Raw genomic sequence first — 288,358 nt, 5'->3', positions numbered from 1 at the left:
GGGTCTCCTGAAGGCTCCAGGTTACCCCAAAGAAAAGTCTGTCTCCTCATCGTCCGCTGGTCTCAGCCAGTATTTTCAGCTTAGTGCTCCGACCCTCAGATGGAGCACTAAGCTGAAAATACACTCCCTTGCATTGACTGGACCATGCAAGGATCCTCCCTTCCTTCCAGTTCACAGAAAGGACAGCCAAGGGTGCTTGAGGATCAGGGACATGTGAGGAGAGTCGATGGTATAGAAACAAATGTCCTCTGTCCTCACCTACAAAGCCAATGTCTGCTGTGGGATCTGCCTGGAACCAAGCGGATGGCCGTCCAGGGTAGTTGTGGGCATAGGCTGGCTCAACTCCTACAGCATTATGTTGAGCCGGCGGGTGGTCCCCAAGTCCGGGAAATTACTATCTGTTTCAGAGTCCACAAAGGCATTCATCTCTTGCTGCTTCTTTCCCCAGCATATCTCCACCTTCTGCTTGACTTCAGAATCAGTAGGATTGGGAGTAGTGGCTGCTACCATCTTAGTCCTCCCAAGGTAGGATGGTCTTAGGTGTTCTCTGTACGGTTGCAGCTTTGGACGTTCAACCTGCAGGTAACCTGATTCCCCACAGTAATAGCAGCAACCTTGACTCTGACACCAGGACCTCTCATTGGCAGAGAGTCTTGTGCAGCCAATTTGCATGGGCTTGATAGGATCTTGACCAGGAAATGGGCTGGTCATCGTCTGAGGTTGTGAAATGGAACTGTGATGTGTTGAGGCTGGGCTCGGGTTAGCCTTCTTCGAACTCTTGAGGTAGTCCCACTTTCACTCCACCAGGAAATATTGAGACTGATTGATCAGAGCTTCTAAGTCCTCTACTGACTCTCCTAAAGCAAAGGCATCCTTAAGTTCGCCTTGGAGTCCATGGCGGTACAGAGAAGCCCTGTTCCAACCACTTTCTTTGACCAAAGTCCAAAACTCAATAGCATAGTTGGCTGCACTCTTGCACCTTCCTCAGATGGTCCAAGGGTCTGTTTGCTCCAGCCTGATGATGGAACCCCCTCTTCATGACGAACATGAATTCCTCTGAATCCGAACAAATCTCCAACCTCCACTGTCAATGTGCAGTGGTCCAGGTCAGGGCTGCCCCAGTCAGGAGAGAGTCCAAGAAAGCCTTTTCTGCAGTCCGTATGAATCTGAGACAGCTGGAGTTCAAACACCACTGAACACTGAGTGAAGGGGCCGTGGCAAGAACCTGGGTTACCACCTAATTTCTTCAGGGTTGGATGATGGACTGACTCCGCAGAGTGACCGACAGCCTCATCCGAGCAATTCCGGCTTCCTCCTAATGACAGATAGCACATGGCAACCTGGAGGTCATGTATCTCCTGGCTCTGTCTTGAAATATTCACATTATATCTGCCCGCAACTAACGAGTGTCTCTGCTACCCCGTTGGGTTCATGTTAGGCTCAACCATACTGTGACGAGAGACCTAGGCGAGGATGGTGAGGACACAAGTGCTGGAGTATCCGAGACTAGAATCGAAACACAATACGAGACTGAAACGAAAACAGAGTCATAAACTAGACAATAGATGAGAATCTAAGGTTGAGCTGATGATTGAGTACCGAACTTTAGTTCAGGTGCTCTTTAAATATTAAAGTCTTGGTGCCAAAACAATGCTGCCAACTATTGGGACGAGCCTGAATCTTCAAAGGGGCCATGCCAGCTATCCGTATCCTGGAGAGTTAGAGTATCTAAACCCCGGAGGCTGGTGTGGTCAAGTGCGTATTGTAACATTAGATGTGACCATATATTTGTATTAAATAGCAAGTAATCTTTTCTCACTAAATGCTTGTTTACCCTACATGGCCAGTGCCCATCTTCCTTCATGATCCAGATGTATACAGTGAACATGCACACTACTAATCTGGTTTGAGGTTTCAGGAATTGACCATCTGTGAGAATTAGAATCAGGCTCTGCATTCTGTCACTTAATGAAGTATAGGAGTTGAAGGAGGTGTTGTGGTAAGGCTTGTCAATATAAAAGGTAATTTTCCACCAGTCAATGGTCATGAAAACTACAGACGAGAATTACGAACCAAATAGAATTTCTTGTATGTATGCCATAAACTGGGATTCACCCTTATTCCACCTCAAAGCTGGGTTGAATCCTGACACAACATGAAATGTGTCATTGGGTGAACTGCTCTTACTATCAGTCAAACTGAATGAAAATAAAATATTTAGCTATCCTTGTGCATAGCTCAAGGCATTTATTACAGAGAGAAAGGTGAAAAATTCGCTTGATAAGTTCCCAATATGAAACAATTGAATAATTGCATTGAAGGTAAAGGTGGTTGTTCCTTCCAGCTCCTGAAACCTAATTGTAGACAACATCTCAAATCTATGTAATCTAGAGCCTTCACCTTCTTAAGTGATCTTCACATTAAGGATGACTTATTAGGAATCTGGATGCCTGTGTGATAATTCTTTTACTAGGGAATGACTGTTGTACACCAGGTTGACAATGTGTGGATGTGATATACTGTATCATTCTATGGCTACAAACACTGCACCGTGTATTATACTATCACGTTCTTTATATGAACCTGATTTGCTGAGTATTTGCAATGTTCTTTTCTACTTTAGATTTCCATCATTTGCAATATTTTCTACATCACTGAACTGGCATAGTTTTGTTTCTTCTCCATCTCCATTTATTTTCTTCTATTTACATCACTTCCTGATAGATCATTTATAGATCGGAATCAAGGTTAATATCACCAGCACATGTTGTGAAATTTATTGTTATGCAGCAGAGGTACACAGAGTCATAGAAAAGTACAGCTCAGAAACAGGCCATTCAGCCCAGCTAGTCTGTGCCAAACCATTTAAACTGCCTATTTCAATGCACCAGGACCATAGTTTCCACCATATCCCTACCATGTACCTATCCAAACTTCTCTTAAATGTTGAAATCCAACTCACATGCATCACTTCTGCTGGCAACTCGTGCCACACGCTCACAACCCTCTGAGTAAAGAAGTTTCCCGTCAGGTTCCCCTTAGATGTTTCACCTTTCACCCTTAACTCATGACCTCTGGTTGTAACCCCACCTAACCTCAGTGGAAAAAGCCTGCTAACATTCACCCTACTTATACCCCTGATAATTTTGTATACCTCTATCAAATCTCATCTCAATCTTCTACATTCCAAGGAATCCAAGGAACATTGCAATACATAATAATAAGTACTGTGAATTACAGTAAATATATATATATATATAACCTTTTCCAGTTTAATTAATCCATCGACGTAAAAAAAATCAACATGATTAATCAGAAACAGATTTAATATCACCAGCATTCATCGTGAAATGTGGTGTCTTTGCAGCAGTGGTACAACGCAGAACATAGTAGTGAAAGAAACAGTGAATTACAGTAAGTGTGTGTATATATATATATACAGGTAACTACAGGTTGGTTGGCATAACAACTATTATGTGAAAAGTGTTAGATTCAGTTACTAAGCAGATAGTCATCATAATCTAATCCAACATTGATTTCACAAAGTTGAAATTATGTTTGACAAATATCTTCAAGTTCCTTGAGGAAGCATCAGGGAAAATAGATAGATAGATTGAATGAGTAGAGATAACACATTTGGATTTTGAAATGACACTTGACAAAATGCCATAGAAAAGGTTAGTTTGCAAGATAAGAGCTGATAATTTGGAGGCAGTATATACTGTATATTGTTATCCACTTAGGTGTTTTGGAATTATGTGAATGTATCAGGCGTTAATTCAAGAGCCAGCTTTCTGCTCTTAATGAAAATTACAAGCAGTGATTAGTTTGAAATTCCTTGTAAAGAAACAACATGGCTTTCAGAGCAAGGTTGCTGCCCATAGCGGGAAGCTGGCTGTGCAAGAGACAAGGCTTACAAACTGATATAATCATGGGACATTTTCATATGCATCAGTCAAACATAAGGCAGTGGAAGTGTGTTAATTGGCCACAACAAAACAGCCATCATTGGCTTAGTTATGTTGTAACATTGTGAGTGAGAACAAGGAAGCTTCCAGATCAAATTGATTTTGTTTCTTAGTGTTATGTTTTGTAACTCCAAAACATAAAACTAATTGAAAGCAAAAAGACAGGAGCCCAGGAGAATGTGTCTTAGTTCATTTTTGCTTTAAGTAAGGAGCCCATGTATGACGTGGTAGAATGATGACATATGTCATGTACATAATGTACTTTGTCATATAACCCATAATTAATTAAAAAACAAATAATGCTTAATTAAACAATATATTTCAAATATTACGCAGATATTACTGAAATATAGAATACATAACTCTCAAGTGTGGGGTCTCCTGTGTGGTGGTTGAAGGAGTTGATTCTGTAGGAAGTGGTTGTGACAGTGCTCAGCATTATTGATCTGGATATGTCGGCATCCCAAACAGTGCACAGCAAGCTGCTTGATCTGCCACCAGATAAAACCTTGAGACAATGTTTTCATTTAGACCATGCCTAGATGACTGGCATGCAGCTCTTCCAACACTTAAGCTCTTAACTTGGATGGTACAACAGCTCTCAAACAGCACAGAGCAAACATTGTCACAGGTACGATTATCCTAGCACTGGTAAAGTTGGGAAACCGATTTTTGCCGCACGTTCTGGCCATTTTGGGTGGCCACATAGACATGAGATAATCTGGGTCTTTTCTGATTTCCCTTTGCATCATCTCTGCCATAATAGGGAGACTTTCAATTTGCGTTAGGAAGAATATATCAAGAGGAGTGTCCTCCTTTGTAAATTTTTCAGGTATTTCCTTTTCCAATAGTGAACAAGACAATCTATCAGCATTTCCATGATTAGTCATCCTGTTGAATTCAATCTTGTAATTGTGTCCGCTAGGAAACAGAGCCTGTTATGTTTTGTAACTCCAAAACATAAAAAAAAACTAATTGAAAGGAAAACAAAAGAGCCAGAAATATGAACACGAGGAATTCTGCAGATGCTGGAAATTCAAGCAACACACATCAAAGTTGCTGGTGAACGCAGCAGTCCAGGCAGCATCTCTAGGAAGAGGTACAGTCGACGTTCCAGGCTGAGTCCTTCGTCAGGACTAACTGAAGGAACAGCTAGAAAGAGATTTGAAAGTGGGAGGGGGAGGGGGAGATCTTCCTAGAGATGCTGCCTGGCCTGGAGCCAGAAATATGAGTTTAATTTTGTGTTTACTTTAAGCAAGGTGTGCACATATTACGAGGTGATGTGATAACGTATGCCATTTACCTACTTTTACATATAATCCACAATGCATTATATAAACAACAAGGAACTCTAAATCAAACAATATATTTACAATATTACTCAAATATTAAATACGTGACACTCCTCCCTGCTTAGCTATAAGCTCCAACTTAATATAGAATGCATCTCAACTTATAGAAGTACCTATTTATGATATCTACAGCACAGTAAATTTTAAATTGTCCCATTCAGGCCTAAAGATTTAATTGCTGTAAAGGCTTTCTTACTCTTGTAGAATAACGTCTTTCCTGATAAGGAGGATCAATCTGCTTGTCAGGTGGGACTCATGGCTGTGAAACAATCTCAGGTTCAGGTGCCTCATATGTGGTGGTTGTAGGAGTTGATTCTGGGACTGCAGGAAGTGGTTCTGACAGCTCTGGATACCTTTCTTCTCTTACCTTTTTCTTCTAGTTTGGGCATTTTGATCTTGGGAAGGCGTATTTAGTTCACTGGAGTATTTTCCTTCTCTTGCTCCCTTTGCGATCTGATCTCTCTTCTTCATTTCCTCATCCACAACATTATCTGACAAATCTTCAGTTTTCAAATCTCCATTGACTTCTTTCGTTTTGTCCTTCCATTCATCCAGCTGAGATTTGGTCTTTGCATTTACTTTTACAAGCAGCTTTTTGTCTCCCACTTGATGTTCATATAATAATCTTAATGCATCTAGATTCTGGTTCTTTACACTCACAAAAGCCAAATTCTTGAAACTTTCCTAAAGCTTCTTGAACTCTCTTCCAGCTTAAAACCAAGCTACACTTCACAAATAGCTGTCTGAATAATATATCAGAAGCTTTCTTAGATATGTTGCCTATAAAAACTGTTGTAGTCAGACCATTGATTTTGTCTCTACCATGCTTCTTCTAAATAGCATAGTCCTTTCTTGATACAATATGCTTCTCAAACAGAGGCACGGAAGTTGGCACCAACACCTGTTTGTCCTCTGATGGACAATGGTTCATGGTGCACAACATGGAGGTAGTTGTGGTATTACCCAGTACCTTCTTAATTCACTTTCATTTGACTCTATTGCAGGGGATGTGACATGCAAGTGGTGGATGGATCTTCAAACAAGTTGTAGTTGTCTCAGCCACTCATGTCTCTATAATGCTGGCCCTCCTGTTTTTACCAATGTGACTTGTTGGCTTTTGTATTTCACTGTTATGAATTAATATTCCCATAGGAGTTACCTTTTCTTCAGTTTAAGTTCTTAGTTGGATATCTGCAGGATCAGTTCTGTATCTTTGAAACTTAGTTCAAAATCATTTTGTGGAATGACTGAAACAGCCAGGTCAGTGTCCAATTCCATTTTAATTAGTTTGCCATTCACTTCTGGTGTAAACCATATTGCTTGTCTATTGTTAGTTCTCACATTGTAAATCTCAAGGTTACTCTGTTCTGTGTCCTTCTCACCATTATGAGATTTTTTAAATCAAAAGCATGCAGGTTAGTGCTCTTTTTGAAACTGCAACTTGAAATTTTATCTTTTTCTATTTTCTAGGCAGTCCATTTATCTTTGTTTGCTCTTTATATCTGTCCTACTTTGTTATATTTTCTGCAATTTTTACCTTTAAATCTGCATTGGTTTGGTGTATATGAACCCTAACACAAAGGTAACACAAAGGTAACACAATTTGTTTGGCCAGGAAGGTTTCTGTTTAGTCGTTGCAATTTTGTTCACATTCACTTTAATTTCTGACTGCAACTCAATTGCGGCTCTGTCAACTGTTTCCATTGATACAACTATATAAACTACTCCTTTAAATGTAAATTTTGCTTCGGTTAGGAGACATCTTTAATGCTTTCTTTCAGGATTCCACAAAGTAAATGATCTCTCAGTGCATTATTAAGTGCATCACTGAACTGACAATGTTGAATCTCTTCAGCCACATACACTGAAATGGACTCCCCTTCCTTTTGATTCTGCTTATGAAACCTAGAGCATTTTTCAATCAATAGTGGTTTTGGTTCCAAATGTTCTTGCATTACCATCACAATATCAGCAAAGCTTATTTTGGCTGGTTTGATTGGTACAGTTAAACTTCTCAGCAAACTGGATGTGTTTAAGTCCAATGCACTCAGCAAAATTGGCACTGGATTTTCATTAGCTATTTATTTTGCTTTAAAATACTGCTCAATTTGCTCAGGATACAATATCCAGTTACTTCATATCGAATGTGTCCAGCTTTCCAATGTAGCCAGCCATTAATGCTTTTTAAAAATTTATGATTATTATTACCCGATACTCATTGCTTATTAACCCATGAATTTAGTTTCATCTTTGCTGCTGCTTGTGCAAAGGTAGGGGGGAGGGGGACCTTCGGGGCTTTGATGTGTCTATTATTCATTCTATGGGGTTTCTTGTTTTGTGGATGTCTGTGAAGAGTATGAATTTTAGGTTGTATACTGCATACATTCTCTGATATTACAAGGAACCTTTGAACCTTTGAACCCCATAATGAGTTATTTACACAACAAAGAATGCTTAATCAAATAATATGTTTACAATATCACTCAAATACAGTATTACTGAAATATTAAATACACAACTGAGCACATCAAAAAAGGATATAGGGATATTTGGAATTTTGTTGGAAGGTCATCCAGTCAGAACACTAATCTGGGGTGTCTGGGTTTTTCATCTGCAGAAGCTTTTGGACCAGCCATGTGAATTACTTTGTCACAGCAAAAAGTGTTTGCACCTTCAGAAGTGTCTTTTCAGTTGCAATGTGCTCACATTTTAAATATTTAACTGAAACCTGTCAGACACAAATATTGAAGTAAACATTGTCATTTTAGCTATTGAATTTATATCCAATCATCCGCTATTGCCTTTGTTCTTAAGGGTATTAAAATTTGGATGTACTTTGAGCTTGGGGAACTCAGCTGAGAGGCTCTTGACGAGAATGCCTGTTTGTCATGATCACTACAACTCTTGCCTTATGAACCAGTTTCAGTGTCGCCCAATGACTCAATTCCCCAAAAAGACAGCATCCATCATTAAGGGCCCCCAATCACCCAAGACAAGCACTCTTCTCATTGCTACCATCAGGGAGAAGGTACAGGAGCCTGAAGACACACACTCAGTGATTTAAGAACAGCTTCTTCCCTCTGCCAACAGATTTCTGAATGGACATTGAATTCATGAACACTTATTTAATTTAACTTATACTGTATATGCATACTATTTCCTGTAATTCACAGTTTTTATTATTATGTATTGCAATGTACTGATGCAGCATAACAACAAATTCTACGACATATGCTGGTGTTGTTAAACCTGAATCTGAGTCATAGACACAACCATTATCATAGATAGAAAACTGACTAACCAACAGGAATCAACAAATAGAAGTAAACTGGTGATCTTTATGTTGACACCACTGAGTCTGTGTGAACTATCAAACACCCATGTACACTAATCCCACTTTGTTCTCCTCACATTCACATCACACTTTCTGTATTCAATCAGTCTACAACCAGGGCCAATTTAGAGTTATCAATTAACCCATTAAAGTATATATCTTTGGAACATTGGAGGAAACTGAGGTAAAGGGTTGTATGGAAGACCGTGAAGGCAGTGCTGACACTAAGGCTAGATCAGCTCTGGTTCTTATTGACATCAAATTTGACTTGGTGAGCCAAACATGCCTACTTTTGTTACTTTTTGTGTTTTAGTTATTTCAGAATAGGAAAAATGTGTTTCTGTCCTGGAAGAATTTAGTTTTGAATTGCCTAATTAACTTCTGAAATAGAATTATACAACTCTCTACTTCACATGTCCTCCCCCTAATAACAACTCAGTCATTGCAAACAAGTGAAGTACCTATTGGCAGCATCTTGAATTGTTCATGGGATTTGACGATGAGAATTTTCCCTCACTACTTTGAACCTTCAGTCACTGATCCAGTACTAATGACCATTCATCCATGTTTCCTCCAGAAACCACCTTGAATAAATCTGAGTGACTGATGCCCAAGTACCACAGACATATCACAGACATGTTCACAGAATCAAACCCATCAGTCGCTACATCAACATTTTTAGGTATACCTTGACCTAAAAAGTTTAGTGGGGGATGGGGTGCTGGGAGGAGATGGTAGGTGGCCTAAAATCAGGTATTAAGGACCATCTAGTATCAAAAGATAGGAGAAACATGAAACATTACTTCCCAGCTCCCTGTGGCTGAATTGGATAACTCTAGAAAACAGATTGTAACGAATGTGGGTATGAATGGCTGCCATCCTGCCAGCCTGCCTTGCAATTAGCAATGAAGGAACAATGGTCAAATATGAATAATTATCTGTGGTCAGGGAAGGAACAAAATTGCTGATTTTGCTGTCATTACTCCAGCTTGTTTTCTGTCTTTGTCAACGATTGTTGGCTTGTCAGCTATTATTAAACTGGCCCCTTGCTTATGTAAATTATTGGAACAGCAACATGACAGTTATAATGAGGCTTTAATATATGTATAAGTTGTCTTTATTCTGGATTAGGGACAGGAGGCTGTCAGATGGTCTTTATGATTAGCTGGTTATAGCCTCTCTTCCAGACGTCAGAATGCAATAACCACAAGCAGATGGGTAGGTGAAGCCCTTTTGAACATTTGGCTTTTGTTCGTTGTGCATACTGTTTCCCAGTGTTGAACATTCCACTATTATTATTTGTTTCTTGAGGTGAATTAAAAATTATTGGCCTGCTACAATGTGACATGCTATTTAGTTATTATTATTCATGAAAATCAATTAATTACAGATATGTTTAATATATGAGCTGCAAAATTATTCCCGTCAATAACAAGAGAAAATCTGCAGGTGCTGGAAATCCAGAGCAACACACACAAATGCTGGAGGAACTCAGCAGGTCAGGCAGCATCTATGGAGATGAAAGAACAGTCAATGTTTCAGGCCAAGACCCTACTTCAGGACTGAGAGGAAGAGGGAAGATGCCAGAATAAAATGGACTGGGGTGGGGGAGGGGGAGGAGGTTAGCTAGAAGGTGCTAGGTAAAGCCAGGTGGGTGGGAAAGGTAAAAGGCTGAAGAAGAAGAATCATTGTCATCTAATTATTAAAATGTTTGCTCATACCAAACCACTCACCATTCATTGGCAATTCCGTAGGATTTTTGTATGTTCTCTGCATCCACATGTATGCACAGATGAAAAGAAAATATTACTTACAGCTGCATCGCAAGCACATGTTATCATATAAACAGTACTCACAAGAAAAACATCAGTTATAATTAAAATATACACCAACATTAGGTGCTTAAATAAAACCAATAACTATATATTTGCTACCCCAACAGGTAGCTTTGGCAATCTTATAAATTTAGAATTAGGAGGAGCAGAAAGCTGTGTGGCCCCATAGGCCTGCTCTGCCATTCAGTTAGGTTTTTGCAAATTTGATCTGGGCTTTGGTGCTATTTTCTTGCTTGATTCTGACCAACATTGATTCCATTATCTTCAAAAGCCTACCAGAGTTTTAAATATGCGTTAAATACGCATTATGTTTAGAAGAGAATTTTAAAGATTTGTCACCACCTGAGACAGGTCACATTTTATTCTGAAGTAAAAGCATCTTAAGTCTAGAATGAGTGGAAACTCTTCCAGTCCAATCCCTCAGAATCTTGTACATCAACTGGATCATCAAGGTAAATTGGTTCATAACCTTCCACCACAAATTGTTGAGGTGGGACTCCTTATGAATTGATAATGGATCTGAAATAAAGCAGCTAACTGTACACTGCGCTGTCCTTCTCTTTTCCTCAGGGAATATAAGGCAATTATGTGGTCAAGAAAGGAGGAGAAAGAGAGAAGCAAGAAGTATTTTGACAGGAGTATTGAAAATACATGTTGGTTTGTGAATTGCAATACTTTGAGTTCAGGAACAATTTGTGAATGGTTGAACCAGCACAGCCACATGTACCTTCGAGTTTAATCAAGTTGTCAGAGGCTATTAAACTCCAAAAACTGCTTGTGTACAGCTCCAGCCAGCATGCTAAAACTGCATAGCGCACCTATCACTGCTGAATTGCTTCTGACAGCTTTCATTCATCAAATAAATGGGTTCTGAGGTATTTCATTACTAAATAATGCATCCTGTGACACAAGATAGTAGTCATGCATTGTTCAGAAATGGCCTGGGTTAACCCATTTATTTCTATAAGTGGAGGCTGTGGATCACCAATCACACAATATTAAATATTTAATCATTCCTACATATGTTCCAAACAATTTAGGTAATTTAATAATAGGCTCTAATCTCTGATACTTGATTATTATTTCTATTAATTGGATCACATGATATATTTTTCATCATTCAAATGATGATGATGGGAATGGAAATGAAAGATAACTTGGTGGGACAAGTAGAGTAAAGAAACACGATATTGGGAAAGTGATAGGTCAGTGAACAGGTGCGAAGAAACGGTATATTTTTGAAATGAGTTCTCTAAAACAGTAAGTTAAGATGTAAAATGGAGGTAAAAAGGAAAGGGTAGAGTGGCTACTTCAACCATTGAAAGGGTGTTAATGCATTCAATGGAATTTGCTACTTAAAGGTTGAATAACGATTGCATGCAAAGTTTGCATATGTGCATGCTCAAAGACTGACCCATAAATTGTTGTCAACTCATTCAACAAAGTATATGAGAAAATGAACTGTTCGCATAACATCTACAAAACAAACGTCCTCTTCCATACTGTACCCACTGTTTACTACCACTCCTCAACAATAAAGTTCTACAACAAGACCCTAGTAAAATGGGACACTTCAAAATTTCCAGGGCCACTACTTACTGAGTGTTTAAAGACGAAATTAATCATTAACTTCAATATGACAACTCAGAGTTTTGGCACGTCAGCAAGAGAGTGCTCATATGAATATGAGGTTTGAAGGTCACATCGTACTAGAAAGGAAGCTCACGGTCTAAAAGGCATGTTCTCAAAGCCTCCTTAAAAAATTTAACATCCTCAAAGCCTTGAGGGATACTCGAGCCTACATCTATTTGCTCAAAATGGAGAAGGTGGTACAGAGATCTTGAGTTTATTTGTCAGGAACAAATCAAGTACTCTCAAAATACTTGCTCACTCTTAAAGTATCTCCTGCCCCATTTCTGGCAAAGGCTATAGCTTCTCCAATGGTCCCACCAGTCACCTCAGGATCGACAGTGCTAGAGTTGGATAGATATCATCTTTAATCCTGATGGGCTGCCTAAGAGAAGATTACAGAAATGCAAGGCACAAATACAAAACTAGCAAGTCACAGTATCTTCTACTCAATCTCCTAGGACATCTTGGCTTGGGCATATTGCTTCAGTAACATACAATGAATTGTGCTCTGGGTCTTGATGTAATGCGTCTGACCTTAGAATTGCTCTGATGCAGATGCTGGATGTCTAAAATATGAAAAGTGTTCTGTTTTCTATCAGTGGATTGACATTCATCACCTCACCAAGAGCAGGAATAAATCAGTAATGGCTGGTTGGCGTGCACAGGTTCCTTAATTAACCATCTTCAGTGTTTTATATTAAAAATGTCTCCAGCTGAAAATAAAAGCCTGCCACATTGGCTTACAAAAGCAGTTCAGCCATGCACATTTGCTGAGAATGCACATCAGTTAAAATGCAAAGAAAGTTTCAGAAAAGAAAATGGAAATTCAGCAAATTGAACCTGACTTACAACCATGCATATTTAATTTACCAAGCAGTCCTTACAAATATTTGAACATGATTTTGTTAAAAATATAACCAGATAAATAATTCTGCTAAACTGCCACAGCAATTTTGGGCAAGAATTGAATTGAATTTACTTTAGTTCTTACATTCTTCACATATATGAAGAGTAAAAATCTTTACTGTCCATCTAGATGTGCAATATACAATTTATATTAATTCTAATAAATAGTATGTACAACTGGTCAGTCAATATAGCATAGAAATACAATTGTATCAGTGTGAATTTATCAGTCTGATGGCCTGGTGGAAGAAGCTATCCTGTCTTTTATGCTGCAATACAGTTTCCCGGAGGGTAGCAGATGGAACAGTTTGTGGTTGGGGTGACTTGGGTCCCCAATGATAATTCGGGCCCTTTTTCACACCTGTCCTTGTAAATGTCCTGAATAGTGGGAAGTTCACATCTACAGATGCTCTGGGTCGTCCGCACCACTCTCTGCAGAGTCCTGCAATTGAGGGAAGTACAGTTCCCATACCAGGCAGTGATGCAGCCAGTCAGGATGCTCCCAATTGTGCCCCTGTAGAAAGTTCTTAGGATTTGGGGGCTCATACCACACTTCTTCAACCATCTGAGGTGAAAGAGGTGCTGTTGTACCTTTTTTACTACACAACCAGTATGTACAAACCATGTGAGATCCTTTGTGATGTGGTTGGTGAGGAATTTAAAACTGTTCATCCTCTCAACCCCAGATCCCTTGATGTCCATAGGCCTGTCTCCATTCCTCCTGTAGTCCACAACCAGCTCCTTTGTTTTTGCAACATTGAGGGAGAGGTTGTTTCCTTGACCCACCATGTCAGAATGATGAATTCTCTGTAGGCTGCCTCATTATTATTTAAGATAAGGCCAATCAATGTAGTATCATCAGTAAATTTAATTAGCAAATTGGAGCTGTGGCTGGTGACACAGTCATGGGTATACAGAGTGTAAGAGAGGGGGCTTAGGACACAACCCTGAGGGGCACCTGTGTTGAGGGTCAGAGGGGCAGAGGTGAGAGGGAGCCCACTCTTACTACCTGCCGACATTCTGACAAGAAGTCCAGGATCCACCTACACAGGGCAGGGTGAAGGCTGAGTTCTCTGAGCTTCTTGTCAAGCCTGGAGGGAATTATGGTATTGAATGCTGAACTGTAGTCCAAGAACAGCATTCTCACATAAGCATCCTTCTTCTCCAGATGTGCAAGGATGGTGTGTAGAGCTGTGGCTATTGCATCATCTATTGATTGGTTGTGTCAATAGGTGAATTGTCAGGGGTCCAGTGTGGGTGGTTGCATGCTGCAGATATAGTCCTTAAACAGCCTCTCAAAGTATTTGCTTATTATTGAGGTGAGTGTGACAGGACGCCAATTGTTCAGACACGTTACCTTGGTCTTTTTGGGTACAGGAACAATGGTGGATGTTTTGAATTAGGAGAAGTTGGAGTAATGGTCAAAATTGCCACTTCTGTTCATGGTTACATTTCAGAAATGCAGAAGAGCGTAAGTTTGAGAAGCATATATTTCTAATGAGGTTGTAGGGTGGAGGAGGTTGTAATAGAAGATATAGGTGGATTTGAAGTCAAGGAGGAGAGAGGATGTATGGCTAGCTGGGAATAAGCTGGAATGATATGGAGCAACAGCAGCAGGGATGAGGATATCAAAAAATTGAAGAAGTGAAGCAGGAAATAAGATTGGTGAAGTGATGGAGATGGAAGAATGAGGGATTAGTAAACGATCAGTCAAGCTTTTGGGCCATCACCTCATGTGCAAATGCAACACCAAACTAATGAGTCATCCTTGGTTGGTGTCAAGACAAGGACTGGAGTTGGTAGCTAGTAAATGAAACCTGTAGCACGGACTAACAAGCTTCATGCTCTGCTGAGGGCTAGGTGTGTGGCATTCAAGATCAGCAATCTCGAACTCTACAAAACACCCAGGAACAATCCACAGCAGCTTACCATGAAAGAAAAAAGGCAGTTCTGTGTGAAGTTAGAGACACACTCAAATACACAATGACTGTGGCATAGTTTGCATGTCATTGCTCCTTATAAGGCAAAACCTGACAGCATAAATGCCACTGATACTTCGCTCCCTGATGAGCTCAATGCCTTTAATGCATATTTTGAAAGGGAGGATAACACTATACCTCTATGAATTCCACAGAATCTGGCAGCCCTGTGATATCTGTCTCAGAGGCATACATCAGATCATCCTTCAACAGGGTGAATCCTCACAAGGCATCAGGTGTACCTGGCAGTGTACTGAAAACCTGAGCCAACCAAATGGCTGGAGTGTTCAAGGACACCTTCAACCTCTCACTGCTGCCATCTGAGGTTCCCACCTGCTTCAAAAGGGCATCAGTCATACTAGTGCCAAAGAAGAGCTGGGTGAACTGCTTCAACAACTATCACCTGGTAGCAATTACATCTACTATGATTAAGTATTCTGACAGATTTATCACTGCTGGAGTTAAATCTTGACTGATAAGACCTGCACCTGCTGCAACAGGTCTATAGAAGACACAATCTCATTGGCTCTCCACTTGACTTTGGAGTGCCTAAACAATAGCACAACATATGTCAAGCTGCTGTTTATCAATTACAGCTTAATATTCAACTCTATTATCCACACACTGCTAATCACCAAGCTTCAAAACCTGCTCTTCTGCACCTCCCTCCGCAACTGGATCCTCAGCCTCATTATGATGGAGATCACAGTCAGTGCCGACTGTTAATAACCTCTCCACCTCACTGACGATCAACACAGCTCACTTCAAGAATGTGTGCTTAGCTCACTGCTCTACTCTCTCTACTGTCATGACTCTGTGGCTAGTCACAACTCAAATGCCAAGGATGCGGCCTAGAAGACAAGCGTACCTTCAGGCTGCTGGGTTTTCATGGCTCTGGAGACGAGCTGATTCAAGGCTGGTGTCGCCGACTGATGCGTCACGGGAGAACAAGGAAGATCAGAATCAGTGGGCTTGCTGTTGGCTGTGTGCCCAGAGGCAACGAGCTCGAGAAAAGTGACGCAACAGACTTTTAACACCATAAATCAGCGAGTTGTTTGTTATGTCTCCCCTCCTGCTGTGAAATGGGGACACCTCTTTTTCCCTTATTAGGGAGAGAGAGAGCCAGTAGTATGTTGAATGCCAGGTGAACGAGTAGTCTTTGGGGTACTGCGAGTCTGTGTCTTTATTGATGCTTTGCTGCACGCTTGAGTGTTCGGTGGGAGGTGCTGATGCTATTTTGCTGCTGGGGGTGTCATTGCCTTGCTTCTGCGTGGAGGGGGGATCTCAGGACCTTTGGGGTTCTGACATTTAGCTGACATTCACTCTTTGGGGCACTCCTCTGTTTTCATGGATATTTGCGAAGAAAAAGAATTTTAGAATGTATATTGTATACGTTTCTCTGACATTAAATGTACTTATTGAAACCTATTGAAAATTCGATGATGACATCTCTGTTGTCTGCAGAATCTTAAATAGTAATGATTAGGCATATAGGAGTTAGATAGATTGGCTACTTGAGTCGTGTCACAGCAGCAACCTCGTATTTAATACCAACAAAAACAACGAATTGATTGTGAAATTCAGGAAGCTGAAGTCGAAAGAACACACTCCAGTCCTCATTGAGGGGTCAGCAGTGGAAATGATGAGCTGCTTCTAGTTCCTGGGAATCAGCATCTCAAGGGATCTATCCTGGGACCAACACAATGATACAATCACAACAAAGGCAAACCAGTGGCTCTACTTCACTCGGAGTTTGAGGAAACATGATAGGTCATCAAAGACTCTTGCAAAATTCTACAGGTGTACAATGGAGAGCATTCTGACTAGCTACATCACAGCCTGGCATTGGAGCCTCCAATAGAGAGGATTGCAGGAGGCTGCAACGGCTTGTAGATTCAGTGACTTCCATCACAGGCACAACCTTCTCCACGATTGAGGACATCTTCAAGAGTTGGTGCCTCAAGAGGGTGGCATCCATTACTAAAGACCCTCCCCATCTAGGACATGCCCTATTCACCATACTACTATCTGGGAGGAGGTACAGGAGCCTGCAGCTTCACAGTCAGTGATTTAAGAACAGCTTCTTCCCATCCACCATTATATTTCTGAGTGGTTCGTGAACCCATGGAAACTGCATCATTATCCATCTTTTGTACTGCTTACTTGTTTTTGCAACTGATAGTCTTGCACAATATGGAGACCACAAAGCACCAAATTTCATGACATCTTTCTGTGATAATAAACCTAATTCTGATTCTGATTCTGACTGAAGTGAATAAAATATAAAACTCAATATTAAATCCTCCGGTTTGAAAAAACTCATACCTTTTTTCTGTCTATACCAGAACAAGCCATTTCAGTGGCTCTGTTTTTTTTAAATTCTGCTTGTAAATTCTAGCCTGATGTCCTGTCTCACAGCTTCACTACTTCCAACACAGAACATAGACTAAGAGGATCAATATTCTTCGAAATGACACCGATCACCCTTCTAAACTCACCCTGTAAGAGACACTCCCTTGTTCGTGGTTTCTCTTTCCACAGATATTGCCTCAGTTTCCAAGTTTTCCTAGCACGTATGTAGCCCCCTGGTAAGCCTCAGGCTCGCTCAGCTCGCTTTCCTCTAGGGGGAGCAGCCTCGGCCCCGCCAAACTGGGTAATCAAGTTTGTGTGGATGCTGTGTGATGTACCCCACCCCGCCCAAATAACAGACAGTACGCCATATGCGATTAAATGATTACACTTTTTAAGTATTTACTGGAACTATTAATTAATAGAGATACAATATAAAAGGAAAGTAAAAGGTGCCAATCTTATCAAAGTTCAACCACTTTGTGCACAACCGTTGCAGCTCAATTAATGGGGTTTCCCTTTCCTCCAGTCAAAGTCCTCCAAACTGCGCCAACCTTCGAATGGGACCACCCTCGGTGGTCAACCAAATGCTCCACACGAGTCTGTCCTCATTGAAGACCCTGGGCCTCGGACTCCTGCTCAGAGTCTGTTCCGTTGCCCAGCTTACCGCATTGCGTCTCCTCTCTCTGTCCTCATTACACCTTCTGCCCAAAGCCCACAAAAACGGTAGCTTACAGACACACAAGAAAGAATAACATCTATCCCAATTGGTTAGCAAATGAATACAATTCTTGTTATCAGTAATTATAACCCAAAACAAGCTGCTATAGAGAACCACTGTCTCAGCAGTCAACATAACAAAGAAGCCATTTTATTAGCCTTAGCAGTAACATAAAAGAAGAAACCCCTTGCATGTATTTTTAGATCATTTTATATTTTTATTTCATACCTCCAGCATCTCCTGGTTTTGATTTTCCTTAGCTGAAAGCAATGGCTGAAATTGTTCTTCATCAAGTCATTGACTTATGGTACTACCTCTGATTCTCCTGACCTGCAGAGACTTTACACCACTTTCTGCTTTTAATTCAGATTTCTAACAACTGCATTTTTTTTTCCTGCTTTCTGGTATGGATGTTTACTTGGAGGGAAATGTTACAAAGGCACAGTTGTGAATTTGATGGGCGGGTATAAAGAGTTGAGGTGAAGATTGAATTAACCAAGAATAAGAGGTCACTTAGCCTGGAAGCCGAGGAGGAAGTTCATTATCTTGGTGAAAAACACCTATTCCATTGGATGACGTGTACTGTACCATTGGATGATCTGTATCATTGGATGAATTGCATCATTAGATGACCTGTATCATTGGATGATCAGTTCTATTGGCTGACTAGTGCCATTAAATGACCTGTTCCATTGGATGACTTGCATCAGTGGATGAACTACTGAGATTTTAAGTTGGAAGTAAAAACAGTGGAATAAGATGAATTTTCCTGAGAAAGCATAGAAGAGTTGGTGGGCAAGCCAAAATTTGATTTGGTGTTAAGAAGTGTGGGAGCAGGTAGGATAAGTAGGTGAAGATGCATGTGAAAAACTTTCATCTAAAAAAGGAGTAATTTCACCTCGTTTGATTTCCATCATCATGTTATTTCATGTTATATCATGCTTTTCTGTAAAAAAAAACATATGTCCGTAAGGAGTTTATATGTTCTCCTTGTGACCGTATGGATTTCCTCCAGGTGTTCTGGTTTCCTCCCACATTCCAAAGACGTATAAGTTAGAGTTAGTAATTCGTGTACATGCTATGTTGGTGCTGGAAGCACGGCAGTATTTGTGGGCTGTCCCCAGCACATTCTTGGACTGTTTAGGCCGTTGATGCAAATGACACACTTCATTGTTTGTTACGATGTTTTGAAGTGCATGTGACAAATAAAACCAATCTATGACATTTTTAATCTTTATTTACTTCATTTCTGGCATGTCTCGTCTATGTCTTCTTTATCTTAGCGATAGCCCCAGTGATATCCATTAGATCACTAACCATATCCTCCCCACTTCAGCATCACCCTCTCACTGAAAAGTCAACAATAATTCAGATATTTTTTGTCAAACTGGCATCATTTTGATGATGATGTTTTCATCTAAATTTCCTTAAACTTTTTCCAAGAGCCTAACTTTAGTGGGATGAATTATGCTATTAAGTAGGAATTTTTTTCAGCTATGACTCAGAACCCAACTGACATGCAGTCCTAGCACATGGATCATACTGAGAATATGTGGACATCAGAATTTGAGAGAAGCTTTGAAATGAAAAGACACTGGTATACGAAAACAAAAAATCTGCAGATGGTGTAAATCTGAAATAAAAGCAAAAAATGCTGGAAACATTCAGCAGGTCAGTGAAAATCTGTGGAAAGAGGAACATTAGGGTTTCAGTTTGAAGACTCTTTTATCTCCCTTTTTATCATCTTTTATCTCCTTGAGGAAAAAGACATTAATGAAATCTCTATCTAGGCATATCAGAAGGACTTCCTCAGCTTTCATATCCCTCAGTCCACTGTAGATTAAAATAGACAACACTTGCATTATTCTTAAGTGTTAATAGGGGAGATTATTAAATAATCAGCATGAAAGTAAAGAAGAAATATTTCCCTTTTCACTATTATTGAAAGCCTTTTTGTATGACCACCAATAATCCCCTGTTAAATTATATTCACAAAAATCACATTTAAAATTTCACATCATTTGGAGCGTAACCACTGAGCAGTTTTTCTCAGCAGCCTCATCAGAGGAGCTGCTGGCGTTATTTCACCATAGTCGGAATGTCTGTTTAAGAATTTCCTCTTCTTTTGTTCACGGTTTTCTCAATGGGCTTTTGTACCTAATAGATATAATTCTGTAATACTCTGGATTACATCTCTTTTTGTGACCATTTGGGCATTTTGGCGACTAATCTGCCATTTGATTAGGTATTTGGCATGGACAGATATGACTTACTTGTTGGAAAAGGTTATTTTTTCTCTCCTTATAATTGATAACAAGTGCATAAGGTTGCAAATTATTGTAATTTCCTGTCCATTATTTTCTGCATTTATTGTCTACAGCAAGAAAAGTCATGCCATTTCTGTAGGTCAGAAGTCTTACTTATATGTGTAGCCATAGGCAATTTAAATATTGTCAATTAAGACTGATGGTTTGGCATACACTGTATACCTTGAAAGAGCACGAATAAATTTAGACATGTAAAATTCCTGCAGTCTTCAGATTTTTTTGATCAGTCATGTTTTAAGCAGTTTAAACTAGTACTGATCAGTATGTAAAATGCTTGAAACATTTCTCCTTCTAACAAACTACTGCTCATGTATGTCAGAGATAGTATTTTGTTATAGACACCCGAACCCAGAAATCTTTCTCTCTCATTTTCCTTTCTCAGTTCAACAATGTTTTTTCTTAATTTCCTTCCTATTCTCTTTCCCCAGTCTCTGCAGTCTTGCACTGGCACCTCTCAAAGAATTTGATGCTTCTCTATGCTTAAAGATGAACAAAACATCAGCTATTTTTAGCTGAATTATAACATCAATGGAGAATTGTCATTTTCCTTTTCAAACGCCCCTGTAATCTAGTTCATGGACCTGAATGTTACTCTATTCAATGTGACTGATGTGGTAATTGATTTTGCTTCTAAGTGGAAAGCATTTTGAGTTATTACTGGGAGCCGAAGAAACATATATTTCTGAACATTGAAGATATGTGGGATATTAGAGTTTGTAGAGAGCTTATATAAGCAAATAACATCTTTTAGGCTACTGTGTTATCCTCAACCAGAAGAAAATGACGCCAGCGAACAATGCTACCGAGGCTGACGTCCTCCAGACGGTTCAAGAAACTACCTCTTTCACTTCTTTTACATTTTCTTTTTCTTTCAAATGTAGCTCTGCTACTGTTGGAGTCTGTGATTTACATTTCGGTGGTGTGGTTTTGGCCTGATTGAGTGATCTGGTGCTTTGTTGTCTCCAAGGGTGTTCCATGAAGCTTTGAGCAAGGCGTGCATCTCTGAAGCCTAGAAGTCTAGAGAAGGGGTGTGAGCCTATGATTGACTCTATTTCTCTCTGGTCTCACTTATTAAAGCACAGTAGAAGATTGAAATCATCGAGGCAAGGATAGAGGGTGAGCAGGTGTTCAGTGCCATTTTACCAGCCTTTTGCAAGCTGCTGCGAAGGAGGGTGTCTCTCTCTCTCTCTCTCCCCCTCTTGTCTGCTGCTCCTGAGGGAAGGTTTCTCTCTCCCTCAATGCTGTTGGAAGATGGTACTGGAGCCCTGGGTAAGGTTTAATCACTGCGGTTTGTGGATTAGAGTCTGTAGTTCACGTTATGATGTGTTTCTGGTTTCTGGTTGCTCCTTTTTTGCTGTTATTTTGGGAGACTTTGAATCAGTGTGGCCTGCAGGTAATGAACACAGAGCTGAACTGAATATGCCTGGACTCTTTTGATTTTGTGTTTTATATTCTGGTTTTTTTTGCCAATTTTTCTGTTGCTGTTTGCGTGACATGTTTTTGTGCATGGGGGTTTAATGTTTTTCTTTGAAAGGGTTCCATGGTTTTCTTTGTTCATGGCTGTCAATGGGAAGATGAATCTCAGGGGTGTATACTGCATACGTACTTTGAATCTTTGAATCTCATTCTTCTTTGCTACCTGACACTTCCCATCACAAGTATGAAGGAACTCAGTTAGTTCATGGGGGACCCTGTTAAATGAAGAAGTATCTCAGAGCCGTCAATTGCCTTGCTTAAAATGTAATTTTCCCTTAAACTTTCCTTTGCATTATATCGAAAACCTGTTACTGTCTTTCTAAAATGAAAACATGTTTGAACCACTCAGTAATTCAAGCAGCATTTGTGGAGAGCGAGAGGGACAGAATCAGAGTGAATATTTCAGATGAACAACTTGCATCAGATTGGACATAGAGTTTGCTTTTTGAATTATCACTGGGAGTTTAAGAACCCGAACCCTTACTGAGGATATGTAGACTATATATTTTGTCAATAAGACCTTACCAACAACTGTGTTATCCATGACCTTGAGAAATTAATCCTATTTCCTTTCTCACGTATGCTACTTGACCTGCTGTTTCCAGCACTTTCTGTTCAATTTGGATTACTAGCATCTGCAGTAATTTGAATATAGAACATAGAAAACTACAGCACAAAACAGGTCCTTTGGCCTACAATGTTGTCCTGAACTTATAACCTACTCTAAAATCAATCTAATTCTTCCCGCCTATCAGTTTCTTCATCTTTCTATAATCTATGTGCCCATATAAAAGTTTCTTAAAAACCCCTAATGTATCTGCCTCTACCACCACCTCCGGCAGGGTGTTCCACACACTCAACACTGTGTAAAGAAAACTTAATCTCTGACATTCACCCTATACTTTCTTCCAATCAACTTAAAGTTATGCTGCCCCCACCCCCATTTCCAGCCTGGGGGCTTATCTCTGGCTATCCACTTGACCTTTGCCTCTTATCATCTTGTACAACTCTATAAAGTCACCTCTCATCCTCCTTCACTCCAAAGAGTAAAGTCCTAGCTCACTCAACCTATCTTCACAAGATATGGTCTCTAATCCAGGCAGCATCCTGGTAAATCTCCTCTGCACCCTCTCGAAAGCTTCTACATCCTTCCTAAAATGTGGTGACCAGAAATGAGCACAATATTCCAATTGTATTCTAACCAAGATGTCTATAGAACTGCGACATTACTTATTGGGACTTAAACTCAGTTTCTCGATTAATGAAGGCCAACACACCATATGCCTTCGTAACCACCCTATCAACTTTGTAAGATCATTGACCCCAAGATCCATCTGTTCCTCCACTGCCAAGAATTATACTATTAACCCTGTTTCTGCCATCAAATTTGACCTTCTGAAGTGAATCACTTCTCCAAATAGAACTCCATCTTCCATTCTTTAGCCCAACTCTGCGTGCTGTTAATGCCCTGTTAGAGCCTACGACAGCCTTCTACACTATCCCCAGCACCAATCTTCATGTCACCTACAAACTTACTAACTCATCCATCCACTTCATCATTCAATTCATTTATAAGAACCACAAAGAGCAGGGGTTGCAGAACATATCCCTATGCAACACCACTGGTCACCAACTTCTAGGCAGAAATGCTCCATCTACAATCACCCTCTGCCTTCTGTGGGAAAGATAATTCTGAATCCACACTGACAAGTTTCCTAAATCTCATGTCTCCTGACGTTCTGAATGAGCCTACATTGGGAACCTTACAAATGCCTTACTAAAATCCATATACACCACATCCACTGCTCTACCTTAATCAATGTGCCTTGCCACAACCTCAAAGAATTCAATCAACATTTTCTGCCATGTACATGGACTCAGGGTCTTGGACTATGTTTTTTTGTATGACTGTATTTTACTGATATTTTAGATGTGCCTTGTGTTGTGTGACTGTTGGAACTGTGTTTTGCACCTTGGCCCCAGAGTAACACTGTTTCATTTCGCTGTATTCATCTGTATGGTTGAATGATAATTAGACCTGAACTTGAATCAGGCTTAAGAATCATCACCTACCCCTCACAAAAAAAAGTTGACTATCGCTAATCAGTCTATGCTTCTCCAAATGCTCATAAATCATGTTTTCAAGAATCTTCTCCAATAACTTTCCCACCACTGAAGTAAGACTCACTGGTCTATAAGTCCAACAGTTATCTCTACTCCCTTTCTTGGAGAAAGGAATAACAATTGCTACCCTCCAATCAGCTGATGGCCAGTGAGGATGTGAAGATTATCATCAAAAGCACAGTAATCTTTTCCCTTGGTTCCTGTAGTAACCTGGGGTCTATCCTGTCTGGCCCTGGAACTTGTCTATCCTAATGTTTTTCAAATGTTAAAATGCATCCACTTTCTTAATATTGACATTTTCCTAGTATATAACCTGTTTTATGCTGTTCTCATAAATGTCAGCATACCTATCACTGGTGAATGCTGAAGCAAAGTGTTCATTAAGGACTTCTCCTACCTCCTCTGACTCCAGGCACGTTTCCTCTTCTGTCCCTGATTGGTTCTCCCTCACTTTAGTCATTCTCCTGTTTTTCACATATGTGTAGAATGCCTTGTGGGTTTCCATAATCCTGCTTGCCAAAGCTATCTCATGCCCCTTTCTAGCTCTGCGTTAAAATCCATTCTTCAGCTCTTTCCAGGCTACCTTATAACTGTCTAGAGCCCTGTCTGATCCTTGCTTCCTAAACCTTAAGTAAGTTTCTTTCTTCCTCTTGATTAGATATTCCACATCTCTTGCCAACCACAGTTCCTTCAGCCTACCACCCTTTCCCTGCCTCAGTAGAAAAAACCCATCTTGAACTCATACAAGTGCTCCCTACACAATCTCTATACTACCAGTGTGCATTTCCCTGAGTTCACCTGTTTCCAATTTATGCTCACTAGTTCAGAATCAGAATCAGGTTTAATATCACTGATGATCAACACTGGTGCACCTCAGGGGTGTGTGCTTAGCCCACTGCTCTACTCTCTGTATATGCATGACTGTGTGGCTAGACATAGCCCAAACCCCATCTACAAATTTGCTGACAATACAACCATTGTTGATAGAATCTCAGGTGGTGATGAGAGGGTGTACAGGAGTGAGATATGCCAACTAGTGGAATGGAGCCACAGCAACAACCTGGCACTTAATGTCAGTAAGACGAAAGAGCTGATTGTGGACTTCAGGAAGGGTAAGATGAAGGAACACATACCAATCCTCACAGAGGGATCAGAAGTGGAGAGAGTGAGCAGCTTCAAGTTCCTGGGTGTCAAGATCTCTGAGGATCTAACCTGGTCCCAACATATTGATGTAGTCATAAAGGAGGCAAGACAGCGGCTATACTTTACTAGAAGTTTGAAGTGATTTGGCATGTCAACAAATACGCTCAGAAACTTCTATAGTTGCCCCTTGGAGAGCATTCTGACAGGCTGCATCACTGTCTGGTATGGGGGGGGGGGGGCTACTGCACAGGACCAAAAGAAGCTGCAGAAGTTTGTAAATCCAGTCAGCTCCATCTTGGGCACCTAGCCTGTGAAGTACCCAGGACATCTTTAGGAAGCGGTGTCTCAGAAAGGCAGAGTCCATTATCAAAGACCTCCAGCACCCAGGGCATGCACTTTTCTCACTGTTACCATCAGGTAGGAGATACAGAAGCCTGAAGGCACACACTCAGTGATTCAAGAACAGCTTCTTCCCCTCTGCCATCCGATTCCTAAATAGACTTTGAAGCTTTGGATACTACCTCACTTACTTAATATACAGTATTTCTGTTCCTGCACATTTTTAATAATCTATTCAATATATGTAATTGATTTACTTGTTTATTTATTATGTTTTATTTTATTTATTATTATTATTATTTTTCTCTCTCTGCTAGATTATGTATTGCATTAAACTGCTGCTGCTGTTAACAAATTTCACATCACATGCCGATGATAATAAACCTGATTCTGATTCTATATGTTTGTGTTAATATATGATTAATATATAAAATATAAATAAATAAATGAATTGCAGTGTGTGTGTGCGCGTGTGTGTATATATATATAGAGAGAGAGAGAGAGAGAGAGAGAGAGAGAGAGAGTTAAATTTTAAAATGGTAGTGTAAAAACAGAATGAGGTAGTGTTCATGGGTTCAATGTCCATTTGGAAATCATATGGCAGAGGGGAAGAAGCTGTTCCTGAATCTCTGAGTGTGTGCCTTCAGGCTTCTGTACCTCCATCCAGACAGTAACAATGAGAAAAGGCATGACATGGGTGATGGAGGTCCTTAATAAAGGACTTTGCTTTTCTGAGGCACTGCTCCTAGAAAATGTCTTGTACACCACGGAGGCGAGTAATCATGATGGAGCTGCATAATTTTACAGCTTTCTGTTGCTTCTTTCAATCCTGTGCTGTAGCCCCCCCCACCCCGCCCCCCCCCCCTCCATGCCAGACAGTGATGCAGCCTGTCAAAATGCTCTCTACGGTACATCTGTAGAAGTTTTTCAGTGTTTTAGGTAACAAACCAAATATCCTCAAACTCCTGCAACACACATCAAAGTTGCTGGTGAATGCAGCAGGCCAGACAGCATCTCTAGGAAGAGGTACAGTCGACGTTTCAGGCCGAGACCCTTAGTCAGGACTAACTGAAGGAAGAGCTAGTCCTAATGAATTTCTAGTTCCTGCCTAGCAGCATCATACTTTCCCCCTGATTGCTCCTATTTTTGTCTAAGGCTATGGCAAAAATTTGCTTGTTACTCTTTTAGTAATGATTGCTGTCAAAAGTGTAAATTTATCAAACTTCGTTTACATCCATCTTTCAAATATTCTCAGAGAAGTTATTCCTTAAGGGGAGTAAATTCCTCAGAGAAGTAAACATAATGGTAACCTTCCAGGATTAAAAATACTTTGATGCAAATACTATTCCTCCGCTCTGATCTTTTCTCTGATTCCATTCAGAAAGCCTGCCTCTTAGCTATGCACATGACCTGGACACGATGGCAAATGTCATAGATTAAAAAAATACTCTTGAAATGATATCAACATTTCAGATCAATAAGCCTCCAACTGACCTATAGTGAAATAAGATCATGGATGTAAAACCGTACATTTTTTTCTTTCTTCACAGATAGTCCTTGATCTGATGATATGTTCCATCATTTTCTGTTTTGGTTCAGGTTTACAGCTTTCATGGTAAAGCCATCCATGCGGAATGAAAGGGTTTTGTTTCTACAGTTGTCCATGAGTTGATTTTGTTGATAGATTGGAAAGTATACAAATCACTTGCTATGGAAACCACATCTCCACAGTAATGAATAGCATCAAAAGCGTACAAGATGGATAACAATTACTAAAAGTGGAGAGAGGAAACTAGGTCTGTCATTCATAGGAATGAACAAGAGCAGGTATGTTAGACTTTTAAGGGATCTCTTTTGTTTATACTGTTGTAACTCTGAACAAGTCACAGAGAGACCCTGATGCTAGTGGATATAGAAGTCTTTATTCAGTATTGAGACACTCTTGGAAGAAGAGTCTTGCTCAACCTATTATTAAATGACATTTTTATATGCTAAAGATCAATAGTAACTGCAAAACAATTGTATAGTCACAATATATAACCATATATCCATTACAGCACGGAAACAGGCCATCTCGGCCCTTCTAGTCTATGCTGAACTCTTACTCTCACCTAGTCCCACCGACCTGCACTCAGCCCATAACCCTCCATTCCTTTCCTGTCCATATACCTGTCCAATTTAACTTTAAATGACAACATTGAATCTGCCTCAACCACTTCTACTGGAAGCTCGTTCCACACAGCTATCACTCTCTGAGTAAAGAAGTTCCCCCTCATGTTACCCTTAAACTTTTGCCCTTTAACTCTCAACTCATGTCCTCTTGTTTGAATTTCCCCCACTCTCAATGGAAAAAGCCTCTCCATGTCAACTCTATCTATCCCCCTCATAATGTTAAATACCTCTATCAAGTCCCCCCTCAACCTTCTACGTTCCAGAGAATAATGACCCAACTTGTTCAACCTTTCTCTGTAACTCAGGTGATGAAACCCAGGTAACATTCTAGTAAATCTTCTCTGTACTCTCTCTATTTTGTTGACATCTTTCGTATAATTCGGTGACCAAAACTGTACACAATACTCTAAATTTGGCCTCACCAATGCCTTGTACAATTTCAACATTACATCCCAACTCCTATACTCAATTGTCTGATATATAAAGGCCAGTATACCAAAAGCTTTCTTCACCACCCTATCCACATGAGATTCCACCTTCAGGGAACTATGCACCATTATTCCTAGATCCTTCTGTTCTACTGCATTCTTCAATGCCCTACCATTTACCATGTATGTCCTATTTTGATTAGTCCTACCAAAGTGTAGCACCTCAGATTTTTCAGCATTAAACTCCATCTGCCATCTTTCAGCCCACTCTTCTAACTGTCCTAAATCTCTCTGCAAGCTTTGAAAACCTACTTCATTATCCACAACTCCACCTATTTTAGTATCATCTGCATACTAACTCATCCAATTTACTGCCCTATCATCCAGATCATTAATGTATACGACAAACAACATTGGACCTAGTACAGATCCCTGAGGCACACTGCTACACGCCGTCCTCCAATCTGACACACACTTATCCACCACCACTCTCTGGCGTCTTCCACCCAGCCACTGCTGAATCCATTTTACTACTTCAATATTAATACCTAACGATTGAACCTTCCTAACCAACTTTCCGCGTGAGACCTTGTCAAAGGCCTTACTGAAGTCCATATAGACAACATCCACCGCTTTACCCTCGTCAACTTTCCTAGTAACCTCATCAAAAAAATTCAATAAGATTTGTCAAACATGACCTTCCATGCACAAATCCATGTTGACTGTTCCTAATCAGACCCTGCCTATCCAGATAATTATATATGCTATCTCTAAAAATACTTTCCATTAATTTACCCACCACTGACATCAAACTCACAGGCCGATAATTGCTAGGTTTACTCTTAGAACCCTTTTTAAAAAAATGGAACAACATGAGTGATACGCCAATCCTCCGGCACCATCCCCGTTCCTAATGACATTTGAAATATTTCTGTCAGAGCCCCTGCTATTTCTACACTAACTTCCTTCAAGGTCCAAGGGAATATCCTGTCAGGACCCGGAGACTTAACCACTTTTATATTCCTTAAAAGCTCCAGTACTTCCTCTTATTTAACCATCATAGTTTCCATAACTTCCCTACCTGTTTCCCTTATCTTACACAATTCAATATCCTTCTCCTTAGTGAATACCGAAGAAAAGAAATAGTTCAGAATCTCCCCCATCTCTTTTGGCTCCTCACATAGCTGTCCACTCTGATTCTCTAAGGGACCAATCTTATCCCTTTTGCTATTAATATAAAAGTAGAAACCCTTGGGATTTATTTTCACCTTACTTGCCAAAGCAACCTCGTATCTTCTTTTAGCTTTTCTAATTTCTTTCTTCAGATTCTTTTTGCATTCTTTATATTCCTCGAACACCTCATTTACTTCATGCTGCTTGTATTTATTGTAGATATCTCTCTTTTTCTGAACCAAGTTTCCAATATTCCTTGAAAACCATGGCTCTGTCAAACTTTTAACCTTTCCTTTCAACCTAACAGGAACATAACGATTCTGTACCCTCAAAATTTCACCTTTAAATGACCTCCATTTCTCTATTACATTCTTCCCATAAAACAAATTGTCCCAATCCACTTCTCCTAAATCCTTTTGCATCTCCACAAAGTTAGCCTTTCTCCAATCAAAAATCTCAACCTTGGGTCCAGACCTATCTTTCTCCATAATTATATTGAAACTAATAGAATTGTGGTCACTGGACCCAAAGTGCTCCCCAACACAAACCTCCGTCACCTGTCCTATCTCATTCCCTAACAGGAGATCCAACACTGCCTCTTCTCTCATTGGTACCTTTATGTATTGCTGCAAAAAACTATCCTGCACTCATTTTACAAACTCCAAACCATCCAGCCCTATTACAGTATGGGCTTCCCAGTCTATGTGTGGAAAATTAAAATCTCCTACAATCACAGCCTTGTGCTTACTACAAATATCTGCTGTCTCCTTACAAATTTGCTCTTCCAATTCTCGCTCCCCATTTGGTGGTCTGTAATACACCCCCATAAGTGTTACTACACCTTTCTCATTCCTCAATTCCACCCAAATAGCCTCCCTAGACAAGCCCTCTAATTTATCCTGCCAGAACACCGCAGTAATATTTTCTCTGACAAGCAATGCAACACCTCCCCCTCTTATCCCTCCAATCCTATCACACCTGAAGCAGTTAAATCCAGGAATATTTAGTTGCCAATCACGCCCCTCCTGTAACCATGTTTCACTAATAGCTACCACATCATACTTCCAGGTATCAATCCATGCCTTAAGCTCATCCACCTTTCTTATAATGCTCCTAGCATTAAAGTAAATGCATTTATGAAATTTTCCACCTTTTATTCTCTGTTTATCACTAATAGTGCAAACAACTTCACTATTTTCTTTTTCTTCCTTCTTCCCTACATCTGTTCCTACTTTCTGGTTTTCCTCTCTCCTCATATCTAGTTTAAATCCATTGGAGCCTCTCTAGCAAACCTACCTGCAAGAATATTTGTCCCCCTCCAGTTCAGATGTAGACCGTCCCGTCGGAACAGATCCCACCTTCCCTGGAAAACTGCCCAATTATCTGTAAACCTGAAGCCCTCTGTCCTGCACAATGTCTTCAGCCATGTGTTGATCTGCGCTATCCTACTATTTCTAAACCCTCCTGCACGTGGCACTGGTAGCAATCCTGAGATTGTTATCCTGGAGGTCCTGTCCTTTAACTTGGCGCCTAACTCCCTAAACTCACTTTTCAGGTCCTCCTCACTCTTCCTACCCACGTCATTCGTCCCTACATGGACCACAACATCCGGCTGCTCACCCTCCCTCTTGAGAATTCTGAGATATCATGGACCTTGGCACCAGGGAGGCAACAGATCATCCAGGATTCTTGATCTCTTCCACAGAACCTCTTATCTGTCCCCCTAACTGTCGGATCCCCTATCACTACTGCTCTCCTCTTTTCCCCTTCTGATTTGAGTGTCCCATCTCGGTGCCAGAGACACAACCACTGTAACTTGTCCCTGGTAGGTCATCCCCATCAACAGTGTCCAAAACGATGTACTTATTATTGGTGGGAACGGCCACAGGGGTGCTCTGCTCATTCTGTCTATTCCCCTTCCCTCTCCTGACAGTCACACAGCTATCTGTTTCCTGACTCTTAGGAGTGACTATCTCCCTGTAACTCCTCTCTATTTTTGCCTCTGTCTCCCGAATGATTCAAAGTTCATCCAGCTCCAGCTCCAGTTCCCAACTCGGTTTGTCAGGAGCTGCCGCTGGATGCACCTTCCGTAGGTGTAGTCATCAGGGACGATTGTGCTCACCCTGACTTCCCACATCCTGCATACGGAGCACTCAACTGCCCTAACTGCTGCCTCCATTACCTACTCCTAAGGTAATTAGATTTATTAAAGGAACTTACCCAGCCTTACCTCACTTGGAGTGTAGCTCTTCCGCAGCCTCTGCTCATCGAAGCCTCAGGAGCCAAAGCCTTCTTACTCTGTCTCCCTCTACTCCGTCATCCACTACAACTTCGTCTGCTCCGTTAATCTGCTCTCTTTTAAATACTCCCACTGACTCATGGTCCGACTTACACGTGCTTGCGCAGTCGTGCTCTGTTCAACTGCCGAAGAAAAAATCTCCAATGCTCTCTTTGAATTATGTATATTTTTCAAGCACCTCCGTCTTCACACCCAAAATGAGTATTAACTCACACTGATTCTGGGCTGCATTCCTGCATATGCAGGCATCTGAGGTCAAATGGAATGTTTCTTTGTTTGCAATCAACACCCAAAATGCAGCCCCACCAAGACCATTGTTCAGAGCTGCGGTTTAAATTCAATCTACAATCCCTGTTCAGGTCTGAAGACTGACTGCTGTTAAAGTTAGTATTTGCTATATATCATAACTCCAGAACGCACCCTAACAATTGGGGTATCCATTAACTTAGGTGTTTATAATCAGAAGACAGCTATATTCTGTTTCTGAGTGAACCAATGTTATATTATCTTTACATCACATCAGTGTTGACTTAATTCACTGAAGAACTATCAGAAACCATAGATGTGAAACTACAAATGTGGAACTTTTGGAGAGCAGGCACTTCCTGTATTTGTTTTTCAGAAACCACATCATTTTCTTTGGTGATGACTCTTTCATGGAATTTGCTAGTTTGAATTAGATGCTGAACATAATGGAGAAGTGTCATTCACATCCACTCTTTAACAGGGCAGAATCAGGATTGCAAAACATCCTGTGCAGCTCATCTGAGACATACAAGGGGAAAAGTACTGAATCATTTCCCAGTCACAGGACTTTATATCAAATGTTCTTCATGAACTCTTCATTAGTGCAATCAAGGAGGGAGAAATTAGAATTCCCCTGGAAAATGGCCTAGAAAGAACAGCACATACGGTTCTAGCACTGCAACCAGAACTTTTACATTGTACTGTTTGGCCTCCCACTTCTGGTGTAGTCAGCAAGAATCTGATGAAAAGTTGCTGACTGAGACACTAACTCTGTTTGTCTCTCATTGGCTTCTTGTATCAATAGAGTGTCAGGCACCATTTAAGGCTACCCTGCTCTTAAAGGAGGGGCTACATTGCGGCTGCCAGTGGTCCATATGAACTGTGGTATTTTTGCCATTCTTTCACTGAACTGTATTGCTTAAGATGAGAGACGAGAAGTTTAATAGGGACCTGAGGCAACTGCTTCACCCAGACATTAGTCTGTGTATGGATTGATCTGCCAGAGGAACTGGTTGTGGCAGGTACATTAACATATAAAAGGCACTTGGACAAGTATATGGTAGGAAAGTTTTGGAGGGAGATGAGTCAAATGTGGACAAACAGGACTAGCTTAGACGAGCATCCTGGTCAGCATGTACAGGTTGGACTGAGAGGCCTGTTACCTTGCTAACGACTTCATGAATTTGCGACAGATTTGTAAGAGAGTAAGCAATAAGACTCTTGGGTAACAGAACATAGGTTTTAGTGGAAGTGGTAAGTAAAGGAAGCAATATCCTGTTTGTATTGGGAAGCAGTGCATGAGACAGTGGGATGCTGTAGCAGCAGTGGCTAGTACCAGGAATCTTATTCCAAGAAGATGGAGACATTGCAGAAATAATTTCAATATTAATATATGTTCAATTTCAAAGAAAGTTAATTACATCAGAATCAGAATCAGGTTTAATATCACTGGCATACGTCATGAAATTTGTTGAGCAGCAGCAGTACAATGCAATACATAATAATAGAAAAAACTGTAAATTATAGCGCGCACACACACACACACACACACACATATATATATATACACGCAAACAGTTAAATAAGTAGTGCAAAAATAGAAATAAAAAAGTAGTGAGATCATGTTTATGGGTTCAACATCCATTCATAAAATGGATGGCAGATGGGAAGAAGCTGTTCCTGAATCATTGAGTGTGTGCCTTCAGGCTTCTGTACCTCCTTCCTGCTGGCAGCAATGGGAACAGGGCATGACCTGGGTTATGGGGGTCCTTAGTGATAGATGCCACCTTTTTGAGGCATTGCTCTTGGAAGATGTGCTGGATACTATGGAGGCTAGTGCCCATGATGGAGCTGACTAAGTTTACAACTCTCTGCAACTTACTTCGATCCTGTGCAGTAGCCAGCCCCTCCCACCACACACACTAAATGATAATGCAGCCAGTTAGAATGCTCTCCACGGTATAACTGTAGAAATTTGCCAGTGTTTTAGTGACATGTCAAATCTCTTCAAACTCTTCAGATATTTACCACTTATTATCAGCCTCAGCTGTTGCTGAGTTCAATGCACATCCCAATCAACCACTCACCAACAGCTTTCATCTGTTATAACTCAAATGTTCTTATGTAGTTCCCAATCTTTCACATTAATATAAGGCAGACCCTCACACCTTACACAGCTTGTCAACTGTAATAGTCTAAGTATCACCTCTACTATGGCAGCTACTGGTATATAGCCTCTTTCATGTAGATGAGGCACAACATTAAATGACAGAAACTAACAGGGGTTCAGAAATCCAAGGAAGGGAACCCGTCCGATATATTGAAGGAAAAAGAAAAGAGACAATGCATTAGAGTGTCAATGCTGTCTAATCTTAAATTTATTGTCACCAGCTCAGAAGAGGTTAGGATAATATTTTGTTCTGTGTGGGGGAAGTGGTTTTGGAGGTTAATGATTGGGAAGTTGTTACTTTTTGGTGCAGGGGGATGGGTTTGATGTTCCGCTCCGAGTGACTTTCATGTTCTTTCTTTGTTTCGTGGCTATCTGGAGAAGACAAATTTCAGAGTTGTATATGGGTACATGCTTTGATAATAAAAGAAACTTTGAACCTTTGAACATAGGAGCAGAATTAGGCCATTCGGTCTGTCGAGACTGCTCTGCCATTTGATCATGGTTGATTTATTTTCCCTCTTCATCCCTTTCTACTGACTTCACATAATTTTTGACATCCTTACTAATCAAGTACCTATTAATCTCCTCTTTAAGTATATCCAATGACATGGCCTCCACACCATCTGTGGCAGTGAATTCCACAGATCTGCCTCCCGCTGGATAAAGACATTCCTCCTCATCACTGTTCTAAAAGGATATCCTTGTATTCTGAGTCTGTGTACTCTGGTTGTGGACTCTCCCACTATTGGAAACATTCTCTCCATGTCCACTCTAGCTAGATCTTTCAATATTTGATAGGTTTCTTAAGATCCCTCCCCATTCTTCAAAACTCCAGCGAGTACAGGCCCATAGTCATTCTATTAATCTGACTAATTCCTGCAGATTCTCACTTCCTCAACTCAGTTTTCCCCTTCACCTATCCTTGAATCATCCACAAATTTGGCCACAAAGCCATCAATTCTGTCATACAGATAATTAACATATAACATGAAAAGCAGTGAACCCAACATCAACATCTGCGGAACACCATTAGTCACTGCCAGCCAATCAGAAAAGGCCCCCGTTATTCCTACTCTTTGCCTCTAGTCTGTCAGTTAATCTTCTGTCCATGCTAATATGTTTCCTGTAATACCATGAGTTCTTATCTTGTGTGGAAACCTTATCAGAGGTCTCCTGAACTTCTAAGTAAGCAACACCAACTAACTCTCCTTTGTCTACCCTGAATGTTATTTCTTCAAAGAATTCCAACAGATCAGTCAGGCAAGATTTGCCTTAAGAAAAACTTGCTGAATTCAGTTTATTATGTCAAATGCCTCCTACTACCTGAAACGTCATCCTTAATGATGGACTCCAATACCTTCCTACTCACCGAAGTCAAGCTAACTGGTCTATAATTTCCCTGTCTTTGGCCTCCATCCCTTCTTAAACAGTGGAATAACATTCTCTGGAAATATTCCAGTATCTAGTGTTTCATGAAAGGTCACTACTAATGCCTCCTCAATCTCTTTAACTACATCTTTCAGAAGCTTGTGTGTAGTCCATCTGGCCCTTGTGACCTATCTGCCTTCAGTCCTTTCAGCTTCCCAAGCATCTTCTCTTAGTAAGAGTGACTACATCCACTTCTGCCTTATGACACTCTTGAATTTCTGATATCCTGCTGGTGTCTTCCACAGTGAATACTGACACAATGTATTTACTCAGTTCTTCTGCCTCTTCTTTGTTTCCCATTACTATCTCTCCAGTGCCATTTTCCAGTGGATCGATGTCCATTCTTGTCTTTCTTTTATCTTTTATATATCTGAAACACCTTTTGGTATTGTTACGAGTATTAACCCTCAAGAATAAGGATCAGTAAGGCACAGGGTGGATTTGTATTTACTGGCAAGTACCTTTATTGTCCTAGCTCACAAGCATGTGAACTTACAAACTGAATTCCTGTATGCACATCCACTAGGTTTCCCTGACTCTCCACAACGAGTCAAGGTTGTACCGGGGAAAAGGACTCTATGCTATCCAAGTGTTCCTTGTGAACCTGATGTAATCTCTATGTTTCCGACATGGAATTATCCACATCTGTGAAGATTGATCTCCAGAGTTATCATTGCCTTTGTTCTCAAAATCCTCCATTCTTATAGTTTTCCTCATCAGATCAACCTATGATGTTTCAGTGTTGTTGACTCAAGCTCATCTGACTGACCTGTGTAAGCTTTCCAGCAGCTGTGGCCCAAGGCCGCAAGCAGTATTATTTCATGGAACTTGCCTCCAGCCTTGTGCCTAGGTTATTTCATTTGTTCTTTCCAACTCAGTTCAACCAGGTCAGCCAAACACTGGGCCCAGGCAACCAGATCACAGGCTGTTCCTTTTGCAAGCCTGCCATTTTACATAATAAACAGCTTCTTATCTAAGAATGGTCTCAGGTTTAGCAGAAGCTCCTGTGTCAACGTTCGATTGCTCGGATTAAGCTATCCTTGAGCAAGTATAAGTTCACCAGACAGTTCACAATACAGTGGCTGCAAGAACAGTCTCACAAAATGGCCACCTCCATTCCTGCAGCCACATGGCAAGAACAAAGACTTTAGCTTTGTTCTTGCCTTAGACCATAAGACCATAAGACCTAGGAGCAGAATTGGGTCATTCGGCCCATTAAGTCTGCGCCATTCCATCTTGGCTGATCCTGGATACCACTCAGCCCCATACATCCACCTTCTTGCCATATCCTCTGATGCCCTGACTGATCAGGAAACTATCAACTTCCACCCTAAATATACCCACAGACGTGGTCTCTACTGCAGTCTGTGGCACAGCATTCCACAGATTCACTACTCTCTGGCTAAAAAAAAATCTTCCTTACCTCTGTTCTAAAATGTCACCCCTCAGTTTCGAGGCTGTGACCTCTAGTTCTGGATACCCCCACTACAGGAAACATCCTCTCTACATCCAACCTCTCTAGTCCTTTCAATATTTGATAGGTTTCAATGGGATTCCCCTGCATTCTTCTAATTTCCAGTGGGTACAGGCCCAAAGCTGCCAAACACTCCTCATATGTTAACCCCTTCATTCTGGGAATGATCCCTGTGAATCTCCTCTGGACTCTCTCCAATGACAGCACATCCTTTCTGAGATATGGGGCTGAAAATTGTTGACAATACTCCAAGTGCAGCCTGACTAGTGTCTTATAAAAGCTCAGCATTATCTCCTTGTTTTTATATTCTATTCCTCTTGAAATAAATGCCAACATTAAATTTGCCTTCTTCACCTCAGACTCAACCTGTAAATGAACCCTCTGGGAGTCTTGCATGAAAACTCCCAAGTCCCTCCACACCTCTGATGTTTGAACCTTCTCCCCATTTAGATAATAGTCTGCACTATTGTTCTTTTTACCAAAATGCATTATCATACATTTCCAACACTGCATTCCATCTGCCAGTTCCTCAGGTTGTCATAGCCTGGGTGGTAGTGGAGATAACCTCAAAATGCCGTGCATCTCTAACAACCAAGTCCAACTCTTGGCCTTCGTGTGTGGCTTAGCTACTAGGTCCAGTGGAAATGTTTCCACTGACAAGAGAAGGGGCAAAGGCGGACCACTGACACCTCAAAACCAGTTGCTTCGGGCAGGTGGGGCTTGATAGCCTTGGACGACAGCCCACCTAGGGGAAGGAAAACTCTGATTTTAAACCTCTGCTGTCTTGCGGCCATACCCACCCATGGGAAAGGCTTTGGGTGTGAACCCTGAGGAAGAAATTGGAGACAGGGTCTCTAAGGCAGTTTGATTTTGTTTACAACTTCACTCTGGCAACCTCTGCAATGATACTGGTGCCAAGCTGTATCGGTGCTTGTCCTTCCCTTGGACTACATCAGTGATGTGGAGAGGGGCAACAGCCAGTTCTTCAAATCTTCCTGCCCAGTCTTGCAGCCTTGGAAAGGACACAGTCCACCAGAGGCGCAAATCCATGATCCCCTAGAATTGACGGCTGCCTACTAGAAAAAGGGTCTCGGCCTGAAACGTCGACTGCACCTCTTCCTACAGATGCTGCTTGGCCTGCTGCGTTCACCAGCACCTTTGATGTGTGTTGCTTGAATTTCCAGCATCTGCAGAATTCCTGTTGTTTGCTGTAAAAGGGCTGGATGGTTTGGAGTTCATCAAATGTGTGCAGAGTAGTTTTTTGGAGCAATACATAGAGGTACCAACTAGAGAAGGGGCAGTTTTGGATCTCCTGTTAGGGAATGAGACAGGGCAGGTGATGGAGGTTTGTGTTGGGGAGCACTTCGGGTCCAGTGATCACAATACCATTAGTTTCAGTGTAATTATGGAGAAGGATAGGACTGGACCTAGGATTGAAATTTTTGATTGGAGATAGGCTAACTTTGAGGAGATGTGGAAGGATTTAAAAGGAGTGGATTGGGACAGTTTGTTTTATGGGAAGGATGTAATAGAGAATGGAGGTCATTTAAAGGTACTCGAGGAATATAGAGAATGTAAAAAGAATCTTAAGAAAGAAATTAGAAAAGCTAAAAGAAGATACGAAGCTGCTTTGGCAACTAAGGTGAAAATAAATCCAAAGGGCTTTTACAGTTACGTTAGTGGCAAAAGGATAGTGAGGGATAAAATTGGTCCCTTGGAGAATCAGAGTGGGTGTCTATGTGCGGAGCCAAAAGACATGGGGGAGATTTTGAACAATTTCTTTTCTTCGGTATTCACTCAGGAGAAGGATATTGAATTGTGTAAGGTAAAGGAAACAAGAAGGGTAGTTATGGAAAGTATGACACTTAAAGAAGAGGAAGTACTGGCAGTTTTAAGGAATATAAAAGTGGATAAGTCTCCGGTCCAAACAAGATATTCCCTAGGACCTTGAGGGAAGTTAGTGTAGAAATAGCAGGGGCTCTGACAGAAATATTTCAAATGTCATTAGAAATAGGGATGGTGCCGGAGGATTGGCGTATTGCTCATTGTTTAAAAAGGGTTCTAAGAGTAAACTTGGCAATTACCGACCTGTGAGTTTGATGTCAGTGGTAGGTAAATTGATGGAAAGTATTCTTAGAGATGGTATATATAATTATCTGGATAGACAGAGTTTGATTAGGAACAGTTAACATGGATTTGTGTGTGGAAGGTCATGTTTGACAAATCTTATTGAATTTTTTGATGAGGTTATGAAGAAAGTTGACGACGGTAAAGCGGTGGATGTTGTCTATATAGACTTCAGTAAGGACTTTGACAAGGTTCCACATGGAAGGTTAGTTAGGAAGGTTCAATCGTTAGGCATTAATATGGAAGTAGTAAAATGGATTCAGCGGTGCCTAGATGGGAGACGCCAGAAAGTAGTGGTAGATAACTGTGTGTCAGATTGGAGGACGGTGTTTAGCTGTGTGCCTCAGGGGGTCTGTACTGTGTCCAATGTTGTTTGTCATATATACTAATGATCTGGATGATGAGGAGGTAAATTGGATTAGTAAGTATGCAGATAATACTAAGATAGGTGGCGTTGGGATGATGAGGTAGGTTTTCAAAGCTTGCAGAGAGATTTAGGACAGTTGGAAGAGTGGGCTGAAAGATGGCAGATGGAGTTTAATGCTGAAAAATGTGAGGTGCTCCATTTTGGTAGGACTAATCAAAATAGGACATACATGGTAAATGGTAGGGCATTGAAGAATGCAGTAGAACAGAGGGATCTAGGAATAATGGTGCATAGTTCCCTGAAGGTGGAATCTCATGTGGATAGGGTGGTGAAGAAAGCTTTTGGTATACTGGCCTTTATATATCAGAGCATTGAGTATAGGAGTTGGGATGTAATGTTGAAATTGGAAATTGGTAAGGCCAAATTTGGAGTATTGTGTACAGTTCTGGTCACCAAATTATAGGAAAGATGTCAATAAAATTGAGAGAGTACAGAGGAGGTTTACTAAAATGTTGCCTGGGTTTCATCTCCTAAGTTACAGAGAAAGGTTGAACAAATTAGGTTCTTATTCTTTGGAGTGTAGAAGGTTGAGGGGGGACTTGACAGAGGTGTTTAAAATTATGAAGGGGATTGATAGAGTTGACGTAGATAGGCTTTTTCCATTGAGAGTGGGGAAGATTCAAACAAGAGGATATGAGTTGAGAGTTAAAGGACAAAAGTTTAGGGGTAACATGAGGGGGAACTTCTTTACTCAGAGCGTGGTAACTGTGTGGAACGAGCTTCCAGCAGAAGTGGTTGAGGCAGGTTTGATGTTGGCGTTTAACGTTAAGTTGGATAGATATATGGGAGTAAGAGTTTGGCACGGACTAGAAGGGCTGAGATGGCCTGTTTCCGTGCTGTAATTGTTATATGCTTATATGGTTACTCCATTTTGAGTGCTGTTGAGGGGGACGACATACCTGGAGGAAGCAATAGTGGCCGTGCCTCTGGCACTGAATCTGCCCTTGTGCTCTGAAGGATAGGAAATGGAAGAGGGGGGCAGTGGTAATAGAGGACTGTAGTTAGGGGGAACAGATTGGCGATCCTGTGGACGTGAAAAAGAAACAAGTATGGTCGTTTGCCTCCCAGGTGCCAGGGTTCATGATGTTTCTGGGCATGTCCACAATATCCTGAAATGGGAAGGTGAGCAGCCAGAGGTGGTGGTACATACTGGTACCAAAGACATGGATAGGAAAAGGGAGGAGGTCCTGAAAGCAGACTACAGGGAGTTAGGAAGGAAGCTGAGAAGCAGAACCTCAAATGTAGTAATCTCGGGATTGCTGCCTGTGCCACGCAACAGTGAGTATAGGAATAGAATGAGGTGGAGGATAAATGCATGGCTGAAGGATTGGAGCAGGGGGCAGGAATTCAGATTTTTGGATCATTGGGATGTCTTCTGGGGCAGGTGTGACCTGTACAAAAAGGACAGGTTGAATCCAAGGGGGACCAATATCCTGGCGGGGAGGTTTGCTAATGCTGTTGGGGAAAGTTTAAACTAGATTTGCAGGGGGGTAGGAACCAAGGTGAAGAGGCAGAGGATGGGGAAGTTGGAGCACAAGTAGAGACAGCTTGAAGGGAGTTTGTGAGGAAGGATAGGCAGGTGTTACAGCAAAGATGGACTCAGCCTGATGGTTTGAGATGTGTCTGTTTTAATGCAAGGAGTATCATAAACAAGGCAGATGAAGTTAGAGTGTGAATTAATACGTGGGACTGTGAAGTTGTGGTCATTCTAGAGACTTGGATGTGTCAGGAACAGGAATGGCTGCTGAGTGTGCCAGGCTTTAGATGTTTCGAAAAGAACAGGGAGAGAGAGAGAGAGAGAGAGAGAGAGAGAGGCAAAAGAGGTGGCGGTGTGGCATTGCTAATTAGGGAGAATGTCATGGCTGCAGAAAAGGAGGAGGTCGTGGAGGGATGATCTACTGTGTCAGTGTGGGTGGAAGTCAGAAACAAAAAAAGGTGCAATAACTCTTTTTACATACCTCGTGGGTACCTTGTGATTTTCTTATGATCATGATGTAATTGAGTATCTTGTGAGCAAGATGTAATGGTCTTGTGAGGGTGGGGTGATGTAATTTTCCTGCCAATGTGAGGTCACGTGATGACATGTTCTCAACAGCTACCACCTGTGTGCTCATTTAGTAATGCAGAATTCCTAAACATTTTGCTAAACTAGGGAATGACATTGCATATTACACCAGGTTATACTCCTGCTGAATTACTAGCCCAAAGAAGAACACAACGTAACCATGCAGTTGACCCCTGATTAACTAGTGGATTACTTACCAAACTACGTCTCAACGATTAGGAATTAGAATGGCTTGCACCATCCCATGGAATAAAACACAGAATTTAGAACATTACAGTGCAGTACAGCCCAATTTGTTGTGCCATCGTATTAACATAATCTAACCCTTCCCTCCTATCATCCATGTGCCCATTTAAGAGTTTCTTAAATGCACCTAATGTATCTGCCTTCAAATATTATGCAACAAAACCCATTGCAGTTTAAATAGCCCACACTAAACATTAAATGACTCCATGTTTTGAGGTTAAAAAGCCCATGTACCCAGCCTTAAGGGGCTTGCCTTCAAAGAACCTTCAGGAAACCTGCAGGGTCACAAGAAATGTGTATTTTCAAGTTCCAGACCAGTCGTCAGCTGTTCCAGGGTTCTCATGCACATCCCTTCCCAATGAGCTCAATGCATTCTATGCACATTTTCATCAGGAGGGGATGGCTATGTCACCACCCACCCCAACACCCTATTAGTACTCTTCTTGTCATCCCACAGGCTCTAATCTTGTTTAGCACACTCATGTGCAGCATCTTGTCAAAAGCCTTCTCCTTCTGGAAATCCATGTAAACAACATCCTCTGACACTCCTTTGTCTATCCTGCTGTTATTTCTTCAAAGAATACCAACTGATTTGTCAGGCAATATTTCCCTTAAGGAAAACATGCTGACTTTGCCTGTTTTGTCTGGTGCCTCCAGCAACCTGACAACTCATCCTTAATAATAGACTCCCAATCACTGAAGTCAGGCTAACTGGTCTATTATTTCCTATCTTTTTTGCTCCTTCCTTTCTTAAAGGGTAGAGTAACATTTATAATCTTACAGTTCTCAAGAACCATTCCAGAATTTAGTTGTTCTTGAAAGATCATTACTAATACCTCCACAATCTCTTCAGCTACCTCTTTCAGAAGCTTCTAATATAGTCTACACTCACTTCTGACCCCTGGCTGTATTGTAAAGTGTTAATCTTCGTGCATATCTGTTGTCGTCACCACTGTGGCTTTGAACGTAACAGAACTAGCTGCAGAAGTCTGACTATGACTGTGGGAATACAATGTGACAACCTTGAGAACAAAATACACAGTGAGAAATGAAAGCTTGATGAATACAAGGATGGGACTCATGATGTGTGGTGGCAAGAGGTAATTAGTACTGGTTCAGTTGGAGCGGGTGCTAATGCATTGTTCCACTTAATGTAGCATTTTATATCACTGGAACGGAGGTAAAAATAGAGCAGCTGGGGGCCTTAGGGTAGTTTTATTGGTATTTACCGACGGGCTGGTCGCAGACACCGCGTGGATCAGGCAGAGGGGCTCATGCATGCCTACATAAGTACTTTAATGCTATTTTGTCCTAGTAAATGAAGTTTTGTTGTTCTAAGTAGATCATTAGAGTTTGTTTTCTTCAGCCTTACTGGTCAGTGAAAGCTGAAATATTTGCAAAAACGTTGAGGAATAAAGTAAGAGTAAGAAGGAGTATTCCCTCATGTGAAGAATACTGAGTAATGGGTGGACTGTGCGGTTTGGCAGCCTGGCCAATTTGCTGGCAACCTATGCTGTGCTAATGGATTGGACGGACATGCTAGACTCCCAAGGTGTAAAGATGGGACACCATCTCATGTCCATTCTGAAGGGGTTAATGTTCCTGGAAAAGAGGAGAAGCCAGAGAGGGGCTTATTGACTGTTGGTGGCCTTCATAAAACAACATCATGAGACAATCTCTCAGAAAGAGGAGGAGATAGGGAATCATAAACATGAGGTAGAGGAATTGAATCAGTGCTGCATGTCCATGGCAAAGGCCACCTGGTTGGTGCAGACCTGGGCTGAGGAGATGGAGGAAAAAAGTGTCAACATCACCTCCCAATTGGCCAAGGTCCAGCAGCAGGAAATGACCTGAAGGGCTAATTGGCAACCAGACTCAGTGAAGGTCCAGGCTCTTACTTTCCTGGGCGATGACTTGGATACTTGAGATGGGAATATTTGGTTTTGATAGTGAGGATCTTTTCCTTTTGAACAATTTGATACCAACAAATTCTAACCTTCCTTTTAAAATTGTAAGAAATGAATTTTCTGATTTAGGTGTAACAATCACTAAAAATTGTAAGTGTCTATTTAAAGAAAATTTTCTTACTCTATTGAATCATGTAAAAAGAATACTATTAAATTGGTCGCCTCTTTCATTATTGTTAATTGGATGAACTAAATCTATCAAAATGAATATATTACCTAAATTTATATATCTTTTTCAGGCATTGCCGGTTTTCATTCCTAAATCCTTTTTTGATTCTCCTGACTCTATTATATCTAATTATATATGGAAGAATAAGTGTTCTAGATTAAATAAAATTCATCTTCAGAAAGATAAAAAGAATAGAGGATTAGCCTTACCAAACTTTAGATTTTATTATTGGGCATTTAATATAAGAGATCTTACATTTTGGTTATATTATTAAAATCGTGAGGATTGCCTGATGTGGGTTTTTTTAGAAGCTAATTCTGTTAATATATTCTCTATTATTTCTCTTCTTGAATCCTCACTTCCTTTGTCTTTGAGTAAGTTAACTGATAATCTGGTAGTTAAACACATTATGAGGATTTGGATACAATTCGGAAAATATTTTGGCTTATTGAGGTTTTCTCGTTCGAGTCCCATTTTTTCTAATTATTTTTTTAAACCCTCTATGATTGATGTGGGTTTTAAAGAATGGGATAGATTAGGTATTAAATGCTTTCAGGACTTGTTTGTAGAGGGAAGTCTTTTTTCGTTTGAATAATTGTCAACTAAATATAATTTACCCAAAACTCATTTTTTTCGATATCTACAAATAAGAGATTTTTTTCCGGTTTCAAATAAGTGCATTTCCTAAAAGTCCTGATAAGAATCTACTAGATGTAATCTTTAATCTGAAACCTTTTTATAATGGTTCTATATCTAATATTTATAATATGCTGTTGGGAAAGAGAAGTGTTCCTTTAGATAAAATTAAAAATCTTTGGGAACAAGATTTGCAGACTTCGATTTCTGAGGAAACTTGGAATCAAATTTTTAAATTGGTCAACACTTCATCGTTATGTGCCTGTCACTCTCTCCTTCAATTTAAAGTGGTCCATAGGGCCCATATGACTAAGCATAAGTTGTCTCATTTTTATTTAGATACATCTCCGTATTATGATCAATGTAATAATGGAGAAGCTTCACACATGTTTTGGACATGTCTGAGTCTTGAAAAATATTGGAAAGAAATATTTCAAAACTTTTCGATACTTTTTAAAGTAAATTTGAAGCCTAATCCTTTGACTACTTTATTTGGTATTGTTGGAGGAAAGGATATTATTTTGGAGCCATCTGACTTGCACATTTTGGCTTTTATGTCTCTTATGTTGCTTAAATGAAAAGATGCAGCCCCTCCTACATACGTCCAATGGTTACATGATGTGATGTCATGTTTAAACTTAGAGAAGATTCAATGTTCAATCTTTGAATCTAATCAAAACTTCCAAATATTGTGGAGACCTTTTCTGTATTATTTTCAAAAGCTTTGATTTGCTGTTAAAGCACAGATGATGACTAACAATCTTTTTTTCTTTTTTTCTGTTAACCAGCTTTGGTCTTGGTAGTGGGTTAGATTTTTTTGTATAAAAAATTATTATTTTTTAATGTTATGAACTAATTGATTTGTATGAATATAGGGTAAGGAGTCTTCATATGCGATTTAGTTTAATGTATTGACATATATTTTTTTCCTGTACTATGTATTCTTATACTGTATATAAATTAGTAAAAATATTGGAAAGAGATAGTGAGGATCAGGATGAGTGGGTGTAAACCTACCCTCCTCCCAGCCTTTGAAAGCACCACCTACTAGGGTTTCTACGACCACAGAAACGTGGCCTGTCGAATCTCCTTCTCCAAGTGCTCCTCAGCCTGCAGGGTCTCCCTGCACCTTGGGACAACATGTCATCCAGCTAGAGGAAAAGTGGGACAGGAGAGCTGAAATAGTGACCTCCTTGGTGGTAACTAAAGATGACTCCTTCAAGGAATTGGTAGAGCTGGGGATCGATACAAACAGAAATCGGGGGAACGTTTAGCGGCATAGTTGTTATGGCTTGGGGGAGCTGGATTGATCTTATCTGACCTGGGAGGATTGACATTAAACCATGGAATAAATGATGCCCTACGAGGGACGACTAGGGATCTTTGTGGGTGAGATAATGGCTGCAGTAAATGTTAAGCATCTCTCCCTCTTAGACTGGGATTTAAAATCTTGAGAAGAATGGAACACAGTAGAGGAGGGGACTAAGGCTCTCTGTCAATGAGCCCTGATCTCTGGGATTTATGAGGGTGGGGATGACCCATGAGAGAATGAAAGGTTCACCTCAACTATGGTAGGGTACCTGGTAAAACTGGCAGCCCCCACCCCCCCATCTGAAGAGAATAATACTGCCCCTTTTAGGTCCAGCAGAAGGGAGGAGAGTAGGATTGGCTATCAAGCTCTTGGAGAAGCTGGAACATGTAGATAGGACTTGTAGCATTTGGCCTACTAAAGGCCGGCATCCAGAAGGAACAGGTAGGTGGGATTCCCTCTGCTGCCTTGTATGTTTTCTGAAAAGACCATTGTCAAAATAAGAAGAGAGAGGAATGGTGGGGTGATGGGTAGGGGGAGCTGTGGAGGAGACCCAGCAGATTCCCTAACCAGTGGGGAGAAGGAACCCTCCTTTTCCCCTCCCTTGAGGCATTGCAGAAAGCCCTTCGAGGCCTCCAGTATTAGGACTCCACAGGGTGGTGGCACCTTCCTGTCCCTCTCCTGTAGGAGTGTGGTCAGTGTGCATGCTTGGCAACTCTTCCTCAGCTGGGGGACCTGAGGCCTTATGTAACTATTACAGTGTATTGGGGAAAGGGAAATGTGCTGTCATGGATGGTATCAGTCAATACCGGGTCTGAACACACAATTATCCCAGGCGACCCCAACTAGTGGAGAGGTCCCCAGGTGATGACAGAAGGACTGGGAGTGTCACTCATCCTGGCCTAGGTGGTTTTGGTAAGGGCAGCTATCGGTTCAGAGCAACCAGGACCTATGTCAGCGAGGGCTGTGGCATGCCCCGAGTGCACTTTGGATATTAATGTGCTGAAAGGTCGGGGCCATTTTACTTGGAGTGGCTTGAGCGATGGTACTGGTGAGACTGACCAACTGGGAGCCCCTCATAGTCCCACCTCCAACCAAGATGGTGAACATTATGCATTACCAATTTCCCCCAATTTCCCCCAGGATCAATAAAGTGTGACTATGACTATGACTACGTCCCAGGTGGCAACGAGGAGATCAGGGAAAGAAAGTTCAAAGTAAATTTTATTATCAGAGTAGGCTTAGATTCTTTTTCCTGTGGGCATACTCAGCAAATCTAGAATAGCAACTGTAAACAGGATCAATGACAGATTAAACTTAGTGCAGAAGATAACCAACAGTGCAAATGTAAACATAAATAAATAGAAATAAACAACAAGAGCATGAAATAACAAGGTAAAGAGTACTTAAAGTGAAATCATTTGTTGCTGGAACTTCTCAATAGATGAGTGTAGTTATCCTCTTTTGTTCAAGAGCCTGATAGTTGAGGGATAGTAACTGTTTGTCAGTCTTGTGGTGTGAGTTCTGAGGCTCTTGTACCTTTTACCTGTAGGCAGCAGTGAGAAAAATGCCTGGCCTGGGTGGTGAGGATCTTTGATGATGGATGCTGCTTTCTTACAATAGTATTTCCTGTAGATATACCCAATGATTAGGAGGCTTTTACCCATGATGTACTGGGCTGAATCCACTAGCTTTTGTAGGATTTTCCACTCAGATGCAGTGGTGTTCCCATACCACGCCATAATACAGCCAGTCAGCACGCTTCCCACCATGCATCTATAGAAGATTGACAAGGTTTTTGATGAGATGCCAAATCTCTGCAGACTCCTGAGGAAGTAGAGGCACTGTTGTGCTTTCTTTGCAATTACATTCATAAGATAGATTTAGGACAGGTCCTCTGAGATAGTGACACCCAGGAATTTAAAGTTACTGACCTACTTCACCTCTGATCCTCCAATGAGGACGAGCTCATTGATCTCTGGCTTCTCTCTCCTGAAGTCTACAGTCAGTTTCTTGGTCTTATTGACATTGAGTGAGAAGTTGTTATTACACCACTCAGCCAAGTTTTCAGTCTCCCTCCTGTATGCTGATTTATCACCACCTTTGATACAGCCCACAACAGTAGTGTCATCAGCAAACTTGAACATGGTGTTGGAGCTGTACTGAGCCACACAGTCATAGGTGTAGAGTGAGTAGAGCAGGGGCTTAAGCACCCAGCCCTGCGGTGCACCTGTGTTGATAGAGATCATGAGGAGATACTGCTGAAGGTGGGTGTTATTTGGCCGGCATGTCCACCTATGATAGCCCAATGTGGCTGATACGGGAGAAGGAACAAGGCAAATGACAATAGACTAGGACATTGAAAAAACATGACCCACTGCTCGTAGCGGGTGTCCAGGATATAGTATCCAATATAGAGGACATAGAGGGCAGGCAGGGAAAGCATTAGTTTGGTGCAGCGGATTTGGCCAGTGGTTTCTTCTCCGTTCCCCTGATCCCCGAGTCGCAGGACCAGTTTGCCATTATCTGGGAAGGTAGACAGTATACATAGTGTCATCTTCTCCAGGGATATGTGCACAGCCTGACCTTGTTCCATGGCATTGTAGTTTGAGACTTGCAAGGCTCTCGCTTGACCCAACCATTTCAATATCCCACTATGTAGATGATATTCTATTGCAGGGACCCTTAGAAGAGACGGTGGGAAAGGCAGTAGACAATGTAGATAGCTCCCAGAGGGAGAGGGCATAGACTATTAATCCCAACAAGGCCTGAGGCCCTAGCCAGAATGTGTTATTTCTGAGAATACAATGAGAAATACCAGTAGAGGCCAAACAAAATATATTGGGGATAGCAGTCACCACCTCTAAAGTGGAGACCCAGTGTTTTATGAGGCAACTTGGGAATCAGCAACAACATATTCCCCAGCAAAAGATGACACTGAGGCCAGTATATCACGCATCTCTAAAAAAGTCCAGTTTTCAGGTGGGTGCTGACCAATGGGTGGTCTTTGAAACTCTCTAACAGGCTGTTGAGTAGGCCCTTCTCCTGACCCCAAAACAACATGGGGTACCATTTGAACTACAGGTTTCTGCCAGCTCTCGAGTGGCTGAATGGAATCTGTGACAGTTAATGGAAGGGTAACACCCTTGGAATTTTGGGCTAAGACCTTTCCCGAGGCTGCAACCAGATACATCCCTTTTGAGAGAAAGCTCTTAGCCTGTTGCTGGCACTCTTAGCCACAGAGCACCAGATGGGCTCAGAGATGGTGGTCTTGAAACCCCACCTACCCGCTATGCAATGGGTGAAATCCAATAATGTAAGCCACAAAGAAGGCCACGCTCAGCTTAAATAGAAATGGTACATAGTGGATCAGGTGGAGAAAGGCCCCAGAGGGTTAAGCCACTCCATGAGCAGGTTATGGCCCCGCCTGCTGTAGCATAGCACTGGGGTGTTACTATAGCCATTTTGCTTTTATGCTTAGTAGTTTTGTGATTTGCTTGTAATATAAGACCATGAGATACAAGAACAGAAGTAGGCCATTCAGCCCATCGAGTCTTCTCCGCCATTCAATCGTGGGCTGATCCAATTCTTCCAGTCATCCCCACACCCCTGCTTTCTCCCCATACCCTTTGATGCCCTGGCTAATCGAGAACCTATCTATCTCTGCCTTAAGTACACCCAATGACTTAGCCTCCACAGCCGCTCGTGGCAACAAATTCCACAGATTTACCACCTTCTGACTAAAGTAATTTCTCCGCATCTCTGTTCTAAATGGGCATTGTGCCCTCTTGTCCTAGACTCCCCTACCATGGGAAATAACTTTGCCATATCAAATCTGTTCAGGACTTTTAACATTTGGAAGGTTTCTATGAGATCCCCCTCATTCTCCTGAACTCCAGGGAATACAGCCCAAGAGCTGCCAGGCATTCTTCATACAGTAACCCTTTCATTCCTGGAATCATTCTCATGATTTTTCTCTGAACCCTCTCCAATGTCAGTATGTCCTTTCTAAAATAAGTAGCCCAAAACTGCACACAATACTCTAAGTGTGGTCTCACGAGTGCCTTATAGAGCCTCAACATCACATCCCTGCTCTTATATTCTAAACCACTAGAAATGAATGCCAACATTGCATTCTTCTTCTGCACCACCGACTCAACCTGAAGGTTAACCTTTAGGGTATCCTGCACAAGGACTCCCAAGTCCCTTTGCAACTCTGCATTTTGAATTCTCTCCCCATCTAACTAATAGTCTGCCCGTGTATATCTTCTACCAAAGTGCATGACGATACACTTTCCAAAATTGTATTTTATTTGTCACTTCTTTGCCCATTCCCCTAAACTATCTAAGTCTCTCTGCAGGCTCTCTGTTTCCTGAACACTACCCGCTCCTCCACCTATCTTAGTATCATCGGCAAATTTAGCCATAAATCCATTCATCTCATAGTCTGAATCATTAACATACATTGTAAAAAGCAGTGGTCCCAACACCGACCCATGGAACTCCACTAGAAACCAATAGCCAGCCAGAATAGGATCCCTTTATTCCCACACTCTGATTTCTACCGATCAGCCAATGCTCCACCCATGCTAGTAACTTCCCTGTAATTCCATGGACTCTTATCTTGCTAATCAGCCTCATGTGCGGCACCTTGTCAAAGGCCTTCTGAAAATCCAAGTACACCACATCTACTGCATCTCCTTCATTTACCCTGCTTGTAATTTCCTCAAAAAATTGCAGTAGGTTAGTCGGGCAGGATTTTCCTTTCAGGAAACCATGCTGGCTTTGGCCTATCTTCTCATGTGCCTCCAGGTATTCCGTAACCTCATCCCTGGCAATCGATAAAACAACTTCCCAATCACTGATGTCAGGCTAACAGGTCTATAATTTCCTTTCTGCTGCTTCCCATCCTTCTTAAATAGCGGAGTAACATTTGTCATTTTCCAGTCATCCGGTACAATGCCAGAATCTATCGATTCTTGAAAGATCATTGCTAATGCCTCCGCAATCTCTCCAGCTACTTCCTTCAGAACCTGAGGGTGCATTCCATCAGGTCCAGGAGATTTATCCACCCTCAGACCATTCATCTTTCTAAGCACCTTCTCAGACACTTCACTTCCCTGACACTCTTGAATATCCAGTACACTACAGATGTCTTCCACTGTGAAGACTGATGCAAAATATGCATCCAGTTCCTCTGCCATCTCTGCGTCTCTCATTACAATATCTCCAGCGTCATTTTCTATTGGTCCTGTATCTACCCTCAACTCTCTTTTAGCCTTTATATACTTACAAAAATTTATACTATCTTCTTTGATATTAGTCACCAGCTTCCTTACATAATTCTTCTTTTCCTTCCTATTGACCTTCTTAGTTTCCTTCTGCAAATTTTTAAAAACTTCCCAATCCCCATCTTCCCACTAGCTTTGGCTTCCTTGTATGCCCTCTCTTTTGCTTTTACTTTGGCTTTGAGTTCACTTGTCAGCCATGGTAGAGCCCTTCTTCCATTCAAAAATTTCTTCTTATTTAGAATATATCTGTCTTGCACTTCCCTCATTTTTCACAGAAACTCCAGCCATTACTGCTCTGTTGTCCTTCCTACTAGTGTCTCTTTCCAGTCAACCTCTCATGCTGTTATAATTTCCTTTATTCCACTGAAATACTGATACATTGGAATTTAGTTTTTCCTTCTCAAATTTCAAAGTGAACTTGATCATATTGTGATCACTGTTCCCTAAGGTTTCCTTAACCTTAAGGTTAAGGAACCCTTATCAACTCTGGATCATTGCACAACTCTGGATCATTGCACAACACCCAATCCAGCACAGGCGATCCCCTAGTGGGCTTAACAACAAGCTGTTCCAAAAAGCCATCCTTAGATATTCTACAAATTCCCTCTCTTGAGGTCTAGTACTGGCCTGGTTTTCCCAATCCACTTTCATGTTAAAATCCGCAATGATTATCGACCTAGGGAGGCAGCTCAAGTTCCCAAAGAACATCACAGCCACTCCGCTCCACCCGGACATGGTGTTAATATCAGAGTCTACAAAGCAAGTGGTCCTGCTGGAACTTACTGTCCCCTGGGAAGACCGGATTGAAGAGGCCAATGAGCGCAAGAGGGCTAGAGCAATGGCTGGAGAGCTCGCTGTAAGCCAGTCGAAGTTGGGTGCTGGGGCTCTGCTGGCCATTCAGTACAGCGGACTCTAAAACTCCTTGGAGTTGCAGGACTGCAGTGTAGAAGAGCCACCAAGAACATTCTGGAGGCTGCTAAAAAGGCTTCGCGGTGGCTGTGGATCCGGAGGTGGGATCCGTGGATTAGTGCGCCACTTGGACACAATTCAGAGGCTGATCACTGAAGATGTGTCCAAGTAGCACCAGAAGGTGTATTCTACAATGACTAACTCATGATATTGCCCTTCAGACATGCCTTTTCTATCTCCCGCTGTAATTTGTAACCTGCATCCCGGCTGCTGTATGCAACTACCATTAGGGTCCTTTACCCTTTCCATGTCTGAACTCAACCCATAGAGACTCTTACACCTTCTGATCCTATGCCATCCCTTTCTAATGATTTAATATTATTTCTTATACACAGGGCTACACCACCACCTTTGCCTACTAACTCTGTCTTTCTGATACACTGTATATCCTTGGACATTCAGCTCCCAATGGCAGCCACCCTTTAGCCGAGTTTCAGAGATGGCCACAATGTCATACTTGCCAATCTGTAGCTGAATTTCAAGATTGTCCATTTTATTTCTTATGCTGCGTGCATTCAAATGCAACACTTTCAGTTCAGTATTTGTTGCTTTCTGTTTTAACTGCACCACGCCTCTGTTACCCTGTAACTCATCCCACTGGTTGTGATTGTGTCTCATCTCCTGGCTGTCCTTTCTGTCACCTTTGTTGCACGGATCTTTGATTTATTTCTATTTTCCCCTTCCTCAGTACACATGGTAGGGTGTACGCAGGGACTGTGTTAACGCCTGTGGGCTGGATGCAATGGGGTTGTGATATTCAAGAGGTAGATGCAGTATAAAGGTTTCAACTTTATGGGTGTCGAATGTCTTCATCACTGTGGCCTTGAACGTAACAGGACTAGGCACAGGAGTAGGAGAATTAGCAGCCATTTGAGAATTATTACTTTGGACCCAGAGGTGCTTGGAATCTAAAATAAATTGTCTGAGTCTGTAGGGAGGCAAATACTTTCATAACATTTAAGAACTAGCCAAACAAACAATGGAATTACCATGGCATAGATTGCTATGAGCTGCGTTCTGGAAACTGGGATTAGTATAGCTAATTACTTGACAGCTGGCATACGCATAATAGGCTTAAGGGCCTATTTCTGTGCTGTATGATTCTGTAAGACATCATCAAGCCTGTCAAGCTCTTTATGAATTAATTATCTTTCAATGGGATTCTGTTTTATCTTACTAAAGATAGTATTGGCTCAGTCTGCTTAATATTTCCTTAAACACAAACCCGTCATCCCAGGAATCAATATGATGAATCTTCATTACAAGCCCAAATGTGAGGTGCAGTATGTTTTTTAAGACCTTTGATTAAATTTGTGTAGTGGTGAAACTACAAACTTCTCACATCTATAAATGGGCCAAAGTAACAGAAAGTAGGCCAAAGCTACTGACCTTTCATGAGGCAGCCTTGTCTGTTTTCTGATTCTAACCTCACATTTGTAGTTCTTCACAACTTCTGATGGCTTTCATTTGAAACGATGCTGCAATTTTTAACCACTTGGTCAAACACAATACCTTTTGCTATTTGTAGCTTTATAATATTTGCTAGCCTAGTGCGTGTTTTGGAATCCATTTCAGTAAGAAGATGGCTTTGTCTTTCACTCCCATATACAATTACTTTGTTCAGGCCATAACCATCAATTTCCGTCTTACATTTTTGGTAAGAACTAGAAGGCTCATGCACTCAGTTGAATTTAGCCAAGCTTCCTATGTAAACAGGCTGCTTCCTCTCATACAATGACACATTTCTTGCTCCAAGATTATTATGCATTTCATGGCGATATCCCCTGGGTTCCATCGCTGATCTTCATTTTTTTCACAGAACATAATATTTGCTGAAGTTTCTCAATTTAGATACCAGATCTTTGGTTGTGGAAGGTTATGGGATCTGAGGCTATGCCTGTAGACCTTCTAATACGGGTTTTCATTCCTGTGGGTATGCTTCCTTCTGTTGCTCCCTATTTATTCCCCCATCTGTTGCTTCTTCAGTGACAGTCCTTTGATGCTGTGCGTGTTGACTGCTCTCCTCATGTGACGTCCTACACAGAGCAGCTGTAAAGCCACTCAGCTTGATGTTCCTGGTGTAAGCACATCCAAGCCACGGAAGCAAAGCTCTCAAACAAGTAGACTGAGAATCATTCCTCAGGCAAGATCGAGAAAACATTTGAGAACACAAATCCATATGAATATTATTTTTTGTGGTGTTAAAAGATTTGTTTATTAAGACATTAGTAATCCTACTTCTGCTTCTAAGCAATCCTCCAGGCTCTGGAAAACCTGTGTGGAAACATAAATTCTAAATAACCAATTATATCTAAAGGTATTTAACATTATAACAATTGATCTTCGCCTGCTCCTGACTGGCTTACTTTGCTGACTCCAGGCCTTCTAGAGTTAAGCCATGGTTAAATGTTTTAGGGTGGTGAGGATTCCTATTTAACACTCCCTCTGTTCTAACCCACTCTCCTGACTGTCCTATCCATAAACGTGGCTATTACCGATTTTACCTCCTCCCCAAGATCCACAAGCTTGACTGTCCCGGTAGCCCCATAGTTTCTGCCTGCTCCTGCTCCACCAAACTTATATATGCCTACCTGGACTCCATTTTCTCACCCATAGTTCAGTCCCTCCCCACCTACATCCGGGATACATCCCATGCCCTCCATCTCTTCAATAACGTTCAGTTCCCCAGTCCCGACCGCTTCATTTTCACTTATGGATGTCCAATCCTTACACACTTCCATTCCCCATCAAGAAGGCCTCAAAGCCCTCCGCTACTTCCTGGAAAATAGACCTCACCAGTTCCCCACGGCCACTACCCTCCTCCGGTTGGCAGAACTGGTACTCACACTTAATAACTTCTCTTTTGGCTCTTCCCACTTTATTCAGACCAAGGGAGTAACCATGGGCACTCGCATGGGCCCCAGCTATACCTGCCTTTTCGTTGGTTATGTGGAACAGTCTATGCTTCAAACCTATACTGGTACTGCTCCCCAATCTTTCCTTCGCTACATTGACGACTACATTGGTGCTGCTTCCTGCACGCATGCTGAGCTCGTCAATTTCATCGACTTTACTTGAAACTTCCACCCAGTCCTCAAATTCATTTGGTCTATCTCGGACACTTCTCTCCCCTTTCTTGATCTCTCGGTCTCCATCTTTGGAGACAGACTGTCCACTGACATCTTCAAGCCCACTGACTCTCATAACTACCTCGATTATATCTCTTCCCATCCTGCTACATGCAAAAATGCCATTCCCTATTCCCAGTTCCTCCGTCTCTGCTGCATCTGCTCCCAGGATGAGGCTTTCTGTTCCAGGACATCTCAAATGTCCTCTTTCCTTAAGGATCGTGGTTTCCCTTCTGCCGTCATCAATGATGCCCTCACCCGCATCTCCTCCATTTCTCGCACTTCAGCCCTCACCTGCAACCACAACAGGGACAGAGTTCCCCTTGTCCTCACCTACCACCCTACCAGCCTCTGGATCCAGTACATTATCCTCCGCAACTTCCACCACCTTCAACAGGACCCCACCACTAAGCACATCTTTCCCTCTCCGCTTTCCGCAGGGATTGGTCCCTCCGCGACTCCCTGGTCCACAAGTCCCTCCCCACGGATCTCCCACCCAGCACATATCCCTGTAAGCGTAAGTGCTACACCTCCTCTCTTGCCACCATTCAAGGCCCCAAACAGTCCTTCCAGGTGAGGCAACACTTCACTTGTGAGTCTGTTGGGGTGATCTATTGCATCCGGTGCTCCCGGTGCGGCCTCCTCTACATCGGTGAAACCTGACGCTGATTGGGGGATCGCTTCGTCGAGCACCTCCGCTCCATCCACCACAACAGACAGGATCTCCTAGTTGCCACCCACTTCAACTCTGCTTCACATTCTCATTCGGATATGTCCACACATGGCCTCCTCTACTGCCATGATGAGGCTAAACTCAGGTTGGAGGAGCAACACCTCATATACTGTCTGGGTAGTCTCCAGCCCCTTGGTATGAACATTGAATTCTCCAACTTCTGGTAATTCCCTCCCCCTCCCTTCCCCTATCCCAGTTTCACTCTGCCCCCTCCCCCAGCTGCCTACTACCTCTCTCCTTCTACTACCAATTGTGCTTTCCCCTATTCCTTCTTCACCTTTCCTGCCTATCACCTCCCTGCTTCCCCTCCCCCACCCCTTTATCTTTCCCCTTACTGGTTTTTCACCTGGAACCTCCCAGCCTTCTCCTTCCCACCCTCCTCCCACCTTCTTTATAGGGCCTCTGCCCCATCCCTCTTCAGTTTTGATGAAGGGTTCTGGCCCGAAACATTGACTGATCGTTTCCACAGATGCTGCCCGAGCTGCTGAGTTCCTCCAACGTGTTTTGAGTGTTGCTTTGATCCCAGCATCTGCAGAGAATTTTGTGGTAACGTGGGTATGATTGCAGTTGAAAGTACACCACCTTCTAATATTAAAACAAGTTTCATTTAATCTGTGAAATGGGGGTGACAGTGTTGCACAACAAGCATTGGTATTGGGACCAACACTGATCAGTAATTGAGGAAATACATTGGACTCAAATTCAGAAAAAATATTTTAATGTTTGTGTTAGGGAAATTATTATGGAGAAAGTCAGAAATGATATAGGAATGTATTAGTGAACTTATAGATTGCATATATAATTGTAATCTTGTTTATAGCACAGATGAGGTGCATTTTTCTGGAAGCAATAATAGCTCACTTATTCTTTGAGAAAGGAAAGAGCAAATGGGCCATTGTACAGGGACCTGGGAATACAGATAAACAAATCACTAAAAATGGTGATGTAGGTTAATAAACAGAGCTTTGGGGTCACTTCTTGAGAGACAGAACAGAAAGGCGAAGAGATACACCATATAGCTAATCTAGGTGGAGATGTAATACTTGATCTTATTGCCCCTCAGCTAGGGAAAAAGCATGATTGCTTTGTTACTGCTGACTGCTATTAAGGAGCCCTAAAGGGAAAAATATGTTTGCAGTGGGAAATGGTAAGATTTGACTTGGCATTTTGATACCCATGCAAACATCTCACAAACTTTCATTGTTTAGACTCACAAATGTAAATTATTGGAGGACTATTAACAGCCATGGAACCAAAAGTGCTTAACCAGAGAAACCGGTGAAGGACACAAGTCTTAAATACTTAAAAATCAGTTATTGAAATGTATGGGTTAAATATGTGAACATTTGTATAAAGGAATAAATTGTGTACAGTTTGTGATTTCTCAGCCTCATTAATATCCTTCTGGGTTATAGAAATGTAATATCATGGAAACAAAGAGAAAATGAAGACATTTTATGTAGCAACTGTTATGCTAATAGCATGATCATTCCATCATGGATGCAAGTTCCAGACAGGCTTTCATTACGTTCATTGAATCCTGAATTTGTTTTCCTTAATGTTATTGGTATAACATTGAAATAAATGAAGTAAACATATCATCAATTTCACTGAATAAATTCTTTCAGGCAATGAGTGCCACAGCACGCTCATTTGTTAAGGTTTACATTGGTGTGTTGATTTGTGTCACTGAAGTGTAAGAAATATATTTAAAATCAAACACCATCTAGTCAAATTCAAGCAGGAAGGATTGAAACACCTTGGAATTGTGAAGACTTTCAGACAGTATATTGATGATCATATCTCTTCATGATGGAGATGCCTCCTACTTGTTTGGAGAATTAAGCCTGGATACAGAAGAAATATAAAGCCGATTGTAAAACTGAAAATTGTTGAGACTCCACATAGATCATGGGACTGCTTTTTTGAGCATCTCAGCACCATCTGCAAAAAGCTGAATTTCCTGGTGGCCAACCATTTCAATTTCTATTCCCATTTGAAATTCTGACATGTCAATCCATGGCCTCCTCCTCTGCCATGATGAGGAGGAGCAAAACCTCATATTCTGTTTGGGTAGCTTCCAACCTAATGGGGAAATGAATAACAGGGAGGGAGGAGGGGAAAAAAATTACAGGAAGTTGGATTGATCTCTCCAACTTCCTGTAATTTTTTTCCCCTCCTCCTTCCCTGTTATTCATTTCCCCACTCTGGCCACTTACCTCTTCTACTCAATCATTGAACACTTCCTCCTAATGCCCCTCTTCTTTCTCTTTCTCCTATGATCCACACTCCTCTCCTATCCCAATCTTTCTTCTCCAGCCCTTTGCCTTTTCCACTTACCACCTCCCAGCTTCTTACTTCATACTCACCTCCCCCAACCACCTGGCTTCACTAATCACCTTCTAGCTTGCCCTCCTTTACCTTCCCCCATCCTCTTTCCCCTTCCTTTCCAGTCCTGATGAAGAATCCTGGCGTGAAACATCAATTGCTTATTTATTTCCATAGATGCTGCCTGACCTACTGAGTTCCTCCAGCATTTGTGTGTGTTGAAATTGAAAGCAGACTATTTATCAGTGTATGATTAACAGATAATGGTTATAAATATAAAAGTAGTAATCTTTCCATAGAAAACCTTATTTTTTGTGAAGTTCTCTGTCATCAATGAACATTTGATGAAAGAAGTATTGCACGGGTCATTGAGTTATATGCCTTCTTTGGGTCTTCATGAGAAAAATTGACAAAAGGAATTACAAATTACACAGTTTTTTTTATTTACCTTGATGGAAATCAGTTCAAAACACCCAAGAACTGGTGCAAATCTTACCTGAAATATAACATGCCAATAGCAATCCATGTTTGGGGGGGTGACCAATTATGTAGTTATTCACAGTTCTTGGCTTGCATGTTTGAAGAGACCACACTCGTCAAAGCCGAGGAAATGAGCAGAAGGAATTTCAACTTCTGTGGCAAGTTATTACTGCACATAGGACCTAATGCATTATTATGGCCGAATATCACTAAAATTCCATTACACCCATGCAAAACTTTGGGCTTGAAAAACTCAGGCTGCATCCTCTCAAGCATAACGCCAGTGACTAGGTGGACTATCCAAAGGCTTTGTAGGGAAGATTACAATCTAAGGTCATGCTGCTAATGTGAACTGAGAGCCTGGATCCTGTGTAGCAACCCTGCAAATATGTGTGTGTGTGTGTGTGTGTGTGTGTGTGTGTGTGTGTGTGTGTGTGTGTGCGCGTGTGTGTGTGTGTGTGCGTGCGCGCGCGCATTCTGTTCAAAGGTCACATTGGTGGCATTCATACTTTGTGCCTAGAACGTACTAACTTGGTGACACTCAGATTGGAATGTATTAATTGGACACCATTTTCACATGAAAAATCCAGGAATAGTTTCGTATTTGGTGTATACTTTATGAATCTAGTTTATCTTTGAAATTAAAAAGACAAGTAGGACTAATTTCCAGGACAGATGTATTCATGTGCAGTTGAGTCAAACTGTCAATCTATAATATGTTATTCATTTTACTTGAGATTTCTCAAATCTCTCCACACCAGCTTCTGAATCCCCATCCTATACAGATGTGACTTATTGTAAAATACTGAAAAACAAGTTCTTTCCTACTCAAAATCTCACATTCCTGTCACTCCATCCTTCCCAAATTCCTGTGTCCACGTGAATCAACTTCTATATTTGCATTCTAAACATCTCCTGGCTTGTATTAGAAAAGCTCTTTCAATGGATATTAAGTCCTTCACCTTCACTTGCTTAGGTGCCGCTATGTGATTAAGCACATTCAGCTTTTATTTTGAAATGAACAGTTTCAGATCTGTGTCGGATCTCTTCCTGTGCAGTCAGGAAATAGTAAGCAGGAAAGCACATTGGCTGGCAGAAGGCTAGAGGTTTATATTAGGAGCTAACGAAGTCTATCTAAAGCCAGCCTGTTGTTTCTCCAGCAGAAGCATTGTTTGTAAACTGATATTATATTGTTTAGAACTTAATCTGAAGGTATCAATAAGATTTTCCTGAAATAGAATGTTATTTTTGTGTTTTTTAGAAACTAACGCAGGTGCTAAATGTTTACATACATTATTTACAAGTAGTACTTACTTGTTGGAATCTTATAATATTTACCTGCAGGAAATTTAACTAAGTTCTCACCTGTGCATATTTACTTGTGTGAATAGAACAACATGGTAATAGCACAGTATTTTGTAATTTTTCAGTTTCACTCCTTATTTACTATGTTATGCCATTGAGTTTGCAATAAAATCAAAGAGCTACGAGGCTCTATCCTGACTCTCATGTCATTTTTGAATGGAGTTTGGCTGACTGCCTAGTTGATGTTACAACACCTCAGCAAGGGCAGTACATACACTATCCGATCATCAGATCAAACTTTTTCAGCTTGCTTGCATTTTCGACAAGAGCTGAGAGAAGTTGCAATGTAATGATATCAAGGATGGGTTCTGTTTTATACCCAAGTCCTGATCTGTTTCCAGAGCCAGCTGTATAAGCTTATGGAGGGAGTTTGAAAATCTGGTTGAACAGCAATAACTTCTCAGTCAAAGTCAGCAAGACCAAAGAGCTGATTATTGACTACTTTAGGAAGAAAATGGAAGTTCATGAGCCAGTCCTCATTAGAGAATCAAAAGTGGAGAGAGTCAGTAACTTTAAATTCCTTGGCATTTTCATTTCAGAGGATCTGTCCTAAGTCTGGCATGAAAGTGACATCCCAAAGGCATGGCAGCACCACTACTTTCTTTGAAGTTTGTGCAGATTTTGCATGCCATCTCAAACTTTGACAGACGACTTCTTTAGATGCACAGTGGAGAGTATCTTGACTGGTTGCATCATGACTTGGCATGGAAATAGCAATGCCCAAGAACAGAAAAGACTACAAAAAGTAATAGACACAGTCAAGCCTATCATGGGTAAAGCCCTCCCCATCATTGAACACATCTGCAAGGAGTGCTGCCACAAGAGAGAGCATCGATCACCAAGGACCCCATCATCCATGCCATGCTCTCTTCTCACTGCTGTCAGTGGGAAGGAAGTACAGGAGCCTCTGAAACCATACCACCAGGCTTAGAAACAGTTATTACCTTTCAACCATCAGACTCCAGAGCCAATGTGAATAACCTCACTCACCTCAACACTAATCTGATTCTACAACCTGTGGACTCCCTTTCAAGGACATTTTAACTCATGTTCTCAGTATTTATTTATTTATGTATCTATTTATTTATTTGTATTTGCAGTTTGCCTTTTGCACATTTTCTGTTTGTCAGTCTTTGCTTATGTGTAGTTTTTCATAATTGTATTGTATTTCTTTGTCCTACAACGAATGCCTGCAAGTAAATGAATCTTAGAGCAGAACTGTTAATGAGGATTAGAGTAGGAACTGTCTCATTTCCCCCAAGTGACATATATGTGCTTTGATAATAAATTTACTTGAAATTTGAACTTTTAACTGCTTTTAGCCATGTGTATGTGTGTGTGTGTGTGTGTGTGTGTGTGTGTGTGTGTGTGTGTGTGTGTGTGTCTGCAATTGCAAATCAGATTACAATGGCTTCCTCTCCATAGCCATACTAATGGCCAAAATTATATGTTGAATATCAATTTCCACATGGGATGACAGATGAAGGCTGAGATTTTCCTTCAGTCAGAGCTCTTATTCTCGGGTTATTGGTCTGCAAAGGCCCTAAACACTGTTTTGCACAGCTTACCAAGCTACCGTATGAATTTTATGGTTTGCTGAGGCCCCCTGCACTTCCCCTTCCTTCCTGCATCTGGATTAGTTACCATAGTTACCTGCCTGATTCCCTAGCAACTGTCAGGAACTTTCCTCTGGTTATGTTGTGGAGGAGCAGTTTCTGCTTTGTTGATAAAACACACCTAGCTAGAGAGATTGGACCCAGCTCTAAACAAACCATTGCCATATCTCTTCTCAGCATTAAAATCTCAGGGTGGGTGGAAGTTAGTGGACTACCATTCCTGTGCCACCTGTTGACTATTGAATGCAGTATTATCAAGGAGCCATGCTTAACCCAATGGCCATTTGCTTAGATACGAGTAGGCACATTTATTTGCCTGGACATGCTACATTTGAAGTAGATTATTGGATAAGTGCATCACAGCTGCTGCTTGCCAACACCATTTTACTTTGTTGATTCTGTCTATCCATTCTAAAATAATCTCAACCCAAATGTTCTTCCACTGATCAGACCAGTTAATTTGGTAGTGTGGTGCATTGTGCCTGCCCTTCTTCTATCAGGGTGATGTTAACAGCTAAAAAGAGTCTCCAGAGAATTTCAGGGCCAATATCTCTTCAACATTACAGTCAGACTTCTCTTCCCAATTATTGTTTGTCTCTACCTATTTCAGCAGTGGTATTTGCAGTGGGAAGAGTGATATGAATCTCAATGGTTGCAAAATATTGCCAACAATAAATAGAAATGAACTCTGCCACAGATTACGATATGACACTGAGATAGAAGTCAATGGCTATAGGATAAAGACCATAAGATACAGGAGCAGAATAAAGCCGTTTGGCCCATCAAGTCTGCCCCCGATCCATTTCGCTCGCAGCTCCAATCTCATGCCTTCCCCCTGTATCCCTCCAGCTAATCAAGAATCTATCAATCTCTGCCTTAAACATACCCAATAACTTGGCCTCCACAGCCACCTGTGGCAACAAGGTCCACAGATTCACCACTCTCTGGCTAAAGAACTCCCCTTCAGCTCCATTCTAAATAAACGTCCCTCTATTCTGAGGCTGTGTCCTCAGGTCTTAGACTCCCCCACCATAGGAAACATACTCCCTACGTCCTCTCTATCGAGGCCTTGCAACATTCGATAGGTTTCAATGAAATCTCCCCTCGTTCTTCTGACTTCCAGTGACTGTTAGACACTATGCTGTGTTTAGAGCGGACAGTTTTTAAAAAGTGTCAATTACATGTGCTTGTGTTCAACAAGAAGAGGACGGGTCCAGAGCCATCAAACGCTCCTCATAGGACAAGCCTTTCAATCCCTGAATCATTTTTGTAAACCTCCTTTGAAGCCTCTCCAATGTCAGCACATCCTTTCTTAGATAAAACTGCTCACAATACTCCAAGTGAGGCCTCACCAGTGCCTTATAAAGCCTCAACATTACACCCTTGCTTCTATATTCTAGTCGTCTCAAAATAAAATACAAAAAAGAATACAACAGGCCTTTGTTATCTATGGAAATTTGAGTATTGTCATTGGTATTTAAATTCAATGCTCCATTTCATGAAGAAACATAGTGACAATACAAAACCCTCTATCCGACAGATGAACAACTCTCATTTGACACCACTATTTTGGAATCACTCCCTGTGTGTGGGTTTTATAAATAAATAGCACTGTGACTGCACTGAGCTTGCATTTGACATGCATTTCACTAAAATGTTGAGAGCAGCAAGCATTAAGGGCAAAATATGTCATGTAGCTTTATTTTGAGATCTGACCTAATAGAAATTCCCACAATGTTCTGCTCTGATCTAACACAATTTTTACCTTGAGGGTCCCATTGCCCAAAGATGTGTATCAAAGCAGAGGACAGACCAGTAGTATTCTGTTATAATGTATACTGAAAGCCAATGTGACAGAATAGATTACGTTGTGCTGGGCAGGCTGCTTTAGAGGGCATGAATGTTAAAAGATCACCTATCTGTAAACAGCACTAGACTCTTATCTCAAGTGACATTATTATTACTGGAGTATAAAGTTACTCAAAAGAGCCTTCTGACAACTGAGTCATTCTAATTTCATTTTGTTTTTTTCTCTAATTCAGAAATGGCTGCTGTGATGCTCACATCTAAAAAGCTGTTTCATATGTAGAATGCCTACACAAGTAAATGTGCCTGCTCCTATCTAAGCAAAGGCCTGGTCTGCTTGTTAATGCCACATCCAATAGTCATCAAGTGATACAGAAATGCATGTCTGCTAAGTTTTAGCTACCCAGAGTCTTGAATGTTATGAAGCGATGTGGTGGTGGTTTGATTAGAGGTAGAATCTTCACACTCAGGTTTAATATCACCACACACATGTTGTGAAATTTGTTGTTTTATGATAGCAGTACATTGCAATACATTATAATAAAAATATTATGAATTACAATAAGGAGACATATTTATTCAATGGATTCCAGTTAATTGGGCCTTTGGTTCATTGGGGCAGCTATTTACTGGCCCAACAGTTAAAGAACCAAACATAATCTAGAAAATAGCCACGATTCTTTTGTTTATTGGGACACTAAGCTGCTTAATTGGGACAGGAGACTATTGCCAATGAGGTTCTAACTAGCATAAGTTGTGTGCACTTGTGTGGTCATTAGTCACTACACCGTGCTTAGAGCGAACACCTTTTAAGTGGTGTCAGTTACATGTGTTTGTGTTCAAAAAACAGATATTTTTGTCACTGATAGTTGGCGAGAAATAAGCAGTAAGACAATTCATAACAGCTTTGCTCACTGTAGTTTCAAGCATTCAGACCTAGAGATGTCAGAACAGCTGGGAGTGAAAAAGAAATAATTTTGCTACTTCAATAAGTTAGAAACTATGAAGAGTTTGAAAGTATTGACAATCATCTTGAATTTTACAATGAAAATTATGATTTGGAGGTTGCAGTTATCGGAAGGATTTTATGAAGTCAGTCCATTATCTACACGAGGTGTCTGACCTGATTTTGTTCATTAACAGTCAATCAAATGTACACCACAATATACACTGGATTGATTCCTCCATTGATAACTATTAGAAAAAAATACACAGTTTTATAGTATTGTAGTAGTATTGGTGGTGTTATAATTTGTTCTGTTTTTCATTTAAATACATAATTTATTATCCAATTTGTCTTTTTTAATATCTTTTTAACTATTTCCATGAAACTTCAGCTAATTGGACCAAAATATACATGGTGATTATGTGTTCCAATTAACTGGAATCCACTTGAAAGTGTTCATGTTTTATTGTTTAACAACATTGAATCTCAATGGATTTAATTTGGCTTTTTTGACACTGATAACAGAAAAAGACTCTTTTGTGTCAAAGTGAAATCAAATATCTACAAATTGATCTAAATTAATTACAAATATAAAACAGAAAATAATTGATTGCACAAGTATTCACCCCTTCAAATCAATATTTAGTAGATGCACCTTGGCAGTAATTACAGCCTTCAGCCTATAGATAGGGCTCTATCTGCTTTGTACAGCTGGACGCTGAAATTTTTCCCCATTCTACTTTACAATACTGCTCAAGCTCTGTCAGTTTACATGGGGATCATGAGTGAACAGTCCTTTTCAGGTCCAGCCACAAATTCTCAATTGGATTGAGGTCTGGACTCTGACTTGGCCACTCCAAGACATTAACTTTGTTGTTTTTAAGTCACTCCTGTGTAGCTTTGGCTTTATGCTTGGGGTCATTGTCTTGCTGGAAAACAAATCTTCTCCCAAGTCGCAGTTCTCTTGCAGATTGCATCAGATTTTCCTCCAGGATTTCCCTGTATTTTGCTGCATTCATTTTTCCCTCTACCTTCACAACCCTTCCTGGGCCTGCTGCAGTGAAGCATCCCCACAGCATGATACAGCCACCACCATGCTTCACAGCAGGGATGGTGTGTTTTTGATGATGTGTGGTGCTTGGCTTACATCAAACATAGTGTTTAGTCTGATAGCCAAAAAGCTCAATTTTGGTTTCATCAAATCATAAACATTCTTCCAGCTGACTTTAGAGTTTCCCACATGCCTTCTGACAAACTCTAGCTGAGATTTCATATGAGTTTTTTTCAACAGTTGTTTTCTCTTTACCACTCTCCCATAAAACTATGTCTGGTGAAGCACTCAGGCAAAAGTTGTTGCATGCGCAGTCTCACCCATTTCAAACACTGAAACTTGTAACTCCTCCAGAATTATCATAGGTCTCTTGGTGGCCTCCCTCACTAGTCCCCTTCTTGCCCGGTCACTCAGTTTTTGAGGATGGCCTGCTCTAGGCAGATTTACACCTGTGTCACATTCTTTCCATTTCTTGATGATTGACTTAATTGTACTCCAAGGGATATTCACTGACTTGGAAATGTTCTTGTGTCCATCTCCTGACTTGTGCTTTTCAATAACCAGTTGTTTGGAGTGTTCTCTTGTCTTTGGTGTAGTTTTATTTGTGTAGTTTTTGCCAGGATACTGATTCACCAACAGTTAGTTGGTTCATTCCTCCTCCACCTCCACCTCCACCTCACACTCAATGACCAGTTTATTAGTTACCTCCAGTGCCTAATAGAGTGGCTACTGTATGTATCTTGTGTCTTGCGTGCTGCCAGGTTGGTTCTGCTGAGTGTGTTACATGAGCTTGAAACTCAGGGCAAACAACAGAAACAAGGCAGACATTTCCCGTAGTCCTGCTGGAGGAATAGAAGGCAGACTCATGCCTGAAGACCCAATCCCCCCAAGACCAAGTCTATTTTTTCCTGCATTCTATCCAGAGGCTAAGAATTTCTCTGCTGGTGAAGACAGAGTTGTGTGACCTTTGGGTGATGACATCACATACCTATCTCCTGCTCAGCCAATAGGAGTCAAGGTCCTCATCACCCTGCACTTGTCACCTTCAGGATTAGTGTCCAATTAGTGCCTTGCTTTGTATTTTCCTGTGTTTTGCAGAGTTGGGGAGGCTGTGGAAATTGCAAATTGCTGTAGAACAGAGGGAGTTCCTTGAAATTGGAGACGCAGATAGATAGTCAGGATGGTGAAGAGTTCACTTAGCACGCTGGCCTGGTGGGAGTGCTCAGTGTAAGAGTTAGAACATAATGCTATGGCTTTACAAGATATTGGGGAGGCTACACCCAGAGTATAGTGTGAAACTCTGGTCACCTGTGTTTCGGAAGGATGTCGTTAATCTGCATAAGGTGCAGACAAGATTCACGAGGATATTACCAGGACTAGAAGATTTAAGCTGTAAAGGCAAGACTGGAAAACCTAAGACATTTTTCCCTTGCTGCATTGGAGGCTATGGGGTGATTTTAAAATAACAAGGGAGAAAGAAAAGATAGATGGTCACAGTCTTTTTGCCAGGGTAGGCAAGCCTAAAGCTAAGTTAAAGTGAGGGAAAGATTTGAAAGAGGTCTGAGGAATAACATTTCATACAGAGGGCGGTAGGTGTATGGAACAAGCTGCCAGAACAAATGATCGAGGTGAGTACAATTTTTAAAAAAGGGTTGGATGGGTAAACACAAAATAATCTGCAGATGCTGGGGTCCTGACGAAGGGTTCTGGCCCGAAACGTCGACTGATCTTTTCCACGGATGCTGCCCGACGTGTTGAGTTCCTCCAGTGTGTTGTGGGTTGGATGGGTACACGGGTAGGAATGGTTTAAAGGGATATAGGACAAATGTGGGAAATGGGACTAGATCAAATAGGCAGCCTGGTCGGCATGGGCCGTTGGACTCAGGGCCTACTTCTGTGCTGTGCGACTGTATGACTATTTCTCTCTATTCAGTAAGGCTTTCTTTAATATTGTCGTCTCATTACTATGCAATCCATTTCAAGCGCAAACAGCACATATACCTTTCATGGTGCTGTGACTCAGTGCACAGGTGCTCTGTGAGGTCTGAAGCTCTGACGTCAGTTAGTACGAGGATGGGACAGCAAGTGAACCACACTGAAGCTCGAACTATCAGGAGCTGTTCATTAATGAGGGAAAAACAGATTTATTTTTTTATTATAAATAAATGTGTTGCCCCTGTTAATGAGCCTTGTCAAGTAAAACCTTCCCAGCACAATGTGAAGAGACAAAGACTAACTCAACACAAGTTTAACATTTTTATTTAAAAGCATTTGAATTTCATGTACTAAGCACTTTTACTACAATGTAACTTCACTTTACACTTGGGCAGTAGCAGATCTGGTAGCAGTAAGTTAAAATTACCATACAAACTCACATAAGCTAACAGAGCAATGGTGCTTGATTCTATGAAGCCTTATGAATAAGAGATTTTGTACTTGGCAAGATGTCACATGTCTCTGATTATGCCTGACACCTGATACAATTTATGAATAGACCTTCTATATTTTCTGCTGTGGCTTTGTTCAACAATATTAAATGCCGATTTCATTTGGTTTGTGATATCCTTCATGTGTAAATCATGAGACTGAGTCCTTGCAGGCTTTTTATATTTCACTTGGCTGTTTCCAAACCTGGTCGCTCCACAACATCAGCAAGAACAAGGTTTCCAGTCAGTGCTTATTCTGCTGTGATCTGACTCTTGCTGCCTTGCCTGGAGACTCACTCATTGCCACACCAGCAGGGATCAGTTCACAGCAGAAAATAGGAAACTGGGCTTTGTCTGAGCATTGGAGAAAGTAAGTCTTTTTTATTGGGGTAAATAAATTTATATCAGACTCAATTTCCATTCACTATTACAAGCAGAATAAAAGATACCCTTAACTTATCACCCAGCATCTTTCTTCTACTTTCTTGGTCTCATTCTCTTCGATGTTTCTGTATGTGTGCATGACTATCTGACTATCTGCTCATCAGCACGTTTCTCCATTTCTCTGTCTGTCTATCTGTCTCAAACATGAGAAAGTCTGCAGATACCATAAATCCAATGTCACAACCACAAAATTGGCAGTACAGCAGACACAGCAATTGCACTTGTGAATATGCGCGTGTCAGCTAATTATTATATAATTGTGATGGTATGTAGCTCCATTCTTTTCATCATAGTTCTTGTCGAGATGTGAGATAAGCACAGCAATGTTTTGCAGCCTGTTTGCATTCGGCCTTACCTGAGAAATTGGACAGTTGAGTCAACTGACTCTGAAGATTAGCGGTATTCATTTTATATTTAGTTATTCTTTTCAGCTTCAATATTGGCTTCATTTTCCATTTGAGAGTTTTATTTAACGGCCTTGTTTGGCCTAGCATGTATTGTTTTCTTTTCCCTCTAACTTTGGTAGCATTAAAGTCTGTGAACTATCGACCCGCTTCAGTGTCTCTCGCTCCGCACTTGGGGCGTATCCGAACATAGTGACATCGAAAGCAACACACCCAAAATGCTGGAGGAACTTAGCATGTCAGGCAGCATCTTTGGAATGCGATTGATGAAGCCTAGTGGGTGGGAATGCTCAAGAGCTGGAAAAGAAAGAATCTGATAGGAGAGGAGAGTGGACCATAGGGGATTAGGAGAAAGGGAATGAGGAGAGGATCCAGAGGTAAGTGATAGGCAGGTTGAGGAGATGTAAAAGGTAGAGTGAAGAAGGGGAGGGGGAGGGAAATTTTTTAACTGTAAGGAGAAATCGATATTCATTCTGTCAGGTTGGAGGCTACCCAGATAGAATATAAGGTGTTGCTCCTCCACATTGAGGGTGGCTTCGCCTTGGCAGAATAGCAGGCCATGGACTGACACATCAGAATGGGGATTAAAATGTTTGGTGCCTGGGAAGTTCCACTTTTGGTGGATGGAGCGGAGGTGCTCGATGAAGCTGTTCCCCAATTTATGACAGGTCTCACAAACATAGAGGAGGCCATATCGGGAGCACCGAACATGACAGATGACCCCAGCAGATACGCAAGTGAAATGTTGCCTCACCTGGAAGGACTATTTGAGACCCTGAATGGAGATGCGAGTGAAGGTGAATGGGTAGGTGTCGCTCTTCGGCTGCCTGCAGGGATAAGTGCCAGGAGGGTCGAACGTACAAGGGAATCATGGAGGGAGAAATCTCTGTGGAAAGCGGAGAGGGTTGGCGGTTAAGATATGTTTAATGGCAGGATCCCTTTGAAGATGGCGGAGGTTGCGGAGGATGATGTGTTGTATGAGGAGGCTCGTGGGGTGATAGGTAAGGACAAGAGGAACTACATCACTATTAAGGCGGCAGGAAAGTGGAATGAGCGTGCATACTTGAGAAATAGAGGAGAGCAGGTGAGGACAGCATCAATAGTGGAGGACGGGAAACCCCATTCTCTGAAGAAGCAAGACACCTCTGATGTCAATAGTAGAGGATGGGAAACCCCATTCTAAATGACAGTTCTGCACATTTTAAATGGGAGAATAACTCTACAGCTGTGAAAATCCCCATAGCATATGATGACTCTGATTTCTGTCTCGGAGGCCAATGTCAGAACCTCCTTCAAGAGGGTGGACCCTCGCAAGGCTGCTTATTGAAAACATAGGTGGAACAACTTTCTGGAGTGTTCAAAGTCATCTTCAACCTCTCATTGCTGCAGTTTGAAGCTCCTACATTGTTGCTTCAAAAGGGTAACGATCGTAATGGTGCCCAAAAAGAGCAGGAGGAGCTGCTTCAATGACTATCTCCCAATCACCCTTAATTCTATTGTAAAGAAGTGCTTTGAGAAGTCGGTTATGGCTAGAATTAACTCTTGCCAGAGCAAGGATCCTGACCTGCTGCAATTTGCGTACCACCACCACAACAGGTCTAGAGTGGATGCAGTATCACTGGCTATCCACTCTTCTCTGCAGCATCTAGAAAACTGCAATACATATGTAAGGCTGCTGGTTATTGATTACAACTCAGTGTTGTATTTACTTATTTTGTTTCAGCTCTACAAGCCACACCACCCAGCAACCCCTGGCAACTTACAATGACCAACTAACCTACCCAGTATGTCTTTGGACTGTGGGAGGAAACCAAAGGACCCGGAGAAAACCCACACATTCCACAGGGATAACAGACAGACACTCCTTATAGAGGTCGCTGGAGTCTGACATTCCGGGCTGCAATAGTTTTGTGCTAGTTGCGTCGCTACCATGCTGTCCAACACCACCATCTCAGTATTAATCAACGAGCTTCAAACCCTTATCAGGAGAGCACAGTCAATGTGGATTGGTGATATCATTTCATCCTCTCTGACATAAACGCAGGTGCATGTCACGGATGTGTGTTTCGCCTATTACTCTACTCTCTCTACTCTCATGACTAAGCACAGCTGAAACACCATCTATAGGTTCACCATTGACACCACTGTTGTTGGCAGAGTCTCAGATGGCATCAAGGAGGCATGAAGGAGTGAAATACTGCAGATCACCTGGTTGAGTGGTACACAATAACCCTGCACATAACTCCAGCAAGACCAAGGACTTGATAGTGGACCTCAGGAATAGGGAGTCAGGAGAACACACACCAGTCCTAATTGAGGGGTCAGCAGTGGAAAGGGAGAGCAGCTTCAAGTTCCTGGATGTCAATGTCTTGAAGGATCTATCTTGAGTCCAAAATATTGATGTAATCACAAAGAAGGAATACCAGTGGTTCTACTTTGTTTTGGTGTTTGAAGAGATTTGATACGTCACCAAAGACCCTTCCAAATATCTATAGATGTACGGTGGAGAGCATTCTGATTAACTGCATCATTGCCTGATGTGGAGGCTTCAATGCACAGGAGCACAAGGGGCTGCAGTGAACTGTAGACATCATAGGTACAAGCCTTCCCACCATTGAGGACACCTTAAAAAGGTTGCACTTCAAGAAGTTGGCATCCATCTCTGAAAGACCCTCACCATCCAGGACCTGCCCTCTTCTCATTACTATATCAGAGAGGTGGTATAGAAGACTGAATTTCCACACTCCATGCTTTAGGAACAACTTCTTCCCCTCTGAAGAGTCAATGAAACAATGAACACCACTTCATTCCTCCTTTATTTTACACAATTTATTTATTTTGCAATTTATGGAAATTTTACATCTTTGTACTGTACTGCTGCCACGAAACAACAAATTTCATGATAAAATAACTCAATGATAATAAATCCAATTCAAATGTTCTGGATGAAAAGACACCCTCAGATTTCCTAAAAGCCTCTTCCCCCGTATTCTAAGTCTATATCCTTCAGTTTCTGACACTCCTCTCACAGGATGAAGTTTCCTACTATCTTTGCTGTCTATATCTCATGGCCAAATCACCCTCAACCATCTTGAGAATCTGAATCAGGTTTAATATCACAGGCAGTTAAATTTGTTGTTTTGTGGCAGCAGTACATTGCAATACATAATTCGAGGAACTATGAACTAAAGAGAGAGAGAGAGAGAGAGAGAGAGAGAGAAATAGTAAGGTACATGGGCTCATTGTCTGTTCCGACATCTGATGGTAAGGTAGAAGAAGGTGTTCCTAAAACATTGAGTGTGTGTCTTCAGACTCCTGTACCTCTTTCTTGACGGTAGCAATGAGAAGACGACATGCCCTGGGTGATGGGGGTACAAAATGATGGATGTAGCCTTTTCGAGGCATCACCTTTTGATGATGTCTTTGATGCTGAAGAGGCTAGTGTCCATGATGGAGCTGGCTGAGTTTGCAACCCTCTGTAGTACTTTTCCACACTGTGCAGTGTCCACTCTATACCAGATGGTGATGCACCATCTGTAAAAATTTGCTAGAGTCTTTGATGGTGACATATCAAATCTTCAAGGACCTCCTATTGATATACAGCTGCTTTCATGCCTTCTTTGTAATTGCATCAATTGTGCCCAGAATAGATCTTCAGAGATGTTGACAGCCATGGACTTGAAACTGCTCACCCTTTCCATTGCTGATTCCTCAATGAGTACTGGTGTGTGTTCCCTAAACTTCCCTTTCCTGAAATCCACAGTCAATTCCTTGGTCTTACTGACATAGAATGCAAGGTTGATGTTAAGATACCACTCAACCAGCAGATCTATTTCACTCCTCATCACCCACTGAAATTCTGCCAACAATTATAGATGCCATTTGAGTTGTCTTGGTGTAGAGAGAGTAGAATAGTGGTCTAATTGAGCCAGTGTTATTAAACCCTGCCAGAGCTGACAGGCATCCAAGTCTGACTCTAACTTCAATTGGAATTGAAGATAGCCTTCCACAAATCATATCTGGACTTATTGTATAGTTTTGGATCACCAGTCTTGAATGCCACAAGTCTAGCCCTCAGCAGACTACAAATCACCCTGGTTCATCCTTGGCTTTTGATTTGGGTATGTCTGGTATGCTTTGGAGGGCACACACTCATCCACACAGATCTTGATGAAGTCAGCGACAATTCATTCAGATTCAAAGATGAATCCCTGAATATTGTCCAGTTCACTAATCCAAAGCAGTCCTGTAAGTGCTCTTCAGCCTCCCTTGACCATAGCTTCTTGGTCCTCTCTGCGAGCACTGCGGTCTTTAGTCTTTGCCTGTACAGCGGGAGTAGAAGGACGGCCAGGTGACCAGACTTTCCAACATGGGGGCATGGGATGGCAAAGTAAGCATTCTTGATGGTGTTGTTCCAGTAATCAGGTGTGCTGGCTCCTCTGGGTCTACAGGTGATATGGTCGTGGTAGTTTGTCAGAGACTTCCTCAAGCTCACCTGATTGAAATCTCCCACAATGATTGGGAAGACATCAACATGCGTTGTTTTGTGGCTGTTGATCATAGTGCTCAGTTCCTCCAGTGCTTGTCTGACATTAACCAGGGGATGATGGTGGAAATCTCCCCACCTTAAAATGTATGACACTTGACCACTAGATGTTCCAGATCAGGTGAGCAGAATTGAGACAGAACTGCAACATCTGTGCACCACCATGAGTTAATCATGAAGAATACTCTGTCTCCACTACCTTAAAGATACTCAACTATCCTGTCTTTGTTGTCAATGGTGAAGCTCTTGGGCTGCAGTGCTCCGTACAAAATGGTTGGGGTGAGCCACATAACCATAAAGCAAAGTACACAGCAGTCCCTGATGTCCCTTTGGTACTGCAATCTTGTTCTGAGGTCTTCAATTTTATTTTCCAGAGACTGTACATTCGTCAGCAGGATAGTAAGGAGTGGGTGTCTAAGGGCTCTGCGTTTCAGTCTTACTCGCATAGAGCATGGCTTTCTGCGTTTCCTTTTTCTTAAAGGGGAACTGCACTCTTGATCTGAATCTGCAGTCCACCAACTTTTTAAACTATTTAAGATGATGTGGCTTACTGAAGTACCTGTGGCTCTGACTATGGAATTCAGCTGTAGTAGTCTTAAACTATTTAAGATGATGTGGCTTACTGAAGTACCTGTGGCTCTGACTATGGAATTCAGCTGTAGTAGTCTTAAATGGGACTATATGATGATTGCCTTCAGAGCTGCACACAAAGAGTCGCCACTTTCTGGCACCAGCTGGCAGATCATGCCTTAATCTACTCCAAGGAAAACTAATTTATCCTATTCAGCCTCTCCTCAGTATCAGAACATATCCCAGTGACTCTCCTCTATGCTTTCTCCACTACAATCATACACCTCCTATAGTGTAACAACTACCAATGTAAACAGCAATCTAGTTCTGGCCTAACCATTGTTTTATAAAGCTGTATCACCTCCTCCCTTCTCAAATATACTCTGTTCTGGCTTTTATTTTTATCTCCTCTTACTCTTCCTTTCTCTTTCCTTCTAGAATTTGTAATCTCCAGTGCTGTCAACTGTAAGTTCTGGGTGATGAGTTGCATGCATTAACCGAAGTGTCACCTCACCACTGAAAACAGAAATGTCAAAATGTGAAAAACAACATGCCGCTCACATGGATTGTGGGAGACAATAATTTCATGTTTTCCCCTTAGCTGTTGACCTGTCCCACTGAAGGGGCTTGGAGCCATTATCAAGTGTAACTGCAGGGAGAAACACCACCACCAATCAGCTCAGCACTACCAACAATACCCTTTGTTAAACTTGAATCAATGCTTTCTTGGCCATGGGTCAGTAACTCGAATGTATCTGGGAACTGGCAGGCTCTTGGTTGACGTTCTGCTTCAAAGATGTGAGCATGAATATTGGAGCTGACATAATATGTTTTCAGTACGGAAAGAGTTCTGTACTTTCTTCTTATCCATTAGGGTGCGTCATTCAGGAAGTGGTGCATGAGCAATGCCATAGTTGTCAGTTAGCTGTGACCTGTGCTGCATCAGCAGTAGTCAACACTCTGCTGTAGAAGCTGCGTCAATCAACACCAGCTCCTACATTTCTATTGCTACTGTGGCTTAGTGGGCAGGTGCCATTCTCACACAGGGCTAGCACAGGTGGATGAGAAGACAAACTCCATGATCTTCGTACAAAATGGTTTTGCAGAACTGGTTTGAAATTGTTACCACTAATGTTTTGGGAAGTATTTATCAGCTAATATCACCATGGCTAAATTTCTGGTTATTGCCATTTGTGTATTTTTTGAAAATTCTTATTTTAGGACAGAGACTGCACTTCGGAAGTATTTTACTGTGTGGGAAATGTTTCGGGATGTTCTGAGACCATGAAAGCATTTGTTTAATTAGTTCTTTAATTCTCTTTTGTTTCTGTGTAACAAGCTCCTGCTTCATTGGATTCCAAGTGCAGATATACTGTAACTGCGAACAGTTGTTGTATCCTTCACATCAGTATAAATACACTACTGAAATTTTTTTTAAATCTGCGGACCATGGAGATGTAACATTAAAGCAAGAATTGTTGAAGACATTCAACAGGTCAGACAGTATCTGTGTTAGAGGGAAAATACATTTGTTTTAAATTGTAGAGGGAGAGGAGTAGATAGGACAAGAGGAATAGATAGGCCAGGCTAAGTTGTGGAGGTGATCTGATGGTTGGGCTCATTGGGGCAGTAGAGGAGAGACAGTAGAGGAGAGAGAGAAAAACTAAATAAAGCCACTAAGTTAAAGAGTGGAAATACAAACAATGAGTAAATATTGCCCAGGGAGATTGGTGAATTCCATGTTAAGTCCAGAAGGCTGCAATAAGTCCAATAGATCATCGATTGCTGCTACTCAAGTTTAATTTGGGCCCTGCTGAAACAATGCAGGAAGGCACACACAAAGAGGTTATTGAGAGAGGGAAGAAGAATTAAAGTGACAATAAAATAAATGTTGCATTCATGTATTTGATTTTGAAGTCAGCTCAATTCCTGATATGTTCTCCCAGTTATAGAAACTGCTAGGAGTGTAAATTGGGGCAATTATCATTCTCACCTGCATATTCCATTGCCGAAACTGCAATAAAAAGAATAATACATGTTCCCAGATCTGAACCAATGGTAAAAGAAGCAGGACTTGGGTTCTAGCAATTTCCATGCTGTTGATGAAAATTTAGTTAGGAGTCTTTGAGGATTTTACCCTTCATCCCTCTTTAAGCTGCAACACAGGGAAGAAAATGGTGAACTAGAAAAGACCGTAACACCTGAGACAAAGGAGCAGAATTAGGCCGTTCGGCCCATTCAATTTACATTGCCGTTCGATCATAGCCGATTTATTTTCACTCTCAACCCCATTCTCCTGCCGTCTCCCAATAACTTTTGATGCTTTTAATAGTCATGGAAAAAGCCTAGACTTCAGTCACATGTTTTACAACAGAAAGCAGATCAAATGCCTGAGGTGTTTCATTAGGTTTTTGACACACCTATGTCAAGATCTGAAAAGACTTAATTTAAGTACTAATTTAATAAAATCAGAGGTATTTTTTCTTATTTGGTCAAGTAATTTTCAAATTCTTTGGTAACACATTGGCTGCATTTCACCAATTGAAGCAACGCGGATAGAGGCATCAAAGTGAATGTAGAAGACGAGTCAGTGTTCAGTGCTGGCTACCTGCCTTCTAATCCTTCTGTTGCAGCAGGAGCCTGTGTGGCCTATCGCTGTGCGTGGAAGGTAGGTGTGCACTCGAGCTGTCTTTCCATGATGTTGGAGATAGCTCTTATTGCAGTCTTAATCATATTTTGTATGGTGGGAGGAGGGATATTTAGGGGCCAATGTTCTTATTGTGTTTCTGTGCGGGGGAGGGGTTTGGAGGATGATGTTCTTGTTACTTTTTTTGATAGTTCTTGTGCAGGAGAGGAGGTTCCAGGGGCTGATCTGGTTGCGTTTTGGGTGGAGAAGGGAGGGGTTTTGGTACCAATGTTCTAGTTATATTTTTATGCAGGGGGAGGGGAGTTTGCAGGGAGGATGGTTGAAGATTATGCTGCCATTCTTTTTTATGTGGGGCTGGATTTGTTGTTTCTCTTTGAACTTACTTCCATGGTTTTTTTCTTTGTTTCGTGGCTATCTGAAGAAGAAGAATCTCAGAGTTGTATATCTGCACACATACATTGATTATAAATGAACCTTTGAACCTTTTTGAACCTTTTGAGTAGATGAATATGTAAGATTTTTTTACGTCACTGCGTAGTCTAATTAAAATGGCTTCTTTGTTATGTTATAATTTAAAGGGCTTCTTTGTTATGTTAACTGTTGAGAAAGTCCTCCTACTAGCAGTTTGTTTGGATCACGTTACTGATAAGAAGATGCTATGAACCAATTGGGATAGTTGTTATGCTTTTGGTGTGTCTGTAAGATATTGTATGCGCGGGGTTTTAGAGAGAGAGACAGAGGATGAACCAGGTGCGGTGAGTCCACTAACGGGGTCGGACCCCAAGCAGGGTGTTTGGCGAGGAGAGGAGACGGAGACGGACTCACGTGGAGCGTCTGGTTGACCACCGTTGTCGGTCCCAGACGGCCGGTCAAGGTGGTCCGAGGTGTCGCAGGGGGAAGAAGAAGGGTCTTGAGCTCCAACTGTTTGTGCACGAAGAGATTGAACTTTGATAAGTGTGGTGCCTTTTATTTTCCTTCTATATTTTATTCTCTATTAATTATATAGTTCCAGTAATACCGATAAACTGTAAAACATTTAATCGTATCTGGTGTATTGTCTGTTATTTGGGCGGGGTGGGGTACATCACACAGCATCCACACAAACAATTACCCAGTTTGGCGGGGCTGAGGGCTGTTTCCCTAGACGACTGCGAGCCGAGCTACCCTAAGGTTGGCCATGGGGGCTACAGATAAAATTACATTTTTTTTTAGTTTGACACTGTGTGACATAATCAGAAAGCAATTTCATACATTCATACATTAGTTTGGAGTATTGTGTACAGTTATGGTCACCAACCTATATGAAATATGTAAATAAGGTTGAAAAAATTTACAAGGATGTTGCCAGGACTGGAGGAGCTGAGCTATATGGAAAAATTGAAGAGGTTAGGACTTTATTCCTAGGAATGTAGAAGGTTGAGAAGAGATTTAATAGAGAATACAAAATTATGTGGGTTATAGATAGGGTAAGTTCAAACAGGCTTTTTCCACTGAGTGACTATGGAACAGCTCATGGGTTAAGGGTGAAAGGTGAAAAGTTTAAGGGGAACATGAGGAAAACTTCTTCACTCAGAAGCCGTGAGTGTAGAACAAGCTGCCAGTGCAAGTAGCACATGTGAGCTCAATTGCAATACTTAAGAGACGTTTGGATAGATACATGGATGTCGGGAGTATGGAGAGTTATTATTCGGGTAGAAGTCGATGAGACTAGAAGTTTAAATGGTTTAACAAGGAATAGATAGGCTGAAGGGCCTGTTTCTGTGATGTGCTTTTCTATGACTCTATTGATGGATATTCCATTCTTGATTAACAGGATTTCATAACCATATACTATTAGCACCAATCCCTTGATACCATTGATTCCTTGATACTATTGTTCTCTGTGCACTTGTTCTATTAGACACCATTTTAGGAAGCAAAGCAGAGCTGTTCAGTTTCCCTTTTGTGTAAAAAGTTACGCATAACTTTAAATTTAGAACTTTTGCATTTTATTCTTGATTTCTCCAGCAAATAAAAAAATGTCATTATCCTAAAGAATGCTTTGAGCATTATTTTATTGCTTTGATTAGATCACTGCTCATTCTCACATACCCGAGGGAAGTTCCCATCCTGTGGGAGAGGAATAGATTCACACTTCATGGAGCCACAGTCACCCAGACAGTCTCAGAGAAACCAAACACTGCTTGGGTGACTGCTTTGCAGAGCAGTTTTCTTCAGTCTGCAGAGCTGACCTTGATCTTTCCGTTACCCATCACTTTAATTCTCTATCTCACTCCCATTTTGATTGTGTTGTGCGTGGCTTCCTGTGCTGTTTCAATGGGACCCAACTTAAACTTGAGGAACAGCACCTCATCTACTGCTAGGGCGCATCCTTTGGGATTCAAGATCAAATTTGACAGTTCTGGTAACTCATTTTCTCTGCTTGTGCCAGAATTGACCGATTCTGCAGCAGGTTATAATATTAACTTACTTTTTCTTTCTCTAATGAATTGGTGGGTGCATTTCACAACTCTAACCTGCATATCATAGCTTTTTACCTGTTGCTTTATTTCCTCCATCTGTGACCTAACTCATCAATCCATCAACCAAAAGGTTTTGTCAAAATGCTATCACCTGGAACACCCTACCACATCAGAAATATTCTCACTGTCCTATCCATCTCCCTCACCCTCTCTGCAACTTAAAACTAACTTTTCTCCCTTTCCCAGTTTCTACCTGGTGTTAACTCTGTTCTATTTCCACCAGTGTTACTGGATTTGCCGAGTGGTTCTGCTGTTATTTTAGCCACTTGAAAGCCTCAGAAGTCCTTGTAGAAGGGCAGATTAATGAAATGCTGTAACTCCGGCTAAGGCATCTGAGAATAGCAGAATCTACTTCCCTGCTGCTTGAGTCTCCACTTGCACAGCAGATGTGTGAATCTTCAATGTTAATAGTTAATGGTATGCTGGAATAGAAGCAGCAATACTAGCCTTCCAATGACTCCACCTATTTATAAATGGGCTTAGCCAATACTTCTATCCCAGAGTGGACAGGCTACCAGATCTGTGGAAGACTGATGCTGAACTCATCCATGCTCCCAGCATTCCATGCAGGCTTCCTTGCACACTTGCCAATATGCCACTCCTATAGCCTATTCATATCCAGTATATCTTATCTGATTCCTTTTTAGCCGAAGTTCAAATTTCAAAGCAAATTTTATTCCAATCACAAGCAAGAGAAAGTCTGCAGACGCTGGAAATCCAGCACCACACACAAAATGCTGGAGGAATTCAGCAGGCTGGGCAGCATCTGTGGAAAAGAGTACAATCAACATTTCGGGCTGAGACTCTTCATTAGGACTGATTTTGTGTACGTAGCAAGTAAATTTTATTATCAAGTTACATATGTAACTCTGAGATTCATTTTCTTGTGGGCATACTCAGAAAATCTATAGAATAGTAACTAAAACAGAATCGGTGAAAGATGAACCAGAGTGCAGAAGACAACAAACTGTGCAATGAGGGATGGAGCTAAAGACAGGTTCCTGTTCCTGGAGCTCGCTGATTGGCCGCATTTTTTGATACGTCCAGGTTTGGCCTGAAGTTGGGTGCATTCGAGGTGTGGTCTTGAGCGGCCCTGCAGACATGAATCCTCAGCGATGTCGCAAACTGAAATGTAGTGGGAGCCGGAACATCAAAGACAGTGAGAGCGGTTGTTGGAGATCTCTGCACTCAGTAATTGATCTCTCTGTCTGTCTCCCACTCTCTCTCTCGACATTGAGTGAGTGTTTGCTGCTGATTCTCGACTCAGGGTACTCAAAATAAAATCAACGCCTCAGATTGACTGTAATATCAAAACAGCGACTGTTTGTCTCCCCTCTTGCTGTGGAAGGAGTGATATATGTCTCTCCCTTGATAGTGAGAGAGAAAGCTTGTGGGATGCTGAAATGTTGGAATGAACAGTTAGTTTTTGATGAACTGTAGACCATAGTGCCTCCTTGGGGACCTTGCTGTTGCTTGCATGGTGGTTGATGGGAATGCTGATGCTTTATGTTAGAATAAATGGGGGGGAGGGGGAGGGTTTATCCTGCTTGTGCACGGGAGGAGGTGGGGGCTTTGAGTTTCTTACATTTTTTTTCGTGTTATTCATTCTTTGGGGCTTTTTTTCTGTTTTGAGGATGCCTGCGGAGAGTAAGAATTTTGGGTTGTATACAGTATACATTCTCAGAGGTTAAATGGAAGCATTGAATGATTTAAATTCAAATATAAATGAATAGCAATAAATAACAAGAACATGAGATAGTGAGATAAAGAGTCCTTGAAAGTAAGATCAATGGTTGTGGGAACACTTCAATGATGGGGTAAGTGAAGAAGAGTGTAGTTATCCTCTTTTACTCAAGAGTCTGATGGCTGAGGGGTCGTAATTGTCCTTGATCCTGGTGATGCGAGTCCTGAGGCTCTTGTACCTTCTGCCTGATCATGCGCCACCTGAGAAATTGACTCGGCCTGTATCTCAGCCTTGCTCTGGGAAATCTGCTTGCAATCCCAATGAGCAGGTTACACTGCTGAGCCAACTGGCACAGGAGCAAGGCCAGCTGACACTTCCCTAGAAGGGAAAAGGCACAAAACAGTCTGGGGAGAGAGAGGTGTGGGTCCATGCCATCTTCATTTATAGATCAAAGAGTGGGGAATAAGAGAGGAGGAAAAGGAATAAGATCCAAGATGCACTGAGCTGTGATCTTCGCTTAGGGCCTGGCTCAGTTTTAGTTGTTTTTTAGTGTTTTTTTAGGTTTGTAAGAATGGTTTTGGGGACACAGAGGGGAGTGAGGAGTCAGGTTAGGGTTTACAGACAGTGATGCAGGGGAATTAAGGACAGGTCGGAGTCTGAAATTCCATTCCATGTTCAACGGCCAGTGACATGGACATGAGACATCTGTGGAGTGGGCCAGGATGTCCTGCTGGATTATTGAGCTGGAAGACAAATGTGGATGAGGGCTGGTGCTCCTTTTCCTGTGGTCAGTGAGTTGTCAACAGGTTCCAAAATTCGGAGTGCGGGTGGGAGGAATGAAGTCCGATGACCCCGTGGGTTTGTGAATCTGTGAGACTGGAATTCGAGGCCTGTTCAGAGTCCCGTCATTGGTGAGTCCAGAGATTGAAGTCCAGTAGTTGGCTGTCTGGGGGTACTGGCATCAATGCCATTGGTCAAGGCCCTGTAGTCAAATCGGAAGCCCGGAAGTTGAAGCCCATTGGTCAGAGCCCCAAGTCTGCAAATCTCTGAGTCCGCTGGAATGGTCAAAGACCTAACATCTTTGAGTCTGAGTCCACTGTGGGCTGGAGGCCAAAGAAAATGGCCTGTCTTGGAGTTAGAGGACTGTTCATGTGTGTGGGTGGGAGGGAGAAACGGAGGCTTATTTTAATGTTATGGTTTTATTCCTTGTTGTGTTTGGTTTTGTTGTGTTCTGTGTTGTTATACTGAGCATTATTGGCAAGCTATGTTGGTGCCTGACTATGTAGTGACACTTGTGGGCTGCCCCCTGCTCACCCTCTGGTGTGTTTTTTGTTAATGCAAACAATTCATTTCACTGTATGTTTCAGTGTACATATAACAAGTAAACTTCAAGCAATTTCAAGTTCTTGGTTGTCAATATCTCTGAAGATTTATTCTGGGCCCAACATATTCATGCAATTACGAAGAAGGCAGAACAGCAGTTATATTTCATTGGAAGTCTGAAGAAACTTGGTATCTTACCAAAGATACTTGCAAATTTCTACAGGGATACCATGCGGAGCATTCTAACTGGTTGCATCACTGTCTGGTATAGAGAGGATTAGAAAAGGATGCAGAAAGTTATGAACTCAGCCAGCTTCATCATGGGTGCCAGCCTTCCCAGCATCAAAAACACCTTCAAAAGGCAACGTCTCAAAGAGGCTGCACACATCATTAAGGACCCCTATCCCCCAGGACATGGCCTCTTCTCATTGCTACTTCAAAGAGGAGGTACAGTAACCGGAAGACACACAAGCAATGTTTCAGGAACAGCTTCTTCCCCTCCGTCATCAGATTCCTGAATAGACAATGAATCCATGAACACTTCCTCAGCATTTCTTTCCCTCTCGTGTTGCACTACCTAAGAATTTAATTTATTTTTATATATATTTCTTATTGTAGTTTATATATTTTTTTATTATTATGTATTGCAATGTACCACTGCTGCAAAACAACAAATTTCATGACATCTCTTGGGTTCAATAGGTGTGGATTATTGGAATCTTAATCTGATTCTGATAATCTTGGATCTTGACTCTTGACTCTTTGGTTGTAGAAAGCTCATACCATCACCTTCAGTGCTCCAACACCTACTGTCAACCACAGATGCAGTCAAGGCTCCTCTAGTCACTGTCAGCACTTTCTCTTGCTGATGGATAATATTTGTAACTCTGCACTGTTTTGATGTTGCCAAAATTGGATTTGTGCCAGCCAGTCAAACAAGGTAGAGGGAAGAATGTCTGTGAGTGCTGTGCCATATATTTGCATGATGGTCACTGTTTGAATCTTGTCAGTATGATGTAATCTGTGTGACGTGGGTAAGAGTTCTGGAGTGGCGCCCATTGTTAAGGTCTGTTCATGTTTTCTGGATGAGTCCACTGAATAGAACTAGAAGATGATGCTGCAGTTGGGTAGCATTTTATGATGAATTATGATGAATTCATTTATGATGAATTATGATGAATTTTATGATGAATTACTTTCATCCTACACTTGGTAAGTGGAATTCTGGAGGTGGTGTGGAGGTGGTGTGGGAACAGGGTGGTGAGATCTTGATAAACAGCAAGCTAGGATTCATGGAGAATTTTGAATCCATTAGATTTCTTTGTCTTGTTTAAAATCCGGCACAAATTCTAGCCACAGGAACAGTGTGACCCGTCCCTCCACACCCTTGTGGATGGGAAAGTTCACAAGCTTCCAAAGAAAATTCAGGATAACAACCAAAAAACATACATCTCTTGGGTTCAATAGGTGTGGATTATTGGAATCTTAATCCTAGAACATGTTTCCAATTCGCTCTTATGTTTCTAGTCACAATCTCGAAACCTGCAGGAAGACTTGCATGAAACCAATTTGATGGAACAGGTGGACAACTTGATCACTAATTGGCAATGTTGGTTAGGTGACCAGTATAGAAACCAACAAATATTCAGTACCATTAGGAAATGAAGGATTAGTCAGCTTCACTCCAAAAACCAAAGAGACACCATAGCCATTATTAGCCCTCAAAACTTCCCCTCAACAATTGGTAGCCTGTGTACCAATTTAGTGTCATATAAGAACTTTGAATTCATCTTTGGTTACTGAGGGTGTCCTTTTTCTTTAAGTTCTATGTTGGTTTAACACAAAAAAGAAAAGTCATGGTTCTTATTTACATTGGAGGTGAAACTTAGGCTCTATTGAAACACTTATCAGAGCGTTGCCATGAGCTCTGTAGGTGAGCTCACAAAAACCACCAGTGTGTCTCTCGTCACAAGGGAATTGTTCAGCATTTAATCTTACCCACGTACTCCCTGCAGGGAAAAATACTGGTAAATATTTTTCTTGACTTCTTCCCCATGGTATTTTATGGACAGGAACCAGATGCCAGCTATCCTTCCTGACTATAATCAATTGGCCACTGCAGTGCCAGGCTTCAGAAACTTTAGCCCTTTTACCTGTAATAATCTAGCCAGAAAGTCACAGGGGTTGATCAGCTAGCCTGAGCCGTATCAAATGGGTTCTCGCCTCAGATTTCTTCAGTGAAAGAGAAGAATAAATTCATGCTCAACTTAGTCACCATCCAGGGACCTCTGGGGAAATACCACTTACAAAAACACATAATGAGGTTTGGATAAGACTTTGCTATGATGTAAAAAGACCTATGTTGTCATTGCAAGAGGATATGGAAAAGGCCAAATAATTAAGATAGAATAACAGAGAAAAAGTCTTTTCATCAAATTGGAGCTTTTGTTATTCTAAGTGGTCAATCATCAGTAAGGAACAAATCACAAATCAAAATCAAAATTTTGAACAATTAACATCAAGATAAGCACTTACAAAATTTTAAAATGAGCAATGAATAGATCTTTATCACTGATTGGAAAGTCCTGTTGCAGGCCTCCTGATTCTCAAAACCACTGAAAAATGTTTGGTTATTTTTACAGATTTTTTCGATGTGGCAGCGTTCGAACTTCCATATTTCATGGAGCAGTCTGTGTTAAACTCTTTGCATTTGCTTTTTTTTTGTTCAGCTATTTCATACCCATAAATATTGTTACAGTTTCTACCACAACTGGTAGGAACTGAATGATGTGATTATTGTTTTTTCTGTGAATCCTGATACGGAAATATTTAATAAGTGCACTGCCCTTATACTGAGTCTGTAAGCACCAAAGCAATGCTGGGAATATCAAGTCAAGCTTTCCTTCACCTCTCTCTCACTCTCTCTTACTCTATTGCTGTTTAAACACAAGTAATAAAATTAGGGAGAGAAATACTCTAAATCAAAGGCAGGTTGCAATAGATCATATAAAATTTTAGTAACAGGATGCGGAATCCTAAGTGTGTCTTTGATCAATTCAATAGCCTTAGAGTGAATATTTCTACAAAATAACATCCATCTTAGTTTGCTAGTTAGTCGCTTTCATCAAGAAATGTGTCAATATTTAGATTATAGAAACATAGGTCATTCAGACTGTTGTGCTATTCATTTAAATTATGCCTGCTTTTCATCTTAACCCTGGCAAACATACCTTAACTTCATAATAATTAATGTCCTTACCTATCCATCTCCGTGAGGAAACACAATGGAGAAGCAGATAGTGCAGATGGTTCACATCTCCAGCATCCATACTTCCATTCTGTCTGTGTTGAATTTGTACACTTTTCCTGCAATGGTGTGGGTTTCCCTTGAGTGTTTTGGCTTCCATCCACATCCCAAAGTCTGATAGGTTAATTGGAGGTATAAATTACCCCTCATGTAGGTGGTTGGTGGGAATATCAGATGGGTCTTAATGGTGAGAAAAATACATTAGAGGGATATAATTAGGCGAATGGGGATGATTCAGTGAGCTGAATGACCACCTTCCATGTCATAACAAAATTTTCAGTTGACTGATCGCATTAATTGCACAGATGCTTTTGTGTGTGCACAGTTGCGGGCATGCGTGTCCGTGTGTGTGTTTGTGGATGGAAGGCAGACATGGGCTGAAAGTAGAGTTTGTGGTGTAGTGAGTTTGGGAAGGAAAGTGTTTCAGAGTTCTGGCTTCCACTGTATTTTTTTGTGAAAGACTATTTTCTGTCAATACCTCTGGAGCATATCTCTAACCTTTTGCTCAGGATTTTTGCACCTAAGACAATAGCCTTTCTCTATGTATGCCATCATAGATAGTGAGGGCAAGAAAATTGTTCAAACAAAACTTTCCACTGATGCTAGGCTTGGGAAAAGGAAATCATGAGTTGAATATGAAATTGGAGTGCTAAATAACTATCACGATTCTTTTTGTTTCAATAGAGATAATTCTTTCACATTCTGCACCAAAAAGGACTACCTATTTCTCTAATATCCTCTAGTTACAACTTTAAATAAAGTGAAGTCATGCATTGGACTGGTATGGTATTTCATATAATTTTCTGGTCTCATCTGTTCTATGTGGAATTTCCTTTATCTCCTTCAAATTCTTTGCGATGTTATTAGCTGTTTCTTCATAATTATCCCAATTTTAAGTTCATACTCTGCACTGAACCAGTCAAAGATGAGTATAATATTTGCATGTTTATCTTTTAATCTAGTAATTAATGTTTACTTATCAGGCAGATGTTGATACACAATGTCCCCAAATGCTGTAGCTATAACCCAAATGCATCATCATGTTCAAAAGGTAGTTGTGGTATCAGCAGTTTAACACCAAATGGAGAGCAACTAAATTGTGACTCATTTCTAAACCCACAATCACTCCTGTTAGACTGAGTACTTTTAATGTTGTCTATTACTGCGTGAGGGAATGATTGAGTTTCTGCAATATTAATCAGAAACACACAGCAAGATATTAGCAAACATTTTCCACTGCATAATATCCCCCAACAAAAAAAATGCATTACTGAAGTAAGTGAACCACGAATATGATCTCTTCACATGAAGATAATTGAACCTGGAAATGGCTGTGAATTTTCAATTTTTGGGCTTAGTCACACACATAAGCAAAACCAGTTGAGTTAGCTTTCACTGGGATTTCATGTAACACAAAGCAAGTTGAAAAATTTGTAGATGGAAAACAAATACCTCTCTTCTTCATGGAATCCACTGGTTAAACAATTCAGTTTGAAAGTGCACTTACTTACCTGAATGAAAATTTAACTGCTTAAAACTACAATAAGAAATAATCATGTAAAAGAGTAATTTGGACAGTAAACCTAAAGGCATTTCTTGATCCCAGTCAGTGTTAAAGATCTGAAAGGTGATGTAAGATTATTGTTGTGTTCATGGACGTATGTGTCATACTGGTGATCTCCCAACACCAGTTTCACAATATTATCAGCGGGTAGATAACAGAGATCAGCTGTATCTCTGTAAGTATGTTCTCATGCTGTTAAGCATTGTGTAAGTAAAATGATTTAAACAGCTCTTTCCTCAGTTTATCTTGATAACACTGCCCTCAAATGGAAAAGTTGTGACATCCCTTAAAAAGTAGAATTGTTATTAAAATTTTGCAGTCATCTGTGTGTCACATCAAGCATCACACATCCATGTCTATGGATATTCAGAGGAAGGATGCAGCTAGCCCTGCCCATTATCTATCTGTTCACCAAGGCAAAGAAGACGTACAAGGTTAGACAGAATAGCTTTGATATTTGGTGTATGCCACAACTTCAAAAAAATGAACTGTCTTCTAGACTTTCATTGCTTGCTGTACAACTGGTACAAGAGCATTGCAGTAGCCAAGAACCTTCCCTCGGTGAGGGTTGGCTGCTGAACCTATACAGAATGTAAATGCCTAGATGATTTGTTGTATGAGTTTGGTCTACAGAGCAGTACTGGCAGTGCCCAGAGAGTAGATCAGAAGCGTGTACTCTTACCAAATAATGGTGCTGGAAGGTGTAAGAGGGTGGAAATGTAAGATCACTTATAAACACAAATAAAAATGTAGGGTTTTCTGCTTGCAATAGGTTTATAATTTCCCTGTCCACCTCTCAACTCCCTCGGCTCAACACTGTCCCCAGTCAACAAAGTATGTGATATCAAACCTGAACAGTGTGTTAAATTGCACACCTGTTAAGTTCAAAAGATTGACTCGGTAAATATGAGTGTTCCCAACTGAACGAATACACACACACACACACACACACACACACACACACACACACACACACACACACACATACACTAAACTACAGCAAAGCCATGCATTTATATAAATACATACAAGATAAAATGCCTCAAAGGCACCTCATAGAAGTGGCATCACATAGAACCTGACATAATCACCAAGCTAATGAGATGTTAAGACAGCTGATCAAAATTTTGGGTAAAGTAATAGGTATGAACAAACACCTTAAAGCAAGAGAAAGGGAGAAGCTTGGCAGCCAAAGATACATCTTCCAATGATTGTACAATGATATTCAGGAATCAACAAGAGGCAAGTTTTGAAGATTCCAGGAATTCCTGAGGATCTGAAGCCGAAGAGGGCAGGCATATAAATCCCAGTGTGGGACTGGAAAGCAGGGATGAGAATGATGGCTTTTGATTTAATGAAGTTCGATTTGAGATGTTTGTGTGATGTAAAAAGGTGCTATATTGAGTACAAGTTGTGGTGGGGTATTGCTAAGTTTAGAGACAACACTGTCAGTAGGTGCAGAGGATGACTAAAGGCAAGTGGAACTTGGTGCGAGGTAAGGAACAAGTGGCAAGTTCCAGATGACCTTGCGTTTGTGGACAGTGGATGGGGGGATTCTGATCTGGAGGGTACTGGGGTAGGAAGACTAAATCTAACAATGCATGACTGTGAAAGTCAGCACAAGGCGAGTCATTGCCAGGACAAAATCAGGTAAATAGAAATAGGGACTCCTATTGATTCGTGTTCCAATGCCTATCTCAGGGAAAACAATGACAACATTTTCAATAAGCTTCAAATTGTTGCCAGAGATATATGGTGAGGTGGCAATAGTACCATTGTAAATGGTGGATTCTCCTTGGCAGAGGCTTTCCAGGGGATATCCACCAGTTCCATTTGTCTGTGTGTGCACTCAATACTCTTGATATACATGTGGGCCTTTGTCCAACACTTAAGACAAGTTCCACATATAATGGCAAACTTTTCACTTGCAGACTATTTAGTTATGATCCTAGATTCTTTGTTATCGTCCTAATTCTGTAACCCCTGGTATTCTTAGATATCATGTTAACCAGCTGTCTATAGTCTTCACAGACATTGTCAATCAGTCTCATAAACTATGCACGGTTCCAACATGTTTCAAGAAATCTGTTATTATTCCAGTCCCCAACAATTCAAAGATATCTGGACTCTGTGGCTACAGGCCAGTTGCACTCACTTGGGTCATAATGAAGACTTCTGAAAGACTGGTCATGTCATTTCACAAATCCATAATTAAGTTTTTTCTAGATCCATCACAGTTTGTCTACGTATTCAACAGATCTCTAGATGATGCAGTTAACATTATTCTAGACTTCGTATTATAGCACCTCAACTCCCCCGGCATGTATGTCAGGATTCCCTGTCAATTTCAGTTCAGTCTTCATTACTGTCATCCCCGAGCTTCTGCAAGAGAAACTCTCTAAACTTAACGTTAACAGCTCCCATTTTCAAGTGGATCCCAAACTTCCTGTCTCTCAGGAGGCAGTGTGTGAGACCAGGCAAGCACATTTCCATGTCCAGCTCAGTCAGCGTTGGTGCACCACAGGGGTGTGCTCTCTCCATTTTCCTGTTTTCTCTATACACCAATGATTACATCTGCAATGATCCATCTGTTAAACTGATAATGTTTGCGGATGACGCCACTGTCATTGGACTAATCAGCAGAGGTGATGCATCCAAGTACCACCAAGTACCGCAAGCTAGTGTCCTGGTGCAATCACAATAACTTGGAGTTGAATGCCCTCAAAACCATGGAAATGCATACCTACTTCAAGAGAAGTGTATCTCCCCTTCACCCACTCATCATCAAGAACTCTATGGTTAGTACCATTTCAACTCCCAGGTTCCTGGACATCATTATTTTGCAGGACCTCAGGTGGGTGAACTATATCGCCTTCCTTAACAGAAAAGGCTTGGCAAAGGATGCACTTCTTGCAGCAGGTGGTAAAATTCTATCTTCCCCAGAACATACTGGTGCAATTCGACACTGCCATCATTGAGGCACCCTCACATCAGCCATTACTGTTTCCATTGGTGCAGCATCCTCTCACAATATACAAACACTACAGCAAACTGTCAGGACAGCACAAAAGATCATTGATTCCCTCAATATCCGGAAACCTATTGTGGAAGAATAAAGGATTTTTTTTTATTTGATAGCACCAGAGTTGCTAGCACTTTTCCATTATGACCCTTAAAGTTATGAAAATATGAAACTTCTTCAGCTGTTGCTAAAGATTTGCACTTAGTCATCCATAAATCAGTCCAAACTAGCTGGTCAATGGGTCAGCAAAAGGGTTAATGAGCTATGTAGCTAACTTGCTTTTTTCTATTTGAACTTTGTAACCCAATGTCCTAAGCTTAGACTTACAGCAGACAGTCTTTCGTAATTAGGATGCAGCACTGAGTGCAGAAAAGAGGAGCATACATTCATATGACTGAGTTACTGCCTGTTCTATGGTAAAAAATATTTTGTGCTATGGATGTACCTATCTGCTCCTGTGTTTTTTTTGTATGGTTAAGACTAAAATTACAAACACCTTGTTTCTGTACTGTGTAAAAGAAGGGACTTTCCACTGATTATTTAAGGACGCCCTGATCGTGAGGCAGACTCCCCATGACATATCTCGTAAGTAGAGTGAGTTTGATTCAAGCCTTCTCAGAGTCCGCGTTTATTTGTCTGATCAAGATAGTCAGTTTCGCTAACACCTACTGATCTCTATTTTAAATTAACTCAATGACTGAAGATTCACATTAGACAATTCCAAGATTCATCTAAATATTTCTCATCCTCATAGTAAATTGTCAGCCTGTGACCCCTGATTCTAGAGTCCTCAGTAAGAAAAGAACATTATCCCAACATCTAGCCTGTCGTGCCCTGGAAGTGTTTCATAAACTTTCAATGGGATCATCTTTCATTATTCTTACTTTAGGCCTCATCTACTCAATCTCTCCTCCTATCATCCCTGGAAAAGGTCTAATCAATCTTTACTGCTCTCTTTCTATGGCAAGTATATCCTTCAGCTGGGTAAGGAAACACTAAGGCCCTGTACAGCTGTATCCTGTTTTCAAATCTCCTTTTAATATATTACCTCCTGTTAGTTTTGGGCACAAGGACATCTAGGCCCCACTCAATCACACACCACATAAAATACTCTGCTTTTCATTTTAATGCATCAAAGTGAATAATGTCACATTTTTCCATGTTATATTGTATTTGCAATTTTCTTGCCCTCTTACTTCATCTATATCTCTCTAGTGCCTCTTACTCTCTGCATTCACAATCCAGCCTGGTTTTCTATTATCATAAAAAACTAGATGCAAGCTTAGTAAAATAAAATTTGACTCCTCAGCCAATACTGATTGTGAACAGCATCACTACACTGATCACTAACACTGATCACTACCCTACCACTCACTATTTACAACCTGAGAATGATACATATATTTCCAGTCTTTGCCTTTTCTACGATGACCAATTCTCAGTGCCTTTTTTCTTAAGTTTCTTTAGGACACAGAAGGAGGTTGAGTAAAAGTGTGGCACAGTAGTATGGTGATTAGCACACTAGGTGACCCAGGTCCAATTTCCACTGCTACTTGTAAGGAGTTTTTGTACATCTCCCCGTGACCACGTGGTTTCCTTCATCTGCTCTGGTTTCCTCCCACAGTCCAAAGAAGTGCTAGCTGGTAGATTAATTGGTCATTGTAATCTGTTTCATGCTTAGGATAGGATTAAATTGTGGGATTGCAGGGCGTTGCGGCTCGAAGAGCTGGAAGGGCCTATTCTGTGCTATATCTTAATAAATAAATAAAACACAAGCTCTTGAAGCAATCCCATCAGTCTCTTTCGCTCATTTATTTTCCTTCAACCTGTTCTCTTTCACAAACTCATCAACTTCACTCTGACTGTTGTAGCACAAACCTACACTGAGGATAATTTACAGTAACCATTTAACCAATCAGCAAGCACATCTTTGGGATATGGAAGGAAAGTAAGGCACCTGGAGCAAACGAACATGGTCGGAGGAGGAACGTGTGAAAGCCACCCAAGGTCAGGCTTGGATTTGGGTTGCTGGAGCTGTATGACAGACAGCAGCACTGCGCGAGGCAGTGCTAGCCCTAACTTCACATGCTCTGACACTGCTGACTAACCCCTTGTGTGGGATCTCATTGAAGTTCTTCCAAAAATCTAAATGCACCATATCCACTCATTCCTCATATCCTCAAACACTAGTCATCTAATCAAAAACAATTTCCCTTCCATAAATCCATGCTGTCACTGCTCAATCCTAATATTTTGTCATTACATCCTTTGTTATAGATACCAACATTTTGCCCACTGCAGATATTAAACTAAATATCTGGCAGTTACCTATTTTCCTTTCATGAATATTTGGGTAAATTTGATATCTTCTAATCCCCAGAACCAATTCTGGAATCTCTGGGATTTTGCAAGAAGATAATGAAAGGGTTCACTATTTCTACAGCCATCCCCTTCACAAGACTCTGTGATGTCAACCACTAGGTCCTTGGGATATATTAACTTTTCGTCTCACTAACTTCTCCCATGCTTTTTAAAATCCAGTTCTGGTTTAATTTCCTCACTCTCACTAGACCTTTCGTTCTCTGATACTTCTGGCAGATTTTCTGTGTCTTCTCAAAGACAGGTACAAGGTCATTTTTAAATTTCTTTGCCATTTCCATATTTCCCATTATATTTTCTCTTGTCTCTGTCTGTAAGGACCCACCTTTGTCCTCAACAAACTTTTCTTTTTCACATAAGCTCTTGAAGGTTGCCTTCTTATTTCTTTGCAGTATGGAAAAAGAGGCTGATCAGCCCATAGTTGTCCATGTTGACCAAGATGTAATATTCTAGATAATCCCGTTTCCCAGCACTTGGCCCATAAGGTCTTGTCTATCGTATACCTGACCACAAATACATATTACACTGTATTTTTCTACCATTCTCTGTTGCTTTCCTGGTCCTCCTTTGACATTCAAAGCAGGGAGTACTTGAAGCAGAATACAATACTCTGACATGAAATACTACCAAGTGGGATTGAATTTCAAAGCACTAATGTTTAATAGTTTGTTAAAGATGGAAGCTGGATGGGAAGAATAAATCACTAGTCTCTCAGTTCCCCAAAATATCACAACAGTACAAAGACTCCTGACATAATTTTCTCTTCTTCTTCAGACCAGTAAATTATGTTACTTATATTAAATTAGAAAACAATAAACATTTTATATCAGAGGCAGATTAAACAAGGAATAAATTAGAAGAGTTTAATATTGTTTGACACAATAACCAATCTAAATGCTACTTGTTTCTCCTATATTAACATAAAAAGCTACAACGTTAAGACCTATACATTGATAAACTGAGCCACATCATTAAGGAAACAACAATCTTATTAAATATACATTGGTGCAAGTTGCACAGCAAGGAATTTACAGTTTGGACCCTTGAAATGCACGTGAATTAGGCAACAGAATCTTTTTAAAGCAGTGAGAACCTTCCTAAAGGTTCAAATCAAAAATTAAGAAATGGTTACAATCTGATTATGTGCCTTTAAATAAATCACATAACATGAAACATTATTTTAATACCTCAGTTCAAATATTAATGTTCTTCCTTCCTGGTGTGAAAAATATTAAAATGTTCCACTAGAATATCAAAGTATTAATTTTGTTTTTATACATATATATGTAGAAAGAATTCTTCAAATCACAAAATGATCCTGGTGAACCACTAACATCTACAAGGAATAGAATGCAGCTCAGTTGGGTATTGTTTTAATATAAAGGCAGTGGTTTCTTGTAAAATTTTGGTCCGCTCTTGATTCATTGTACTGGAACCATTGTAAACATACCAATCTTTGAAAAGAAAAGTGATATCTTGTTTCCATTGCATATCCATTAAAAATTACCACTCCTTAAAAATATGAAACAACTTTCACTTGCTTTCTTCACCTTACTATTTCTTCCTCCTCCCCACCCCACCCACTCCCTCCCCAGAAAACCCTGTCCTTTAACATGGCATAGTGGGTTAGTTTACCTCACTGGCAATGGGGAAGTTTACAGAGAGAAAAAAAAACTCAGTCAAGGGCAGACACTGGAAGAAGATGTCCCAAAAGACAATGCAGTACAGTACGCCCTTATTTCAGGATTTCAAAGTTTTGCATTCTATTGCTGTCCCAACAGAATGCAAACATTCAGCTTTTCTTCATTCTGGGCTGGTCATTTTTTGAGAGACAGTGAACAACAGAGATAAAATTTAGCATTACTTAGTCACGCACAGTCCAGCCGAGGACAACGCTTCGGGTAGGGCGTACTGCCTACTGACTACTGCTGATGGACATCTTCGTGTCGTATAATTTTGTATGTAATCCAGTAAAAGATGTTAAAAATGAGGAAAGCCAGAGGGAAGGCAGCACGGGATATCATGTCAATCCTTTTCGCTCTGTCGACAAATTTCTTCCTGACAGCTTCTGCGTCCTTGGGCTGTTGTGGTGGAGTCGGAGCTACTGTTTTGACTGCGGTGCCATCCTTGACCTGTAGACAATGGCCTACCCCATATCCACTGAAGTTAAAGCGGCTCTCCCGAGTCAAGTCTTCATCCTGTGGGACATAAGGCATGGTGAAGCCAGGCAGCCCAAAAAATATTGCAGCAGTTCAAAGGCACGGCTCACCTCCAACCTCTCAAAGTCAGTTAGGAATGGAAAATGAAAGGTGGCCCTGGTAGATTATTCCCAAACCTTAAAACACAATAAAAAACTGACAAGTTATCAGCCTGATTTGGATGAATTCATGTTACTTCTGCCCTTCCGCCCCTCACTCCTAATTCTACTTCTCACTCCTTTTACTAGGGTGTTTAATGTTATTCCTAAAGTTACTTTGGGAAATTGAAGTTTCAATTTGCATGATAGGATCAGATATTTTGGATATTAAAGCTTTTTCCCTAAAGGCCAAGGACTTGTATTCTTCCTGGAGAGTGGACAGTGAGCAATTGTATTAACAACTGAGAACACCCGCAGCTTGATCTCAACGCGAAGGTCAATATCTTACAGGGTGGCAAGCAGTATTCTCCCATAATATTTTCAATAGGATTATCAGAAATTGACAGTTTGCTTGGGATAATGAATAGATGTACTGTCAGGTTTGCTATTGATCCACATAGAACAAATTGAACCTGGGTTCAACATCAAGTGTAAGCTGGCCTGGCTGTTGAATTGATTATACAATTTGATTACCATAAGGATAGATCTCATAATTGTTTTGAAAAAGGAAAATCTTTATAATGACAACCATTCTCTTTGGCTAAATTACAAACAAAATGATCAAATACTGGAGGACATGCATTTAAGGTGAGAGGAGCATTGTTTAAAGGGGATGAGCTGGGCATTTTTTTTCCAGAGTAGGAGGTGTCTGGAATGAGCTACCAGGAGTAGTAAGCAGGTAGGATAGAGGCTTTTAGACAGACAAATGAATACACAAGGAATGGAAGGATATGGATCATGTTCAGACAGAAGACATTTAATTTAACTGTGTGTTTATTGTAGACATAATGAGCTGTAGGGTCTGTTCCTGGTCTGTACTGTCCTATGCTGTATGTTATAAGGGCTGAACAGCCAGCTATAGTTTAGCAAGAGCCAGGACTAGGTCTGCACGTGCAGATGTCTGAAGCAAAGAACTTTGGGTTTGACTGTAAGTGCGTCTGGAGCAGACCAGAAAACCTGGTCCTTAATTGACGTGGATGTCTCCGGTGAGCCGCTAATGAACTGTACCCATGGAGGTATCTTAAAACATCAGTTAACTCCTTTCAATGCCTGAAGAATTCTGGAATCCAAAAGATTGTTTCCTTTTGGGTAAAGTTATTACATTGTCTTCTCACTAATTTTTGCCTTGGAAAGGATCCCAATGGCAATTCATTTATGAATCAAGAATATATGTAAAATTCAACAACTCTCATAAAATTCAGTAATTAATTTGCAACTTGAGTTTGGCTGTACGTTAATAAATATCTCTTTTTTCCCCCTGTGGTTGTTTGTCCTGCAATAACTTAACATTCCAATATTCTGAAAATAAATTGGATAGAATAGGTAAGAAGATCCTTGGAAACTACACACATTGCTTCTCACCTTCTCAAGCAGTTTCTGAGGATGCAATTGAATTAAACAAGGGTCACACATTAGGCTGCATAATCAAAGGAAGAGCCATATGAATGGATGATAACGTCCTAATTCAGTTTGAATTCTGTTCAACAATCTTGAGGCAGTTCTCGTTCTATTTGTGAAATTAATGTAAATTGAATTCAAGCAATTGTTAAAAACATATTATTAACATTAAAAAAAAAGAAAAAAATTGAACACCAAACGAACTGTTGTGAAAGTTTTGCATAATGTGTGAACATATCCTTGAATTGAAATTAACTTTGTCTTTCATCATAATATCAAAGGCTGTATTGATATGATTTCAGGAGGATATTACTAAGTTGTATTGTAAGTCTGTGGAATTTATTTCCACAGATGGCTGTGGAGGATGTCATTGGGTATATTTAACGCGGAGATTGATAGGATTAGTAAGGACATCAAAGGTTATGAGGAGAAGGCAGGAGAATGGGGTTGAAAATGATAATAAATCAGTCATGGCGGAATGGCCGAGCAGACTCGATGACCCAATTGGCTGAAATCTGCTTCTATGTCTTATGGTCTTATGGCGATATTGCTTTGAAAATCAGGTAGGCCTCTGACTGATAACTTCAGAGAACTCAGTATTGAGAATGATTTATCTGAGTGGACTTGCGTTTTTCCAGAACGGGGTGGGTCTCCCAGTAGCTAGCTTAATAACAGTTCCCCAAACAAAGCTAGCACCTCTGAGCTTCTGCTGTTGACAATTTCTGTGTCTGAAGATGATTCAAAACTTTTAAAGAGCCAGTAACTATTCCCAAAGAGGAAGTACTTGGAATACATAACATATTTGTTAAATGGTTTATTATTCAATAAAAAAATCATAACATGCCTGCATACCATAAGAAGTGTACTGTAAGCGATCCCTGAGATAAGCTCAACTGGAATCTGCAGTTTAATAGCAGGGGAAATCCTTGCCATCTGGTGGATGCAATTTCTAGCAAGAAACTTTGTTACCATCAGTTTTCTCCTGTCACGCTAAGCACGTTAGCCTTGTTGATCCACACAGCTCAAGTCAAAAGCTTGTTTGACACATTTGTCGGAAAATATTCTGGCTTGCAAAATTACTTTCTTTTCAGCAAGAATAAAAGTTAGTGGGATGGGAAGTTCTGAGTCGTTAATATTAATGTTAATATTTTCAGATTCATAGTTCCTGCATATATCTGTTATAAGAAAGAAGAACCGAAACTAGCTTCCAGTCATAGCAGAGCATTGATTATATTTCCATGATTGCTAACAAAGTGAGAGCCTGAAGTTGATTGCTAGTTACTTCATTTCTACTATTACTGTGGGCAGAATTGCAAAGGCTGCAAATAATCAAGCACAATGAACCTGGAGATAAATTTTCACTGGATTCCTAACAATCTCTGAGAGAAGTATCCCTGTTGTAAAAGAACCCATCCTAGCCAACTTCTATGAAAGATTCATCAGACCGTAAGTAAATCATAAACAAGGTAATAGCTTAAAGAAAATTCCACTATTGTTCCAAGTTTAGTTCAGATATCTTAGAACATGAGAAGATTCTATTTCTTCCTCCAGATAATTTATAATTGTATGCACAGTGTGATTGGCTTGCAATAATCATTTAAGTTGAAGCCCATTTTAATCAACATGAGACTAATGCCATTTTTAAGAGATTCTGTCTGTGTTTTACATCACAAAGCAATGGCTTCAGTTGTGAGTTTAGAAGGAAGTATTGCTTGTTTGTTGCTGCCAGTTTTGTGTTGGTTCCCTCCAGTATGAATCTGGAGTTTAAATCTGCAGTTGTGGAAAGCCTGCTATATTACTGCATCATTTCAACTTAAAGCAGACCTGAAGAGTGTGCCCTACAACCAGGTTCCATCTGCGATATGAAAGTAGACCAGCAAAAGAAGAAGATTTGAAGTGTGAGCACGTATCCTTGAACTAAGTTGCAGAAACCATCAAACCCTCCAGTGACTTACAACTTTGACCCATTGTGTTAAATATGGAGAAAGATATGATGAAAAATAGAGTCTAATATAGCACCTTATCATATTATGTGCTTTCTACAATGAGAACTCTTGAAGTAAATTCAAATTCCTACTTTCTGTTCTGGCTGTGGACCTCACCTAAAACCTGGGCAAGAGTCTATACTTCAGTACCTCTTAAACTTTACATTTATATAGCACCTAAGCCTGTCCTATTTCACCCATTTCCACCAAATATAGTGAAATTGAAGGAAGTACAAGCCTACAATAGAGTACATTAACTTTGTCAAACAGGTGTTTTATAGAGAAGGTCATTGAGGAAGAGATGAAGGTGGAGAGCCAGAAAAGCTTAGTATGAACATGAGTCTTTAAGCCTCATTTGCTGTATGTACTTTCCAAATGATTGGTAAAGGTCCTCCTAGGCAATAATTCCATGTGCAGAAACTGGGCCGAGTCCAATAAACAAAATACTGGAGGAACTCAGCAGGTCAGGCAGCATTTTAAGGAAATAAATAAATAGTTGATGATTCGGTCCAAGACACTTTTTCAGGGCTAAAATGGAAGGGGGAAGATGCCAGAATAAAAAGATGGGGGGGTGTGGAAGGAGGTTAGCTAAAAGGTGATAGGTGAAGCCAAGTGGATGGGAAAGATAAAGGGCTGGAGAAGAATGAATCTTCTCCAGTAAATACATATTTAAAATGTAAAACACAAAAATAACTAGCTTTATAAAAACAAAATACTTCATTCCAACTAATAGGAAGGAAAATTGTGACACTAAATTTACACCATGCATATATTTGTTTGCAATTGTAAGGATCTCTGAAACCATCCACACAGCACTGCGAGGAACTATTATGTGCTCTTCACTCAAAACTGCACAAGTGGTAAGAGAAACTGATATTATTAATTAGACTTGAGATTAATGAGGGAATTAGAAATTATTTTTTCCCCAGTTGTTTCAGGCTATTAATTGCATGAACTGAACAAATAAATCCTAAAGGAAGCCATTTATAGTTCAAAGTCTATTACAACACAAGGAGATGTACCTTTACCTGAAAAATCCTGAACAAAGTAATACCAGACTTTGCTTAATAGACAGGCAGAAGAGGAGGACTGAAAGATCAAACAAACTTTATGTTTCATGCAGGAGATTCATATAGCTCCTCTCTATTTATAGCTATTTTTGCTGCAAAGTGTTGATTGACCTGATAAAGGAAGAAATTTCACCATATTGGGATAGGTGGTTTACACAGAAATCTTGTTGTACACAAGATGTCACCAGATCAGAGAGTCATCTGATTGATTTAGTGCCATGGACATTTCAGTAAAGACTCTGCTCTGCTTGAAATCCTTACTTTTCATTTCTGTTACTTTCCTAGCAAAGTGAAGTTTCTGAATGTTGATGAAGGCTCAGTTGACAGTATCCTTAGATCTGTGTCAGAGGATTGTGAATTCAAACACCACTCCAGTGACATGAAAAAAAATCTCTCAGCTAGTACTCTGAAAGAATGCTGAATTTTTGGAGGTGGTATCTTTCAGACAGATTATTAAGCAGGGCTCCTGTCTACTCTCTCAAATCTCACAGCCTTATTTTGCAGAAGTGCAGAAGAGTTATCTTCAAATTCTTGGAAAATGTCTGTCCTTCACTCGAATTTAATGTAACAGATAATCTGGTTGTTACCCTTTTCCTATATTACACTTGTGGTTGCACCTCTGAAGGCCTCATTGGTTACAAAACAAATTAGGATTTCCTGAAGATGCTATATAAATTATGCCTTTCTTTCTTTCTTTTTGCAGGAATGAAGGGAAGAGAAGCTTCAACCGAAGAAAGTGGATACATGGACTGTTGCAAACATAAGAAAGCATGTTTGACTAAACTGCTGGTATCGTCTGGGATTTGACTTGCAGAATGGATAAAAGGGCAGCACAGTGGAATATCTAGAACAGCTACTACCTCACTGCTCAATGACCCAGTTTAATCCTGACCTCATGAATTAATGTTTTGAGTTTTCACATTTTCCCTATGACCTGCATGAGTTTCTATTGAGTATTCTGATTTCCTTTCATATCCCAAAATGTCCAGGTTTGTAGGTTATTTGGCCACTGTAAATTTGTCCTGATATGTAGGTGAGAAATAGAATCTGAGGGTGAGGGTGGTTGGGGAGGGGAGTTAATGGTAATGTGAGAAGAATTAAAAATGGAATTAATTGGTTAATGTAGGTGATTGATGTTCAGCATGGGCTTGATGGGCCAAAGGTCCTATTCTGTGCTGACCACTGATACTTTAGCAGGCTGCAGTTATTTTTCATGCTTTACCTGCAAAACAATCTCCACTTGTTTCAAGACCAGGGAAATGGCTCTTCTTGACCAACAACACTTTAATTTCCAAACAGACTGGATAAATTAATTTAGCGGTGATATGATGGAAGATGTATTCATGGAGAGCATATAAGGAACAAAAACATTTTAAAAAGTTTTTTATCTCTAACTGATAAGGGATATGAAAGACAGGATTAGAGCCAAAGGAAGAGGCTAATAAAGTTGCCAGAAATAGCAGTAGGTCTGAGAAATGGGAGAATTTTAGTATTCGGCAAAGGAGGACAAACAAATTAATGATAATAAAGGGATGACAGAAGATAAGTGTAGACTGACAAGAAGTATCAAATCATACACCATAGATACTCATAAAGGAAAAGACAATGAAGGCAAATGTGGGCCCATACAGACTTGGACGGAAGGCAAATAAGGAAATTACACAGGAAATCAATGCATGAATTCACAAAGGAAGGCACAAAAATCTTGACAAAAGCTCTTTTTTCAAAAAAAAATCTATCCAGGAAATTTCTGGATATTTCAAAGTTGACATTGACAGATTGAAGGTGGGGAAAAGGTAGACATAACTGAAATTAACTGGAGTTAACTGCCCATCATCCTCGATCTAATTGGATGATACAGCAGTTGGAAAGAGTGCATTAATAGTGCTGATGGCTTTCAGCTTACAGCTGGTTCAAAATCACCCAGGCAGCAGGACAGGGACATGCTGTAATTATAGAGCTGAAGAGTGCGGTTAGCACCACAGTCAATTTTTCTTGATAAAGTTATTGGTTTAATCTAATCAGTGTAGTATTTAATGAACCAATTGTGCACTGCTACATTATCCATCTTGAACTCAAGCAGTTTGCTTGTTGCTTATCTTTAGAATGCGAAGCTGTTTCCATTTCAGACCTCCTATGCTGGAAGCATGACAAAGCTGCATCTTTTCATTTCTGAGACTGGATTCAGATCCAGGACCACACGCTTATAGACAGCTCCAGTACGGGGACATCCAGTCAATGAGTAACTCTGGGTTGCAGCATTGGAAGAAAAACTCATCACTGAATTGAAGTTGTTCTAAGTTCAGGAAAATACAGAGCAATGACAGCATATTACCTTTGGGTAACATGGACTAATATGGCCGACACATGATCAGCTATTTTGTCTGTAAATTATGGCATCCCTTGCATAATTTTGCAAAAATGATATAAGGTTCTAATAATGTAAGACAATTTTCATAATACCCGAAGCAATGGAAACGTTGATAAATTTGTTCTCTGCATTTCACAATTGCATTTCCTCCAGTAGAGTGATATGTAAATTATGGCAAAGGGTTCTGGATGTGAGATTAATTTAATGAAACAGCTAGATTAAGCTAAATTGAAAAGAGGCCTTAAGTCTAAGTTTGAAGTTTGACAATTTATGGATTCCATGAGAAGGCACAGATCCTTTAAAAAGTTTAATTTTACATCATTGCTCATTGTTGAGATGGCAGGAAATGTTGATAGTAATGCAGAAAGATTTATAATATTAACCTTGGCAGCTGAAGGAGATGATCACCTGTTCATTGACAAGCTGTGCACAGTATGTGTATGGATGATATTGACATTAGTATATGTGGTATATATAGACAACAACAAGGCTAGGAGCAATAGATGGGTCTAATCCATACCATTATATGAATGGTGAACAAACCTGCTATCTAATAGTCTGGCAATGGTACATGGGTTCAATTATTGACAGGCTGATTGTGATATATGGGTCAATGGCTAGGAGCCACCAGTGGTTTCTAGCTTCAGTCTCTGGAGGTAATCCATGATAATCTATTTGTGATATATGGATTTCATCTCTGTTTACCCAAGGGGATGCTGGTTTGCATTGGGTTCATGGAAGTTTAGGAATTTAGAACACAAAAGGAAGACAATCAGCATATTTCAGCCAAATGTGAGCCACTTAGATTAATCCCACTTCCCAGGAAGATGGGTTAATGGGTTGAAGGCTGGCTGGAAGAAATGAGTGATAGGGATGCTGATACCTATTGTGAAAACAAACTAATCTTCTCAATCACTCCCTTTGAAGACCCCGACCCCCCCCCCCACTCATACGTGACAACGATATGGGGAGCAGGGAAGTCTTCCTGCAGTACACAGTGACTCTGCAGCATGGTCAGACAAATTCCCTTTCATTCTAACTGAAGCAGACGTCCCATTCAATGTGAACACCTTTTCCAGCATGAATAACACCTCCTGTTTGCTCAATGAATTTTGCCGATGTTGTATCTAAATGCATATGTATTCCTTTAAATGAAATTTCTCTGTGCATCAGAGCATCATAAACATGCAAGACCTGGTATCAATTTGGTGACCTTTGCATCATACAAAATATCCAATTGCATTCAGTAATCAGTTTCCCATTCTCATTCTCATTCTAACATGTACCACACATAAATGTTGTCTTATGCAATAGAATTCTAAGTAATCTTGGGGAAGTATCTGCAAGGAGCTAAGATCATGCTTAAAAAACAAGGGTGGACAATTTTAATCCACAATGTACTGGAAAGCAAAAGGAAAATAAGGAGTTTGAATGAAGGCATTGAAAAATTCAATGCTCCCTATACTGAATTCCTTATTAGAAGAGCACATTATAAAGTATGGAAATCAGTATGGCTGATTCACAGTACTGTACCCGAATAATAGCAGCCACGTGACAATACAAATTTAATTAACCTTAACGTTTTAATGGATACAATTGTAAAAACATAAAAAAAGTCTTGAAAATGAGTACAACCTTAATTACAGTTCTGTCTGGAAAGCTGACAATTGCATAGCATTAAATGCATCGGTTTAACGACACCTTTGTAGTACAGTGGTTTCAATTTAAATTTTGATTTTGGCCTTTGTATTCTGAACCAACCAATCCTCCAGTTGTGACTATAGTAGCTGCTGGTTTGGCCTCCATTAATGCTGCAATTGCATTGGCATGCTGCTTTAAAATGAATCTTGTCACATTATTGCCTTGCCCTAACACCGATCAGATACTCCTTGGGAATAAGGCAACACACATCAAAGTTGCTGGTGAACGCAGCAGGCAAGGCAGCATCTCCAGGAAGAGGTACAGTCGACGTTTCGGGCCTGACGAAGGGTCTTGGCCCGAAATGTCGACTGTACCTCTTCCTAGAGATGCTGCCTGGCCTGCTGCATTCACTAGCAACTTTGATGTGTGTTGCTTGAATTTCCAGCATCTGCAGAATTCCTCGTGTTTGGGAATAAGGCACTTTGACCAGAACTAGTCCTCATTCCCTCCTTTCATTTGTACCAGGAATATATGACTCTCACTTCAAATACTCCATCAACAATTGTTAGTCACCTGTGAAGGGCAATCAGTAAAATTGGCCCCCACATGAATCAATCAATTTTTAATCCCAGAGGTTTTACAGCCTGTGTTATGATTCAAAGCTTAGGGTTTGCATGGCAATGCTTCCATTTCACTCTGACTTCAGTCCAGGGTTGTACTGAAACCTAAAAGAGAAATGGGGCAAGGGCTCTCTTTTGCACAGAGAGGAAAGATCCCCAATGCAATTTTACTTTCAAATCTCTGTGGACAAGCTTTATTTAATGGCCACAGGTCTGGAACTATTCAGAGGTATTTATAAGCATGGCAGGAGATTTGTCTGTCCACTGTCAGCTGTTACCCTGTTTATGTTAGTGGCACTGCATGACTGCGTTCAGTTTGATCCTGATAAGCTAAACTGAAAGCAATTCCCTCATGCCTAACACTTCGGGCTGCTTCCAAACCAGTTGGGGCAAAGAGCAAAATTTGGATTGAGATATTATTGTTATGCACGACTGTCTTCCTTAATTAAATCCATTCAGAATCACCCTGGCCTGCTTACGCAAGGTCTGCCTCCTTAAAGTAGAAGGAAGGTATCAGTGAAAATAAAAATCGCTGCTGATTGAGGGGAGATTTGATAGAGGTATACAAAATTATGAGGGGTATAGACAGAGTAAATGCAAGCAGGCTTTTTCCACTGAGGTTGGGTAAGACTAGAACCAGAGGTCACGAAAGGTGAAATGATTAAAGGGAAACATGAGGAAATCTGCAGATGCTGGAAATTCAAGCAACACACACACAAAATGCTGGTGAACGCCACAGGTCAGGCAGCATCTACAGGAAGAGGTACAGTCGACGTTTCGGGCCGAGACCCTTCGTCACGAAGGGTCTCGGCCCCAAACGTTGACTGTACCTCTTCCTATAGATGCTGCCTGGCCTGCTGCGTTCACCATGATTAAGGGGAACACGAGGAGGAATTTTTTCATTCAGAGGGTGGTGTGAGTGTGGAATGATCTGTCAGCACAAGTGGTGGATATGGGTTCAATTTCAATTCTTAAGATAAAAGTTTGTATAAGTACATGGATGGGAAGGCTCTGGAGATCTGTGGTACAGGTTCAGGTCAATGGGACTAGGGAGAGTATAGGTTGATGGGCCAAAGGGCCTGTTTCTGTGCTGTAGTACTCTATGACTCTATGTTCGAAATCTAAATTAAAAACAGAAAATGCTGGAAATACTCAGCAGGTCAGGCAGCATCTGTGGGAAGAGAAACAGAGTTCAAATGTCAGGTTGAAGACCCTTCGTCAGAACTATGGCGACCAAAGAAACTCCTTCCCTGCAGCTCAGCAAATTCATTTTGTCTCCAATGCTGATAAAGGGTCTTTGACCTAAAATGTTAACTCTGTTTTGATTAATGGTCATTTGAATTAGCTAGATTTTCTTAAATATACTGTTTTTACTTTTTAAACAAAGCAGCACACTTTCAATTTAATGCATAGAACATGCATATCCATGTATGTGCTTATAGGGAGATCATATTTGACAGGAAAATCATGCACGTAATATGTTTGCTTCTCAACCTTGAAACAATCTCATAGACATTCAGTATGCAGCAAGTCCTAAAGACTCCGTGTTTCAAAATTTCAAGAAGATATTTCAACTAGCTATAATATAAATGAGACTCAAATGTCAATAAAATTCGTCACTGAAAATGAAATAATCTTCCTGATAATCTCTCTTGAAGACTCCCAGGGAAGAACCACATCTATCATGATATCATTAAATGTTTCTATTACAACTGCTAATATACCCATTTTTCCTGCTTATTAGCAAACAATAACTTTAATAGACTCCCTGCGAAAAATGATATTTCCTATTCCTTTCTTGACAGGCATGAATGTTGTTTTAATTGCCCAACCAGAGAAGGGATGGAAGGGCCTATTCCATACTGTATCTCAGTAAACAAATAAATAAAGCTGAGTAAGTCGCTGCCTTCCATCAAAACCGGGGACATGAAGTACAGCACCAATAAGTAAAGCTCTGCAGGTTGGTCGATTAATATTTCGTGCCCTCTGAGAAGCTAATTATAATAGAACGGAATTATCAGAGCAGAGAAACCGAGACTTGAATCATTTGAATCTTTGTAATTAAGCATAAAAAGCACAGAGTATTTTGGAAATCTGTAGAAATATTACTGTTGGTTTGTCAAAATGCTAGCAGGGATGATCTATTTTCATAATGATATTGTCAACAAATGCAAATCATTTTGTTACACATACTGTAGCAACCAGAAGAAATCTTCAGAAAACACATAGCAACAGTGGGAAACATCCCTGACGCACATGGTAGCAGGGAAATATTTCTCTTTTTCTTTCTCTCTCTCTCTCTTTCTCTCCTTACCTTCTCCCTCTCCCTCTCCCGCTACCCCTCTCAATCTCCCTCTTCCTCTACCATTCTCCCTCTCCCTCTGTCCCTTTCAATCTCTTCCTTTTCCTCTACCCCTCTTCACTCCCTCCACCTCTCTCAATCTCTCCCTCTCCCCCCTCTTGCTCCATCCTTTCTTAACTCCCCTCATTTCCACTCCTAATATCCAATTTTTATGGCCATCAATTCTGCACTCAACTGCATCTCTTTCATCTCCCACTCATGTTCCCTCACTCCATCTTCCTGTTGTCATAACAAAGACAGGGTTTCCATATTCTTTACTTACCACCCACAAACTGCCATATCCAGCACATCATAATCAATAACTTCCACCATCTCCAACAGGAAATTATCACTAAGCACATCTTTCCCTCCCCATCACTGCCCACAACCTCTAGTTGCTTTCTATGGGGACTTGTCTCCAGGTGACTACCTTGTCCACGCATCCTCCCCTCTGATCTCCCTTGTGGCACTGAATCCCTGCAAGCATGACAAGTGCTACTCCTGCACCTCTAATTCCTCCCTCACCACCATTCAGAACCCCAGGTAAGCCGTCACTTCATAAGGGAGTCTGTTGGGATCACCTGTTGTATCTGATGCCCCCAGTGCTGCCTCCTCTACATCAATGAAACCTAACACAGATTGGGGTACCACATTGTCAAGCCCTGTTGCTCTGTCTACTGCAAAAGGGAGGTTCTCCCAATGCCTACCAAATTCAATCCAGCTTTGCATTCACATTATGATGTGTCTGCCCATGTCCTCCTCTATTGCCATGATGAGGCCAAGCCCAGGATGGTGGAGCAACACCTCATATTCTGTCTGGATAGACTCCAACCTTATGGCATGAACATCAATTTCTCTAATTTTTACCCCCTCCCTCCACCTTTCTTTTTCCATTCCCCATTCTGATTACCCTCTCATGCTTCTCTTCTCCGCACCTACCCATAAGCTCCCTCTGGTTCCCTCGACCCCCTCCCTTTCCCTTTCTTCCACAGTTCAATGTCTTCTCCTAATAGCTTTCTTCTTCTTCAGTCCTTTGCCTCTTCCACCTATCCCCTCCTAACTTCTTACTTCATCTCTCCTGCCCACCCGCCTTCCTCTCAACCAGTTTTACCAAATACCTGCCTGCTCATATTCCTTACTTCCCTCCCCCCCCACTTTCTTCTTCCTTCATTTCTGGTTCTGATGAAGGGTCTCAGCCCAAAATGTTGACTGTGTATTCCCATCCACAGATGTAGCATGACTTGTTGAGTTGCTGCAGCATTTTTTTGTTTGGTATTGTTTACAATATGTGCAGAATCTGTTGTGTTCTTAAAACTAAATTTGCATTAACATATGCTATCATGGAGATACTTGGCCTGTTAACTTAATGCAGTGATAATCTGTGGGAAATTAAGCTTGATTTCAAGGTTTCAGGAATGTCTCCACATTTACAACAATGACTCAAAATATCCTATAATCTTACGGTAGAATAGGTATATTTACTCGTGCAATCAAGAGAATGTGGATATGTCTGAACAATGCTTGCTTTCACTCTATGACTGAATTTTCTCAATTGTTTTTACCCCAAATATGTCAAATCTTACAAAACCATTTCCTGCTCATTAATACCAGCCTGGAGGACGTGGTGATTTCTATATAACATACAGGACAGGATTCAGGAAACTGGACAACATTTAGGAAGGGAAAAGGGATTAAGGAGTCAGTGCAGAGTACCCCCGTGGCCATCCCCCTCAACAACAGATATATCACTTTGGATGCTGTGGGGGGAGGATGACCGAAAAGAGGAAATTCACAGTGGTGAGGTCTCTGACATGGAGTTTGCCTCTGTGACTCTGAAGAGAAAGGGGAAGAAGAGGCAAGCTGTGGTGATAGGGATTTGTTAGGGGAATGGACAGGAGGTTCTGTGGGCGAGAATGAGACTGCTGGATAGTATGTTGCCTCCCAGATACCAGGATCGGGATATCTGGGGTCGAGTCCTCAGCATTCTTAAGTGGGAGGGTGAACAGCCAGAAGTCACAGTCCATGTAGGTACCAATGATATGGGTAGGAAAAGTGACGAGGTTCCGCATAGAGAGTTCAGGGAGTTATGTGCTAAGTTAAAGGGCATGACCTCCAGGGTCGTGTTCTCAGGATTGCTACCTGTGCGACATGCCAGTGAGGCTAGATCTAGGAAGATTATATAGATTAATACGTGGCTAAGGAGTTGGTGTAGGAGGGAGGGCATAAGATTTTTGGATCATTGGGCTCTATTCCAGGGAAGGTAGGACCTGAACAGAAGGGACGGTGTGGACTGGAACTGTAGGGAGACTAATATCCTAGCGGGAAGACTTGTTAACGCTGCATGGTGGGATTTAAACCAGAGTTGCAAGAGGGCAGGAACCAGAGTGCCAGAACAGTTAGTGGAGAGGTTGTGGAGGCAGATGTGGGTAAGACCTCAGACAAATTTAGGAATCATAAGATCGAGCATGGTGCGACTAGAGTCCTGAGCTGCCTGTATTTCAATGCAAGGAGTATCATAGGAAGGGTGGACGACAGTGATGGAGAAGAGGTAGCTGGTTAACAAGCAGAGGCAAAGTATAGTGAAGAGAGGATGTTGATAGGGCAAAATTGCAGTCAACAAGATGAGTTGTGATGTAAAAGTTAGACAAAATCTTAAAGGATGAATACAAGACTGAAGGTGTTATATTTGAATGTGCACAGTACACAGAATAAGGTAGAGGAACTTGCAGCACAGTTGCAGATTGGCAGGTGTGATGTTGTAGGCATCACTGATTCATGGCTGAAAAAAAGTTGTAGCTGGGAGCTTAATGCCAAGGGTACACATTGTATCAAAAGGACAGGTAAAAAATTAAATCAAATCATCAGAAAGAGTTGACATAGGGACGGAGGGTTGAAACTTTGTGGATAGAGCAGAGGAACTGCAAGGGTAAGGAGACCCTGGTGGGAGTTGAATACATACCCCCCAAACAGTACTAAGGATATGGTCTACAAATTACAAACGAAGGTAGAAAATGCATGCCAATAGGGCAACGTTACAATAGTCATGGAGGATTTCAATACTCAAGTAGATTGGGAATTGTTGAAAGTCCTCATCTGGCTCATTAAGATCCTTCAGTGGAAGAATCCTGCCATCTTGTCTGGCTAATAGGCGACTCTGGAATAATTCGGTTGACACCCTAACTAAGCTCAGTAATAGCCTAGCAAGGTGCGTAGTCCTATCCTAACCATTAGGGTAGCTCAGTATTCCTTTTCCAGAGGCAATTTTGAGAAGGGAAATAAATGCTGGTCTTGTGAGTTACCCACACATCCTGAAAAAAATGAAGAAAGGTAAAAGGAAATCCCATCATTTACCTTATTTTGTCGTCTCTGTTTTCTTCTCAGGCGTAAAAATTCTTTGTGCTGGCGTGAAACAAAGTTTACACCGGCATACTCCAACAAGGCAGAAAACACAAAGAGCAGGCACACCGCCATCCAAATATCTATGGCTTTGACATATGAAACCTAGATGAAACACAATATTACTTTAGTACAAGACAACGTCAAAAATTAAAATTGTTATTCTTTACTTATATCAATATTTATGACAGATATTATACTTAGACAATGAAATTTGCATCTTGAAAGAAAAAGGCCAACAATTCATGCAGTAGCAATTATTATCAGTGTAGTATTTTCTCTCTGTGTCAGATCTGGACCATTGCTGGGCTTCAGAGATCACTGAAGCTGAGTTAAAACCAACCGTAGCAGAAAACGGTCCCAAATAATCCCTGAAGTTTAAAATGGTGCAACAATTAGCCTGGCTGCTTCACAGCTCATGGGATCAGGATCCTATCCTGACCATGTCCTCTCTGGGACTGCTTGGTTTCTCTGGATGCTTCACGGCTCAAGGGATCAGGATTCAATCCTGGCCATGTCCTCTCTGGGACGGTTTGGTCTCCCTGGATGCTCTGGTTTCCTTCCACATCACAGGGGCGGCACAGCGGCAGAGTCAGCGGAAAAGTTGCCTCGCAGAACCATGGATCTTGTTTTTATCATCTTATCTTCAGCTGTGAGGTGTTTGATCATTGTGGGCTCTCTCAAGGTGCTCCTTACAGACATTACCAAGATGTATAGGTTGGTAGTTTATTTTCTCACTGCAAATTGTCCCCGGCATATGGGTGACAGGAATGTGTGGAGGATAAAATAGGATCAGTGAAGGATTAGTGTAGCTGGGTGTTTGATGGTTGGCATGGATTCAATGGGCTGAAGGACCTGTTTCCACGTAGGAGTCTATGACTCTGTGTACCAACACAACAGCAGTGGGCTGATGATGCTAATCAGTGCCTTATTGGAGATGAAATGACGAGAATCCCTTGGAAGCTAATGAGGATAAGACAGTAGGGTAAGCACAAGTTGGCAGTGGCCCCAATGCTAAGGTGGAGCAGAGGATCCTTCTCCTATTCTTCCTAGCTGTGCATTTAAGATAATGTATAAGACAAGACTGCAGTCTGGATCTCTGAACAGCAGATTCTTCATGAGCCACTGCAGACCCTGTTTTATTTCTGTGACCAATTTTGGGAACAGACTCAGAAAGTGGCAAATGAGTCTCTCTTCCTGTAGATACTATGCCTAGCTACTATAAAATTGTCTCTTCCAACTTTGTCATAATCTAGGTCCTTGCACGATTTTGAAATGGTTTTCCATAGCAATGAGGTATAAACTCTCCCAGTTTAGATTTAGATTATGAGAACACTCAGTCCTCTTTTATTGTCATTTAGAAATGCATACATACAATAAGAAATGATACAATGTTCCTCCAGAGTGATAGCGCAGAAAACAGGACAAACCAATGACTAACACTGACAGAACCACATAGTTCTAACGTATAGTTACAGCAGTGCAAAACAATACCATCATTTGATAAAGAACAGACCATGGGTATGGTAGAAATGAATCTCAAGTCCCGATCAACTCCCGAGTCCCCGATAGCAGGCGGCAAAAGGGAGAAACTCCCTGCCATAAACCTCCAAGACACCGATGACTGCCGATGCCTTGGAAGCAGCCGACCACAGCCAACACTGAGTCCGTCCATCTGAAAACTTCGAGCCTCCGACCAGCCTCTCCGATGCAGCCTCCTGAGCGCCATCCTCTGCTGAGCACCTTCAACCTCGCCCTGGCCGCCAAAACAAGCAAAGCTGAGGACTCGGGGCCTTCTGCTCCAGTGATTCCGGTTACCACACAGTAGCAGCGGCAGCAAAGCGGGCATTTCAGAAGTTTCTCCAGATGTTCCTCCGTACTCTCACATCTGTCTCCATCAGATCAGAATTGTGCATGGTCCCCTACTTGACAGATTACAGATATCATTCACCAGAGAGGCCGCACGTGCTGTGTCGCCCTGCCATCTTCTCCTCCTCTAGGAACAACATTAGGAGATTAATTTTAATAAATATAGCCAAAGTGGATACATTGGAGCAGCGAATAAAGTGCTGAAGGAAAAATCACCTCAGGTAACAAGAGAAAGCTACCTGAGGTGATGTTGTAGCCCCAGCATCAGATATTTAGAGCAGGTAATGAAAATTACTTCAGAACGTAAGGAAAACATTTTTGTCTTCTCCAGATGGGCAGTTGTCCAGCAGCTCTCCAATTCTGTACTGAACCAACCTGATCTTTAGCCAATTCCTGTCAGGCAATGAAGGTAAAACGCTATCCTCATAAGATTTAATGATTTTTCTGAAAACTGGGCTGTATAACACTAGATCATTATTGAGGCAGAAGATTCTTTTCAATAAATGAAGTTCCTCCGAGCCATTTCTGTGCCGATCAGATATTCAGAACAAATGCACAGGCCTCAAATGATTTGTTATCCTGTTTGTATTGGATTCCTTTGCCAGGATTTGAGCTGGAATACCATCAGACAGACATCAAACGTGCTTCGATCACTTTCGGAAAATTGTGCAAGGTTCCAAATAAATATGATTCATTTGCTACAAAATGACATAAATCATAAGTATTGAAGCATGTTGTCATAATTTTTGGGTTGATTTAATGTATCACCAACAGTGAAATCAGTATAGCCCTGTGATCTGTAGTCTACTTATTTCTACCTAACCTTGTAAGATACGGAATGTAACAGAGAAAACTCACTCCATACGGTAATGACCAGAATGTATCACAGGTGGTTTCCTCAAAATTGAGAACCTTGAAACCAAGATTGATATATTTCAGTTAGTCAAGGATATTAGGTGACATAGAACCAAGAAAGACCGACCTGCTTAGATCTAATTTAAATGAGGGCATTTAAGAGGCTGAATGTTCAATTGCCGTTTTCAAGTTTCTACTACAAATAATTGCATAGGAGGCAAAATGAACTTACTGTATATTTCAAACAGAATCTAATGTATACATACAGAGTTTTAACTATTTCTTATTTTAAAAAAATTCCGTGGAGACTTAGGAATGATCCATTTCCATGCTGAATCTGGATTCGTATTTTTTTCTTTTAAGCAGTTCTTTGATATAGAAGATGACTTACCTGAACAGTGGCAGCACTCTCTACAGAAGGATTTATGAATACAGATGCATGGTTCCCTGAATGTGATAGATAAGGGGGTGAAGAAGGCACTGGGCATGCCAACCTTCATCAGTCAGGTTACTGAGTGTAATAGTTGGAGTGTTATGTTACAACTGTACAAGATGCTGTTAAAGTCAGACTTGGAGTATTGTGTACAATTTTGGTCACCCTGTTGAAGGAAAGATGTCATGAAGCTGCAAAGAAGGTTTAGGAGAATGTAGCCCAGACTAGAAGGTATGCGTTTTAGGGACAGGTTGGGCAGACTAGGAGTTTATTCTTTTTGGTGTCCTTATAGAGATGTAGAAAATCATGAGGGGTACCTTTAAGGTAAATGAACATAATCTAATATCCAAGGAAAAGGGAACTAAAGTCTAGAGGGCATAGGTGAGAGAAAAAAAAAGATTTAAAAGGAACCTGAGGGAAAACTCCTTTAAACTGAGGGTTGTGCATCTATGGAATAAGCTACCAGAGGAAGTAGTTGAGGCAGGTACAATAATGAAGTTTAAGAGACAATTGGATAAGCATGTGGATAGGAAAGGGTTAGAGCAGGAGTTCTCAACCTATTTATGCCATGGACCAATGCCATCAAGCAAGGGGACCATGGATTTCAAGTAAAGAGCCCCTGGTTTAGAGCGATGCAAATGGGACAAGCTTAGAAGGATTCCTTGGTTGGCATGGGGGAGTTAGGCTGACGGGCCTGTTACCATGCTGTGTTAATCTATGACACAATGACAATTGGGCAACTGCAGACTCCATACATGGATCAGGAGGTGGGAAGTTTAGGAGGTGTTCATCTTCTGCCATGAGTACAAATCTTCTGTATCATGCAGTGCATGGGCTTGAGGTTCTCATACTATCCCAAAGGATCTGCACAAATCAGTGGGCACGTTGAATTTTTTCAAGAAGGCTTGGAGCACCTCCTTGACTCGTTTTCTTCTGGTTATCTGTCAATCCGTTCCTGTGACTAAACTAAGCGGGAAATAGTGTTTGTTTAGTGAATCTGGTGTCAGGCATGCAAATGAAATGACCCTGGCCAAAATAGCTGATGAGTGTAATTAGAAAATGTGTTGGCCTGTGAGACAACGCTGACACTGGTTTGCTCAAATTTCCAGCGAATCGCGTAGGTTTTGTGGTGGCATCTCCCCAGTATTAACGAACGGCACTGACACGATGAACCTGGCAGCACTGTCTCTCCACACGTTTGTGAATTCAAGCAGTTCTGACACTGTGTGCAGATGGTTCATACTAAATGTTCCCAAAGAATCACATTTTACCAGCAGGGCTCAGCTCCACCCTTTGGTGACAGAGTCCAATTAAAAAGTGGACTAAATGGTTCGAAGGCCCTGGATATTTACTTGAAGTACAGAACAGATAAAGATACTTTTGAAAAAAAGGGAAGGTATGGGAATTTAAAGGAGCCACTGTGGAGAGGAAATAGAGTGAATGGGGACTTCAGGACATAAGAAATAGGAGTAAGAATAAGACAGAGGGGCAATGTTCAGTAAGATGGATCCAGTGCCTTGTCCACTTTCATGCCCACTTCTCTGTGTCTCCTATTTTCCTTGATGTTTTAACATTCATCAATTTCACCCTTGCTTACATTCAATGACTGAGCATCCATAGCTCTCACAAAGAAGAAATGCCTAAAGTTGACAACTCTGTGTATCCCAATCCATCCTGATCTCAGCCACAAAGGGGAAACTTCCTTATCTTGGGAAAATACCCCTCTGATTCTGCCTTTTCCAGCCCGAGAAAGCAACCTCATATCTCCCAGTCAATCCCTCTCCAATTCTTCTTTGAATCACTAAATTGCAGTGAGTCCTCAGTATTCTCTTGAAAGAGCAACTCTGTCATCCCAGGAGTCAATCCAATGAGGCCACACTGTAATGACTGCAGGCTGATGTACCCTTCTATCACGAACAATGGATAAAAATGTGCACACTACTCTAGAGCTCTGACAAACAGTCCAGGACTTGAAGCAGATCTTGGCTGACTTGCTGAAAGTTTCCCAGATTTTTCTGCTTTTATTAATGTCTCACTGAAGCCTGTATAATCTTAGAAAGACTTACTTGCATTTGTGTAATCTGGTCTCCTTTCATCTTTTCAATAAAAACCAAAACACCATTTACTTTAGGAATTGCTTGCTTTAATGTGTATATTTATTTGTCTAAGAAGCCAGCAATCCAAGTTTCCTCAGAACACCAATATTTCTCAGTTCCCTTCTGTTAAAAACACGATGTTTTTCCATTTTTTCCAAAATTCACACTTCCACATATCCCTACATTAAACAATATTTGCCTACTTACTTGTCCCCATATCCCCTTTTGCCAAGAGAATGATACCCCAAAATAACACTAAATGCATACGTTACCTAGCAGCAGATATGCAGTGTATTTTGCTTCTGAAATATGTTCTATTACTATCAATGGACTGGATTTCTGAGGTAGAATTAAACACCCCTTTTTTATTACATGGTTAATGCTCTTGATTCCGGTTGAATTTCTAGGCCTGCATAACCTCATCAGAACTCAGTATCCCATAAAATTTTTATACCCTGATATTTTTCCTGTTGTCCCTTTGTCTTTTGGTATAGTAATTACCGTACTTTATGAACGATTGGGTGTCCAGTACCAGTCAATGTAGACTTAAAATTGCCAAGGAAAAACATGCAGGCATACCTGATAATTAGGAGTAATACATGAAACAAACAAAGTGAAAATACTACCGCTAATGTGGAAACCACACATTTTCATATAGCAGATACTGCACAATAGTGAAGAAGGAAACAAAGTCCCAAAAGAAGAAAAAACAATATTGTGTAATTTTGCAGACCACAAAGGGATGATCACCAATAGACACTCAACAACAAGTGTACACTAAACTGGACTGCAGGCTCACCGTTGACTGATTTTTGGCATGTACCTAAGAAAATAAATCACCTTGATATCTTCAAAGTTAGTGAAATGTTTAAGAGAGCGGCAAATTAAAAAATAATTGAAAACCAATTACAATTATCCCAAGTTGCTAAAGAAACTAGGGAATACATTTGTGAGGTATCCATGTGGGATAACAAATGGAACCTGGGAAACTGGCAATGTACCAACATTTAATGATAGAAACAAAGCAAATGTATTTTAATGCATTTCCATTCCTTGTAAAATGAAGGAAGAATTTAAAGAATTTCTTCTGCAATTAGAATTTAATTTCGGAAAAGTGTGTCTCACCCAGCTAATATCCTCTACTATCTTGAGGGAGAGTCACCACTGGTTAAAAGCGGGAAGCCATCTAACACTTTACCTTGAGACTTCTAAGATGATTTTGATAATAGCTCAGTGGGCATGGCCGCTAATTAAACCAAAATCAAGTAAACCTAGTGCATGGATGAGGCATCAGATGAGGGTAGTAACCAATTTTTCTTCAAAACATAGATTGAGTAAAGGTGCTGAGAGTGGTGGACCTGGGAGTTGCTTTTCTGTCTACAGCTGAGAAATGAATATTCTAGATGATGGTTATTTTGAGTAGTGAGACTAGAAACTGAATTAGTAATAAAAGAAACACTCTTTTATGAAGATCACCAATGCACCAAATCTAATATTGAGCATATTTTGAAGTGTTTACAAAATGTTGAAGTCCTGTCTGTTATGTAGTTGGCCTGGGCTCTTCGTGTCACCAATCACCCGAATGTTAATTCCCCATTGTATTTCACGCAGGTGATAATATCATCAGAGGGCGTGGCATCCTTTAATTACTTGTTCATGTAAATTAGATCAAAAGCTTGGGGTGTGATATTCATGACCAACATTCTTCAGGAAGGAGAATTCTGTAAGTGGTGAGCTTATCATGATGTATCTGAGCCTCCCGATTTAGTTGCCAACAGTCCTAAATGAGGATCAGAGATTGGCTTTATTTGTCACATGCACAGTCAAAACATACAGCATTTGTGTCAAATCAAATCAGTGAGGTGTGGGCTGGGCAGCCTGCAAGTGTAGACATATTTCTTCCAGCACCAACATAGCATTCCCACAACTCACAAACCTTAAATTTAACTTTAACTTTGGAATGTGAGGAGAAACCGGAGTGCGTGGTCACAGGGAGAACGTACAAATTCCTGACAGACTGTGGCAAGAATCCAACCCCAATCCCACAGCTGGTGCTGTGAAGTGTTGCACTAAGTGCTATGTGATAGCATGACCCCTACACTGCATACAGTGAAATATGTCATTTGTACCAACAACCAACAGTCTGAGGATGTGCTGGAGAATGCCCGCAAATATTGTCATGCTTCTGGCGCCAACATAGCATTCCCACCCTAAACGTTATGTCTCTGGACTGTGGGAGAAAACCAGAGAACCTGGAGGAACCCCACGCGGTCACGGGGAGAAAGTACAAACTCCTTACAGACAGTGGTGGGAATTGAACCCGGGTCACTAGCTCTGTAAAGTATTACTCTGAACACTTCACTACCATATCTGATGCCATGAAGGTTGAACTTCTATGGACAGACAAGCACAGTTCATTGATAGCCTATAAACTGACCTTGATTAAAGGGTCTCAGGATTATCCCCATTCATGGGAGACAATCAGATCACCCTTTATTCCCCTTTCCCACTCCCATTTTCATGACTGCACATCCCACAATCACACAGAGAGTCCGACACACAGAGAAATCAGTTCAACAGAAGTGATTCACTTCCCATTGGTTAATGTCAATGCTGCTGCCTTCCTTTATAACCAGTCACGTTTGTGAAATGTGCAGGTTGAACTTCAATGGTTGTAAAATGAGTAAGCAACAATGATGAGCATCACACACAACATGTTGGAGGAACTCAGAAAGTCAGCCAGCATCAGTCATTGTTTCAGGCCGGGGCTCTTCATCAGGACAGCAAACGAAGGGAGCAGAAGCCAGGGTAGGAAGGTGGAGGGGAAGGGAAAGAGTACAAGCTGACAGGTGATAGGTGAGACCAGATGAGGGAGGGGAGGGAATGATGTAAGTAAATGGAGGTGATGAAGTAATGGGTGGTTGAGGTAACGGGCAAAAGAAGAAGGAATCTAACAAGAGAGTACAGTAGACCATGGTAGAAAGGGAAGAAGGAAGGGAATTTCCTCCACAACCAACATCAGCCTAGGTGCACAACGAGGCTTTGTACATAGTCCCCTGCTCTACTTACTTTATACTTATGACTGTGTGGCTAAGCACAGCTCCAGTGCCATATTTAAGTTTGCTGACAACAACACTGTCAGAGGCCAAATCAAAAGTGGTAACAAATGAGAATATAGGAGGGAGATTGAAAAGCTGGCTAAATGGTGCCACGATAGTGACCTCTCACTCAATGTCCGTGTGACTAAGGAGCAGATTACTGACTTCAGGAAGAGGAAGCTGGAGATTTGTGAGTCAGTTCTCATTATCAAGGGATCACAGGTGGAGAGGGTCAGCAACTTTAAATTGCTCAGTGTTATCATTTCAGAGGATGGCCTGGGTTCACCGCATAAGTGCCATTACAAGAAAGCATGACAGTACCTTAACTTTCTTAAAAGTTTGCAAAAGATTTGGCATGTCTTCTAAAGCTTTGACAAACTTCTATAGATGTGCAGTGGAAAGTATGTTGACTGGTTGCATCATTTCCTGCTATGGAAACATCAAGCAGACAAAAAGTAGAGGATGCAACTCAGTGCATTGTGGGTAAAGCCCTCCCCTCCACTGAGAACATCTACATGAAGCACTGTTGCAAGAAAGGAGCACCATCATCAGAAATCCCCACTACCCAGACCATGCTTTGTTCTCACCGCTGGCATCAGGAAAGAAGTACAGGAGCCTCAGAACCCACAACACCAGGTTCAGGAAAAATAATTATCCTTCAACCAACAGGCTCTTAAATCAGAGGGGATAACTCCATTCAGTTTCACTTACCCCAACACCGAAATGTTCCCACAACCACTGGACTTACTTTCAAGGACTATTCGTCTCGTGTTCTCAGGATTTATTATTTATTTATTATTATTATTTTACTTATTTTTTGTATTTACTGTGAACACCCACAAGATAAAGAATCTCAGGGTTGCATGTGGTGACATACAGTATATGTACTTTGATAATAAATGTACTTTGAACTTTGAACCAGATGGAAGTGATGGACAGGTGAGTAGAGAAAGGATGAGAGGGTAACCAGAATGGGAAATGGAAAAAGAGAGAAGGGGGTGGGAGGGAAGTAATTACCAGACAATAGAGAAATTGATGTTCATGCCATCATGTTAGAAGCTACCCAAATGGAATATGAGGTGCTGCTCCTTCAACCTGAGTTTGGCTTCATCATGGCAGTAGAGGAGGCCATGGACAGACCTGTCAGAATGGGAATAGGAAGTTAAATTGAATTGGGTAGCCAACAGGAGATCCTGCCTTTTCCCTTAACAATAATGATTTCTTAAATCAGGGGTGGCCCAATTTTTTAATTTTGTTTGGTAACTCCCAATGTGGTGTTAATGCTATATGCAGCACTTAGTACATCGCAAATGAAGGAAATCCAATTTCAAATTAATGGAGGATTAATGAAGGGAATTGTGCAAACATTTTCAATTGAAATGTGAGAGTAAATCCGCTGAACAAACTCAAACTCTGAAACGATAACTCTATCAGGAAATCTTACTTCACACAAGGCATGATCAAAAGGTGGAATAAACTTCCTTGCTGAATAGCCAGGACAACAACAAAGGTTGGGATCATTTAATAAATAAGTAAAAGCCACAGTAGAGAGATTTTAATAATTGATTTAAATGGAAAAATTAGGGTAACGTCACAATGAAAAACATGGCAGAACTATTTCCATCGTTTATAGTGAAACCATATTATCAGGGTGGAGGAGGGAGAACAGGGTGGTCAGCTTTCTGATTGTCTTCTACCTAACCCAATGCTCCGAACAATATTAAACAAAAAAAAGTCCTTTACAGTGCGTTAGCAAGATAAATTTTTCATGAAAATTGGGACGGATCAAAAAGATACTGTGAGCAAGTGTTCTTGTAGCATTTGTTTAGAGCAGGGGTTCCCAACCTTTTTTATGCTATAGACTCGTCTGTGGACCCCCAGTTGGGAACCCCTGATTTAGAGTAATGAGGACTCTGACATTTCTAACAGGTTAATTGCCAGGTTCGTTCGTTCTTTCTTTCTTTCTTTCTTTCTTTCTTTCTTTCTTTCTTTCTTTCTTTCTTTCTTTCTTTCTTTCTTTCTTTCTTTCTTTCTTTCTTTCTTCCTTCCTTCCTTCCTTCCTTTCTTCTTTCCTTCCTTCCTTCCTTCCTTCCTTCCTTCCTTTCTTCCTTCCTTCCTTTCTTTCTTCCTTCCTTCCTTCCTTCCTTCCTTCCTTCTTCCTTCTTCCTCTTCTTCCTTCTTCTTTCCTCCTCCTTCTTCTTCTTCTTCTTCTTCTGACTTTTAATAGCAGTTGGCAGTCCAACTTAAAGGTGCATTACCGGCACCAACTGGACTGGAGTGTGTAAATAAAACCCCTATTAGTTACATAGAAACATAGAAACACAGAAAAATTACAGCACAATACAGGCCCTTTGCCCCACAATGCTGTGCCAAACATGCCCTTACTTTAGAAATTACCTAGGGTTACCCATAGCCATCTATTTTTCTAAGCTCCATGTACAGTACCTATCCAAAAGTCTCTTAAAAGACCCTATCGTATCTGCCTCCACCGCCATCGCTGGCAGCCCATTCCACACACTCACCATGCTCTGCGTAAAAAACTCACCCCTGACATCTCCTCTGTACCTACTTCCAAGCACTTTAAAACTGTGCCCTCTTGTGATAATAATTTCAGCCCTGGGAGAAAGCCTCTGACTATCCACACGATCAATGCTTCTCATCACCTTATATACCTCTATCAGATCACCTCTCATCCTCCGTCGCTCCAAAGAGAAAAGGCCAAGATTATTCAACCTATTCTCATAAGGCATACCTCCCAATCCAGGCAACATCCTTGTAAATTTCCTCTTCACCCTTTCTATAGTTTCCACATCCTTCCTGTAGTGAGGTGATCAGAACTGAGCACAGTACTCTATGTGAGTCTGACCAGGATCCTATATATCTGTAACATTACCTCTCAGCTCTTAAAATCAATCCCGCAGTTGATGAAGGCAGCGTATGCCTTCTTAACCACAGAGTCAACCTGCACAGCAGAATTGAGTGTCCTATGGACTTGGACCCCAAGATCCCTCTGATCCTCCACACTGCCAAGAGTCTTACCATTAATACTATATTCTGCCATCATATTTGACCTACCAAAATGAACCACCTCACACTTAACTGGGTTGAACTTCATCAGTCACTTCTGAACCCAGTTTTGCATCCTATTGATGTCCTGCTGTAATTTCTGACATCCCTCCACACTATCCACAATAGCCCCAACCTTTGTGTCATCAGCAAATTTACTAACCCATCCATCCACTTCCTCAACCAGGTCATTTATAAAAATCACGAAGAGAAGGGGCCCCAGAACCGATCCCTGAGGCACACCACTGGTCACCGACCTCCATGTAGAATATGACCCATCTACAACCACTCTTTGCCTCCTGTGGGCAAGCCAGTTCTGGATCCACAAAGCAAGGTCTCCTTGGATCCCATGCCCCTTTACTTTTTCAATAAGGCTTACATGGGGTACCTTATCAAAGGCCTTGCTGAAATCCATATATACTACATCCGCTCTATCTTCATCAACATGTTTAGTCACATACTCAAAAAATTGAATCAGGCTCGTAAGGTCTGACATGCTTTTCACAAAACCATGCTGACTATTCCTAATCATATTATGCCTCTCCAAATATTCATAAATCCTGCCTCTCAGAGTCTTTTCCATCAACTTACCAACCACTGAAGTAAGACTCACTGGTCTATAATTTCCTGGGCTATCTCTACTCCTTTTTTGAATAATTGAACAACATCAGCAACCCTCCAATCCTCCAGAACCTCTCCCATCCTCATTGATAATGCAAAGATCATCGCCAGAGGCTCGGTAATCTCCTCCATCGCTTCCCACTGTAGCCTGGGATACATCCCGTATGGTCCCGGTGACTTATCCAACTTGATGCTTTCCAAAAGCTCCAGCACATCCTCTTCCTTACTATCTACCTGCTCAAGCTTTTCAGTCCGCTGCAGGTCATCCCTATAATTGCCAAGATCCTTTTCCGTAGTGAATACTGAAGCAAAGTATTAAATAAGTACCTCAGCTTTCTTCCATACACACTTTTCCACTGTCACACTTGATTGGTCCTATTTTCTCATGTCTTATCCTCTTGTTCTTCACATACTTGTAGAATGCCTTGGGGTTTTCTTTAATCCTGTTCACCAAGGCCTTCTCATGGCCCCTTCCGGTTCTCCTAATTTCATTCTTAAGTTCCATCCTGCTAGCCTTATAATCTTCTAGATCTCTATCCTTATCTAGTTTTTTGAACCTTTCGTAAACTTTTCTTTTCTTCTTGACTAGACTTTCAACAGCCTTCATACACCATGGTTTCTGTATCCTACCTCCTTTTCCCTGTCTCATTGGAATGTACCTATGCAGAACGCCACGCAAATATCCCCTGAATATTTACCACATTTCTTCCGTAAATTTCCCTGAGAACATCTGTTTCCAACATTTCTCCTTACTCCAATTAAATGCTTTCCTAACTTGTCTGTTCCTATCCCTCTCCAATGCTATGGTAAAGGAGATAGAATTGGGATCACTATCTCCAAAATACTCTCCCACTGAGAGACCTGACACCTGACCAGGTTCATTTCCCAATACCAGATCAAGTACAGCCTCTCCTCTTGTAGGCTTATCTACATATTATGTTAGGAAACCTTCCTGAACACACCTAACAAACTCCAGCCCATCTAAACCCCTTGCTCTAGGGAGATGCCAATCAATATTTGTGATATTAAAATCTCCCACCATGCCAACTCTGTTATTATTACTCCTTTCCAGAATCTGTCTCCCTATCTGCTCCTCAATGTCCCTTTTACTATTGAGTGGTCTATAAAACACCCAGAAGAGTTATTGACGTCTTCCTGTTTCTAACTTCCAACCACAGAGACTCAGTAGATAATTTCTCCATTACCTTCTCTTTTTCTGCAGCCATGACACTATCTCTGATCAGCTGTGCCATGCCCCACCTCTTTTGCCTCCCTCTCTGACCCTTCTGAAACATCTAAGGCCTGACATTCTAAGTAACCATTCCCACCCCTGAGCCATTCAAGTCTCTGTGATGGCCACAACATCATAGCTCCAAGTACTGATCCACACTCTAAGCTCATCCACTTTGTTCATGATGCTTCTTGCATTAAAATAGACACATTTCAAACCATTGGTCTGAGTGTATACCTTCTCTATCACCTGCCTATCCTCCCTCTCACACTGTCTCCAAGGTTCTCTACTTGTGAGTCAACCGCCCTTTCCTCCATCTCTTCAATTGATTCCCAATCCCCAGCAATTCTAGATTAAACTCTCCCCAATAGTCTTAGCAAACCTCCCTGCCAGGATATTGGTCGCCCTCGGGTTCAAGTGCAACCGGTCCTTTTTTTACAGGTCACGCCTGCCCCAAAAGAGGTCCCAATGATCCAGAAATCTGAATACCTGCCCACTGCTCCAATCCCTCAGTCATGCATTTATCCTCGACCTCACTCTATTCCTATACTCACGGTTGCGTGGCACAGGCAGTAATCCCGAGATTACCACCTTTGAGGTTCTGCTTCTCAACTTCCTTCCTAACTCTCTATAGTCTGTTTTCAGGACCTGCTGTAGTTCTTTATCAAATGAAAAACTAAATTACCCCAAAAAGCCCAATAGATTGTAAATAATGAAAGACAATATTGTGAATTAAATAAAATTACTTCCATAACTTTAGTAAAGATTTTAAATGAAAACTATCAACTCCCAAGGCTAGTAGTGCAGCTTGCATTTGCTTTCTTTCAACCTTATATGCTTCACATTGTAAAAGATTGTGTTCAACACATTGTTCATTGCCAAGCCTTTCAAATGACTTGATTACATTCAATAATTGCATCATTTAAACCAACTTAAAATAATAATTATCAATAATGCAAAATGGTCTCAGCAGTGCAATCTTCACTGAACTTTTGGAATACTGTACTTTAATTCAGCTGTGAAGATTCAACAGTACAATTTTCTCAGAACCACATTCAGTTATTTCATATTTCCAAGCTAAAAAAATCTGGAGAGTGGTGATATGGGTAAACAAAACAATTCCATTTTGGTTTTGGGACATATGTCAAAGCTAGCCAAAAATGATGATGATGATAATAATAATAATATCAAACAGAAAATTAACCAGTGGAAGAGCACGACCCTTCATGGAAGACATTCCCATGATCTGAGCAGACTAGATGTCGACAAGGAAACATTGAACGCCTGGCTCAGAGTTGGAGTCCTCTTCCTAGAAACAGAAGGATTCCTTGTGGCAATATATGGCCAGAGTGGTAACACACAAAAAAAACTCAAAAATACAAGATAAAAACCAACAAATTTAAGAAAATAAATGCAGGAAATGCCGAGAACCAGAAACAATCCATTACATTACAGGATCTTTCAGCAGTTTAACTGAATCCGATTACTTTCACAGGCACAATCAAGTGCCAGACATCATTCACCAAAATCTTGTTTTAAGATACAAGCTCACAAAAGACACCATATCTGATTATGAATACAAGCCTGATCTAGTTTAAGAGTCAGAATACCACAGATCTGTTATCACAGATAGGACAATCCATAATAACCGTCCAGATGTAATAATACAGGATAAACAAGCAAGAACAACTTATGTACTAGATATAGCCATTCTGAACACATTACTTACAGAAATCAGTAAGTTAAAACACCAGAAATATGCTGAATTAAAAAAGGAAATTGAAAGGCTTTGCTACATGAGCAGGGTATATATTGTCCCAATAGTAATATCTACAACTGTCATTATCCCAAAGTCACTACACAATAGCATTAACCAAGTAGGGCTACACAGCAATATCTAATTAAATCTTCAGAAATTCACATCACTACTAGAAATTCACCATTAGAATAGTCTGAATGTTCCTTGCAATTGAGAAATGAGCATGCTTGGCTATGGACGTACCTCAGGTTTTACCAGCTTGAGCTGAGAGAAAAAAAATTTCTATAATAATAAGACCCTCCATTGGTCTGGGTCGAACATGTATGTTGCACCCCAACAGCCTATGTGATACACAAACCAGAGTAGTATGTTATGGAGAGCAAGCTGTTACCCAGGCAGCAGGCTTCCCCTCTCCATGCAGTTAATGAATCCAAAACAACAGGAGGGATCAATACGGTTTGCCACCAGCGGTGTCGCAGGAGATGCCAGTCAGCATCGAACTCAATGAAGGATTGCCTTAGAGACTTCTGTTCTGGATTTTTCCCTCAGGATTTACCCCCAAAGCCTTCCCCAGGAGTGGGTACAGCTGCAAGGCAGCAACGGTTTGAGATCAGATTTTTCCTTCTCCTAGATGAACCATGGCTGACAAAACCCATCTGCTCAAACCAACTGTTTTAATATAGCAGTAGCCCACCTTTGCCCCTTTTCCTTTCAGTATAAATGGTTCCACTGGACTTAGTAGCTAAGTCACATGTGAAGGCCAGGAGCTGGACTTGGCAGTCAGAGGCTACCTGAGGTGCACACCATTGGGAACATCTAATAGATCGTGGGAGCTTATTTCCACTACCAACACTGGTGTAACAACCTTAAGAAGCCAATAATAATGATAATTCTAATAATAATAACTTATTTATACACCACTTTTCATACAAATGCTGTGATTGAAAGTGCTTTCCAATGGGATAAAGTGCAAACATGAAAATAAAACACAAAATGATGTTAGCTAAAAGCAAGGTTAAATAAATAGGTTTTGAATTGGTGTTAGAGTTTTACGTATTGAGTTCCACAGTTTAGGAGTGTAGTTCAAAAAAGCCAACCTGTCAATTATCTTTTGAGGGAGATTGTTTAAATTTAAATTTAAGGGACTGATGGAAGAAGACCTGAGGGCGCAAGCAGAATTATTAAACGAGAGCAATTCTCTGATCTACTCTGGTCCCAGTCCATGGAAGAGTTTTAAAAACAAGTAAAAAGAAAACTTTAAAATCAATTCTAAAAGGGAATGCAGAGTAGTTATGATAGGAGTGATCTGCACCCTCATACTGGCTTTAGTTAAAAGTCTAACAGCGCCATTCTGAATGAGTTGAAATTAGTCAATAGATTACTTTAGAAACTAGAAAAAAGTGCACTGCAGTAATCTAGTCTATTTGATATAAAGACACAAATTAATTTTTAGCACATGACAGAAACAAACATGCTTTTGCAACATTTCTTAAGTGTAAAAACGCTACTCTGGTGACTTACTTTATGGAGGATTTGAAATACAAATCTGATTCAAGGATAACACCCAGACTTGTTACTTCTGATTTTACAAGGGGAGCCAAGTTCCCAAGTTTATCAAGAAGTTTACCTCTTTTGGCTTTGGGATCAGCTAAAAGTATTTCAGTTTTCCTAAATTTTTGAATTGCCGCTTTTCTCCATAATAATCTTGGAAAAATTGACTCTACTTGTGGACCATACAGCAGTGTTAAAGGAGGCTAGTTTTTCCTTGAAAATATTGCAGTGAACTTCTATCCCAGTTTGATTCATTTTATTTCTGCTTCTCTGCACAATATCTGGAACTCAAAGACAGAATTGTTTAACCATAATAATATCTTACTAAGTGATTTATTTTAAACTCAAAGTGGGACAACTGTGTTTAATATATTTATCAAGACATTGTTGAAAGAAATCAACCATTTTATTTACTGAGCAGTATGATATACCGAATGAGGTGCTTCTGCACAGAACATATAGCACAGAAGCATGATATTCAGCTTAACCAATCCAAACCAATATGTACACTTAACTCAAGCCTTCTCCTGACTTTCTCCCTTCTCTGCTTAATTCAGCATCAGGGTAATTCACCTCAATCTTTCAATATGCTGTTTCTCTAATAATTCCTCTGGTAATTTGCTAGTAATTTCTTCACACCCCGTCTTGCAATGACTACTCCTGCCTCCTGCTGATTTAGTCTTACCTGTTTTATTACCTTTATCTTTCCCCTTTGCTTATTCTTTATCAGGAGAAGCCCATTATTATTTGCCTTGCTCCTATTGTTTAATGTATAGCACTATTTTTTCCCTGGGATATGTATATTTTGAGTATTATTCCATGTTTTTCTATGTTGTTACTTATGTCAATATCAGCCTTTCTCCAAGTTATTACCCTGAATTTTCTCTTAGCCACAGACTTCTTAAGACCATAAAACCATAAGAGCTAGGGGCAGAATTAGGCCATTTGGCCCATCGAGTTTGCTTCACCATTCCATTCTGGCTGATTTATTATCCTTCTCAACCACATTTCCCACCTTCTCACTATAACCTTTGAGGTTGGGACTGATCAAGAACCAATCAAGAACACTTTTAGTTTAAATATACCCAATCACTTAGACTCCACAAATGTTTATAACAATGAGTTCCACCGATTCACCACCCTCTGGTTAAAGAAATTCCTCCTCATCTGTATTCTAAAGGAACATCCTCGTGTTTGAGTTGGTGCCCTTTTGTCCTAGATACCCCCACTTTACAAAACATCCTTTCCATATCCACTTCATCCAGACCTTTCAATATTCAATAGGTTTCAATGAGAAGCTCCATCATTCTTATAAACTCCAGCTAGTATAGGCCCAGAGCCATCAAACACTCCTCATACATTAACTCTTTCCTTCCTGGGATTATTCTCATTAACCTTCTCTAGACTCTCACCAATGTCAGCACATCCTTTCTTAAGTAGGGGCCCAGAACTGCTCACAATACTCCAGGTGAGGTCTGACCAATGTATTATAAAACTGCAGCATTATACCTTTGCTTTTATATTTTAGTCCTCTTGGAATGAATGCTAACATTGCATTTGCTTTGCTTATCACCAACTCAACCAGCAAGTTAACCTTTAGCGAATCCTGCATGAGGACTCCCAATTCCTTTTGCACCTCTGATTTCAGAATTTTCTCTCCATTTGGGAAATAGTCTATGCTTTTATTTCTGCTACCAAAGTGCATGACCAGACACTTCCCTGCATTACATTCCATCTGTCATTACTTTACCCATTCTCCTAATCTGTCAAGTCCTCCTGCACACTTCCTGCTTCTTCAACACATCCTGCCCCTGGATCTATTTGTGTATCATCTGCAAACATGTCCACAAAGCCATCAATTCCATCATCCAGGTCATTGACATGTAACACAAAAAAAAACAGTCCCAGCATCAACCCCTGTGGTACATGAGCAGCCAGCCAGAAAAAAACCCCTTTAATCCCCTCCTTTTCCTCCTGCCACATTTCCAATCTTCTATCCATGCTAGTGTCTTTCCTGTAATACCATGGTCTCTTACCTTGTTTTGCAGCCTCATATGCGTAGTTCCGCAGATAATCCTTCCTTTCTTTGCTTACTTTAGTTCATTCACTCCAATACAAGTTCAAGGAGTGAATCTGCTCTGTCTAGAGTTCTTATATACAAAGTTAAAAATGTAGTCATAATTTGTGGGAGTACTTTGTGAGTAATATAACTGAATTGAATGATGCATTTATAGGAATTATTGCACCGCCATGAAATAGAAATTCTTCTCAGCTCCCCCTCCCAAAGTTATTGTTTTTTTCTATTTATCCTTCTGGTCACTTACTTGGTCCAGATGAGTTCCCATTTGTATAGCTCCAACATAACTTGACATTGTTGTCATGTCTCATGAACCTCCACTTTCTCACACCTCATCTTTATCCACGTGCCAATTCTTATGGCCCTTTTTCTCCATGTCAGTTTTATGCTGCTTTACCAATAATCCAGAGGTTATTGTTCTCTGTCCTTATAAAGAAAATCTCTACTCTTGACTGAAATTTCAGAGTTCAGAGCTCAGCACCGACTCCTTCCTTTGATTGCTGCCAAGAAGGAGTCTATGAGTGGTCCTGCACTGCGTGGCTCGCTGTGGTGGGTGCGTAGGCCTCCACACTCACGTGGCGTTCCTCTCTTTCGATGAATGTTGGCGATACTGGAGGATGGTATTGTGGTTCAGCATTTATGGATTGGATTATTGCATTTATGGACTGTGGACTTCTTCAGACTTATGGATTTTATATTCAGTGTTTTTTATCGCCTGTTCATTTTCCGTTTTCCTGTGCGAGGGGATGGGGACTTGGGGGCTGTTGTTCTGTTGTGTTCTGTATGGAATGGGTTTTGGGGTTGGTGATCAGGATGCCGTTCTTTTTTGTGCAGGGGATGGGTTTGTTGTTTCTCTCTGAATAACTTTCAAGTTCTTTCTTTGTTTTGCGGCTATCTGGAGAAGACAGATTTCTGAATTGTACGGTATACGGATGCATGCTTTGATAATAAATGAACCTTTGAACATTTGAATCTTTGAATGTTTGAAATGTGCTTGGGAATCATAGCACAGCATCTTGGGGCAATTCACCAATAAATTAAAACATGTCAGATCAGGGCTGGCAATAGGTTTAATCATGTTTATAAATGAAGAAAATAACAATACGCCACACAATATTCTAGAATATTAAGATCTTTTCCAATACAGAATGCCTCCTCATTTTATTGCTATAACGACTAAGGTATGATTACAGTATATCTACCTCAAGTAATAATTCTTCAGTTTGAGTATGTGTTGGAGACAATACAATAGCACGCTAAACTTGAAAAACCTCCAGCATGAATTTCCTTTATCAAAACAAAAAAAGCTTCCAATAAATGTCTACTTGTCTTTATTTGATGGTTGAAAGTAGACTATGCAAACACTTCATTGAAGTGGCTCATTTCTCTTTCTCAAGGCACTTGTTGCAAGTTGTTTCTGTAGTGGTTAACATCCTGGGTACTAAATTTCCTAATTATTTAAATTAAATCCCCAGCTGTCATGGCGGGATAAGAATTCATGGTGTTGCCATCCATCCAACTGAGTGCTCATCCTATATTTTAACAGTTATTCCACACCTCCCTGCAAGTTTACTGTTGGTTTTATTAAGCCTCCTACGTATGTATATTCCATGTCTCTGTATACTCATGGCCATCAACAGACCATGCCCAGTGACCTTCCAGTTTTTAAACTGCCCACTAAATGCAAATTCAATGCTAGATCTGCTATCCTCTACATCTTTGAAAACCTTCACAAATACCTCTGAACACAAGAAAATCTGCAGATGCTGGAAATCCAAAGCAACACACACAAAATGCCGAAGGAACTCCACAGACCAGGAAACATCTATGGAAAGGAGTAAACAGTCAACATTTCAGGCCGAGACCATTCATCAGGACAAATACCTCTGAATGTTTCATGTCATCTGACATCTCTTCTGTGCATAGGAGTGCTTGAAATGGATGAGAGGATGGGTGTGATATGATGGCATGATAGAAAAAAAACTTAAAATAAATTGGATTTAATTTTTTTTTATTTCAGTTACTTCCATAAATTAAGAGAGTGTACAGAATTGGTTTGGGAGGATTTCCCAGGAGTATTCATTAACTGTCTGATCCTATTCAAAATCCTGTAAACATCAAATCATGCCACACTTCTATAATTGAGACTCAGAAGCTGTTAAAACAATTCTTCAGCTTCTTGCTTTTCCAAGAATGTGACATGGACTGATATATTACAGAAAATGTTTTACATTTGAGTCTGCAGGGAATTTATCCCTGAAATAAATGCAAGCTATGGCATACTGTTGGACCTTAATTCAATCATATTGTGACGAGCATTCGGTCCACGATGACAGATGAGAAAAGCGAGTTTATCTCACCTGCCATTTCTATTGTGACAAGCACAATAGCAGACAGAGTGCCATGGGTCACTGAGAACTAATTCAGTCACATTCAGATTGGGGGGGTGAATATTACACACCACAGTTATATTCAGAGTGGTACACAAAGAATCCAGTGAACAGCTGTATAACCCAGCTGAAATGTAACAATAAGTGAACTTGAAAGTCCCTCCATAATTCTACTGAACACGCAAGCCATGAATGCATTTTAAAAACAAGAACAATAAGTAGCACAGGCCGCTGGAAATGCTGGGGTGAGCTGTCAACCAGGCTCCCCGCGTGCCACACTGACCCCACCTGGAGGGTCAGCCATCCTCAGCAACCCCAGAGTCCACAACTAAGTCCAAAGGTCCCAGTGGTGGTCAACGCTGCTGCCAGGGGCACTGGGGGGTGTCTGTAGCTCCTGCAGGGGGAGGCATTGCTTGGTGAGGCAAGAGGCAGGGCTTCTTTCCTTCAGACTCGCTGGGTTGGTGATGGCCAGTGGCCAATGCAGCGCAACACGACTCCGTTCCACCATTCAGTTAGCTGCATCGTTAGAACACCTCTCCCAGCCCCTTCCAGTGGCTTCCAGGCTTGGGGTACAGTCCTTTCTTCCGGGTGGGGCAGTAGACCCATACTCATTGCCCCACAGTCAAGTCCTGTCCCTGCTGTGAGTATCATGTCCATTTTTGGCAGCCGCATCACGAAAAGCCTGCAGCCACCCCCCTGAGGTGCTGCAGCTACTCCAATCAGACCCCCCCAGGAATCTCTGGCTTTGGAGGAGGGCCAAACACCAGATCCACTGGCGTAGGCAGCTCCCACTGTACAGCTGGCATACACCTGGTGCTCTCCTGAACTGGTGCCTGGTATGCCCACAACAGTAGGGGTAAGTGGCAATCCCAATCGCGCTGGTGTGGGCTGATGAGGACGGCGAGCTACCTAGCAAGGGTGTGGTTAAGGCATTCCACCAGCCTATGTCTTTGCGGATGATGAGGGGGTGGTGTATACTTCAGTGATTCCCAGCTGCCTGTAGAACTCGCCAAGCACCTGCACCTCCACACCCTGGTCACTGCGGAGCTCCTCGGGGCAATGAAATGGCAGAAGAACTCCTCCACAAGTCTCTCAGCATGGCGGTAGCGTTCTGGGATCACGTATGCCTCCGGCCACCATGAAGTAATCCATGGCCAAGAGAATGTAGAAGTTTCCAGTGTCAGTGCGGAGGAAGGGGCCCAGGACGTCCATCCTATGTGCTCCATTTGGACCCCCACAGGTACTGTTGCACCGGCACCCTAGAGTGGCGGCCCGGCCCCCTCTGGGACGTGCAAGCATTGCCGCAGTGCGTGCACCAACAGGTCTGTGTCCCGCCTCCACCCAGTGCAATAGAAGTGTTTGTGCAGCTTGCCCAAGACCTTTCAACCCCAGAATGGCCAGTCCCACCAGTCCATGCACTGACCGCAGCACCGTGGCACGGAGGCTCCAGTGGACCTCCAGCTGCAGCATATGTCTGTCACCATTGGGAAATTGCCACTGCTGCAACAGCAACCCATCATGAACCTCCAGCGTGCCCCACTGAGAGTATAGGGCTTTGGTCTCTGGATCCAGGGCAGAGACCTCGACCCGCTCTGGTGGCCGTCCCACACTCAGTCATACCCCTCACCCGGGCCCAGAACAGCTGCTGGTGGCCAACAGTGGGTACATCTACCTTGCCGCCAGCTGCCACCTGAAGCGCCGCCACCACCGCTTACCCCTGGCTCTGCTCCTCTAGGTGGCGACAGTGGTGACAGTGGCCTCACAGGGACGGCGAGAGAGGGCATCAGCATTACCATGGTGCCTTCTGGCGGAGTGCTGTACCTTAGAAATCGTAATCCTGGAGAGGCTCCAGCCACCGGGGCCAGCTGCCCCTCAGGACCATAGAAGATCAACAGTCTGGTCAGTGACATACGGTCCGTGTGAAGCAGGAACCGTTAGCCAAAGAGGTAGGGGCAGAAGTGATGAAGGCCTGAGCCATGGTCAAGAGCGCCTGGCAGGTGACACAATAGTTCCAGTCAGGATGGCTCAGCGTGCCGATAAAGTAGGCCACATTTGCGGTTGAATGACAATTAAGGTTGAACTTGAACATGACGTGCCTGCAGAGATCAGGACCCGTTGCCTAGTAACCTGAGCAGTACTCCGAAATGTATGATGTCTCAAAAAGAGTTCGTGTTTATATATAACCTAATGAGCAATGCTGCAAAAGAATGGAAAGAGGTGATCAAAATTGTTGCCTATCAATCAAAATTTAATTTCTCCTATTGTACCAGATGGGATATCTCTGTGATAAGCACATCTTAGATCTTCCCTGAAACCTCTTCTGCCCACTTGGTCTCTTGCTTAGCTGTGTTTTCTCTGAGATGCTGCTATTTGCTAAGCATGTCAATAATTAACTTAATTAATTTTTAAATTGTCTCTGTGTTTTGCTGTTTCATTTCTTATTTTCTTAAAAAGTGCATTGTTTTAAGGCTTTAAATAACTTTATGCTTACATTAGTTTTTGAATGATTTTGAATGTATAATATCAGTAGTTGTCAGCAGCTCTGTGGGCAGTCTCTCTGGCCAGCACTCTACTCTCCTTCCACCCCAATGTGGAAGCATTTACGTCAGACAAGGTCTTAGGAACATGAAGATGTAGATGGACTTTATCCACAGATTCCTGCTGAGGGAACTGCACATATATCAGTGGCAAGTGTGGGTGACTGCCCTCTGGCTGTCAATTCTTGTTCAAACAAACATACATATTAATATACAACAAGGAGCAGGAGTAGTTCACCGGGTCCCTCAAGCTTGCCATTCAATAAGGTCAGGGCCTGATCTGACAGTAATATTCCCTTACCTTTCGGGGTTGTTTATTGTATCCAATGCTCCTGATGAGGCCTCTTCTACGTGGAGAGACCCGACGTAAATTGGTTTGCTGCTTTTTTAGCATCTCCACTCCATTTGCCAAAAGCAAAATTTCCCAGGGGCCAGCTATTTTAATTCGTCACACAAAATGCTGGAGGAACTCAGCAGGCCAGACGGCATCAATGGAAAAGAGTAACAATACTCCTGGTGTGGCCTCTTGTATATCGGTGAGACTGCTTCGACGAGCACCTATGATCCTTCTGCCAGGAAAAATGGGATATCCCAGTAGCCACTTATTTCAATCCTACTTCCCATTCCTATTCTGACCTGTCAGTCCATGGCCTCTTCTACTGTCGCAATAAGGCCTCACTCAGGTTGGAGGAGCAACACCTTATATTCCATCTGGGTAGCCTCCAACCTGATGGCATGAACATTGACTTCTCTAACTTCCGGTAATGGCCTCAACCCCCTTCTCTAATCCCCATCCCATTTCCCTCTCTCACCTTATCTCCTTGCCTGCCCATTGCCTCCCTCTGGTGCTCCTTCCCTTTTTCCTTTCTTCCAAGGCCTTCTGTCCTCTCCTATCAGACTCCTCCTTCACCAACTCCGTATCTCTTTCGCCATTCAACTTTCCAGCTCTTCACTTCATCCCTTCCCCCTTCCATTTTCACCTATCACCTTGTGTCTCTTCCTCCCCTCCACAAACCTTCTAGCTCTGACTCCTCATCCTTTTTCTACAGTCCTGCTGTAGGGTCTCGGCCCATAACGCCGCCTGTACTCTTTTCCATAGATGCTGTCTGGCCTGCAGAGTTTCTCCAGCATTTTGTGTGTGTTGCTTGAATTTCCAGCATCTGTAGATTTTCTCTTGCTTATAATTTAATGCCTCTCCCCATCCCATGCCCATGGCCTCCTCTTTTGCCACAATGAGGTCACTCTCAGAGTGGAGTAGCAACACCTTATATTCCATCAGGGTAGACTCCAACCTGATGGCATGAACATCAATTTCTCCTTCCGGTAATTTTTTCACTCTGCTTTCCCTCTTCTTCTATTCCCCATTCTGACCTCTTACCTTTTCTGTCTATCACCTTCCCCTGGCTCCCCTCCTTTTCTTTCGCTTCCACTCTCCTCTCCTATCAGATTCCTCCTTCAGCCCTTTGCCTTTCCTACCCACCTAGCTTCACCTATCACCTTCTAGCTAGTCCTTCTTCCCTTCCCCCCACCTTTTTATTCTACCATCTTCCCCCTTCCTTGAAGAAGGGTCTCGGCCCGAAACACCAACTGCTGCTGCCTGACCTGCCGTGTACCTGGTGTGTGTTGCTCTTGCCAAGAATCTATCTACAGTAAATTTGCTTAAGAAGCATTCAAAGTTTTCACAGCCATATGGAGAACACTTCCACAGACTTACATGCCTCATTTTTAAAATCTCTAAACTCAAAATGGTGATTCCCACTTCTAGATTCTTCCACTGGGAGGGAAGTCAGCTTCACATCCACCCTGTCAAGATCTCCTAAGTGAGATTAACAGAATGGATATGCCGAGCATATCAGTCCACAAAACAATCACTCAGTCTGTGGATCAGTCCACAAAGCAATCATTCCAGTGTAGAGGAGACCAGATTGTGAACACCAAATTAAGTTCACTGAGTCCAAATGAATTACTGTTTGGGTTCCTGGATGTTGGGAAGGAAAGAGGTGAAAGGACAGGTGCTAAACCAGTCACAAACAAGAGAAAGTCTGGAAATGCTGGAAATCCGAGCAACACACACAAAATGCTGGAGAAACTCAGCAGGAAAGGCAGCATCTATGGAAAATAGTACAGTCCATATTTCAGGCCGAGACCCTTCAGCAGGAATGAAGAAAAAAAGATGAGGAGTCAGAGTTAGAAAGTGGGGGAAGGGAGGGAGAAACACGAGGTGATAGGTGAAACTAGAAGGGGGGAAGAAGTGAAGTAAAAGTTGGGAAGTTGATTAGTGAAAGAGATACAGGGCTGTAGAAGGGGAAGTCTAATAAGACCATAAGACCATAAGACAAAGGAGCAGAAGTCGGTCATTCAGCCCATCGAGTCTGCTCTGCCATTTTATCATGAGCTGATCCATTCTCCCACTTAGTCCCACTCCCCTGCCTTTTCACCATAACCTTTGATGCCCTGGCTACTCCGATACCTATTAATCTCTGCCTTAAATACACCCAATGACTTGGCCTCCACTGCCGCCCGTGGACACAAATTCCATAGATTCACCACCCTCTGACTAAAAAAACGTCTTTGCATTTCTGTTCTGAATGGGCGCTCTTCAATTCTTAAGCATGCCCTCCCGTACTAGACTCCCCCATCATGGGAAACAACTTCGTCACATCCACTCTGTCCATGCCTTTCAACATTCAAAATGTTTCTATGTGGTCTCCCTTCGTTCTTCTAAACTCCAAGGATTACGGTCCAAGAGCGGACAAACGTTCCTCATATGTTAACCCTCTCATTCCCGGAATCATTCTAGTGAATCTTCTCTGTACCCTCTCCAACGTCAGCACATCCTTTCTTAAATAAGGAGACCAAAACTGCCCACAGTACTCCAAGTGAGGTCTCACCAGTGCCTTATAGAGCCTCAACATCACATCCCTGCTCCTATACTCTATTCTTCTAGAAATGAATGCCAACATTGCATTCGCCTTCTTCACCACCGACTCAACCTGGAGGTTAACCTTAAGGGTATCCTGTACAAGGACTCCCAAGTCCCATTGCATCTCAGAACTTTGAATTCTTTCCCCATTTAAATAATAGTCTGCCCATTTATTTCTTCTGTCAAAGTGCATAACCATACAATTTCCAACATTATATTTCATTTGCCACTTCTTTGCCCATTCTTCCAATCTATCCAAGTCTCACTGCAGACTCTCCGTTTCCTCAACACTACTGGCCCCTCCACCTATCTTCGTATCATCAGCAAACTTAGCCACAAAGCCATCTATTCCATAATCCAAATCGTTGATGCACAATGCAAAAAGAAGCGGCCCCAACACGGACCCCTGTGGAACACCACTGGTAACCGGCAGCCAACCAGAGTAGGATTCCTTTATTCCCACTCTTTGTTTCCTGCCAATCAGCCAACGCTCTATCCATGTATGTAACTTTCCTGTAATTCCATGGGGTCTTATCTTGTTAAGTAGCCTCATGTGTGGCACCTTGTCAAAGGTCTTCTGAAAATCCAAATATTCAACATCCACTGCATCTTCCTTGTCTAGCCTACTGGTAATTTCCTCAAAAAATTGTAATAGGTTTGTCAGACAGGATTTTCCTTTAAGGAATCCATGCTGAGTTCTGACTATCTTGTCTTATCCCTCCAGGTACTCTGTAACCTCATCCTTGACAATCGACTCCAACAACTTCCCAACCACCGATGTCAAGCTAACAGGTCTATAATTTCCTTTTTGCTTCCTTGCCCTCTTCTTAAATAGCGGAGTGACATTTGCAATCTTCCTGTCCTCCAGAACCATGTCAGGATCTATCGACTTTTGAAAGATCATCGCTAATGCCTCTGCAATCTCCACAGCTACTTCCTTCAGAACACGAGGGTGCATGCCATCTGGTCCGGGAGATTTATCAACCTTTAGACTATTCAGCTTCCTGAGTACTTTCTCTGTCGTAATTGTGACTGCGCACACTTCTCTTCCCTGCCACCCTTGAGTGTCCGGTGTACTGCTAACATCTTCCTCAGTGAAGACTGATGCAAAATACTCATTCAGTTCCTCTGCCATCTCCTTATCTCCCATTACAATTTCTCCAGCATTATTTTCTATCCATTCTATATCTACTGTCACCTGTCTTTTATTCTTTATATACTTGAAAAAACTTTTAGTATCCTCTTTGATATCATTTGCTAGCTTCCTTTCATAGTTAATCTTTTCCCTCTTAATGACCTTCTTAGTTTCTTTTTGTAAGGTTTTAAAAACTTCCCAATCCTCTGTCTTCCCACTAATTTTTGCTTCCTTGTATGCCCTCTCCTTTGCTTTAAATTTGGCTTTGACTTCTCTTGTCAACCATGGTTGCATCCTTTTTCCATTCGAAAATTTCTTCTTTTTTGGAATATACCTGTCTTGCACCTTCCTCACTTCTCGCATAAACTCCAGCCACTGCTGCTCTGCTGTCTTTCCTGCTAGTGTCCCTTTCTGGTCAACTTTGGCCAGTTCCTCTCTCATGCCACTGTAATTTCCTTTATTCCACTGAAATACCGACACATCAGATTTCGGCTTCTCTTTTTCAAATTTCACAGTGAACTCAATCATGTTATGATCACTGTCTCCCAAAGGTTCCTTCACCTCAATCTCTCTAATCACCTCCGGTTCATTACACAATACCCAATCCAGTACAGCCGATCCCCGAGTGGGCTCAACAACAAGCTGTTCTAAAAAGCCATCTCGCAGACATTCTATAAATTCCCTCTCTTGAGATCCAGTGCCGACCTGATTTTTCCAATCCACTCGCATGTTAAAATCCCCCACAATTATCATAACAATGCCCTTCTGACAAGCCTTTTCTATTTCCTGTTGTAATTTGCAGTCCACATCCCTGCAGCTGTTTGGAGCCCTATAAATAACTGCTATCACGGTCCTTTTCCCCCTGCGATTTCTTAGCTCAACCCATAAAGATTCTGCACCTTCCGATCCTATATCACCTCTTTCTAATGATTTAATATGATTTCTTTCCAATAAAGCCACGTCTCCCCCTCTGTCTACCTTCCTATCCTTCCGATACACCGTGTACCCTTGGACGTTCAGCTCCCAGAGACATGCATCCTTTAGCCAGGTCTCAGTGATGGCCACAATATCATACCTGCCCATCTGTAGAGAGGACAGAAGGCCATGGAAGAAAGAAAAAGGGGAGGAGCACCAAAGGGAGGTGATGGGCAGGCAAGGAGATAAGGTGAGAGAGGGAAAAGGGAATGGTGAAGCGGGGGGGGGGGGGGGGGTGCATTACCAGAACTTCGAAAAATCGATGTTCATGCCATCAGGTTGGAGGCTACCCAGATGGAATGTAAGGTGTTGTTCCTTCAACTTGAGTGTGGCCCCATCACAACAGTGGAGGAGACCAAGGATAGATTTATCAGAATGGGAATGGGAAGTGGAATTAAAATGGGTGGCGACTGGGAGATCCTGGTTTTTCCGGTGAGCAGAGTGTAGGTGCTTGGTGAAGCAGTCTCTCAATCTACGTCAGGTCTCTTTTCTTTCTTTATTAATATTTTTATTGGTTTAAAAGGAGCATAAATACAATCAAGAGGAGAATTATCTCAAATATTGTCAGTACCAATACAAACTGAGATTAAGATAGACATTGTCAAAATCATAGATATTGTTAAACTAGTATAAAATATATAATAAAAAAACTGAAAATGGCAATTCTCTTCTTCTCAGTTTATGAAACACAAAGAACAATAAAAAAAGGGACTGGGCAGTCCATTTTGAGGATGTGACCAAAAAAAAAAGAAAGTCTTTCTCATCAAATCTAAAACTTCGAAAAAAAATGAAAGAGTAATAAATCATTTTAAATGAAAATATTGGATAAAAGGTTGCCAGATTTGCTCAAATTTAAAGGATGTATCAAATGTCCAACTTCTTACTTTCTCTAAACTTAAACAGGACATAATGGAGGAGAACAAATAAAAGACCGCAGGTGGATTAGAATCCTTCCACTTCAATAAAATGGCTCACCTAGCCAGTAAAGTCAAAAAGGCTATCATATGTTGAGCAGAAACAGGAATATTTCCTGTTTCTTAAGGGATAATCGCAAAAACTGCCGTAAGCAAATTAGGTTGTAGATCGAGATCCAAAACTTTTGATACCATTTTAAAATCATCTCTCCAAAAGTTATCTAGCTTTATACAAGACCAATACATATGAGTTAAAGTGGCCACCTCAGTATTACATCTGTCACAAATAGGATTGATATTGGAGAAAATACACGCTAGTTTATCCTTCGACATATGGGCCCGATGCACTACCTTGAACTGTATCAAGGAATGATGGGCACAAATGGATGAGTTGCTAACCGAATGAAAAATTTTACTCCATTGATTATCTGAAAATGACTCTTGAAATTCTGATTCCCAACCGCGTTTAATTTTTATCATTATATATTATTCGTGAATTCAATAACTGTTTACAGGTTATAGCTATCAACCCTTTTTGAAATGGTTTAAACTGAAAGCGAGCATCTGTCATATTAGGTGGATAAGCAGAAGGGTAATTTGGCAACAAACCATGTAAAAAATTCCTAATTTCTAAATATCTAAAAAAGTGTACATTAGATAAATCATATTTATCCACCAACTGAGAAAAAGACATTAAACAGTCCCCTAAAAACAAATCTGAAAAAGTTATTATTTGGTTTTCCAATTTAAAAAGGCCTTATCCAAAATTGACGGTTTAAAAAAAATTGAGATAGATATTACTAGAAAGAATAAAATTATTAACTCAAAAAATCTACAAAACTGAAACCAAATTCTTAATGTATGTTTATTAATGGGATTAAAATCTTGTCTACTAATTTTAGAAAACAAGAAGGGAAGAGGAGCTCCCAGTAAAGAGGCCAAAGAGAATCCCTTCACTGAGTTTTCCTCCAAATCCAACCATGAAGGACATTCATGTATATCTGAATAGTGAATCCAAAAAGTTACATATCGGATATTAATTGCCCATTAGTACATTCTAAAGTTAGACAAAGCCATACCACCATCCTTTTTTAATTTATGCAATAAGGGTTTACTCAATCTAGGATTTTTATTGTTCCAAATATAAGATAAGATTATAGAATCTGTTCTGTCAAAGAGCTTTTTAGAAACAAAGGAAGGATCTGCCTGAAATATATATAAAAGTTTTGGTAAAACTATCATTTTAATAGCATTAATTTGACCTATTAATGATAATGTCATAGGCAACCATTTAGAAAGCATTTGTTTGGTGTAGCCAATTAATGGGAAAAAATTATGTGTATAGAGATCCTTAAAATTTTTAGTAATTTTAATACCAAGATAGGTAAAGTAATTTTTAGCAATACTAAAAGGTACTTGATGATTTGGATCCAAGCAATTATTAATAGGAAATAGCTCACTTTTATGTAAATTTAATTTATACCCAGAAAAACTACTGAATTCAGAAAATATAGGTAACATAGAAGGAATAGATTTCCTAGGATCTGAAATATAAACTAACAGGTCACCTGCATATAACGAAACCTTGTGTATTTTGTCCCCTCTCTTAATACCCTGAACAGTGTTAGAATCTCTAAGAGCAATAGCAAGGGATTCTAAGGCCAAGTTAAATAATAAAGTGCTGAGAGAGCATCCCTGTCGAGTACCCCTATGTAATCTAAAATAGGGAGAATTTTTTGATAGTTAGTTATAACAGCAGCCATAGGAGCATGATAGATCAATTTAATCCAGGAAATAAATCCCGGGCCAAGATTAAATCTTTCCAAAACCTCAAATAAGTATGACTACTCCACCCTATCAAAGACTTTCCCTGCATCAAGAGAAACAACACATTCAGATTCTTCAGATGGAGAAAAGTGAGTAACATTTAATAATCTTCGAATGTTAAAATGTGAATATCTATTTTTAATAAATTCAGTTTGGTCATTGGAAATAAAAGTAGGTAAAATGTTCTCAAGTGTATTAGCCAAGATCTTAGAGAGAATTTTAAAATCCACATTCAATAGAGAAATTGGTCTATAAGAGGCGCATTGAGATAAATCTTTATCTTTTTTAAGAATTAAAGAGATTGAAGCTTCATAGAAAGTTTACGGGAGAGTCCCAGCGGATATAGAATCAGTGAAAATTTGACATAAATGAGGTATAAGTATAACAGTAAAAGTCTTATAAAATTCCACTGTATATCCATCCGGTCCCAGAGCCTTAGCTGATTGGAGAGAGGATATAGCCCTTGCTATTTCCTCTTGTTTAATAGGTGCATCTAATTTATTCATATCTTGAATAGAGACTTTAGGTATATTCAATGTTTGCAAAAAACTATTCATAAAGGTAATATTATCTGAAAATTCAGACTCATAAAGATTAGAGTAAAAATCCATAAATATCTTATTAATTTCATAAGGATCTACCGTTGCAGTTCTATCAGGTCTTCGTATTTTCAGGATCTGTCTTCTAGCCATACTTGCTTTTAACTGACCAGCTAATAATTTGCCTGACTTGTCTCCATGTATATAAAATTGGCTTTTGGATTTAAGAAGATGCTGTTCAATTGGAAAAGTCAAAAGCAAATTATGCTGTGCTTGGAGTTCCCCCCTTTCCTTAAAGAGATCTTCACTAGCCATTACTGAATAAAGTTTACCTATTTCTTTAATCCTGTTAGTGATCAGTAAAAGTTCCGCCCTAGTTTTCCTTCTTGAACCTACCGAATATGAAATTATCTGTCCTCTACGAAAAAATTTTATCGCATCCCAAATAACCAAATTTGACATTCCCTCAGTTGTATTCAATTCAAAAATTAGAGAAATTTACTCTTTAATAAAATTTACAAAAGTTTAATCCTATAACAATGAAACATTAAATCTTCACTGAGGTAGCTGAATATTATCAGAGAGCTCCAAAGATAGCTTCATAGGTGCATGATCTGACAACGCAATCACATCACGTCAGGTCTCAGTGATATACAAGAGGCCACAGCCGGAGCACCGTTAAACCAGATACAGTTGCATGTGAAATTACCTAAAGATAGAGAATGGTGCTGGTGGTGTGGGCAGTAGGATAATTGGTGAGAGGGAGGTTGACATGGGAAAACAGAAGGGCAGATCAGGAAATCATGGGGAGAATGATCCCTTTACAATGATGGGAATATACTTCTGGAAATAGAATTTTATTGGAGCTGTTGGAAATTGTGAAGAATTGAATATGAAGGCTGGTAAAATAGAAGGTAAGGATCAGGGAACACACACAAAATGCTGGAGGAACTCAGCAGGCCAGGCAGCATCTATGGAAAAGTGTAAACAGTTGACTTTTCAGGCTGAGACCCTTCATCAGGACTGGATCAGGGAACCCTTTTTTTGTTCTGATAAGTAATCAATAAGTAATGTTATTTTCTATGAATTTATTATCCATTTAATTTTAAAAAATCATTTTAAGAATATATTTTTTACATCTTTCAAGAATGGGCTATTATCCACTTTACATCATAACTTACGATATTTGCTGTTGACCACTGTTAAAGAGATAATTTTCATCAGAAACATCTTTTGATAACACCCCTCTCTCTGGTTCAGATTTGGGACTTGGCTCTGCTGGCTACCTATTTTTAAGAAATATGTGAAAGTCAGACTTGTGTTCAGATGCAAAGAAAACTTAGACTTGTCCTGTTTGTCGTGAACTAGATGACTTTAAAATTGTGTTGTGCAATCTATTCCCATTTCCTGTTGGTAGACACACAAAAAAATCACGGGTTTTCTTTTGAGATTGTTGCTGGTTATCCAATATCTGAGTAAAAAATATAAAGTATTGGGCTCAAAATTCTAAATTGACACTCCATATTGTTCCTCAGCTTGACACAAGAGACACCATGTTTTTCTCATCTATTGACGATCAGGATACTTGTACGTGGCTCCAACTGAGGTGGCTTCCTGTTACTTGCTATTTTTTTCCGAGATGTCTGCTAGAATACTCAGCCATAGTCCCTGCGATTTATCCTCATGCTCCGATTTATAGGTTAGCTCCTTGCCCTGTACGCCTTGAAAATAAGGTTGTGGGCCTGCTCTCGGATGTATAGCTGGCAGTAAAAAGCATCCCCTTGTTTTAACACTTTTTGATTGCAAACTCATCACACCTCAGCAATGTTCTTTCATTAATTGCAATAACTGTGCCAAGTTGTTGAAAAATTAAATTCAGACCCTGTTTACTAAGCTTTCAGGCTCTGCCACTGAGCCTCATGAATGGAAAGTTAAATAAAACATATACAGTTGAAAATAAAACAGTGGCCCGGAAAGAATTGACACCAGAATCTCACTGTTATAGAACTGCATGCACTCTAACTCATGATGAATAACAACACAGAAGATCCACCATTATTCCTATAGATAAGTGAGATAAAATGACTACACAGAAAGAATCCTAATTTATAAATGGGTCATTTTTAATGTCTGGACAACTATTATAGTATGGAGCATGATGCCAGAATAAAAATATACATTGCTGTTGTTGGTAACACCAAGAACTTGCATTGGTATAATGGTGCAGTAGTATTAAATTATCTGCTGGAACTTCACAGAAGAATATGAAAATTACTGGCCACTGGACTTTAAAAAAAGGCATGGGGTGGCAAATCAAGTTTCACATGTTCCCAGTATTCACAGATAGACATATAAATCTGCCAAGATATCACACTGTTGGTCCCTGAGGACAAAGATCATATAAGGCCTAAAAAGATCAAAAGTTGTAGTAAGAAGTGATGCAAATGATTCCAAGTGTAAGGGGGACACGAGGAACCATAGAGAATGTGATAGTGAAAAGGATTATCATGCACACTTATCAAAGTGTTATTAATATTTGGATGTTAAATGTTAAATGCAGTTTGCAACCAAAATCAGAACATAAATTATACTTAAGTATAAATACATTAAAATATTTATTAGAGAGCCTTTCCCTACTTGCTATAGAACAGCTCTCAGAAAGAATACTGAGACACAAACATTGGTCCTGATTTTAAAATGAAGGATATTGTGCTGGAGGAAACTATGAGTGTTGGCTGCTAAGATCAGGTAAGCAATCCCTACTATTGGAGAATGAGATCACTGCACTTCAGAAGTTTAACACTCAGATTCTACACATTGCCCAATAAATTACAAGCAGAATTCTGTGATCTGGTCTCTAAATTCTTCAGGAAAACAAAGTTGATAAAAGTGCTGTATTTATATATATATATAGCTTACAGAGTGAGTATTTTATCAGCAGAAGAAAGTCTGGGGGCAAAAAGTTATCTCAGGCTGGGCCTCAACGGTTCCATTGCATATGCCCCCTTGATACCCAGAACTGGAACCATAAGGTAAAGGACTGGATGTGTAATGACTCCACCTGAATTAGATTTCTTACTCTAGTTTCTTTTGCAGAATATGTCATGAGTTCTGCGGCTTGCCATTGAGCATTGAGCTTCTAAGGTTTTTGAGCACTGTATTTACTAATCAATATCTTAACTAGAGTTGATAAGCCCTTGTGTTTTTGGTTTAATCTTGTCAAGTTAATTGTGGTTGGCACATGTTTCCTGATTCTATGATAATTTAAAGAGGACTCTCATTGTGTGCCTAACCCTAAGTGGAGAGTGTGGGATCATTCTGTCAGAAAGAATGAATTGTGTCATTTATTTGCTCCTCGAAAGCTCTGTTTGTATTCTGATGTTGAACTTCTTGTTTCCTTCTCTTCCTGGGTATCCTGCCATTCCTCTGCACCTGGGTCTAGTCCTTCCTGAATGCACCATGTCAGAATGCCCCCTCCCCCCCACTCAAACCCTGTGGACCCAGTGGAGGATCTGAGCTTCTCCAGTCTATCTTCAAAATTGTTTCTGAGGTTCTCTGGGTCAACAAGGTTTGTAAGGTTGTGTTTATTTTTCTGAACGTTTCTGAGTCAAATGCTTAGTTGAACTATATGATCCGTTCCAGATTTTCCAGCACTGCCTCAAGCTTCAGGTCTGCCTTGTGTTTTCTTGGACCTGTCTCAGGACAATTAGAGCTGTTCCGGAATTTTCCAGCTTTGTGTCGAGCTTCGGATTGGCCTTCTGTCTTTTCAGACCTGGCTCAGGACCATCAGAGCTATTCTGGATTTTCCAGCACTGTCCTGTGCCTCAGCTCTGCCTCGTTTTTCATTACAGAGCTGCCTCGAGAGCTCCCTGGGCTGTCAGGTGCCTGCCTTAGAGGGGGAAGTACTGTCATAAGCCCTGCAGCGAGCATTGAGCTTCTTGGGTTCTGAGCACCTGTGTTTATTAATCAATATCTTAACTAATGTTGTTAAACCCTTGCGTTTTCAATTTAATCTTGTCATGTTAATTGTGGTTGTCACATGTTTCCTGCATTCTATGATTATTTAAAGAGGACCTTCATTCAGTGCCTTTGGGTCTGGGTCCATTGCATCAAGAAGAATAGATTGGCTTGTTGTATCACTTAGTGGCTCCTCCAGGGCTCTGTTTGTATTCTGATGTCAAATCTTTTGTTTCTGTCTTTTCCTGAGGATCCTGCCATTCCTCTGCATTGGGGTCCAGTCCTTTGTGCGTGCATTGTGACAGAATGACCCCCCCCCCCACCCATTCAAACCCTATGGACCCAGTGGAGGTTCTGTGCGTCTCTAGTCCATGTTCAAAATTGTTTTCAAGGTTCTCTGGGTCAATGAGGTTTGGAGAGTCTACCATGTTATTTTTTTCTCTAAGTTTTAGGCTATGTTTCTGAGTCAAATGCAATTTTTCCAAGTTATAGGTCATGTTTCTAAGTTAAATAAAGTGATTTTGAACTGTATGATCTGTTCTGGATTCTCCAGTGCTGCTTTGAGCTCCAAGTCTGTCTTGTTTTTTCAGACCTGCCTCAGGACCATCAGAGCTGTTCTGGCTTCTTCCAGTGCTGCTTCAAGCCCCAAGTCTGTCTTGTTTTTTTTCATACCTACCTCAAGAGTTCCCTGGGCTGTCATGTGTGAGCCTTACAGGGGGAGGTACTTTCTTGAGCCCCGTAGCTTACCATAGAGCGTTGAGCTTCTAGGGATTTGACCACCTGTATTTATCTTAACTAGAGTTGATAAACCCTTGTGTTTTTGGTTTAATCTTGTCAAATTAATTGTAGCTGACTCATATTTCCTGCATTCTATGATTGGTTAAAGAGGACTCCCATTTAGTGCCTTTTGGAGGCGGGGGGGGTGCGGTGGTCAGTGTGTCGGAGAAAATGAATTGCCTCAATTAGTTGCTCTTCCAAGGTTCTGTTGGTATTCCAATGTCAAACCTCTTATTTCTGTCTCTTCCTGGGGATTCTGCCATTCCTCCGCACCTGGGTCCAGACCTTGCTGAGTGCACCATAACAGGATAAGCAGATAAATGTCACTTGATAGTAAATTTTTCAATTCCTATGGTTCATTGAAACACCTGTCAGAGCTGGAGAGTGTTAGTGGAGTATGATAAGATTTAATAACCTTCTGGATAGAGTTGTGTGATATTCAGTTGATGGCATCTCAGGAAACATAAAAGGCAATCAATAATGAGAAACTGATGAATGAATTTTCAAAAAACCCAAAATGCTCACCAGAATTCCCCAGTATAAAAGGGTCTCATTTCACTGTGATCCTAGTTATTATCTGCTTTTCAAGAGAACAAGGCCTTGAAAATGGCTTGTAATTATTTTTGGTGTGTTAAAATGCAGACTACATTTAGTGACTAATCCTAATTAGAAACCCTGGAAAAAATTATGGAATTTTCTAAAAATTAGCTTGAAACAACATTAACAGGTGAAAAAAGAGCTGTGGAATTCCCAGTGGAACCTTACCCAATTTCATGCATCCCTTGACCCTTAGCTGCACAAATGGCAGCAGCTTCCTATGTTTTCTGTAGAGCAAAAACACAGACTCCAATCAATGTGGGAGGAAAGAGCCTGCAGGGGAGAGAGGGCAGCTCTATAACAATTAAAAGCAACATCCAATTTGTGGTCAGCACGAATCTTGCTTCCTGCAGGCCAAGGGGTACATGGTGCTGAGATACAACCTAGGATGCACTCGAACACATCATCAATGATATAAGCTGGCGTCATCGGGTGTTTCCAGTCTTTCAACATTAGACACTCTCACCCAGATGAGCCAGCCAGGGTTCATTAGACCCTGGCTTGTGTCCCAGCAGCATTGGTCCATGGCTCACACCTCTAAATCCATTGCTATCTGGAGTCTCTGTGACAGTCCTGATGGTTCTTTTCTTTGCAGCCCCTGTAATGCCAATGAGAGACTTCTCATCAACAAATCTTGCCTTCCATCTCTTCAATGCTTTCTTAGGAGAACTCATCTTATTCCATTGCTTTTTCTTTCAACATAAGATCATAGTTCATCCAGTGATAGAGGCCATCCAAGATTGCTGCCTATTTTTTTCACAAGATAATGAACTTCTTCCTCAGCCTCCAGACTCGATGTCTTCTGATGCTTGGTGAATTCAATCTTCAGCTCAACTCTTTATACCCTCTCATTAAATTCACACCTGTGCCTTTGTAAAATTTTCCACCAAGTAAACTTCCATACCAGATAGCAAAAAAAGAAGAAATGCAGATGTTGGAAATCTGAATTAGAAGCAGGAACTAGTGTAAATTCTCTGCTGGTCAGGAGAGAGAATCAGTGGTGGTACTATAAGTCAATGACTTGATGAGCAACAATTTTCTGAGACTAAAAAACAGAAATATCAGCAATTGCTTTCAATTAAGGAAAATCAAAACCAGCAGATGCTGGAAGTATGAAATTAAAATATAAAATGAGCAAGAAATATGTGCAAAAACACTTGCCAACTGATGCAGCATATCTGGAAAGAGAACCCATGAAAGTTTCAGTGTGGAACTCTTCAGCAGAACTGAGAAAGGGAGGAAATAAGTTAATGTTCAATAGGAGGTAAGTGAGTGATGGATAGAACAAAGTGAGTGTCTTTTACAGGGTGAGCTTTGGAGGGTGATCAGTGGCATTTAGAAGCACATTGATCTTGGTCTGTGTTGGAAATAGTGAATCTGTGAGATAGAACATCAGTCTAGAGTTTACAAATAGAATAAGAAAAACAGCGCCAAAGTAATGACAGACTGAAAAGAGCAGTTCTGCTATAGACAAAAAAAAAGGTAGGTGATTTTTCAAACTGGAGAATTTAATTTTGAGTTTGATATTATTGACACCAGTCAGAATCAGAATCAGTTTTCTTATAAAATATAAGACCATAAGATATAGAAGCAGAAGTAGGCCATTTGGCCCATTGAATTTGCTCCACCATTTCATCATGGTTGATCCATTTTCCCCTCAGTCCCAATCTCCTGCCTTCTCCCTGTATCCCTTCGTGCTCTGAATAATCAAGAATCTATCAACCTCAGCCTTAAATGTACCCAATGACTTGGCCTCCACAGCTCCCTGTGGCAATGAATTCCACAGATTCACCACTCTCTGGCTAAAGAAAATCCTTCTCATCTCTGTTCTAAAAGGATGTCCCTCTATTCTGAGTTTGTGACCTCTGATTTTAGACTCTTCCACCATAGGAAACATCCTCTCTACATCCATTCTATCAAGGCTTTTCACCGTTTGATAGGTTTCAATGAAGTCACCCTTCATTCTTCTGAATTCCAGTGAGTGGAGGCCCAACAAACACTCCTCATATGACAAGCCTTTCAATATTGGAATCATTTTTGTAAATATGCTTTGAACCCTCTCCAGTTTCAGCATAATTTCTTAGATACCTATGTGCCCAAAAGAGCTCTCAATACTCCAAGTGAGGCCTCACCAATGCTTTATAAAGCCTCAACATTACATTTTGCTCTTACAGTCTAGTCCTCGCAAAATTAATGTTTACTTTGCATTTACTTTCCTTACCACCAACTCAACCTGCAAATTAAACTTTAGGGAATCCTGCAGAAGGACCTCAGATTTTTGAATTTTCTCTCCATTTAGAAAAAAATCAATCCTTTCATTTCTTCGACCAAAGTACATACTCATACACTTCCTGATACTGATACCCATCTGCCACTTCTTTGTCCATTCTCCTAGTTTGTCTAAGTCCTTCTTCAAAACTACCTCCCCTCCACCTATCTTCATATTGCCTGTAAATGTGACCACAAAGTCATCAATTCCATCATCCAAATCAGTGACTTATAATGTAAAAATAAGTGGTCCAACATAGACACCTGAGGAACATCACTAGTCCCCGACAGCCAACTATAATAGGCTCCCTTTATTCCCACTCTTTGCCTCCTGCCAATTAGTCAATGCTGTATCCATGCCAGTATCATGCCTGTAATACTCTTAGCATGTGAAGCAACCTCATGTGTGGCACCTTGTCAAAGGCCTTCTGAAAATCCAAGTACACAATATCAACCAATTCTCCTTTGCCTATCCTGGTTGTTATTTCTTTGAAGAATTCCAACATATTTGTCAGACAACATTTTTCCTTATGAAAACCATGCTGACTACTGTCTATTTTATCATCTGCCTCCAAGTACCCTGAAACCACTTTCTTAAGCAATTCACTCCAGCATCTTCCTAACCACTGATGTCAAACTATTTGGCCTATAATATCATTTCTTTTGCCCCTCTCGTTTCTTGAAGAGTGGAGTGATACTTGCAATTTTCCAGTCTTCCGGAGCCATTCCAGAATCTAGTGATCTTGAAAGATCCTTACTGATGCCTCCACAATCTCCTCAGCCACCTCTTTCAGAACTCTGGTGTACACCATCTGGTCCAAGTGGCTTATCTACCTTCAGACCTCTCAGTTTCCCAATAACCTTCTCCCTGGTAATGATAACTTCACACACCTGCCCCCTGACACTCATGGACTTACAGCATATTGCTAGTGTCTTCCACAGTAAAGGCCAATGCAGAATACTTATTTAGTTCATCTGCCATTTCTCTGCCCTCATTACTATCTCTCCAGCATCATGTTCCGGCTGATTGATATCCACTCGCTTCTCCTTTGCAGTTTATATATCTGAAGAAACTTTTGGTATCTTCTTTAATATTATTAACTAGCTTTCATATTTCATCTTTTACCTAATTGCTTTTAGTTGCCTTTTGTTGGTTTTTAAAAGCTTCCCAATCCTCTAACTTCCCACTATTATTTGCTCTATTATATGCCCTCTCTTTTGCTTTTATGTCGGCTCTAACTTCTCTTGTCAGCCACAGTTGTGTCTTCTTGCCTTCAGAATACTTCACCTTTGGGATGTATATATTCTGCATCTCCCAAATTGCCCCTAGAAATTCTAGCCATTGCTGTTCTGCCATCAGCCCTGCCAGTGTTCTTTTCCAACCAATTTTAGCCAACTCCTCTCTCATGCCTCTGTTATTCCCTTTACTCCACTGTAATAGTGATACATCTGACTTTAGCTTCTTTGTTTCAAATTGCAGTGTGAATTCTATCATATTATGATCACTTTCTCTGAAGGGTTTATTTTCCTTAAGTTCGCTAATCAATTCTGGTTCATTGCACACCACCTAGTCCAGAGTAGTTGACTTCTTTGTGGGCTCAGCCATGAGCTGCTCTAAAAAGCCATCTTGTAAGCATTTTGAAAATTCTTCCTCTTGCGATCCACCACCAACCCGATTTTCCCAATCTACCTACATATTGAAATCCCCCATGACTATTGTAACATTGCCCTTTTGGCATGCATTTTCTATCTCCTATTGTAACTTGTAGACTATATCCTTACTACTAATTGGGGGTCTATATACCCTTGCAGTTCCTTACCTCTACCCACAATGGTTCAATACCTTTCATCCCTATTTCAACTCTTTCTGATGATTCGATTTAATTTTTTTTACCAACAGAGCCACGCCACCCCCTATGCCTACCCGTCTGTCCTTTCGACACAATGTGTATCCTTTGACATTAAGCTCCCAGCTATAACCTTCTTTCAGCCACAATTCAGTAATGTCTAAAATGTCATACTTACCAATCTGTAACAGTGCTATAACGTCATCTGTATTATTCTGTATACTTTGTGCATTCAAATATAAAACCTTCACTCCTGTATTCACCCTTTTTGGATTTTGTCTGCCTTTTACATTGCAATTCATCCTGCTGACTGCAATTTTGCCCTGTCATCAGCCTCTCCTTGCTAGCAGTCTCACTACACACTACCCCTGTTAGTAAACCAACTACCTCATCCTCAGCACTGTTACTCCAGTTCCCAACCCCCTGCCAAATTAGTTTAAACCCACCTGAACAACTCTAGAAAACCTGCCCGTAAAGATATTGGTCCCCCTCGGGTTTAGATGTAACCCGTCCCTTTTGGACAGGTCATATCTTCCCCACAAGAGATCCCAATGATCCATAAATCCCCACCCCTGCCCCTTGCACCAATTCTTCAGCCACACTTTCACCTGCTGAATCACCCCATTCTTGCCCTACCTGGCACGTGGCATGGGCAGCAATCCAGATGATATAGAAGGAGTCACTCAGTTGTTGTGGTTTGAAAGTGCAGTGGTGTGAGGAGCCAGGGAGGTGGAGGAGTAATCCTTGATCCCTGAGATCCTTCCACATTTCCAGACAAAATCAGAGGATTAGCAATCCACTGAGCTTGCCAAGCAATGGCATTCACCTACTAATTTTCCCTGTAATCTACTCCCCACCCCCCACCCCCAACATTCCCATCAATTCCCTCCAAAGATTTTACGATTCACGTACATACTGGGGACAATTCAAGTGACCTTATAGACTACAAAGCTTCATGTCTTTGGAACGTGGGGAGAACCAGAGCATCCAGAGGAAGCCTACACATTACAGGTGGAAGGAACAAACTTCAGTCAGACGGCGTGAAGGTCAGAATTGAACTTGGGTCACTGAAACGGTAAGGCAACAGCACTAGTAGCTCTGTAACTGTGAAGCCTCCTCTGAGGACTGCAAGCCGCTAACAGTGTCTGGTGTTGCTTTGTCTCTCAGAATGTAAAAGGCATGTATAATTTCTAGAAACAGGGCTTCCAACCTGGAAAAATACTTCTGATACACAATGATTTGCACATCCATGGAGTGGAAACTAATTCAATTTATTTTATTCATGTAAAGGTGCATTTTATTAAGGAAGACTGTAGAAAGAATGTGACACTCTATGACAGAAGTTCTCAACATGGGGCATATGGCCCACCAGGGGACCATTCCAGATTTCATAGGGACCACAAATAAAAAGAACAAGGATCCAGGGGGACACAATGGTTTCCCACTGGGCCATGATATGTTTACTGTTTTACTGAAATGTTACTAAAATTTATAAATAAAAAAAGAAATGAATGTATGTAAACTAATTGGAACCCTGAATGAAATGAATGGGAAAATAAGCTAGATTTTTAAATGTATTCATTTACAGAATGTGAGTGTCACCAGCATCTATTGCCCATCCCTAGTTGGCCTTGAGAAGGTGGTGATGAGCTGCCATCTTGAACCGCTGCAGTCCCTGAGGTGTAGGTACACCCACAGTGCTGTTAGGGAGGGAATTCCACTACTTTGACCCAGTGACAATGAAGGAATGGCGATATGTGGGATTTCTAAGTGCTGGTGTTCCCAGGTATCTGATGTTCTCGTCCTTCTAGATAGTAGTAGTCGTGGGTGTGGAAGGTGCTGCCTTAGGAACTTTGGTGTGTTGTTGCAGTGCATTTTGTAGATAGTACACACTGCTGCAACTGTTCATCGATGGTAAAGGAATTGGATTCTTGTGGAAAAGGTACTAATCAAGTGGACAGCCTTGTAGTATTGATGGAGCTGCATTCATCCAGGTGAGTGGCAAATATTCCATTACACTCCTGACCTGAGCCTCGTAGATGGTGGACAGGCTTTGGGGAATCAGGAAGTGAGTTACATGCCGCAGGATTCCTAGCCTTTGACCTGCTCTGGTAGTCAGGGTGTTTATAGACCAGTTCAGTTTCCTGTCAGTGGTAACCCCCAGGATGTTGATAGTAGGGGATTCAGTGATGGTGATGCCGCTGAATGTCAAGGGACAATGGTTAGACCCTGTCTTGTTGGAGATGGTCATTGCCTGCTACATGCATGGCTTGAATGTTACTTGCCACTTGTCAGCCCAGGCCTGGATATTGTCCAGGTCCTTCTGCATTTGATGCAAAAGAGACATCAAAAAAGGTAGGTAGATAGGTGTGTGATGTCAATCATTATCTGTGCTCCTGCTTGACTGTTCTCACAGTCCGTTGAGCCTCACTCCACATCCACCATGAGTGCAGATCTATCAACAGTCAAGAACAATGTACACCTCCAACAGATTGCTACCAGTCATGACACCTCTGTGGTTTACACTTCAGGAGTATCTTCTCACCAGCTAAAGGCTGGATGAAAAGCTTCCTTCACTTACAAACAGTATGTGCAATATATGAACTAAAAATTCTTTTGGTGCATGCCCTACTATAAGAAAGTAGTGTATTTAATATTTCAGTAATTGAGTAATATTGTAAATATATTATTTGATTAAGTATTCTTTGTTTACATAATTCATTATGGGTTATATGTAAAAGTACATGGATGGCATACATCATAATGCCACCACATCATATATGAGAGTCTCACGAAAGTAAAACCAAGTGTGCACGCAGTCTAGCTCCTGTGTTTTTCTTTTGATAAATTTCTGAAGTTAGAAAGCATAACAGTGATGATGAATTTAAAATGAGCCTGAGATGACTACCTATCGGCTGAAGAGCAGCAAGATGATCAAGTCTAAAAAAAAGCGCAGCTCATTTTTCCTTCCAAAGGGGAGAAAGAAACATTCAACCTTTTTTGAAAAAGTGCAGCAAGTTTTTTTTCTTTGAAATACAATTAAATTTTTAAAAATCCAGAAAATAGATTAAATTCATGGGTTCATTAGCAGTGAGTACAAGGTGATAATAATAGTAAATAAATAACAAGGGGGAAAAATGGCTAGCTATATCAGAAAGATAAATGCATTCAATTGCAGATTAGATAACTGGATTATATATACTGAATGAATTGAGTATTATTTTGAAGCAAATGAAATACCCATTGAAAAGTGAGTGTCAGTGTTACTGAGTGTAACAGCATACAGTTTGCTTAGAAGTTTAACTGCTCCAGACAAACCAGCCGAAATGAGCTTTGCTGATATCATGAACATAATGCAGAAAAATTTAAACCAAAACAATTGTTGATTGCAGAATGCTTCAGGTTTCATAAGTAGAATCAAAAGACAAGGGAGTCCATTTCAGCTTACATGACTGAATTGAAGAAATTCTCTGAGCATTGCCAGTTCAGTAATGGGCTCAATGATGCACCAAAATATAATTTAGTTTGTGGAATCTTATGAGAAATTATTCAAAATCAACGTCTAATTTTGGTGAAAATCAGATCTCTGAGGATCTAACCTGGTCCCAACATATTGATGCAGTCATAAAGAAGGCAAGACAGTGGCTATACTTTATTAGGAGTTTGAAGTGATCTGGCATGTCAACAAATACTCTCAAAAACTTCTATAGTTGTACCATGGAGAGCATTCTGACAGGCTGCATCACTGTCTGGTATGGAGGGGCTACTGCACAGGACCAAAAGAAGCTGCAGAAGGTTATAAATCTAGTCAGCTCCATCTTGGGCACTAGCCTACAACGTACCCAGGACATCTTTAGGAAGCAGTGTCTCAGAAAGGCAGCGTCCATTATTAAAGATCTCCAGCACCCAGGGCACACACTATTCTCACTGTTTCCATCAGGTAGGAGATATAGAAGCCTGAAGGCACACACTCAGTGATTCAGGAACAGCTTTTTCCCCTCTGCCATCCGATTCCTAAATGGACGTTGAAGCTTTGGACACCACCTCGCTTTTTTACTGTACAGTATTTGCACATTTTTAATAATCTATTCAATATACATAATTGATTTACTTGTTTATTTATTATGTTTTATTTTATTATTATTTATTTTCCCTCTGCTAGATTATGTATTGCATTGAACTGCTGCTGCTAAGTAAACAAATTTCACGTCACATGCCAGTGATAATAAACCTGATTCTGATTCTAAATGAAGCCCCTCATATTTAAAAGAACAGTTAAAATCACTGTATCAATGGAAACAGCAGCTAGAGATGCAATTGAGTTGTAATCAAGAACAAAATTGAACATGAAAAAAATTGCAATGTCCGAACAGGAACCTACCTGGCTGAACAAACTGTGTTTCTTTTGTGGCAGGAGCTCATATACAATAGAGCGTTGCAGATTTAAAGGTAAAATTAGCAGAAAATGCAGCAAAGTAGGCCATATACAAAGAGCATGTCAGACAGACAAAAATAACTGGACAGCACAGGGAAGAGAAAAAGATTTAAAAAATTAAGTTGCAGTTTCAAAAAGAGCACTACTCTGCATGTTGTTAATGAAAATTCTGATAATGATGAGAATGACTCCGGACTGAGCAGCCTTGAGACTTACAATGTGAAAACTAACGATAGACAAGCAATATGGCTTACACCAGAAGTGAACAGCAAATTAATTAATAAAATAGAATTGGACACGGGCTTAGCTGTTTCAGTCACTCCACACAATGAGTTTGAATGACATTTCAAAGTTGCTGAACTGAAACCTGCAGATTTTCAACTAACAGCTCATACTGGAGAAAAGATATTCCCTGTGGGAATAATATTTGCGACAGTGGAATAGAGCAACTAACACACTACAGTGGTCTTATATATGGTAAAAACAGGAGGGCCAGCATTGTGGGGCCATGAATAGCTGAGACACCTACTACTTGATTGGAAATCCATCCACTATTTGCATGTTACATTCCCTGCAAAAGAGTCAACTGAAAGTGAATTAAGTAAGGTACTGGATGATGCCACAGCAGTACTCAAGGATGATATTGGAAAACTCAAACATATCAAGAGTAAAATAGTGTTAAATAAAAATGCCACACCCAAGTTTTACAAAGGCTGTCCAGCTCCTCATACCATTCATGATAAAGTAGCCAGTAAGTTCGGTTACATGGAAGCTGAAAGGATTTGTTCCAAGGTTAAGTGGAGTGTGTGAGCAATGCCAATATCTCAGTAGCCAGGAATGATGGGCCAGTCAGGATCATGGTGATTTTAATGTTATCATAAAGCTAGTACTGAAAGTAGATCAATACCCTCTGCCCAGGATAGAGGATATATTGGCAAACCTTTCTGGAGGGAAACACTTCTGCAAATATACTTACCTGAGGCCTACCTACAGATGGAGATGGAAGAGGAGTCCAAAGTGTTTCTCATCATCAGCACTAATAAAGGGCTTTATTGCTAAAGTAGGCTTATTTTTGGAGCGCCATTTGTATCTGCACTGACAGAACCTATGGGCCAGGTGCTGCAAGGTTGCCCAGGCACTTAGTGTTACCTGGATGACATCATTGTTACCACCATGAATGTCAAGGAACATCTCCAAAATATGAAGACAGTGTTAAAAAGTTTAGAAGATTATGGATTTAGAGCATGATGGAACAAACGTGAATTCTTTAAAACATGATAGCCATGCATTCTTTGGGATATCAACATGTCCAGAAGATGCCAAGAGCACTGACGCTCCATCCCTGGAAATTGTCTACATTGCCCTGGCAGAGGATTCGTGAGGATTCTGGCAGAACATTCATGGGTACAAATTTCTTGGTAGTAGTGGATGCAGAAACAAAGAGGTCAGAGCTGTTCCCAACAGCCTCCACTACAGCCTCACACGCTGTTAGGAAGCCTCTTCTCAAGGACTGGTTTTTCAGAACACTTAGTCTGTAACAATGGACCACAGTTTGTTGTGGAATAGTTTCAGTCTTCCTGAAAATGAATGGAATATTACATCTGTACCATTTCACCCAGCTACAAATAGCCTGGTGGAAAGGATTGTCCAGAGTCTAAGGAGTGCACTGCAAGCAACGTCAGTAGAACACACTACACTGACACGAAATCAGAAGCTCACCAATTTGTTCCTTGCATATCACAATGCAGCACACTCCACAACCGGCAACTCACCAGCTCTGCTGTTCCTGGGTTGTCCCTTGAGCTCACGCCTGAGTAACCTCAAACCCTGGTCTCAGAAGGAGCATGCAGGACAAACAGTGACAAATTGAACGTTCACCAAACAAGGAGTTTCAATGTTTCACTCCTGGTGAGGGACTACTGAGATGATCAATAGTGGGTACTTGGAAAGATTAAAGACAGAACTGGACCACTCTCCTATGCAGTGGAGATTGTTGAGGACACATCGATCAGTTGAGGGGAGCAGGGTCAATTATGAGAGACGAAAGGTGTCCAGAGCTGTCAGAACCACTTCCTACAGTTCCAAAGTCAACTCCCACAACCACCATGGAGGAGGCCCCAAAACCTGAGATTGTTTAACAACTCTGAGTCTCACCTGCCAAGCAGAGTGACCACTCTTGTCAGAAAAGACATTAGCCCACAAGAGTGAGAAGTCCTCCGCAGTGATTACATCTTTAACCTGCATGGGACAGTTTAAAATGTATTATGCCGTGGATGATTCTAAGTAGTAGTTGCTTTATATACCCATATATAAATCTATTAAGATACTAATTGAGATTCCAATCAAAATCTCATTCCAGATGTCTGACATTCAGTGAAATTGATCAATAAAGTCAAGTTCCTCAGCATGTGTAGGAAATGCATCCCTTGCTGTAGAGCAGGTTCATTCATAATGTAAGATCATCTCATTAATCAACTGCTCCTATCAACAGGATTGACCACTAATAAAGGTAAAACTTGAGTTTGAGTTCATTGTCAAGCAGGGAGAAGTGTAGTGTATTTAATATTTCAGTAATATTGTAAATATATTGTCTGGTTAAGGCGTTCGTCTAGTGATTTGAAGGTTGCTAGTTCGAGCCTTGGCTGAGGCAGCATGTGTGTCCTTGAGCAAGGCACTTAGAACATAGAACAGTACAGCACAGTACAGGCTGTTTGGCCCACAATGTTACAATGAAACCTTAAACCCTGCCTCCCATATAACCCCCCACCTTAAATCCCTCCATATACCTGTCTAGTAGCCCCTTAAATTTCACTCGTGTATCTGCCTCCACCACTGACTCAGGAAGTGCATTCCTTGCACCAACCACTCTCTGACTTAAAAACCTTCCTCTAATATCCCCCTTGAACTTCCCACTCCTTACCTTAAAGCCATGTCCTCTTGTATTGAGCAGTTGTGCCCTGGGGAAGGGGCATTGGCTGTCCACTCTATCTATCCCTCTTATTATCTTGTACACCTCTATCATGTCTCCTCTCATCCTCCTTCTCTCCAGGGAGTAAAGCCCTAGCTCCCTTAATCTCTGATCATAATGCATACTCTCTAAACCAGGCAGCATCCTGGTAAATCTCCTCTGTACCCTTTCCAATGCTTCGACATCCTTCCTATAGTGAGGCGACCAGAACTGGACACAGCACTCTAAGTGTGGCCTAACTAGAGTTTTATAGAGCTGCATCATTACATCACGACTCTTAAACTCTATCCCTCGACTTAGGAAAGCTAACACTCCATAAGCTTTCTTAACTATCCTATCTACCTGTGAGGCAACTTTCAGGGATCAGTGGACATGTACCCCAAGATCCCTCTGCTCCTCCACACTACCAAGTATCCTGCCATTTACTTTGTACTCTGCCTTGGAGTTTGTCCTTCCAAAGTGTACCACCTCACACTTCTCTGGGTTGAACTCCATCTGCCACTTCTCAGCCCACTTCTGCATCCTATCAATGTCTCTCTGCAATCCTCGACAATCCTCTACACTATCCACAACACCATCAACCTTTGTGTCATCTGCAAACTTGCCAACCTACTCTTCTACCCCCACATCCAGGTCGTTAATAAAAATCACAAAAAGTAGAGGTCCCAGAACCGATCCTTGTGGGACGCCACTAGTCACAACCCTCCAACCCAAATGTACTCCCTCCACCATGACCCCCTGCTTCCTGCAGGCAAGCCAATTCTGAAACCACCTGGCCAAACTTCCCTGGATCCCATGCCTTCTGACTTTCTGAATAAGCCTACCGTGTGGAACCTTGTCAAATGCCTTACTAAAATCCATGTAGATCACATCCGCTGTGCTACCCTCATCTATACTTAATGCTTGATCACCTCCTCAAAGAACTCTATCAGGCTTGTTAGACACGATCTGCCCTTCACAAATCTATGCTGACTGCTCTTGATCAGACCATGATTCTCTAAATGCCCATAAATCCTATCTCTAAGAATCTTTTCCAACAGCTTTCCCACCACAGATGTAAGGCTCACTGGTCTATAATTACCCGGACTATCCTTACTACCTTTTTTGAACAAGGGGACAACATTTGTTTCCCTCCAAACCTCCGGTACCATATCCGTGGACAATGAGGACATAAAGATCCTAGTCAGAGGCTCAGCAATCTCTTCCCTTGCCTTGTGGAGCAGCCTAGGAAATATTCCATCAGGCCCCAGGGACTTATCCGTCCTAATGTATTTTAACAACTCCAACACCTCTTCTCCTTTAATATCAACATGCTCCAGAACATCAACCTCACTCATATTGTACCATCATCAAGTTCCCTCTCATTGGTGAATACCGAAGAGAAGTATTCATTAAGGACCTCGCTCACTTTCACAGCCTCCAGGCACCCACCTTTATCTCTAATTAGTCCAATCTTCACTCCTGCCGTCCTTTTGTTCTTCACATATTTGAAGAATGCCTTGGGGTTTTCCTTTACCCTACTCGCCAAGGGCTTCTCATGTCCCTTTCTTGCTCTCCTCAGCCCCTTCTTAAGCTCCTTTCTTGCTACAGTATATTCCTCAATAGACCCATCTGATCCTTGCTTCCTAAACCTCGTGTATGTTGCCTCCTTCCACCTGACTAGATTTTCCACCTCACTTATCACCCATGGTTTCTTCACCCTACCATTCTTTATCTTCCTCACCGGGACAAATTTATCCCTAAGATCCGGCCAGTGATCCCTAAGCATTGACCACATGTCCATAGTACATTTTCCCGCAAAAACATCATCCCAATTCACACCCGCAAGTTCTAGCCTTATGGCCTCATAATTTGCCCTTCCTCAATTAAAAATTTTCCTGTCCTCTCTGATTCTATCCTTTTCCATGATAATGTTAAAGGCCAGGGTCACTGTCCCCCCAGGTGCTCACCCATTGAGAGATCTGTGACCTGACCCGGTCCGTTACCTAATACTAGATCTAGTATTGCATTCCCCCTAGTTCAGGGGTCCCCAACCTTTTTTGCACTGCGGACTGGTTTATTATTGACAATATTCTTGTGGACCGGCAGACCCAGAGGGGTGGGGGAGTGGGGGCGGTGTGGAGGTGGGATTGCCAACGGACAAGAGCAGCAGTCAAATACGTTGTGTTTACCCAAGAGACTACAATGACCATGAAGCCTTGCGCGGGCATCAATGCGCATGCATAACCTGCGCATGCGTGTACCTGCTGATTTTTTTTCCCCTACAAATCGTTTTTGGCGATTCTGTTTGGGGGGGGGTGTTAATCACGACCGGAATATCGGTGATAAGTGGCTAATACACTCAATTTCATTTCTAAAAGAGTTTATCTAATGAATTTAATATTAAACACACACTGCATATTTTCCTCGCATGAATATAGTGATAAGTCAATTATCAGGGGAGGACGGGGGAGCTTGAAGTAATTGTTGAACGAACTTCCAGTAGAAGTGGTAGAGGCAGGTTCAATATTATCATTTAAAGAAAAATTGGATAGGTATATGGACAGGAAAGGAATGGAGGGTTATGGGCTCAGTGCAGGTCGGTGGGACTAGGTGACAGTAGCGTTCAGCACGGAGTAGAAGGGCAGAGATGGCCTGTTTCTGTGCTGTAATTATTATATGGTTATATAAATCATTTATAAGCCAATAGCATCATAACATTTTAAGTAACTTTTGGATATTAAACACGCAGCACATATTTTCCCTGTATGAACATATAAAATCATTGCAACACACCAATATCGCTGAATCAGTGGGAGCCCTGGGCTTGTTTCCTTGCAAAAAGATGGTCCTATCGAGGGGTGATGGGAGACAGCGATACTCGAACGGGGTCCCTTATGTCCAGTCTATTCCGCAATTTAGTTTTCGTTGCATTCATTGCAGAGATAGGTTGGAAATGGAAGCAACGTTTTCAGTGCTTTCGTGGCTGTCTCAGGATATTTAGCCTTGACGTTGATCCAGAATGCCGGCAGAGATGTTATGTCAAACATACTTTTCAGCCCACCGTCATTTGCAAGATCGAGGAGTTCATCTCCTTCCCACGCTGACATGGATGATGCGCGGGTAATGACCTTGCGTGCGTTCAAGCTCAACAGTGTGTGACATGAAATGAGGAAAGGTGCAGCTGACTCATATCGTTTCATATCGCCAAATCATATCGTTTCCTCGCGGCCTGGCAGCGTACGCTTTGCGGCCCGGTTGGTTGGGGACCGCTGCCCTAGTTGGCCTGTCAACATACTGTGACAATTATCCATCCTGGACACACTTAACAAACTCTGCCCCGTCTAAACCCTTGGAACTAATCAGGTACCAATCAATATTAGGGAAGTTAAAGTCATCCATGATAACAACCCTGTTATTTTTGCACCTTTCCAAAATCTGCCTCCCAGTCTGCTCCTCGGTATGTCTGCCGCTACTTGGGGGGGGGGGGGCTATAGAATACTCCCAATAGAGTAACTGTTCCCTTCCTGTTCCTGACTTCTACCCATCCTGACTCAAAAGAGGATCCTGCTACATTACCCGCCCATTCTGTAGCTGTAATAGTATCCCTGACCAGTAATGCCAACCCTCCTCCACGTTTCCCCCCTCCCTATCCCTTTTAAAGCACTGAAATCCAGGAATATTGGGAATCCATTCCTGCCTTGGTGCCAGTCAAGTCTCTGTAATGGCCACTACATCATAATTCCATGTATGTATCCAAGCTCTCAGTTCTTAATCACACATTGCTCTGCGATGACACCGGTGCCAAGCTGTATGGGTCCTGATGCCCTTCCCCTGGACAACATCGGTGGTGTGGAGAGGGGAGACTTGCAGCATGGGCAACTGCTGGTCTTCCATACAACCTTGCCCAGGCCTGCACCCTGGAAACCTTCCAAGGCGCAAATCCATGGTCTCATGAGATTAACGGATGCCTAGAATAATAATAATATAAATTGCCTGATTAAGCATTCTTTACATAATTCATTATGGGTTATACATAAATGTCCTTACATGGCATACATTATTATCATGATGCATTGCTGACTGCCGAAGAGCTGAGTAAAACCATTGACAGCCTGCCCACTGGGAAGGCACCAGGATTGGATGGCATTCCACCAGAGGCCATCAAATGCCCAAAGGATGTCCTGCGAAACCACCTGCATGAACTACTGCGTCAGTGCTGGATAGAGGGAGCAGTGCCGCAAGACATGGGAGACTGCAACATTGTCACCCTATATAAGAACAAAGGGGATAGAAGCGACTGTAACAACTACAGGGGAATCTCTTTGCTGAGCATCGTTGGGAAGGTCTTCGCCCGCGTGGTCCTGAACAGACTGCAGAAAATAGCTGTAAGGGTATATCCCAAGTCTCAGTGCAGTTTCAGCTCAGAACACTCCACAATCGACATGATCTTCTCCCTTCAACAGCTACAAGAGAAATGCAGAGAGCAAAGACAACCACTCTACGTCGCTTTCATTGACCTTACTAAGACCTTCGACTTTGTGAGCAGAGACAGCCTGTTCAAAATCCTCGCCAGGAATGGTTGTTCCCCAAGGTTCCTCAGGATAGTTCAGTCATTCCACACAGACATGAAGGGCGTCGTTCAGTTCGACGGCTCTTCTTCGTAGGTCTTCAACATCCGTAGCAGTGTGAAGCAGGGCTGTGTGCTTGCCCCCACCCTGTTTGCATCTTCTTCGCAGTCATGCTGAAGCAGACCTTTGGAACATCAACTGATGGTGTCTAACTCCACACCAGATCGGACGAGAGGCTGTTCAGTCTGTCCTGGCTGAGGGCAAAAACCAAGGTTCGTGAAGTACTCATCAGGGACATGCTGTTTGCAGACGATGCAGCACTGGCAACACACTCTGAAGAGCAACTGCAACGCCTCATGGACAGCTTCTCAAGAGCCTGCCAGGGCTTCAGCTTGACCATCAGCCTGAAGAAAACCAACGTGTTGGACCAAGGCGTTGAGCACCCCCCTGCCAATACCATCAACAGCTACAAGCTGGAGATAGTTTACATACCTTGGCTCCACCATCACGGACAGCCTCTCCCTAGACCCCGAGATCAACAGACGGATCGGACGAGCAGCCTCAACATTTGCCAGGCTGACAAAGATAGTCTGGGAGAACAGAAAGCTGACAACGCACACCAAAGTTGCAGTCTACAGGGCCTGCGTCCTCAGCACACTGCTTTACGGCAGTGAGACCTGGAGCCTGTACTACAGACAAGAGCGGCGTCTCAACGCCTTCCACCTTCGCAGCCTGAGACGCATCCTGGACATCCAAGTCACCAACAATGAGGTCCTGGCCCGTGCCCAGATACCCAGCCTCTTCACCCTGCTCCAACAACACCATCTCCGCTGGCTGGGCCACGTGCACCGCATGTCAGACGAGAGGATTCCGAAAGACCTGCTGTACAGGGAACTGGCCTCCGGGCAAGAGAGCACAAGGGCGGCCCCATCTTCATTTCAAATATGTTTGCAAGAGAGACATGAAGTCACTGAAACTGAATGTCGAGAGGTGGGAGGATATCGCAAGCCATCACTCTCACTGGAGGCTGCAACTACGCAGGGGTCTAAAAAGAGGAGAAGAGAAGCTGAGGCTTGCTGCTGAAGAAAAGCGCACTTGTCAGAAAAACAGCACCAAGACAACACTGGGGAACAGCGCCTTCAAGTGCAGTCACTGCAGCCGAGACTGTCACTCCCGTGTGGGCCTCTACAGCCACAACAGACACTGCTCTAACGCAAGTCTTTCCAGGCGCAGATCCATGGTCTCGCCAGACTAACGGATGCCACCACTTACATGGCATACATTATTATGCCACCACATCGTAGGTGAGTGCCTCACTATAGTATAAGGAAGTCCACGAACATCCAGGCTCCCATGTTTTCCTACTGATTAATTTATGAAGGTAGAAAACATAACATGAAATACTTTGGGTGTTAATGGGGAATAGCATATCAAAATACCTGGTCCAATTTTTCATCTGGAAATGATCTGCAGCATACAGCATCTAATCCAGGTGAAGTCTAAACTATACTGAGTTGCGATAAAAAGCCAGAGTCATGCTCCAGGTTCCAAAATCTATTAAGATACTAATTAAGATTCCAATCAAAATCTTATTCCAGATGTCTGACATTCAGTGAAATTGATCAATAAAGTCAAGTTCTTCAGCATGCATAGGAAATGCCTCCTTTGCTGTTGAGCAGGTTCATTCACAATGTAAGATCATCTCATTAATCAACTGCTCCTATCAACAGCATTGATCACTAATAAAGGTAAAACTTGAAAGAAATGCCCAGCCTATTTCCATTTATTACATTTCTGGAATCCTCGGCAGAAAATGGGCAAAAAATGTAATTAGCCATTATACGTCCATGCCAAATGCTTTACCTTTGATATATAAACACTAATTCTCTGTAAGAAACGTGACAGGCAATGAAGCAAGCTCCTGCAAAATGATAATGATCAGATAATCCATTTTACTGCTATCTCTTGAGGTATTATTGCTAGCCAGGATTAACTCCCCAACTTTATCTTCTATATAATAGTTGATCTTTAATGTCTGGCAAGGTTTAAGGTTTTAAGGCAAGGTTTAATCTGATGGTGTGCACTCCCTCACTGTTACATTGAACTATCAGTCTAAATTATTGTATCTGCAGGAATACGCTTGAACACATGATACACGGATTCAGATTTGATAGTGAGGCCAACTGGTGGCTCTGAAGTAGGAATATACTGTATAGGCTTGTTATGTATTATGGCAATCTCAGGGTTTTTCCTGTTTCGTGGATGTCTGTGAAGAAGAAGAATTTCAGGTTGTATACTGTATACATTGTCTGATATTAAATTGAACGACTGAACACAGCATTTATGGCATACAGTCGGTGACTATCTGTATACGAAGTTCTACACTAGGCAAACAAACAGTCTGCTGGAGTGACTCAGCAGTTGGAGCACCATCTGTGTGTGGGGAATAAATTTGTTAATGTTTTGGGTTGAAAACCTGCATCTGCATCTTTCCTTTGCTCCCTCAGATGCTGCTCAACCCACTGGGTTCCTCTGGCAAACTGCTTGTTGTTCTGGATACCAGCAGCTGCAATCTCTTCAATCTCCATTCTGCCACCACAAAATTTTTGCCACCAAGCCATTGATCATCTACTCATAATTTGCTATTTCTGCACCATCAGCAACCTACACTAATTAAATCACTACTTTGCTTTGTAAGCAAAGTTTTACATTGTTGTGGTACAATATAGGAGACCCTTCTGTTTTGTGCTGGCTCTTTTCAGAGGGCTCTCAGCAGCTGCAGCCTGTAGAGTTGTCCACCAGTTGTATCATTACCTACGTCAGCTGCACACTGCATTGGGAGGCTTGCTTATGTCTGGAGAGACCTGATATTGAATGCACATGCAGTTCTGGCACACTTTTCAAATTCCTAACAAACCTTGCATGGCCAGGTGTAGGCCATAGGGCTATCCATTCACCCCCACTTTTGCACAGTCTATGTCGTGGCACCCTTGCTTTGGAAGGTAAAGGCAACAAACATTTGTGAGTGGCAGGCTCATGGAGTATTGAACACTTTGCCAGTCACTAGGATGGGGCTTAACTGTGGATTATGCATTTTGAGATGTTAACCCTGGAAATGAGGCGCATTGTTGACTTGAGAGGGACAACTCATGTAATAGGAAAATCTTTCTTTTCATTGAAGGTTGCAGAACAACAGCTCACAGCTTAAGAAAAGACACCACTTCGGAAACGTGTAACTCCATTTTTGAGGAGGCCACACTGAGGAGATCAGATTCTTATGTTGGCTTCAAGTTCAAATAAGTTAATCTGATAATGTTATTTTATAGATAACAGAAGGTGTTAAGGTTTGCCTGCCTATATTTCTGCAGATCAATTTTACAGTGGAAACATCATATTGTTTCTAGCCTTCTTATTTAACCCAAGCCGGCTACAGGCATGGTAGTAAAAACAATATTAGGATGTTGTCCATTTTAATAGATTAACAGAATCAAATCTTAGAGACAAATTCGGTATTACCTAAAAGAGCAATGCACAATGGTGGCTCATTTTAATTTGAAAACCATGGCCAGTGGAATAGATCCCCTCAAATAGATTGACTGAAATATTAATTTTACTCTTTAAGCTGCACATGGATTGCTAATTCATTAAACTTGTAAAGTTCATCAGATTTTCAAATGATGAGCAAATGGCAAAAAAGAAAATATCTTGCTTTATTCTAAAAGCAATAGTAACCTGGATCTTATTACCTGTGAGCATGATGGAAACAGAATCGCTCAGCACTGAAAAGGGAATTGAATTTAATAGGAAACTATTTGCAGGGCTTAAGGGGAAGATGTAGGAGATCGGTACTGAACTGATTGTCCTCTGAAGAGCAGAGATATATTCAATGGGCTAAGTGATCTCCTCCATGTTGTATTAATGGTTTGATACTGTGACTTACAAATCATCTTGAAAGAGCACTGGGAAGTATGCTATCAGCATTCAAGTGGGCAGCAAAGTAAGATATACAGAAGTAAAACTTGACGTAGAAATAATTATGGTGATTTTGCACCTCTTGGATGGAACATAAATTACATTTACTGCTGAGAACCAAAAAAATAGAAGGATATTAGTACTAGAGATAAGTGTGATTAAAAATGATGGACTCATTTTTAAAAGGTTGAGTCAGAAAAAAAGATTCAGCTGTAGGAGTTGACAAAGCACTCCGTGACATTCTAAGCAGATGCAAAAGCAAATAAAACATTGAATTGAATAATTAGCTCATTCGAATGGAAAATTCAATCACAGCACTGATGTGTCAATTAAAAGTGAGACAGCTTTTGTTGTCTTTCTGGGTGACCTTGTTCTGGAATATATACAGGAATTTGAAAAGTTCCTAGTTATGTCTTTTTCACACTGCAAGAATGTCCTTTCAAACAAGTAACTCAGTTGGGAATCTATTATGTAGCATAGAGGGGAGGGGGGTGCAGAAATTTGCAGCAACAGATGTCAGAGACTCTAATGCTAAAACAGCCTCGGTACTACCATTTAAGTGGGAAAAGAAGAATTCAATGCTTTGGAAAATGGTGAATAAGCTTTGACACCAGTCATATGAGTTTCAATCTATTTGCTTTTAGATTGGTTAAGATTGCATCTATAATACCACTAAGCTGGGGAAAAACTATTGTTTCTTGCCCAGTGCTCCAAAGGTACAGATAGTTTCTGGAGCTCCTAAGCATTACAAGGCATTTCCCATTGGGAAGACATATTGATTCATATACTGTATGTCTTGGAAAGGGTGAGGAGAGACGGAAGCAGATGAAACTTGTCCGACTGAGGATAGAAGGGAATTAGAAAGAGGCAATAAATGAGGCCTGGCTCTAAATCACTAAACCAAAAAAAAACTTGTTATTTTCTTAAAATAAGAAGTTATTAGTGATGGTGAACAGGATTTTTTTTTAATGGAAAAGGGAAATTGATGGGGTAAATATAAAACTTTCCTATAAGCTGGAGGAAGTACCAAGGTACAAGTAATCTTCATGCTCAGGGATATTGACTATTGAAATAAGATATCCTCTGATGCAATGCAACAAAGTTGACTTAAAGTTGAACCCGTTTAACTTCTGTTTGGTGCGATTCAAAGGATTTGGAACAAAGTAGCCAAACGAAGCTCCATAAAACAGGCTTATTCAATTGTTTGATCTTTTCATTTCCTATGTTTGTCTCATAAAATTGAACACCAAGAAATTCTTACTTTGTTCTTGAGCATGAAAAATCAGCAGATAAAAGGTTGCATACCATAGGAATATTGGATGAGTGGAAGAAATAGAGGGTTAAACTTTTTAAATGATTTGAAATAAGACAAGAGTGTGCAAAGAGGTCCAGTTTGGTAACAGTATCACAATCCAGAAGACGTAATAACTACTGGTAATTTTACCTAATATTTTGGTATGAGGTGGCACAGTAGCATTATGGTATAGTATACTTGTATATAGTATAGGCAACCCGGATTCAATTCCCACCCCCCAACCTGTAAGGAGTTTGTATGTTGTCTCCATGACTACATGAGTTTCCTCTGGGTGTTTCAGTTTCTTCGCACAGTCCACAGACATACTGGTTGGTAGGTGAGTTGGTGATTATCATTGTCCTATGGTTAAGCTATTCAGGGGTTTGCTAGCTAGTGCAGCTCAAAGGGCCAGAAGGGTATTTCTGCACTGTATCTCAATCAATCAATAAATAAATAGATAGATAAATAAATAGATAAACATGAAAAAAGTCACGTTGGTTAATGGCTTTAGTGGATGCTTTGGGGTTGTCATCTTCTATGTTTGTATAGATACTGGAATAGTTCCTGTGGATTGGAGATAGCAAATGTGGCCCAACTATTTAAGAAAGGAGAAGAGAGAGAAAACAAAAATGCTTCTGACCTGTTAGCCTGATATCATGGTGTGGAAAATGGTATATGTAATAATAGAATGTTGAGAAAATTATAATCAGCAGAGTCAACATATATTTTTTCAGAGAAGTCAAATTTGGCTAAACGGTTACAGTGCTCTGGGGAAATAAGAGGAAGATGAGAAGAAACTAGTAAATGAGGATTAACCAATAGATGTGGGGAACCAGGATTTCTGGAGTCTTAACAAGTCAGTGCTACAGAAGAGGTTGGTTAACAAGAATAGAGCACATGGATTTCAGGCTAATATACTGACATGTCTTGAGAATTGGTTATTGGGCTGACGCCAAAGAATGGGAATGGATAGATCCTTCTCAGATTGGGAGGTTGAGATCAATGAGGTGGTGGTTGGAACAGAATGAAGAAAATAATGTACTGAAGTGAAACCTGTCAATTCAGTACTATCTATTAATCAGGATTATAAGAATCAAAAATTCTACACGAAGAGAAAGGACAAAAAGATCTAATTGTATAATTAATGAAAAATTTCTAAGAAAAGGTCTCCAGCAATGTCATTCAGAGAATCCATATGACGAAGAACAATCCTGATATCCTTCAGTGTGGCACAGGTTCTTATGCAATAGGTCAGTACTGCACAACTGGATCATCTGCATTGAAAGAGGCTCCACAAATAGTAACACAACTCCCACTGGTACAGAAGCATTGATAATGATGGCCCACTGCAATCCTCTGATCCATAAACATGTTTATTGGCATGTTGACTCTTTCAGAATTTTGATCTGATTTTAATAATGAAAATCTATCCTGAACCATGTTTGATTAATGATTTTAATATTTGTTGAACATTGCTAATATGGAGGAGGAGTATTATTACAACACCAAGAATAGTATAATGGTAAGAATATAAGTCATAATTAAATCTCTCCTGTTGGCATTATTACATGCCTCACGATGTAATGATCCTACTTTATGGATTTAATTACTTAATTTCTTGTGTTTTTATGTGGTCTGCTCCTTCTGCTTTGTTCTGCAAATCTATGCTCTTAAATACATCCGAAGGAGTTTTATTTTGCTCATGAGAACTAAATTACAATATAGGCAACATTATATGTTCATGCTTAATCAGTGATTGGAGAACAAGTTGGTCTGAATCCAAAATACTTCAGTCAGTAGCAACATCTTGAAGTTTTAGTTAACACATTCAATTCCAAAGAAGCAACAGTTCAATTGTGAAAGGGTATAGAACTGTTCTGAAATGACATATGTGACAATTTTGTTCTTGTATAAAATTTTAAAGGAATACATCATGCACTCAGAGTGCATGTAAGATTTAGAACTTTAAAAAAGAATAATTTTTGAAAGAGGAGCTGAATGAAAGAATGGTAACTGACATTTCTCATTCTAGCATTTTAAGTATTTATACTGCATCCATTAGGACAGATACTACATTGTGTGTTTCGCCACAGCTCAGAGTCAGAGGAAATCACAACTAAGGGCTGGCATTTCTGCATTCTAATGATAGAGTCTGTCAAATGAGATGTTAAACCCCCTCTGCTTTTTCAGGTATGAGTGAAAAAAGCTGTGTGGCATTATAGTAGGAGAGAAGGCCAATTATCCCCTGTGTTCTAACCTTTCACCAAGACTCTAACATATTATTTGGTTTCCACAGTTTTTCTGTAGTAAGAGTTTTATTGGTGTGCTCTGTTCCCTGCAATACACTGACGATTACCTTTGTAAGTATACCTTTAGTTGTAAAAGGCGTTGAAATCTCCTCAGTTGGTGAGAACTCTTTAAATGTCTGTCAGGTTGTTTTTGATTTATTACATCTACATAGTCCAATGAAATATAAAAAGAGAACATGAAGAACAAATGATTATTTTTAAGTAAATCTGTCAATGTACCAGATGGATACATATCCACATTTAACACTAAATGTTTTCAATTAGTTTGTTGTCACTTTTGAGGAATAAAAGCAATACACTGGGGTTTTATTCTCAAACATCCTCCAACTAAAGATTTACAGCCTATGTGATCACAGATGGAATCACACATAGTCTGTGAACTTGTGCTTTCTTGGAGTTTGATTCTCTACATTTTGCTGCAGGAATCACGAACTACCCTAGCTGATCTAGCCTGATCTGCCCATTCTGGTGGAAGTCAGTCGATCAGCACAAATACCAGATCCAAGTTGAATAACATTCCGGCACTCCTGATGTGGTACGGATAAGCACATAACAAAGAACTGAGTCAAAAGAAGATGAATAATTGTTCTTTCTCTAATGTTGCTAAAACATATTGAAATTCCTGTATGGAAGCGGTTTTATTATTTGCAGGAAACCTTAAATATTCACAGGAAAATTAAAACCCCAAATTATGCTGATTATGAAATTAACAATACTGTATTAAAACCTCAAATTATGCTAATTATGAAATTAACAATACTGTATTAACAATATTATTTGACAATACTTTATCCAACCAGTCAATTGTAATTAATAAATCCTAAACTCCAAGATCAATTAATATCTAATCCAAACAATAGCCACTAATTAACAGTACACTTAATCCAGAAAGTCACATTCAATTAACACCACACCAGATCTATGTAGTGAAGTACAATCAAAAGAGTCTATGATCTGACATTCAGCTTTGCACAGCACAGATCAATGCTACCGTTTTACAAAATGTAGGCACTCTGAAGATGGATTAAATCTAAATGGCTAATGTGGTTAATATTAATCCTAGTTAAAATAAGCATTCTTGGTAAATCAAACTTTCAGATTATAGAATGCCAATGAGGAAGAATGCAACACGTCATTTTGACACACCTACACACATGCAATTTGTCCAAATTATTTGGTATTTTGTGTTAGTATGCGGTCAATTCTAATAGCAAGGGTCTTTCAATGAGCCAGCATAGCACTGTAAATTCAATAACAACAAAACATTCTAATAACCTTTTTAAGAACAGCTCTAATTAGGTCTTAAGTCTGTTGATTCACAAAAGGAGAATGCAACTGTATATATTTGACTGGCAACACCTCACCTTTGGAAGTGAAGCTCGCGAGCCAGAACTCTGTGTGGTCATCGTCAGTACTGTTGTGATGCCCAAAGCTACTCTTGCTGGTGCTGCGTCCATGTTAATCCAGAATGAGACCCAGGAGAGTATGACAATCAGCAGACTGGGAATGTACATCTGGATTAAGTAATAACCCATCTGTCTTTCCAAATGGAACTTAACTTCAATGCAGGTAAATTTTCCTGTTTTAAAAAAAAAGAAAATGGCATTAGAAAGCACTAGTTCACTCCCTTAAAGATTTAATAATAAAACGAAACAGGGAATTGTAGAACTACTCTGCGGGTCAGTACCATCTGTTGACAGAATAAGCATATTTTCATCAGGGCCATGAATATTTCTAATGCTTAGAATTTTCACATACATAATAGTGTTTATAACCCAAATGCAGTAAAGTTTTCACCCCAAGCTCTTAATTGGAAATCAGTGCATATGCTTAGTCGTAGAGTCACATAGTAGGTACATTATAGAAACAGGCCCTTCAGCCCACAGAGTCTGTTCTGATCATTAATTTCCATTAGTCCTGTATTAATCTCATTTTCTTTTATTCTCCCCACTTAGTTATTGACTCCTCCCCGTTCTTACCAATCATGTACACATCAGGAGCAACTTACAGTTGTCACTCCATCTACCAACCAGCAAATCTTTGGGATGTGAAGGAAACTGGTGCATTTGAAGGAAACCCACATGGTCTTAGAGAGAAAGTGCAATCTCTACACCTATATCACCCAAGGTCAGGATTAAACCCAGTTGGTTGCTGCTGTGAGACAGTGACTCCACCAGCTGTGCCTCTGTGCCAGCTTCAGTTATGAAACTCAGCATAATACAAGCACACAACAAACAACAGGAATTCTGCAGATGCTGGAAATTCAAGCAACACACATCAAAGTTGCTGGTGAACGCAGCAGGTCAGGCAGCAAGGGTCTCGACCTGAAACGTCGACTGCACCTCTTCCTAGAGATGCTACCTGGCCTGCTGCGTTCACCAGCAACTTTGATAATACAAGCACCATACTTTCCAACTGGGTGTGAATGTGATTTGACATTAAATTAGACACATACTCTGAAAGTCAGAAATAAAAGCAGAAACTGCTGGAGATACTCAACAGGTCAGGCAGCTTCTGTGAAGAGAGAAACTGAGCTAATGACTTAGGTCAATGATCTTTCATCAGGAAGGACCTTTTATCAGAAATATTAAATTTGTGGCTTGACCAACTAAGTATCTCCAGCATTTTCTGTATTTGCTTAAGGTCCCCAACACTTGTAATGTTTGATTTTATGATTGGCCAATTAGATATATAGTCATTGGTTATTTAGTTATGCTGGGCAGGTAGTAGATGTAGACAACTATAATTTTTAAAATTGGGTTCAATTAAAATGGCATTTTAATAGCATTGACAATAATTTCTACCTTTAAGTTGTTTATAACAAAAATATGACAAATTTGCTATTATTCTTTACATGAAGAAAAATCTTGAAATACAATTGATTCCAGTTAATTGGGTCTTTGGTTAATTGGGGCAGCTACTTATTTGGGACAACTCTTAAAGAATAAAACAAATTGAGAAAATAGCTGGGATTCCCTTCATTTATTTGGGACAGTATGCCACTTAATTGGGACAGACGACTTGCCTATCAGGTTCTAACTAGTATCAGAAATGTGCACTTGTATGGCTATTAGACACTACATCATGCTTAGACCAAAGAGTTTTTAAATAGCGTCAGATGCGTATGTTTGTGTTCAAACAGCAGTGGTTTTTGTCATTGATAGTTGGCAAGAAATTAAGGTAAGACAATTCAGAACCGTTTTGCTCACTGCAGTTTCAAGCATTCAGGCTTGGAGATGCCAAAAACAGCTGGGAGTGAAAATGAAATAATTTCACTATTTCAAGGTATATATTTATGGGCATTCCTTAGTCTCATGAGACCATGGATTTGCACCTTGGAAAGTTAGGACCTACAAAGAATTTTAAGGTATCAATAAATCATCTTGAATGTTGCAATGAAAATGAAGATTTGGAGGATGAAATTGTTGATAGCGTTGTATAAACGCAGTCCATTGTCTGCACTGATTTTGTTCATTATGTACACTGGATGAATTCCTCCATCGATAACTATAAGGAACTAATATGCAGTTTTATACTACTATAGTACCATTGATAGAGTTCTAATTTGTTCTGTATTTTGTTTAAATACATAACTTGTTAATCTGTTTTTTGTTAACTATGTCCATGAAAATGTGGCTAATTGGGGTGGCCATTTAATTGGGTCAAAATTTACTGCTCCCAATGTGTCCTAGTTAACTGGAATCCACTGTATTTTTGGTCCAGTTAATGAATGGTGTTAGTTTTGAAAGAATGCTGTTTCTGACAGCAGAATGGATACACTCATAATCACAGTCATTAACCCCAAGGGCATCAGTTTTCAACAACCCAGTCTAACCTACTTTCTTTGAGTGCCAAGTAGAGTAATTTTTCCAGACAAATTTCTTTGATATTGCAGCTCACTGGAGTATAGGTGCACTGAACTAATATCACAGCATTAAGGTTGTCAGAGTCAGTCAGCTTTGACAAATGGAGAGGACTCCTGCAGCAGGAACACACACAAAATGCTGGAGGAACTCAGGAGGTCAGGCAGCATCTATGGAAGGAAATCATGACGAAGGTTTCAGCCCAAAAGCATCAACTGCTCATTTCACTCCACAGATGCTGCCTGACCTGCTGAGTTCCTCCAGCATCTGCAGAATCTCCTGTGTCTCCTACAGTAGTGAGCCGTTTTTCAAGCCAGGTGGGTACTACCTTTCAGGCATTTTAAGGGCAGCTCACTTTCTCCATGAATAGAAAGGCACACTAAGCCAGGTAAACACAATTTCAGTCACTACTAATAGTAGAATCTCTTAAATCTTCAACCAGTAGTTACTGTGGTGTATAAAATGTGTCATAATTGGGTCATTCGGACCTGTTTTGGGGCAGGTATGACCTGTACAAAAAGGACGGGTTGCACTTGAGTCCCAGGGGGACCAATATCCTGGAGGGGAGGTTTGCTAAGGCAATTGGAGAGAGTTTAAACTAAAATTCTTGGGGGCTGAGAACTGAACTGAAGAGACTGAGGAAGAGGCGGTTGGCTCACAATAGAGAAAGCTTGGAGACAGTGTGTGAGGGAGGACAGGCAGGTGATAGAGAAGGGACACGCTCAGACCGAAGGTTTGAGATGCATCTATTTTAATGCAAGGAGTGTTGTGAACAAAGCAGATGAGCTTAGGACGTGGATCAGTACTTGGAGCTATGATGTGGTGGCCATTACAGAGACTTGGATGGCTCAGGGACAGGAATGGTTACTTCAAGTGCCGGGTTTTAGATGTTTCAGAAAGGACAGGGAGGGAGGCAAAAGAGGTGGGGGCGTGGCACTGTTGATCAGAGATAGTGTCACGGCTGCAGAAAAGGTGGACGCCATGGAGGGATTGTCTACGGTGTCTCTGTGAGTGGAGGTTAGGAACATGAAGGGGTCAATAACTTTACTGGGTATTCTTTATAGGCTGCCCAATAGTAACAGGGATGTCAAGGAGCAGACAGGGAAACAGATACTGAAATAGTATAATAGTTGTCGTGATGGGAGATTTTAATTTCCCAAATATCGATTGGCATCTCCCTAGAGCAAGGGGTTTAGATGTGGTGCAGTTTGTTAGGTGTTTTCAGGAAGGTTTCTTGACACAATATGTAGATACACCTACAAGAGGAGAGACCGTATTTGAATTGATATTGGGAAATGAACCTGGTCAGGTATCAGATCGCTCACTGGGAGAGCATTTTGGAAATAGTGTGAATAATCCTATCTCCTTTACAATAGCATTGGAGAGAGATAGGAACAGACAAGTTAGAAAAGTGTTTAATTGGAGTTAGGGGAATTATGAGGCTATCAGGCAAGAAATTGGAAGTTTACATTGGGAACAGATGTTCTCAGGGAAAAGTACGGAAGAAATGTGGCAAATGTTCAGGGGATATTTGTGTGGAGTTCTGCATAGGTATGTCCCAATGAGACAGGGAAGTTATGGTAGGGTACAGGAACGGTAGGTACAAATGCTGTGATAAATCTAGTCAAGAAGAAAAGAAAAGCTTACAAAAAGTTCAGAGACCTAGGTAATGTTAGAGATCTAGAAGATTATAAGGCTAACAGGAAGGAGCTGAAGAAGGAAATTAGGAGAGCCAGAAGAGGCCATGAGAAGGCCTTAGCGGGCAGGATTAAGGAAAACCCCAAGGCATCCTATAAGTATGTGAAGAGCAAGAGGATAAGACGTGAGAGAATAGGACCTATTAAGTGTGAGAGTGGGAAAGTGTGTATGGAACCGACAGAAATAGCAGAGGTACTTAATGAAAACTTTACCTCAGTATTCACTGTCAAAAAGGATCTTTGTGATTGTAGTGATGACTTGCAGCAGACTGAAAAGCTTGAGCATGTATATATTAAGGAAGAGGATGTGCTGGAGCTTTTGGAAAGCATCAAGTTGGATAAGTCGCCAGGACCGGATGAGATGTACCCCAGGCTACTGTGGGAGGCGAAGGAGGAGACTGCTGAGCCTCTGGCGATAATCTTTGCATCATCAATGGGGACGGCAGAGGTTCCGGATGATTGGAGGGTTGCGGATTTATGAACATTTAGAGGGGCATAATATTATTAGGAATAGTCAGCATGGCTTTGTCAAAGACAGGTCATGCCTTACAAGCCTGATTGAATTTTTTGAGGATGTGACTAAACACATTGATGAAGGAAGAGCAGTAGATGTAGTGTATATGGATTTCAACAAGGCATTTGATCAGGTACCCCATGGAAGGCTTATAGAGAAAGTAAGGAGGCATGGGATCCAAGGGGACATTGTTTTGTGGATCCAGAATTGGCTTGCCCATAGAAGGCAAAAAGTGGTTGTAGATGGGTCATATTCTGCATGGAGGTCGATCACCAGTTGTGTGCCTCAGGGATCTGTTCTGGGACCCTTACTCTTTATGATTTTTATAAATGACCTGGATGAGGAAGTGGAGGGATGGGTTAGTAAGTTTGCTGATGACACAAAGGTTGGAGGTGTTGTGGATAGTGTGGAGGGCTGTCAGATTTTACAGCAGGACAATGATAGGATGCAAAACTGGGCTAAGAAGTGGCAGATGGAGTTCAATCCAGATAACTGTGAGGTGGTTCATTTTGGTAGGTCAAATATGATGGCAGAATATAGTATTAATGGTAAGACTCTTGGCAGCATGGATGATCAGAGGGATCTTGGGGTCTGAGTCCCTTGGACGCTTAAAGCAGCTGTGCAGGTTGACTCTGTGGTTAAGAAGGCATACAGTCCATTGGCCTTCATTAATTGTGGAATTGAATTTAGGAGCCGAGAGGTAATGTTGCAGCTGTATAGGACACTGATCAGACCGCACTTGGAGTACTGTGCTCAGTTCTGGTCACCTCACTACAGGAAGGATGTGGAAATCATAGAAAGGGTGCAGAGGAGATTTACAAGGATGTTACCTGGATAGGGGAGCATGCCTTATGAGAGTAGTATGAGAATAGGTTGAATGAACTTGGCCTTTTCTCCTTGGAGCGACGGAAGATGAGAGGTGACCTGATAGAAGTGTACTTGATGATAAGAGGCATTGATCGTGTGGATAGTCAGAGGCTTTTTCCCAGGGCGCAAATGGTTGCCACAAGAGGACACAGGTTTAAGGTGCTGGGGAGCAGGTACAGAGGAGATGTCAGGAGTAAGTTTTTTTTATGCAGAGAGTGGTGAGTGGGTGGAATGGGCTGCCGGCAACAGTGGTGGAGGCGGATACGATAGGGTCTTTTAAGAGAATTTTGGATAGGTATATGGAGCTTAGAAAAATAGAGGGCTATGTGTAAGCCTAGTAATTTCTAAGTTAGGGCCATGTTCGGCACAACTTTGTGGGCTGAAGGGCCTGTATTGAGCTGTAGGTTTTCTATTATTTCTATAAAAATTACTGAAAGTTGTTCTAACCATTTCAACAATATTTATGCTTCATCAATGTGAAGTCTAATGAAAACTCATGCTGAGCCAAGAAAGAAAAAATTAGCTGCAAGTTTGTTAATTTTTTAAGAAATTTGTTGAAGTTGGAGAGGAAGAAGGAGAAATGGGATGGGGGGGCTAGGAGAATAAATTCCTGAAATCAGAGACAAATAGTTGAAGATAAGGCTATTGATGGAGAGAGAAAGCAAGTAGTATAAATTCATGAGGCTATAAACTGGGAATTGTAGAGTCTAAAGAGAGCTGCATGGTGTTCTGATATGGAAAGACAAAGTTTAAAACTGATTTCAGCATGAGGACAGGTTTGAAACTGAGATGTCAATGCAGCAAGCTAAAACACAAAGTTTTGCAGGACTTGTGGTGTTTGGACAACTGCAAAGATATTGACTCAGAAATAGGTTACAAAACTTGGCACAGGAAGGGCGGAGGGTGGGTAAATGGAACCAAAAATGCCCTCTACTGTGTCCTGAAATAACAAAAAGATACTTAAGGATTTAGTGGCAGATACATGGACCCAAATGGGTGGAGAGTTGGAGGCTGCTGAAACATGCCCTAATGTGGATGTGTAAGTAGGTGGTCTTTGTGGCGGGGAAGCTAGAATTTGGTTTTCAAATTAGTGAGGAAGTTAAAATATGAAATAAGGCTATCTTAAAAAATAAGGTTATAATTTCACTAAATGTCAATTTAAAATATTTTTGGATGATTCATATCAATATCCATCATAGTATTACAATGTGATCTTTTAGTCACACTCTATAATAAGCTCTATTAAAACCAATTATATATCTGAATGCAGAATAATTCAAAAGTCAATTTTCAACTATGGATGGTTAATTATTCAGGTGTAAGACCAATTGTTCTGATTTTTTACATGATTGCACAATCCATCCAGTAGGCTTAGAAATTATCTATCATAACCACAAAATACAATTGTAATCTTTACACAGCTCCCAAAGGTCTATGGAGATCAGGCTGACTGACTCACAGAAGCTTTTGTAAACTGGATAGCCTGCTCACTTAATTTGTAATTAAGCTTCAAATACATGATATTGAATCTTTGAAACCATTCAGATTATTAGTCTCGAAATTGCTTTTGGTTCAAAGGGTGACAGTGGTTTGTTGCAGATTGTCGAAGCCTGCTTACAAAGCTTGGAGATGGCTGCATTCTGAAGCAGGGGTAAATTGCACACTTGAATGACAACACAGTGGGTCAATCATCCGAGCAGCATTAACAATAGACCCCAGGGCCTGTTGGCTTTTCTAAAGAAGCACTGAACATCCTGGAACAGTCTGCACAGTGACTGTGGTGTAAAATGGTTCATTCAGTCAGCATATAACAGATCCATTGCTGTAAGCAGCAGATAAGGAGGTTAAGTAATAGACAAGTCGGGAGCTTGATGAAGATGTTTGAGGGCCAGTTTCAGGCACGATAATTATTATCTAAACAATGCAAAGTATAAAAATCTCTGCCTCAATAATGCAATTATGGTCTAGTACCTGCTACATTTTTGGACTAACCATGTGTAGTCCCCCAAAAGCAGTTGAGCCATTTTTAACTGAGCCAGGTTAACTAGAAATAAAAAGCTAACCAGCCTGGCATTATCAAAAGAAAAAGCAAAGAGTAATGTATGTTTATTCCAAATGGTATCCAAATGCAATTGTTCCAAGCAATAAATAAACAAGTTTCAGGTATCAAATATTATATTACACATTAGCTACTCCAATCAACTTGCAACTTAGTAGTTCAGTGGAGTGAGGATGTTAATGTTTCATCTGATGAAAGATGGCTGATCTGAAATTTGAAATCTGTTTCTTCCTCCGTTAAAGCTGCCTGATCCACTGAGAGTTTCCAAGTGGTACTATGCTTACATTAAAGAGACTGAGCTATGAGCAGATTAAATACCGTGATGAACTACTGTACAGAAAGTCTGAGGGAGTCATTACAAACATACTTGCAATCTTTAAGGAAAGAGATAAATTAAACTCTTCCAAAATGCTGAAAATGGTAATGAATTTCAATGCTGGATGACAAGGCTCAAACTTTGAATACGAAAGGAGCATAGTTTAGATGTAACAGCTTAATATGGAAGAGTTTAGTTTGTGCATTAACCAATCAAGAAGGAATGCTCTTAAGTATCAATATTTAGGAAGTAACAGCCAGACTGTCTTTGGAAGATCTGTCCCAATGTAGATCTTGAAATGAGTAGGCTGCTTGATTATATGACAATAAATATTTAATAAAGAGAACAATTTCCTTCCTGGAGAAACAAGCAGAATAATATGAATCCGTAAGGAAGATTTTCTCTTTTTGATAATACTGGTTTCAGCATTCAAAAAGAAAACCAAGTTCATTCCCTCAGTCTAGTTACCAAATGAAAAGGACCTTTACCATGATGTAGTGATTACATTACAAATGCCACTCGGGTTAATTCTTACTCTCACAAGGCAATTTCCCATTAGGAGATTCAGCTGTTCTGTTAATGAAGTGCACCTACCTGTATTATAATGCTTTGTGCAATATCCTAGCTCCTTCTCATCCTTCAGAAGAAACTGTGGTAGAGTCAGACCATCTGCAACCTGCACTGCACCTTGTTCCAGCCACTCGAATATCAGGTCGTTCATTGTGTATCCAACTGCAGGCCATTACCAACGATATCAGACAATGAGCTCAAGAGATTTAGTTATACTAATGAAAATGGTAAGAACCAGATGAGCAAAGCTAGGCAGATGATATGAAGTGAATTACTTGAAATTAAAGATTCACTAACGGAATATTTACCTTTGATGTCCAATCATGATATGTTTTCATGAATTTCAAGCATGAAAGAGATTCAGGATGTTGGGAATGGTCAAAGATGCAGTGGAAATGGTTGCAGACAGATGTGGACCAAACATGCCAGTAGTCTAATGGAGGTGAAAAGAAGCAAAATGTAGAAATAATGCATTTTCATTTTAATGGTGAAGCTGAGAACAAGATCAAAGAGGTTAATTGGAGTTTGCTCAAATGATATAAAATTATAATGGTTGCACATGAAAGAACAAATATATCTTGCTTTGGAACTTTGATCATTCATTATTGACAGGTATGAGATAACAACCACTGCAGTACCCACCAAACTTATCAAAAGCACAAACTACACTGTACACTAAAAGGCTTTGGTGTAAAATATTGCTTATTAGCTCAACAGGCTTCAGTGACAATGGGTAGAGGCTAAGGGTTCTGAATCATTTAGAATCACTTAGTTGATTGTCAAACTTAAGCTTAAGTTAGAGCCAAAGGTATAGCGAGTGTAGGCAGGATGGTAGTTAAGACAGTAGAATCCACCTGCTGTAAGATTTGGGATTTCAGGGTACCTAACGGTCTCCCTAATCTGCAGGAAGTGCACCCAACTTCAGCTCCTGACTAACAAGGTCAAGGAAATGGAGCTGGAACTGGACATACTCAGGATAATCCAGGAAGCTGAAAATCTTATAGAGGAGTCTATCACTGAGGTGGTCATGCACAGAGTGCAGGCTTCAGATAGTAGATGGGTAACCACCAGGAGAAGTAAGGGGAGTAAGCAGTTAGTGCAGGGTTCCCTTGTGGTCATTCTCCTCAGCAACAAGTATACCCCTTTGGATACTGCCAAGGGCAAGGACCTATTAGGACACAGCAGAGGCAGTCAGGCCAGTGATAATGTGGCCAGTTCTGAGGCTTGGTAGAGAAAGGTAAATCTGGTTCATTACATAACATAGTTATGGGGGATTTCAATATGCAGGTAGATTGGGAAAATCAGGTTGGTGCTGTATCCCAAGAGAAGGAATTTGTGGAATGCCTATGAGATGGATATTTAGAGCAGCTTATGGTTGAGGCCACTAGGGGAAGGGCAATTCTAGATTAGGTGTTGTGTAATGAATCAGAATTGATTAAGGAGCTTAACGTAAAGGAACCTTTTGGAGACAATGATCATAATATGATAGAATTTACTCTGCAGATTGAGAGGGAGAATATAAAGTCAGATATATCAGTATTACAATGGAGTAAAGAGAATTACAGAGGCATGAGAGAGGATTTGGCCAGGAATGATGGCAGAATGGCAGGAGTTTCTGGGGACAATTCAGAAGGCTCTGCATAGATACATCCAAAAAAAAGAAGTATTCTAAAGGGAGGATAAGGCAACCTTGGTTGACAAGGGAAGTCAAAGACAGCATGAAACAAAAAGAGAGGGCAAAAATACAGGAAGTTAGAGGATTGGGAGGCTTTTACAATCAAACAGAAGGAAACTAAAAAAGCTCAAAAGGAGAGAACAGATGAAATATGAAGCTAACTTAACCAATAATATAAAAAGAGATACCCAAAGTTTTTTCACATATACAAATAGTAAAAGAGAGATCAGAATGGATATCGGCCTGTTAGAAAATAATGGTGAAGAGATGAAAAGGAAATGGCAGGCAAACTTAATAAGTAATTTGCATCCGTCTTCACTGTGGAAGACTTCTAGCAGCATGGCATAAATTCAAGGGTGTCTGGGAGCAGAAGTGAATGTAATTGCTATTACTAAGGAGAAGGTGATTGGGAAGCTGACAGGTTTGGAGGTAGATAAGTCACATGGACCAGGTGGACTGCACCCCAGAGTTCTGAAAGAGATAGCTGAAGAGATTCTGGAATTGTTCTGGAGGACTGAAAAATTGTGAATGCCACTGCACTCTTTAAGGAGGGAAGCAGAAGAAAGTAAATTATAGGCCAGTTAGCCTGACTGATATTGGAGCCCATTATTAAGGATGAGGTTTCGGGGTACTTGGAGGCACATGATAAAATAGGCCAAAGTCATCATGATTTCCTTGAGGGGAAGTGTTGCCTGACAATCATTTGGAAATTTTTGAGCAAATAATAGGTGGAGGAGTTAGTAATTTACTTGGATAGACAAAGGAAAATCGGAAGGTGTTGTTTATTTGGGTCTTCAGAAGGACTTTGACATGGTGCTGCACAGAGGCTGCTTAACAAGATAAAGGCCATGGTATTATAGGAAAGATAGTAGTATTGTTAGAAGTTTGGCTGATTAGCAGGAGGCAAAGAGTGGGAGTAAAGGGGGCCATTTCTGGTTGCCTGCCAGTGAATAATGGTGTTCTGCAGGAGTTTGTATTGGGATCACTTCTTTGCATGTTATAATGGCAATGATTTGGATGGTGGAATTGATGGCTTTGTGGCCAGGTTTGTGGACAATACAAAGATAGAGGGAGAGGCAGGTAGTGCTGAGGAAGCAGGGAGTCTGCAGAAGGACTTAGACAGATTGGGAGAACGGGCAAAGAAGTGCCAGGTTGAATACATTGTAAGAAAATGTACAGTCATGCACTTTGGTAGAAGGAATAAAGGTGTGGACTATTTTTTAAATGGGGGAGAAAATTCAAAAATCAAGGTGCAAAGGGATTTGAAGTCCTTGTGCAGGATTTCCTAAAGATTAACTTACAGGTTGAGTCTGCAGCAAGGAAGGCAAATGCAATGTTTGCATTCATTTTGAGAAAACTAGAGTATAAAACAAGGATGTGATGCTCAGACTTTATAAAACATTGTCAGACCACACTTGAGCTAGCCTGAGTGGGTATGGGCCCCCTAGCTAATAAAAGATTTGAGAGGTTCCAAGAGGTTCACCACAATGATTCTGGGAATTAAAGAGTTAACTTATGAGGAGCTTTTGATGGTTCTGGGCCTGTACTTGCAGGAGCTTAGAAGAGTCAGGAGGCATCTCATTAAAATCTATCAAATATTGAAACATCTAGATAGAGTGGATGTGGAGAGGATGTTCCCTATGGTGGGTAAGCCTAGGATCAGAGGGCAACATCTCGGAATAGAGGGACATCCATTTAGAACAGAGATGAGGAATTTCTTTAGCCAGAGGTGGTGAATGTGGGGAATTAATTGGCGTGGGTGGCTGTGGGAGTCAGGTCATTGAGTGTATTTAAAGCAGAGATTGATAGGTTCATGATTAGTAAGGACGTCAAAGGTTACAGGGAGAAGGCAAGAGAATGGGGTTGAGAGGATAATTAGCCATGATAGAATGGCAATGCAAACTCAATGGGCATAAGGGCCTAATTCTGCTCTTATGTCTTCTGGTCTTCTGGTCTTATAAATGGAATGGGATAGATACGACTACATCAATAATCTCAGTAGAAAAGTTTATTATTCACAGATATCATTGGGCAGGGTTTGACAATGGCTGAAATGATTCTGGTAAACGTGCACATGTAATCCTATTACTTACAGCTCTCCAACTGCATTGCACATGTTTGCACATCCATTGGAAAATTTTTCAGGTCCATTGGGCAAGATAATGTTAACGTCAGCCTGAGAAAAAAACAAAGAAGTTCTTTATGAATTCTTTTCGTCACAAGAGAGTGGACAATGTTGATATCTAGATGTGGATTTGTCATCCATCTTACAATGCATGGTAGGACCAGAAATTTCAACAATTCAAGCTGGAACCAAAGAGCTAACACGGTAACAATTTTGACAGCAGAGATAGGCCTGGAAAATTGCTGATGCTTTTAGTCAGGAGTCTTGCAAAATTAAAGTGTATCTTCATCTCTGTTCCTGTCTCATTGTGCAAAAGCATTCATTATTTGTGTTTCAAAATAACTGTCATTATCACCAAGAATCAGTGAAAAGATCAAGGTTTTAATCTGCATCTTGTTCTGTGGCAATATGACTAATAATATTATTTCAGCTTTATGGCTGAAATCCAAATCCCAGTCAAGATTAGGAAGGAAAGAATGTTTCGGTGCTGGTTGAAGAGAACTGGCCTTTTTTTTCATCTGTTGTATCCAGTGTTCCTGATTGGGTGAAATCTGATGCACATTAGGGGAGCACTTTGTCAACCAGTTTCACTCTGAACAACCGCAAACAGCAGGATCTCTCAATCTCCACCTACTTTAATTCGATTTTCCATTCCCCTACTCTTCTGTCACACTAAAGCCGTATTCATGTTGGAGGGGCATCACCTTACATTCCATCTGAACAGCGTCCAAAATGATGACATAAACATTAATTTCTCTAACTTCCAGTAATTTCTCTCTTCTCCTTCCTTCTCTCTTTCCCCATTCCCCATTCTGGTTACCCTCTCGCCTCCATTTCTTCTCCTTACCTGCCCATTACCTCCCTTCGGTTCTCCACCTCCTTCCCTTTCTTCCACAGTCCACTATTCCCTCCCATTAGATTTCTTCTTTTTCAGCCCCTTACCTCTTCCACCTATCACCTCTAGCTTCTTTCATCATACCCCTCCTCCCACCCTTCCACTTTCCCCTTACGTGCTCTTACGATCATCTACCAGCTTATACTCCTTCCCCTACCCCCACCTTCTTATTCTGGCTTCTGCCCCCATTCTTTTCCAGTCTAGATGAAGGGTCTCGGGCTAAAACATCATCTGTTTATTTCCTTCCACAGATATAGCCTGACTTGCTGAGTTCCTCCTGCAACTTGTGTGTGTTGTTCAAGATTTCCAGCATTTGTGGAACCTTGTGTTCTTAAAACTAAATTTGCATTATACATTAAAATGGGGCTGTCTATGTGTATCATGGAGCCCCTTGCTCTGTTAATTTAATGAGTTTAGGTTCACCAGACAGTGGAGCGATATAAAATTGGCCCGCACTGTATCTTCTCTAGAGGTCATATTATTTGAGATAAGTGAGGAAGCTCCAATCTGCTGTGTTCAACTTCATTGCTGCAGAAGAAAGGAAGGTGTGTGTGGTTGGCTTTAATATCAGATAGATGAATATTTTGTAGTTTATTTTGTATACACTGGTGGAATACAGTAAATGAATAAAACATGCTTCATTTTTTTACCAAAGCCTTCCCCTTGTCAGAATGCTCTTAATGAAGCTTCAACAATCAAATTACTGACCTATCCTGTTGGATATGTCTACGGCAACTGTCTATATTTGGCACTTTTTGATTTTAATTGGTATATATTTGTCCCATTCGCTGATTTGCTGTTATTATTAGCACCAAAGACAGGAAATATTCTGAGGAATTTTCTTGAAATAGTTTAATATTTTTATTCACGCTTGGTGGGATCCACTAGAAAACATATCAAGCTGGAAACAAACCAAAAACACATTCAAAGGTGGTAATTATTCAATAAAAACATTGGCTGTTTTCTTGTATTTTATTATCAGTCTCTGATATGTTTTACTGTAACCTAAAATGACTGAAACAAGCCTTGTGATTTTCTGTTTTTACAGCACCTGCTGCCTCATGTTTGCTCCCTGTCTTAAGCATTTTGCATTGCTAAACATTGATGGTGAGGCACAAAATATTTATCCAAAGCTCTGTAACTTGCACCAAGTCATGATCTCAGACTACCAGTGCCATTATTGTACATCATTTCTTTTCTCAGCTTTCAAATCCCTTCATGGTCTCACCCGCTTCCTTCAACCTGTGAGAAATCTGCATTCCTCCAACTCTGACCATCTTCCACTTCCTTCAACTGCCACTACATAAAATCATAAAAGTTAGAAGCACTCAACTCCTTATTTCTGTCCAGCTACCCAATACTATAGTTGATCTGATTGTAATTTCAATTCCACATCTCCGTCACCCTCAGTAACCTTTCACTCCTTTGCTTATCAAACATCTATTCAACTCTACGTCAAAGGACACTGATTCCACCATCTTTTGAGGAAAAGAGTTTTAGGGACTCAAAGTTCAAAGTATGTATAAATTACACAATTTTGAGATTTGTATCCTTACAGGCAGCCACGAAACAAGAAACCTGAAAGTAGCCATTAAAATAGACCACCAAACACCCAATGTGCAGAGAAGAAAAAAAACACAGATCATGCAAACAGTAAAGGCAAGCACCAGCATTCAGAATGAAAGTGAGCCCAAGAACAGGAAGCCTCGAGCAGCCGGAGCAGGCCCTCAACCTTGGCCTCAGCCTCAGTTCATCACCGAGGTCAGCAAAACATCATGGAGCTCGCAGACGAGAAGCGACCACTGAAAAAAAAAGACACCTTATACTTGCTTTAGATGGCTGAACTCTTATTTTTATAGAGTGACCATTAGTTCTGGATTCAGACACAAGAGAATACATCCTCGCCACACTTAGGATGTAATATGTTTCAAACAAGTTGCTTCTCATTCAGCAAATGCTAGCCTACCCTATTGAATCTTTCCTCATAAGATAAGTGGTCCTCTAGAGGTATTAACCTCTGAACTGTTTGAAATATATGAACATATTTACTTAAATAAAGAGATCAATACTGTACATAGTCTTTCAAAATATGGTCTCACCAATATTCCACACAGCTGAAGCTATATACTTTCCTAATTGTCCACAGCAATAATTGATAACATTCTGTTAGCTTTCCTAATTACTTGCTGTACTTGCATATTAGCATTTTGCAAATCACGCACCAGGACACTCTGATCCCTTTGTACTTCAGTGCTTCTGTAATCTCTCACCATCTGAATTAAGCATTTGTTTTCCACCTCTGCAGCCAAAATGGATGAGTTCACATTTTCCCCACATTATACTCCATTTGTCAGATATAGGTATACTCACTCATTTACATTACCCCTCCTTTAGCAGTCTCCTTATGTCCTCTTCACAATTTATGTTCCTACTTGTTTTTATGTCATCAGTAAATTTAGCAACCATATCTTCATCCAAGTCACATCTATAAATTAAAAGAAGCTAAGGCCCTAACACTGATTCCTGTTTCATCTTGCCAAACAGTAAAAAGTTTTTCATGTTCAACCTAGAGCTGTTCAGACCTAAACTCTATATTTGCCTTCCCAAACTTTTCTGCCTCCATCTGAGCAACACCCTTCCTGCCAAAGGGTTTCAGCCTAAAACGTCGGCTGTACTTTTTTCCGTAGATGCTGCCTGGCCTGCTGAGTTACTCCAGCATTTTGTGTGTGTTGCTTGGATTTCCAGCATTTATAGATTTTCTCTTCTTTCTGCCACCATCTGTATCAGATCCTCTTCAAGAGCCAGACACATCTCTCCTAGAAATTTTTAAGTGGGTTAAATCCAAAGGTTACTTGATAATATTCCTGTGATACAGTTTGCACTGTCTTGCCATGTTAAATCCATACATATGCTGTCACAAATGTTATTAATGTACTGGTTTTCATAAGAGAATTTTGCCTTTCTCTCCTCTCCCATTGGGGAGAAGACACAAAGACTGAAAAAATATACCACAAGGCTAAAGAGTAGCTTCTTCTATCCCACTGTTATAAGATTAGTGACGGCCTTCTGACCTCACAATCTCCCGCCATGATGGCTTTGTACCTTACTGCCTGCGTGGTTTGCATTTTCTCTGTAGCTGTAACGATTTATTCTATATTCTGTTATATTTCTCTTGTTTTACCTTGACGTACTAATCAGTAGGGTTGGCATGCAAAACATTTTTTTTCTCTCTGCCTTGGTACGTATGAGAATACTAAACAATTTTAACTTTACCAATTTACTATGGAACATAAAAACATAAGAAACAGGTGCAGGAGTCAGCCATCTGGCTCCTGGAGCCTGCTCCGCCATTCAAAAAGATCATGGCTGATCTGACCATGGACTCATCTCCAACTACCTGCCTTTTCCCCATAATCCTTAATTCCCCTACTATGCAAAAATCCACCCAACCTTGTCTTAAATATATTTACTGAAGTAGCCACCAATGCTTTATTGGGCAGAGAATTCCACAGATTCTCCATTTTTTGGGAAAACAATTCCTCCTTATCTCATTCCTAAATTTACTCCCCTGAATTTTGAGGCTATGTCCCCTAGTTCTAGTCTCACCTACCAGCAGAAACAACTTTCCTGCCACTATCTTTTCTATCCCTTTCATAATTTTATATGCTTCTATAGGAACTCCTCTCACTCTTCTGAATTCCAGTGAGTATAGTCCCAGACAATTCAATCTCTCCTCATAGTCTAACCCCGTCATCTCCGGAATCAACCTGGTGAACCTCCTCTGCACCGCCTCCAAAGCCAGTATATCCTTCCTCAAGCAAGGAGAACAGAACTGCACGCAATACTCCAGGTGCAGCTTCACCAATACCCTGTACAGCTGCAGCATAACCTCCCTGATCTTAAATTCACTCCCTCTAGCAATGAAGACCAATGTTCCATTTGCCTTCTTGATAGCCTGCTGCACCTGCAAACCAACCTTTTGTGATTCATGCACAAGCCCTCCCAAGTCCTTAAGCACAGCAGCACACTGCAATCTTTTACCATTCAAATAATAATCTGATCTTCCATTTGTCCTTCCAAAATGGATAACCTCACATTTACCCAAAATTGTACTCTATCTGCCAGACTCTTGCCCACTCACTTAACCTATCTATATCTATCTGAAGACTTTCTCTATCCTCTGCACAGTTCGCTTTTCCACTCAATTTAGTGTCAGCAGAAAACTTAGATACACTACACTCAGTCCCCGCTTCTAGATTGTTAATGTATATCGTGAACATTATGTATAGCGGGAGCGGAGCGAAGTTAAGTTGGCGCTAAACAGCGACTCCTTTGCTTGCATCTTCGGAAACACATCTACATCTATCTTTAAAATTTTTATTTTATCCTTTCAGTGTTCTTTTGAAGACCCTGACCCGGAGTTACACGCTGACTTCGGTTCTTTGCGGGAATGGGAATCGTTCTGGGGGTTTCAGAACTGGCCGTTGTTCGGCACGCCAAGGGTTCGGCCTAAGAGTCTGGCTTGGATTTGGAAGCCTAAGATCTCAGGGCTCTGGAGATGGGTAGATCGAGTGTCGGTGTCATGGCAGGAGACCCGTGTGTCATCGGGGGTGTCGGAAAATCTACTGCAGTGTCCCCAAAGACCTGGGATCTTTGGATCTTTGGGAATAGAACTCAGAAAAAGCGACGTAATGGACTTTTAACATTGTAAACCAGCAAGTTGTTTGTTATGTCTCCCCTCTCACTGGGAAAAAATGGAGACACCTCCTTTTCCTTTACAAGGGAGAGAGAGAGCCTGTGTTATGTTGATTGTCGGGTGAAACGCAAAGTCTTTGGGGTAACTGCAAGTCTGTGTCTTTGCTGTTGCTTTGTTAATGCTTGAGTGCCCAGTGGTGGTGCTGATGCTGTTTTTTGCTGGTGAGGGGAGGGAGGATCGTTGTTTGCTGCTGCTTACGCACGGGAGGGAGGGGAACTTGGGGGAAATTTGGGATTCTTACGTTTAACTGTCGTTCATTCTTTGGGGCACTTCTCTGTTTTCAAAGAATAAACATTTCAGGATGTATATTGTATACATTTCTCTGACATTAATTTGAACCTTTGAACCATTGCGGGCCCAGCACTACCCCTTAGAATCTTATTAAAATTCAAATGAAAAAGATATTGATGGAAAACTTTAAATAAAAATGCAGTGTATTTTGCTTTCTTCTCCTCATTTGTACTTGTCAAAAGAAATCTCAATGAGTGTCAAGGGGTCTTTGGTACCTTCTTCATGACTGTTTTTAATTATAAAGCCAGTCAGCTGTTTGCTCACAAACTGTACCATGTAGTTTCTAGCTTCATCTAAAATCCTTGCAATTCCCTTTCCAGCAGTTACTAATGGATAGCAAATTCAAGATGAAATCTCTACCTGGCCTCTCTCTTCATGGGTCTAGGTCAGAAATTTGAAGGCAATTGTACCACAAATCTGCAATGAATTGGCTGCCCACAGGTGAAGGAAGAAAGCTGGTGCATTTCTGATCTGCACTAATTCGCATTTCCAAATACAATGGTGTTCACATTCAGTATACATGAAATGCATTCCAAACGATACCGACATGTAAAGTGACTCAACACAGACCATTTTGAATGCATTTAGATTTGCTCAAAATCAGGCAAAAGTCAATTCCCCTTGTCTGTTTATTTATTGGCATTTGACAATGTATCTATTTGAATCTAAAACTGCACTATGAGGAATGTGCTATCAATTGGGTTGCTGTTCTATGAAATAAGGGACTATTTGTTTCAAATTAGACTGCCAAGAAAAAGAATCTTGCATTTTAATATCTGTTAAGTGTTAATATTAGCTTTTGGGTAACTCCAATGAGTGATAGTTCTTGTCTAATTTTGATCCTTTCAAAATGTTCCTAAATTTAACTTTGTGAATTGCTCACTTGTGTACTAACACATATTTTTCATTGATGTGAATTGAAATTCTGTTTTTTCAGACAGATAAAAGATACATTTAGTGAAATACAGAGCAAAAGGTAGCAGCAGATATAGTGAATGAAATAAAAATGCATACCATACAGATATTTATGACTCTGGTTTGACAATAGCATGATATGAAAAGTTCACAAAGGCAGTGGAATATTTCATAAACAAAAGCAAGGGATTGCTTTTTGTTCTGATGGCTGTCAGTGAAATGATGAGCTCGACTGAATACCAATGAATCCAAAACCAACACAAAATGTCTTCGAGTCTTCATTAGATCTTAATCAATAGAATACTCTCACCTTCAACATTGCACAATTACAGTATGTGCAAGAAGTCTTTTAAAATGGAAAGTATCTAATGATAAGCACTGATTAGCAGCTTAACGCAAATAATCTAGATATCAATGTGCTTTACAATCGAGTGCAGTGGGAAATGTTATGCTTGAGGTTCAGAGCTGTGTTTTTTTTATGGTCAATGACTTTGAAATAAAAACATGGCTATAAAGAAACCAATAGGAACAGATGTGAAATCTGGCAATAATCCAACATGTAGGAATGCCTCTTACCAGTGAGATATTTACTACCAAGTAGATGCCTCCATTACATAGTAACTAAGTAACATCAATTGTCAGTGTCACCTAGGTAAGATTTTATTTCATTACGAGTGATCGCAGTCTGCAATTTTAAAAGTTACTTTAGAAACCCAAAGGTAATAATCCACTAGACAGAAGAGCCCCTAATGCAGGGTTCTTTTTTTTAACATAGAGGCTTGCTAATGTCACCATAGCCAATTTAATGTAAATGATGGGACTATTTGGGTGACCAAATGATCTTTATGAAAATAATGACCTTTCTCAATTGTGGGACTCACTTAGCATAGTGACATTTAGATATTTGATAGTGGTAGGAGTTTCACAAAAAAAGTAACATTTTAAAGGCAAAATGACTTGCATGGAGCTATCTAGAACATCCGTCATTTTGGAATAATTTAGAAAATAATGAATAGATTTAACAGAATCTACTAATTTGGCAAAATATGATTTTGTAACTAGTGGTAATTAATTAATCCACTATTGAAGGTTAATTCTGCCTGTAATTAATTTACAAAAACTCAGCCTATAATGGATTAATTACACATGAAAGTACTTGCAGAAGTGTACCTTTGATACTTCATACTTCAAAACGTCAGATTCTGCTTTTGAACACTTGCTGCAATGAATACTGCTGTCCATCAGTATCCACATCATAGAAAACAATCTAGATCTTTGCCCTTGCATGGAAGTCCATTCTTTTAGTTTTAACTACCATGAATTATTTAGATAATCCATCATTCATTAAACAAGCAATAGCGATAGGCAATGTCAGCGTCAGCTCGCATATTTTAATTCATTATAAATGATTGCAGCTTTCAATTTTATTTGATATCCAGAGATCTGAGTGTATTCTCTACAAGGGAGGATAGCCACTAGTGCAAGGTGGGAGCCATCAAGGCAAAGACCAATTCTACTCTTCTGTTAATGAGATATCCTACTGCCTTTGTGAACTGTCTTATATCATGAAAACAGAAGAGTGATGTGAAGGCGTTCTGATTTAAATCTTATTCTCATCATGTTTTAAAGCATGAACAAGGTGGTAAGTGCAAAGAGGTCTCACAAAAGCATCTCCAATATTCTGCTGGAGTTTGAGCATTCTGGTTCAATAATTTGAGTTAGAGGTGCTCAAAGCAATGTGATGGTATTTAAATTTCCATAAAACAGGCTCATTTTCCATTCATGGTACCTGCCATTCCTTTCCCTCTGCCCACTTTGGAACCATTACTTTCTTGGGTGCACTCATGCCACGGGGCGCAGGAGGAAGAATTAAAGCCACGGGCAGTACAAGTCATAGGCAGTTATAAGAAGTAAGGAGCTCATGGGCTGCATTGGCAGGGAAATGACAACAGCAAGCGTGTTTTCAGAAATCCTTGCCTCTCTGGAAAGGCTTCCAGAGGCCTCCCCCTCCTCATGTCATAAGCTCTTCGGGCCTGTGTTTGGGAGCCAAAGTGCATTGTGTTCCAAGGGTTGTAGAGCACTTGAATTTGTTAGTTGTTATTTAACAAGAATCGTAAGAGATTTGAAAGTGGGAGGGGGATGGGGAGATCTGAAATGATTGAAGAAGACAGGTGGGGGAAGGATGGAGCTAAGAGCTGGAAAGTTGATTGGCAAAAGGGATACAAGGCTGGAGAAGGGAGAGGGTCATGGGATGGGACGCCTAAGGAGAGAGAAAGGGAGAGGGGAGCCCAGAGGAAGATGAAGAGCAAGCAAGGAGGTATAGTGAGAGGAACAGAGGGGAAAAAAGAGAGAGAGGAAAAAAAGGGAAAAAGTTAATAAATAAATAAATAAATAAATAAACAGACAAACAAACAAATAGATAAATAAATAAATAAAGGATGGGGTACGAAAGGGAGGAGGGGCATTAACGGAAGTTAGAGAAGTCAATGTTCATGTCATCAGGTTGGAGGCTACCCAGACGGAATATAAGGTGCTGTTCCTCCAACCTGAGTGTGGCTTCACCTTTACAGTAGAGGAGGCCGTGGATAGACATGTCAGAATGGGAATGGGACGTGGAATTAAAACGTGTGGCCACTGGGAGATCCTGCTTTCTCTGGTGGACAGAGCATAGGTGTTCAGTGAAACGGTCTCCCAGCCTGCTTCGGGTCTCACCAATATATAGAAGGCCACACCGGGAGCACCGGACGCAGTATATCACCCCAGCTGACTCACAGGTGAAGTGTCGCCTCACTTGGAAGGACTGTCTGGGGCCCTGAATGGTGGTGAGGGAGGAAGTGTAAGGGCATGTGTAGCACTTGTTCTGCTTATAAAGATACGTGCCAGGAGGAAGATTCTGTGGGAAGGGATGGGGGGGATGAATGGACAAGGGAGTCGCGTAGGGAGCAATCCCTGCGGAAAGCAGAAAGGGGGGGAGGGAAAGATGTGCTTGGTGGTGGGATCCCATTGGAGGTGGTAGAAGTTATGGAGAATTATATGTTGGACCCGGAGGCTGGTGGGGTGGTAGGAGAGGACAAGGGGAACCCTATCCCTAGTGGGGTGGCAGGAGGAGGTGTGGTGGGGTGAGAGCAGATGAGTGTGAAATGGGAGAGATGCGTTTGAGAGCAGAGTTGATGGTGGAGGAAGGGAAGCCCCTTTCTTTATTGATTGTATTATTTAAGTGAATGCCTGATTAGTGCTAATCGCGGGGTCCTAGTTTTAAGGATGTTATGTCTCATGGTGTCGTATGGCTGTGCCACCAATGTTCAGTTGGAATTCTTATGAATAAACTTTGATCACTGTCTCTACATCAGAGTTTGTCTTTCTTCTGCACTTGGGTTCCGACATTACCAGCACACATCGTGACAGAAGGACCCCCACCAAGTTATGAATTCAGCTCAGTGTGAACAGCACTATTTTGACATCAGTCAACTTTAGGAGAGAATGTCATGTATTCTCAAGTCCACATCCCAAGTTTCTCAAGGTTACGCTCTGAATGTCTCTGGTCTACGTTCTGAGTGTCTCTAGTCTACTTTCCAAGTTTCTTAAGTCCACATTCCAAGCTTCTCTAGTCTACGTTCAAGGATTTTTCAGGTCTCAGCGTTTTTTCTGAGTCTAGGCGTCCCGGTCTAAACATACCCAGTTCTCAAGGTCATCAGGGTTCTCAAGATTTCCCATAGCCCTCCAGGCCTCTCAGGTTTATTCAATGTTTTCCCTGTCCTCCCTCGAGTTTCCCAAGTCACTCTCTTTCTTGTGTTTTCAGGTCTCCCTGGATGGTCAAGTGCCAGCCATAGAGAGAGAGGTAATGTAATAGGCTCTTTGGGCCTCTGCAGGGAGGAAGAAAGCATTGGGCTCCAGGGTTTTAGAGCACTTGAATTTGGTAATTGTTGTTTAATGAGAGTTGTTAATCATTTAGCTTTCCTCGTGTTTTTCTCGAGCGGTTTGCTCCTTGAAATGTGGTCTCTTGGTGCTTTGTGTTTAAACTTGTTAAGTTTATTTTGATAGACTCAGGGATTCCGTATTACTTGAATTATTTAAGCAGATGCCAATTAGCGCTAATCCTGGCATCCTAGTTTACAGAATGTTAACATCTCGCAGTGTCGCTCGGCTGAACCACTGATGTTCTGTTGGAATTCTTATGAATAAACCGGTCACTGTCTCTACATTGGAGTCTGTCTTTCCTCTCTACTTGGGTCCTGACATTACCAGCGCACATCATGGCAACACTGTATGTAAAGACTACACAGCCTGTAAAACATAGAGCCAACTACCAGACTCATAAGTGCAAAATCAATTCCAACCAAGGGCACCACTACCTTCAGTTTCCTTGGCTCCAGCTCAGTACAGGCTACCATTGGGAATATCAGGTATAAGGCTGCTTGCTTTTGCAGACCTGGCACGAACCACTGGCAGTATCTTTTTATATTTCTCACACAAAAGTGAAACCTGGAGGATAAAGATCTAATGGTTTATTCAAATTTATTATCTTCCACTATGCCCAGATCTTTTTGTTCAATTAATGAAGGACAATCAGATAACTAATACAAAACCAATGCAGGTGCATGCACTAGGAAACAACCCGGGGCAAGACATGACCAAAATAATTGTTATAACAGGAGCTGATAGATACAAGTCTGCACAGGTTCACCCCAAAACATAACTAATATGCCCATCCATAATCCAACAGATTTAAATTGCTAAGCATTCACTGAGATATGTTGGTAATGTGACAGTGTTAAATACAAAGAGTAAGAAAGTGGGAGAGAAAGAGACAAGGCAAAATGTCTAACTGCTCTCTGCAGCTGGCTGTTTGCCCACCATCCATTCACTGCCAATTACAAAGAAAAGGGAAAGAGGGGTAGAAGGATAGATAGAGAAATAGAGAAATACAGAGACAAAGAGAGAGATGGAGATCATCAAATGCTGTCTTCATAACTGTTTGGCCCAAATACATTGTTAAGAATACGAATGTGCTGTACTAACAACAAATATGAATGGGACCTCCTTCCAACTATTCACTTGCAGTATAAGCACATTCATAAAATCAACAATCTTGAACAATGTCATTTTGCTGTGAGGTTCGGAACACTCAAAATCACCAAGCATGCTGAAAATCAGTAAGTCCCTTTTGGGAGATTCAACCTTCCTTTCAGTTATGGCATGTACGTTGGATTCTCTGTTGGTGAGTTACTGGTAAGGGGCAGTGTTATTAACACAAACAACTGACAATCAAAATAGGAAGCAGGCACATACACAACAAGGTTTCAGGCTTCTTGTCAACATCATTAAGAAGATGACATGTTTCTTTCATCCACTACCCACTGGAACTGTTCTCCATTGTAGGGTTCTCAGTAATACTAGATGGACCATTAACTGTTAATCGCTTATTACCAAAATGGCTTCTTGTACTGTTAATTGCTGAGCAAGGGGCTCTCTGTTTGGGTTATACTTAGCGATAATGGAAATTGTATTCATTTGCTCGCCAATGGAAGTCATGTTATGTTATCTTGTATGTGTGTGCTGAGTTGAGGAGCATGGGCTTTTTCAGGAGGTGAGCAGAGAGGATGGACATGCGGGGAATGGACAACGGTTCCAGGGCGGCAGATACTGGACTTCGGGGGATTGGATGGTGGCCGGAGTCTCGGAAGGACATTGTGGCTGGAATCAGAGGCGTGAGCTCCAACGTATTAAATTATTATGTGCACAAGACTGATAAGTTACCTCTGTGGCGCCTTTTCTTTTAGTTGTTGCTACTAACCCATCACCAAAACTTGCTACAAAGTATAATTCTTTACTCGCACTTGGTATATTGTTTGATATTTGTGCCGTGGCTAATCATTGGGTGCCTCACACCGTATCCGCACCAAAGCATTTGCACTGTTTGGCAGGGTCGACAGCCAATCACCCTAGGCAACTGGAGTCCATTGGGTCAAAGGCCATTATACCATGCTAAGGTAAATTTCTTTGTTAAAATAGGTGAAATAGGAACCACGATAGATGTTTTTGTGTATGAATCAGCTGATTCAAAATTAGAAACTATTTTTAATACACATGCCGTTCCCTCCCCTCTCCTTTTGTTTCCCATTGTGGCCTTTTAACTCTCCTGACCTGCCTGTCACTTCCCACTGGGTCTCCACATACTTCCCTTGCTCCTATGGTCCACACTGGTATCCTATCAGATTCCATCAGCCCCAGTCCTTGAACTACCCCACCCACCTAGCTTCACTTATCACCTTACAGCTAGCTTCCTACCCCTCCAGCCACCTTTTTATTCCGGCATCTTCCCCCTTCCATTTCAGTCCTGCGGAAGGGTCTCAGCCTGAAACAATGATGCTGGCCTGACCCGCTAAGTCCCTCCAGTATTTTGTGTGTATTGCTTTAGATTTCCAGCATCTGTAGACCTTTAATCACATACCTTTTCAGTTTTAAAATCCATCTTCATTCTTAACAGATATGAATTGTCTTCTTCACCAGTCTCACTCTCCTTGACTTAATTTTTCAGACCCTCTCTGTCAAAATAGTACCCCATTGGAACTCTCTGGTGTGCACCCCATTCAAACTCTCTGGTGTGCACTCCAGTGAAATTCTCACGTGTGCACCCCATTGGAACTCTCACTGTGCATCCCATTCAGACTCTTACGTGTGCACCCCATTAGAACTCTCACATGTGCACTCCACTGGAACTCTCACATGTGAATCCCATTGGGACTCTCCGGTATGCACCCCATTGGAACTCTCACGTGTGCACTCCATTGGAACTCTCTGGTGTGCACCCCATTGGAACTCTCACGTGTGCACTCCATTGGAATTCTCACGTGTGCACTCCACTGGAACTCTCACATGTGCACTCCATTGGAACTCTCACGTGTGCACTCCATTGGAACTCGCTGGTGTGCACTCCATTGGAACTCTCACATGTGCACTCCATTGGAACTCTCTGGTGTGCACTCCATTGGAATTCTCACGTGTGCACTCCACTGGAACTCTCACGTGTGCACTCCATTGGAACTCTCTGGTGTACACTCCATTGGAATTCTCACGTGTGCACTCCACTGGAACTCTCACGTGTGAATCCCATTGGGACTCTCCGGTATGCACCCCATTCAAACTCTCATGTGTGCACTCCATTGGAACTCTCTGGTGTGCACTCCATTGGAATTCTCACGTGTGCACTCCACTGGAACTCTCACGTGTGCACTCCATTGGAACTCTCTGGTGTGCACTCCATTGGAACTCTCACATGTGCACTCCATTGGAACTCTCTGGTGTGCACTCCATTGGAATTCTCACGTGTGCACTCCACTGGAACTCTCACGTGTGAATCCCATTGGGACTCTCCGGTATGCACCCCATTCAAACTCTCACGTGTGCTCTCTATTGGAACTCTCATGCGTGCACCCCATTAGAACTCTCAGGTGTGAATCCCATTGGAACTCTCTGGTGTGCACCCCATTCAAACTCTCATGTGTGCACTCCATTGGAACTCTCTGGTGTGCACTCCATTGGAACTCTCACGTGTGCACTCCATTGGAACTCTCACGTTTGCACTCTATTGGAACTCTCACGTGTGCACCCCATTAGAACTCTCAGGTGTGAATCCCATTGGAACTCTCTGGTGTGCACCCCATTCAAACTCTCACGTGTGCTCTCTATTGGAACTCTCATGTGTGCACCCCATTAGAACTCTCAGGTGTGAATCCCATTGGAACTCTCTGGTGTGCGCCCCATTCAAACTCTCACGTGTGCTCTCTATTGGAACTCTCATGTGTGCACCCCATTAGAACTCTCAGGTGTGAATCCCATTGGAACTCTCTGGTGTGCACCCCATTCAAACTCTCATGTGTGCACTCCATTGGAACTCTCTGGTGTGCACTCCACTGGAACTCTCACGTGTGAATCCCATTGGGACTCTCCGGTATGCACCCCATTCAAACTCTCACGTGTGCACTCCATTGGAACTCTCTGGTGTGCACTCCATTGGAACTCTCACGTGTGCACTCCATTGGAACTCTCACGTTTGCACTCTATTGGAACTCTCACGTGTGCACCCCATTAGAACTCTCAGGTGTGAATACCATTGGAACTCTCTGGTGTGCACCCCATTCAAACTCTCATGTGTGCACTCCATTGGAACTCTCTGGTGTGCACTCCACTGGAACTCTCACGTGTGAATCCCATTGGGACTCTCCGGTATGCACCCCATTCAAACTCTCACGTGTGCACTCCATTGGAACTCTCTGGTGTGCACTCCATTGGAACTCTCACGTGTGCACTCCATTGGAACTCTCTGGTGTGCACTCCATTGAAATTCTCACGTGTGCACTCCACTGGAACTCTCACGTGTGCACTCCATTGGAACTCTCTGGTGTGCACTCCATTGGAATTCTCACGTGTGCACTCCACTGGAACTCTCACGTGTGCTCTCTATTGGAACTCTCACGTGTGCACCCCATTAGAACTCTCAGGTGTGAATCCCATTGGAACTCTCTGGTGTGCACCCCATTCAAACTCTCACGTGTGCACCCCATTGGAACTCTCAGGTGTGAATCCCATTAGAACTCTCAGGTGTGAATGCCATTGGAACTCTCTGGTGCGCACCTCAATTCAGCTCCTATGTGTGAACTCTGTTGGAACTCCTTCGAATCACAGGACGTTTTTATTTAATCCTTTAGGGAGAGGTTTGTATCGAACCCTATTAGAACTGTGATCAGGTCTCATACTATATGGGCTAGTGTGACTGTCAGATGCAGTACATTTATCATTGTTAATTATTACTGGAACCCTACAAGACCCATAATCTCCTATGTGGATATCTATACAATCAGCTACCCATTTGCAAAGAAGTCACAAAAAAATGTATAAGTTAATAACACAGAATAGGCCATTAAGTTTAGCTTTCATATGCCTGCCAAAAATAGTCTTCCCAAATCTTGAGCCATAACCCTGTATCTGTGGGTTTTCAGGAGCTCATTCAGGTACCTTGAAGTCTGCAGAGGGCTTCTACCTCCACCACACTTTCAAGTAGTGAGTTCTAGATCACTATCACTTCTTGAGTAAAAGATGTTTTTTCTGAATTCCCTTCTAATCCTTCTACCCATTAACTTCAATGTATGTCCCCTAATGCTGAGTAGAATGCGTACCATCCACTTAAAGTCTTTCTTGAAAGTCAATGCCAATATACCCACAACTTTTATTTATCTGTCATTCGGCTGTTTCCAGTTCCCCACTGAAGCTCTTCTTAAATATAATTAAAGTCAGAGTTCTGTCTATCATCATCTCAGCCAAAGGCTTCTCCCAACATTACATCAAAATGTGGAAGGAACATCAGCTATTATTGGTGAGCAAGTCTTACCTGATACTGTACAAAACGTTTCCATTTTTAAAAATGCGAAGCAGTTTATTGTCTGTTGTCACTTCGTGAAAGTTGGCTCCCTTTTCATTAGCAAAGAACAAATCAGGCTTCCAGATGGAATCCAACATGGAAGGATCCAGATCTAAGGAATCATCTGGGTATTCGCTATAGGCTAATCGTGGATCGCTCCATGCTTGTCGCAGGAAGATGTTCACTCTGTAGTCCTAAACAAATTCAAAATTAGTTTAAATGTGTGTTCACTGAACTGCCTTACATTTTCATTTAATAATAAACGTCTCAACAAAATCTCAAATTACTGCAAAGCTGTATGTTACTGCTTCTAGATAAAATATCTTGTGAACATGATAAAAGTTAATTACATTCTTATGTGACAGTGGCTCACAAACTAATGGTAGCTAATAAGATCTGCCTACATAATAATAGTCACTGCAATTCAGAGTACATTCATTGTATAGACCTTCTGAGATGCTTTGATGTTAACATATAAATGGAGAGTGTTCTTAAGTATTTTTCATATATGAAAGATTAATTACATGGTATTTTTAAAATATAGCAGATTCGTGGTTTTGTGCCAATACTATGAATTTCCAAGCATAGAGATTTTATTTTCGTTCGATGACACTTCCTTGTTGAGCTGTCTCCAGTAATGGCAAACTGGTACATTACTTAATCACTTGGACTACCACGCCAATAAATGCAAGAACATCGAGTAAGGGACATTCCAAATAATCTTTGTTTGCTAGCATCCAATGTATTTATTCACAATGCAAACAACTGATGACATGGCTCAAACAGATACCCTGTGGTTTAATGGCTTTTCAACAAACATCAGCTTTTGGTGACAGACAAAATATGAAGCTTGCCCTTTGACCCTTATTGACTAGAAGTTTATTTTTGTGTTAACCATTTCTCCATCCAGGCATAATCAGGTTAAAGCCCCAACCCTTGCAGGTTCATGAAACTATGCATATTGGTTTTTATTTTTGAGCGTTTACTTTTGAATATTTAAATTATTTAGCCACAGCACACTTTGACCATGCTTGTGGGAAGAGTACATTAACACTCTAAAGTTTGTGCTTAGTTTGATTTGCATTCAACTGATTCTGGTTTAGAGACCGAAGCATTTTATTTGTTCTTAGTTCCTTAGAGTCCAGGAGTACCTTCCATCTATCTTTTATGTATACCATACACAGTCCCTGTGGTACTTTATACTGCTAATGTTTTAATAAACTCTAAATTAATATAATGATATGACAGTGCCATGCAAATTTGAGATGTTTCAGTGTCTTCATGTTTTTAATTAGATTTGGTTAACTTAGACTATTCAAGACATGATCATTTTTAAGGTTCATTAAATCATGGTTTCAGTGACATTTATAGTCATATTGTATTATTTCCCCTTCACTACCAAAGAATACACACATTCTCTACATAATGTCATGCTACTAAGGATATAACTAAGACGAAGGAAGCAGATTGGTTATAGCATGTAAGTTTAATCAAGTCTTCAGGAGTCCCATAAAATCAGCTAATTTCTTTCCTTAATGGGTTATTTATTTTCTCCAAATTATGTTTCTCAACATTGCCTGCCACCCATCCACTTCCCAAAGGTGCTTTCTCACTATAGGGTATGGATACGCAGGTAGCATTGTGTCATTAGGCAACATTCATTACACCAAAAACAAGGCAATATTTAACAGTTTTGTTTTAATACGGAGGGTACTGGGCACAAGCTTTTTGTTTTATTTCACTCCATTCCTTTAGGACTTTGCATATGATATGCCTCAATGGCAGTGTTATATAAAAAAAGAACCAAATAGTTCTGATCTCATCTAAATTATGTTTAATAGGTTCTACTGACTACAAGGTTATTGAGTCAAATGCACATGCGCACAGGTCAGTAACCTTAAACTACCGATGACTTAATACTGACTCAGTTCTCCCAATCAAGAGACCACTGATGTGGCAAACGAATAGAAGCTACAAGCAGTGAACCAGACACCTGAGACATAGACACTAAACACATAGTGGTATGTTCATGGCCTGGAAGCCCAAAGAGAACACAAAATGAAACAAAAATCAGCTTCGTAGAAGGAAGCAGACACAGGACTGGTAAACTTAAATTGGAATGCAATGCTATAATGGAAAAGGGAGAGAGAAACAGAAAAGATGAGAGGCAAAACAGGTCAAAGAGAAACTGATATATCTTAATTTGTATCTGTTTTTATATAATTAGTTATATATTATATAATGAGTTAAAATTATTCAGCTTATTGTGGATCGACCTCTACATGTTAAAACTTGAACTTCCTGGAACTTGAGAGATTATGGGTCCTATAAATGTGTTGAAGTTGGGGTAAAGAGAGGCAATATTCCTTGATGTGTGGTGGGTGGGACACTACAGCATCGCAATCCAAGTCTTTTCCCGTTACATAACTGCCTGCTGAAATATTTTGATATATATTTGCACATGTGTAAAGTATGAGTGATTATTAAATATTCCAGCATTTGTGATTGTGTTGTGTGCATTATCAATGCTTTGCCATTGAGTATGCGAGATTCTTTGCACATGAGATTTACTCAAATTAGATTTGAGAAGCCCCCCCACTAGTCCACTTCGCTACAGCTTTAACACATATTAGTTTATGGACCACTCTTTTAAGTGATGTCAATCTCTTACAGTTGCAACTTAGTTCAAGTTCTAACATAGTAACAGGCCCCTATTCTACCGGCTCCTTCGGAGGATGAATTGATATCTAGGCTGTCGATCATACCTGATCAATCTCTCCTGTCAGATGTTCATGTAAGGTTTTATATAGTGCTAATTATATGATTCATATTAGGTAGATTTAAATCTGTGTGTTCATCTGCCTTCGCTGTGCTGTTAATGGGCTGTGCTTGTTGACATGGATGTGACTTTAACAAATTTTATAACTTCCTGTGAGAAGCCCTACAGAAGATAAATATTTCTAGCAGTCATTCAGAGGATTAATACTTCTCAAGGGCAGCTTGCATTTATATAGTGTCTTTAAGAAAAATGTCCCAAGATGCCTCACAGCACAATCATCAAAAAATATTATGAATACGCCACCCATGAGATAACAAGAGCAAGTCAAAAAGTCTAGTAAAAAGTTGATTATTTTATTGAGTCTTATAGGGGAGAGGGAGGATTTCAGATTAAGTGCTTCAGGGAAGAAACTGCAAGGTTTGGAGGCTTGGTTGGCAACTGAAGGCACAGGCCCAAATGATGGATCAACTAAATTCAGAGATGACTAAGGAGACAGTATTGGAGGATGGAAAATATCCCAGAAGGTCATAAAATTGGCAGGAATACAGAGCTGAGATCATGGAGTGGTCTTGAAGCAAGGATGAGAATTTTAAAAATGAATTCTGCCTAATTAGTGTATATCAGCCAGCAGAAAGATGATGAGAGAACAGGACTTTGAACATAGATTGCAAAGTTAATGGAGAGATCAACAAGGAATGCCCTATTCTGGAGTGAGATTCACATGATAAACAGATAAATACATATTATTATCACTTTTAAAGTTAATGAATTTAATTTGAATTTATGTTTTCAGTTTTATTGTTTTGCTGTCATATTCTTGCTTTTAATAGATTACGTTATTAATTACCATAGTTTTGACTAGGTTAGAGAAATAAATTAATCTTTGACTTAATGAATAATCCTTTTGTTTTTGGAACATAGTTTTTGAATCCATTCCAACATGAAGTTGCACAAACCACTTTTCTCAATTGACCACTAGATTCTATTAAAGTTCTTTTGGCAATCTCATCCCATGTCCTTTGAGCATCATATCACCACATTAAGTTGTCATAATTCAATATCAGTTGCAAATTAAACTAACAATGTCTCTCAATAAATTGAGGAAACCTAAGATAGCCAATGGGAAAGTATTCACTGTGCTCGATTTCTGGGAGAGAACTAAATGTATTAAAGAGGCAGATAACATCGATGCAATTCTGCACCTGAACTGAGCTTGATGCTGAAACTCTAAGTAAATAAGCAAACTCATTTCTTATAGATCTTGTTATAGGGTCTTGGCCTGAAATGTCGACTATATTCTTTTCCATAGATGCTGCCTGGCTTTCTGAGTTCCTCCAGCATTTTGTGTGTGTTTCTTGGATTTCCATCATCTGTAGACTTTCCCTTGTTTGTAATTGACTTAACAGTTAAATTTATTTGCTAATAACTTGACTGAATTTTCTCTCACTGCTCCCATGGTTGGTTGGTTGGTTGGTTGGTTGGTTGGTTGGTTGGTTGGTTGGTTGGTTTATTTATTTATTTATCTATCTATCTATCTATCTATCTATCTATCTATCTATCTATCTATCTATCTATCTATCTATCTATCTATTTATTTATTTATTTATTTATTGGGATACACAGCGAATTAGGCCCTTCCAGCCTTTCAGACTGTGCTGCCTAGAAACCCCCCAATTCCCGATTAGCACTAGCTTAATTATGGGACAATTTTTGATAACCAACTAACCTACTAATTGCTGTATCTTTGGACTGTGGGAGGAAACCGGGGCACCTGGAGAAAACCGACACATTCCAAGGGGAGGACATAGAGACTCCCTACACATAATGTTGGAATTGAACTCTGAACTCTGACATACCAAGCAGTAATACTGTTGCTCTGACTGCTACACTACATTAGTACTGAATGATTTATCAGTGTTAGAGAAAAAAACATTTAAATGTAGTGTGAATTATTTTAATTTTGTTATACTATGAATGTGGTTGCAAAGCTTAGTACAGAAAAAAACATGGCAACATGAAATTCAATCAAAAAATATTGTTTATAATACCTTCAGTAAATTTTATATTGGATTAATGGTGGTAGGTGTAGGGACACTGGCTAATATCAGCTTAGTTTGTAAACACAGATGATGTTATTTAACTATGTAATTATTGCACTTTTTATTAATATATGGCAACTAATTTATAGATTTAGTCTCAGCATTTGTTGTGGTATATGTGATCTGAATACACTGTGATATCCAGTTGATGGTAACAATCATGAGATTTGTTTGTTACTTCACAGCAATGAGTGATCTGAGTGTCAGTGCATGAGTTGACGGTTTTAGAGCAAAGCACAAAGGAGCTGGAGGACCTTAACGTGCTATGCGATATCTGTGGAGAGAAATTAATAGTTTTAAGTTGCATTTTAAGGCTAGCTGCTTAGTAAGATGGTAACATGATCCTCATTTCATGTGGTATTGTTATTGATATTTAACAATAGGGGGTGGGGGTGAATACCCTAATGAGCTGCTTCCTACTAGGGCTCTTTGACAGACTTGAATGGAAGCAGTCAAAATAATCACACCCTAATGAGAGGCAAAGAGCTTAATGAACAATCACTGGAAGAAGGATCTCAGCCTGAAACGTCGACTGTACCTCTTCCTAGAGATGCTGCCTGGCCTGCTGCATTCACCAGCAACTTTTATGTGTGTTGCTTGAAATTCCAGCATCTGCAGATTTCCTCGTGTATGCCTGACATTATTGAAGCTTTTCTATCAGTAAATACAGGGGACTGAGTAATTAAGGTAATTACATCTTAAGAAGTTTATTGAACAACAGAGACTGCCTGAAATGGCCTGCATGCTTATAAGTGATTCCTTTGTAAATGATCCATATGATGATGGAAAACAATTAATATTTATTATCTGGTATTGACAGTTGCCCTCAATAAGAATAGGCTATATATGTGGTGGTGGCCATATATTTTTTTACTGCCTGTTTGAAGGTGATCTATTGTTTACTTGAGGGAGAACTGTTTAGCATTTAATAAACTTGTGTACTTTTACCATTAATGACAGGGCAAGATTTGGCGGATAATATCAACCGAACCGTGATTGTTGACAATGTCAAGGATAGTATGTCATTTAACTGCATCTTGCTGATTGATCATAGAAGGTGTGCCAGAGAAAAATGATACTTGGGTTTAGATATTCACTTCCAGGATACTGAAACTGCAGTACAGACATCAAAGCATTTCTGTTTGTTACAAGCTGCAATTGTGCTCCCAAGCATACTGAGAAAAGGATGCAGTGCTAATGCCTGAAGCTGGCATTCAATGTGCAAATAAGACTCTACTACCTGTCTGATTTTTCTAACCCACTGCAAGACTGTAAAGCAAGTCGCCCCCAAGGCTTTGGATTATGCTGCTCAACAAATGACTGGAAAATGAATGCTCCTGACTTTCGAAACTTCCGTTATTGGAGGTGTGAAATTTCAACGTCAAACTCCTAATGAAAATCCAAGCTGGGTATACCTGTTAATGGCCAAAGGGATTTTGAATGCCTGCTCTTAGCAGTAGAAAACATATTTAACACTACATGTTCATGATTCTTCACACATAAAGCTAAACATACTTGACACTGCCCTGAGTGGAAACTGCCATCTCCAAGATATTTTCATAGCTCATAGAAAATGGTTCAAAACCATCCTTGAGAAATGAAATATCTAATGAAAGAAAGCAAACTAAAACAACATTCTCTTTTAACTTTCTTAATCAGTTCATTTCATTTATATTCATTTACAGGATGCAAGAATTAGTGGCAAAGATTTTACCTATTACACTAGTTATTTATTTATTGACATATAGTGTGGAGTAGGCCTTTCTGGCCCTTTAAGCCACACTGCCCAGCAATATCCAGATTTAACTCTAACCTAGTCACAGGATAATTTATAATGACCAGTTAGCTTACCAACTGGTACACTTTTGGACTGTGGGAGGAAACCGGAGCACCCAGGGAAACCCACGTGGTCTCGGGGAGAACATACAAACTCCTTACAGGCAGTGGTGGGTATTGAACCTGGGTCGCTGGTACTGTAAAGTATTGTGCTAACCACTATGCTGGCATGTCATCCCAAGAGCAGATTTAGCTCTCATGCTGGGAATTGAACTCAGATATCCAGTTATTTCCAGACTTTTGTACATTGGTCCATAACTCGACTTGTTTGTGTCTACATCAATAAATAATTATGAACTCTATTCTGAAATTGCACTTACAACTTTATCAAAGGATCAGCACAGAGGTGCCATATTGTGCCAGAGACCCAGATTATGTCTTTGTAGAGTTTGCACTTCCTCCCTGTGACTTTGTATGTTCCTCTCAGATGTCCCAGTTTCCTCCCATGTCCCAAAGTTTGGTCAGTTAATTGGCCACTGTAATTTTCCTCTTGTGAGTTGATGTGTAGTAGAATCTGAGAGAAGCTGTTGAGATTGTGGGGAGAAATAAATGGGAATTAATGTTGTACTGGTGTAAACACGTGGTTGATGGTCAGCAGAGGTCCAACTGGCCCGACTCTCAGTTATGACACTATGAAACGGGTATTGACTGAAGATCATGAGATCGGTATTCTGTGCCTACAATAACCTTGCTGGTTAATAAATTTATAGACTGTCAAACAAAAGTGGGCTGTACAAGTCCACGTTGCTTTCTCTGCCCTCCTGTTAATAATGGATGTCATATCTTACATTGCCAGTTTTGATCTTATTCCTTAAAATTTGTTTTTAATCAACTGATTCTGTATTATCAATGCCCTGACACAATGTACATAAATTCAAATTAGCTAGTCAAGTTCAGATTCTAAGATAATATCCCATTGTTATGAGCTCCCAAGAGTCTCCCGCTAGATAGTAGTGTGCTTTTATCTACACTCAATTATCTTCAAACTATCTAATCAATTCACTTCTTGGTGTCCACAATTTCATAATAATGTAACCAATTTCTATGGTTTATCATAAGAAAGTTATTTCAGATTGAAGAAACTTTTCCAAAATTAATATAACTTTTCTACCGTGATATTACACTAAGTACTTCAAATGATATTAGGCAAATCTGTGAAATAATATTTTTCTGTCCTATTCCATGTAGTTTGCATGGGTTTTATGATCATTCCTTACATCTGCATGCAAATTTTTGGTGACTATGCACCAGGTTTTAATTTAATAGGCTGACTAAGAAATTGACTACTTTGGAAATGATATTGGTAGCTACTACTGGCCTTTGGGTAACCAATCAAATATTTGCCCACACTGAAGTGAATTGGAACAACAATAGATTATAGTCTAATTGCAAATGATGATTCTGTTTGTTGTTATAATTAGGATTTATCAGTTGCCTTGACTGTGGAGACTGAGGAATCACTGGAACACACCATGACCACTCTTTTTAATATGGATATACTGTAGCTCATTGATTTCCTGGTTATCACAGACATCCCTTTTAGTTGTTAATATTTTGTTTTCTACCCAAAGATCCATTGCATTAAGGGGCATTTTAATTTCATTATCACAATTTATTTCCTGGAGCTGAAATAATTGGTACCTTTTAAAACCAACTGCTAAATTAAAAACCCACAAAAACTTATTAAATGCTAAAACGGTCATTTGAAACCTGACTGTACAGGTAGACCCATTGTCTCTGCCTGTTCCTGCCCCACTAAGTTTGTGTTCTCATATCTCAACTCCATTCTATCTATCCCCTTTGGTTTAGTCCCTTCCCACCTACATCTGCAACACTTCTGATGCTCTCAAGTTGCTCACTAACTTCCAATACCCTGGCCATAACTGCCTCATTTTCATCATGATGTCTAGTCCCTATACACTTCTATCTCCCATCAATACATTAAATCTCTCTGCTTCTTTCTTAGAAGAGCCAACCAATTCTCCTCCACAATCACCCTCCTCCGTCTGGCAGAACTGGTCCTCATCCTTAACAATTTTTCCTTTGACTCCTCCCAATTCCTCCAGACTCAAGGGGTAGCCATGCACACCTGCATGGGCCCTAGCTATGCCTGCTACGTAGAACAGCCATGCACCAAGCCTTCCCCAGTAATTTCCTTTCTTGTATCATTGATGCTGCCCTCACCTACATGTCCTCCATTTCCTAAAATTCCACGCTCACCCATCTTCCAACTGCCTTAACAGTGATAGAGCTCCTCACGTCATTACCTGTCACTCCATGAGCCTCCGCATCCAACACACCATTTTTCACAACTTCCACCATCTTCAAAGGGATTCTACCACCAAACATATTTTTACCTCCCTCTCTCTCTCTGCTTTCCACAGGGATCACTCCCTCAGTGATTCCCTTGTCCATTCATCCCTCCTCCACTTAGCACTTATCCCTGCAAGCAATCAAAGTGCTACACCTGCCCAATCACCTCCTCGCTCACCTCCATTCAGGGCACCAAACAGTTCTTCCAGGTGAGGCAACACGTCACCTGCGAATCTGCTGGGGTCGTCTATTGGGTCCGGTGCTCCCGATGTGGCCTCCTCCACATTGGTGAGACTCGCTGTAAACTAGGGGACCTCTTCACTGAGCACCTCCACTCCATCCGCCAAAAGTGGAAAATTGCAGTGGAGAAACATTTTAATTTTGATTCTCATTCCTGTTCCAACATGTCGGTCCATGGTGTCCTCTGTGCCAAGAAGAGGCCATCCTCAGAGTGGAGAAGCAATATATTATATTCCATTTGGGTAGCCTCCAACCTGATGGCATGAATATCGATTTCTCCTTCCAGTTAAAAAAAAAATCCTCCCCTTCCCCTCTTCTTCTATTCTTCACTTTGGCTTCTTATCTCTTCTCAAATGCCTGTCACCTCTCCTTGGGTCCCTTCCTCCTTCCCTTCCTCCTATGGTTCACTCTATCAGATTCCTTCTTCTCCACCCTTTTTACGCTTCCTACTCACCTGGCTTCACCTATCATCTTCTAGTTAGCCTCCTTCCCCTCCCCCCAACTTTCTATTCTGGCACCTTCCCCCTTCTTTTCCAGTACTGAAGAAGGTTCTCAGCCTGAAACATCGACTGTTTATTCAGTTTTATAGATGCTGTCTGACTTGCTGAGTTCCTCCAGCATTTTGTGTGTGCTGCTTTGAACATTCTTGTATTTCCCTGATGCCTTCAAAAAACTGACTGGTCAGGTCTGTGATGAGGCAGCAGTTAGAGCCTCCTGACTGGTCTTTTCTCCACTTAGGATCTTATAATTCTCCCTGGGCGTCCATTTTAACAGGCAGGAAAATCAGGAGTTGGCAAAAACAGAATATAAACAAATACAACAATTCATCGTGGTTTAATAGGGAAACTTCACTTACTATTTGTAATTAATAAGAAATTAAGTATCTTTGTATATTCAGGAAAATTTAACAGTATCATAGCAGAAAAAATGTAAATACTGCTGCATGCATAACATTGTTATTTGATAAATGGTGTAATGAAACCTGTCCTGTGTAAACATGCAAAGTGCAAAATATGCTTTAGCAAGTAATGAAGTAAGAAATTTGTTCTGCCTTTCCACTCTATTTGGTGAATTGGATTATGTTATCTATAAAAAAATGAGAATTTACAGAAAAGGAACACAATTACTGATTCATCTTGGACAGATGATGGTTTGAATCTTTAGAAGTTATTCCAGCAAAGGAGAGATGAAAGACAGGTTCCCAACTCACTCCCCAACCATTTTAATCTATCAAGCAAAGTCAAAACCAACCCTAGAGAATCACATGGCACAAATGAAGCAACGTGGTCCATTACCGCTATATCAGGTTTTGAAAGAGCTATCCAATTAGTCCTATTCTCCTTTATTTGTTTGTTTGTTTGTTTATTTATTTATTGAGATACAGTGTGGAGAAGATCCTTCTGGCCCTTCGAACTGCATCACCCAGTAATCCCCCAATTCAATCCTAGCCTAATCAAGGGACAATTTATAACGAGCAATTAACCTACCAACCGATAGGTCTTTGGACTGTGGGAGCAAACTGGAGCACCCAGAGGAAACCCACGCAGTCACAGCGAGACACTTAACTCCTAACAGGCAGCAGTGGCAATTGACCCAGTTCGCCTGTACAGTATTGTGCTAACCACTATGCTACTGTACTGCCTTGAACTTCCAGTATTTCACTTTCTACATACTACTCAATTCCTTTTTAAATATATTGATTGATAAAACAACAAAACTATTCTTATTTTTACAGTAATGCTTCATGAGTATGTAGGATATAATCGCTAAATGACAATTACTTTATTTTCTATTAACTCTCTGCTATTCCACTGTAGAATCTTTTATTAAAGTCATCAATTCAGGATGAGGTAGTGAATTAAATTAGACATTGGCTTTGTGGCAGAAGCCAGAGAGTGGTGCTAGGTGGTTGCCTCTCTGACTGGAGGTCTGTGACTAGTGGTGTGCCACAGGGACTGGTGCTGCGTCCATTGTTATTTGACATCTGTATCAATGATCTGGATGATAACATGGTTAACTGAATCAGCAAGTTTCTGGATGGCACCAAAATTGGGGGTGAAATGGACAGTAAGAAAGGCTACCATAGCTTGCAGAGGGATCTGCATCAGCTGGAAAATGGGCTAGAAAATGGCAGATGGAATTTAAGGCAGGCAAGTGTGAGGTTTTGCACTTCAATGGGACCAACCAGAAGTAGGTCTTACACAACGAACGGTAGGGTACTGAGGAGTGTGGTAGAACAAAGGGATCTGGGAATACAGATCCATAATTCTTTGAAAGTGGCATCACAGGTAGATGGGGTCCTAAAGAAAGCTTTTGGCACATTGGCCTTCATAAATCAAAATACTGAGTACAGGAGATGGGATGTTATGTTGAAGTTGTATAAGATGGTGGCGAAGCCTAATTTGGAGTATTGTGTATAGTTTTGGTCACCTACCTACAGGAAAGATGTAAACAGGTTGAAAGAATGCAGGACCTGAGTTATAAGGAAAGATTGAATAGGTTAGGAAAGTATTCTTTAGAATGTAGAAGATTGAGGGGAGATTTGATAGAAGTATACAAAATTAAGAGTGGTATGGATAGGGTAAATGCAAGCAAGCTTTTCCCACTGAGGTTGGGTAGGACTACAATTAGAGGTCATGAGTTCTGGCTGAAAGGTGAAAAGGGGAATCTGAGGAGAAAGTTCTTCACTCAGAGGGTGGTGAGAGTGTGGAATGAGCTGCCAGCACAAATGGTGCATGCAAGCTTGATTTCAACATTTAAGAGAAGTTTGGATCGGTACATGGATAGTAGGGGTATGGAGGGCTATGGGCCTTGTGCAGGTCATTGGGAGTAAGCAGTTTAAATTGTTTCGGTATGGACTAGATGGTACAAAGGGTCTGTTTTTGTGCTGTACTTCTCTATGACCCTTTTAGCTATATCAACTACATGGGACTTCATGTGGGCAAATTGATTTGCTGAACATAATTACTTTTGCTGATTATTGTTTTCTTGCCATTTCTAAGCCTCTGACCTTCCATTTATTATTATTCTTCCTTGCTTTAGAACTTTCTAAATCATTTATTAATTGAAGCTAAATGTAACCCTTTTTCACAAGAGGCAAAATAAACTGCGGACTTTGATTTATTTAATTAACTTCTTCATGATTGGTAAGTGTACAGAAAAACAGGAATAAGTTATTGTATTTAGTTTTTTAATAAAAGACAGTTAATTACCTGTCAAGAGTCCAGGATAAATAATATTAAAATATTATAACTAATTATAGGGTCTCGGAGACTGCAAAGACGAATGTTCATCACAGAGATAGATATATCAATGATAGGAGTGCAAAGCAGCCAAATGAGGTTGAATGTAAATAACTATGCGGTCAATGAACTTGAGGGAAATGATGGAGAACTGAAATACAGTACACTGCAAATAGCAAAATTCTTCATGAAGCAAAGGAATAGGAAGAGTTAAGGATACAGATACAAGTACAGTACAATAAAATAAAAATAATTTAAAGCAGGATTACAAGGAGCAATTGGAAGATTGCATTGATCGCAATAGGTTTAAAATTGGAAGACTCAACTGAAAGAGGGAGAATTAAATCCAAAAGATGGCATGAATATCGATCTATCCTTCCAATAAACAAATCCCACCCCCCTCCCAGTCTTCTTCTATTCCCCTCTCTGACCTTTTACCTCTTCTCACTTGCCTGTTTCTTTCCCCTGGATTCCCTCCTCCTTCCTTTTCTCCTATGGTCCACTCTCCTCTGCTATCAGATTCCTTCTTCTCCAGCCCTTGAACTTTCCCACCCACCTGTCTTCACCTATCACATTCCGGCATCTTTCCCCTCCTCCGCCACTTCATTCTAACATATTTCCCCCTCTTTCTCAGTCCTGAAGAAGTGTCTCGGCCCAAAACATCAACTATGAATTCATTTCCATAGATGCTGCCTGTCCTGTTGAGTTCCTCCAGCATATTGTACAAGTCAGAAAACTGTAAACTTAAAGTTTTGATAAACTGTTGTATAGGACTGTGAAATGAAGTGGACTGTGAAATGAAGTATGATAGGTGGATGGGGTCTGATTCGGCTTATAGAAAAATTGTTGTTCACTATGAGATTTAGTTGGATGAAGTAAAGCACAAGTGGGCCATGTTTTCACATGCCTGTCAGGACTATTCACTTTTTCAGGAACAATATAGAGCCAGCAATGTAGTTCCAACTGCAGGAACGCCTCTCACTGTTCTTTTCCAACCTCACCTTTAATGCTAAGATCAAGGAACTGGGTCCTCTTTCTCAGTATCAGTGAGATCATCCAGTCAGGTTCCTCCGCTGATAGCAGATTCTTTACCAGCCATCTAAAGATCTTCATCCCAGCCTTGTGACCACAGATTCACAACTTTTTGCAGTTGTTTTCTCATTTCTTGTTACATCCACCCCAACAACCATCTTGCCAATGAGACCACACTCACTGTTCCCCTAAGGTTATTCTCACTAAACCTGACCACCAAATCTCCCTTCCTGTGCTCATTCCATCCCAGTCAAGATGTCTTATATTATTCTCCTGTAGCAGGTGCTCTCTTCCTCTCTCTCACATGGATGATTAATACCATTTCTTCTCAGAAGCCCCAACCACTGCTCCACTTCAATTGTTTTTGAATATGCTGCAGTTTTTCAATTTCACACTGGTTCCCACTCCCACCACAGTATTGAAATCATGTACTTGGGGCAAAGGTGGCTGCCTAGAAACCAGGTCATATTTTGCAGATGCTGAAAATCTTGAGTAACACACACACAATGCTGGAGCAACTCAGCAAGTCAGGTAACATCTGTGGAGGGGAATAGACAGTTGATCTTTTGTGCCGAGATTCTTTGTATGGTTTGTTTGGTATTGGTATCTTAATTTAAAGAAGTATTTCAAACAGTTCAGAGGAGGTTTGATAGCTCAATGCATGGAAAAGGCAGGTTGTTTCGTGAGGAAAGCCTGGGCTATTAGCTAATGGAATTTAGTAGAGAGAGCTGTATGAAGAAACATTAAAAAGAAATCAGAGATTTTTTGTGAGCCTCACAAGTCCCTCAATTTTACTTTCTAGTCCATTGTGCATCTTGCCTCAATAGTCGGCACTCTCATCTGTAAGGCAGAAAGTTCACCTTCCATTCAAGAACCTTGAGGAATATATTTTAGACTGAGGTTTCCTGAATTGCGGGAGATGCAATCTTTGAGATGTGACATCACAACAAGTTTTAGTTGTTTTAGCTTTTTTTGCAATTTTAGACAGTTTAAGAAGAGCTTAAAAATTTGAATAGTCTTTAACAGTTTCAATTGTTTTTAGATGCTTCTGCATGTTAGAAATATTGATGGTCATCTAAGCTAAAGATATTGACTGAGTCAGCTGGCAAAGATTTGTCAGCTGTCGGTGGTGTTTCTCCTCATTAATGTGTTGCTATTTACTTTTCTGAGGGCCCAGGTTGATAACCAGTTCTTGTCATAATGACTGCAGCTGGCTGTCCTCAAGATGTTTCCTCCTGGGAGACAGCACATGTCAAGATTGATTATTCCTCATTAGTCAGTGTGCTGGTCACAGGTTCTGGGCCATTACAGCATGCAATTACGAAAGTTCTATTGCTCTGATTTTGGTAAACTATTCCCATTCCTCTGCCTTCCCACATTGCCCTTCAATTTTACTTTCCTAAATTATTTATCCATTTAATGTCTCAACGTTATTATTTATTCTCCTCGTAGCACTCCAACTCATTCCAACACACCATCAAAGGAAATTTCTTCTTTTTTTAAAAAATCTTTGTCTTCTACCTTTAATCCCTGTACCTTGGCTACTGATCCACTACCAGTGGAAACAGATTTTCCCTATTTAAAATTATTCTAGTGTTCTTGGTAGGGATTAATTACACCATACGGTTGCCTCTGCAGGCAAGTTTGTCATCAGAAGCTGGCATATTGTATGAAACAGTTAAACCACCAAACATTCTGGTCACCATTACTGCGGTAATCGGGCAAGTTTAAATCTCTCACTTATCAGGGAAATGTCATAAACTGTGTTTTTTTAATTTATTAAAAACATGAGAAGGTGAAGCTTTCAGCCACTATTATTTAAACTGAGTTTTAAAATAAATATTTATCTATGCATATAACAAGAAGAATGTCTCAAATTTGTTGTTCTGTGACAATACACAATAGCTGTTGGAAAGCCTGTTGAGAACTAGCCCATCAGGAAATGGCATGCAGCAGGTAAAAGCACCATGAAAAAAATAACACCAATAAACCAGCGTTTGACTGCCATCAAGTTCAAAATTGCAGCCCCTTTGCATGATACTTTCAATGAATGATTTGTTTAAGTGCTGTCGAAAGCAGTTTACACACATCTGTTACAGAGCTAGCATCCGTGCACAGACATCCATTGAGCGCCATCTTGTAACTTAAGTGTCAAGGCAGAGTTTCTCAGGTACCACATGTCCCATTGACCATTTTGTGCCATTTGTAGAAGTTTACTGTTGCAAAACACTGGCAGCTAAAGAAAACAAGTTTGCCTTTACTATGAAGGGATGTTCAATTAACATCTAAGGACATGAAAACTATTATAGTTACCTGTCCTATAAATTCATAAATAACACAACCATCCACATCCTGTGAAGTAACTAACATTTCTGCTATATGTTGGTGAAACTTCTCATTTTTCTCTGTACAAGCACTTTGGGTTGTGTTCCCTCCCCCACCATAGCCCCCCTTCCCCAAACACCACAATTTAAACACTTGGAAAACAATGGGTAATGGTTTGAAACATGGACTTTACAGAGAGAGCACTTTTACCTATATACTCTGAGAGCTAAGAATTGATAAATCACTGTTCCTTAAGGGTGTTTGGCAACAAAAATAAAAGCAGAGATCTAATCTTTAATCCACATGCTGAATTTGCAAATGGCATACTCAAACCTCTTCCTGCCATGTCTCTTCCTATTCCTCCCTGCAGCTGATTAAGGGCAGAGATAAATAAGCAGCATCTCTTGTTTGTGCCAGTACCACACCATCTGAGAGAACATGAAAAATTGGTTGTTTGGTCCATCTAGGATTTCAAAGTCACTAAGTTTATTATGTGAAAGTTTAACTTTGTTAACTACTACATTCCTGCTTTGTTATTCTATATTGAGATGGTAGAAATCACAACACAGTCAGGCTCCAATTTACTACCTTTAAAGTAGTTAGCACAGGGAAATGCTTTTAACAATTGGAAGATAAGTATTCTGCCTGTTGCAAGGTAGCCAGGGGCTGTATATTAATAACAGTTAGGATCCGCTGACCAAAGGGAAATGGAATTATTTGTGTGCTCTGAATTTAACAGGACCAGTAGTAGTGCAGCTGGCCAAGCTGCTCTCTCACATCTCTAGCAAGTTGGGAAGACAGGGAAAGCGCTTACACATTCTCCCAGTGGATATGCCACAGGTTGCCTCCCATGTCTTTCAGATATGCGGGTCAGAAAGCTAATTAGCTACCAGTCTGGGCATTTAGCATGAAAATCAGAGAAGCTGGTAATGGTAATGTGAGAACAAAAGATTACAGTGAATTAAGTGGATGAATAAAATGTGATTGTTCTGAGATTTGGCACAGACTCAAGGGGCTGACAGCCTCCATCCACCTCATACGAGATTTCTTGGCAGGGCAGAAGTAACAGAGGGGCAGGGACACGAGAATTTAAAAGTGTCTACAGAGTGAGAGGCACTTGCTGGGAATGATACTCTACTAATGGCTGGTTGTTCAGGTGCAGCTGATACAGTGAATGCCTGAAAGGGTTATGTTCAGAGTTTGGATAGCTCTATCAGATTTTAAGACAAAGGGAGCATAAAGAGGGTTCTACCAAAGAGACCTTTGGAAACAATAGAAAAGACCTCACCAGCTCTGCCAGGAGAGAGGCGCTGGAGCCAAAGCGCTGCACCGGGGTCAGTGTGGCATGGCGTTCAGGCTGGAGTCAGTGCTGCCCCTCCCAGTGTTTGCTTGGCAGAAGACAAGCTGTACTGTCGTTTTCTGTATATTTCTGCGGCATTCATGGCTCGGGTCTGGACTTCACTTTTGCGTGGCTGTAGCTTACTGATACCTTTAGTTGCTTGCTATCTTGTATGTGCTATGTGTGCTTTGTGCTGTGTATGACTGTTAGTACTGCATTTTGTACCTTGGCCCCAGAATAATGCTGTCTCATTTGGCTGTATTCATGGGTATTCATGTATGGTTGAATGACCATTAAACTTGAACTAAATTGAAAGGAGGAAGAAGATACATAATGATAAAAGTTCAGACTGAATGCTCAAGAGATTGGAAAGTGGCAGTAAGGTAATTTTTGTGGTCACCTCTTTGAAATTTTTTTCCAGTTTTGTAATCAGAATGTACATGCTGTCCTGGTCAAAGTGCAGTGTATTGAACAGCATTCTCATATGGCCTACTCATCGATTTTTAATGGATAGATACAAATTGAACTTTGTATTTATTCAGATTTCATCTGAACAATTCCATTATAGCCTCCTCATGATGAATAAGTACATGCAAATAATATCAAAAAGTGATATTATTGATAATATGAATTGATTAGTTTTGAATTTATCCAATAATTTGAAAATGGTGGTGTTGAATTAAGAATTTATTTATACAAATAATTCTTTGTATCAAATTATTGTGTTAATCATTCTCTAACCCAATGCCAAAAGGTAAGTGTGGCTTTGAGATGGAGATGTAGTCATATTGAATTTTTTTTTTCAATTTTGTTGTACTTCACCTTTGGTCATGGGAAGGGTTTGGCCTAAGGCAGGATATTTTCTCTTTAGTTCTCATCTATTATTTCACCATTTAGAATTTCCAAGGGTATACAATGCCATCTTTCTATTATTAGATTGGGGTCAATACAAACCCAGACCTGTAGCCAAATATGGCTTCAAATATCACTACTTCTATTGAACTGAAGCGATGCATTTACATTACTGTAAAGGATGCAATATCTTTGGAAATTATGAAGTTAAGTTCCCAGTAAAAGTTGAAAATAATTTGTTGATAATGTTATGTGATTACCTAACCTTCATGTGGGATATTATTTTTGAACGAACAGAAAGGGATAAACATGGCAGATCTGTTGAATTTACATATATTCCTTAGTCTCAGCAAGTAATCTGGTTTGAAGTGTTAATTATTTGTCTCCCTAGAACTAATTTTCCTTCTGATGTGAACTTTATTTATGAGAGACAAACTCGCAATATTTTTCCGATCATTTCTAGGTTAAATTAAGTCAGTAGTTCCCTTCAAATATATAAATAAATATTTATTCAAAATTAAAAAAGACATAAGAACATAAGAAATAGCAGCAGGAGTACACCATCTGGCCCTTTGAGTCTATTTGAACTCAATAAGATCATGGTTGATCTAAGTGTGGACTCAGATCCAACTACTTGACTTTTCCCCATAACCCTTAATTACTCGACTATGCAAGAACCTGTCTAACTGTAACTTCAATAGGTTTAATGAGGCAGTCTCTACTGCCCCCTTGGACAGAAAATTCCACAAGTTCACTACTTTTTGGGAAAAACATTTCCTACTCATCTCTGTTCTAAATCTTCTTCCCTGAACCTTGAGGCAATATCTCCTAGTTCTAGTCTCACATATCAGTGAAAAAAACTTTCCTGTCTCTATCTCAACTCTTCCTTTCATAATTTTATATGTCTCTATAAGATGTTACAGAGATATATACAATTATGTTAGGTGGGAGTTACGTACAGGTCTCTGAACGATAGCCAGGATATGGACTACAAATTGCAATGGAAGATAGAAAATGCACATTAAATGTGCAACGTTGCAATAGTCATGAGGGTTTTCAATATACGGGTGTTGGATCCCAAGAGAGAGAATTTGTAGAATGCCAATGAGATGGCTTTTTAGAGCTGCTTGTGGTTGAACCTACTAGGGGAAAGGTTATTCTCGATTGGGTGTTGTGTAATGAAGCAGATCTGATTAGGGAGCTTAAGATAAAGGAGCCCTTTGGAGGCAGTAATCATAATATGATAGAATTCACTCTGAAATTTGAGAGGGAGAAGCTAAACGCAGATGTATCCATATTAAAGTGAAGTCAAGGGAATTGCAAAGGCACAAGAGAGGAGGTGACCAAAATTGATTGGGCAGGAACATTAGCAACGATGACAGCAACACAGCAATGTCTGGAGTTTTCTGGGAGAAATTTGGAAGGTGCAGGATAGATTCATCCCAAAGAAAGAGAAGTATTATAAAGGCAGGCTGACACAGCTGTGGCTGACAAGGGAAGTCAAAAACAACATAAAAGCAAAACAGGAGGCATAGAATAGAGCAAACATTAGTGGGAAAGTAGAGAATTGGGAAGTTTTTAAAAACCACCAGAAGGCAACTGAAAAAACCATAAGGAGCAAAAAGGTGAAATATGAAGATAAACTAGCAAACAATATCAAAGAAGATAGCACAGGTTTTTTCAGATATATCAAGAGTGAAAGAGAGGCAAAAGCAGATATCGTACAGTTGGAAAATGATGCTGGAGAGGGGCAAAGAAATCGTAGGCAACCTAAATAAGTATTTTGCATCAGCCTTCACTGTGGAAGACAAAAGCAATATGCTGGAAGAGTGTCAGGGGACAGATGTGAGTGCAATTGCTACTACTACTGAAAAGGTGCTTGGGAAGGGGAAAGATCTGAAGATAGCTATGTCACTTGGACCCGATGAACTGCACCCTAGGGTTCTGAAAGAGGTCATTTAAGACATAATGGAGGCATTAGTAATGATCTTTCAAGAATCACCAGATTCTGGTATGGATCCGGAGGGTTGGAAAATTCCAAATATCACTTCACTCTTCAAGAAGGGAGGGAGGCAGGCAGAAGAAAGGATATTATAGGCCAGTTAGCCTGATCTCTGTGTTTGGGAATATGTTAAAGTCCATTATTAGAGATGAGGTTTCAGGGTACTTGAATGCTAATATAAGACAAAGACAACATGGTTTCCTTAAAGGAAAATCTTGCCTGAAAAATCTGTTGGAATTCTTTGAGGAAATAATAAGTAGGATAAACAGAGCATAATTGATGGATGTTATGTCCTTGGACTTTCAGAAGGACTTTGACAAGGTGCCACATATGAGGCTGATTAACAAGTTAAGAACTCATGATTACAGGAAAGATACTAACATGGAAAGAGAATGTGATTGGCATAAGAAAGAGTGGGAATAAAGGAAGCCTTTTCTGGTAGGCTGCCACTGAATAGTGACACGTGTTGGGAACACTTCTTTTTACATTATATGTCAATGGTTTTTATGATGAAATAGAAGGCTTTGTGGCCACGTTTGCAGATGGTATGAAGATAGGTGGAGGGGCAGGTAGTGTTGAGGAACCAGGGAGTCTGCTGAAGGACTGAAGTAGATTAAGAGAATGGGCAAAGGAGTAGAAGATGGAACTTAGTGTCTGGAATTAAATGGTCATACACTTTGGTAGAAGGAACAAAAGCGTAGCCTATTTTCAAAATGGGCTGAAAATTCAAAAATCCGAGGTGCAAAGTGCCTTTGGAGTCCTCATGCAGAATTCCCTGAAGGTTAACCTGCAGGCTGAGTCAATGGTGAGGAAGGCAAATGTAATGTTAGCGATCATTTTGCGAGGACTAGAATATAAAAGAAAGGATATAATGCTGAGTCTTTATAAAGCACTGGGGAGACCTCACTTCAAGCATTGTGAGCAGTTTTGGGGCTGCTTAAATAAGAAGTGATGTGCATTGGAAAGGTTTCAGAGGAGGTCCACGAGAATGATTCCAGGAAAGACTGGGTTATTGTATAAGGTGTGTTTGATGGGTCTGTACTCACTGGAATTTAGGTGAATGGTGGGGGTGGGGTGGTGTGGTTCTCATAGAAACCAATCAGATGTTGAAAGGCCTAGATAGGGTGGACGTGAAGAGAATATTTCCTATAATGGGGGAGTCTAGGGCCAGCATCAGAATAGAGAGGTTCATTTAGAATGGAGGTGAGGAGGAATTTCTTTAGTCTGAGGGTGGTGAAAGTGTGGAATTCATTGCACACCGGCAGCTATGGAGGCTAGGTCATTGGGTGTACTTAATGCGGAGAATGGTAAGTTCTTGATTTGTCAGCATGTGAAAGACGGGCAGAAGGCAGGAGAATTGGGTTGAGAGGGTAAATAGACCAGCCATGATGAAATGATGGAGCAGACTTGATGGGCCAAATAGCCTAATTCTGCTCCTGTCTCTTATGGTCTAAGAATCCACCCTCCCCCCGCCCCCTCCGGCCCCCATGTTTCTGAATCCCAGTGTCTACAGTTCTAATTTAAAATCAATGCAATATGAAGACAAATAAGCTCATTCAAAAACACAAAATAATCTGCAGATGCTGGGGGTCAAAGCAAATAACAGATGGCGGCGGAGCATCCCTGTAAGCTCAAGTGCTACACCTGTCCATACACCTCCTCTCTTGCCACCATTCAGGGCCTGATCGTTTCCACGGATGCTTCCCAACCTGCTGAGTTCCTCCAGCATGTTGTGAATAAGCTCATTCAGTGTTTACACATAAACATTGGACGACTGAGATATGCTTCTGTAAGAAAATGCTCAATAACTATGACTAATAATTTTGGGAGGTAGTACTTTACTTAATCTTGGAACATTAATATCAGTGGCAGGACAGGCATTTACTAGTCATTCAAAGCTGCCCTTGTTTAGGGGGATCAGATTTTTTTTTTGTACCATTGCAGTGTACAAAAGCCCAATAGCTATGTCATGGAGCGAGGCTCTCTCTCTTTTAAAACTTAATCTTCTTAAATCCTAAATTTGCATTGTAGATTAATATATATGTATGCCTAATATGTTACCATAGAATTCCTTGGCCTGTTATTTTATCAGAGGTGTTAATCTATTGAAAATAGATTGCTGAACATCTTCGTTAAAATATGGCACAAAGGAAATTAATTAGCGAAATTATGTTGTTGTAAGGATTAGTGTGCATTTTAATGTTCATGCATTAATCTTCAAAGGGCACAATTTCAAGGCTTCTAGAAGTGCCTCCACATTTACAACATTGACCCAAACCATCCTGAAATCTTACGGTGAAGTAAGTACATGGTGCTATTTACTCATGCAATCTAGAAAACCAGGGAATGTGTGAGCAATGCTTGTTTTCATTCTATGACTGAATCTCCATAATTTATTACTCAAATTTGCAAAACCTTAAAAACCAGTTCCTGGCTATAAAGACCAAATTGAGAGAGTTTCTTGTACATATACTACTCTGAATTGGTCTGGGTCCAACTTCATATTTCTGGTGCTTTATGTTAACGTTTGAAGTGATTTTCAAAAATCCCTACTCCTTGAGAGCTACTCTGTCTCTTTGGATGCAGTTTCACAAGATGAGAAGGAGCAACAAAAATAAAAATGAAACAATTTCTTAATCCTGCTGAATGTAGTATAAGTGCAGTTTCATTGCTACGTACTTAAATTCTCTTTCAGAATGATGGATTTAAAAAGGAAGGATGCAACATGATCTGGATTTTTCCTTGAGCTACCAGTCTTTAAGCTGATTTCCACTATTTTGTATTTTGTAAGTCACTGGAATGCTCAGAACAAATTTTATGGACTTTTTATTAACTACTTTTGATGAAGTTCCAAGATCTTCTTTTTCGGAAAGTGAAAAAGTCTGAGTGCAGATCCTCGGACAAGTGGTTGGCCACTCAGTGATTCAGAAGATTGGGAACTGCTCTGGACACACAGAATTTGGAGCATGATAGCTTGATCTCGATCATCTGCTGATGAAAGCCCTGGTGGTAGGCTGACAAACTAAGCAATTCATTACAAGATGGCCTCATGATCAGTCCCACTCACCATCGTTGTTTCTGCTATTGAACCAAAGCTGTTGATAAATATGTTGCATGTAACATTAACAGGAGGACCTGCAATTTAAATGATAAAACAAAAGAAAGAAAATTGACAAACTACTACCAGGCAAGACACCAAGTTATTTGACAGTTGTCATCAGCACTTACCATTGTAGTTTCCGTGACAGAGCCGAAACTGTTGATAAAAATATTGCATGTAACGTTTACTGGAGGACCTGTGAAATGCAAGGACAATGTTGCAATACAAGTTGGAGCAGTGAAAGTACATGGGAGATGCCATGATGACAAACTTTGATAAGTGATGAAACATAACCAGTCATTGCATAACCCTTTGGGATAGAAATTTGTCTCTGGCAGCTGTGGAAAAGGCATGGTATTAAATAGATGACTAATTTTATTGCTTTTGTCAGAATTGGACAAATTGAGATCAGGAGGGCAAGGAGGTATAAAATGTGAACTTAATACAATACCATTTGTTCAGCACCATCTCCAGAGACAAATTCCTAACTCTGAACTTGGTGCATCTTTTTCTTACTTCACTCCGCATAGCTTCATTATTGAGATTCAGCTTGGAGTGTTCTCTTCCAGCCCTTCGAGCTACATCACAGAGCAACCCACCGATTCAACCCTAGCCTAATCATGGGACAATTTACAATGACCAATTATCCTTCCAACTGGTTCGTCTTTGGACTTTTGGAGGCAATCATAGCACCCGGAGGAAACCTACGCAGTCAAGGGGAGAACATATAAACTCCTTACAGGCGGCGATGGGAATCCACTTGTTTTCCAGAAGTCATCCACTTGTTTTCTTTTGGTTTTCATCACATCCACCCCACTACTCCTCAAGTTTCTTGCCTTCACTCTTAAGTCACTCTCTAGCACATCTACGTCTGTGAGGTGAGACTGTGGGACTCTGAGGGGGGAGAGATTGGGGAAGGAGGAGGAGTGTTGCCACCTATCGCAGTGCGGGTAGTCATGAGTATAAGGGACAATATTGTTTGTGATCAGTAACTGGGAAGGGAAGCAGAGCCAGCAGTATTTATTGAGAAAGATTTCATTGGAAGATCGTTAAGATACCTATGTCCAGGTTGATGAGGTAGGAGAAGATTGCAAGAACCAATGCTGAACAAGTAGGTAACTAAACATGAAGCATTGGGCCTGCATGATGTACCTTCACACCAAGCCACTCGCTCATCAAGGGAGCCTTCTTCCTGCTGCATCATAAATACCTTTCATTATCATATCTTTGATATGAGTGTCCAGCCTAAAGATCCAAATTGAATTAATCAAATTAATTGAAACCAGGCAGTGTACTGAGCAACAATAGCCCAGCACCAACAGACAGTTGAATACAAAGTAAGTAAAATTGAAAGAAAAAAGTTTCATAAATGTTTCATAAACTGAATTTCAGTTTGGCATTCAACACTATTGTCCTTAGACCTTGGTGAACAAACTCCTTCTTCTCAGTCTAAATACACCACCATGCAACTGGGTGTTTGACTTCCTAACCAACAGACTGCAGATAATCAGGGTGAATAATGGCTCCTCCCTCCTCATCACCCTCAGCATGGGCACCCACCAAAGCTGTCTGCTGAGGCCATTGCTGTACACTCTGCTGACAGCCAAACACCCAAGTAATCACATTGTCAAGTTTGCCGATGACATGACAGTGGTGGGATTCGATGGGGTTCATCACCAACAAAGATGAGACAGCCTACAGAGAGGAGGTGAAAGAGCTCAAGGTCTCAGTTCCTGGTCAGTAACCTTTTCCTCAATGCCAACAAGACAAAGCAGCTGGATATAGACTTACCACTCACACTCCCTTTACAAGGGTGGCACAGCAAGTGGAAGCTGCAAACTGTTTCAAACTCCTGGAAGTGCACATCCATGCACAAACACTCATGGTCCCAGACCACGTTCCGCATAATCTGCAAAGTTCACTAAAGTCTTTACTTTCTGAGAAGGCTGAAGGGAGCACGTGTATATTCACTTCATTGTACAGATGCACAGTGGAGAGCATCCTAACAAGTTGCACCACCGCTTGGTTTGGGAGCCACACTGCGGCGGACAGGAAGGTTCTACAAGGGGACTCAAAGCTGCCCAACCTATCATCACCACCAAGGACATATATACTGAAAGTTGTCAGAAAAGGGCCAGTAGTACCATGAAGGATCCCACCACCCTGTTCCTGGACAGTTTGTCCCATTTCTATCAGGGAGAAGGCTATGTAGCATCCACACCAGGACAACTAGACTCTAAAAGAGTTACTTTTCCCAAACAGATCATCAACTCCACCCACTAACCCACCAAACCACACCCCTAACCATCACTACTTCATCATTTCTTGTCAGCCACCTATACTAGCATATAGACACGCTAGTACCTGGTGTCACTGTCTGGACATACTATCAATCTATGTATATAAGCTATCTTATATATTTATACTTATTGTGTTTTTTATTATTACAGTGTACTTTATCTTATTGTGTTTTTTGTGCTGTATCAGGTTCAGAGTAATAATTACTTTGTTCTCCATTACCCTTATGTACTGGAAATGACATTAAGCAGTCTTGAATCTTAAATAAATTCTAGCAGCCTCCAGCGGGTTATGTGGCACAAAACTAAAGAATGCATCTCTAGGTCCACTATTCCAAACATGAGCTGTTCTATTTTTAATTGCGATATAGATATCAGCAATACATCAATCTCAGGCTTCAGTAGCATTCATCAGAGAGCCTTTCAATAACACGTATTTGGTACATTAATGGCAGGATAATTAGCCTATAAAACATGCATAAGCCTCTTACATATTAAAATATTATCTCTGCACTCACAATTATGTATGCGTGCAATAAATGATTCAAACAGTAATATTGCAAATAGGACATTACTTCCAACAGTCTATGAAAAGTGTGAATAGCACAAAAATTCAGATCCGCTTTTGGAAATTAACAACTCAGGTTCTGGTTTGTTATCTATGACATATGTCATGAAATGTGTTGCTTTGTGACAGTAGTACAGTGCAATACATAAAAATTAATGTAAGTTACAATAAGAAATATTTTAAAAATATTACAGAAAGAGAGAAACGTGATGAGTTGGTGTTCATGGGTGTGAAGAACTCTGATAGTGGAAGTGAAGAAGCAATACATTCTGTGATCCCTGATCTCATTTATTACAAAACCACATGGTCACCTCCACAATTGACTTTCTTCCATGAACAATGGTTACCAGAACAAGAATACCAATCATAAAGAACAGATCCATGACAATCTTCTCCCACTGAAACGATGGGAGGGAAATCATGTTTATTGGCATTGTCCCATTAGTACAAGTAGCTAATATCTGAGTTGTGCAAATAATCTATTACGAACATAAAAACTGAAAATGTTGGAAATACTAAGCAAGCCCCCATAGAGAGAGAAATAGAGTCTACATTTCAAACCAATGAAAGATTATTGAAACATTAATTTTCTCTCCACCTGTGCTGCCTGACCCAGTGAGTCTTTCCAGCTTTTTTCTGTTTTAGAATCAAAGTCAAAGTAAAATTTATTATCAAAGTATATATATATTACCATATACTACCTTGAGATTCATTTTCTTTCAGGCATTTACTGGATAATTAAGAACTACAATAGAATTTATGAAACATTATATACAAATGAAGACTAACAAATAACCAATGTGCAAAAGAAGATGAACTATGCAAATAAAAATATAATACTGAGAACATGAGTTGTAAAGAGCCCTTGAAAGTGAGACTGTAGGTTATAGAATCAATTCAGAATCGTGGTGAGTGTAGCTATCCACGGTGGTTGGCTATAGGCTAATAGCTGTTTCTGAACCTGGTGGCCTGAGACCAAAGGCTTCTGTACCTCCTGCCCAATAGTAGTAGTGAGAAGAGAGCATGGTCTGGACACAGGGGCTCCTTGATGATGGATGCTGCTTTCTTATGGTAGCACTCCATGTCTGTGAACATGCCAGCCAGTTGATTAGCACTGACCTTCAGTACTTGGCCAATATACTGTCTGGGCCATGACACTTTCCGTGAATTCATCCTCCTGAGGAGTGCTTTCACAGTGACCTCGGAGACTATCACAGGGTTGTCAGGGCTGCGGAGGTCAATGAAGGTGCCTCCGTGTTCTGTCAGTCATAGTGTCCACTGACCCGAAGCAGTCCCGTAGTATGGTGGTCAGAGGTAGATGGTCAGATTTCCAATAATGCTGTCGAGGGATGGGACTGTAGGCATTCTTGATGGTAGTCATACAACCACGGGGATGTTCAACACAGAAACAGGTCCTTTTGCCCACCAAATCCATAGCAATCATCAACCACCCCGGATTCTAACCGGAGGAGCAATGTAATGGCCAATTAACCGAACAACCAACAAATCTATGGGATTTGGAGGAAACTGGACCAAATGGTGGAGACCCATGTGGGAATAGGGAGAACTTGCAAATCGAAATAGATAGCGTCCAACGTCAGGACTGAACCTGGTTCTCTGCCAGAGTGACCCAGCTACTCAACCAGCTGTACCTCTGAGCTGCTTTTACTTCAGATTTTCAGCAGCTGCAGTATTTTATATTTGGAATGTGAACATAACTCAATCAATGTATAGATTTCCCAATCATGAATATGTTCCAATGTAAGCAGAATCATAAAATAGTCACAGCAGGGATAGAGACCACTCAGTCCGTTAAATCCATACTACAATTTCACGTACGAGTAAGACAACTATTTCCACTCTGCCACACTCTCCTCAGCAAGTCTGCAACCATTGTCCTTTCACATACTTATCCAGTTCCCTGTTTGCTTCTGCCTCTACTAGAACCCTGGAAGTTTGTTCCAGACTCAGACCAGTTCTTGAATAAGGAATTTCTCTTCAGGTCACCTTTCCTACTTTTTCCAGTCACTCTTAGTCCATATCCCTATTTTTCAGAGCCCTTTCTGAACCAATAGAATTGTTTTGATCCATCTGTATTGTTTTCATGTTTATTATTTTAAATAGTTCTATTCAATGCCTTTGCAAACTCTTCTGTTCTAATGAGCACAAAACCTCATTTTCTACAGTATATTCTGGTGATTAAAATCTGTCACTCTGGGATCATTTTGATAAATCTCTTTGGCACCCTCTCTGCAATCTTTTCTGAAGATTCACATCTTTTCTGAAGCATAGCACCAAGAGATGGACCCAACAGTCTACTTTTTGTTAAGTCAGTATTTTATCTTCATAGCCTCTTTCTTCTTTACCTCAGTGCCTTCACTTAGAATGCCAGGATTCCAAACACTCTTTACCACAATAAAAACAAAATTTATTCAGTTAATAACCAAATCACAAAAATATATCATTTCATACACACTGAATTATCTACAGTATGCTCAACATTTTTGCTGCCACCAATTAAAAAGTAAACCCTGTTCTGAGATGGTTGGCCATTTAGCCTTTTGTTCCTACTGTAAACCATTAAGGATTTTTGCTGAAGTTTAATCAGGGGAAACCACTGCAGAACAAAAATATTGATTCTTATTATTTCGACAACGGGTTTTCTTCCAATCATAGCCAAACAAACCCAATATCATAGAACCAAGGTTTGCATCTTCTCTTCCATTGGTACTTGTTCTTCTCCAGTGCAACTCAATGTTTTGGGAGACCGCTGGTTTAGGTGTGACAGAGAAATAGGTATAGATGGAGGAGATGTTGCCTTTTTTGATAAAAGACATTACCACAGCGCTGAGAGAGGATGTTCTTGATGTATCATCTAAGAAGGCTATTTGGGTAGAATTTGGGTAGAAATAAGAAGGGAATGGTCACCTTGCTGGGGTACATTATAGAATCTCCAACAGTCAGAGCTATCTTGAGAAACAGATGTGTGAAGAAATTGCACATGGTTGTGGGAATAGTAGGGTAGTGCTAGTGGATCCCGGATTTGACTGGGACATCCGGAGTGCAAAGAGACTGGATAGGTTTGTATAGGGCATCCAGGGTAGTCTCCTCACACAATATATAGAGGAATCTGCTCAGGAAGGAGCGACACTGGATGCCCTCTGAGGAAAAAAGGTGGAACATGTAACTGAAGTAGCAGTTGGGAGGCATTTCAGATGCTATGTCCCCAATTCCATTTGTTTTAAAATAGTTTTGGAAAAAGATAGAACAGGTTCACAGGTTAAAGTCCAGAACAGGAGCAGGGCTGAATTTGAGTGCACTAGACAGGATCTAGCTGGGGTTGACTGGATAATTCTTTTTAAAGGCAAAGAAATAGTTGGCAATAGGAGTTTTTTTTTCAAGGATAATATGGTGAGTCCAGGGACAATGTGCTCCTGTCTGGATAAAGTGTAGATCTGGCAAATTCAGGGAACCTTGGCTGATGAAAATATCAAGTCTCTGGTCAGGAAAAAAGAAGAAAGCGTATTTCTCATTTTGGCAGCTAGGTTCAAGCAAATCCATTGATAAATATAGTCAGTTTAAGATCAGGCTTAAGAAGGAAATTAGGAGAGCAGGAAGGTATCAGAGACATTTCATTGGGTTAACGATAATCCCAAGAGGTGTTTTAGTTACATTAACAATAAAAGGGTGACATGGGAGAGATTAGGTTCTTAAAGACCATCAGGGCTGCCAATGCGTGGAGCTTCAGGGGATGACGAAGATTGTCAATGTCTGTTTCTTCTCAGTGTTTACTAAGGAGAATATCATGGGTGCCAACGAAGTGAGGGTAATAAGTAGTGAGGTCTTCGGTCATGTGCAAATTACAAGGAAGAAAGTATTGCAGCCTTGAAGTGCATTAAGTTGGGCAAATCCTTATTGCCTAATTAAGTGCATCCCCATATCGTATGTGAGGCGTGGGATAAGATCAGAGATACTTGCTTCATCATTAACCTCGGCAAAATTCCAGACAACAGGAGGGCATCTAATGTTGTCCATTACTCAAGGGCAGGCCAGTGAACCTGATTTCAGCTGTCGTGAAGTTACTGGAGTGAAATCTGAGAGTCAATATTGGACCACTGGAAAATGACACGGGAAGGGCCGTAGTGGGGTACAAAGAAATGGTAGACAAACTTAATAAGCATTTTGTGTCACTGTGGAAGACATGAGCAGTATATGAGAGATTCGAGAGTGTCAGGGAGCAGTAGTGAGCGTAGTTGCTATTACTAAGGAGAAGGTACTTGGTAAGATGCTGCACATGAGGCTGTTTATCAAGATAAGAGCCCATGTGATTACAAGAAAGATAAAAGCTTAGATAAATGATTGGCTGACTGACAGGAGGCAAAGAGAGAGGGCCTTTTCTGGTTGGGTGCCAGTGACAAGTGGTGTTCCACAAAGATTGGTGAGAGGACCACTACTTTTCACATTATATGTCAATGATTTGGAAGACATAATTGATAGCTTTGTGGCCAAGTTTGCAGACAATACGAAGATAGGTGGAGGGGCAAGTAGTGTTGAGGAAGCAGGGAGCCTGCTGAAGGACTTAGACAGATTGGGCAAAGAAGTGGTCGATAGAATATAGTGTGGGGAAGTATATGGTCATGCACTTTGGTAGAAACATGTTGAAAAACTCAAAAATCAAAGGTGCAAATGTAGCTGGCAGTCCTCCTGCAGGATTCCTTAAATGTTAACTTGTAGGTCGTGTCAGTGGTAAGAAAGACAAATGTAATCTTTGCTTTCATTTCAAGAGGACTAGAATATAAAAGGTAAGGCTTTACAAAGCATTGGTCAGACCACACGAGGCATTGTGAGCATTTTAGGGCCCATTATCTAAGAAAAGATGTACTGGCATTGGGCTGGGTCAGTAGAGGTTCATAAGAATGATTCTGAAAATGAGGGTTAGCATAGTGTCTGAGGAGCTTTTGAAAGCTCTGGCCTGTACTCGCTTTTAGAAGAATGAGGGCAATCTCATTGAAACCTACCAAATACTGAAAGGCCCAGATAGTGGATGTGGAGAGAATGTTTCCTATAATGAGAGAGTCTGGGACCAGAAGGAATTGTCTCAGGAAAAGGCATGTCCATTTGGAACAGGAATAAAGAGGAATTTCTTTAGCCAGAGTGTAGTGATTCTGTGGAATTCATTGCCACAAACGACTGTGGAGGGCAAAGTCATATTAAAGCAGAGGTTAACACTTTCTTGATTAGCCAGGACATCAGAGGTTACAGTAAGAAGGCAGGAGAATGGGGATGAGAGGGATAATAAGTCAGCCATGATGGAATGGTGGAGAAGCCTTGATAGGCCAAATGGCCTAATTCTGCTTCTATGTAGTATGGTCTTAAGCTCTTAAATGGAGTTATTTGAAGAGATAACTAATGGGATAGATGGAGGTAGGTCAGTGGATGTTATCTACATGGATTTTACAAAGGCTGTTGACAAGGTCCCGCATAGCAGGCTGTTCTGGAAAGTTAGGTCGCATAGGATTCAGAAGGAGCTAGTGAGGTGGATTTTGAATTAGCTCAATCATAGGAAGCAGATGGTGATGGTTGAAGGTCAATTCTCCAGCTAGATGCCTGTTGCCCCAGGGTTCATTCTTAATTATTACTTAGGTAAGTGGTTTGGATAGGAATGTATATGGCACAATTAGCAAGTTTGCAAATGATACTAAATTAGGCTATTTTGCTGATAGTGAAGTAAGTTACAATGAATTGTAAAGCGATTTTGATCAGTAAGGGAGATGGGCTGAGAAATGACAACTGGATTGCAATTTTGATAAGCATGAAGAATTGCATTTTAGACATTCAAGATGCTGGAGGAACTCAGCAGGTCAGACAACACCTTTTCAGGGAGATGGCTGGTCAATGCTTCTGGTCAAAATTCTTCATTCCGGTCTGGATGAAGGGCATTGACACAGATACAGATACAAGGGAACAGTGGTGAGGTTTAAAAGAGGAAACTTCATTACCCAGTCAGTAAGGAGTAGCTGGATGGAAATACCCTAAGTAGTCAAGGCAGGTACAATTACAACATTTGAGAAGAATTTGAATAAATATAGGGAAGGGAGGGGCTTGGAGGGTTATGGGGCAAATGTGGGACGAGCATGGAGTATGGTGTGGTGGGCTGAATGCCTGTTTCTGTACTGTTTTACTCTGTCATTACTACCAATCATACTCTTACTTCCACAAACCACTATGAATCCTACCTTCCAAGCTCATGAGTGTATTGTACTAGAAGGGCTAGCACACTTGTTTTACCTGAAACTGCATTCCTTCTGATTAGTGTTACTTTGGCAATTTAATTCAACTATTTGTGTTCTACTTAGGAAGTTAGATGAGACTGAGCTAGACTCAAGTGTGTTCCCCGTCTTCTCTTCATAAAGAGTTCTGCAGGTGTATACCCTATGGTAATGTGATGATTTGTTCTGTACTTCAGCAAGATGTTAGCTAAGTGATGATTCATCCTGAGCTTTGAATATCCCTGCAACTGCCTTGAGAGGGACTTCAAATATGATGACTAACCTCTCAACAGATTTTTAAAATCAGATAGTATGAAGAAACAAGAGTGTGTTTTGATGCTATCCTGCTTCATAAAGCTTGGAAACAAGACTATATATGAGGGACTACACCAGAAAGGAGCTTTCCAGATAGGCCACAGCATATGGGTAAAGGCTTCAACTCATCAATAGTACACTCAGGGGCAGAAGGTGGACCCATGTGTTCCACCTCAATCCACTTTGAGCAAGTGTTGATCAATATCATGAAGCTGTCACTTCTTTATCAGAGAAGGCTACATGTACTCTTTTGTAAGGCCTAATAGGTCATGTCCCTGAATGCAAAGGAGATTTTGGCAGCTTGTTCCTTGCATGCAGTCAGCTGCTGAATTTGCTTAATCAATAATACAAAGTCTCTGTCCTACTCGGCCAGTAAAAAAAAACAATTCACTATTTTGTTGCCATACTGAGTGTGTAGTTCAGCTGAAAACCTTTTCTCTCAAATTATTAACATTGCCATACGATGCTTTAATTGACACAAAATGTTACACTGAATAAGGAAAGCTTTATTTCCCAGGCTTTTCTTGCATTCATCTTAAACACATGGTGAGATTATGTTCCATATCCATACAATATCTCAGTGGATCTTCTGGAAAAATATGCTTCTAAGGCACAATAAAGGGAAGTTCAGGAATCATTTAGCACCCAACAAGGCCATTCAATCCATTGAGATCATGCTGGCTTTCAGCAGACCACCACTCTTTTCCTGTAGCTCTGCGAATTACTTTCCCTCAAGTGTCTGACAAATCTGTTTGAATAATCTAATTGATTCTATTTCCATCACTCCTACACACAGAGTAAATTGCATTTCATAACTGCTCTCAGGATATTTTGCCTCTCTTCTGGCCCAGGTTTTACAAATATGAATGGTAAAATCTGCGGAGGTAATTTGCCTCATTTCACCCTGAACATTTTAACAATTTCAATGCACTTTCAGTTGGAAGGTGTAATGACATACTATTGCTTAACATGCAGGGAGCCCGCAAATAAAGTTCTATATACTTACTGGTAATTGTGCATTATTTCTACTGTTAGTTCATGCCAGGAAGTACCTTTACCTCAGGAACTCTGATCCCATTAATTCGTGTTCATCATTTATTAAGTAGTATATGATTTACTCTAGGTTACAAAAACTCAACTAACAAACAGGAAATTATAGACCAGTGAGTCTTACTTCAGTGGTTAGTGAGTTGATGAAAAAGATCCTGAGAGGCTGGATTTATGAAGGTTTGGAGAGGCATAATAGGATTAGGAATAGTCAGCATAGCTTTGTCAAAGGCAGGTCATGCCTTACGAGGCTGAATGAATATTTTGAGGAAGTGACTAAACACATTGATGAAGGTAGAGCTGTAGATGTAGTGCATATGGATTTCAGCAAGGCATTTGAAAAGGTATTCCCATGCAAGGTTTATTGAGAAAGTAAGGAGGCATGGCATCCAAGTGAACCTTGCTTTGTGGATCCAGAATTGGCTCGCCCACAGAAGGCAAAAAGTGGTTGTAGACGGGTCATATTCTGCATGGAGGTTGGTGACCAGTGGTGTGCCTCAGGGATATGTTCTGGGACCCCTACTCCTTATGATTTTTATAAATGACCTGGATGAGGAAGTGGAGGGATGGGTTTGTAAATCTGTTGACGACGCAAAGGTTGGGGGTGTTGTGTATAGTGTAGAGGGCTGTCAGAGGTTGCAGCAGGACACCGATAGGATGCAAAACTGGGCTGAGAAGTGGCAGATGGAGTTCAATCCAGGTAAGTGTGAGGTGGTTCATTTTGGTAGGTCAAATATGATGGCAGAATATAGTATTAATGGTAAGACTTTTGGCAGTGTGGGTGATCAAACGAATCTTGAGATCCGGTCCATAAGACACTCAAAGCTGCTGCGCAGGTTGACTGTGTGGTTAAAAAAGCATACAGTGCATTGACCTTCATCAACTATGGGATTGAGTTCAAGAGCTGAGAGGTAATGTAACAGCTATATAGGACCCTAGTCAGACCCCACTTGCAATACTGTGCTCAGTTCTGGTCACCTCACTACATGAAGGATGTGGAAACTATAGAAAGGGCGCAGAGGAGATTTACAAGGATTTTGCCTGGATTGGAGAGCATGCCTTATGAGAATAGGTTGTGTAAACTCGGCCTATTCTCCTTGGAGCGACGGAGGATGAGAGGTGACCTGACAGAGGTGTATAAGATGATGAGAGGCATTGATCGTGTGAATAGTCAGAGGCTTTTTCCCAGGGCTGAAATGGCTAGCATGAGAGGGCATAGTTTTAAGATGCTTGGAAGTAAGTACAGAGGAGATGTCAGGGGTAGGTTTTTTACGCAGAGAGTGGTGAGTGCATGGAATGGGCTGCCGGCGACGGTGGTGGAGGCGGAAGTGATAGGGTCTTTTAAGGGACTCCTGGATAGGTACATGGAGCTTAGTAAAATAGAGGGCTATGTGTAACCCTAGGTAATCTCTGAAGTAAGTACATGTTTGGCACAGCATCATGGGCCAAAGGGCATGTATTGTGCTGTAGATTTTCTTTGTTTCTATGTTTCTAAACACTAGTGTCAATCATTATTATACAATTGACAATTATTTTGCAACTAGCTTTATCTCAGTGGACAGCAATCTCACACCTCTAAGACCATAAAACAGAATAGCAGAAATTAGGTCATTCGATCCATCGAGTCTGCTCCACCATTCCATCATCACTGACTTATTCCCCCCCCAACTCAAATCTCCCGCCTTGTCCCTGTAACACTGATGCCTTACTAATCAAAAATTAGAATTTTCCACTTTAAATATACCCTATGATTTGCCCTTCAAAACCATCTGTGGCAAGGAATTCCACAGGTTCACCGCTCTCTGCCTCAAGAAATTCCTCCTCATCTCTGTCCTAAAGGAACCTTTTCTATTCTGAGACTATGTTGTTTGGTCCTCGGTTCTCCCACTATTGGAAAGATGAGACGAAAAGTCATAGGTTTGGGTGCTAGTCTAGGGTATAAACTAGGGTCAAATTTCTGATGTAAACTTTGTGATCCTAATTAATGCTCTGTAAGTACACAGACTGTTCTTATCTCAGTTGCAATATTGTATATGGGTTGAGAAATTCACATGTAGTCTATTCACCATGTGATTCATTTGAAATAGAGATAATTCTGTGCACTCAGAGTGCATTGTGAGAAAAATATGTACCATGAAGAGCATTCTAACTAGCTGTCTGGTATGGGGGCGGCGGGCACTGCACAGGATCGAAATAAGCTGCAGAAAGTTGTAAACTCAGTCAGCTCCGTCATGGGCACTAGCCTCCCCAGCATCCAGGACATCTGCAAGGAGTGATGCCTCGAAAAGTTGACATTCATATTTAAGGACATCACCAAGGACATCAAGAACATGCCCTCTGCTCATTGCTACCATTAGGGAACCTTAAGGCACACACCCAATGATTAAGGAACAGCTTTCTTCCCTCTGCCATCAGATTTCTGAATGAACTTTGAACCTATGAACACTCTCACTACTTTATTGCACTACTTAAATTTAACTTTGTAATATATGTACACTTCTTACTATTATTATTATATATTGCATTATTATTATATATTCATTGTTATTATATATTGCAATGTACTGCTGCCATGTAACAACAAGTTTCTCAACATATGCCGGTGATATTAACCCTGATTCTGAAACTCAGTCACATGTGTAGTAACTGCACATGAGAATGATGTAGCGTTGTCAATCAGCAGTAAAATCATGGGATTGCTGGAATCAATACTGAATCATATATATGGGCTTTGTTAACCAATGGGTGTCAACAGGAAAGTAAGCCTTAAGCAGAGGCTGATGGTTTGCTAAAGCATGAGGTACAGTCAGCTCCTAGGCTCTCAAGATCTAGGTCTGAAGAAGATGGGGATTAGAGGACAACCGATGCTTCCCCTTACTGATGGCCAATCACCTGTTGGAGACTTTGTACTCCATCATTCCACCTTTGGGAATATACTGCTTGCACCAGAAATTCCCACCGAAGTCTGTTGTTTTAAGAGTTCCCAGCATATCAGCAGTAGTTCCATTTCTAGGCCATTTTATGTGAGCATTCTGAAGCCCTGGCTGTGTTGGCGTGTGGCCAAGTGGTTAAGGCATCGATCTAATGATCTGAAGTTTGCTAGTTCGAGCCTCAGCAGAGGTAGCGTGTTGTGTCTTTGAGCAAGGCACTTAACCACACATTGCACTGCGATGACACCAGTGCCAAGCTGTATTGGCCCTAGTGCCCTTCCCCTGGATGACATCGGTGGTGTGGAGAGGGGAGACTTGCAGCATGGGCAACTGCTGGTCTTCCATACAACCTTGCCCAGGCCTGTGTCCTGGAAACCTTCCAAGGTGCAAATCCATGGTCTCACGAGACTCATGGATGCCTATAATCTGAAGCCCTGGGGATTACATCGTACTCCTTTCACACAATCAAACACCCACAAGAAAACTACGTCAGTTCTTTTTTTTTTTGCACCACTTTAGCACCAGTTACCACATCAATTTTTAATCCATGTCCTTTGCACAGTTATTTAAGGGAACTGTCTAGACAGTGAGCTCATTGTTCGTTGAAAGGATGCACTGTGAGAAAGAATGTGCCCAAATGCTACACAACAGGCTTTTCATGTCTATTAACCTATTGCAATGTAGAAAATACAGCAGGCATAGTGTGAATGACAATATCCCACAAAGACTAATGCAATAATGATGGAACAAACTGCTTATGTGGTATTGATCACAGAACAAAGATTGACCAGGAATAACTCTGAGAATAGTGCTGAGAGGAGTTTTCTATCCAGCCAAAGGAGCTGACAGGGTCTTAGTTTGATGGGCCAAAATGGCACTGACAATTAGCTGATGGTTCTACACACAGTCATTAACAAGCTTTCATGTGCATCAATGGATTCAAGACTTCTGCACCTGCACACAGCACCGTGAAAGTATGGACACTGTTGACATGTGTGAACTCCATGCTCCATTCTTGGACTCACTATTGGGCCCATGATATCCAGCTCTAATATGAGAGACTTTTGATTGAAGTGCAAAATTAGCAACCTTTTTTCTTTATTTTTCTTCATTTCACTGTATATTTGAGTTCACTTAATTTTTCTTTATATTTATGACTTTATTTAGTTAAGATTTTATTTCACAATTTTCTAGAGTTTTAAAAAAATTCACGATCATTTATAATGTCATACTTCTTAATTACTTACTGCCAGTTACACCGCTGGTGTTTAGGGCAACAGTGAAGGTCCTCCATCTCTGTATAGAAGGATTCTTCATTTCCCTATCAATTTCCTGTTTCCTGACAGTCAGGGTTGTTATCCCTGAGCTGAACCTCCAATCCTGGAAAATCAGTGGAGCACTCTTAGTCTAACCTTTACTGTTTGACCTTTTTGGCATGGGTGACCCTACCAAGAGTCAAAGCACAAGGCCCTAACTCCGGCCAACATAGCTCTCTGGGGCATTGAGGCACATAAGCCTCCAAACCCTACAACAAGGTTGTGGTATTCTTGAAGGAACCTTGTACTTCATGCTTTTTAAAGTCTCTGAATATTGGAAATATTTAAGGGAAATATTACAGACTTTGGACAGTACAAGCTAGGGGTCATAGTGCTTCAGAGTCATCCAGTTAACAGATAAATGAGGAGTGAGAGTGTGAGAGAGTGTGTGAGAGACTGCGAGAGAGAAAGAGAAAAAGAAACACAAGAGATTCTGCAGAGGCAGGAAAACCCAGAGCAACACACAAATACAGAAGGAACTCAGAAGGCCAGGCAACATCTATGGAAATGAATGAATAGTCGACAAGAGAAGAACATTCTGGAATTGGCCTTTGGGATGACCTGTTCCAGAATGGTCATCACTCTACTCTCCCAATTGCTGCACAACAGAGGCCATGCCAAGCCATATGGATCAACAGTTTGATGCAGTTATGGGGATCAAGCAACGTGTGATGTTTTGTAAAGAGTAATATGACTGGTTCAATATTTCGTCAAAATAAAAGCATTTCTTCCAGTCCAACTCTCCATCAGTATGGCACTGGAGCATCAGATTAGACATTTTGTGCTCAGGTTTCTGAAATGTATCTAGAACCAAAAACATTCTGATACAGAGGTGCTATCTGGGCTATGTGCTTCAGTATGTGCAGTTTGTAATGTGTTTGGCATCTTGGCTCTGGAGGAACACTGTTTTGTTTGGCTATATTCATGTACTGTTTAGTGATAATTGTACTTGAACATGAACTTGAGAATCAGGTTTATTATCACTGTATGTGTGAAATTTGTGGTTTTGCGGCAGCAGGTGGGAACCTAAAACTGTAGCAGTGAGAGGCTGAAGATGTCCTTGAGTACTCCTCCTGGTTGGTTAGCGCAGGTTTTCAGTGCCCAGCCAGGTTTATTATGGGGGTCTGATGCCTTGTGAGGGTTCACTCTCTTGCAGGGGTTCAGTTAACCCCCAGCTAACACTGATAACCATTCCAACTAATAAACCCACTGTTTTTCATCAAATACCACCATAAAATTCAGGAAAATCAGGATGGTCTCATTTTTTTTTAGATTATGAGAACATTCAGTCCTCTTTTAGTGTCATTTAGAAATGCATACATGCATTAAGAAATGATACAATGTTTCTCCGGAGTGATATCACAGAAAACAGGACAAACCAAAGACTAACACCGACAGAACCACATAATTATAACATATAGTTACAGCAGTGCAAAGCAATACCATAATTTGATGAAGAACAAACCATGGGCACGATAAAAAAGTCTTAAAGTCCCCGAGTCGATCGACTCCTGAGTCCCTGATAGCAGGTGGCAAAAGGGAGAAACTCCCTGCCATAAACCTCCAGGCATTGTCAACTTGTCGATGCCTTGGAAGCAGTCGACCACAGTCGACACTGAGTCCGTCCATCCGAAAACTTCGAGCCTCCGACTAGCCCCTCCGATACAGCCTCCCAAGTGCCATCCTCTGCCAAGCGCCTTTGACCTCGCCCCGGCCGCTGAAACAAGCAAAGCCAAGGATTTGGGGCTTTCTGCTCCAGAGATTCTGGTTACCACACAGTAGCAGCGGCAGCGAAGCGGGCATTTCAGAAGTTTTCCAGATGTTCCTGCGTACTCTCACGTGCATCCCCATCAAATCAGAATTGTGTACAGTCCCCTACTTGACAGATTACAGATATCATTCATTCACCGGAGAGGCTGCATGCGCTGCCGTCGCGCCGCCATCTTCTTCTCCTCTAATTACAAAGAAAAAATTGCAATTGCTGGAAATCTAACAAAAAAGTTGCTGCAAACACTCAGCTGCTCATGTGTTATATATAGAGAGAGGAAAAACAATCACGTTTCAGATTAATGGCCCTTTATCTGAACTGGCACAGTGAGAAAGCAAGTGTGTTTAAACTGCAGATAAGGAAGAGGTGGAGAGAAGAGAGGAAATATTTGTGATAGGGTAGACACAACAGTATCAGGTGCACAATGCTTTTAGTGCCATCTAAATTTACCTTATAGTTCTGCTATGTTCTTCTCTCTATATCTGTCTGTTCCTCACTCACTAACGCACTTCCCCTTTTTTTTTATTCCCTCTCCACACCTTGTTGCATATCGGGCAGCAGACTTGTCATTTCTTTAGCATTTGGCTGTTTTTTTTTCACAAGGCCGAGTTGCTAGCTCGACGCTCAACCCAGCACAAATTGAAAGTGTGCAAGGAGCCAGCCAGATTTGAACTTGGGACCACTTGCCTCGAAGCCCGGTGCGGATGCCACCTCACCTCCGGCCGGCAAACTCACTCGCCGTAGATGCACATACAGCAGTGTGTCATCTGGACAATCTTGGCCTCCACCCTATCACAGAGATACCTTTTGTTCTCGCCACCTCTCCTGCCCATTCCCCACTCTCTGCTACATAAAATATAAAATATATTTCTTTTCTTATTTCCCCTTTTCTGATGAAGTTTATCGATTTAAATGGAGAACTCTGATTCTCTGCCCTTCAATGCTACCAGATCTCCCCATCACTTTGTATTTATTTCCTGATTTTAACTTCTCAGCCAATGGGCTTCCAACAATAGAGTCTTTCTTCAATGCCACATTGTGTCATTATTTTTGACTGTTGAATCCACAAAATTCTGATTTCAGCATAATGCAGGATCTTCAACCATGCTGAGCCATTTACATATTTTCTGACTGTCTTCCAGTTTATGTCAAATGTTTCACTATGCTTCTACTTCATGCGATAACTCTGCTAAAATCATCAAATTGAATACAATCACAGTGTTCAAGAGTCCTGAATAATTCAGCACGCTCTGTTTCTAATGCAGGAATATCGGTAAAGTCCCTCTCCCATTGAGTCTAAAACCAAGTACTCAATCTGAACTGGAGGAGTGAGACAGATGCAAGTATGATATTATGGGGATAATTAGAAAATGGAAGTTAAGCTAAAACAGCAATGCATCAATCAAACAGTAGGTGGGAGCTGAAGTTACAGAAAGCGTAGGAGGCAAACAAAGAAAGTTGGAAAGAAATTTAAAGGCAAACACTATTAAAGTACTTGAACACTGAAGCTCAAATCCAGATACAGCTCTCTTTATAAAACAAACAATAACTGGCAGCACAGAAGGTTGTTCCTTCTGAGGTAGAATAGAAAAAAAAGTGTTTTTTCCATAACTTAAATTTTACTAAGAGAAAACACACTGCCTAGAAAGTGAGCTTGCAATGAAATAAGAAGCCCAATAAAAAGAGAAGCAGCTCTAGGAGTTCAAACAAATTACAAAACCCTCTCAAATGTAAAATGCAGTCAATTATGTCCCAACTTTTTGTTACCTTCTCTGTGTAACTTGCTGTGATTCTATGATTTTTCTGGAATGCTCTCGCAATCTGCTTGTATAGCCTTTCTGGAAGTTCATACAGTCTACCAGAGATTTCCCCCATGTAATAGAATCAACAAAAGACTGCACCCAACAGGGCAAATCAACCAACATGAAAAAGACAACAAACTGCAAATACAAAAGAGAAAATGATAATAATAATAAATTAATAGCAATAAATATCGAGGATATGAGATGAAGGGTCCTTGAAAGTGAGTCCGCAGGTTGTGGGAACATTTCAGTGAAGGGTCAAGTGAAGTTGCATGAAGTTGGTTCAAGAGCCTGATGATTGAGGGATGACAACTGTTCCAGAACCCGGTGGTGAGAGTCTGAGGCTCCTGTACCTTCTTCCTGATGGCAGCAGCATGTCCTGAGTGGTGGGGGTCCCTGATGATGTTGCAATCCTGCGACAGTGCTCTGTGTAAATGTGCTCCATGCTGGGGAAGGCTTTACCCATCATGGACCAGGCCATACCCATGACTTTTTGTCGTTTTTTTTCATTCAGCGACATCGGTGTTTCCATACGAGACCACAATGCAACTAGCCAATGTACTCGCTACCACACATCTATAGAAGTTTGTCAAGTATGAGATGTCATGACAAATCTTTAGCTATATGAACAGAAAGTGCTGGAAACACTCAGCAAATCAAACATCATCTGTGGAGAAAGAAACAATGTTTCAGGTCAATACTTAATCAGGTCTGATGATACGTTCTCAACCTAAAAGGTTAATTCTGTTTCTCTGTCTACAGCTGCTACCTGACCTGTTGAATATTTCCAGCATTTTCTGTTCTTACTTCAGTCTCTGCAGCTTATTGCTTTGGATTTGGCCATTTTAAATAATGAGGTTTAATATCTACTGGCAAACATTGCCTATAACCCTTCAACCATATGCAATACTTCTAGAGATCTGAGTCATTAAATTGAAGATGAGCCTTCAGTAGATTTAGGTTTGTTTTAATAGGCCAGATTGTCAATTGGGCTTCTTCCCACAATTCCTAAAATGTTTACAGCCTCAAATGCCATCTTTTACTTCCCAACCACACACCCAGTCTACCAGGCTACATAGTAGCAGGATCAAGGCCACCTTGTGGTCATGTGGTGGTGGAGGAGGCCCTGTAATCAGCCCCTTGCATGCTGATAGCATCACTTCCTTTATTTCATGATTGATTGATCTGGATGCCTATGGGAATATTCCTCAGTCATGTCCTTTCTTGAAGTAGGGGGTAGCCTCATACCCAACACCCACCCATGCTAATCAATGAACACAACTGAGAAGTATAGCTGCTTCAGGTCAATCATCTGGAAGGAAGCTGAATTGAAAACATTTTAAAAATATTTTTGAAGCTTTATTAATATGAGCTTCTGTCTTTTCTTATTATTTACCTAAAGCATCAATACCTAGATGCATACAGCCTCTTTCCCATTCAAATCACTGCTAATTACCATTTTAAGCTTACAATTTATCAGTGCATTCTACAGATCAAAAGCATTAAGATAACTGCATTCTTAGGATGTCATAAGAATTCTACAGAATGAAGTTTAAGGAGGAATAGACTGATCTGTAATTGTTGAAGAGATTCACCATAGGACTTTCTTATTCCTATATTTAAAGCCTCTTGTAGTAAAAGAGAATATACCACCTGTCCTCTTCATTGCTTGTTATACCAGTATGCCAGCCTTCAGTGACTTGTGTACAAGCACACCTGGGTTTCTTTGCATGCCAACATATTGAAACTCTAAACATTTAACAAATATTTTGTGCAACAAAAGGTATAACGTCATATTATTCCATATTGATTTCTGCTTGCCACATTATCACCCATTCAGTCAGCCCACTTATTTATATAGCTTTGATTCTTCTTTTCCTCTCTATATACATATGCTAACTATTCTCCTATCGTCAGCAAAATTGGAAATATGACATTTGGTCCTTTCAGCCAACTTGTTGATATAGGTTGAGTTTGCAGGCATTGGGATCTAAGCACCAGTGCCTACAGAACTTACTGGGCACAATCAGTTAACCCTAGAAAATTTGCTTATTGCCATTCTGCTTTAGGTTGATAATGAATACTCAGTCCTCGTCATTATATTACCCCCAATTCCATGAGATCTAAACCTGTTGATGAACTGTCAATGACAGACCTTTATGAAAATCTCCTGAACATCCAAGTACATTACATCTTCTCATTCCCCTTTTGCTCTCATATCCTTAAAGAACTCCAGCAGAATGGTCAAGCATGATTTTCCTTTTATAAGTCTCTTTCTTGGATTTCAAACCATCTTTATTTTTCTTGTCTGTCATGGATTAATCGGATTTTCTGATTGGCTTTAATGCCTTAAGCGTAATTTATTGCAATTTCTTCTTTATTGCATTATTTCTTTAAGAATTAACCATTGCCTGTTCACTGCCACTTGTTTCAATGTGTCCTCACAGCTAACAGCAGCAGCTCTAGTGTCTTCATGGTTCACTTAGTGAGATGTAAGACCCCAGTTTTGTATCGTACATCACCTTAAAACCTAATATCAAATCCTATTACATTAATATTACTTCTCCTCAAATGTCGGTTGATAACAAGATTATCAATGATCCCTTTTCTCATTGCAGAAAATGAGATCCAAAATACCCTTCCTCATAGTTAGTTGCTCAATGCATTGATCTAGAAAAGCAACTCATGTACACTCCATGAATTTATCTTACCTCCTTTTCAACACAAACTTGATTTGTCCTATTTTTCATAGGTTAAATTCCCCTCATGATCACTGCATTATCCCCTTACATGTACCTCAACTTTTTTTAATGGCTATCAATAGTAACAGGAAATATTACTATTGATAGCCATTAAAATAACTATCAATGTTTTTTTGTGCTCTTCTATTTCTTTACCCGACCCAAATTAATTCTGGTTCTATATTATGAACTACCAAGCCAAGGTGTTCTCCATTACATATAGTCTTTCTTCACTGTCCTTTATATTCATTGTCTTTTCTGCAACCTTTCAAAACATCAAGTACCCTGGAACTTTTAGTTCTTGGCTTAGTTACCCTGCAATTACGTTACTGTACTGCTAATCAGATCATAAATGTTTACTTCTGTTTATGAAATTAAGTAATTTATCTTGTTAAAAATGCTGTGTTCATTCTGCTCGAGCAGGAGTTCCCAAACTTTTTAATGTTATAGACTCCTACCATTAACTGAGGGGTCTGTGGACACCAGGCTGGGAACCCCAATAGACTAGCTTTATTTTAGTTTTTGTACTATCTTCTGTATTTTGATTCCTCAAACCCCAGCCCCTTCTTGTGGATGTCCTTTGTTTTTGCCATCAATTTATCGCACTTACTACTTTTCTAACTTACCTCTATCTTCACTGAATGCCATTTGATGTTCCCATTCTCAGCTAAGCTATTTTAAACCTCTCCAATCGCACTAGTAAACCTCACTGACCCCCGCAACCTCCTTCACCAATCCTACATCTAAGAATGTTGATCCCAGGTCTGCTGAGGCGCAACAATTTGATTGTAAAAGTGCCAGATGCTCCAGAGACTACTCCATTCCTTCAGAAGTCTGAAGTCTTCCTTTCTGCACTGTCTCTCTCCAGCCAAACATTCATCAGGTCTAGCTTCCTATATCTAGAGGGCTCACACTTGGGGCTCAGACTCTGTTACATTTGCAGTTGGGCCACTCAGAGTTCCACACCCCTGGCCTCAGCTGCGTTCCACTGAGAAGCCATCACTGCAACAGCTTCCAAAAGGAAAGATCTATTTGAGAATGATACTGACTCCTGCACAACCTGCCTACTCCTCCAGATCTGTCTAGCAGTCACCCCTTTCCTCTCTACCCGCTTGTGTTCAATCTGTGGTTTGACCACCCTGTTAAATATGCTACCCACAGATCTTACAGTCTCTCAGACACTCCTTGGGATTTCTGCTGCTCTCCAGCTCCGAAGTGTGGAGGTTAAGCTGCTGTGGCTGGAGACGCTTCCTGCATATATGGTCATATTAATCACAGGGAGCAAGCATGACTTTTCATATATTCATATAATGCAAGCAGCCCCACCGTATCTTAGCCTCACTAATAACTCAAATCAGTAAAGAATTTCCTCTCACCTACATGTCTGCCACTGATCTCAGAGTGTCAAATCAAAACCCTGTGATGAGGTTCTTCCAAAGTCTCTACTCCAAGTCACAAAACCCACACCCTGATGACTGCTATGTACAAATCTCTATAAATCTTAGTAATAATAATGGATTACTGCCCTTAATATCTACTGGATTGTTGTAAAAGTACATCAGAATCTCTAATACATTTTAGGGAAGGAACGCTGCTATCCTTACCCAGTCCGGCTGATCTGACTCCAGGTGCAGTTAATCCTAATTCTGGCAAAAGGGGATGAGCGCTGAATGCTGGCTTTGGCAACAATGCCCAGATCCTATCAGCTTGCCCTGCTGAACACAGCACAAATTATTTGATGGGAAAAATCTTTTAAGCCGTGGTAGTGTAGCGGTTAACACGACGATATTACATCTCGGGGCGTCAGAGATCGGAGTTCAATTTGGGCGCCATCTGTAAAGAGTTTGTATGTTCCTCCCCTGTGTGTGTAGGTTTCGTCTGGGTGCTCTGGTTTCCTCCCATAGTCCAAATATATACAGTTAGTAGATTAAGTGGTCACTGTAAATTGTCCTGTGATTAGGCTAGGGTTAAACAGGTGGGTTGCTAGGCAGTGTGGATAATTGGGCCAGAAAGGCCGGTTCCATGCTGTATCTCCAAATAAAATGCAAAACAAAGCCATCCACCCAACTCATTCAGAGGACCTCACTACATGAATCAAGGGGAACAGAGTAAATGCAAAACCTGGAAGCTGCAAAACATCTTCAGCCTGCTCTGCCACCCAGTAAAATCAGATTATAATTTCACCTCAGCATTCCTGTCATTCTCAGTGGCCTTCAACTCTCACTATCAAGTATCCATCTACCTCCACGTTAAAAGCATTCCTTAGAGGAAGAGAGTTCCTCCAAGTTAACAACCCTCCGAGAGAAACAATTTAAGCTCATCTGCATCGTAAATGGATTATCTTTTAATTTTAAACAGTGATGCCTAGTTCTAGATTTTCAAAGAGAAAACATCCTCTGCACATCCATATTATCAAGTCTGCTCCCAGTCTTCTGAACCTGGGCAGGCCTGGTGTGTCCAAGCTAGGCCTATCCAATCTTCCCTGTCCATTCCAGATTACAGTTCAGTAAAATGCCTGTAGAAATTTAATATCCTTCATTAAACAGGGACAGCAAATCTGTGCACAGAATTCCAGATCAGGTCTCATTAATATCTTGTAACACTGAAGTATGATCATCCTACTTTACTTTACAATTTCCCCAGCAATAAACCATGACATTCTTTTAGTTTATTTTTTTAATATTCGCTATACCTACAAATTAGCCTCTTGTAAATCATAAGGCACCTAGATCGGTATCTCACAGCTTTGAAATCTCTTGCCGATAAGACATTATGCATGTTTTTTATTTTTCTTGCCATAAAACAAAATGTCACATTTCCCCACATTATATCCCATTTGCCAAATCGTTTCCCTATCACTTAAGCTATCCATATCCCCTTATAGTCTTAAGTGTGATCTGCCATTGCAGAGCTCCTCTCAGCGTGTCTGGAACGTTACTCATTACCAGTCACTCTACGTCGATGGAAAGAGCAAGATAGTTGATTGGCAATCCCTGGTGTCTTAAGCAATGTTCTTTCAACCTTGTGTACTTCTTCCCGGTCATCTATAAGTCAGTAGAGAAGCTATTACAAAGATATCAGCTTTGCTTCATAAAAAAATAAGAGGGTGGAGATCTTGAATTTAATTACTTAACAGTGATCTAAAAGGCAAAGGTGGGAAGAATCACTGCTGAGATTTAGAGCTATGGGAATCACTATTTTTCAGACCACTGGAGTGAGGGTTGCAACTATAGTGACGCCTTTGTTAGCCTGCCAGGTCACAGATTTAGCATGCAATCCATGTTCACATAAACATTTAGGGCATGAATTATCATTCGGTTCTTGTCACTAGTGGAACTGTACTCTCAGATTAGTATGGGGAGTGAATTTGCACTAGAAATTAAGCCAGCCCCATCTGAATAATCTTCTTTGTTTCTGCAGTTACTCATTCCCTTTTGAAGCCTGTCTGTGGTGAAACACTTGTTTTGGAATATTTCTGTATTATTAAGGAACTCTCCCACCATAGGCTTGCTTGTACTTCTCTCATTTTGTGATTCTCATTGCACTTTAACAAATCAAGCAGCTACTTTTTGTGTGACCTTAGCTTTCTCAATTACTCTGAATTCTACTAAAGGTGCTAATGGCTCTTGTTCTGCAGCCAAATGGGTATAGTGAAAACACACACACAAAAAAGATGCTTTTCCGCCCTAGTGGTTTCATCGGGGCCAGGTCAACATTAGAGCTGTCAAATATGCATCCTGACACAAAGGAGACACTGGTTCAGTGATCTAAAAATCGGTTATTCAGGTTCAGCTATGCTTTCTGCATCGTAGCAAATTATGTTTTATTCAGAATGGATTGAGAGTGTATTTAAGAGGAAATGCGGCAACCATGAGTGAGAATAAAGTAGGGCATTCTGGTGGGGTTAACTATGTCTGAGCAAGTGAAAAGAAATTAGCTACAAAACAGTATACTTCCTTATTTTGTTATGACACAAAGGAGGCCATTCAACCCAGCAAATCAATGCCAGTTCAATCCCAATCTCACGTTGTATAGGCCTGTAATCCACACTTTCCACATTCCCGATATTTCTACCGTCTACTTACACGAGGGACAATTAACGTTATCAACTAATGCACGAGTTTGTACATCTTTGGAGAGAGAACAAGAGCATCCAGGAGAAACCCAGTGGTCACAGGCAGAGGATGTAAATTCCACACTGGCATCCCTGGAGATCAGCGTTGCACCATGTTACTGGAGTTGTGGGCCAGTGATGGTGTCACTATGATTTCCCAGTGCATTAATGTACAGTTCATGCACAGAAAAGTTCAGAACAAATTCAGGTCCATTTTGGACTGATTTTCCTCAGTTCTGAGATCATTGAGGAAAATGCCCAATGTCATGGCATTCCTTCAAGCATGGTACAGGAGCAGTTTTCCTCAGGGTGTCCGACTCCTCGTACGTTGTTGTGATCTAGGGCAGCAGGTGGCTGTGTCAGTGCCAGTGGCTGGTTGTACTGACAGAATAGCTTTGTTTGTTGATAAGGCCATATCTCCAGACACACAAAAACACACAAGATCCAATAAAAATTATAGATTCAGTGTTCTCAGTGGCACAGATAGTAGAGTGACTGTCACACAGTGCTGGAGACCTGGGTTCAATCTTGGCCTCAGGGGCTGTCTGTGTGGAGCTTGCACGTTCCTGTGATCACATGGTTTCTTCCAGGCACCCTGGTTTCCTCCCACATTCCAAAGAGGTGGGGATCAGTAGGTTAATTAGCCACTGTTGCATTCCCATAATAAGTAGGTTAAGTGTTCATACCTAGGGGAATCTGTTGAGAGTGTGGGGAGAATAAGATATGGGATTAATGTAGGATGAGTGTAAATGGGTGATTGATAGTCATTGTGAACTTGATGGGCTGAAGTACTTTCTTCTCTACCCTATGGTTTATAATTCTTTGAAAAGCTTTATTTCCCCTAATCTGGGAACATCAACTCCTCTCCCCCACTCACTCACCTCCCCACTAACCAGGTTTCACTTGTCATCTACCAGCTCCCCTTTCCACCACCTTCTTATTCTGGCTTCTGCCTTCTTCCTTTCCTGTCCTGATGAAGGGCCTTGGCCCAAAACATCGACTGCATATTTCCCTCCACAGATGCTGAGATCCTCCAGTAATTTGTGTGTGTGCTTTGCTCATGATTTCCAGCATCTGCAGAATCTCTTGTGTTGTTAACTACTCCAATGGATTGGAATGGGACTGTGTGCTTGGTATTGCATAACCTCAGCCTAACGTGGGTTCGGAGAGTGGGTTTCCCAGTCCGAATGCTATGATATCTGTGCAATTCCACATTGTACTATTAGAATGAGTCCATCTGAGGAGTGCAGAATTCCTTGGCCTGAGCGCAACTGAGCAGAAGGTTGTACAACATTCTTCACTCAACAACAGCCCTGTCATCCGCCAGCAAATCAGTGTGATCTCAATATGAGATTGGCACTAATGTCTTTTCTGCACATTACGATTCTATTTCAATTCATCCAACCACAAATTGGACTGCACTTTAGTTAATTTCAGCAACATTAGGCTCATCAATTTCAGACATTAGGTGAGGCCGTTACTTGAACCTGACTCTGATTTTTGATTTTAGTGTCCTGTAAAGGTTTGGAGAATTCATTACTTCAGTTTACAGACTTCAATTTGTACAATGGCTACTATAAAAGAAGTATTTGTTAAAAAAAATCTATTTCCCTTCAGTTCCAATTGGTTTGGTGATTCAATATAACCTATTAGTCTTCTGTCATCCTGCAACATAGTGTTTCAATAAACTAAAAGCCATTAGTCTTGTACTAAATACTGCAAACCTATAAGTGAAATAACTATGATGGGTACATGGCCATTGACACAAACCCTAACACTGACATGGTCGACATTGTCTTGGAAGGCAGTTTATACCAGCCACATGGTGCTATCTATTCACTATTATCATTGGAATAAATTCCTCTAATCAGGTTGTGCAGCTCAGCTATTCATGCCAAGTGGAAACTTTGTTATCTAAATGTTGATAACGTCCCACCAGCACTTCCTTATAATGCTTTCCTGTCCACCTTTTCAACAATATAATTTTGAATCATTCAAATACTCTTGCAGAAAAAGGAATCTGTGCAGGTTTCTGTAGGAATAGAAGGAATAACAAATAATCCAAAGACCCAGAAACAATTCACTACTTGTGTTGTCTATACATTAAATATCACTTTGACCATCTCTCCCTGATAACTGCTGACTTGTGTCAATGTCAATGCAGCTGCAGAGGCAACAATTGATCTAAGGTTCAGTTGAATGCACTCTTGTGTAATGGGTCAGAAGTTGTGGATTCAACAGCCACAAGGGAAGCTTGAGCACAAAATCCAGTACAAAACTTTTAGCATAACACTGAAGGAATGCTGAACTGTCAGTCTTCTCCTCTTCTGCTGAGGTGTTAAGCCAGGGCTCTCTTTACTCTCTCAGGATGCTGATTCTTTTTTATAATACTGTTGAACAACTGGAAAATTATTCCTGGTGACTTAGTCAATATTTAACCTGCAACCAACATCACTAATGTCAGATTTTCTGGTTATTTAATCCATTTCATGTTCATGTGTAGGAGCTCGCTATGCAGACATTGACGCCTCCGATTCCATTGTTGCCATATTTACCACAGTTCACAACTTCAGTGGCTAATACTGGTCTCTTGCTAGAACAGGGTAATAACTGGGGAGCACAAATTCCTGTACTGCCTGTGCCAGAAGCAGCAATTGCAAATTAATTGTGTATTATGATTTCTGCATTTATTTTCAAAAGCTTCCAATTTAGCCCCAGACAAGGAAAGTGATGTGGAACACCCAGAAAAATATAGTGCATGTTCTAATTTACATATGGAGCCATATAGCAAAAACAGGCCCTTCGCCTCCCATGCTAACTATCAACAAGCTATCGAGATGAATCCCTTTTACCCGCATTTACTCATATGTCACAATTTGATGACAATGTCACATTTTCACGATGATGGTATTCTGAAATCACCATAAAAATGCAAGAATATAATTACACTGGACAACAGAAGTTTGCTTCCTGAAAACTTTTGGATGTACCTTAAGGACTTTGGGATGCTGATCATGAAAATCACCTTGAAATTTCCTTATCACAAGCCATTTTTTAAAAAAATCACCTATATTTGTTATTTCAATTCATAATTCAAGTCAGAATAATTGATGCCAAGATTAAGGAAGGCATTTTCGTTGGTCCACAGATCATGCAAGTCATCAATAACAGGCAATTCAAAGAATTTCTAGTGGGACCAGAGAAAATCATTGGAAGGGTGGTGTTGAAAATTTTCTTGGCAACTACAGAGCACCAAACTACGTGCAGCTGGTTGACAACATGCTTCAGCATACAAAACCATGAAGTGCAACATGTCCCTCAAGATTCATTTTCCACATTCCCATTTAGATTCCTTCCCTGCAAATCTTGGCGCTGTCACTGATGAGCATGGTGAAAGGTTTCACCAGGACATTGCGGTCCTAGAGAAACAGCATTAGAGCAACTCTAATCTATTAGTGCTGGCTGATCGTTGTTGGATATTTAAGCGAGAAGCCTCAGACACTGAATACAAATGAAAATTATCAACAAGACCTGTTTAGCTTAGTTGAACTATTACAAAGCATCAGCACAATTATGGAATTAAACACTTTATATTCAATAAACAAAAGTTTTTTTTGTTTCTCCAAATTCCTATGTGACACAAGTAGTCTGAAATTATATTTGTGTTCAGCTTCAAGTGGTCTATCATAAACAAAATAAAATTCTGAGGAAGCAACATGTTTTGAAAAAATTTGTTGTCCAGTGTTATCCTTTCCAAGGTTCCAAAAACACAACCAATAGGAATACCGAGCCCATTTGGAACTGAGCTTTCTGGATCTTCAACATTACCTTGTTAGGAATGAAGACTCGATTACACAATTACGTGAGCAATCCAGCGATCCCACCAATATTACACTCACTACTATCTTTCAATTGGTTGCACTCTTATCTCTTCATTAGAAGGTTTTGCAGATTCAAGCTCTGCTCCAGAGATTTTCACCACTGTAATTTAGTTTGACATTGGCGCATTATTGAGGGAATGCTGCACTCCCAGAGCTGCTGTGTTTTAAATGAGATGTTAATCTGAGGCTACACTTATTTCATGATGTGACCATAACACACTTCATACAATTAAGGCAAAGAGCAGAGGAGTTTTCTTCAATCCTCAGAGACAGAGTGAAGAATTTGTCAAGGATAGACAGACATTTCTGCCCACTGCATCAAGACCAGAAGGCAAAGGAGCAGCATTAGTCTATTCAGCCCATTGAGTCTGCTCTGCCTTTCCATTATGGCTGATTTACAATCCATCTCAACCCCGTTCTCCTGCCTTTTCCCCATAACTTTTGACTAATCAAGAACCTATCAACCTCTACTTTAAAAACACCCTATAAGTTGGCCTCTATATCTGTCTCTGGCAATAAATTACAGATTCACCACCCTCTAACTAAAGAAATTTCTCCTCATCTCTGCTCTAAAGGGACATCCTTCTATCCTGAAGTTGTGCCCTCTGGTCCTATACTCCCACACTCCCGCACTCCCACACCAGAGAAAACACTCTTTCCATGTCCATTCTATCTAGGACTTTCCTTAATTTCATAGTCTTCAGTGAGGTTCCCCGCATTCTTCTAAATTCCATCAAACACTCCTCATACATTAATCTTTTCATTCCATTCTTGTGAATCTCCTTTGGACTCTCTTCAATGCCAGCACATCATTTCCTAGATTAGGAGCCCAAACTGCTCGCAATTCTCCAAGTGTGGTCATTATAAATTCTCAGCGTTACATCCTTGTCTTTGTATTCCAGTGCTCTTGAGGTGAATGCTAACATTGCATTTGCCTTTCTCACCTCTGACTTAACCCGTAAGTTAACCTTTAAGGAATCCTGCATGAGGAATCCCAAGCCCCTTTGTACCTCTGATTACTGATTTGCTCCCTGTTTTGAAAATAGTCTTTATTTCTTCTACCCATGTGCATGGTCATACACTTCTAAGTAATCTATTCCATCTTGCCATTTCTTTGCCCATTCTCCTAATCTATCTAAGTTCTTCTGCAGCCTTCCTGACTCCTCAATACTACCTGCCCTTCCAGCTATCTTTGCATCATCTGCAAACCTGGTCACAAAGCCATCAATCCCATCATCCAAACATAACGTAAAAAGAAGCGGTGCCAACATTGACCCCTGCAGAACACCACTAGTCATGGCAGCCAACCAGAAAAGGCTCCCTTTATTTCCACACTTTGCCACTTGCCAGTCAGCTAACTTTCTAAAATTGCTAATATTTTTCCTGTAATACCATGGGTTCCAATTGTGTTTAGCAGCCTCATGTGTGGCATCTTGTTGAAGGCCTTCTGAAAATCGAAATGAACAATATCCACTGACCCTCCTTTGCCTATCCTGCCTGTTATTTCTTCAAAGAATTTCAACAGGTTTGTCAGGCAAGAATTTCCCAATAAGAAACCATGCTGCCTCCAGCCTATTTTTTCATGGGCCTCCAAGTACCCCAAAACCTCATGCTTAACAATAGACCCCAACTTCTTCCCAACCTCTGAGGCCAGGCTAACTAGCCTATAATTTCCTGTTTTTTGCCTCCCTCCTTCTAAAAAGTAGGGTGACATTTGCAATTTTCCACTCCTCCAGAACCATTCCGGAATCTAATGACTCTTGAAAGATCACAACTAATACTTCCACGATCTCTTCAGCCACCTCTTTCGGAACCCTGGGGTGTAGTCCATCTGGTCCAGGTGATGTACCTACCTTTAGACTTTTCAGCTTACCAAGCACCTTCTGCCTGACACTCTTGCATTTGTGAATACTTGTTCAGTTCATCTGCTATTTCTTTGTCCTCCATTACTACCTCTTCAATGTCATTTTCCAGTGGTTCAACATTCCCTTTCACCTCTCTTTTACTCTTTAAATATCTGAAAAAATTACTGGGATCTGCTTTTGTATTACTTTAATATTGCGCCTTTTCTCTCCTTATTGCTTTTTCAGTTGTCTTCTGTTGATTTTAAAAACTTCCCAGTCTCTCGCTTCCCAGTAATTTTTGCTCTACTATATGCCCTCTCTTTTGCTTTTCTGCTGTCTTTGACTTCCCTTGTCAGCAACAGTTGCCTCATCCTCCCTTTGGAATACCATTTCTTCTTTAGGATCCTGCACCTTCTGAATTGATTCTAGAAACTCCAGCCATTGAAGTTCTGCCATCAGCCCTGCTAGTGTCCCCTTCTAATCAACTTTGGACAGCTCCTCTCTCATGCCCTGCATTCGCCTTCGCTCCCCTGCATGCTTGTCATCATACCTATTCACACTAATCCTATGCTTGCATTAATTCCATATCTCCCCAAGACTTGCTCATTCAAATATCTGCCCAGGTACCTTTATATGTTGTTACTGATCCTGCCTCCACCACCTCGTCTAGCAGCTCATCCCAGGTACCAGCTACTCAGTGTGTGAAAAAAATTACCCTTCAGATTCTCCCTAACCTCCTCTCTCTCACCTTAAACTTATGCCTTCTAGTTTTATACTCTTATACTCAATGCCTTAGCTAATGAAGGCCATATGCCTTCCTCAGTACCGTGTCTACCTGTGTGCCATTTTCGGGGAAGTATGTACTAAATAAATTAGCATTATATAACATGGTGTTATCTTAGTCCTTATTCACTCTTTGATCATTGTTGCGGAAAAGAAATATTATCTGATCATTATAGCGTAGTTGTCTGTGGCAAAGCTGAATACAAAACAGCCATTGTAATTTACTTATTGAGATAACAGCGTGGAGAATGCCATTCCAGCCCTTTGAGCCTTGCTGCCCAGCAATCCCCCGATTTGATCCCAGCCTAATCACGGGACAATTTGCAATGTAAAATAAACCTACCAATGCCTTTGGACTGAGGGAAGAAACCAGAGCACCCAGAGGAAACCCACACGGTCACTGAGAGAATGTACAAACTTCTTACAGGCAGTGATGGGAATTGAACCTTGATCACTTGTACTGTAAAGCATTGTGCTGATCACTATGCTACCATGCCTTCCCTACATTTAAAAAATGTACTTTATTGGGTAGTGCATTGGAAAATCTGAATTTGTGGCAGATAGCACACCAGATAAATGCATGTCTTTTAGTTTATAATTTCCATACTAATTAGCACTAATTAATGTTGTTTAAAACATCTAAGCAGAATTGCGAGAATTATTCACTGCCTAGCGTTTTGTGAGGTAGCAAATAGATGTGAAGCAAGTTCAGTAGTACTGTGAGGAACAGCAAAGGCTGTTTGGCCCATCAAATCATCTCTACCATTTATGTGCTGATCTCCTTGTGAAGTAGTTCGTCTATTATCTTCATCTATTCCCCTTTCCTATGTAGCCCTTAATATACTTGCCTGGCAAGCACCTATGTCGAGGCATCCTATTGAGAATGACAACACAGCAATTTTCACCGTGGTGAATCTTTCTTGCTCTTGTCTTTGATTGCATTCTTGTTTCAGAGTTTTCGCCAAGAAACTTTTAAGGAAAGAAGGAACATGGGAGGTAGACTGCAGATGCTGGAATTTCAAGCAACACACATAAAAGTTGCTGGTGAACGCATCAGGCCAAGCAGCCCAAAACGTCGACTGTACCTCTTCCTAGAGATGCTGCCAGGCCTGCTGCATTCACCAGCAACCTTTATGTGTGTTGCATGGGAGGCAGATGCTGCTGTTCCACCAACTTGTTAGTTTTCTGCAATTCAGGCACAGTCAGTAGGGAACAGGCTACCTAAGTTTCTCCATCAATGACACATTACAGCTAAAGCTAAAGAGGAAATGCTGCAAGTGATTGAAAACTGAATGCAAACAAGCTGCATTGGAAAGAAGCATGAGGTCAGCCAATATCCATGAAATACAACCTAGTATAACCTGGCCGTAAAACTACATTGTAAAAAATCACACCCAAAGTGTTGGGTGCTTTCTGTACTGAAATAAATTTTCCATGACATATATTTATTGACATTTTCTTTGGAAATAACGGTTGCTCAAGGGTCCTTAAAAAACATAGCACTGACTGATAAACGTTGTGCAGTTGAAGCAACATGCACAATACACTGGAAGAACTCAGTAGGTCAGGCAGCATCCGTGGAAACGAACAGTCAACGTTTCGGCCGAGACCCTTCGTCAGTTAGAAGCGAAGTCGATGAAATTGACGAGTTCAGTCCGGTGCTCCCAGTGCGGCCTCCTCTACATCGGTGAAAACCGACGCAGATTGGGGGATCACTTCGTCAAGCACCTCCGCTCCGTCCGCCACAGCAAACAGGATCTCTTGGCTGCCACCCACTTCAACTCTGCTTCACATTACCATTCTGATATGTCCGTACATGGCCTTCTCTACTGCCATGATGAGGCCAAACTCAGGTTGGAGGAGCAACACCTCATACACCATCTGGGTAGTCTCCAGCCCCTGGGCATGAACATTGAATTCTCCAACTTCCAGTAATTGCCTTTCCCTCTCTCCCCCCATCCCAGTTTCTCTCTGCCCCCTCCTCCAGCTGCCTATCACCTCCCTCATGGTTCCGCCTCCTTCTACTACCCATTGTGCTTTCCCCTATGCCTTCTTTACCTTTCTCCCCCACCCCTTGATCTTTCCCCTTACTGGTTTTTCACCTGGAACCTACCAGCCTTCTCCTTCCCACCCTCCCCCCCCCCACCTTCTTTATTGGGCCTCTGCCCCTTCCCTCTTCAGTCCTGACAAAGGGTTCTGGCCGGAAACGTTGACTGATCATTTCCACGGATGCTGCCTGACCTGCTGAGTTCCTCCAGTGTGTTGTGCATGTTGCTTTGACCCCAGCATCTGCAGAGTATTTTGTGTTTGTGCAGTTGAATATGCTGAGAGTACCAAGTATGTAAAAGGAGGGAAATTGAACATATGCACCAAGGAGTCAGTTCAACGCAGATTTGCAGGGAGCATGTAGCAAGTTGTAAACTCCTTACTCTGATGAGGAATGATTACCAGGACTATCCTGGTGGCATTCAATATATAGATACTTAGACAGTTTCACCATATTTGTTCAAAGAAACAGAACCATATAAAAAATAGTTAACTGTTCATAGTTTTGCCCTTAATATGAAGCAGTTTTCATGTGTTGCTTCTTAGAATATCTAATTGTAAGTTTCAATGAGCTACTGATTTTTTTTTAACATTTCTAAATATTAGGATCTTCCAGGAGGACCACAAGCTTGTTGTAGTGTTTGGAGCCTCGTGTTCCTCAATCACCCTGAGTGCTACATTGGCTGGAGTCAGGGCTTTAAGTTTTGGCTCTTGGAAAGGTCACCCCTGTCAAACAGGTCAAAGGGTAGAGGCCAGACTAAGAGCAGTCCACCGATACTTCAGGTTTGGGGGTTCAGCTCAATGCTAACAGGTCTGACCTGTAAAACAAAATTGTTATGGAAACTGCAATGAAGATTCCTTCTACATCTGGACATGATGGTACTCCTGAGTCTCCACCTGGGACTTGCATGACTGACAGTAGTGAAAAACAAGAGGAAGCAACTGACATGATAAAGGAAGACCTGAACCACCAGTTATGGAGGACCTTCATTGCTGCCCTGAACACCAGCAGCGTAATTGGCAGTAAGTAACCAAGTATTAGGATGCTTTACAGATTTACAACTAGAAGAGTTCTTTTTTATACCCATTCACAAAATGTAGGAATCATTGAGGAAGTCAGTACTTAGTTTCCATTCCAAGTTTCTCTGAAGATGGTGTAGGATGCCTTTTTCTTCAACTGTCACTATCCATGTGGTGAAGGCATTTACAAAATGCTAAAGGAACAGACATTCCAGTGGTACTAATGGGACAGCAGTTACTTCCCCAAGTCAAAACGATCTGACTTGGAGATGAACTTGTAGATGGCAAACCTTCAGTAGTAGTTGCTGCCCTTGTCATCGGCAATTTGGATTATGTTGTCAGACAAGTTTTGGAACGTTGTTGTCATGCTTCCTACTGTTTGTCTACTCTGCCACAGCATATGACAGAGTTAGAAGAAGTGAATGTGATGGATGGGGCACATTAAGCAGGTTGGTTTTAAACTCCTTGAGTTTTGTTCAGCTACACATATCCAGCCTGATTTAAAGTCTTACACATCTCCTTAATTCTATGTAAGCGGCAGAGCAGATTTGAGGACTCAGGAGTATACAGATAGAACATAGAATATTACAGCACAGTATATAGGCCCTTCAGCCCACAAGGTTGTGCTGACTTTTTAACCTACTCTAAGATCAATCTAATTCTTCTGTCTTACATAGCCCTGCATTTTTCTGTTATCCATGTGACCATCTATGAGTTTCTTAAAGGTCCTTAACATATCTGCCGATGCCACCACCCCTGTCAGAGTATTCATGCATCCACCACTCTCTGTGTAAAAAAAAATTACCTTTGACATCACTCTTATATTTTCCTGTAATCACTTTAAAATTATATCCCCTCATATTAGCTGTTTCTGTCCTGGGAAAAAAGTTCTGGCTAACCACATGGTCTATTTCTCAAAGATGTTACCTAATTTCTGACCAGCTAATATGAGGGGCTGTTTTGTGGTTGGCCTATTTACATTTCTCGATTATAATTATACCCAAAATCCAGAATGCTGACAGTATGAGGAGCTGGGTGAGAAGTGAGGTTGAAGGGTTGAAGAAAACAGGTAGAAGTTGCTGAGAAAAGACTGGCAGAAGTATAAACATTCCAGCAGAAGGCACCTGATTAGTGATTCTTCTACAAAACAAATTGCACTGCCACCTACTAACTGAAGCATCAACGTCATTCTTCGACTGGTGGACATGAATAAATTCATTACCGAGGAGTTGTAATTGGAAACAAACACTGCAATAATCAGTAAATAGCTGGTGCCCTGGACAATATTGGTAGATAGTCACTGATTCTGCAGTTGAAAGTCATTCACTGGGTATGAGAAACATCTCTTGCAGCAAAGCCTTGGAATTGACGTGATTGACTCCAATGGTTAGTCATTTTCCTTTGTGCAAAGCATGACTCGAGCCAATGGATATTTTTCTTCTAGATACCCACTGACTGCAATTTTACTTTGAACTCATTGACTATTGATACCAATCTCAGCCAAAGGCTAGTTATACACACCTCTCTAGTTCTATTTTATTATTCATATTTTGTTCAGAATAGTAATGATATTTGAACAGCAATGGCAGCGGAACATCTGAATATCAATTAACATATTGCTGGTTAACACAGGCTGGTTAAACCACACTATTGGTGATGCCTTCCATTGCTTTATTGAAGTTCAAGAGTTGATTAATGAGGCGGTAACTGGCTGTGTTGGATTTGACCTACTTTTAGTCACTAGGACATTCACATTGACAGATGATGCCAGCCTTGAAGCTGTAATTTGGTTAGAGATGCGTGAGCCTAAATTTATGGAGGCAGTATCTGATTAAACATTACACTGAAACCTTCAGAAGATAATTGATATGAATAAGCAGCATATGAAGCTGTGACAATCGAGAGTTCACTTAGAAATCTACTTAAGTTGGATGAAAGATAATCATCCTAAAATTTGATTTTCTGGTTATAATATCACTCAAAACTACATTTTTGAGTAAAAATAAGAACTTGATCTTTTTTTGTAATATGTTCTGTAACTTAATTTATATTTAACTCCTCAATTCCATGAAATATCGTGTAGTTTAGATAAGCAGTACAAAATAAAAGAAAAGATAGAAAACTTGAGAATAATCTACTGGTTCTGCAGATGCCAAAGGCTGCACTCCGAACTGTGATATAAGAGCTACAATTAGAAGTTGTGCTCATGTTAGCTACTGCTTCAGTGTAACAAAAGCGACAGTTTAGATCTGAAATAATTATGTTGGCTGATTGTGAGGATGAACATGGCATCTGCTGATACATCATAAGACAATTGCAGTTAAAAGGTGAAGGTGTTTAAAAATACAATACCCTAAGTCTAATATCTTCAGTTTCCCAGTGTATTGCTCAGACATCATTCAAATGACTTGTGTGTGTTTTGTAAGTATCAGTCATAGTTATATGTTTCCTCCACTGATTTTAGGATCACATCAACTCTTTCCCATTGCCAATAAGAGATAAAAACATGGGTAAGTTGAAATTTCCCCCAGATGATATGGGAAAATATTTAAATGGAGAAAGGCTAGTAATGATGATATTAGGCAGGAACATGGGAAATTACCTCCCCATTTCTGCTGTACATTTCCCTAAGAACAACTGTTCCCAACTTAGCTTCCAAGTTCCTGACTAATACCATCATAATGAATCCTTCTTCATTTAAATACTTTCCAATATCATCTGGAGGAAACGCACGTGGTTAGGGATAAATTGTCCCATTGAAGCAGGGGAAGAATGCCAGGGTGAAGTTGACAAGAATATTTAGTCAAGAGAAGGACGGAGGTATACTTAATGTTTAGGAAGCAAAAATCAGACAGGGGTCTTGAGCGTTATAAGGCGGTCAGGAATGAGCTCAAGAAAAGATTTAGGAGAGCTAGAAAGGTACATGAGAAAGTCTTGGAGGGCAAAATAAGGGAAAACCCTAAGGCATTCTACATATATCTGAGGAACAGGAGGATGACTAGAACAAGGCTAAGACCACTCAAGGATAAATAGGGAACCATATACTTGGATTTGGAGGAGATAGGGGAGGTCCTTAATGAATACTTTGCTTCAGTGTTCACAAGGGAGAGGGACTTTGACAATTGTGAGGTCAGCGTAGAAGATGCTGATGTGCTGGAGTATGCCAAGGTAAAGAAAGAGGCAATATTGGAAACATAAATCCTTGGGATTACTATGAGATATATCCCAAATTACTGTGGGAAGTGAGGCAAAAGTTTGCTGGGGTATTGATGTTGATCTCTGCATCCTTCCTGGCCACAACAGTAGTACCAGAGGATTGAAGGACGGCAAATGTAGCTCTGTTGTTCTAGAAAGATGACAGAGATAATACTGGGAATTATAAACCAGTACAACTTATGAGTCCTATGGCAAACTTATGGAGATGATTCTCAGGAACATGATTCATGAGCATTTGGAGAAGCATAGCTTTACTAGGTATAGTCAACATGGCTTTGTGAGGGACAGGTGATGGCTCATGAGTCTGATCGAGTTTTTCCAAAGAGGTGCCAAAACAGATTGATGAAGGTAGAGTAGTAGACATGGTATTTATGGATTTTAGTAAGGTCTTCGGCAATGGTGTTTGGCTCGTTCAAAGTCATGAGGCATGAGATCCATGGAAACTTGGCTGCATGGATTTAGAGTTGACTTGACCACAGAAGGCGGAGAGTGTTAGTTGATGGAGCATGTTCTGCCTGAGGTCAATGACTAGTGGTGGTCTGAAGGGGTCTGTACTTGGACCCTTCTTTTTGTGATTTTTGTAAGTGATTTGGATGAGGAAGGGCTAGGGTGGGTAAGTGAATTTACAGATGATATGAAGACTGGTGGAAATGTACATTGTGTGGTAAGATGCTGGAGGTTACAAAGGAATATTGACTAGATGCAGAGCTGGACGGAGAAATGGCAAATTGAGTTCAATTCAGTAAAGTGTAACGTGATATATTTTGCAAGGCTGAACTTGAAGACAAAGTACAAGGTTAGTGGCAAGATTCTTGGTAGTATGCAGGAACAGAGGGATCTTGGGACCATAGATCCCTCAAAGCTGACAGGGCATATGGTGATTTGGCCTTCATAAGCTGGGGGACTGAGTTCAAGAGCCACAAAATAATATTGTAGCTCTATAAAGCTTTGGTCACCCCACACTTAGAGTATTGTGTTCAGTTTGGTCATTTAATTTTAAGAAGGATGTGGAAGCCTTAGAGAAAGAGCAAAGAAGATTTACAGAATGCCTCCAGGATTTGAGAAGATGTCTTACGAGGATGGGATGAGCTTTCCTCGTTGGAGGATGAGAGATAACTTGATTGAGGTGTATAAGATTATGAGAGGCATAGCTAAGATGGGCAGGTACTACCTTTTTCTCCAGGGTGGCACAGCCATTCCAGGGGATCTCTATTTAAAGGAAATGGAGGGAAGTCTAAGAGAGTAGTAAGTGCTTGGAACACACCACTGGAGATGGTAGTAGAGGCAGAAATAATAGAGATTTTTAGATAACCACATGGATGTAAGTAAAAGGTAGGGCTATGGGTGGTGTAGGAAGGAAGGGTTAGATTGATCATGAAGTAGGTTCATATAGGTGAGCACAAAGTTGTGCACTGAAGGGCCTGGACTGTTCTGTGTTCTATTTTCTATGAAAGCCAGTAGAACTGAAACCTAGAATCATCAAGACCCCATATTGACCTCAGCAGATTCTGCCTTGGTTCTCAGAACCACTAAGTTTGAGCCCAGAGGTGAAGAATCTGCGCTCATAAGCCTTCATTGAATCCCTAATTAAGGCTTTCCTTCTCCCCATAAAACATCATACGCACCTGCTCTTAATGTCACTTCTGAAAACAATCAGGCACTTCATTTCACAACATAGAGACCTGTTTTTGCCTAAAGTCCCCACAGCGCTGCTCTACTAATTTTTTTAAATGTCTTTGGCCTAGTTCACTAGGCACAACTTTCTCCCCAGAAGATTATTGGATGGAATCTTTGACCAACGATGATCCTGGTCTTTGGAACCCTTTCCCTTAACATATTCTTCTTTTATCTTCAAACAATTCCTTAAGTCAACCCCCCTTTTATCAGTCTTCTTTTCGTCAGCTCTTCTTTGTCCACCAGCACATGACGTTCTTTCTTTAAATACAGATTGGGGTGGCAGTGTGGGGCAATGTCTTTTGTTATCTCAGCTCTGTTGAATCTTCGCCATTCTTAGTCCTCAGCACAACTGCAGGGATTTCTCAAATCAGTACATGCTTTGTTTTCAAAAATATAAATACATGGCTATTGTTAATTTGCAGGTTCTTCACTTGCCATCACCAATACTCTCATTAAATCCATACTTGAGTGAAATAATAAACAAACAATAATTTATACACTTCAGAAGTAGCATTTTACAAATCATTAATTTTGCATTAATTATGTCTAGATGAAGCATGTTAATTTACCCAAAATGAAATATCTGCTTCAATCAGATCTCCTCCGCATTAGTTATCTTGCTGATAGTGCTTTAGAATTTGTTTGGATCAACATTTTGCATGCAGTTAATTAATTATTATTTAACTATCTTATAAATTATTGAGCACATAAAAGTGCTGGGGTGAGACTTTTAACTCCCAAAATATGTGGATTTGTGTCAACCGGGATGCTAAGAATCTCAGAACTAAACTAAGCCCACATCAAATGTTCCTATTTCTAGTTTTCACCTCCCCAGAAGTTGTACTAATTATGTAAGTAACTTACTGGGGCTACATATGTTAAATTTGTCTATTTTATATTTAACCCAGGCTGCTTGGGTTAGCAAATCCTGTCAGAGAGTATTGGCTTCAGCACACAAATGCCTCCACAGCAACACACAAAAGGCAGGAGGAAGCATCCCTGGAGAGAAATGAACAGTTAGCATTTTGGGTCAAAACCCTTCATCAGGACTGGAAAGAAAGAGGGAAGATTGCCACTGTAAATAGATCATGGGATGGATGAAGCAAGAGCTGGCATTGATAGGTAGATCCAGGTTTCCAGCATCTGCAGTCTGCTGTGCCGTCAAATGCCTTCACATCACTGCTTGTGGGACCAGCGGAGCAAAACTATATCACTTTGATCTCACTAAACTAACAGGTTTTCTTGCAGGATTCTTCCCGAGCCATGAGCTCACACCACCCACCTTTTCAATTGCCTTGTTTCCCACACACCTTCATTGATCCCAATCCCTTTCTCCTCTGAATCCTATATCTCTGGGCCAAAACTCCTATTACTGCACTTTCTCACTTCTCAACCTTCCTGTATTTTCCTGACTGAACCCTTTGGATCTCACTCTCTTATCCCTGATTTCCGACCTTCTTCCCCTCTGTGTTAGTGCTGAGGAACGTGCAGCAACAGAAGCAAGATCGGCGGGAGAAGAGAGAACAGTGTGCCGGGCATGCGCAGCCCTCCGGTGAAAAATGATATTGTATCTGTTAAGTAGGGTCCATGGGCAATTCTGATTTGATGGAGACAGACGTGAAAGCACAGAGGAACATCTGGAGAAATTTCTGAAGAGCCAGTTCGCTGCTGTTGTTACTGTGCGGTGAGGCCTCAAAATCCTCAGCTTTGCCTGCTGTGGCAACCGAGATTGAGGTCAAATCGTTCGGACAGAGATGGCACTCAGTACTCGATGTCGGAGAGCTGATCGGAGGCTCGAAGTTTTCGGATAACTCAGAGTCGGACTGTGGTCGGGCATGGCTGGGAGAGTTTTTCTTCCTTCTCCCGTCTGCGTGAGATGTGGGACGTTTGAGAGACTTTGAACTTTTTACTGTGCTCATGGACTTCTTCATCAAGTTATGGTATTGTTGCACTGTTGTAACTATATGTTATAGTTATGTGGTTTTGTTAGTTTTTTCAGTCTTGGTCTGTCCTGTGTTTTGTGGTATCACACCAGAGGAAATATTGTATCATTTCTTAATGCATGCATTACTAAATGACAATAAAAGAGGACTGCGTGACTTCATAATCTAAAAAAAAGATTGCTAAATGGAATATAAATACTGATCAACCAGTATCCACTCTGTGACACAGTGGGCTTGCCATGGCATTTCCTTAGTCAATGCCAGTTAATTCAGAAAAGACCGGGAATTGAATCTGGCATCCTTCTGCTCTGGTAAGGCTCAGCTACTGCTGGGTAATCTCACTGATCAATGGAGAAAACACTGAAATGTGTTTTCAGACACGTGATACTTTTTGCAAGTGATGTGTGACACATAGGCTGCCCTATTAACAGAATTGGTAAAGAGAGGAAAGAAGGCACCCAAATTCATTTACTTTCAGCAACTTATTTAAATCATCTGTTCCACATTCAATAGAGCACATGCTTAGTGCATGTATTTTGGTCTCATAATTGAACTTCTTCAGCCCTGATATAATTCTAGTGGATCGTTACCATAGATCCTTCTTGTGAAGCAGTGCCCACATGTGAATTGATCAGAAGGCCACAAGCTGTGTAATGAAGGGCCAATTATATTCATTGAGTAATAGTGTCACAGAGTGACAAACAGCAGAGAGACAAGACCTCAGGCCACACCGACCACCAGTCACCTACGTTGACACCAATGCTGCTCTAACCCATTTTTTAAAATTCTCTTCAATTCCATCAACTTTCTTCCCAAATTCTACAACTCACCTGTGCACTGAGACAGTTCTCAGCGGCTGATCAAACCACAAACCTACGCATCTTTGAGTGTGGGTAGAAAGTGGAGCATCTATAAGAGATCTACATGTCACATAAAGAATGTTCAAACTCCACATGGATAGGACTGGAGGTCAGGATTGAACCCGAGTCATAGGTGCTGTGAGGCAGTGGCTCTATTAGCTACACTAGTGTGCCACCCTATTAGCTTACATTCCCATTTCTAAAAACGTTGAAGGGACTTCCTGCTAAAACGTTGATATATGGATGTTGGATTAGAATGGAATCAAATTTGTCTAAGCTATTGGAAATAACCCAAGACAAAACAAAAACTGAGATTAAAACCAGATAGGAAGACTAAATCAAGGGTAGGATATCACTCATAGAAATGCACCTCAATCAAATATCAACATACAACTAATAATGGGACATGCCTCTTCTAAATATCTTCCTGAACTTCCAATTAGTGTACAGAGTGGTTCTCCATATATATTTTCTTTTCCAAATATTGGACAAAACTTTTCTTCAACTTCTGCTTTCCTTTCCAAACTAGAGCAACCTTGACTTATTTTCCTAAATTGAAGTTCATGACATAAGTTTGGTGGATTCCTGGCAAGATTTCAGAACCTCTGACAACATTTGCACCTCATGCACAAAAGCCAAGAATGATCAAAAGGATTGTTCCTATAATCAGGGAGGAAATACCCAAGATACTACTTTTGGAAGCTAGAGCAGATGAGGCAGCTAAAGGAAATCTCTAATGACATCAAGAAGAATGGGCTTCATAAGTTACCATTCATTTCAAGGTTTGGCACTGTATTTCCAAGTCAGTACACGAAAGCCAACTAAAGAAGCAGGAAAATAGTGAAAATAAATTTTAAAAAATGGCTAACCCCTCAGAATAAGCTGAAAATGTTGGAAGTATTCTACCATGTAGAAACAAGATTGTGCCTATTTCAACTTAAACTGCCCTTCCGCCTACATTGGAGAACAAAAATCGATAGACATCTAAATGGAAAATGGACAAGTTTAGAACACAGATGAAGAGGAATTTCTTTTGCCAGAGGGTAGTGAATCTATGGAATTGATTGACACAGACAGCTGTGGAAGCCAAGTCATTGGGAATATTTAAAGTGGTGGTTGATAGGTTCTTGATTAATCAGGGCGTCAAAGGATACAGGGAGAAAGCAGGAGAATAGGGTTGAGATGGATAATAAATCAGCCATGATGGAATAACTGAGCAGACTTGATGGGATGAATGACCTAATTTTGATCCTATGTCTTATGGTCTTATAGAAGATCAAAAGCCTAGAAATTAGACCACCTATATCTGATGCATTAAAATTACATATTTAGTCTCAAAATGGAATATAATCTGTGCATAAAATGGTAAAATAGGTCAGAAGCAAGTTTAAAACAATGAAATTTACACACATAAATAAAGACTGTAGCGGGACAAGATTGGTTGCTGATGAAACCAGGCTCCATTCAGTGAAACTGCTGCCAAGTTGCTATGCAGCAGTCAAAAAAGAAGTATCAGCCCTGAAGGACACAATCCACAAGGCAGCCACTGACCAGTGGTGGAGAGAGAGGTTGAAGAAGATGGAGAGAGGGCTCTCTACCATGAGTTACAGAACTAATGTTGCACCTGACTGAAATAGTTAGAATTAGGAGTCACAATCATTTTGAGACAGTGACACCATTCATGTGTCCACCCTGCCAGGCTCTTAAGAATTTTATGTGTTCATTGAGATTAGCTTGTATTTTTCTAAACAAAAAAAGGGCATTAGAAAAATCTTTTCTTCAATCCCTCCTCACGATGTCCCCATCGCAAGAACCTTCCTCCAATTCCTTTGGTATGGACTCCAGAGCTATGCACAACATTACAATGTAGTCTCCGCTTTCTGATTCATTCATACTTCAAAGCTTTTTTCAACAATAGTTACATTTTCAATAACATTTTAATTACCAAATATCAACTATCTAGAAGTAATCCCAAAGTCCCACTCCCACATCTGAAGCAAATAAGAGCAGTTTCCAATAATACCTCAGTGCCCTAAGATCCAGCTCATTAAGAACACTGTATTTTGCCATACCCTCCAAACTTTCACAGAGACACATTCTTCTCTGACCTCACAAGTCTGTCCCCCCACTCTTCTGTCCTTCAAACACCAGAAAAGCTAAACCTTTCCTTCATTTCCAGCTGGTGCCCAATCCATTGACTGCTTGGTTGGAGAAACGGAGGCAGGATAGTCTTTGGGTTTACACCTGCTGTCTTGAGAGGATCTGCAGGTGGGGTGAGACCTCAACACTAATTAAATTCTGTCTTCAATGAATATTGTAAAGCAATGTCTCAGCTGAATTTAGTGAGCTGTAATTGTTGAATGCTGCTCTCCACTGGCAGTAACAATAAACAGGTTTGAATTTTCTATTCTTGGTTATTCATGTTGGCACAAGGGCAATTCTAGCATATACTGAAGGAACTACAAAAGATTCCAACTCTCCTCTACAACTTTCCTCTACTTTGGTCCAATCTATGTGGCCAGCTGATCATAATAAGATGTATGGCAATGATTGCTGCGCCCTTTTGATTATTACAATTTGTTCATCAGGGCAGGAATGTGATGATTTGGAAAAAGTTACAAATGGAATACTGTTTCAAAATGTTAGACCCCAGAGCGTCCAAGACAAATTGTTAAATTGAAACCAAATTTGGCTTTGTCATAGGAGGCAGATGTTCAGAAGATGAAGGTGGAGGGTTATTTTTGTGGCTGAGAGTGCACGACCAATGGACATGTTAATAGTGTGCTAAGCACGAGAAGCATAGTTTGGTAAAGTCATAGAGTACAAAAGAAGATCCTTTAACCCACCATGACCATGTCAACCAACAATTAATGAACTCCAATAATCCGATTTACTAGCTCTTAAATTACGGGAAGATAAAAACATTCTTTAGCTAGGACATAGAATATAAGAACAGAGATGGTGCAGTACAACTTTATAGAACACTGGTTTAGTCACAAATTAAGTAATGTGTGCAGTTCTGGTCACCACTCTACAGGAAGGCATACAAACAAAATAAAACATCCCGACTGATGACCAACCAATCCACCAAGTTAATCAATCAGCACTTAGCCAGTGACGTACATACAATCTGTAGAGAATTAAGAGTTATTTTTTTTCTGCCAAGACAGGTTAAATCAAAGGGAATTAGTAAATGCATCATGTATGACATTATTATACCAACATGAGCTAAACTGATACAATAACCATACCGATGGGTTTCATTGTAGACTGGCAACACACCAATCTGTTGAATCAGTTTTACTATTCTCAGCAATCCCTTCACTCCAATGTTCTTCTTTACCCATGCATTTCCTTACTTGATATTGGTAAGAGTTGCAATAACAGAGGAAAGCAAATTTATCCCAGAGAGAACACACCATAGCGCACTTCTCAATGAGCCTTACATTATTTTGACACTAGAACAATGCAGAATTAACAAAGTTATGTCATTGAAAAAATCGAATTCAATGTAATTTTTCTTTTCGTTATGCGTAACTAGGATCAAGTATACAAGCCAAACCATTGTCTCTCCCTTAGCCAAAGTAGTGAGCTGGTGCAGCAGGCCAAAAATGGAGACACAAAGGCAAGGTAATCAGGAGAATTTATGATTATAGGGAAGCAGTGCCCCATTCATCACGTCTGGCAGTAATGTGCCCTTCAGTTTTAACTAAAGGAATTGTCAAATCTATTATAAGATACCACTGAGGGTGAATTGTATCTTCTCTGTTCTAGTGCATATACTGATTAATGTAAGAATGAAGTAGCCTTAGTGGACTCAGTGGTGAGTAAGTACACCTGATCAATATTAAGCAAAGCTAATAGCAACCACTAAAGCCAACAGCATATTGAACCATAGAGTATACCTTCAGAAACAGGCATGGTTCTCAGCACCAGTAAACTTTTCAGAAATTCAAGTACTGAAGCAGTTCATTGAGAAATCATAAGCTAATCCTCTGGAGCTCCGGGGTATCAGGAAACTTAGACGAGACAATGGAAAGACGGAGTCTGATAGCCAATAAAAAAGATAGAAATATTTAAGGCACAGAGATAATACAAACGAATATTAAATTTAGCTCTGGGGGTAGATCCAGGCAGCATAAGTTCGAATATGGAAGATATTTAGTAGATGGTAAATTATTCTGCACAACAGCATAAGTAGTTGAAATCTAATTTAGTAAAACATCCTTGAATAGTTCCTGGAAATGTTAACTAATGTGAGGAAGGACATTAGTATCACTTCAAAAACTACTGGAACAGATAACTGAAACTTTAATCAAAGATCAGCTTTTAAGAGATGCCATAGGAAGTGCCTTATAGATGCACAGAGACCCATAACTGGAAGGGTACAGAGATCTCTGATGATGCCAAGGCTAGGAAAGGAGGCACAAAAAGAGGATTTTAATATAAGGATGAGAATATTCAGACTGAAGCATCATCAATTAACGTGGAGGTTAGCAGACACAGGGGTGATGCTGGAATACTGGTTTATGGGCAGCAGAAACTAGGATGAATTCAACTGCACATGATGGAACAAGAGATCATTGAAAGAATTGTGTCAAGGAGTAACAAAGACACTTGCAAGGGCTTTAGCAAGGATTGTGGCATTCACCATAATGAGAAGGTTGTTTTGTCCGATATTGGAGCTCAATCAAGAATTGAGACAAATCAGCGTAGCAACTGCAAGGGGAACAAAAGCAGTGGGTGGATGATATACAGTAGTAAACTAAGTATAATGCTCTGGTTATTCAAGAAGCAATAACACAACAGTGAAGAGAGACATTATTAAAAGCATTTAGAGAAGGATGGGGATCATACAAGAGCCATGCTCCCAGACTGGACAACAGAAACGATGATAGGAGATGTTTTGCACCATCATGTCAAATGTTGAAGGAAAGTTGAAAGCAAATATAGAGTGATATTTTACCATGACCACAAGTCATTTGTGACTATGTGAAGGGCTGCTTCACTGCTATGGCAGTACCGTGAACTAGATAAAACCACAGTGCTGTTGGAAGATAGGCATGGGTGTATGAGACAACAATGCATTCAAAGAACTTAGGGATGTTAAAGGAGGCTTGAGTGAATCAACAAAAAGAATTAGATAGTGTCATGCAGTAACACCTCTAGAATAGTTTTAAAGAATTAAGATAGGCAGAATTAACATACCACTTTTGAAGTGTCAATTGCAGAGATGGGTAAATTGATTGATACATTTACAGACTCTGGGCATCACAGACAACGTCCACAATTATTGCTCATTCTTAATTTTGTATAGTGAACACTTATTTGTCTTTGCTCATAGTATTACTGGGCTTGGAGTCCCACAATTAAAATCCATCCACATTAAGACCATCATATATAGGTATAAGGAAATTGCATATCCCAGCTCACAATTACTACTCAGCACATTGAAATTATAGTTTGGGTGCACAAATTGTCAGCGTGCTTTGTTCTAGTAGAACCAGTCAGCCTGCTACATGACTTGGAGGAAGCCTGTAAGTGCTCTCATTAACCTTTTGCCTTGGTACTTCTTGGTGGATCAGGATGCAGTTTGGGAGGTGCTATTTGATGCAAGTAATAGCTGTGCACATCATTTTGATGATGATCTTATATTAACCTATTATGTTAATTTCTGGACTTTAAAATCACCTTTTGCCCCAACAAATGCAACTTACCGCAGATTTTGATCAATCTTGCTTATCTTTTCCTATTCAAATAAAATGGGCATATTCAACCCTGCCCACTTCGACCGTATACAACCATTCTTGCACTTGCCCATTGAAGTCTCACATAGATTAGCAGAGTGCAATTTTACTTTCATTTTGAACATGCAAGAGGTGCTTTCAAAAAGATAAATCAAAGTCTGGTAGCATAATTTAAGCTTATGAGGAACATAAGCAGCATTATGAACCTGTTCTGCAAAGTAATCTCTTTTTCTATTGCACCTTCTATATAAATCTATGAACATGGAGCTGTATCAGTACCCAACAATGTCAATAAAAAAGAGGTTGTCTGACTAGCAAACATAGGTAGATTTGTAGGTACCTTTGTTACTTTTATATATTTTAAAATTATATAAAATAGTCCTCCTTTAGGCCTCAGTTGGGAAATTTAGATCTACACTATCCCACGTTTACCATGCATCAGACTGCAAGATGCTTGCAGACATTCTTTCTCTGTGACTCAGTTGAGAAGATGGTACTATTCATTCAACTCTTGGTAAAATCCTGTCAACCACTATATCACCAGCCAACAGCTACTCCTACCAATTTATTAGGAATAATAGAACAGAGACATGTTGGTGAGGTCAGATTATTAACACCTGCACCTCACTTCACAATGCTTCTCTAGTTATTTGAACTGGGAAGGTACATTGCTGACTCCAGTAATTGCTTGTCATTTTCCACCCAGAGTTAAACTGGAGTCCTACATGTTGTAGTCCTTCCTCACCTCTGAAATCATTTTAGTACCCTCTTCTCTAGGTTTCTTATGGACCTTCAACACCTCCTTAAAAAAGTGAGGACTAACACATACATAGGGAGAAGGTTAATCATAAGCAATAGGTACACAGTTTCTTTATATAACACAAGTGGAAGATTTTCCATACCGTTTGAGCTGTGGATTAACATTGTTTATTCAAATTCACAAATGATTCTTTACATTTGTATTCTATGGCCTTATTTTTTTCCTAAATTTTCATAATCTTTTCATTGTATTCTTTAAAATTTATATATCTAAATCATGCTTCTGATATATAAGGCTTTAGAGTTTTATATTTTAGAAAATATTTACCTAGCTTTCCTCCCAAAAATGTGTTACATCACTTTTTTTTTCTGTGTAAGATTTTAACAAAAATTTCTCTGCTTCATTCACTAACCATCAATTTCCTGAAGTTACTTACAACCCATCTGCACACAAACAATGTTCCTATTTCTCTGATGTCTTCAAATATTAATATCCTCTTCTCTGGTCCAGATCATATAAAGTAAGAGCTGAGAGACTACTGGAGGACTTCAACATCCTTCTAGTCAGAAGATATATGTACATATTACTCACTGGTTTCAAATGACTAATTATGCATTTAACAATATTCTCATTAATATAATATGCCTTGAATTTATCACAACTTTCTTTTATGACGGGTCTAAAAAAATTACAAGGAGTATGAAAGGAAAATTGACTTAAATACATAAACATTGCATTCCTTTGTCTGTATATTCTGCTATGTCATCAAAATATTCTGGTGGGATTAATGGATATAATTTTCATAGCATTATATGGAAAGTGAAACAGACAAAGAGGTCACTTGGCCTAATGGTTCATAATGGTGTTTATACACCTCATAAACTTCATATCACTCTCCTTCATCTAATTTAATCAGCAACATCATCCATTCCTTTGCTCTTAATACTTAATCTTATTACATTAATCCCATTTAATTCTCCCTATTTTCCCATCAAAGTCATTTCCTCCTCCACCCCTTCAGATGACTATTTCATTGATTTTGGCTGTGCATTCCTGAATAGAAGTCATCAAAGGCTAGTGAGTTTTCCACTGAATGGCCCTGCAGCATTTTAAGACCTTCCTGCTGATCTATAATATCCTACTTCTCCACCTCTTGTTCTTGAGCACCTAATTTACACTATCATACAAGTTTGAGTAAATCAAAAATAAAACCTATTTAGTCTTTACTCCTCCTTTGCTCAGCAGGGAGTTTATTTTTTTTACAATTGATCCTACCATTATGTTAACTGATCTCTTGCTTTATCATTTTACATTGCTTGCTAGATTCTACGACCAGTCTATTGAAGAAGATGGAGGTGAGGGGTCACTCCCTCCAACAAGCAATCAAGTCCTTGTCGAATGCAGCAGCAATTGGATTTGGATTAAAACGAAAGACAACAACTGGGCTGCAAGATGAAGACAGGAGGGTATGGAACTGAGGGGGGTGTATCTGGGACACCAGGTAACACCGTTGAGCTCTCTGGAGACGCCATGGGCTTACCAACGAAACATCAAAGAAGGAGGGTGCCCACCTGATGACCCCGATGATGTACCTACCCTCCCTCCTTGTCACCACTCCAAGCCCATTGAGAGTGCCGACTTACCATAGGGATTGAAACATCAAGTCCTAGTAGCTCTACCTCTTTGTATCTGCTTAATATGCATTTTACTTTCCCTTTGCTAAATATGACATTATTGACTAGTTATGTTAGATGCATCTTGGATTTAACTTTTTTCTTTGAATTCATGTTTTTCATTTATTCAACGAATTTTACCTTTGTTTTGCTTTATTTATTTCTGAAAACGTAGTTTGTACAGTTTTGGTAAAAATATACCCTCTCTTTGTCCAAAGTACATTTTGACATGCATTTTCTATTTAATTGTGCTATTCCCCTTTAAGCCTCAGTAAAATTCATTTTCTTTAACTTAAGTACATCTGCCTATAACCATTGCTTTTTTTTTCACTTTAAGTCTGAAACTAATTATATTATGATCTATATTCTCTTGTTGCTTTCTTCTATTATCCTACCTCTTGATCAATTTCATTTTGAATAAGTAAATTCTGAACACATTCTATTTTAGACAAAAGCCATACTAATCCAGAAGCAATCCTTAGCACAATTAAAATTCTTTCTCCTTTCCAATTTACATTACCTTTATTTGACTCATCTTTGGAAAATTAAGCTTATCCATTAATATCACTCTGCCTCTATGTTTAGCTCTATCAATCACATAACTTTCTTTGGCTTCACTGCTTAGTGGTCTATAATAAACATATAATTGTGCACTAATTGTGTTTAAGTGCTTTAATTTTAGATAACTAGATTCACATTTTACAGTGTGCTTGCAACCATGGCTTTTATAACCATTATTTTGTTACAAAATTAATATCCTCCAATGGTTTCCTACTATATTGTTGGAAATTTACAAAGCATGTTATCCATTGCAATATTTAAAAATATCACATGGCAAAATTGAGGTTTTGCAATTGCCATACCTATTTGATACATAAGAGTATCTTCTTCTGATATTTCAAAACTCTAGCATAGAGACACACTACCATTTTGCTAGACAGATTTATTGACATCTATCTGTATTGATTGCTGTAAATGGAATATTTACAGTAAATTCAAGAAAAAGTAACCTTAGTCATAGGAAGACAATCTGTGTGTGAAAACAATACCTTTCATCAAAAGGCTGCTCAATCTATGGGAGTAGATGGACTACGATTTAGCCAATTCATTCATTCGAAGATTATTGCAAATTGAGACTTTTTTTACAACATTTTTTCCTATTTTTGTCCAGATAAAGTATTGCAATTGAGTAGTTAAAAGCAACAAAGCACTGAATCACCATTTCATATCTAGATAAGCAATTGTGAAGATATGACCAAAAATATCTGCAACAATGTAGACTAGTTCAGTTCACCTAGTTCACAGTGAGTATCAATCATGAATTTACAATAATCACATTTAATTCTCCCAATATTCCCATTAAATACCACCCCCTTATATTCTACCACTCACTTGGGGCAATTCACAATTAATCTACCAGTCTGCACATTTCAGAGATGTTAGAGGAACCAGATCACGCAGAGGAAATCCATGAGGTCACAGGTAGACTATGCAAACTACTGTATCTCCAGAGAATTTTTTGTAAACTCTCCCTTTATACCCTGAATCATTCAAAGTTAAGGGACTGGAACTAAACATCCACCGTCAGGTTAAGAGCAATTTAGAAATTCATAGCACAAAATGTGTCACTTGGCCTATTGCAACCCTGCTAGCTAAAAAAAAAAAAGAGCTTTTCAGACAAATTCTATCTCCTAGTCTTATAGAGTGTAAAAAATCAGGTGTCATTTCACAAATTTTACACATGAGACAAGGATTCCAGCCTCTCTTTCAGCACCAGACTATCACTCTTCATTAGATGAAGAATTGTTACCTCAACTATCCTCCTACACATTTTAATTAACAGTTTTCTTTCTTCCTGCTTCTTGATAAAGGCTATGAAGTAAAATTACAGAATGCTTTACTCTTATAAGCTGCCTTTTACTGTCATGTGAATGAAACCATTAACTTCCATTTCTGCACACCTACTCAATATGAACACACAATTATTAAATTGTTCATTACATATTCAGTGGGAATGGAAAGAGGAGGAGATTTCCCCAATAACTCAGCTTGCTTCACCAAATAAATCAAACTTAATTCTGTAAAAAAAAATGCTGTTAATTAATTTCAGAAACTTGTTGCAATACAGTACTCTTCATTTGCTTGAATCACTGCAGCTAAACCAGAATCCAGGAAATGCAGAAGAGTGCACCCTGACTGATTGGCATCCAATCAACCAACCTAATCATTCAACGCTTAGCCAGTGATGCACAGAGGCTGCTCAATGCACCACAGCAACTCACCAAAACTCCTGCAATAGTGCTTCTCAACTATCAAATCTAACACCTACTGTAGTAGGTCCATAGGCTCATCTCTTGCAAGTTCCCTCCTGAATCACATATTCTAAATATATATCATGCCCTATTTGTCCTCACTAGGTTTAAACTGCATATCTGCCCCCTAACATCCTGCAGGGTGCATTCATCACAGGGACTGAGGAGTTCAAAAGATGGTATCTTAGCCCCTTCTCATGGGTAATTAGATTCAGGTAACAGTGCTGGCTTTCCAGAATCGTTCTCATTTTCTTGATCAACAAAACAATAAAGCACATCTGCAGCCAACAATGAAGAGGTCTTTAGAGAGTTGTCTGAGATGAACGTGTATTTGGCGTTTCTAAATCCCAAACGTAACATTGGTTAATCTATTTTATTGTTATTTCTTATTGATAGCTTAGTACAACAGATTATTCTAAGACAATAGACAATAGACAATAGGTGCAGGAGTAGGCCATTCAGCCCTTCGAGCCAGCACCACCATTCACTATGATCATGGCTGGTCATCCATAATCAGTACCCTTTCCCTGCCTTCTCCCCATATCCCTTCACTCCGCTATCTTTAAGAGCTCTATCTATCTCTTTTTTGAAAGAATCCAGAGAATTGGCCTCCACTGCCTTCTGAGGCAGAGTATTCCACAGAACCACAACCCTCTGTGTGAAAAAGTTTTTCCTCAACTCCGTTCTAAATTGTCTACCCCTTATTCTTAAACTGTGGCCTCTGATTCTGGACTCCCCCAACATCGGGAGCATGTTTTCTGCCTCTAGCATGTCCAATCCCTTAATAATTTTATATGTTTCAATCAGATCCCCTCTCATCCTTCTAAATTCCAGTGTATACAACCCCAGTTGCTCCAATCTTTCAACATATGACAGTCCTGCCATCCCGGGAATTAACCTCGTGAACCTACGCTGCACTCCCTCAACAGCTAGAATGTCCTTCCTCAAATTTGGAGAGCAAAACTGTACACAATATTCCAGGTGTGGTCTCACGATAGCCCTGTACAACTGCAGAAGGACCTCTTTGCTCCTATATTCAATTCCCCTTGTTATGAAGGCCAGCATGCCATTAGCTTTCTTCACTGCCTGCTATACCTGCATGCTTACTTTCAGTGACTGATGAACAAGGACACCTAGATCTCATTGTACTTCCCCTTTTCCTAACTTGACACCATTCAGATAGTAATCTGCCTTCCTGTTCTTGCCACCAAAGTGGATAACCTCACATTTATCCACATTAAACTGCATCTGTCATGCACCTGCCCACTCACCCAACCTGTCCAAGTCACCCAGCATTCTCATTACATCCTCCTCACATTTCACACTGCCACCCAACTTTGTGTCATCTGCAAATTTGCTAATGTTATTTTTAATCCCTTCATCTAAATGTATATATAATGTATAAGAGTAAGAGTTAAGAGCAAACAATAGACAAGACTGGAGAAGAATGACCGATTTCTCCCAAATATAATGTATTAGTGAATAATTTAGGTTTATATTACAGTTTGAGTATCATGGTACTTATTGCTGATGCTCCATTTTGTTTCATTTTAGCTTTTACTGAGTTGTTATTAAATTGCCCAGTTGCTGTCTTTCCTCTGGGTTATCAGTCAAGTAACATAACTATGTGTTGTTGCACCCAATCATGAATTAATCTGATAATTTCTACTAGGTACACTTAAACAGCATTGGCCTCCTCGATCTGCACGTTGGCAACATCCATATTAACAGGACTTCAAATTACTCCATTTTTGTGATGTTGTATTTGCAGGTATTGGAATAAGGAATATTAACATGGAAACAAAATCTGAAGAACACCGATAATCCATTGTGGATACACGATCCACACTACATACTGATTAACCAAATTGCTCTACGTATATGGCAGCTTCTTGGATGCTGTTAAGTATGCATAAATATTCCAAGATCTATCGTTATTCATCAGGTGGAGTACTAACTGTAAGCATTCATAGATATATCGTGATCTCTCCTTTACAAACGGGCTGTCTGTAACTCAAATGCTCAACATATTTCAACGGCAATTTCTTTCTCTTAATCCAAATATTTGTTTGTGGTTTTGAGAATAAAAGACTAAGAACTAATTAGTTTCTTCTTTAGCTTTACCACGGTTTACGTAACCCAAAAAACAGCATATTCTAATGAACATGATGTCAACATCGTAAGCAGGGCACAGAACTAGCACATTCTTCGCGTATTCCCCAACCCCCCCCCCCCCCCCCCCAATGCGTCTGCTCATTCCAGGCATTCAGGCTGAAGGAGGTATTAGCATATGAAAAATAGCACCAACATGCCTGGAGAACGGACAAGCCCTTCCAAATGATAACGTCACGTTTGCATCTTGGGGATACTGTATTCTAAATTGAATTGGACAGATGCTGCAGCCTGAAGTTGCTACACTTTGTCCAAAGTTGACGACAGGGGTCTTCTAAAGGTAGCCTAAACAAAGCTGCTACGCTAAATCCCCTCTTACACAATTTATTCTTTAGTAGACTCAAAATGCGAAGTTCCAGAACGGACCAGATAATGGACAGGGTACTTCTTGATGAATTTACATTGGGCGTCCTTTTACCTTTAAAATTCGGTCTGATTCGGGCGTCGTATCCTGACGTCCTTCCCATCAGCTTGTCCAGAAAATCTGAGGGGGACATGGTCTGCGAGGCCGGTTTGGTTGAAGACCTGGAATCATGTTCCTTGGAGAGAGCTAACCTAAAGAACACACAAATCGGCATTAGGACGATACGCGCTAACAGTCTGCTTAAAATACACAGACATTGCTCCGTGTTGTGCTGGAAAAAGACAGCCAATTTGAATGAAAATATGTTGGGTTTCTCCCAGTGTCAAATAAATGATTAATATGTCTAGCAAAAAGTGTCTCCAACCTGATTTCCTTTTCAATTACCCACACATTTTCCTCAAAGCTCATACTTTTAAAATTAATGCCAATAGTTACTTTCAGAGCAAGATATATATCAGACAGATTTTAATCTAAACACGTTTCAAGCTGCTGAAAGCCATATTACCAAAGCTTTTGGGACGCAATTGGGATGCATAAAAAGTAGTACAGAGCTGTACAGTCAGACCTCCCCTCCCTAAATATGCACAGATGAATACTTAATACTGGCGGTTTACATTTATTGTGAGCACTATGATGGATTCTTTGGGGACCACCTATTATTTACACATGTTCGGACCAATCAACTGGTTCTCTCTGCTCAAACATCGAGAAAGCAAATGAAATCGCGAGGCTACATTTCCAAATACTTGCGATTATCTAAAAACAGCTTCGGGAACGGAAAATAATACGGAATTTCCAGAACTTCCGCTAAAGATCACAGGCTGGCGAATGAGAGGGGATAGTTCTCGCCCTCTACGAAAGAAAAGGGTCATCAAATTAGGGGGGCGGAAGATGGTGTGGGGGCAGTTTTACACTGAGGTAACCTCGCGTTAAAGACATCAACTTCTAGCCTGTACACAACAATACTGGGGCTTCCATCAGTCACAGACCCCTTCGCCGCATGCTGGGGATGCTTTGTTACTCCAGTATATGCTCACAGGATTAAGACACATAGAAATTCTTCTCATACGTGCTAGGCAATTCCCTATTGTTCGAATTGCCGACCTGGCTGTGCTTATAACGTGCAGAAAAGCAGAGAGGCGCAAACACGAGACAATCCGTGCAGTATCCCCCAATAAATGACAGCCATACCTGAAGTTGCTTGTTTCTAAGATGCACGCAAACACCGTTGTCAGGATTTTCACAACTGGTCGATTCATTCCGCCAAACTCTTATCTCTCTGTCTGTGTGGTATCGAGGGCAGTGTTCTGGAAATAACGTCCCTCCCCACCCCACCCCACCCCTTCCTAAAAAAATAATCGGCAAATCGTGTGGGAAAGTCAGATCCAACGCTTTCCTCCCAAACTGTCGGCAGATGGAATTGGGTTGATGCAGGCGGAGAGGGAACAATGCAGGACATCAGTCCTCAGTATCATCGTGTGGTAGGAGACTTGGAGATCGTGCTGCTGCTGCGGGGAGTGAAGAGCGTCAGAATGGCATCTTTTCCCAAAGCCCCTCCGTAAACACGACGTCAGGGAACTGGAGGAATCAAACTTCATGTTAAGGGAAGCGTTTGAGCTTCGTCTCACCTCCCGGGAAGCGACAGCACCATATTCGGTATACCAGGGGTTCAGAGGGGTGGGGATATTGGGGGTTGGGGTAAGGGGCTGGAGGGCTGCTCAAATGGAGAGCGGGCCAGCCACTGGAGCAATAAGAGCTTTAACGCAGCCGTTGCATTTCAGCACTTGGATAGCTCCCGGAGCTTCCAATTCCGACAGCACGCATGTCCACAAGCCCCTTTAAAGAGACGTGACCGGCTTGTAAAGGAGCTCGAAGTGATTATATGGAAATGGCAAATACACGTCCACGCCGATCAAGAATCAGTAAAGTGATATAGATCGAAATCCCTTTCCTCATTCGCCTTCTGCTGTCTGTTAATGACTGTGGATAACTGTGCATGCGATGTGCCTCCAATTCAAATGCATCAAAACCATTTTGTGAAACTCGGAGCTCGTTGCTGACTGGTTAGCTTGGTATTTTTTTTTCTAAAACTGTTTTGACGCCCACCTGTTAATACAAAGTTGTTCCACTCTCGTTCTTAAGGATTTCTGTTTTAGGACTCGCTGCCCAATACGTTTTCACAGTATCTTGAAGGGCGGGAATAAATGTTCCGGATAAACAGCGGACTGTTAAGGAACTGTTAAGTTTTATATGGGAATAAGATGATGATCTTTTGTACTGTTTTATGTTTGCAGATGTTTATAAATAAAATGTTCACTCAATGGTCTTGCAAGTAATAGTCACTCAGTCCGTTTGGTTGCTTTTTGCTTTACCCCATTTGCGATTAACTAAATCCGTGTAAGTCCTATTCGTCGTTGTTAGATCAATTAGAGTTTGATGATTCCCGGTATTTATTCGTGTGTTATTTTATTGAATTACCTCTTTTTTTTGAGAATGACTTTATTCTAGTTTCTAGCTTTCAAACTTAAACCATAAAATAGATTACAATTTAAGAAATGTTTCTTTTAGTTATCTGGCATTTTTTCACTACAAATGCCCGAAGCAGCTCATATTGTGCTTTATAAACTGCGTGTGACCACACGGAAGAAGCTCAAGATTAAGGGAGGAACATCGTGTGGAACCTAAGGCACTTTGTAGAGTTATGATCATTGAATTAATTTTCTTTACTTAATAGTAAATGCATTAAGCTTTCAAATAAACGTACGTGTTGTAAATTCTCTTTACTAAAATTACAAATTAAGCCAACTGACTGAAACTAATCTGAATTATTGAAATCTTATCGTTTTCAATTATGCATTTTACACATCAGTAAATTCTAGTATATCCAATTTGTGACTCTACAAGGCGATGATAAGAGATCGAATAAGAATCACAAAATGGAACTCACGGGTCGATTAAGATTTTACCCTGTTGGACTTTTGTTCCATTGGAACGATCTATATAATGCGGGTTATGTTCTACAGAACATACTGTATCTGTCCTTCCGGATTGCATATTGTCAGCGAGTCACCCCGAGCGGCTTCTACCAGTTCTGAAGTTCCTCTGGCACCCACTGCATCAAAACTTACACCTGTCCGGTTTGACTTCTTCCGGGGTTGTAGAACGTTGAAAAGTACCTCGGCGTTGACCTTGAGATTTTTCTCTCTATTCGTTGACTAACTTTCACGTCCTGTTCCGAACCGAACAACTATCTCATCCCCATCTAGTTTCCGCACGCCATTCGGTCCCATGATGATCACGACTGCAACAGGAGTTCCTACAAGTGGTGACATTTTAGTAGTGTCCCGTTAATTGTGAAGCACTTTGGAGCTGAGCTCATGAAAGCCATTATAAAATGCGAAGCAAAAATCATACGCAGGCTGTCAGCCCCGTCTGTGGAGGGAAATTGGCAGGCCACGTCGACTATCCATTTCCCTCCGCAGATGCTGACTGACCGCCTCCGTTCGTCCAGCAGTTTAGTTCTGCTCCACATTCTAGCATCCGCAGTCTCCACTCTAACATTCGGACCTGTTTGAGAAGCCGAGTTTCCTCACTACACTTGACCACCCTTTGTTAGAAATGATTCAGCACGCTGCACTTGAATCCGCTTCCGTACAATATCTCAACTATTATTCTGACCAAGTTCATCAGCTCGCCGACAGCAATATTATTGGACTCAGACATTGTTTAGAATATCAAGGTCCAGCGTTGCCCAAAAATGGAATTTAGAGTAACATGTCTTCACGTACACACACGTTTTCACTACGTTGACCAGGACAAGGATGCAAACATTAGGTGACCTAAAATAAAAGGGAAGCTCGCGCGCCTATCACAAGTAAATATTCTACCCCGAAAAGCCGGACAATCATCTCAATGCCACGGAATTCTACAGTATATGGAGTTTTATCTTGTGCAGTAATGCCTCTATACTATTTAACTTTAAGAGGCGGACTGATCCAGGGACGTCCAGACTAACACCAGTCAGTGTCACTTGCAACTTAGCAGGGTTTAAATAACAGACAGCCTGCCGCTGCACAGACCTATCAGTAAATATCTAACCTCGTGCGAGCGGCAGAGTTGTCACGCAGCTTGCTTTAGCTTCTCCTTCTTAGGATTTCTCCTTTATCGTTTCCCTTTCCCCCACTGCCCAACATAGTGCCTGATTGCCGGTAGGAATCTCAGAACCGCCGCTAACATGACAGGGACAGTCATCTTGGCAGCTCAATATGATCACGCGCAGATCTCTAACCGCTTTTGCTGAAATCTTTGGCAGTAGATACCAAGGATAAGAGGCCATACAAGTGACTTTTTTTTTGAAAGGCACCGTGATTACTCAACCACTCCACTGGTGTATTGAGCAACTGTCTGGAGCACAAGAGATAAACCAGAAAGATATAATTTCTTCTCTGACAGCTCTGTCTTCACCATTGAGTGATAGCCTTTCTAGTTTCAAAATGTTATATGAGGTTTTTCATGCATTGATGAAATGTGTTTACATTTAATTGATTAATGGTCCAAAGCAATTATTATGTTGTACGTGAAACTAATCACTCTTTATCCCTTCAGAGTCTATATTGTCAAATTAAAGTTGCTTGAGTTGTTTTAATGACCTTTAAAGTAGAAACAGGGTGAGAAGGTCACCGAAAATAGTGGCATATTATTGGAAGCTCCCTGGTGCATTTACATTCATAAAGCTTTGCTTCATTTCCCCAGTGGTGTGCTCACTGATCATCCCCGTGCTATACAATATGCGTTTATCCATGCATATATCCACGACGTTTAGATATGGTTGGCAGAGGACCAATGTCATCTGCCTTGAATGCAGATGCTAGTGCTGGTCAACAAGAAGCCATTGTCATATTGCCTTTCAATGGTAGGCTAATGGAGGAATAAATCAATGTCATCAGATGGGTATGCCTGCCAGCTGCCTGTCAATAAAGTATAGGTTTTCTCAAGTTTTCTGTGGAGATAAACAACCAGAGGAAAATACATCAATGAAATAGGCCTCACAAGATAGTCATCCTAGTGAAGATAGTTTCATTTGAATTTAAATCAGATATCATTAATTCTGAAACAATAATTTAGCATTTAGCCCTGAACAATTTTAAATATGATTTGTAGCAACTTATAAACACAAGAGATGCTGTGGATGCTGGTAATCTTGAACAACACACACAAAATACTGGAGGAATTCAGCAAGTCAGGCAGAATCTATGGAAGGGAATAAACAATCAACATTTCTGGCTAAGATCAAAACATTAACTGTTTATTCCCTTCCATAGATGCTGCCTGACTTGCTGAGTTCCTCCAGCATGTGTGTGTGTGTGTGTGTGTGTGTGTGTGTGTGTGTTATTTGTGGCAAATAGAGCTTTCAGAAGCAGTTGTCTTGGAGCTATAGTTCCCAGAACTTTTCTTCAGTTTCTTAACATCACATCAGTGTCTGTTGCAAGTCAAATTAACAAAACTCATTGTGATTTGCCAACAACTCCATTGTTGTGTTGAACAAAACTTGAGAAGGAATGAGATAAACAGGAGAGATACAAATTCCAAAGTTCAAAGTAAATTTATTTTAAAAGTACAAACTGTATATGTCACCATATATAACCCAGAGATTCATTTTCTTGTGGGAATACTCAATAAATCCAATAACCATAATAGAATCAACGAAATACCACACCAACTTGGGTAGACAATCAGTGTGCAGGTCAGCAAACTGTGCATGTACAAAAGAAAGCAGAAATGAGTTGAAGAGCCCTTGAAAGCGAGTCCATAAGTTGTTGAAAAAGTTCGGTGATGGGGCAAGTGAAGCTGACTGAAGTTATCCCCTTTGGTTCAAGAGCCTGATGATTGCAAGCTAATAACTGTCCCTGAACCTCCTGGTGTATGTTCTAAGGCTCCTGTACGTTCTTCCGGATGGCAGCATCGAGAAGAGAGCATGGCCTGTGTGGTGGGGGTGCCTGATGATGGATGCTGCTTTCCTGTAACAACATTCTACGTAGATATGCTCAATAGAGGGGAGGGCTTTACTCATGATAGACTGGGATATATCCAATACTTCTGTAGGATTTTCAGATCAAAGGCATTGGTGATTCTAAACTAGGGCTGTGATGCAGCCAGTTAATACACTCTCCACCACACATCAATAGAAGTTTTTTCAAATTTTTAGATGTCATGCCAAATTTTCACAAACTCCTAATGAAGTAGAGGTTCTGTCATGCTTTCTTCATAATTGCACTTATGTGCTGGGTCCAGTACAGGTCCTCTGTCTGAAATGATAACTCCAAGGAATTTAGAATTGTTGACCCTCTCCAACTCTGAGTTCCCAACTCTGGTGCTCATGGACTCTGATTTCCTTCTCATGGTCATGGTGACATTGAGTAAGAAGTTCTTGGGCACCACTCAAGACAGATTTTCAATTTCCCTCCTATATGCTGATTCATACTTCCTTTGATTTGGCTACAGTGGTATCATCAGCAAATATAAATATGGCATTGGAGCTGTGCTTAGCCATACAGTCATAAGTATAAAGTGAGTAGAGCAGGGAGCTAAGCACACAGTCGTGTGGTACACCTATACTGGTGGTGATTGTTGAAGAGATGTTGTTCCCAACTCAAACTGACTGGAGTCTGGAAGTGAGGAAATTGAGGATCCAACTGCACAAAGAGGTATTGAGGTCAAGGTATTGAAGCTTATCGATTAGTTTTGAGGGGATGATAGTATTGAATGCCGAACTGTAGTCGATGAAGAGCATCTTGCTTTCCAGATGTTCCAGTGTTGAGTGAAGAGCCAATAAGATAGCATCTGCTGTACACAAATTGGAATGAATTCAAGTCACCTCTCAGGCAGAAGTTGATATGTTTCATCACCAACCTCTCAAACCACTTCATCACCGTGGTTGTAAGTGCTACTGGATGATAGACATTGAGGCAGGCTACCACATTCTTTTTAGGCACTGGTATAATTGAAGCCTGCTTCAAGCAGGTGGGTACCTCATGCTACCTAGTGAGAGGTTAAGGATCTCAGTGAGCACTCCAGCCAGTTGATCAGCGCAGGTCTTTAGTACTTGGCCAAGTACCCCACCTGGGCAGGATGCTTTGCATGGGTTCTCCCTCCTGAAGGATGCTCTCAGGTCAGCCTCACAGACCAAAGTCACAGGCTGAGCAGGGCTTGTGGGAATTTATGATGGTTCCTGCATGTCATGATGGCCAAGACAAGAATAGAAGGCATCAAACTCATTTGGAAGTGAAGCCTTGTTGTCACCTATGTTGCTTGATTTTACTTTGTAAGAGGTGATAGCAGTCATGCCCTGACACAACTGTCAAGCGTCCACAATTGATTCAAGTTTAGTCAAGAATTATCACTTTACCCATGAGATGGCTTTTTGAAATGTATTTTTGCAAACAATACAATGTCTCCTCTCATTCAGAGAGCAACAGCTTTTCTAATTGCCAAGATGTTGTGGTTAGGCCTTTCACAAACTGAAACTTTGTGAGTGCTGTTGTATCATGTTGGAAGTCACAGGGCTCTCATTTTAACCACTGTAGGCCATGCAAAATCTGAAACCTTGCTCAGGCAATTAACCTGAGTAAAGCTGCTTGATGCAGCCGTGAAAAGCAGAGAGGTATTCTTTATGGCCTGGAATGAGTTCATGATAATAACAAAGACTGTAGTGGTAAAGGTTAGTCACCTGGGCTTATTAACAGCAGATAGCAAGGGAGTGGAGAAAGGGCATAGGGCTTTCCAACAAGGTTGCATAAATACATATAATGTGGCTGTTTAATATATTCTTCCAAAGGCAGTCTGAATCTAATTTTTTACATAAATCCCTGGAAGGTCCGAATCACATAGTCTGAACAAATCTATCTTGATGCTGTGCTCTCCAATCAAATAGAGGAAAGGAGCCCCTTGAGCCATGCAACTACACGAGCTCTTCCAGCACCTCGTTTTGCTTGTCTATCAAGCTTACCTGCATCTCATCTGGACAGAGGGTTCTGCACATCCTGCAGCATTCAAAACAGTGAAGCAAGAAAAGCTGTGATAGCTTAATCGGTTGAGCCAGGCGAATACAGCCCTCAACAAATTAGACATCTGCAAGATGAAATAACTCGTACAAGTTATGCAAACAGAATTGCATGCTGATGGTTACATTAAGCAGTGCTTCCCATCAACAGCAGTTTAACCTAATCCCGTGAATCTTTACTCAACAGTTCAGAATCGGAATCAGGTTTATTATCATCATCATGTGTCATGAAATTTGTTCACTTAGCAGCAGCAGGAAAATGTGATACATGATAATATAGAAAGAAATAAAAATAAGTAAATCAATTACAGTAAGTATATATAAGTATATATATAGACTTAAAAATAGAGCAAAACAAATAATATATAAAAAATCGAGGTAGTGTTCATGGGTTCAATGTCCACTTAGGAATCGTATGGCAGAAGGACAGAAGGGGTTCCTGAATCACTGAGTGTGTGCCTTCAGGCTTCTGAACCTCCTTCCTGATGGAAACAATGAGAAGAGGGCATGGCTGGGGTGATGCGGGTCCTTAGTAATGGTTGTTGCCTTTCTGAGGTACCGCTCCTTGAAAATGTCTTGGATTATATGGAGGCTAGTACCCAAAATGAAGCTGACTAATTTTACAATTTTCTGTAGCTTCATTTGGTCCTGTGCAATAGCCAAATCACACTCCCCACCCACCCCCCATACCAGACAGTGATGCAGCCTGGCAGAATGCTCTCCATGGTACATCTATAGACATCTTTGAGTGTTTTAGGTGACAAACCAAATTTCTTCAAACTCCAAATAAAATATAACTGCTGTGTTGCCTTCTTTATAGCTGTATTGATATGCTGGGACCAGGTTAGCTCCTTGACACCCAGGAACTTGAAATTGCTCGCTCTTTCCACTTCTGATCACTCAATGAGGAATCTATCAGTTTGACTACCGGGTAGGGTTTGAGACTGTCAAATTAAAAAAGTATCAGGATAGGGGGATCCTAATGACACAATTGGACCTATTTGCATGGAGTTGAATTTGGTAACTAGCTCTTCTGTTGGCCTCTCAACCATCTAAATGAATAATAATTACAACCAGTGTGACTGCAACAAGAACAGGGAGAAAATTGATTGATCTTCTTAGCTTTATGAATACAAGAAAACAAGATCTAATCCCAAGCAGGAGGGAGGATTAAAATTAATTGCATGCTTTGGGAAGTTAACTTTACCTTTATCATTTACCTTTCCCTCTTTAACTCTTCCCATCACTGCCTCTGAGGAGTTAGTACATTCTCCCTGTGTCCGCATGGGCTTCC

General features: G+C 40.7%; 1 protein-coding gene across 2 annotated transcripts; it reads right to left on the bottom strand.

Moving 5' to 3' along the window:
* Positions 1–94,294: 94,294 nt before the first annotated feature.
* On the bottom strand, positions 94,295–280,264 carry glra2 (glycine receptor, alpha 2). 2 transcript variants are annotated; one of them, XM_072262324.1, is made up of 9 exons: positions 280,197–280,264; positions 279,060–279,196; positions 223,669–223,736; positions 200,352–200,575; positions 184,075–184,157; positions 180,331–180,468; positions 171,785–171,999; positions 109,506–109,655; positions 94,295–94,570 (listed from the first exon to the last, which is right to left on the bottom strand). In XM_072262324.1, exons 1-9 carry the CDS (start codon positions 280,262–280,264, stop codon positions 94,295–94,297), a joined length of 1,359 nt encoding a protein of 452 aa, XP_072118425.1. The 2 variants fall into 2 exon arrangements, with proteins under 2 accessions (XP_072118425.1, XP_072118426.1); XM_072262325.1 differs by lacking the exon at positions 223,669–223,736 and adding an exon at positions 223,508–223,575.
* Positions 280,265–288,358: the final 8,094 nt, after the last annotated feature.

The sequence above is a fragment of the Mobula birostris genome, chromosome 6 (assembly GCF_030028105.1).
Source record: "Mobula birostris isolate sMobBir1 chromosome 6, sMobBir1.hap1, whole genome shotgun sequence".
Taxonomy (NCBI): Eukaryota; Metazoa; Chordata; class Chondrichthyes; order Myliobatiformes; family Myliobatidae; genus Mobula; species Mobula birostris.
Note: the sequence above shows the minus strand (reverse complement) of the source record. Positions and strands in the feature narration are given on the sequence as shown.

Excerpts from the sequence above, each read along its gene's own strand:
- glra2 (XM_072262324.1), bottom strand. The coding sequence starts at position 280,264 with ATGAATCGACCAGTTGTGAAAATCCTGACAACGGTGTTTGCGTGCATC. Across the intron at positions 200,576-223,668 it reads CTGTCACGGAAACTACAATG|GACTACAGAGTGAACATCTT; the intron begins GTAAGTGCTGAT and ends GAATTTGTTTAG. Across the intron at positions 94,571-109,505 it reads AACAGAGACGACAAAATAAG|GATGAAGACTTGACTCGGGA; the intron begins GTAAATGATGGG and ends TATGTCCCACAG.